The sequence below is a fragment of the Bos taurus genome, chromosome 10, assembly GCF_002263795.3.
Source record: "Bos taurus isolate L1 Dominette 01449 registration number 42190680 breed Hereford chromosome 10, ARS-UCD2.0, whole genome shotgun sequence".
NCBI lineage: Eukaryota > Metazoa > Chordata > Mammalia > Artiodactyla > Bovidae > Bos > Bos taurus.
The window spans coordinates 84,619,436-84,907,793 of record NC_037337.1 but is presented as its reverse complement, the minus strand read 5'-3'; the positions used below and the strand labels follow the sequence as shown (position 1 = coordinate 84,907,793).

At 41.7% G+C, this 288,358-nt stretch overlaps 3 protein-coding genes across 16 annotated transcripts; 1 reads left to right on the top strand and 2 right to left on the bottom strand.

Annotated features, from left to right (window-relative positions):
* Positions 1 to 50,936: 50,936 nt before the first annotated feature.
* On the top strand, positions 50,937 to 168,125 carry NUMB (NUMB endocytic adaptor protein; the record flags this gene model as incomplete). Its single annotated transcript, NM_001101951.1, is given in 11 exon segments — positions 50,937 to 51,071; positions 51,657 to 51,699; positions 84,056 to 84,140; positions 111,329 to 111,469; positions 128,253 to 128,327; positions 153,642 to 153,716; positions 155,785 to 155,925; positions 158,611 to 158,815; positions 160,738 to 161,031; positions 162,605 to 162,754; positions 166,509 to 168,125. Coding segments are annotated over 8 exon segments (1,782 nt in total). The 3' UTR covers positions 167,225 to 168,125.
* PAPLN (papilin, proteoglycan like sulfated glycoprotein) lies at positions 167,796 to 205,599 on the bottom strand. 5 transcript variants are annotated; one of them, XM_024998132.2, is made up of 28 exons: positions 205,413 to 205,599; positions 202,520 to 202,596; positions 196,469 to 196,584; positions 195,496 to 195,556; positions 195,059 to 195,161; positions 193,020 to 193,150; positions 192,096 to 192,219; positions 191,571 to 191,651; positions 191,304 to 191,476; positions 191,073 to 191,196; positions 190,478 to 190,604; positions 190,047 to 190,112; positions 189,299 to 189,506; positions 188,638 to 188,820; positions 188,187 to 188,328; positions 180,675 to 180,755; positions 180,241 to 180,499; positions 179,112 to 179,232; positions 178,649 to 178,787; positions 177,211 to 177,673; positions 176,109 to 176,246; positions 175,843 to 175,967; positions 175,438 to 175,573; positions 174,760 to 174,897; positions 173,964 to 174,091; positions 173,749 to 173,857; positions 172,825 to 172,991; positions 167,796 to 170,406 (listed from the first exon to the last, which is right to left on the bottom strand). In XM_024998132.2, the coding sequence occupies exons 2-28, from the start codon at positions 202,583 to 202,585 to the stop codon at positions 170,222 to 170,224; spliced, it is 3,894 nt and encodes a 1,297-aa protein (XP_024853900.1). In that variant the 5' UTR covers positions 202,586 to 202,596; positions 205,413 to 205,599; the 3' UTR covers positions 167,796 to 170,221. The 5 variants fall into 5 exon arrangements, with proteins under 5 accessions (XP_024853900.1, XP_024853897.1, XP_024853898.1 ...); XM_024998129.2 differs by lacking the exon at positions 205,413 to 205,599 and adding an exon at positions 204,369 to 204,738; XM_024998133.2 differs by lacking the exons at positions 167,796 to 170,406; positions 205,413 to 205,599 and adding exons at positions 173,162 to 173,224; positions 204,369 to 204,742 and having other exon boundaries at positions 172,908 to 172,991.
* Positions 205,600 to 220,917: 15,318 nt separating this feature from the next.
* On the bottom strand, positions 220,918 to 288,149 carry PSEN1 (presenilin 1). 10 transcript variants are annotated; one of them, XM_059890236.1, is made up of 15 exons: positions 288,032 to 288,149; positions 282,550 to 285,621; positions 281,127 to 281,182; positions 280,465 to 280,546; positions 280,232 to 280,371; positions 260,624 to 260,877; positions 258,350 to 258,491; positions 249,612 to 249,679; positions 245,856 to 246,076; positions 241,604 to 241,702; positions 235,051 to 235,137; positions 232,285 to 232,314; positions 232,024 to 232,197; positions 223,479 to 223,597; positions 220,918 to 222,168 (listed from the first exon to the last, which is right to left on the bottom strand). In XM_059890236.1, the coding sequence occupies exons 5-15, from the start codon at positions 280,316 to 280,318 to the stop codon at positions 222,013 to 222,015; spliced, it is 1,437 nt and encodes a 478-aa protein (XP_059746219.1). In that variant the 5' UTR covers positions 280,319 to 280,371; positions 280,465 to 280,546; positions 281,127 to 281,182; positions 282,550 to 285,621; positions 288,032 to 288,149; the 3' UTR covers positions 220,918 to 222,012. The 10 variants fall into 10 exon arrangements, with proteins under 10 accessions (XP_059746219.1, XP_059746218.1, XP_059746221.1 ...); XM_059890235.1 differs by having other exon boundaries at positions 285,474 to 285,621; XM_059890238.1 differs by having other exon boundaries at positions 280,244 to 280,371; positions 285,474 to 285,621.
* Between the last annotated feature and the right edge of the window lie 209 nt (positions 288,150 to 288,358).

Genomic DNA, 288,358 nt, shown 5'->3' with positions numbered 1-288,358 from the left:
CATAAAAGTTTCCTCCGAGAACCTAGAAGGGAGAGAAAACCAATCATTATATACTCAATAATAAAATTAAAAGAATAGTATTGTATACACTGCTGCTGCTTCTAAGTCGCTTCAGTTGTGTCTGACTCTGTTCGACCCCAGAGACGGCAGCCGACCAGGCTCCCCATCCCTGGGATTCTCCAGGCAAGAACACTGGAGTGGGTTGGTACATAATATATGCCAGGCTTTGAACTGAACACATTCTCTGCTTTAACTTTTAAACAAAACCTGTAAGTAGGTATTATTACTATTATCATATGGTAGGCTGCTTCTAGAGAAGGCAATGGCACCCCACTCCAGTACTCTTGCCTGGAAAATCCCACGGGCGGAGGAGCCTGGTAGGCTGCAGTCCACGGGGTCGCTAAGAGTCGGACACGACTGAGAGACTTCACTTTCACTTTTCACTTTCATGCATTGGAGAAGGAAATGGCAACCCACTCCAGCGTTCTTGCCTGGAGAATCCCAGGGACGGGGGAGCCTGGTGGGCTGCTGTCTATGGGGTCGCACAGAGTCGGACACGACTGAAGCGACTTAGCAGCAGCAGCAGCAGCTGCTTCTAAAGTGACTCCAATAATCCCCCTCCTGGTATTTGCACCCTTGTGCAATCTCCTTTCCTTGAGTGTGGGCTGGACCCAGTGACTTGCTTTTGACTAACAGAATGTGGCAAGAATATTGGGATGTCACTTCTGTGATTAGATTGCAAAAGACTGACTTTTGTCTTTTTGCAGCCTCTCTCTTTGGCCCTCTCTTTTTCCCTCGTGCTGGCTTGCTGTGATGAAGGAAGCTGCTATGTTTTGAAATGTTCTATGGAGAAATTCACAAGTAAGGCACAGAGAGGTCCTGAGCCAATAGCTCATGCGGATCTGAGGCCTTAGGCTAAAGCTTGTGAGCTAAGGAATCCTGCCAACAATGATATAACTGAGCTAGGATGCAGGTTCATCCTAATTGAGCCTTGAGGTGACCGCACCCTTGTGAGACACCCAGAGCCAGAGGACCCAGTTAAGTTATACCAGGAATTCTGACCCACAGAGACAGAGGTAATAAATGTTGTTTTAAGCTACTAAATTTGGGGATAATTTGTTACCCAGCAAGAGATAGCTAATATACATTCCACTTTGTAGGTGAAGAAACTGAAGTTTAGGTAAATGAATCAACTTTCCCAGAGTCACATGGCTAGAAATAGCAGAGCCAGGATCTGAACACATTTAGTTTCAGGGTCTGAGTTCAAGTCTACTTTCTTATGAGATTCCAAGTGATCAGGAAACTGGAGTTCTAAAATGCATTCTACTCTCTGAAATCCTTGGAGTGTAGCCAGGTTTCCAGGAAACTCTTTGTGTGTGTGTGTAAAACTGGGATGGACAAAAGTTTAAATGGTGCTAAGTGCTTTGAGTGGTCCACTCCCTGTTGCAGAAGAATGGCTGGTCCACCCATAGATCTGATGATAGTAACCAGGGGCACCATTCAATAGCACAATGGCAGAGCTAAGAGCTGCAACCTGTCCATTTTACAAGCACTCAAGCCATCTTACCTATGCTATGCAGGGTGGGTAGAGGGGTATACACACTTTTCTTGAGGATGAAAATGCCTGCATTGAGTAATGAGACGGTATGGTGTGCTACTTAAAAATCACATGAGCCCTAGAATTGGAAATCAAATGGTTCCGCCTGAGAGGACACCCTTTTCCACTGACTTTTTAAATTTTTTTGCTTCTTCCCATCCAAGGAACAGTCTTGAATTTTGAAACCATAGTGCTTTGTTTCAGCATGGAAAGCAACTTGGCACGTCCCTTTGTTGGAAGCTCCCCAGTTTGGGATGGCAAGAACATCTTCTTCCAGAAAATTTCCCTTTGTTTACCTTTGTTTCATGCCAGTGGTCACCTTTATGAAATCAAAAGATTCGTTCACTGGCTGACTGCAGGAATCTATCCTTCCTTGTCGGCTTTGCCCTGGTGCCAAAGCAGCAGGCTTTGAGCTCAGGGGTATTTCCAGGTGGCAACAGAGCAACGATGCCATAGGGTAGAGTTCTGGCCCCATTCTCCTTTCAGCCAGTGGCAGAGGCTGTACTTTGTTGGTTCAATTGTGCAACCTGGTGTAAAGTCCATATCTGGGGCGGTTGCGGGTAGCACTCGAAGCTGTCTCAGCACTCTGATTGTGGCCTCTTGACTCTCTCATGTTCATTACCCTCTTCTCCAAGGGCTTTCTTTCTCTCTCAGCTCTCATTCTCTCTGTCTCTGTCTCACTTTTTGACTCTTTCCTCCCTTCCCTCCAATCCCTATATCCCTGTCAACCTCCACTTTCAGGGATCCTAAACTCAGGGAACCATCTCTTATCAAATATTATGACTTTGCCCCTAACTACTAGCAGCAAGCAGCTCTGGCCTTTGTCTGCTCATCTGACTGATTTTCTTTTCCACCGACTGTTTGCTTCTCTAATCCATTTGGATTGTGTGCAGAAACCAGGGAGGCAAAAAAAAAATCCCCAAACAAACAAAAAACACCAAATGGAGTTTTCATAGTGAGTGTGTCCTCCTGGACTAAAATAGAAATGTAAAGACACTCGGGTTTTGCTCCCTTGAAAGTGGTATGATCAAAGAGAGGAGCAGCAAAGAAAAGAGCAAAATGCACCAGCACACATGAGAGCCCAAGGCAAACCATACCACTCAGATATTGGGCCATCACTCTGAGTCCATCATTTCCCACTTAATCAGGATTTATAAAGGCTATTTTTGCCTTTAATACACCTGCCATGCTGGTTTTGCTCAAGTGGTTCTGCAGAGATACCATCTGTACCACCTCCACAACCAGCCACGCAACACAGAGTTGCAGACTCCCTGACTCCAGTGTCCTTGCTTTTTAAGAGTGGGCCTTGAGAGTGATGGAGAAGCACCTAACACAGGAAAGAAAAGAGAAGTTGGATGGAATAATTGCATTATAAGATTACTTTGTGGACACAAAATCAAAATGTAGGGTACAAGCAATAACTTTTCCAGTTACTGCATGGGCTTCAATAACAGAATAGCCTTCTGCTGCATCAAAGAATGTTCCTTAAAATCTTCTTTCTTTAAGGTTTTCTCTCTTACTGGGTTGTATGTGTTTATATTACATTTTTCCTCTTAACTGATTTTCACAAGGAATGCGAGTGATAGAAGTGTATATGCACGTATGAGCAAAAACATTTATGAATGCCTTTTTTTTTTTCAGTTCAGTTGCTCAGTCATGTCCAACTCTCTGCAACCCCATGGACTGCAGCATGCCAGGCTTTCTTGTCCATCACCAACTCTTGGAGCTTACTCAAACTCATGTCCATCAAGTTGGTGATGCTATCCAGCCATCTCATCCTCTGTCACCCTCTTCTCCTCCTGCCTTCAATCTTTCCCAGCATCAGGGTCTTTTCCAATGAGTCAGTTCTTCACATCAGGTGGCCAAAGTATTGGAGTTTCAGCTTCAGCTTCAGTCCTTCCAAAGAAATCCCAGGGCTGATCTCCTTTAGGATTGACTGTTTGGATCTCCTTGCAGTCCAAGGGACTCTCAAGAGTCTTCTCCAACACCACAGATCAAAAGCGTCAATTCTTCGGCGCTCAGCTTTCTTTATAATCCAACTCTTACATCCGTACATGACTACTAGAAAAACCATAGCCTTGACTAGACGGAACTTTGTTGGCAAAGTAATGTCCCTGCTTTTTAATATGCTGTCTAGGTTGGTCATAGCTTTTCTTTGAAGGAGCAAGGGTCTTTCAGTTTCAAGGTTGAAGTCACCATCTGCAGTTATTTTGGAGCCCAAGAAAATAAAGTCTGTCCTGTTTCCATTGTTTCCCCATCTATTTGCCATGAAGTGATGGGACCGGATGCCATGATCTTAATTTTCTGAATGCTGAGTTTTAAGCCAACTTTTTCTAGTATATGAAGTAGGGGGTGACTTCCCTGGTGGTCCAGTGGTTAAGACCTCATGCTTCCAGTGTAGTGGGCGCAGGTTCCATTCCTGGTGGAGGAATTAAGATCCCACAGGCTGTGTTGTGTGGTGAAAATAAATAAATAGATACAATGAAATAAAAGGAATAGCTGAACTTTGTGGCAATATTCCTAGTTTTGTGATAGTAATTTTGTTGAGTTCCTGAACTTCCATGACAAATCCTCTTGCTGGCCTAATTCTATGTTCTCTATGGCACATAGTCACTATGACTGTGAAAGAGCCATTATTACCCAGAGTATCATAATAATGGCCATGCCCTCCTATGACGTTATTGTTTTCTATCTGCCAGGACATTAATTGCCTTCTAACTTGCTCTAAAATTGGTAGGTAGGGTACCGCCAAGACTAGAGAGAAGAAAGCTGTTGGTAATAATATTCAAAAGCTTCGGACATACTGCTGCTTCCTTCTCACTGGAGCATCTTCACATTTACATGTTACTTCTTTTGTTATGGGATGTTAGTTAAGGCTTGCCTTATGTCTTGAATGCCATCTTATCATGGTCAATGTTTGATCTTTCCTTCAACTGAATGATTCAGACATTTCTGTGGTTATTTTGGCTTTTCCGCTTTCCTTTCACAGGCTTTTTATGAGTCATTGAATTGAAGAGGAGGTTATTTCTAAATTGGAAGGTGAGGATGAGAGAAGGGGGAGGAAAGTTCTGGGAAAAGACTAGGAAAAGATACCTTACTGTTATGTAGAGTTACTTGAGGAATAATTTCCGCTTAGTTTGGTGATAGAGGTATATACTTTATTTAAATGACTAAAAATATATGTTAGAAAATAGACAATTTTTTCTTTGCAGGGGGGGGGGTGATAATGAACCACACAGTTTTACACTTCTTGTAGCTTGCTGAAATAGGACAGAAGGGTAAACAGAAGAGATATGGAACAAAGACTTAGCAGGAATAAGAAAGGGGCAAGGTCTAGTCTTGGTGCCACCTGAAGTCCCCAATCATAAAGGGGTGCTTAAGGGGAAGTACCCTTGAAATTTCCCAATCCATTCCTGAGTGTATGTTTCATGACCCATGAATTTATGTATGCTGGGTGGAGTTGTGAGGAAGGTACATTTATTTAAATCTGATTTAGAAATTGAAAGAGTAATTAGGCCAGCATTTTGCCATTCAGGAGCAGGAACAGTGGGTGGAAATGAAAAATAAAAGCAAAAAGCTGAAATGAAAAAAAAAAGGATATACATTTCTAGGAGCACAAGTTTTTATAGCAACATCAAATTTCTCAAGAGTGCCTACTGTGATTTGTACCCAAGTGAATAAAAACGCAATCATTTATTCTTGTGCATTGTGCCAATATGAGAAAAGAACTGCAATTCATTCAACGGTCTTAATTTAGACTGCTAGGAAGAGAGGTTTAGAAAAAAAGATAAATTGTTAAGTATCTGACACACATCTAGTAGGGTTATTTAAGAACTACTGAGCATAAAAATCAAGTTGCAGGGAGCCGAATTTTCTTTTCCAGAGCATCACAAAGGTAAACTGTGGCCCATTTAGTCCAAACTTGCTGTTGGCTGTCTGGTCACTTCGCAGAAGCCAGCCATGAGTGAGTCTGGAAGGGGGAGACCTCACAACACGCCACTTCAACTTATTAACTGCAACCAAAGTGGACTGACTTCTGCTAAATAAACGGCTGTGCTTTGCCCTTTAGTGTGGAGACTTCTGGAAAGAACGTCAAGGAAACTGGGCACCATAGGACCTCAAGGGGAAATTTTCATTTATATAGAGCGTTTCTCTCACTGAGTTGTAATCGATTTTTATACACAATTTCTAATGTTGTTGTCTTGTGTAAGTACTACCCTCTGGGTAAGCTGGCATGATAAGCTTTTCCTTATTGGGAGAAAGTTGGAGAAAGGCACGAGTTTACAGTCACCTCTACCACAAAGAGTTAATCCTTCCCGTCGGATTTGAGTGTCAGTCCCTTCCTTGCTTTCTACTGCGCAACCAAACTGTGCCCAAGCTCGAACCAACCGGAGCCGACCATCCTTTGCCAGTTGACTTAACAGACGCTTGCGGTAGCCTATCAGAACTTTGAACTGTCCAACCATCAACCAATTACAACTAAAGCTTGGTAGGTCGCTCCAGGTCCGGGAGGGGGCTAATACCGGGTCAGGGAAAGGGGCGGTAATGAAGCTTTGACGGACGGGTAAACTAAACCAATAAGAGCAGAGAGCTGCCGCCCCACTATCCAATCGCGAGGTAGGATGTGTGAAAAGGGGTGGGACTGTTGTCATGGGGGAGGTGGAGGCGCTAGGTGGCTACTGGCGCCCGAGGTAGAGAGGCAGGGGCGGTAGAGTTGGTCGGCGGCAGGTGAGTTCCGATAATGAACCCTGCGGGCCTGAGGTCTGGGGGCCGTCGCGGGGGGTGGGGGTGGAAACTCCATCTCGGCGCTCCCGAGGCGGAAGCCAGCGGGAAGGGGGCCTCGACTGCGGGTCCAGCCCGGCTCGGGCCGGGGCCAGGGCGGGGGCGGCGACGGCGGCGAGTTCGCCCTGACTGGGCTGGTGGGAGAGCCGCCCGGCTCCTGCGGCGGAGTTCGTAGTGTGGCAAGGTAGGCTGCGGGGCCGGACCCAAGCGAGTCAGGCCAGCAGGTCCCTCGGGACGCCTAGCTGGTCGGGTCTGGGACACTGACCGGCGACCGGTGCGTGTGAGGGGTAGGTTCCTGGGGGAGACGGGAGCGTCTGTGGTCCCGGAGAAGGGAGTGACCGGTTACGACCTGGTCTGAGGGACGAGGTGACGCGGGTATACTCCGGACACCTTTAGGTGTGAGGAAGAAGGTGGGAACCCGGGAAGTCCGGGAGCGGCCCGAGCGGAGAAAGCTGGGGGTGGGGGGTGGGGAGCCGGGAGACTGGGAGTGGCCCGGGTCCGAGGGAGAAGGGAGGCCAAGGGCGGCAGGGGTCCCAGTGAGGATGTCGAGGAAGGAGGCAGGGAGGGGGCGGGGGATTCTCCTGAGAAAGGCGGCCATCCACGAGAGCAGCGCTGTGGGAGCTCTGGCGGGGCTTCGGTTGGTCGGACCGCTGGAGACCTTGAACAGCTTGGGGAGGGACGGCAGCGCCCTGCCCCCCACCGCTGGTCTGCGATGGAAGATCCAAGACTGGACTGGGAACTGGGTATGAGGATCCCCGGGCGAGCAGAGTTTTGGGAAACAAAAAACAAACAAACAAAAAAACACCAACAAAACCTCGAGGGGGTAGCTCCGGTTTGAGAAGTGGTGAGAGGTTTAGCCGAGGAGTGAAGTCCTCTCAGCTGGGGATTAGTCAAGCAAAATGACTCGGGGGGTAGGCGGGAGAAGTAGTTAGTTTCCTTGTAGGAAGGGAGTAGGAGATGGGGCGTCGTAGGAGGTAGCGAGAAAGTTGTTCAGGAAGAGACTAGTGGTCTCGTGGAAACTGACCAGGATAGTAGGTAACGAGGAATAACAGGGGGGCCTTTAATAGGTTCTAATAACTTGAGAAATAGAAGAAACTTCAGCTGCATAATAATACTGACGTGCCTGCCATCTAGGGCCAGAGAATGGGTTCTCAAAGCAAGGTTGTGACTTGCATTCCAGTGCTTTAGGAAAGAAATGTTTAGGACGAGAGCAATCATGTTAGAAAATAAGGACATAGACAAGATGGGGAATTTGAATGGGAAACAGGGAGGAATAGCTGAACTTGATCAGGAAGAGGAGAGGCATGAAGAGGGGTAGGCTTACTTTCTCCAAATTAGAAATAAGTTTGAATTCTGGTTCCACCACCTAGCTTCGATAGCTTAACCTCTCTGTGAAGAAGTTTCATCTATATAATAGGGATACGGATACTAACTACTTCTTAGGGGTTTTTTTTTTTTTTTCATGTGAATTAATACTGTGGAACTTTGAGAATAGTAACTGGCACAGAATAAGTCCTATATACTGGATTTTTAAAAAATGTGTAGAGGATGAAGAAAGGCTTAGAATTCTTTAATGCGTCATTCTGGAACTTTAACTTGAACCGGAATCACCTGGAGGGCTTGCTAAAATACAGACTGCTGATTCCATCCAGAATTTCTGATACTGTAGGTCTAGGGTGGGGCCTGGAGTTTGAATTTCTCTCAGGTGATGCTTATGTTGGTCAGGGGAACATTTTGAGAACCACTTGCTTTATTGAAAGTAGTAATAATGTAGCAAGGGATTCCTTGGTGGCTGAGTGATAAAGAATCCACCTGCCAATTGACGAAACGCACTTTGGATCCCTGGGTCGGGAAGATCTCCTGGAGAAGGAAATGGCAACCCGTTCCGATATTCTTGCCTGGGAAATCCCATGGACAGAGGAGCCTGGCTGGCTACAGCCCTTGGGGTGGGAAAAGAATCAGACACGACTCAGTGAATAAAACAACAAAATAATGTAGCAGCCTTAAAATACCTGTCTACCTGCTAGACAGGTAGAAGCAAATTACAAAAACAAACAAAAAAACCCCCTAATACTCTATAAGGGATACCCTGGTTTTTTTTGTTGTTTAGTTGCTAAGCCGAGTCCAACTCTTTTTGACCCATGGACTGCATGCAGCAAGCCATACTCCTCTGTCCTCCGCTGTCTCCCAGAGTTTGCTCAAATTCATGTCCATTGAGTTGATGATGCTTGCTATCTAACCCTCTCATCCTTTGCTCCCCCCTTCTCCTTTTGCTTACCCTATTTTAAGCCTGTTTTTCTAACTGGATGATACTTTATTAGTAACTATAAAATCAATTTAGTGGGTTACCACCAGCATTACAAATAAATGAAATAGAACAGAATTGACTACTATTGCACATGGCAAGGAAAAATATTGTTTTGGGAAATTTTGCTCATACGTGTGTGTTAGTCACTCAGTCGTGTCAGAGTCTTTGTGACCCCATGGACAGTAGCCCGCCAGGCTCCCCTGTCCATGAAATTCTCCAAGCAAGAATACTGGAGTGGGTTGCCATTTCCTTCTCCAGGGGATCTTCCCAAACCAGAGATCGAACCTGGGTCTCCTGCATTGTAGGTGGATTCTTTACCATCTGAGCCACCAGGATGACGCACATGTGTGTACTAGGTTACAATGTAAAATGTATTTCTTACATTAAAAAGAGTTTGTAAAACTGTTTTGAGCTATGGAATGCAGTAAAAGTGATGTTTCAGTAGGGACATCCAGGAACTGGGTTTATTATTTGTTTTTCTTTTTGTGGTATTTCTTTCTCAGGTGGTGATACATTCTATTAAATTTCTTCAGTTGATGATTTGGTTTCTCCTGTGTTTGCCTTATCATACTGTGTTGTGTTTCTTTTTAGAAATTGAGAATATTTGGCATGAGTACTGAAGGGTATTTGAGGCAGAGAGTTGAAATTGAATGGTGTTTCTCAGATGTGGTCCACTTTTGTTTCACTCATGCCCTCCTCTTTAGCTTTTCTTACCAGTATACTGTAGAGCACAGTCTGTAAAAAACCCAAGTCTACACAGACATATTGACAGTAACAACTAATACTGAAAGAGACTGGTTTGAGAAAAGTTCATGTGTAGAAAGTAAGTAAAAACCAAATAAGACATATTTCAAAAGGGAAAAGCAAAAGGGTGTTTCCTATTTAGAGAGTAAAAGAATTAAAAAAATTTTTATGGCCTTTCATACAAAATATATAAAAGCATTTTTAAGAGAACCAAATATACTTCTGTATTTTAGATTTCTAGGTTTTTGAAGAAAAATGGTGATAATACTGGACAATTAAATGCACCTGGGAGAGAGTTTTACCTACAAAGTAGTTTATTAAGCAGGAGCTTTTGTTCTGATGGTTTTCTCCCTTCAGAATGATCTTGATGTGGCATATGTTTTAAGTTTTAACTTGTTTGAGGGACCTAAATGTAATCTACATACTTACTTAAAGCTATATTGAGAATATTTACGTATATTTTTTGCTGTTCTTGATTTTTTTTATAAGACTAGATGATTTATATTTACAAAGAGTTAATTTATATCTGTTTTAATGGATGCAAGAACGGAGAAAGCAGTATTAAAAACAAAGAGATTCTTACAGCTCTCTTTAAGATCTTTATTCCAGGAGATATACGTAACCCTTTCATTTATGTTTTATGAAATTGTGAATAAATTTTTGGAGTAGCTTTGCATCAGGAATTTTAGATTTTTCTCTCTCTGAAAAATAATTTTTATTTGTATTTCATTTTTCTTATATTTTATTAAAATTTCAATCTTTGAAAAAAATTTCAGTCTTTGGAAAGCCACAAAATCATGGCATATTTGAGTTGAAACACATAGGCAGTCTTTTCATGAAACAAATTTACTAATTTTTGTGACAAAGGTTGCAAGGATGAAAGCTTTTAAATTCCTTGCATTGAGTTAAATGAAGTATCCCTACCACCAGAATGGTTGTTCTTTAATTATTGTACAGTTGATAGGCACTTTTGTATAGATCATTTGGTTCTTTACTAACTGATGGAAGAATGTAAAATCTTTAATAGAGTGTGGGAAAAATATAAAATTCATTCTTCATAATTGTGCACATTAGTTTGATTACTCGCTTTTTGATAAATGGACTTTATTCAGTTGACTTACTGTTTACCCATAATTTAATCATATTTATCTACAAATAGCTCTCATTGCTCAACCCTTTTTACAGTGAGATTTGTTAATCTGTTGTTGAAAAAAATGGGTGGTTTTTAAATCCCAAAGAAACTGCTTTTGACTGTACAATTTAGTGAGGCTCTTTTTCCCGTTTCAAAGAATATTCATGTAAATTATTTTTACAAGTGGAAGTTCAATTAAAACTAGTTAATTAAGTTCATTTTCTATTTCAGTAAAGTTTTGTCTTTTATATGTAGATTCTGATCTCTTTTCTCTGCTTTTTGCTCTCCAAATACTCATACAATAGATCCTAATGGAAGTGTGCTACCTGAAAATCTGGAGTTCTGTGTGTCTTGTTTTTGGTTTGCTGGGAGAATTCCTTTTATCAGAAAAGTTCCCTAGCTAAACTTACTACCTTAAAAAGAGGTATTTTAATAGAGTACTTGGAAAGCTACATTTTATTTTGGACTTGTCAAAATACATATGTTGTGTTTAATAAATTTTGATTTGTACGGAATGGATCTTAAATTTTGCCAATTTCTGAATTCTGATATATGTTTCCTTGGTGGGGCTGGGGAGAAAGGATATAGTTGTACTCCTTAAATTAAAAAACATTTTTTTTTTTTGCTATCATTTCTTTATCTTGATATAATGGTAAATCTTTTATTTACAAAGAAATATAATTTTTTGAAAATAAAGACCAATTTATTTGCAAAGAAAATTTATCTTCAGTAATTTAACATATTAGAAATCTCATTAAAGGCAAATTGTGTATAAGGCATTTTAGGCTGTTCAACTATGAAATACAAGTACTAATAAATAGGTTGTCTTTATCTTATTGCCATATATTTTTGAGAATATAAAATATGCACTTGGGAAATCTTAGGGCAAAAGGAGGTTTGAGACTAAGGGAGAATGAGGAGAATACTGACGTGTTTGAGGTGGAGTCTGGCAGATCTGCAGGAAGTATGTCTAGAGGAGTGAGCCATTCTTGGCAGTTTTCCTAGCGTGACATATGTAAAGGAGGTTGATCCTATTTGCAACATTCTTGCATGGACATATTTTTCGTCCTGCTTGTTAGAACTCTTCCTTTGTTGTGTTCCACTCAGGAAAGCATGTCAGAATACAAATGAACACCATGAGAATTGCTAGTCCTAGGATGGGAACCTGGGCTGGACCATGCGGATTTAGAAGGCAGGATACTCGACTCTGCTCTCTAGCTCTTGGGAATAGGTGCCCAACACTTGTTACTAGGCCATGCCTTCCCATTTGTCCTTTTTAATGGAGTCTGGGACTAGGCAGGAAGAAGACTCCAGTCATCTTAAATGGATGAACCAAGGAGTTGGTTAATAATTGACTTCTGTGGCTTTGCTTTCTCTGCCTACCCAGACTCTTTCTCCCTACTTGCTTGTTGCTACCTTACATTCACTAGCAAAGTCTTGAGTTCTCTGATTAGGTAGCAAAATATTAATTATGGTAACCTGTTTGTATTAAAGTCATATAGTTAATTAGAAAAGTGATTATCATCAGATTTTTCCAGTTTAGTTAGGGAGGAAAAGGGATTTAAAGCTGTAGAACACTTGCTTGGCTCCTGAATAAAGACAAAGTCAGGGAAGTCAGGAACACAGAAAAAAAGCAAAATTCATATCTTTTAAGATTGACTGTCTTTGACTTTAGAAAAGTAAGTGATGCTTCGGACTTTTTTAATCAGGAATTTTAGCTCCCAGTATTATTTAATAAATTTTTTTCAACTTAGAATCTCAGACTCACAGAATAGCCTGATGATCACAGAAGTACATTTGTAACTACCATATAGAGAAATTGAAAGAAGTATCATTTGTGTTCTGAGGAAGAATGATAGGATAGAAAAAAACCCAAGTTCTGTGATTGTTTGACCATGGTTTTGAACCCTGGCTCTGTCATTTACTAATTGACTAATTAGGCAGTAGGCAGTTTATGAAATCTTTCGTAGCCTTAGTTTTGTCATCTATAAAATGGAGCTTCTAATATCCTCCTTAACTGTCCTGATAATGAGAATTAAACAAAAAGCATTTTATGTAGTACCTTGCGTATAGTGGGCACTCAGTACACGATGATGTTAATAATTAGTAATTATAGCAATCTTAGCCCTTTCTTTACTTTGGCAACAAAGGTCCGTCTAGTCAAGGCTATGGTTTTTCCTGTGGTCATGTATGGATGTGAGAGTTGGACTGTGAAGAAGGCTGAGTGCCGAAGAATTGATGCTTTTGAACTGTGGTGTTGGAGAAGACTCTTGAGAGTCCCTTGGACTGCAAGGAGATCCAACCAGTCCATTCTAAAGGAGATCAGTCCTGGGTGTTCATTGGAAGGAATGATGCTAAAGCTGAAACGCCAATACTTTGGCCACCTCATGTGAAGAGTTGACTCATTGGAAAAGACTCTGATGCTGGGAGGGATTGGGGGCAGGAGGAGAAGGGGATGACAGAGGATGAGATGGCTGGATGGCATCACCAACTTGATGGGCGTGAGTCTGGGTGAACTCTGGGAGTTGGTGATGGACGGGGAGGCCTGGCGTGCTGCGATTCATGGGGTCGCAAAGAGTCGGACACGACTGAGTGACTGAACTGAACTAGCTCTTTCTTAATATCCCAGATACTGTGATTATAAGCAATGTGGTAGTTAGAAAAACAGGAATTGACTTTATAATTTTACATGTATTTTAAGTATTTAAAATCTTTGTTTTTGTGGTTGGTATACATGGGGTAAAAGGCTAATATTTACATGGGGTAATGAGGCTTATATTTTTTTATGTGGTCACAGGTTGTATCTCCAAGCATATCATCTGATCCTCTTCTGCCTGAGTTTTGCTAACATTGTTGTTCAGCTGCCCAGTCGGTCTAACTCTTTGCAGCCCCATGGACTGCAAGATGCCAGGCCTCCCTGTCCCTCACCATCTCCCAGAGTTTGTCCAAGTTCATGTTCATTGCATCAGTGATGCAGTTCAGCCATCTCATCCTCTGATGCCCTCTTCTTCTTCTGCCCTCAGTCTTTCCCAGCATCAGGGATTTTTCCTAATAGTGGGTGCCATTAACCCTGCTACTGGAAAAAAAGTTGAATGTTATAGATTTAATGACTTAAAATTTGTTCTAAATGCTAGTTAGAAAGGATCAGTTTATCTTCCCTTATAGTTAATACATTACTCTTCATGATTCAAGTTGAAGTAGATTTTATTTCTTAAGTTAAGCCCTGTACCTTCCTTAGTTAAGGATTTGGTCAAACGTGAAAGAAAAATCTTTTTTCACACGTAGAAAGCTGTTAAAAGCTATATTATCTCTTAAATTGTCTCTGATGAAAGCAGCTGTATAATTTCCATAACATTCATGATGTTATGGGCTTTATTTTAATTTCATTAGTGAACATAATTTTGAATAGTTAACTATTTTAAAGAGTAGATTTATTCTTTTTTTTCTTTTTTTTTTGCAGGGAGGGCTGCCTCTCATGGCTTGTGGGATCTTAATTCCCTGGCCAGGGATTGAATCTAGGCCATGGCAGTGAAAGCACTGAGTCCTAGCTCCTGGATAGTCAGGAAATTCCCAGATCCATTCTTATTTTTGAAAATTCTTTATTGTTCGTAGTATGAAGGGGTGTTTTCCTATGGTAGCAGAGTCTTTCTTATTCTTGCAGTGATTATAGTAGTAAATACTGTATTGGGTATATTGGCAAGAAAATGAATTGTGAATATCTATTCATATGACTGGTGGGGCTTCCCTGGCAGTCCAGTGGTTAAGATTCTAGACTTCCAGTGCTGGGGGTGTGGGTTTGATGCCTGTTTGGGGAACTAACATGCTGCACATGCTGCACAGCATGGCCAAAAAAAAATTTTTTTTTTTATGATTGGTCATCATTTCTAAAAATGTTAACATATTTTATCAAAAGCTGTTGATTTCTTAATGCTCCATTCCTTGATATTCCAGCTTAATTTTAGAAACCATACAGCTTGGTATGTTATCCTCATATTGGTGAGGATTTTTTAAAAATTTATTTTGTGATATTAGATTTAATCTTCATAAAGCTGTAAAGTTTTTGAAGTCACGACTTTATCATTTTTGGTATTCTCTGGGATACAAATGTACTGAGTGAATGATGGGGAGACTCTGACCGCCAGTTGAATTTATAACATCAACTAAATTAACTTTGATTGGCCGAGTTCAAATCCAGCTCTACTTCCTTAGGCAAATTAATTTAGTTTTCTCATCTGTGAAATAAATAGCTTTGAGAATTATGAGATAATTTGTGTAAAGCATTTAACAGTACTTAGCTCATAGTAATGGAGAAGGCAATGGCACCCCACTCCAGTACTCTTGCCTGGAAAATCTCAAGGGCAGAGGAGCCTGGTAGGCTACAGTCCATGGGGTCACTAAGAGTCGGACATGACTGAGCGACTTCACTTTCACTTTTCACTTTCATGCATTGGAGAAGGAAATGGCAACCCACTCCAGTGTTCTTGCCTGGAGAATCCCAGGGACGGTGGAGCCTGGTGGGCTGCCGTCTATGGGGTTGCTTGCTGCTAAGTCGCTTCAGTCGTGTCTGACTCTGTGTGACCCCATACTTAGCAAACCTTGGCTACTGTTGTAAGGATGCAGGATTGCAGGTAGGAGGTAAAGTGAACAAAGCAGATAGGAGGCAAAAGATTTTTCTGTTTTTTTTTTTTTTTTTGCATGGACTATGAAAGAATCATATATTAAATTGAACTATGAAACTTAAACTTCGTTAGACATTAAAAGCAATCTTGAATTCTTCTTGACTCTGTTGTCTTATTTTTAGTTCAGTCAACCTGTGGAAAAATTTGAGTATTTTAAATCAGCTGTATTTTTTGCCATTCAGTCATAGTAAATTCTTAATTATCTATACCCAGATTAGCATTGTTATAATTAATCCCTAAATTCTTTTGGATTATGAAGTATAGCTAAGGAACCAATTAGATACATTTTTCATTAGACTTAAGTTTTATTTAAGGTAATATTTAAATACTGTATCTCCTTGGCATTGAATAGCTTCATTGGCAGTTCTTAATCTGTTGCCTGCAACTCTTTGGATTGAGGGGTAGATATTTTCTGTAGTTAGTAAAGCTCTCTCAAATCCATTTGCTCATCAAATATTATCTGTAGACAAAAGTAATAAGTTCTCAATACCTATATGCATTATACTTACATGTGCTGCGTACTGTGTACTAAGTCACTTAAGTCGTGTCTGACTCTTTGCAACCCTATGGACCCTCTGTCCTTGGGATTATCCCAGGCAGGAATACTGGAGTGGGTTACCACCTCCTCCAGGGGATCTTCATGATCCAGGGATCGAAGCCAAGTCTCTTATGTATCCTGCATTGGCAGGCAGGTTCTTTACCACTAGCGCCACCTGGGAAGCCTTACACTTACATATATGTTTAACATTTATTACTTTGTACATCTATACGTATGCATATACGTTTATATTTGTAGAATTGTTGTTCTTCAGTAGCTAAGTCAGACTCTTTGTGACCCCATGGACTGCAGCACACCAGGCTTCCCTGTCCTTCACTATCTCCTGGAGTTTGCTTAAAATCATGTCCATTGTGTCAGTGATGCCATCCAACCATCTCATCCTCTGTCACCCCCTTCTCTTGCCCTCAATCTTTTCCAGCATCAGGGTCTTTTTCAATGAGTCGGCCCTTTGCATCAGGTGGCCAAAGGATTAGAACTTCAGCATTAGTCCTTCCAATGAATATTCAAGGTTGATTTCCTTTACAATTGACTGGTTTGATCTCCTTGCAGTCCAAGGGACTCTCAAGAGTCTTCTCCAGCACCACAATTTGAAAACATCAATTCTTCATCACTCAGATTTCTTTATGGTTCAGCTCTCATATCCGTACATGACTACTGGAAAAACCATAGCTTTGACTATATGAAACTTTGTGGGCAAAGTGATGTCTCTCTGTTTAATACACTGACTAGGTCTGTCATAGCTTTTCTTCCAAGGAGCAAGTGTCTTTCAGTTTCATGGCTGCAGTCACTGTTAGCAGTGATTTGGGAGCCCAAGAAAATAAAATGTGTCACTCTTTCCACTTTTTTCCCTTCTATTTGCTATGAAGTGATGGAACTGGATGCCATAATCTTCATATTTTAAATGTTGAGTTTTAAGCCAGCTTTTTCACTCTTCCTTTATCACTCTCATTTAAGAGACTCTTTAGTTCTTCGCTTTTTTAGATTGGTATCATCTGCATATCTGAGGTTGTTGATATTTCTCCTGCAATCTTGATTCCAGCTTGTGATTGATCCAGCCTGGCATTTTGCGTGATACACTCTGCATATAAGTTAAATTAGCATAGTGACAATATACAGCCTTGGCAAACTCCTTTTTCAGTTTTGAAGCAGTCTGTTGTTCCATGTCCAGTTCTGACCATTGCTTCTTGACCTTAATACAGGTTTCTCAGGAGACAGGTAAAGTGGTCTAGTGTTTCCATCTCTATAAGAATTTTCCACAGTTTGTTGTGATCCGCATAGTCAAAGGCTATAGCATAGTCAATGAAGCAGAAGTAGCTGTTTTTCTGGAAACTCTTGCTTAATTTGTGATCCAACGGATCTTGGCAGTTTGATCTCTGGTTCCTCTGCCTTTTCTAAATCCAGCTTGTACATCTGCACATTTTTGGTTCACGTACTTTCAAAGCCTAGCTTGAAGGATTTTGAGCATTACCTTGCTAGCATGTGAAAATGAGTGCAGTTGTACAATAGTTTGAGTATTCTCTGGCATTGGAATCAAAACTGACCTTTTCCAGTCTTGTGGCCATTGCTAAGTTTTCCAAATTTGCTTGACATACATATTGAGTGCAGCACTTTAACAGCATCATCTTTTAAGATTTTTAAATAGCTTAGCTGGAATTTTGTCACCTCCACTAGCTTTGTTTGTAATAATGCTTCTAAGGCCCGCTTCATTTCACACTCCAGGTTGTTGGCTTTAGGTGAGTGAACACACCATTGTTGTTATCTGGGTCATTAAGACCTTTTTTGTATTTTTTATGCTATTTTATATATTCTTATGTATATTCTTGCCACCCCTTCTTAATCTCTTCTGCTTCTATTAGGTCCTTGACATTCTGTCCTTTACTGTGCCAATCCTTGTGTGAAATGTTCCCTTGATATCTCCAATTTTCTTGAAGAGCTCTCTAGTCTTTCCTATTCTACTGTTTTTCTCTATTTCTTTGCATTGTTCACATAAAGAAGGCTTTCTTATCTCTCCTTGCTATTCTCTGTAACAACTCTGTATCAGTTGGGTGTATCTTTCCCATCTTTCCCTTTCTCCCTTGCCTTTCGCTTCTCTTCTAAGCTATTTGTGATGCCTCCTCAGACAACCACTTAGCCTTCTTTCATTACTTTTTCTTGGTCACTGCCTCCTGTAGGTACAAGCCTCTGTCCGTAGTTCTTTAGGCACTTTGTCTATCAGATCTAATCCCTTGAATCTGTTTGTCACTTCCACTATATAATCATAAGGGATTTGATTTAGGTCATACCTGAATGGTACAGTGGTTTTCCCTACTTTCTTCAATTTAAGTCTGAATTTTGCAATAAGGAGCTCATGGTCCACAGTCAGCTCCAGGTCTTGTTTTTGCTGACTGTATAAAGCTTTTCCATCTTTGGCTGCAGAAAATAAATCAGTCTGATTACAGTATTGACCATCTGCTGATGTCCATGTGTAGAGTTTGCTCTTGTGTTGTTGAAAGAGGGTGTTTGCTATGACCAGTGGGTTCTCTTGGCAAAACTCTATTAGCCTTTGCCCTGCTTCATTTTGGGCTTCCCTGGTAGCTCAGCTGGTAAAAAATCCACCTGCAATGCAGGAAAATCTGGTTCGATTCCTGGGTTGTGGGAAGATCCCCTGGAGAAGGGATAGGCTACCCACTCCAGTATTCTTGGGCTTCCCTGGTGGCTCAGTTGGTAAAGAATCCACCTGCAATGCGGGAGACCCCAGTTCTATCCCTGGGTTGTGGGAAGATCCCCTGGAGGAAGGCATGGCAACCCACTCCAGTATTCTTGGCTGGAGAATCCCCATGGACAGAGGAGCCTGGCGGGCTACAGTCCATGGAGTTGCAAAGAATTGGACATGACTTCAGTAACTAAGCACAGTGCAGCATTTTGTACTCTGAGGCCAAACTTGCCAGTTACTCCAGGTATCTCTTGACTTCCTACTTTTGCATTACGATCCCTTTTGATGAAAAGGACTTCATTTTTGGTGTTAGTTCTAGAACGTCTTCTTGTAGGTCTTCATAGAACTGTTCAACTTCAGCTTCTTTAGCATCAGTGGTTGGGGCATAGACTTGGATACTGTGGTGTTGAATGATTTGCCTTGGAAATGAACCAAGATCATTCAGTCATTTTTGAGATTGCACCCAAGTAGTGTGTTTCAGACTGTTTTGTTGACTATAAGGGCTACTGCATTCTATGGGATTCTTGCCAACAGGAGTAGATGTAATGGTCATCTTAATCCAGTTTCCCACTCCCATCCATTTTAGTTCAGAGTCCTAAAATTAGATCCAATTTGAAGAATAGTAGTGAAAGTGTTAGTTTCTCAGTCGTGTCTGAGAGTCATATGACACCACGGACTGTATCCCATCAGGCTCCTCTGTCTGTGGAATTCTCCAGGCAGGAATACTGGAGTGGGTAGCCAGCCATTCCCTTGTCTAAGGGATCTTCCCAACCCAGAGATTGAACTTGGGTCTCCCGCATTGCAGGCATATTCTTTATGCCTGAGAATAAGGCATATAGCCTTATGGTCTGAGCCACCAGGGAAGCCCAATTTGAAGAATATGTACATTCAAATAAATGTTGAGATGAATTTTTAAAATTTTCACTTTATAAGGCTAGACTGAATTCATAGGTAGCCTTGGTTATTTTGACTCCTCCATTTTCTGGCTGAAAATTCAGGTATTACCATGTAGGGATTGGTTAATATTTTGTCTTTTAAAAAGCTGCATCATACTAAGAGCTCTCAGCCTACTTTTTCTACCCTTTTCTTACCCAAATGTATCATTTCAGAAACTTCTCTTCCCCCAAAATGGCATATACCTTTTACAAAATTCAGGTGTAATTGATATGTAATGAAATTGCATATATTTAAAGTATACAGTTTCATGAGTTTTTATCTATTTACATACTACAATCAAAATAAGGAATATACCAGTTTAAAAGTTTCCTTATGCCCTTTGGGTAAGGTTTACCCTTTGGTAAACCATCTCTCCCTTTCCACACTCAGAATAACAATCTGCTGTCAGTACAGTTTGCATTTTCTAGAATTTTATGCAAAGAGAATTGCATGGTGTATACTCTTTGAGAGGGAGGTCTGGTGTCTTTCACTTTGTCTTGAGGTTTATCTATGTTATTTTGTGTATCAGTAATGTGTTCCTTTTTATCCCTGAGTAGCCCCACTCAGGGACGGGGGAGCCTGGTGGGCTGCCATCTGTGGGGTCACACACAGTCGGACACGACTGAAGTGACGCAGCAGCAGCAGCAGCAGCAGCCCCGCTCCAGTACTCTTGCCTGGAAAATCCCATGGACAGAGGAGCCTGGTGGGCTACAGTCCATAGGGTCTCTAAGAGTTGGACACGACTGAGCGACTTCACTTTCCCTTTTCACTTTCATGCATTGGAGAAGGAAATGGCAGCCCACTCCAGTGTTCTTGTCTGGAGAATCCCAGGGATGGCGGAGCCTGGTGGGGTGCTGTCTGTGGAGTTGCACAGAGTCGGACACGACTGAAGCGACTTAGCAGTAGCAGCAGCAGTGTTCCAATATGTGTCACAATTTTTAAAATGATTCTGTTGATAAGATATGGGATTGTTTCCAGTTTCTGGCTATTCAAATAAAACTGTGAACATTCACGTACAGATTTTTGTTTTAGGAACATGTGTTTTCGTTTCTTTTGGGTGTATACCTAATAGTGGAGTTGCTGGGTCGTATGTTAAGTCAGTTTCCAAAGCTTCTATAATTTACATTCCCACTGACAGTGGGAATGAACATTCTGACTTCTTCACATCCTCACCAGCACTTGTTATTATCTCTGTCTTTTTTGTAGTCAATCTAGTAGATGTGAAGTAATAATTCATGGTGGTTTTGTTTTGCATTTTCCCGATGACTGTTGATACTGAGAATTTTTTTTGTGGGTTTATTGGACATTTGTATATTATCTTTGAAATATTATCTATTTGGATCTCCTGCACATGTTAAAAAATGGAATTGTTTTTTGTTATTCTGTTTTTAGTTATGGAAAACTTTTATACATGTTCTGGATACAAGTCCCATGTTAGATACATGATTTGCAAATATTTTCTCCCAGTATGGCTCATATTTTCACTTTCTTAGTGGTGGCCATTGAAGTGCAAACCTTTTTCATTTTGATATAGCCCTGTCTTTGTGCTTTTGGTAAAATATCTAAGAAACAATCGCCTTATTCAAGGTCATGAATATTTATGCCTGTGTTTGCTTCTAAGTGTTTATATAAATTTTAGCCCTTACATTTAGTTCCATTTTGGGTTAATTTTTGTGTATGGTATGGGGAAGGGGCCCAACTTAATTTTTTTACTTATGGTTATCCAGTTGCCTCAGCACCCTTTGTTAAGACCATTACCTTTTGTTTATTGGCTTGTTAGAAAAGTTTAATAAAATTTTCTGCTTTGTTACTAATTCTTCAGAATAGCAATTTGTTGACCTTTTGGTCTAGTGGGGCAGAGGGAAGCAGCTTAGAGTTGTAAGAATGGGTTATAAATGAACCCACTGACTTAAAATATATGATTGTCGATTTCATCCTTTCATTACTTTATTCTTGAGTATTAAATGAAATTCATCTGCCATTTTTCTGCTTACTGGGCAATTTTGTGCACAAAGTTCTACAGAAGCTTCAGTGTTGGACCATTTAATGGAAATCGGGGTTAGGTTTCAAACATGTGACATAAAGGAAGAAAAGCTTCTGTTACACCTTTTCCTTCTTTAACTCTCCTATCCTGTTACCTTTTTTATCTTAAGAAGACTCTTTTGGATTATTAACACATAGCCTTTTTCTGAGGGAAGATCAAGTACTAAGGCTTTTTTTTTTAAGTTGGAGATCGAAGGAAATGTTCTATAATGACGATTGAAAACATTATAAAGAAATAAATATCTTTATTAGCCTTGGTAAATTAAAAAATTCAGAGTTAGTATCAGAATCAAAGTTTCCATTTCCACGTAATCCTGGTTGAAGGTTAGAAACATCATGGTATTTTTCTTTCATTTAAAAAAATCATGAAAATACAGTTACTTTACAACTTGTGAGATTACTTAGCATTTTGAAAGAAGTTTATTCTTTATTTGTAGAACATTTGACTCTAAATTGGGTTTTTAAGTTTTTCCCTATGTTTTAAGAGGCATTAATTATTCTCTTTTGGAGGTCTTACAAGCAAAGGGAAAAGTATACATCTTTTACAGAGTGTTTAAATATTACGTGTCTCATCTCTATTTGTAGAGTTCTGTTTCTTTAGAATATGAGGCCAGTACTTTGCCAAGTAAGAGCTGATTTCCTGGGAAATCTGGTTGCTGGCTTGACTTCTTGCTGTGCCTTTCCCTTTTGTTGCTTTATAAAAGAGTGGAGCCCAGTCCTGTGGAAAATCACTAAATCATCGAATTATTTTCCCTAGCTCAAATTAAGCATGATTGATATATATTTGCATTGTATTGAATTCTGTAACTTTTTATTGTTAGAGATGTATTAGCATATCTTGAAGGACTTTGACTTCATTTAATGAGTTGGCTGCTCATATCTGAAATAACACTTATCAGCGTGTTCCTTTAACGAATGTTCTAATCCTTCTGTTGTTTTTTTTTTTCCTCTCTCTCCAGTAGACGTAGTTAGTGAGGGGTAACACTGGTGTTCTTACAATAAAATCCAGACAGTTATGAAATATAATAGTAGTTTCTATGATGTTGGCCTCTAATTATGATTTTTTAATGACATTGTTTCTAATTTTTCCTCATTGCATATTTTACTGTGTACATACATTTGTAAGCTGCTTTCATTAACATACATTTTATTAAAATAATTTGAAACAGTTTAGAACAGCTGAAGAATATTCCAGTAATGGATGCATTATTATTTATGCACTCAGTTTCCATAGTGTTCACATTTAGCTTGCTTGTTGATTTCCAGTTATTACAAACAAAACTTCAGTGAATATTGCTAAACCCAAATCTTTGTCCACATTTCTATATTTTTAAGATAAATACATTTGAATGGAATTATTAGGTCAAGTTATACATTTCTTAGAGCTTTCAGGAGAGCAAAACATTGCATTGTTGCTCTCCAGAAAGGTTGCACCGATTTATATTCCCCTTAGCAGTATGAGACTGAGCTATGTATTAATACCTTTGTGAGCAGTGTTATTATTTTAAAATATTTAAAAGTATTTAAAATGTTAATATAAGGAGAAAATAGTAACTGGTTTCTTAAATTTGTATTTATTTGATCTCCAGTAGACTATTTTTAAATGTGATCATTAGCCTTTAAGTATCTCCTTTAAGTGAAGTTATATTATTGTTCTTTGTCTTCTTTATTTTTTTCATTTTCTGAGTGGGCTCCAGTTTTTACATGGAATCTAGGAATAATATTCAAAGCAGGATAATATTCAAAGCTGTGACTTAATTTATATGAATGATCAGTGAAAGTTGTTTAATGCCCTTTCAATTTAGTTTTTCTCTGCAACTACTTTCTGATTTTTGCCTGTTTTTGAATTTCATATAAATGGAATAATACCACATGTACTCTTTTTATCTGGCTTCTTTTGTTTAATGTGTTTTTGAGATTCATTTCATTTTGTACACTTTTATTAAAACCGTAACCAATAGAAAATTACAGCAATGGTATACCCTTTTAAATAAAATGTCATTAAAACATTCTCTAAACCACAGTTTGTTAACTATTTAATTTACCTTAAGTCTAGGTTATATCTAAGACACCGTTTCCATCACAGTAGCCATTTAAAGCCAGTCTTATTTCTATATGTGGGTAATATCTGGAGGAGCACTCTACTCAGGATGAACATGCACCAAGAATGCAGAAGAAAAAAATTTATATGTGTAGCTACACTTAAGAGTTTCCATAGGAGTATCACTTAGTAAACCCTGGGATTTATTTGCCTTTTAAAAGCAACCAATGAAAAAATTTCTCAAAAAAGTTTATATTGTGGCAAGAAAACTCAAGTGAGTTATTAAAAAAGTGAGGTTATTTTCAGAATAAAAATTATCTTCAAGTAGGGATTGTTTAAAATGCAGTTTGAAATGAAACAGAATTTTAAGAAAATAAAAATAAGACATTCTCTATGCTATAGCTCCCTCAGTCGTGTCTCACTCTTTGCAGTCCCATGGACTGTAGCCCGCCTTTGTCCATGGGACTTCCCAGGCAAGAATACTGGAGTGGGTTGCCATTTCCTACTTAAGGGAATCTTCCCAACCCAGGGATCGAACCCTGGTCTCCTGCATTGGCAGGTGGATTCTTTACCACTGAGCCACCACATACTTTACATGCACTAATTTAATCCTCATATTAATAATTCCTGCTAGAGTAGGTACTGTTATTATCCTTACTTTCTAGTTGAGGAATCTGAAGCACAGAAGTTAAGCAACTTGCCACAAATCATAGAGCAAGTGGGGGACTCATTCTTACCCTCAGTGCTAAAGAAATTAAATGCAATGAATTTTGCATTCTTTATGGAATGTGTGGTAGTGGTGGTCAAAATTTAAACGGATTTCTAAGTTTGCAAATAGACTCTTCACCAGACTCTCTTTCTTCACTGTCAGTACTCCTGTCATGTATCCCAGGAGGGGGATTTATGGAAGGAAAGTATTATCTGAATAAACAGATGGTGGACAACCCTAGTAACCTGGGATTGAGTGCTTTCCTGGAGAAGATGCCATTTCTCTCTGTACCTTAAATTGAGTCTTGGAATTGGAGCAGCTATTTTTGGACGGTTCTCAGCAGTGTTTGTTTAACTGGTCTTTGTGAAAATCTCTAAATGTAAATGTTTAACATCCTCTGGAAACAAACCAAGTAAGATATGAGGTTGATAGCACTTGTGCTTGAAAAATGTTGGGCCTAATAACAGTACTATTTAAAATACTTAATATTCATAGATATTTATGATATGTTGACACCAGAATCACAGTTCTTAAAATTGTTTTCTTTCTTTCTGAACCCCTTGCATACTGACCCATGTAACTTTTCTTTGAACTCTTCTTTGTCATTGGTTTGGGTTTAGACAAGGTTAATCTTTGAGTAGAGGGCTATATTTTTAGCCAGTTTCTATGAAAGGAGGTTTGGAGATGGAAGAAGATGAAAGAAGTATTGGCTTTTTCCTTCACTACATCTTTTGTGGCTTCTTCCACTTCTGACTTGTGTCTGTTGATATCATGGATAACTTGAAGTTGGGTTAGATGGGAAGCATTTTGTATGTATTAAATGAGAGAATGTAAATTCTTGAATGAATAAATCATTAGATACAAGTTTTAATTCCTGTGTTACCACACTCTGATTTGGCTGTGTTTTAATTTTTCTAGGTCTTTGTTTTCTTCTTTAATAAAGTGAAGGCATTGAGGAATTCCCTGGTGGTCCAGTGGTTAAGATGCTGCACTTCCAAAGCAAGGTTTAGTCCCTGGTTGGGGAACTAGAATCCCACTAGGGTCCCACATACTGCATCCCACCCCACCGCCCCCCCAAAAAAAGTGAAGACATTGGACTAGATGCTCTGTAAAGTTTTTTTTTTTTTTGGTGCCGAAATATTTAAATTGTTCTAAAAATTACACCTAAGGACTTCCCTGCTGTTCCAGTGGCTAGGACTCTCTGCTTCCAATGCATGCGACCCGGGTTTGATCCCTTATCAGGGAACTAGATCCCACATGCCCCAACTAAGACCTGGTACAGCCAAATAAATACATAGAAAAATTGCCATTTGAAAATAATAAATAGTATGTTATTATGAGAGAGTAATAGGGGAACCAGTTTTGATCTTGTTGGTAAAGGCCGCACTTAGGGTTGACATTTAAGTTGATATGAAGAGTTCAGAGGAGCCACCATGAGGAGAGTTGGAGGTAGAGCATTTTGTACATGTGGGAAGACTAAAGCAGGAAGGAACTTGAATTTTTGAGAAACTGAAGTGAGGCTGGAACTTAATGAATGTAAGGAAGAATAGTTTGTAAGATGAAGTTAGACATAAAGAAGCCAGATTGCAGAGTGCCTTGTAGGTTGCTGTAGGAGGGTTTTACTTTGTTCTAAATGAAATGGGATGCCATTGAAGGATTTTAAACAGAAGATAATATAAATATGCTTTACACTTTAAAAAGATCCTTATGGCTACCATCTGATGATTGTAGAGGAAGGGAGCAAGAGGGAACAGAGTAATTAGAATGGTGGTGGAAGTATAGATAGAAGTGGATGGATATAAGATAACATTAGAATTTTTAAGATTTACCAATGGGTTACATGTGAAGGAGAAAAAGGAATAAAAGACTCAAGGGTTATTCCAGATTTCTGGAATTTGGTATTTGAGATAGAAGAGGACTGGGAAAACAACTTTTTTTTTTTTCTTGAGGATGAGAATCATTGTTATGGACCTGTAAAATTTCGAGAGACACCTAAATGATAACTTTGGGATATTGGAAACTGGAGTTTAAGGAGAGGCGCTAGTGGAAATTGTCATTGTATAGATGAAATTTAGAGCTGTGAGGAAAGGGTGAGATCAACTGTCTGGTTCTCAGCATGAAGGAACTCCAAATATAGCTATCTGGTGAAGAAGAAAAAGTGATTGTTATGTAGGGGGAAACCAGGATTTGTCATGTCATGGAAACCGAGAGAGGAGAGATTTAGTGCTCATTTGAATTACCAGAATGGAAATGATTGGTGATCTTGTGTTTGTTCTCTGTATGTCCCTCCAGATTCACTCTTGCCCTTTTCTTCCCTGCTTGGTGCCTCAGAAGGCTGCCCTCTATTAATGTGTTACTCAGGCTTCCTTGCCTTCTGATTGCAGGTTGCATTCAACCAGGAGATGACTGTGTTCAGTTTGGCGGAATGTTACAAATTTGATTGTGGAAAGAACAGGAAACTTTCATCGGATAGCTTCCATTTTCTTAATAAAAGTGTCAAAAGAGGTGGGAGGAAATGGAGAGAAAGGGAGAAATGTTTAAAAACTGAGGAAAAAGTGTAAAGCAGCAATTCCAGCGAACTTTCAGTGCAAAATTGAAACTGGACAGGACCCTGTGGGGCCCTGTCAGGTGCAGAGGCCTGTCTGTGTCCCCGTTTCTTTTTTGTAGAAAAAAAGCTTTTAGCCTGCTCAACCTTTCCTGTGTTCCAAAGGGCAGATTCAAACAGTTGCTATTTGGGGGATGAAGAAATGCAGAAAGAAGCCACAGTGCAGCAACGGGGCAGGGTCCTGGTTCCTCCTCAGGAGATGTGCATAGCATTTAGATCCATCTTATGTCTGAGTTCTGCAGGAACTAAGGTCCTCCACCCAGTGGAGTGTGGTAACTTGAGTCAAAGCATAAGCACGTGGACCCCAGACTGATTGGAGCCAGAGGCTGATGACTGAGATTTGTGGAACACCACCCTGTTATGTCATCACCAACCAATCAGAAGAAGGTCACATACCTTATAGCCTTTCCTTGTAAATTTTACTTATAAAAATTCTTCCCTGAAAACCATCAGGGAGTTCAGGCCTCTTGGGCGTGAGCCACCCCATTCTCCTTGTTCATTCCTTGCAATAAACCTTTCTTCACTCAAACTCTGATATTTTGGTTTGTTTGACTTTTCTGTTTGTCAGGCACACCAACTTGATTGAGGTTGTTAAGTGTAAATTTATGACAGTAACCATTCGGCCTGGATATATGATTTTCTTAATATTCCATTGCTCTGCTGCAGTCATAGAGAAAGTTAGCTGGAGTTTTGCTAGGAGAGTGTGAAGGAAAGAGAGATCTGACGAACACTGAATTGAGTTCAAGGAGTGATTATATTGATGGACTGTGAAATCTAAGCTAGATTAAAAAAGGGACTTCCCTGAGGTCTGGTGGTTAAGCCTCCATGCTTCCATTCTAGAGGGCACGGATTTGTTTCATGGTTGAGGGCGCTAAGTTGCTGCATGCTGCACAGTGTGGCCACACAAAAAATGAGAGCATGAAACCAGGAGATTGATAGGGAGAAAGTAGAGGGTTTTATGAACAGGTTCTCTTATTAAGAATTAAGAATTATTTCCGACGGCCAGTTGAACAAGTTGAATTGGGAAGATCAAATTTTTTTGTTGTGTCTTTCTCATTTACATTCCAAATGACCAGAATCTGCGCAGACTTAATCACTTGGAACCTTTTATTCTCTTTTAAAATATTTACTTCTTTATTTGGCTGCACCATGTCGTGGTTGTGGCACACAGGATCTTTGATCTCTGTTGTGGCAGGTGGGATCTTTAGTTGTGGCATGCAGGATCTTTAGTTGTGGCATGCATGATCTAGTTCTCTAATCGGGGTCGAATCCAGGCCCCCTGCATTGAGAGCATCAGGTCTTAGTCACTGGACCATCAGGAAAATCCCTGGAACCTTTCGTTGTAAGTAGACAGTTTAAACCTGCATTCTAGCCAGATTGAAGTACGTGCGCGTACACACACGCACACAGAGTTAATGACCTTTAGAGCTTATGAATGTGATTTCAAACATGACGTGTTTTAAAGTTTTTAAAATATCTTTTTTGTCTGTTTGATAAGTACAGATATTTCTCAATATGAATAATACTTATCAAATTAACTTCCTTTGTTTACTTCTACTTTCTATAAATAGAACATAGGAAAATACTTTTCCTCTGGTAAATATCTGGATCTATTTAGAATCTTTCTATGAAATTTGTGACATAAGATCTAAACTTACTTTTCCTTTAAACCTTTAAAAAACATATTCATTATTGGTATTTGTTTAGATGCTATATTGTGACCAACTCTTTTGTGACCCCATGGATTATAGTCTTCCAAGCTCCTCTGTCCATGGAGTTTCCCAGGCAAGAATACTGGAATTGGTTTTCATTTCCTTCTCCAGGGGACCTTCCTGACCCAGGGATTGAACCCACGTCTCCTGCATTAGCAGGCAGATTCATTACCACTAAGCCACCTGGGAAGCCGTTATTGATACAGATTTTTGAAAAATAGTTTGGCAGGTTCTTGTTGTTCAGGCGCTAGGTCATGTCTGACTCTTTGCCATCTCACAGACTGCAGCACACCAGGTTTCCCTGTCCTTCACTATCTTCTGAAGTTTGCTCAGACTCATGTCCATTGAGTCAGTGATGCCATCCAACCATCTCATCCTCTGTCATCCCCTTCTCCTCCTGCCTTTAATCTTTCCCAGTATCAGGGTCTTTTCCACTGAGTCAGCTCTTCACATCAAGTGGCCAAAGTATTGGAGCTTCAGCTTCAGTGTCCGTCTTTCCAATGAATATTTCCTTCAGGATTGACTGGTTTGATCTCCTTGCTGTCCAAGGGATTCTTAAGCATCTTCTCCAGCACCACAATTCAAAAACATCAATTCTTCATCACTCAGCTTTCTTTATGATCCAATTCTTATATCCATACATGACTACTGGAGGTTCTTAATATATAGTTAAACATACACTTAGCTTAATGATCCAATAGTTCTACTCCTAGGTATTTATTCAAGTGAAATAAAAGCTTATAGTCATTGAAACCTATATGTGAATACCCCAAACTAGAAACAAACCCAAATGTACCTCACCTGGTGAATTCATAAATTTTGGTACATTCATAAAAATGAAATACTGTTTGGCAGTGCATACCTCAACATGAGTGGGTATCAGATACATTATGACATTATGCTAAGTGAAAGAAGGCAGGCTCAAAAGGCAAGGTACTGTATGATTCCATTTTAATGATATCTTAGAATAAACATAACTGAAGGAACAGAAAACTGACTATTGGTTGCCAAGGTGTGGGGGCATAGTTTGACTGCAAAGGACAGGAGGGAGTTTTTTGTGGTGGTCTCTGTTGTCTGTTAGTCACTGAGTTGTGTCTGACTCTTAGTGATCCGTGGACTGTAGCACACCAGGCTCCTCTGTCCACTGAACTATCCAGGCAAGAATACTGGAGTGGGTTGCCATTTTCTCCTCCAGAGGATCTTCCAGACCCCTAGACCCAGATCTTCCAGACCTGATTTCCAGGTCTGGAATCAGACCCAGATCTCCTGCATTGCAGGTAGATTCTTTACCAATCTGAGCTACCAGGGAAGTCCACATTGTCTATATCTTGTTTGTGGTGGTGGTTACATGCCTAAGTGTTTTTCAAACTCAGAAGTGCACACTCAAAAGTGAATTTTAGTATATATAAATTATACCTCAGTTAAACTTTTAGCATGTAAAATGTCACCATATTAACAGATATTTTGGAAAATATCTAAAGAAAATGTAGTTTGTTTTTAAGAGTTTGCTTATGTAACTTTTTGGGAGTAGAGAGTGGTGGACAGGCATCACTGGTATTTGTAAACTTATTTGAAGCTCTAGGAAACATGTACATGCTGAATTTGCATTTAGCAAACATTCTTATGGTAAGTGTAAAAGAATGAATGTTATAATTGGTAAAGCCTAAGAGACTTAGAGTGTCTTTGCTTTACAGATAAAGAACCTGAAGCCTTGTTTAGGTAGCTAAAGTCACACAGCTGCTTAGTGGCAGAGACAGGTCTAGAATTTGAGTGGTGCATTACTAATTTGATGCTTGTTTTACTAAAACACTTTATATTCTGAGTTATTTTTTCTAGAGACTATTTTAAATTCCCTTTCAGAACCTTTCAATTGTGTCATCTTTGAGCTGGAAACCACTCCCTTCCTAGTGGTAGGAAAATCCTGTGTCTGGTTGATAATAGGAAGGCCAAGTTTGAGAGATACTACATCACTTGAAAGTTGGTGTAGACATAGCAAACAAATTTAGTTATAAAGACACTTTGCTTTAACTGTGGGAAACTGGATGCTAGGTTTTGGGGTTTCAGGTACTACTGTTTAGAAATTGACTTTTGTAACTTCATTACATAAAAAATAATCTTTTAAAATTATTATGATTATTGGTTTGTTGGGAAGTAAGAAAAGGTTTAAGAGTGTTGGTTCCTTCTTGTTACCTTAAGTAATGAAGATTTATAAATACTGAGATGTAGGCGGAAGCCCTGGAGATGATCTTAATAGTTATACATTTAGGAAATGGATAATGGAATATCCTTCAGAATGTAACAGCAGGTTTAGTTGTTTTTTGCTCTTGAGACTCAGCTGACTTGCATTGTCTGTCCTGTGTTCACCTCCCTCCTTGTATAGTAGTTTCACGTTTGCCACTGAATCTCAGTTCTAGAACCAGGCTTAGAGTTCCTGCCCCTCAGAGATATTGGTGATATTGTGGATATTGCAGACTCAGTCACAGACCTAGCAGGTGATTTCTTTCTTGATTTTGAAGCTGTGTCTGTATCCTGCAACCTTCCTAGGGATAATTTTCTGCCAGCCATAGCCCCAGGTGGAGTTGGCTGTTGTTTTTCTTTACACGGGAGCCCTAACCAGCCTTAGCTCTGACCTAGCTCTGCTAAGTCCTCTTTTTGAAATGGAGTGCTTTTAGACCCTGATCCCCAGGGAAGCCAAACTCCCAGCTGCCTTTGCCTGTTTATAGATCAGGAACCCAGTGGGCCCCTGGCTTCAGCTTCACATCATTTTGCATCTGTGTTCCTTATCACTGCCTGAGACATATTATTTTTTGAGCCAGCTATATATTGTTTTTTATATATTTGATACATTCATATGTTAATTGTTATTTGGATGAATTTACTGTACCATTTTGACTAGAAGCCTTTTACTTGTTCAGTGGCTAAGTTGTGTCTATTTGCCACCCCATGGATGGCAGTATATGAGGCTTCTCTGTCCTCCACTATCTCCTGGAGTTTGCTCGTGTTCATGTCCATTGATTAATGATGCCATACAACTATCTCATCCTCTGCTGCCCCCTTCTGTTGCCTTCAATCTTTTCCAGCATCAAGGTCTTTTCCAATGAGTTGGCTCTTTGTATCAGGTGACCAAAGTATTGGAGCTGCAGCTTCAGCAATAGTCCTTCCAGTGAATATTCAGAATTGATTTCCTTTAGGGTTGACTGGTTTGATCTCCTTGCAGTCCCAGGGACTCATCACCACAGTTAAGTATTCATTGTTTGGTGCTCAGGCTTCTTTATGATCCAACTCTCATATCTGTACATAACTACTGGACAAACCATAGCTTTGACTATATGGATTTTTGTTGACACAGTGATGTCTCTGCTTTTCAACACACTGTTTAGATTTGTCATAGTTTTCCTTCCAAGGAGCAAGCGTCTTTTAATTTAATGGCTGCAGTCAACCATCTGCAGTGATCTTGGAGCCCAAGAAAATAAAATAAAAATAAAATGATTCTACTGTTTCCCCTTCTATTTGCCATGAAGTGATGGGACCAGATGCCATGGTCTTAGTTTTTTCAATATTGAGTTTCAAGCCAGCTTTTTCACTCTCCCCTTTCACCCTCATCAAGAAGCTCTTTAGTTCCTCTTCACTTTGTGCCATTAGAGTGGTATCGTCTGTATATCTGAAGTTGTTGATATTTCTCCCAGCAATCTTGATTCCAGCTTGTGATTGATCCAACCTGGCATTTTGCATGATGTACTCTACATATAAATTATGTAAGCAGGGAGACAATATATAGCCTTTTTGTACTCCTTTCCTAGTTTTGAACCAATCCATTGTTCCATGGTTGATTCTAACTGTTGCTTCTCGACCCATGTATAGGTTTCTGTGTTTCTCAGGAGACAGGCAAGGTGGTCTGGTAGTCTGATCTCTTTAAGAATTTTCCATAGTTTGTTGTGATCCACACAATCAAAGGCTTTAGTATAGTCAGTGAAGCAGAAGTAGATGTTTTCTGGAACTCCCTTGGTTTCTCCATGATCCAATGAATGCTGGCATTTTGATCTCTGATTCCTCTGCCGTCTTTTTTTTTAGACATACATATTTTATTGAAGCATAGTTGACTTAAAATGTTTCAGGTGCACAGCAAGGTGATTCACTTATACAAATACACATATAATATTTTTGAAATTATTTTCCACTATAATTATTAGGAGATATTGACTGTAGTTCCCATGATGTACAGTAAACCTTTGTTGCTTGTTGCATATATATTTTTTAATCAGAAATCTAGCATTTTATTCATACTAAGCAACACAAGTAGAATCAAAATGTCATAATTTTTTTAGTTAGGCAAAAATTCATAAGTTTTCTAACATATATATATATATATAATACATATTTATACGTTGTATAGTTGCTAAGTCATGTCGACTCTTTGTGACCCATGGACTGTAGTCAACCAGGCTCCTCTGTCTGTGGGGTTTCCCAGACAAGAATGCTGGAGTGGGTTCCCATTTCCTTCTTTGGGTTATCTTTTGTATACATACGTATTTCTGCTTTTTTGCTTCTGTAGTTTTTGTACTACACTTGATAAAGGCTTGAGAAAGAACATTTAAAAAAAAAAGAGAGAGATGGAGAAATTGTGGAACATAAACTAAATGAATTCTGAGCACTGAATATGAAATAGGAAAAGTGAAACAAGCTAGATAAAAGTAAAAGATCATCATATAGCCCAGTTGTTTTTTTAACATGAATGCTCATTAGAAACTTATTTGGAGCTCTGGAGAAAAAAAGCAGTACCTGAGCATTTGTATTTTTCAGAAAGTTTCAAGATCACAATTGTGATACGCATCTGAATTTTAAAAAGTGGTTACAGATTTTTCTATTAGATCCTAGTTTTGGTGATACAGAATTCTCTTATGTTTCTGTTGACCAATCATGATATAGTGGTATTAAGTGAGTAATAGTTACATAATCACAATAGTGAGAGTTGGACCATAAAGAAAGCTGAGCATGGAAGAAGTGATGCTTTTAAACTGTGGTGTTGGAGAAGACTCTTGAGAGTCCTTTGGACAGCAAGATCAAACCAGTCAGTCCTAAAGGAAATCAGTCCTGAATATTCATTGGAAGGACTGATGCCGAAGCTGAAACTCCAATACTTTGGCCACCTGATGCAAAGAACTGACTCATCTGAAAAGACCCTGATGCTGGGCAAGATTGAGGGCAGGAGGAGAAGGGGATGACAGAGGATGGGATGGTTGGATGGCATCACTAACTCGATGGACATGAGTTTGAGCAAGCTCTGGGAGTTGGAGATGTACAGGGAAGTGTGGCATTCTGCAGTCCATGGGGTTGCGAAGAGTCGGACATGACTGAGCAACTGAACTGAACTAAATCAAGATCGTGAAAAGATGTTTATCAGTTTTCACAATCAATAGCCAGACAGTGGGGTCAAGCAGAGTGATGTGGTAAGTCGAAGTGCTTACATGCACATGTTTTCATCCACCTAGCCAGTCTGTGTCTTTGGTTGGTGCATTTAATCCATTTACATTTAAGGTAATGATTGATACGTATGATCCTATTACCGTTTTCTTGTTTTGGGTTTATTTTCTGTAGGTCTTTTCTTTCTCTTTTGTTTCCTGCCTAGGGACGTTTCTTTAGCATTTGTTGTAAAGCTGGTTTGGTGGTGCTGAATTCTCTTAACTTTTGTTTGTCTGGAAAGCTTTTGGTTTTTCCATCAAATCTAAAAGAGAGTCTTGCTGGGTAGAGTATTCTTGGTTTTAAGTTCTTCCCCTTCATCACTTTAAATATATCATGCCTTTCCCTTCTGGCTTGTAGAGTTTCTGCTGAGAAATCAACTGATAGCCTGATGGGAGTTCCCTTGTATGTTATTTGTCATTTTTTCCTTGTTGCTTATAATATTTTATCTCTGTCTTTAATTTTTGTCAGTTTGATTATTACGTGTCTCAGTGTGTTCCTTCTTGGGTTTATCCTGCCTGGGACTCTCTGTGCTTCCTGGACTTGGTTGACTATTTACTTTCCCATGTTAAGGAAGTTCTCAGCTGTTATCTCTCAAGTATTTTCTCAGGTCCTTTCTCGCTCTCTTCTCCTTCCAGGACCCCTATACTGCAAATGGTGTATTTAATGTTGTCCCAGAGTTCTCTTAGGCTGTCTTTTTTTCTTTTCATTCTTTTTTCTGTATTCTGATCTGTGGCAGTGATTTCCACCATTCTGTCTTCCAGGCTATTTATCTATTCTTCTGCCTCAGTTATTCTGCTATTGATTCCTTCTAGTATATTATTCTTCTCTGTCTGTTTGTTCTTTAGTTCTTGTAGGTCTTTGATAAACATTTCTTGCCTCTTCTCAATCTTTACCTCCATTCTTTTCCCAAGATTCTGGATCATCTTCACTATCATTATTCTGAATTCTTTTTCTGGAAGGTTGCCTGTCTCCATTTAGTTTTTTTTCTGAGGTTTTATCACGTCCCTTCATTTGGGACATAACTTTCTGCTTTTTCATCATGATTAACTTTCTGAAATAGGATTTTTGCATTAGCCAATGTGAGACTGTTCTTCTTCTGTCTGCCTTCTGATGGCTGAGGCTAAGAGGCTTGTGTAAGCTTCTTGATGGGAGGGACTGGCTATGGGAAAAACTGGGTCTTGTTTGGTGGGCAGGGCCTTGTTCAGTAAGGCTTTAATCCTGCCTGGGACTCTCTGTGCTTCCTGGACTTGGTTGACTGTCCAACCATCTGCTGTTGGCTGGGATTGCACTCCCTCCCTGGTAGTTGTTTGGCCTGAGGGGACCCAGCCCTGGGGTCTAAGGGCTCTATGTTAGGGTTAATGGTGAACTCCAGGAGGGTTTATGCCAAGGGGGAACTTCCAGTGCCCCTGCCCCTGTGGTGAGCCCCTGCCAACCCACACCTCCACAGGTGATCCTCCAGAACTAGCAGCTAGTTTTGAATCCATCTCCTGTGGGGTCACTGCTCCTCTCCTTTGGGTCTTGGTGCGTGCTAAATTTTGTTTGTGCCCTCCAAAACTGGAGTCTCTGTTTCTCCCAGTCCTCTGGAAGTCCTTTAATCAAATCCCGCAGGCCCTCAAGGCCAGATTCCCTGGGAATTCCTTGTCCGTTTGTCAGATCCCCAGACTGGGAAGCCTAATGTGGGGGTCAGAATCTTCACAGCAGTGTGGGAACTTCTTTTGTAATACTGTTGTCCAGGCTGTGGGTCACCCACCTGGTGGATATGGGATTTGATTTTACTGTGAATGTGCCCCTCCTACCATCCCGCTGTGGCTTCTTCTTTCTTTGGATGTGGATTATCTTTTTTTTTGGTGGGTTCCAGTGTCCTCCTGTCGATGGTTGTTCAACAGCGAGGTGCAGTCTTGGTGCTCTCGCATGATGAGATTCCTCTGCCTTTTCTAAACCCAGCTTGTACATCTGGAATTTCTCAGTTCATGTACTGCTGAAGGCTGTCTTGAAGGATTTTGAGCATAACCTTGCTAGCATGTGAAATGAGCACAGTTGTAGGGTAGTTTCAGTATTGTTTGGCATTGCCCTTCTTTGGGACTGGAATGAAAACTGACTTGAGTTTTCCAAATTTGCTGACATACTGAGTGCAGCACTTTAACAGCATCATCTTTTAGGATATTAAATATCAACTGGAATTCCATCACCTCCGCTAGCTTTGTTTGTAATAATCCTTCCTAAGGCCCACTTCAGGTCACACTCCAGGACATCAGCTCTAGGTTAGTGACCACACCATTGTGGCTAAATTCTTAGAATGATACCTAGCATAAAGTCAGTTCTTTATATATGGCAACTATTGTATTTTCAATGAGTCCTAGAATTTCCTGTTGTTTTCTGTATTTAGGTAGTATGGATAGATAAATAGATGTATGAGCTTGTGTGTGCTAAGTCACTCCAGTTGTGTCCGACTCTCTGTGGCCCTGTGGACTGCAGCCTGCCAAGCTGCTCTATCCATGGGATTCTCCATGCAAGAATACTGGAGTGGGTTGCCGTGCTTCCTCAAATAGATGTCTACGTGCGCGCGCGCGTGTGTGTGTGTGTATTTATATACATGTGCACTATATATATATCCACACTATTTCGATAGATGTCTATTTATAGTGTGCATATATGTATTGTGTGTGTGCGTGTGTGTATTTGTGTATCTATATAGTTATCCCAAAACACTTGTCAGTCATTATTTGAAATTTTAGCAAATGTGTCTGGGGGTTATGGCATATATGGAGGCTTTGAGGTGGGACATTATGTTGTTGTTGTTGTTTTCATTTTTTCTTTACTATTATTAGTATTACTGTTATTTTTTTTTTTTTTACAAACCCTTGTGTCGAGGTGGGTGGAACATTTAAATTGAATTTCAATCTGTGTCCTGGAAACCTTGAATTGGAAAATTTTCAGGAGAAATTGGAATTTTTTTTCAATATTGTAAAGTGCTGAGGTGCTGTATTCTTTGTGGTATTCCAGTAATTGATAATTCTTTTAAGCTCTATTGCATGTACTTTACATTAGCTACTAATAAAAAAAAATCAGTGCAGTTTGTGTGGATATCATAAGAAATTATGGACATTGTAATGGAGTGGATTTTAAGTCAGGAAAATGGAGTGTTGAAAGTATACATGAGGGGCTCCCTGGCGTCTCAGTGGTGAGGAGTCCACTTGCCAATGCAGGAGACAGGGTTTGTGGGAAGGTCTCTCATGCTGCGGAGCAGCTGAGCCCACTTGCCACAACTGGTGAGCCTGTTCTCTAGAGCCCTGGAGCCGCAACTGGGGAGCCTGTGTGCCACAGCTGCTTGAAGCTGTGTGTCCTGGATCCCATGCTCTGCAACAAGGGCAGCCACCACAGTGAGAAGTCCTCGCGCTGCACCTACAGAGGAGCCCCCGACTTGCCGCCACTAGAGAAAAGCCTGCACAGCGACGAAGACCCAGCACAGCCCAAAATTCGTTAAATAAGTAAATATTCTTAAAAAGTGTACATGAGTGGGGAAGAAGGGTGGTTTTGAGGTCGAGGTTTTGGCTTCAACAACCACAGTTATGCTGAGGTAAAAATCTTCTTTGGGAAAGAGGCACAAAAAAGAGGGATAAAGTATTAGACAAACTTCCAGTTTGTATTTTAGTTTTCATATGCTTGTATATTGTGACCCCTAAAGACTTCACTCTAGTCTGTTAAAGTTTACCCATTAATTCAGAAGCGTAAATTAAAATTTTTTTCTTTTAAAATAGAAATGTCAACTATTCTTGGGTGTTGGCTTTGAATTAGCGGAGGAATGAGTCTGATAGCTTACCATCTATTACTGTTTTTAAGGGAATCCTGAATCAATTATTCTGCTGTTTAGAGAGATTGCACTTGGTAATAAATGATCTTACTTTATTTCTTTGACTGAAATAATATTATAGACACACTACTTCCTTTTTGCTCTTACCTCAAGCCCTGAGTATGCCTTTGCTTTTATTTTTATCTTATATTGTAAACTGCGGTGTGTGTCTAGGTGTTTGGAACCATGAAAGTGTATTACCAAGTAAGAAGCATGGCATAAGGCCATTTAGAATTTTAAAGTTAATCTACCAGTCATGAATAATAAGAACTAATTCAATATGTCATCCCATCAGGTAGTCATTTTCAGGTGAACTTTAGATGTTGAGAGAGTACTGATCCATCCATCTAATGACTACGTTTGTGCTACTCTACTTAAGTTGATAAGATCTTAATGGTTATGCATTTCTCCCCAAACTGAAAGGATTTTTTAAAAATACTTTGTTAACTCTTTAACTGTCAGAAGATCAGTCCTGGATGTTCATTGGAAGGACTGATGTTGAAGCTGAAACTCCAATACTTTGGCCACCTCATGAGAAGAGTTGACTTCATTGGAAAAGACGCTGATGCTGGGAAGGATTGGGGGCAGGAGGAGAAGGGGACGCCAGAGGATGAGACGGCTGGAAGCCATCACCAACTCGATGGACATGAGTTTGGGTGAACTCCGGGAGTTGGTGATGGACAGGGAGGCCTGGTGTGCTGCGGTTCATGGGGTCTCAAAGAGTCAGATACGACTGAGCGACTGAACTGAACTGTGGCGGGATTCTTAATTTAAGTAGAGGTTTCATTAGTATTCTGATCCAGAATCTTTCCGATGTGAGGAAATAATTAGACACTATTTATCATGATAATTGCTAAAATTTTACTTTTTTATTATTTTTCTTCTTTTTTCAATGTGAGATGAGACTTTTAACATTTTAAAATTATTGAGAAATAACTGATATATGTAGTATAAGTACAACTGTTTGTCATCTATCAAAGTAGGTAGAAGCTTTATATTGAGCCTTTGCCGTTGACATTTTTGTTGTACTGACTGACAAATTTCCTTTGATCTGTATTGCCCTTTATTGGGCCTTTGTAAAGCAGATAGAGTGAGGGAAAGATCACAGTATTTGAAATCAGAGGATTTAAAGTCCTGTCTCTGTCAGTTTACTTGCTCTTTGACTTTCACCTGTTGAGATTATTCTTTTCAAATTACTTTTAAAGAAAACAATGATATCTGTCTCATAGCATTGCTGTCAATATTAAAATTAAATAAAATGCTTTGTGACCTATATCATATCTCTTAAGAGTGTTACAGGGTGTTTTCCCATTGTGACGCATGTTGTATTTTAGCAAAATAGCAATGCTGTGTGCTTAGTCGCTCAGTCATGTCTGGCTCTTTGCGACCCCATGGACTGTAGCCCGCCAGGCTCCTCCGTCCATGGAATTCTCCAAGCAAGAAGACTGGAGTGGGTTGCCATGCCCTCCTCCAGGGGATCTTCCAACCCAGGGATTGAACGTAGGTTTCCCTCATTACTGTCTAAGCCACCAGGGAAGCCCGAAACAGCAATACTGTCCTTAAAGATTTCCATTGTATGGGTGGCATACCAACTTTCGATTTGATGTATCAGTTTTAGTATTATTTAGGGTGAATATCCTTTGGTTTTTGTCTGCCTTTATATTTTCCCTGATGGTAAATTTCTTCACTGTGCGAGGATTCTTCCTTTGCCAAAGTTAGAAATTGGTTAGACTTTATCTTTACATTCAGCTTCATGATGTCATGAAAAATAAGGCCTGTCTAGAGTCTAAACTGGGACCCAGCCTTTCTCGAAGTCACTGGTTCTCAGTGGGGTCAGTACCTGCCCATGTTGTGCTTGGATCTTTGAGGGTGCACTTTTGGTTGTCACAGTGATTAAGGTGGGGTAGGTACAGCATTGGCATTCAGTGAGCAGTAGTCACGAATGTAGCCATACATCCCACAAGATACGAGGCAGTTCTGCATGGATTTTGAACATTTCCCCAGACCTTCTTATGGGTGAAAAACCTGTTTGTACTCATCTGATTCTAATTTGGTTTTACACTTAAACACAAAGTGTTTTTTTGCCTGGCTTTAATAGATACTGAGTTTTCCAGGAATGTAACTACTGAGTAAACGAAGGGCAAGTTGTATTTTGTTTTGTTCAGAAACAAGAGTTGTTAACTGTTTTGGAAAATCTTATTATCAGTGGCATTGCTGCTTATGGTATTTGATTTCCCAACACAGATCATTTGTGCCAATCTTCATTTGTAACTGTCATGTTCATGGTATTTCTATGTGTGGGAGCAAGTGTCTATTTCCTTATTAATATGAATTCTAGGATGGTTATATTGGAACATTAATGTATTAAAATATTTTTTAAATTACTTTTTCTCCTCTTATTTTACGTCAGGCATTATATTAATTTTTCAAAACCAAAGACAGGTAAGTTACCTACTTGCGTTACATTTCAGATTTATGCTTTCAAAACGAAAAACTTTTGTTTTAGTGGAGTTTCAGGATGGAACCTGTATTTAATGGAAGCCTATGTGCCCTTCCAGGGTGAGAGAGGAGGTCCATGTTGGTTTCATTATTGATGTCTGTTCTTCTCTTTCCTTTTCTTCCTTCTCCCTTCCTTTTCTGTTTTCCTTTCCCCTTATGATCCAAAATTACTGCAGCCATGAACTTAAAAGATGCTTACTCCTTGGAAGGAAAGTTATGAGCAACCTAGACAGCATATTGAAAAGCAGAGACATTACTTTGCTGAACTGAACTATGATCTACTTGATATATAGATAAGAATATGGTGCTGTATATGTAAATAATAAAGCATATAATAAAATCAATACCTGTGAACCCACCACCCAACTTAAGAGAAAGAACATTATCAGTGCTGTTGGTATATTTCATTTAGTTTTATTTAACTCTAAAAATGGAACCATTCTGTATGTATATTCTTGTTTGCTTTGGCTAATCAACATTATGTTTTTAAAGATTCATTCTTATGGATATGTGTAATTGTGGTTAATTTTCTCAGATATGTGTGTGAATTGTATGACTGTTACCACGGTGTATCTCTTCTCAAGATGGACATTTTTTTTTTTTTCTTCCATTTTGTTGGCATTACAGATCTATTCCTACTTAGGTCTTCAGGTGCACGTATTCTATGGCAGTGAATTTTTAAACATTTTTGATGGTGATCAACCCCTGCCCACCTTCACCCACTATTTAGTTCAGTTCAGTCGCTCAGTTGTGTCTGACTCTTTGCCACCCCATGAACCTCAGCACGCCAGGCCTCCCTGTCCATCACTGACTCCTGGAGTTCACTCAAACTCATGTCCATTGAGTCGGTGATGCCATCCAACCATCTCATCCTCTGTCATCCCCTTCTCCTCTTGCCCTCAATCTTTCCCAGTATCAAAGTCTTTTCCAGTGAGTCAGCTCTTCGCATGAGGTGGCCAAAGTATTGGAGTTTCAGCTTCAACATCAGTCCTTCCAATGAATACCCAGGGCTGATCTCCTTTAGGATGGACTGGTTGGATCTCCTTGCAGTCCAAGGGACTCTCAAGAGTCTTCTCCAATACCACAGTTCAAAAGCATCAATTCTTCGGCGCTCAGCTTTCTTCACAGTCCAACTCTCACATCCATACATGACCACTGGAAAAACCATAGCCTTGACTAGATGGACCTTTGTTGGCAAAGTAATGTCTCTGCTTTTTAATATCCTGTCTAGGTTGGTCATAACTTTCCTTCCAAGGAGTAAACGTCTTTTAATTTCATAGCTGCAGTCACCATCTGCAGTGATTTTGGAGCCCCCCAAAATAAAGTCTGACACTGTTTCCACTGTTTCCCCATCTATTTGCTGTGAAATGATCCACCCACTATTACACAGACAGAAAAATGAGAATCAGTATTCACCCATATTACATGTGATGCATTCCTGTTTTTTTCTTTTTTTCTCTTTATGGTCTGACTGTGCCCTAGATGACTTCACAGTTTAGGGTCTTTGACTTGGTTTCCTTTGGAGAACAGGTGTGTTGATCTGGCTTTTCTGTACTGATAGAGTGTTTCAGGGATAGCATTTCATGAGGTGAGAGTGCAGCTGGCTAAGCAGGAGGACTGTTCCACACCTGGAAACATCTGGCTCTTGGGCTCTATAAAGTTTCAGCTAGCACTAAATTTGGATTTAGCCCTTAAGTACCTGCTACTCCTTGATGAAATGGATTCCTTAGGTATGCCTTAACTCAGACTTGGCTCCCCCTATTGCTTATCTTAACCATAAACTGTATATTCTTTAAGGCTCAGATCTTAGTAGTTGATTCTTCAGTTTTCTGGTGGCTTGCTAGTGCATATTCAGATACTTCATGTATTTCCTCTTTCTTGAAGTCTTCATTCTGTTTGCAGACTAAATAGCTAGCATTTTTTTTCACTGAAGAGGAAAAGAGTTCATTTACATGGGAATTTATTTGACTTTAATCTTAAGTAATTATAAAGTTAAGCAGAGAACTACATGTTTTAACTCTGATTTAGTGTTTATAGTTATTTAGAATTATTAGAATTGTAACTTACAGAGCTATGCTTTGAATCTCAGAGGGAGAATATTTGTACTTGGTACTGTTCTTGATGACTCTTAACAGGAGTAACCAAGGTACTGTTGTGTGTATATATATAGTTTTAGCTAGCACTAAAACTGTGTGTATATATAGTTTTAAATCTTGTTTTTATGACTGTAGGACTCAAAAATAATAAATAGGCATTGTATTCATTCCAGTCTAGAGGTTGTGTATGGTTTGCATTATTGTTTTTTGTAGCAAAATATATGTAACATAAAATTTACTTTTTCAACCATTTTAAAATATACAGTTCAGTGGCATTCAGTATATTCACATGATTGTGCAACTATCCCCACCATCCGTCTCCAGAACTTGAACTTTCCAAAATGAAGCTGTGTACCTATTCAGGGTTAACTTTCTTTGCTGCTCTCCCCTCAGCCCATAGCAACCTCCATTCTGCTCTCTGTCTCTAGGAATATGACTACTCTGAGTATCTACTGGCCACCTGGATTGTTTCCATTTTTTGGCTGTTGTGATTAACGCTACTATGAACATTGGTGTACAGATATCTGTGTGAGTCCTGCTTTCAGTTCTTTTAGGTATACGCTCAGTAATGGAATTGCTGGATTGCATGGTAATTCTGTGTTTAATTTTTTGGGGGGAATGAACATACATTTTACTGGTTTTCTTTTGCATCTGTATTATAGATATATTTTTAATAAATAATTACAGGTCTGTTTCTATAATTTTCCAGTGGCTGCATAGGGTTCCAGACTGTGGCTATGTCTTGGTTTATTTGTCGATGTTTCTATCAGTAACAATTCTTGCTATAATAAACACTATTCTGGTTCATTTATTCATCAGATATTTAGTGAACACCTGCATATGCTCGGCATGTGTAATGACTTTTGTACAGACATATTTGCACACATCCATTTACTTAGGATCAAGTTTTTAGAAATGAGACTGTTGGGTCAAAGGATGGGCATATTTTAAAATATGATTATTTTCCTGAAAGTTTTTATAAACTATTTAAAAATATAGTCCCAAATAATGAATAGGAATGTCAGATTCCCCATGCTTTATGAAATACTGGGTATTATTTATCTTTTTAGTATTTGTTAATCTGAGATGATAGTAATTTGCATCTCTTTGGTCACTACTAGTGAAGTAGAATATCTTGTGCTTACAGTTTTGTTTCTTCTTTTGTCAGTTGTGTATTCATGTATTTCTGCTCCTAGCTTTTTCTTATTAACTTGTTAACTTATTAACTTTTTCTTATTAACTTGTATACTGCTGCTACTGCTGCTAAGTCACTTCAGTCCTGTCCAACTTTGTGTGACCCCATAGATGGCAGCCCACCAAGCTCCCCCATCCCTGGGACTCTCCAGGCAAGAACACTAGAGTGGGTTGCCATTTCCTTCTCCAATGCAGGAAAGTGAAAGTGAAGTTGCTCAGTCGTATCCGACTCATAGCGACCCTATGGACTTCAGCCTACCAGGCTCCTCCGTCCATGGGATTTTCCAGGCAGGAGTACTGGAGTGGGGTGCCATATATATATTGTTTTATATTATAGGTATTTCCCCCAATTTTTTTTTCTTCATAATCTCTTTTGCAGTGTAGCTGCTTTACTTTTTATAGTAAGTTTTATTAGTCCTTTACAATTTCTGTTTGGTTTCTTTTTTCTGGTGGTCGTGGCCCACCCTGATTTAACAGTCTGTGTGTGTGTATGGGTGTGTGTGTGTGTATGTTTGTATGTTTGTAAGGGAGTGATTTATAGAAAAACTTTCTTAAAATAGAAATCTTTGCATGAAGTGATCTGTTTTGAATTAATCTGACATTGAAAGTAGTTTGGGAAAATGAAATGTAAAAGGCAGGTGATGAATCAAAAGTTTAACTTTTTTTTTTTTTAATGAAAATCTTCATAAAGATTGATGAAAACATTTCCAAACCAATACTTACTTGCCATAGAAAACAAGTACATATTGAACCTAATTTACTTTTTATTGATCTCTTAAGGATTCAGGGGATATTTACTTGTTAATTTAGATATGTAGGCTATAGTAGATTGGAGAAATGGTACATTAACTTCAGGAGATATTCCACAGATTTTTACTTGTTCTCAAAATTTCTTTCATTATGTGTCATTAGAGGTTGCTGAAGAGGATGCTGCTTCGGTTGGTATTTTTCTTTGTCTTTGTAACTGCTTTTGCCTATATCTCATTCCTTGAAACCTTTGATTAGTTTAATCCTGATCTTTTCTGTATCTTGTTGCTATATCTGGTTCCTGATTGTTTTTAATCTTTTCAATACCTTTATTCTTTTGTTTCTATTCTTGATTTCAACGCGAGCTTTATAAGGATTGAAAGAACTTAGTCATACCATGTAGTCTTTAATTTTTATATACAGATTCTTTCCAGCATTGTGTACATTTGAAGCTCCAAGTGCACAACTCTTCTGGACATTTGAGTTTGCTGACTACCTGGATGTTAGTGGAGGATGTATATGTAGAGCAAGTGTTACAGTCATTTGACCTATAATATAATAATGAAGAGTGAAATATAATCATGGAGAGTGGAAAAGCTGGCTTAAAACTCAGCATTCACAAAACTAAGATCATGCATCTTGTCCCATCACTTCATGGCAAATGGAAGGGGAAAAAGTAGAATCAGTGACAGATTTTTCTCTTCTTGGGCTCCAAAATCACTGTGGATGGTGACTGCAGCCATGAAATAGAAGATGCTTGCTTCTCGGAGGAAAAACAGTGCCAAACCTAGACAGCATAGTAAAAAGCAAAGACATCACTTTGCTGACAAAGGTCTGTATAGTCAAAGCTATGGCTTTTCCAGTAGTCATGTATGGATATGAGAGTTGGACCATAAAAAAGCCTGAGTGCTGAAGCATTGATGCTTCAAATTGGTGCTAAAGAAGACTCTTGAGAGTCCCTTGGACTTCAAGGAGATCAAACCAGTCAGTCCTAAAGGAAATCAACCCTGAATATTCATTGGAAGGACTTAGGCTAAAGCTGAAGCTCTAATACTTTGACCACCTGATGGGAAGAGCCAACTCGTTGGAAAAGACCCTGATGCTGGGAAATATTGAAGGCAAAAGGAGAAAAGGGCAGCAGAGGATGAGATAGTTAGATAGCATCACCAACTCAATGGACATGAATTTGAGCAAGCTCCAGGTTATAGTGGAGGACAGGGATGTCTAGCTTGCTGCAGTCCATGAGGTCACAAAGAGTTGGATACAACTTAGCCACTGAACAGCAACAAATAATAATGAAATAAAATCATACATATAATGATTTGATGAAAATGTTGAGCCTTATGAACTTAATCATGAATCTGTCTTGTGACCTTGATCAAATCCTTTAAAGTGGTATAGTTTTCATTTTGCAAATTTGGATGGTTTCTTATTTTAGCTTTCTTTGCCTTAGAGTTTTGCTTGCATAGCAAATGCAAGAGCCAAAGAGTTAAGAGTTCGAGGACTTTAGGGAACATCTGCTGTCTAATTTGTTCTCTCTACAAATATTTACCTGGCACTGTCTTGGTTTTGAGGATACAGTGAAGTCCCTGTCTTCATGGAGTTTACAATCTTTTATGAAACGAAGGTTATACAGAACTCTGTGATCTTATTTAAAGAGTCCTCATTTCATTTTAGTGGGTTTTAACATGCTTAAAAGAAAAAGGGTTTGGCCCCTTATATGCCAGATAGGAAATGAGGAACTTGTAAAGCAGGAGGAAGAAATCCTAAAAGAGTGAACAAGGACAGTGCCTCTCAAATTTTTCTGTGTGTATGAATCACATGAGGATCTTGTTAAATTGCAGATTCTGAACCAATAGGTCCAACGTCTTGGGATTTTGCATTTCTAACAAACTTCTGGATGCTGCTCCTGGTACCAGTCTATGAACCACAGTTTGAGTAGCAAGGAATTAGTATTTCATTAAGAGAAAAGAAGAATAACCTGTTAACCTTTTTGAGAGGAGGGATTTGGGGCCATGCAGCATAGGCTTGGAGTTGTGAGCAACACATCACTCAGAACTTGACCTTGGTGAAATGGAATTATAAGAGCTATTAATTTCATATATAAAGAGGGGGTATTGAGGAGGTAGTCAACATCTGTTTTTTTTGGATGGCATCTAGAACTAAGGCTGGATGGTCTTAAAGGGTCTGAAACCTTTGAAAAGATATTAGGAGGTGAAAGACATGAGGATCTTCAGGTATGATAAAAATAACTAGTCAGATAATTTATGAGTGAAGTATTGACTAGGAGGACTTAGTTTGTAATTGGGAAGATTTTCTCTCCTCTTTTACTTATTCTAACTGGCATAGTGATTCTAGTTTTTAAAAAAAGGTAAATGCTGGTTCTTGTTTTTTAGTATGTATATGTATTTTTTCCTATAGGCACCTTCTGTGTGGAAAGTATGTCAAATTTCTTTGTTACAGGTCTGAATAAAACTTAAGTGTGCTTGAGTTGCCCTTTTCTGATCTGTTCCTCTAGTATCAGCTACTTGGAACATAAATAACCTAGGAGTTCATTTATCTTCATAGAATTAGCAGAAGACTCTTAATCTTGGAGGTGGTGTAAAATGCTCAGTGGATATCAAACATTTACCCATAGGAAAAAATTTGGCAAGCCAGATCTTTGAACCAGCAGCCTTATATTTAGTTCTGTGAATTCACAATGCTAGTGTTTCCAATTATGTTTTTTACATTTTCCCCCATTCTTGTACTGTTTTAGAAGGAATATATATTCATATATACTCTTTAATAAACACCTAATTTGTTACAGACTGGAGATGTTGGGAAATTACTGCTAACACCCATAATTTATTATGGCTTCTGTCATTGTAATATTGATTTCCTTTGAAAATAGGTATATATGGCAAGGAGACTTAGTTATTGTTTGTTACATAGGCAGAAAGATGTGAAATGTAGTCATGGATTCAGGTCAGTTCATTTCAGTCGCTCAGTCATGTCCGACTCTTTGCGACCCCATGAACTGCAGCATACCAGGCCTCCCTGTCTATCACCAACTCCCGGAGTTCACTCAGACTCATGTCCATCGAGTCAGTGATGCCATCCAGCCATCTCATCCTCTGTCATCCCCTTCTCTCCTGCCCCCAATCCCTCCCAGCATCAGAGTCTTTTCCAATGAGTCAACTCTTTGCATGAGGTGGCCAAAGTATTAGAGTTTCAGCTTTAGCATCATTTTTTCCAAAGAAATCCCAGGGCTGATCTCCTTCAGAATGGACTGGTTGGGTCTCCATGCAGTCCAAGGGACTCTCAAGAGTCATCTCCAACACCACAGTTCAAAAGCATCAATTCTTCGGCGCTCAGCTTCATAGTCCAACTCTCACATCCATACATGACCACAGAAAAACCATAGCCTTAACTAGACAGACCTTTGTTGGCAAAGTAATGTCTCTGCTTTTGAATATGCTATCTAGGTTGGTCATAACTTTCCTTCCAAGGAGTAAGCGTCTTTTAATTTCATGGCTGCAGTCACCATCTGTAGTGATTTTGGAGCCCAGAAAAATAAAAAGTCTGACACTGTTTCCACTGTTTTCCCATCTATTTCCCATGAAGTGGCTGAGATAAATCTCCACGTTCCTTTAATTGTATTAGTTCATTATGATCAAATGAACTACATGTAAAGTGTTTTTAGTAGTTACGTACCCAGTCAATTTCTGGCATATTTAAAAAGCATTTGCTGCACCTATTGTTATTTTGGTATTTAGTTCTTTTTTTAACATAATTGTTAAAACTGAAAGTAAAACATCAAAAGCATTATAGTCTGTTCTAGAATCAGGCTAAGGAAAAAATGAAGTAAAACACATTGTATGCTAAAAATATATTATGCAACTTACATCTGAAATTGTTTTGTTAGAGCATGTATTGAAAATGAATTTCAACTCTCCTTATTCTGTAGGTTTTTTATAATGTGATTATCTGAAAGTGGATGTCCATATAAAGTAAGTTTCCAATGTCTTCCAATTTTTAACTCAATTTAACTTTAGAACCATACTCTGCTGCTGCTGCTGCTGCTAAGTCGCTTCAGTCGTGTCCGACTCTGTGCAACCCCATAGACAGCAGCCCACCAGACCCCTCTGTCCCTGGGATTCTCCAGGCAAGAACACTGGAGTGGGTTGCCATTTCCTTCTCCAGTGTGTGAAAGTGAAGTTGCTCAGTCATGTCCGACTCTTCATGACCCCATGGTCTGCAGCCTACCAGGCTCCTCCGTCCATGGGATTTTCCAGGCAAGAGTACTGAAGTGGGTTGCCATTGCCTTCTCTGTTAGAACCATATAAGCCTTTCCTATATATTCTGAAAACTCAATGTAGTAATACCTGGAAATGTAATTGAAATATAAAATAAATGAAAAAATAATGTAAATGTAAAGTAAATGAGAAAGAAATTACAGATAAGCTTAACATTGAAATAATTTAAAAGAAAAAAAGGACATGTCTTGTTAATTTACATTACTGCACTGGTGTATGGGGCTTTTGAGGTCAGGGACTGTGTTATATGTATTTGTGTTTAGCACACATACTAAAGGACTCTTTGTTTAGTGTTTTTTTTTTTTTTTTGTTTGTGTTTTTAAGAGTCATTAGAGCAAATGTTCCTAGTTCTGCTAAAAATCTGTTTTGTTTTTTCTTTAGTTGAAGAAAAATATGAAAGAGTAGTCTGGGGTCATGCAGCCTATTTTTTTTTTTAATATCAATCCTGCTTAGTAGTTTTGTGATGTTGAAAGTAACTTCTCTATACCTTAGTTTTTCTAGTTATAAAATTATAATATTAATAGTCCATTTCATAAGCACTGTTATCAGGATTAAGTGAGATAATTCATGGAAAATGTTTTGAAGAGTTTTTGGTAAAAAAGTACTTTCAAGAATATTTAAAAAAAAAATATTAATTGCTGCTAGTCTTTTTATTCAGGAACACCACTCTTGGGATTGTCGATGGTGAATTTATTTTGCTTTTCAAAACAGGCATACGTATCCAGGTTCCAATATCATAGGTTTGGGTGATTAATATACACACTTAAAATTATTTTTGAATAAAAAATCTTAAGAATTTTTACTTTCAAGGTACTATAACTTTAATTCCTATGGGGAAAAAAGAGAGAATTCATGCATTTAATAAGTCATTTTTTCTTTATAAACTATTTGATACCTGTTCTTTACAAGGCATTGTACCATGTGCTAGAAATGTAAAATGGAGCAAACTTGGTATGTCCTTCTGTTGTCTAGAGGCTGGTAGAGAAAGGTACCACTGAGCATAAATCGGTGTTGAAATAATTCCTTTTGTGCCAGATCATTTTATTAAGCCAAACTTTTGGGTGGATTGACTCTTTGCCTTTAATATCATTTGTCATAGGTGCAAAACCTCTATTTGAAGACTTAACTCATTAAATTGTATCTGAAGTTTATGTGTTGATTTCCCTGTTACATTGGGAGATTTTTTTAGGGCAGAGATTAGTCTGAAATATTTCTAGGGCTCCTCAGCCACTGGTAGAGTACTCGTCATATATTAGGTATATAATATTAGTTGAGTAATGAATGAATATTTAGAATGTTAGAAGTAAAAGGAATTTGATTCATGTAAATAATATTAGACACTAGAATTTCTAAAAATTTTAGATCATTTACATAGGGTTATAACTTTTGATTTTGACTCTAGGGTATTTAAAACACAACTAGTACTGTCTATCACATCATCTTATAAAAGAAGCCATTTTAACACCAAAATAGTAGGAAGGACGGTTTCATAGTAGCACAGTTTGGTAACTTTAAACTCATATTTTGGTCGTGGCTGGCACCTATTCAAGAAATGCAATCCTCTCCTTTTAGAGGTGATGTATCTTAGAGAAGTATCTTAAGTTCTTACAGCAAGGCAGAATGATCACTGAACTTAAAATCCAGGTCTTCTGACTCTCAGCCCCAAATTTTGATCCTGTCCCCTCAATCTTCATCACATGATAAGATTCAATTCAGTTCAGTTCAGTCACTCAGTCATGTCCGATTTTTTGCAACCCCATGGACTGCAGCATGCCAGGCTTCCCTGTCCATCACCAACTCCCGGAGCTTGCTCAAACTCATGTCCATCAAGTCATTGATGCCGTTGAACCATCTCAACCTCTGATGCCATCGAACCATTTCATCCTCTGTCACCTCCTTCTCCTCCTGCCTTCAATCTTTCCCAGGATCAGGGTCTTTTCCAGTGAGTCAGTTCTTTGCATCAGGTGGCCAAAGTATTGGCCAGAGTATTGGATCTTCAGCTTCTGTATCAGTCCTTCCAGTGGATATTCAGGACTGGCACAGACAATTTGTGCCTTCACTAAAATCTTGTAATTGTTAAGAAGCAGAGCTGGATTAAATCTGTATTACCCAAATCCATTTTAGTGAAACCTGTGGATTCACTTCTGTGTAATCTTAACCTCCTCTAACAGCTCCTGTTCAGTTGTAGAGATGGAATTATAAGTGATTTTTAAAAAGACATCTATATTTAGCATTTTCTTTGTTTGAAAATTTCAGAATTGGGGCTTAAGCAGCTTCTTTCAAGGAAGAAGGCCAGTGCAGCTGCTGTTATAACCCAAGATCTTGATCCACATCCATAGATTGGAATACTGGTGGGCCAGCAATCCTCAGACACCTCACTCAGGACAGGTAAGTGAAAGAGAGAATCAGGATAAGAAAAGTAGGATGAATGCTAATAGTCTTCCTTCCTATTTCTTATTAGATGCAAGCAGCTGACTGCCTTTAAGAATTTAACCCTTTAAGCTGGTTAAAAACAAAGCATTTGAAATCTTATTTGGTTGGGGCAAAGGATTTTCAAGCTTGTAAAATATGTGTCAAATGTTACCTGTGGTGAAATTTAGGATAATTAAAGTTTTTTTTCTTTCTTGTTTTGTACATTTTCCAGATTGTATTTATGAACTTGTATTATTTATTTATTGTTGTGTAACAAAGCACTCAAAACTTAGTGGTTTTAGACCTATCAGTCATTTATTTTGCTTGTGTATCTGTAATTTGGGTAAGGCTCACTTGGTGGGGACAGCTTGTCTGTTAACAAGTGGAATGAGGTGGGGCTGCTGGAGGAAAGCAGGTAGCTCATTCTCCTGAGCTGTAATCATTTGAAGGCTTGCTCACTCTTGTGTCTGGTGGTTAATGCAGGCTGTTGGTAGGGGCCTGGGCTGTAGGCCAGAACACCTATGTATGACCTCTGTTTTTCACTTTTTGGTTTCCTTACAGCATGTTGGCTGGGTTCCAAGAGAGAGCATCCCAAAAGAGCAAGGTGAAGTTGTATGGCATATTTGACTTAGTTTTTGGAAGTCACATACTGTTATTTTGCTCTCTTCTATTGGTTGAGGTAGTCATGAAGGTCTCTCCAGGTTCAGAGGAGTATAGAACCCTACCACTTGAAGGGAAGAATATCAGCATAAGATTATAAGAGCATATGGCATGGAATCTGCCATTGTAGCCATTTTTGACCTATGTGATTTGCCACGATTTGCATTACTTTTAAGATAAAGAATATAAACATAGGTGTAATCAATGAAAAAGATGAATATTTGGATGAATGTGCATCCAAAAAAAAGATGAATATTCCTGGAGAAGGCAATGGCAATCCACTCGAGTACTATTGCCTGGAAAATCCTATGGACAGAGGAGCTTGGTAGGCTATAGTCCATGGGGTCACAAAGAGTCGGACATGACTGAGCGACTTTTTTTTTTTTTTTATGGTGTATGAGTCCAATAAGAATTTTGTGTGCTCTCATTTACTGAGATATACTGAAAATAAGATGCCTAAACAGGAAGAAGTAAAATCAATTTTGAGTTTTATTGCATATCAACAAAGCATGTTGCTATAATCAAAAGTAGAGACAAAACTTTATAAACAAGATGAAAAATAAGATTTGTAGTTAGGTTTTTTTGTTTCTAGAAAATGCTAGTTGTTTTTGTTTAAAGTCTACTTGGGTGTTTTTTTTTCTTGTTTATTTTAATAATTTGAGAATTATTTGGGAAACTGGTTTCTAATATAGTAGATGTGAAATGTTTAACAAAAGTATTTAAATTTTGTGGTAGGGAAGTGATTGTCATAGCATAGAATTGACCATATTAATCTTTTTTCTTTTTTTGGTTGCATGTAGTACTTTTGCCTAGAAAATCCCATGGACGGAGGAGCCTGGTAGGCTGCAGTCCATGGGGTCGCTAGAGTCGGACACGACTGAGCGACTTCACTTTCACTTTCATGCATTGGAGAAGGAAATGGCAACCCACTCCAGTGTTCTTGCCTGGAGAATCCCAGGGACGGGGAAGCCTGGTGGGCTGCCGTCTGTGGGGTCGCACAGAGTCGGACATGACTGAAGCGACTTAGTAGTAGTAGCATATGGGATCTTGGTTCCTTGACCAAAGCTTGAACCCTTGCCCTTTTCATTGAAAATATGGAGACTTAACCACTGGACTGCCACAGAAGTGGCATCATTCTTTAAGTGTACAGTTCAGTGGTACTAAATATTTTCACACTATTTTGCCACCAATCTCCTAAATCTTGCAGAACTCTAAATCTTGCAAAATTGAAATTCTACCCAATAAACACCTCCCTATTCCCCTCTCCCTTTAGCCCCTGGCAACCTACATTCTATATTCTGTGTATAAATTTGATCACTCTAGGTACCTCATGTAAATGGAATTGTATACTCTTTATCTTATTGTGACTGGCTTATTTCACTTAGCATGGTGTCCTTGAGGATCGTACACGCTGTAGCATGTATCAGTTTCTTTCATTTTAAGGCTGAATAACATTCCATTGTTTGTGTATAGTACCTTTTATTTATCCATTCATCCTTTGTTGGACCCTTGGATTGCTTCCACCTTTAGGCTATTGTAAATAATGCTGTTATGAGTATTGGTATACAAATATCTCTTTGAGGCCATGCTTTCAGTTCTTTTGTGTGTATACCCAAAAGTGGAATTGTGTTACTTTGTTTAAATTTTGAGGAGCTGCCATACTACTTCCATAGCTGCTGCACCATTTTACATTTTCACAATGTAAAACAATAGAGAAAGGTTCCAGTTTCTCCACATCCTCACCAACTCTTGTTTGTTTTTCAGTAATGGTCTTTCTAATGGGTCTGAGATGGTATTTCATCATGGCTTTGATTTGTATTTTTCTAATGATTAGTGATATTGAGCCATCTGAGCATCTTTTCACATGCTTGTTGACTTTTACACAAATACAGTTTCTTTGGAGAATATCTGTTCAAGTCCTTCACCTTTTTTCTAATCAAATTGTTTGTTTTTTTGTTGTTGTTGAATTGTTGAAGCTCTAGATGTTAACTGCTTATCACATAAAAAGATTTGCATTCTCACTATCACTGTCTTATATTTAGGTCTCAGTGGTGTCTTTCAACTATCAGATAGGCCCCCAACCAGCCTTTTTTCTTCCAACTTTCTTTTCTAGTCTGTTAGGAAGTTACTTTGCATAGATACCTGCATTACTTTTTACATTACAGTAGATGCTTACCTCATTTTACTGTGCTCTGCAGATACTACATTTTTTACAAATTTAAAGTTTGTGGCAACCCTGCATGGAACAAGTCTGTTTATGCCATTTTTCCAACAGCATTTGCTTACCTCATGTCTCTGTGTCACATTTTGGTAATTCTCACACTATTTTAGACATTTTCATTTTCATTATATTTGTTATGGTGTTCTGTGATCAGTGATCTTTGGTGTTATTGTTGCAAAAGATTATGACTCTGAAGGCTCAGATGGTGATTAATATTATTCTTTTTTTTTTTTTTTTTTATTCTTCCAATTTTATTTTTTAAACTTTACATAATTGTATTAGTTTTGCCAAATATCAAAATGAATCCGCCACAGGTATACATGTGTTCCCCATCCCGAACCCTCCTCGCTCCTCCCTCCCCATACCATCCCTCTGGGCCGTCCCAAAGCAATTTATAGATTCAACGCAATCCCTATCAAGCTACCAACAGTATTCTTCACAGAGCTAGAACAAATAATTTCACAATTTGTATGGAAATACAAAAAACCTCGAATAGCCAAAGCGATCTTGAGAAAGAAGAATGGAACTGGAGGAATCAACCTACCTGACTTCAGGCTCTACTACAAAGCCACAGTTATCAAGACAGTATGGTACTGGCACAAAGACAGAAATATTGATCAATGGAATAAAATAGAAAGCCCAGAGATAAATCCACGCACATATGGACACCTTATCTTCGACAAAGGAGGCAAGAATATACAATGGATTAAAGACAATCTCTTTAACAAGTGGTGCTGGGAAATCTGGTCAACCACTTGTAAAAGAATGAAACTGGACCACTTTCTAACACCATACACAAAAATAAACTCAAAATGGATTAAAGATCTAAACGTAAGACCAGAAACTATAAAACTCCTAGAGGAGAACATAGGCAAAACACTCTCTGACATACATCACAGCAGGATCCTCTATGACCCACCTCCCAGAATATTGGAAATAAAAGCAAAAATAAACAAATGGGACCTAATTAACCTTAAAAGCTTCTGCACATCAAAGGAAACTATTAGCAAGGTGAAAAGACAGCCTTCAGAATGGGAGAAAATAATAGCAAATGAAGCAACCGACAAACAACTAATCTCAAAAATATACAAGCAACTCCTACAGCTCAACTCCAGAAAAATAAACGACCCAATCAAAAAATGGGCCAAAGAACTAAATAGACATTTCTCCAAAAAAGACATACAGATGGCTAACAAACACATGAAAAGATGCTCAACATCACTCATTATCAGAGAAATGCAAATCAAAACCACTATGAAGTACCATTTCACACCAGTCAGAATGGCTGCGATCCAAAAGTCTACAAATAATAAATGCTGGAGAGGGTGTGGAGAAAAGGGAACCCTCTTACACTGTTGGTGGGAATGCAAACTAGTACAGCCACTATGGAGAACAGTGTGGAGATTCCTTAAAAAACTGGAAATAGAACTGCCTTATGATCCAGCAACCCCACTGCTGGGCATACACACTGAGGAAACCAGAAGGGAAAGAGACACGTGTACCCCAATGTTCATCGCAGCACTGTTTATAATAGCCAAGACATGGAAGCAACCTAGATGTCCATCAGCAGATGAATGGATAAGAAAGCAGTGGTACATATACACAATGGAGTATTACTCAGCCATTAAAAAGAATACATTTGAATCAGTTCTAATGAGGTGGATGAAACTGGAGCCTATTATACAGAGTGAAGTAAGCCAGAAGGAAAAACATCAATACAGTATACTAACGCATATATATGGAATTTAGAAAGATGGTAACAATAACCCGGTGTATGAAACAGCAAAAGAGACACTGATGTATAGAACAGTCTTATGGACTCTGTGGGAGAGGGAGAGGGTGGGAAGATTTGGGAGAATGGCAATGAAACATGTAAAATATCATGTAGGAAACGAGTTGCCAGTCCGGGTTCGATGCATGATGCTGGATGCTTGGGGCTGGTGATTAATATTATTCTTAAATTAAGGTATGTACATTGTTTTCTTAGACATAATGCTCTAAATATTTAGACTATAGTGTAAGCATGACTTTGCCCCAGTTTTATTGAGACATCATTTAAGTGCTGTACTGTGCTTAGCATGTCCGACTCTTTGCAACCCCATGGACTGTAGCCTACTAGGCTCCTCTGTCCATGGGGATCTTCCAGGCAAGAATACTGGAGTGGGTTGCCATGCACTCCTCCAGGGGATCTTCCCAGCCTAGGGATGGAACTCGGGTCTCCTGCCTTGCAGAATTCTTTACCATCTGAGCCACCAGGAAGTACAGCAGTGTACAAGTTTAAGGTGTACAGCATAATGATTTGACTCATATACATCACAAAGTGATTATCACAGTAAATTTGTTGTTGTTCAGTCACTGAGTCATATCCGCCTCTTTTCCATCCCATGAATTGCAGCACACTGGGCTTCCCTGCCCTTCACTATCTCCTAGAGCTGCTCAAACTCATTTCCATTGAGTCAGTGATGCCATCTGACCATTTCATCCTCTGTCGCCCCTTTCTCCTCTCAGTGGACAGTGGCTCAGACGGTAAAGCGTCTTCCTACAATGTGGGAGACCCGGGTTCAATCCCTGGGTCGGGAAGATCTCCTGGAGAAGGAAATGGCAACCCACTCCAGTATTCTTGCCTGGAAAATCCCATGGACAGAGGAAACTGGTAGGCTACAGTCCATGGGGTCGCAAAGAGTTGGACACGACTGAGCGACTTCACTTTCTTTCTTTCTCCTCTCAGTGAAACTTATCTGTCATCTCATAGTATAACAAAAGGAAAAACTCCAGTCCTCCAGGCTCCTCTGTCCATGGGGATTCTCCAGGCAAGAATACTGGAGTGGGTTGCTATGCCCTCCTCCAGGGGATCTTCCCAGCCCAGGGATCGAACCCAGGCCTCCTGCATTACAGGTGGATTCTTTACCAACTGAACCTCCAGGGAAGCTCATAGTAAAAAGAAAAAAATTTTTCCTTGTGACAAGAACTCTTAGGATTTACCCTCTTAACTTTCATTTATGACATACAGCCGTATTCATTATATTTATCGTGTTGTACATTATATCCCTCGTACATAGTTATAACTGAAAGTTTGTACCTTTTGATTGCCTTCATGTAATTCTCCCCTTCTCCACTCTCCTCCCTCTGGTAAACACAAATTTGATCTTTTTTTCTATAAGTTTTGTTTTTGATGTGTAGTTGACATACAGTCTCCAAAATTCAGTTTTAGAATATCTTCATTTCCATTCCCCCTGCCAAATTCCTTGTACATGTTTGCAGTGAATTCTTGTACCAAAAGAATGTCCAGCCTCAGGTAGTCAGTAATCTACTTTGTATTTTAAAAATTTGCTTTTTCTGGAGATTTCACGTAGTTGGAATCATACAATATGTGATCTCGTTTCTGGCCTTTTTCACTTAGCTTAATTTTTTTTTAAACTTTTTTTTTAATGTGGACCATTTTTAAAGTCTTTATTGAATATGTTACAGTATTATTTCTGTTGTTGATGTTCTGGTTTTTTGGCTGTGGTGAGGCATATGGAATTTAGCTCCTTGATCAGGGATCGAGCTCATACCCCTGCGTTGGAAGATGAAGTCTTAACCACTGGACTGCCAGGGATGTCCCTAGCTTAATGTTTTTGAGGTTCATATTGTAGCATGTATCAGGCAGCATTGTTCCTTTTTATTATTGAATAGTATTCCATTGTATGGCGATACCACATTAAAAAAATTCACTAATTGTTTGATAGACCTTTGGATTGTTTCTCCTTTTTGACTGTTATTATATTTGTGTTATTATATTTATCATCTCATGCTTTAAACCTTTTTTACTTATGTGATTAATATGTGACTATAGTATTATCCAGATATAGTATAAATGCACACACATTGAAGGATACGCTAAAAATATTTTAGTAATGGGGTACAGGATCAAAAAAATTTGGAGGTCACTGTTCTAGTCCAGAACAGTCAGAAAACAGAAGGTAACCAGAATTATCCTAAGTCACATGTCTGATTTACCACTCATAATTATACCCTACTGCTTGTGAAATAAATTTCTAAATGTGGTGTTTAAGGAGCCCTACCTTATGGGCCTAAACTCTTAACTGTTTTCTAGCTACCACTTCAGTTTTACAGCACACTACTTCCTTTTATATTATTTTCACCAAATTCCTTGAAGTTCCTCAATACATTCTGCCTTTGAGCTTTTGCCAGCTATTCCCTTTGCCTAGAATGCTGTTTCCTGCCCACCTTAGCCTCTTGGGAGTACTATGATACATTATTTAAATTCCAGATAAATTGCCTCTTTGAATTGCTCCATGGCTCACCCAAGCCAGTTTAGCCACTTCATCTTCTGTGATACCTCTGTATGTAGTATCTACCTTTATTATAGCAACTCTCAAACTAAATTGCAATTATGTATTAGTATATCTGCATCCTTCACTGGACTGCTGTGTCCTTGAGGACAAGGAATAGGCCTGTTCATCCAATATGTGTTGAATAAATGAATGAGTAGTAGCCTCATGGGGGAGTCCCTTGCATGATCCTGAAAGTACCTTGTTAAATTCTGTGCTAGGGTACCTCACTTGCCTCATCCTAGTTTAGACGCTATGGTGGTGGTTTAGTCACAAAGTTGTGTCTGACTTTTGTGACCCCATGGACTATAGCCCGCCCGCCAGGCTCCTCTTTTCATGGGATTTCCCAGGCAAGAAAACTAGAGTAGGTTGTCATTTCCTTCTCCAGGAGATCTCTTCCTGACCCAGGGATCAAACCCAGGTCTCCTGCATTGCAGGCAGATTCTTTACCATCTGAGCCACCAGGGGAAGACCTGTTAAGTAGGTTAGGTTAAATTTTTTCTTTTTAAAAATGTGTATTTGGGTACTCTCCCACGCCCTTAATACGATTGTCCTAAATCCAGAGACTATCAAGATTTGGATAATTACTTGTTAGATGCAGAATTTTTTTTCTGTTTTTGGTGGCCCCCTGAGGCTTGTGGAATCTTAGTTCCCTGACCAGGGGTTGAACCTATGGCATGCTGTGTTAGTGCCAAGTCCTAACCACTGGACTGCCAGGGAATTCCCAGAATTTTCTAATTTTATCATTTTTGGAATCATTTAGAAATCTAGCTTCCCTCCGTATTTTCTAAATTAAGCCTTGTGTTTAAAAAAAAAAAAAAAAAAAGTAACGCCACACCATCTATCTAGTGGAGATGCAGAGTTTCGCATTTTCAAAAGGGTCATTAATTTAGTTGGAAAGGATAGTAGCAGTTGTTAATGGAAAGGTTTCAGGACAATCTAGGTGATATGTTGAGATTTCTGCCATAAGTAGTGTTTATTTCTTCAAAAGGCCTTCAGATAGTTTGATCTTAAGCACAGAGAAAGAAGGCTCTTGATACTGAATCATTTTAGGAATTAAAGATTTTCATTAGTAAGCAGAGTGAATGATATCAGAATTCCTATGTAGAGCAGGACAACTGTGGTTTGGAGAAGCTGAAAAAGAACTTTTCTCAGTGGTTGTGCCAGTGGTGAAATGATAACAATACCAACTGCTGTTTATATTTATTTGTGTACCGGATGCTATGTTAAGCCATGTATATTTTCTCCTTTAATCTGGATGAGGTAGATGGTTTTACAGTTGAGGAGACTGAAGCCTAGACTGATAAAATGACTTTGAAAGCCAGAAGGAGAATTTAAATCCAGGATTAATTCCAAAGAGTGGATGCTCTTTCCATAGCACATAGTACTGATTTCGGTGTCTTTTACTATCTTATTTTTTAGGCCAAAGGATAGATGTTAAATTGGATACCGGGAAGGTAGAATGGAAAGTTGATTTTATAATCACCTTCTATTCTTGTTTTATAGTATGGCATTGTTGTATATAGATAAGAAATTTGAGGGCCAGCCCACTCCAGTATTCTTGCCTGGAGAATCCCATGGATGGAGGAGCCTGGTGGGCTACAGTCCATGGGGTCGCAAAGAGTCGGACCAGACTGAGCGACTTCACTTGCACTTTGGGCTTCCCTTGTAGCTCAGTTGGTAAAGAATCTGCCTGCAGTGCAGGAGACCCGGGTTCGATTCCTGGGTTGGGAAGACCCCCTGGAGAAGGAAATGGCGACCCACTCCAGTATCCTTGCCTGGAAAATTTCATGGACTGAGGAGCCTGGTGGCCTGCAGTCCATGGGGTTGCAAAGAGTCGTGCACAACTGAGTTACTAATACTTACTTACAGTAACTGATAGCATTACAGCTGTTTGTTTGAAGTTGAATGTGGTTATTACAATTTCAAGGTAATCCCATTTTAAAGGATCAGTTTTAATTGTTTTATCCTTACAAGTTATAACTAAATTCCCTTGTGTTCTATTTGCCTGACTTTGGGGGAACTGAATTTTAATATTATTTCTTTTAAAAGAAACTTTTATAAGAGAAGGATTAAGGAAATGTCTCTTTCCATGTTACATGTTTCTTCATTTTTTAAAAACTATAGTATGGTTGATTTACAATACTGTGTTAGTATAGGCAAAGGATTCAGTTATATACATATATATGTATTTTTTTTTTCAAATTATCTTCCATTATAGGTTATTGCAAGATATTGAATATAGTTTCCTGTGCTAGACAGTAAATGCTTATTTCTTCATTCTTTTGTATGCAAAAAATTATTTGTCATTCTGTAGATTTTGATTCATAAACTAAACTAAAATACAGAAGCTGAAAGTTTTGATGTAGCTCAAAGTTCTCTCATACATTTTGTTTGAAAGAGCTTTTAATAATTGAAGTTCAATTCAAGAAATTTGTACTAATCAGTTCATTGAAGATGTTGAGGTAGGTAAGAAATGGGAGCCAGAATTTCATGGTCTTAAAGGATTTTAAATCTATTAGAAGAAATCTATTAGGAGAGATGGAACTTGTAAATAACCATAAAAAAGAAATTATGTGTCTTACATAGTTGCCAAATTTCAGTGTGCAACTTACAGTACTTCTTGAGTTTATAGGTGAGAAATATTCTTACTTGCTTTCTTACTTGCTTCATGGATATGGCATTTGATCTGTGCCCTGAAGATTGAGTAGTATTTTACCTAAGTTGGAGTCTGAAAAAAGGTCAGTTTACATTGAGAAGTTACTTAAGGACGAGGAAGAAGAGTGGAGTTGCCCCCCTGGTTCATTAAGTGAGGTGTATGGTTTCTGAATCTTTTCATTTCTGTTTGATTTTTTTTTTTTTTTTTTAGACTGGACATATTTCAGTAGTTTTATTTTTTGGAAAACATTAAATTGGGAGAGAAAGAAAAAGTATATTTTAATTCAAAGGACATTGAAATCTTATTCACAACTTTTGGTTACTTTATTTTTCAGTTCTAAAATTTCTATTTGCTCTTCTTTGTCTTCTGGTTTTTTTTTTTTGCTGGTGATTTCTAACTTAACACTTATTTCAAGAGTGTTTGATATTTATTTGAGCATTTTTACAATAACTGCTTTAAAGTCTTTATGGGATAATTCCAATATCTAAGTTCATCTCTTCATCAATGTTGTATTTTCCCATGTGAGCTGAGATTTTTGTGGTTCTCAGGCTGAGTAATTTTGGTTTGTATCCTGGACATTCAATCTGAGTGTTATAATGAGATTCTAGGTTTTGTTTACTTTCTGTGGAGAATGTTGATGTTTTTGTTTTAGCTTTCTGTGGGTTGTGATTCCAATGTCAATTCAGTCTTCACAGCTCTGTCAGTGCTTTTCAGATCTGTCCCATGTGTGTTCCTCTCACCGGTCAGTCAGGGATTTGGTTGGAGGTCTGCTCATTTTCTCTGTTTTCAAAGGTTATATTATGTTAATTGGCATCAGATTCATACCTTCACAGGTTGAGAGGGACCTCAGAGCTCATAAACAACTTTGTGGAGATATTTTCTCGAGAGCAGGGAGAGCAAAGGAAAAAATAATGGAGTTTGGCCTGCCCACTTGGAAGCAGGGTTCTGCTGAACAGAGAGGAATAGTCCCCTCAAGAGTTTTTGCTCCTGGAGGCTTCCTTTCCTAATTGATTTTTCTACTGTTGCTTTGCATCCACCACAGAAGGCCTAGGGACTGCGACATGAAAGTATGGAGAGAAAGGAGAATGAAAAAATACCCTAGTGATTTCCCTGCTTTCTTTGCACTTGAGGAGTTCCCTTTAGAGGAGCCATGGGCTACAAAGTTGGACACGACTGAATGACTGAACACTCCTATTTTCTGTCCTTGAGCCAGAGCTAGAGGGTTTCTCCGGTATCTCTCTGCCTCCACCATTGAGTTCACTTCTGGGTTTTGGGCTGTGCTGAGTTCAGGCTGGGGGTACTAGAGGAGGAAAAATGCTAAACTTACAGCGAGTGCGTTGATAAAAAAAAGTTCTGTTGCTTTTCAAAGATCTACCTGTAATGTTTACATTTCAGAGTCTTCACATAGCTGTTCATGCGTTCTAGCCAGGTTTTATAGTGTTTATTACTAAACTGTTGGAAATTCTTCCAACATTTTTGTTTTACCATTTTGTTTTGATGTAATTTTAAATTAATGGGAAGTTGTAAAAAGATGACAGGAAGGTTCTGTGCCCTTTACCCAGTGGTTACATCTTATATAGCTAAAACATAATATTCAAACAAGGAAATTAACATTAACACCTACTTTTTATCATGGAACTTTCAAATCCATAAGAGTGTTGAAAGAATAGTACCGTTACCTAATACCATTATCATACCTAGGAATATTAACAGTGTGAGTTTTTTTGGATAGTAGTCTTAATGTTCCAGGTGTCTGTTTTGATGCTTGAAGGCTTAAGTTATTGTTCACGGAGATGACCTTCCGGATGAATACTCTTATTGATTAATTTGAGTGTCTGGGCTCTTCCAATGTGTGCAATTTAGAGCCTAGAGAGCTTCTTGATTCTATATTCTTATTCTGTCTCATGCTTCCCTCAGCTCAGACTTCTTGCAGTACTCTAAGCAGATACTCATTACAGTAGTCCTTATCAGAAGGTTAGAACTTTGTCAGGCTGATTTATTACTTACATAGAGTTTCTGATATGGTGAAATAAAAGGATTGTAAAAAGTGTAAGTAATTGAAAATCTGACTACAAGGCTTAAACAAAGAGAAGTTTGTTTTCCTTACATAAGCCTGGAAAGGCAGTTGCTCATGTTGCTTCAGTGACTCAACAGTGTTGGGGCCCATATCTTTGTACTTTGCTTTACCTTCATGGTCCTAAGATAACTGCCACAGTTCCCCCACCCACAGTTACAGAGGACAACAAAAGATCCAGGCCAAGAAAAAGCTTTCCTGGAAGTGACTTGCTCATAAGTGCTGCTAATGTTTCATGGGCCAAAATGGGTTTTATGGACACTTCTAATTGGCCTCTATAGTGAGAGGCAAGAAGGAAGGAAGGATTGGGAGTGGCTTTTTGGGTAGTCAATAAATAGTATCTGTCCCGGTTGTATGATAGCATTCATTTTACTTTAGAAATGCATTCATGTTGTTTCAGTATGATGTTCAACACATAGGTTTATAATTACATAATAGCTTTATAATTACATAATAACATCTTTCTGGGTACTGTGGAAAACACGGAAACAAAATGAATTTTAAATAGAGATTGTGAGATTTTGGTTATGAAAGGTGAAACTGGCTTGAATTCTGGGACTTGGTATAATGGTTTTGTGCTGGGAATTTCAGTTATTCTTTTTTGCTCAACATTATTTTAAGATTTAAACATAATGTGTAAATCTAGTTAATATCTACTGACTGTTGTATAATATTGCATTTTATGTGCATTTCTACATTTTATTTATTTATCTGATAACAGATTTCTAGGTGTGGCTTAAAAATTACTAACAGAATTGCTGTGAACTTCTTATACATTATCCCCTGTTGACTTGTACAAAGGCTTCTCTGTAGTCTACACTGAAGAAAGGAATTCCTGATTTATGATCCATACCCATACTTAATTTCACTAAATACTGCCAGATTGTTTTCCAGAATGGTTGCCCAGTTTATGCTCCCACTGGCAGTGTATTGGGGTTCCCATTTCCTTAAATTCTTACCAGCATTTGGTTTTATCCATCTGTTTAGTCTCTTCAGTCTGATGGTAATTAAGTAATATTTTATTTTAATTTACATTTCTGTGATTGTGAGGTTGAGCATCTCTTTACTTAGACATCGTTTGTCTCCCTTGCATATTGACTAAAAAAGTTACCCAAATAATACTTGTTAGTTGTATTTATTTTTGAAACTACAAATAGGCAAATATAAAAAGGTTATTTCTAATACTCTAATACAGAGGTAATTGCTGTTAATATGGCTATATCGTTCTGATCTTTAAATGATGCATAAACGTACAAATTCGTATATACACAATTTCATAACTTAAATTTTCACTTGCCAATAATTTATGACCATTTTGTTTTTCTAAATCATCAACTCACCAGAACCAGTAATTAAAGAATTATGCAAGCCCATATTATTGGTAACTTGGTGTTTAATATGGTGGAAGTAGTTAAACTAAAGAAACTGGCAAATGCTACAAATCAGGGCTTCCCCTTCCCTGCTCATTTCCATCCAGAGCCATTTTATCAGCACACTACTGCTTATATACATTATATCAGTATAGATATACTTCATTTTCAGTGGCTTCATAGAAGTCCATTTCTATGTATTAATGGTTCTCAGTATGGTTCTTGGACCAGCGGTATCAGTGTTAACTGGGAATTTGTTAGAAATGCAAATTCTTGGCCTCTACGCAGGCTTACAAAATCAAAAACTCTTCTGTTGGGTCCCAGCTATGTCTTACAAGCTCTTTAGGTGATTCTGATGCACGCTAAAACTTGAGAGGCACTGTGTGTGCAGAGGTACTGTAAGTTACCTGATTGAGGTAATGATATCTATATGGTAAATTCCTAGATAAGTGTTCATTTAAAAGTCTTGCGTGTGTATTGCCAAATTGAATTCTATAAAGGCTATATTGGTTTCCATTCCCACCTCAAGTCTACATCAACTTCATTTTAGATTCTATTCCATGTAGAGAAAAGTAGCTGTATTAAAGATCTTACTTCTTTTTTAGCTGTGTTTGTATCTTTTTATACATCCTAAAACTCAGCTCACCTGCATTATTGTCAGCAATAAAATACCTTTTGTTATTTATACTTTTAAAAAGAGAACAGTTGAGACAGAAAAAACAAAAACCATGCCTTTCCTGCTGCAGAACACATCTAGCATCACATATGGCTATATTGGTGAGTACCTACCTTTAATCCCTGTTGTAAATGGTTAGTTGAGGCTTCTTTCCTTACCTCTGGTACGTTACATCATTCTGAAACACGACTTTAAAATATACGAAGACTTGCTTGCTGTGAAAGTTGCTACTAATGGTGCCAAGCTGTTAAAATGGGGAAAAGATCCCAGCAAGAACTTGTGACTCTTCTTGGCCCATATAGACAATAGGCTGCAAGTACTTTATTTTGAAGGCTTTTATTAGATTTGGAGCCAGTATTGGGAATTTTTTTCTATATAGCCATTGTATATTTTGACATTCAAATTCTAAAATTTTACTCATTTACTATAAATCTGATTTTATCTATTTTTAACATCTGACATTGGGGAAGAAAATGGCTAGCATTTTGACTGAAACTGCTTTAAGAAAATAAAAAGTCTAGCAGTACATGTATTTCAGTTCTTAAGTAAAGATGAATGCGAGTGAATTTCTGGCTTTTTTCTGGAATTTATATTATATCTGGAATGTTATATATTTCTAAATTTTGTTTCTAACAGTGAGTGAAATATGATAATGTGAATGTAAATATATTTTACAGCAACATGAATGTTGGCTACAATGCATTATTTTTTCACGTAACTTATTCCTAGTGAGCTTAAATGTGTTCCATAGTCATCAGTGTGATTTAGCTTGCAGGATTTCCACTTTTTTCTTCTAGAATTCGTCAAAATTCTTGAAACTTTCTGGAAAACAAATTCAGTAAATAGAGTGTTTTTGACCTTTCTTTCATTTGAACCACTGTTTTTGTTTTTATTTTTTGGCACTGTGGCTTGTGGGACCCCAGTTTCCTGACCAGGGACTGAACCTAGGCCACAGTAGAGAAAGCCCAGAATCCTAACCACTAGGCTACCAGGGAACTCCCTGAACCACTGTCCATAATAGGGAATAGTAATCTTGCTTCTGCAGGAACTTTTGGTCTGATACGAAATAAATCAGTTGACTGAATGTGTATCTGTCAGTTTTCGTCTTTAATACTTGATTTACAAATGATTAAAAATGAGTTTTCAGAGCCACAATAGACAATATTGATTTTTAAAAGAAATAATAATTATGTATAAATCATTTATTCTAATAAGCTTCTACCAAATTTGCTTTCATAGTAGAATCATTAAAATGTTTTAAGTCATTTCTCACTTGAAAAAAAAGTCCTCACAGGAAGTATGTCTTACAAGGGAGAGGTTTTCCATAATTTCCCTTATAGTGATAAGATTTTTTCTGTTCAGTTCAGTTCACTCAGTCGTGTCCAGCTTTTTGGAACCCCATGGACTGCAGCATGCCAGGCTTCCCTGTCCATCACCAACTCCTGGAGTTTACTCAAACTCATGTCCATAGGGTCAGTGATGCCATCCAACCATCTCATCCTCTGTCACCCCCTTGTCCTCCTGCCTTTAATCTTTCCCATCATCAGGGTCTTTTCCAATGAGTCCGTTCTTCGCATCAGGTGGCCAAAATATTGTAGCTTCAGCATCAGTCCTTCCAATGAATATTCAGGACTAATTTCCTTTGGGACTGACTAGTTTGATCTTGCTGTCCAAGGGACTCTCAAGAGTCTTCTCAAACACCACAGTTCAAAAGCATCAATTCTTCAGTGCTCAGCTTTCTTTGTAGTCCAGCTCTCACATCCATACATGACTACTGGAAAAACCATAGCTTTGACTAGACAGACCTTTGTCAGCAAAGGAATGAATGTCTCTGCTTTTTAATGTGCTATCTAGGTTGGTCATAGCTTTTCTTCCAAGGAGCAAGGGTCTTTTGATTTCATGGCTGCAGTCACCATCTGCAGTGATTTTGGAGCCCCCAAAAATAAAGTCTCTCATTGTTTCCATTGTTTTCGATCTATTTACCATAAAGTGATGGGATTGGATGCCATGATCTTAGCTTTTTGAATGTTGAGTTTAAGCTGGCTTTTTTGCTCTCCTCTTTCACTTTAATCAAGAGGCTCTTTAGTTCTTCTTCACTTTCTGCTATAAGGGTGGTGTCCTCTGTGTATCTGAGGTTATTGATATTTCTCCTGGCAATCTTAATTCCAGCTTGTGCTTCATCCAGCCCAGTGTTTCTCATGATGTCCTCTGCATATAAGTTAAATAAGCAGGGTGACCATACACAGCCTTGATGTACTCCTTTCCCAACTTGGAACCAGTCTATTGTTCCATGTCTAGTTCTAACTGTTGCTTCTTGACTTGCATACAGATTTCTCAAGAGGCAGGTCAGTTGGTCTGGTATTCCCATCTCTTTCAGAATTTTCCACAGTTTATTGTGATCAACACAGTCAAAGGCTTTGGCATAATCAATAAAGCAGAAATAGATGTTTTTCTATTAGACTTCTTAAAAAAAATCTGATTACCATTTATTACCTTTCCTTTGATTTATAATCTCAGTAATTAGAATTGGGCTGATAATATATGTTGTTACTTAGTCGCTCAGTCATGTCTGACTCTGTGACCCCATGGACTGCAGCATGCCAGCCTTCCCTGTCCTTCACCATCTCCCAAAACTTGATCAAACTCATGTTCAGTGAGTCGGTGATGCCATCCAACCGTCTCGTCCTTTGTTGTCCTCTTCTCCTCATGCCCTCAATCTTTCCCAGCATCAGGGTCTTTTCCAGTGAGTCAACTCTTTGCATGAGGTGGCTAAAGTATTGGAGTTTCAGCTTCAGCATCAGTCCTTCCAATGAATTTTTAGGACTGATTTCCTTTAGAATTGACTGGTTTAATCTTGCAATCCAAGGGACTCTCAAGAGTCTTCTCCAACACCACAGTTCATATGAGTCTCAACAGAATCTTTGTGGATTGCTAGATACTAAGGGCTTTTAAAGTATTTAGACTTCATTATATAGAACAAATTTTGAATTGAAATTTTCTTTACTTCTGTTTTGTTTTGTTGTCAGAATTTCCTGGTAGTATTCAGTTAAGACTTAGGGATTTTCTTCTAGAGATTAGGCAGCTTTTCTTCCCTTAGGAGAGTTATTCAAAGTCTTTTTTTTCCTTGTGGTATGTGCTTACCAGGCAGAGTAGCGACTGTATTCTAATAAGAAAACCTTTTGCCAAAATACCCAATAGAGCAGAAAACTGACCTACTTAATGCTGACAAGTTTAAAAAAATCTATGGAATTGTACCAGTATTGAATCAACTTCTTCCTTCTCTTGTGGTGGATACGGTGGGGTAAAGAAGAGGGTAAAAAAAGGAGACTGAACTGCTGTAGGGGAGTAAATGAATATTTAATTACCTGAAATGATTTGATTAAAAGCTGTTCATTTTGTACCATTTGAAGGGGTCTAAAATGTAGCAGTTCTTTATAGATCTCTTTAAACCTTAAAAAAAAAGAGGCCTAGGAAATTGCTAGGGCATTCATGCTAATAATCTAGAAAAGCCCTGTAGTTAAGGTTGTCGGTTAGCATTTCCTGAATAATTGTTTGTTTGTTTTTGCAGGATATGGTAAATTTATTTTAAAATTTCAGTTATAGTTTTATCAGTGTAGTACATTTCAGAATTTATAGATACTGAAGCAACAAAAAAAGAATGTTCAAACTATTTATTTGTAGCAGGTAACTATAGGCATTAACTTTATCAAACTCGTTTCAACTGTTATCCAATCTAATTTTAAGTACTCTCAGTATCACTAGCTTTAAATTTTAGAGGTGTGCTGTTTAGTAGAGAAGCCACTAGCTGATGTAGCTATTTAAATGTAAAGTAAATGAATTAAAACCGAATACAGTTTAAAAGTAGTTCCTCCGTCAAAGTAGCCATATTTCAAGTGCCTACTAGCAAATGTGTCTAGTGGCTACTATATTGGGTAGTATATTGCCAAATTCAGACTTAAATTGAAGAAAGTAGGGAAAACCACTAGACTTTTCAGGTATGACCTAAATCAAATCTCTTATGATCATACAGTGGAAGTGAGAAATAGATTTAAGGGACTAGATCTGATAGAGTGCCTGATGAACTATGGACGGAGGTTTGTGACATTGTACAGGAGACAGGGATCAAGACCATCCCCATGGAAAAGAAATGCAAAAAAGCAAAATGGCTGTCTGAGGAGGCCTTACAAATAGCTGTGAAAAGAAGAGAAGCGAAAAGCAAAGGAGAAAAGGAAAGATATAAACATCTGAATGCAGAGTTTCCAAGAATAGCAAGAAGAGATAAGAAAGCCTTCCTCAGAGATCAATGCAAAGAAATAGAGGAAAACAACAGAGTGGGAAAGACTAGAGATCTCTTCAAGAAAATTAGAGATACCAAGGGAACATTTCATGCAAAGATGGGCTCGATAAAGGACAGAAATGGTATGGACCTAACAGAAGCAGAAGACATTAAGAAGAGGTGGCAAGAATACACAGAAGAACTGTACAGAAAAGATCTTCACGACTAAGATAATCATGATGGTGTGATCACTCACCTAGAGTCAGACGTCCTGGAATGTGAAGTCTAGTGGGCCTTAGAAAGCATCACTACGAACAAAGCTAGTGGAGGTGATGGAATTCCAGTTGAGCTATTTCAAATCCTGAAAGATGATGCTGTGAAAGTGCTGCACTCAATATGCCAGCAAATTTGGAACACTCAGCAGTGGCCACAGGACTGGAAAAGGTCCGTTTTCATTCCAATCCCAAAGAAAGGGAATGCCGAAGAATGCTCAAACTACTGCACAACTGCACTCATCTCACCCACTAGTAAAGTAATGCTCAAAATTCTTCAAGCCAGGCTTCAGCAATACGTGAACCGTGAACTTCTAGATGTTCAAGCTGGTTTTAGAAAAGGTAGAGGAACCAGAGATAAAATTGCCAACATCCGCTGGATCATTGAACAAGCAAGAGAGTTCCAGAAAAACATCTATTTCTGCTTTATTGACTATGCCAAAGCCTTTGACTGTGTGGATGACAATAAACTGTGGAAAATTCTTCAAGAGATGGGAATACCAGACCACCTGACGTACCTCTTGAGAAATCTGCATGCAGGTCAGGAAGCAACAGTTAGAACTGGACATGGAACAGATTGGTTCCAACTAGGAAAAGGAGTACATCAAGGCTGTATATTGTCTCCCTGCTTATTTAACTTACATGTAGAGAACATCATGAGAAACGCTGGGTTGGAAGAAGCACAAGCTGGAATCAAGATTGGGGAGAAATATCAATAACCTCAGATATGCAGATGACACCACCCTTATGGCAGAAAGTGAAGAGGAACTAAAAAGCCTCTTGATGAAAGTTAAAGAGGAGAGTGAAAAAGTTGGCTTAAAGCTCAACATTCAGAAAACTAAGATCATGGCATCTGGTCCTATCACTTCATGGCAAATAGATGGGGAAACAGTGGAAACAGTGTCAGACTTTATTTTTTGGGGCTCCAAAATCACTGCAGATGGTGACTGCAGCTCTGAAATTAAAAGACGCTTACTCCTTGGAAGGAAAGTTATGACCAACCTAGATAGCATATTCAAAAGCAGAGACATTACTTTGCCAACAAAGGTCCGTCTAGTCAAGGCTATGGTTTTTCCAGTGGTCATGTATGGATGTGAGAGTTGGACTGTGAAGAAAGCTGAGTGCCGAAGAATTGATGCTTTTGAACTGTGGTGTTGGAGAAGACTCTTGAGAGTCCCTTGGACTGCAAGGAGATCCAACCAAACCATTCTGAAGGAGATCAGCCCTGGGATTTCTTTGGAAGGAATGATGCTAAAGCTGAAACTCCAGTACTTTGGCCATCTGATGCGAAGAGTTGACTTATTGGAAAAGACCCTGATGGTAGGAGGGATTGGGGGCAGGAGGAGAAGGGGATGACAGAGGATGAGATGGCTGGATGGCATCACTGACTCGATGGACGTGAGTCTGAGTGAACTCCGGGGCGTGCTGCGATTCGTGGGGTCGCAAACAGTTGTACACAACTGAGCGACTGAACTGAACTGAAGTGTGTGTTGGTTGGCAAGCTTTTGGCTAGGGTAGAGTTGGGGAGTTTGTTCTTTTTGTGATCTTTTTTAGCAGGCACATTCATTCACTTGATGACTCAGAGTTCTAAGAGAGGCAGAGATTGAAATGTTCAAGCACTTTTCAAGTCTTTGCTGTATCACATTTTTTAATGTCCCATTGGGCAAAGCTCAAATTCAAAAGGTAAAGAAAATCAATTCCTCTTGATGGAAGAGTGGCGTCTTGATAGGAAGAGTAGCAAAGTCACATTGTAAAGGAGTGTGCATAAGGAATGGGAGAAATAACTGGCCATTTTTGTAGACAGTCTACTGCTGTTATTTTCTGGATAATACAAGTACCTACAGCTCTTTATTGGATTTATCATTCTCCTTCTGTTTTTTGTTTCTTTGTTTGGGTTTTTTTACTTTTGTTTTTATTATTGTTTTAAATAATTCAGTTATTTAATTTTACTCACATTTTCTCTTTCTAGTATTCTTGAGTCTTTCCTGTGTTACTGTGCTTTCATCTGAGATGATTTTCTTTCTTCTCAGATAATTTTTTTTAAAATTTTTAAATTGAAGCATAGTTGATTTACAATATTGTGTTAGTTTCAGGTAGTGAATATTCACTTTTTGTCTGAAAGCACTTTTTATCTTGTCTTCACTTCTAAAGGACATTTTCGTTGGGCACAGAATTGTGGGTTGGTAGTTACTTTCTTTGAGCATTTTGGATATATCATCCCATTACCTTTTGACTCCATTGTTTTTGTTAGAGAAGTAATGTCTTTGGTTTTCATGTTTTTATTAAGGCTTTTAGGTGGTTTTCTTTATATCTAAGGTGCTTGAGTTTCATTTGTACTCTTGAGTCTGTAGCTTGATGTCTTTTGTCAGGTTTGGCCTATTTCTTCTGATATTGCTTCTGCCCCACACTCTTGCACTCACTTTATCTAGGGGTCTAAGTATGGACTGGAAGAAACACAAGCTGGAATCAAGATTGCTGGGAGAAATATCAATAACCTCAGATATGCAGATGACACCACCCTTATGGCAGAAAGTGAAGAGGAACTAAAAAGCCTCTTGATGAAAGTGGAAGTGGAGAGAGAAAAAGTTGGCTTAAAGCTCAACATTCAGAAAACGAAGATCATGGCATCCGGTCCCATCACTTCATGGGAAATAGATGGGGAAACAGTGGAAACAGTGTCAGACTTTATTTTTCTGGGCTCCAAAATCACTACAGATGGTGACTGCAGCTCTGAAATTAAAAGACGCTTACTCCTTGGAAGGAAAGTTATGACCAACCTAGATAGCATATTCAAAAGCAGAGACATTACTTTGCCAACAAAGGTCCGTCTAGTCAAGGCTATGGTTTTTCCAGTGGTCATGTGTGGATGTGAGAGTTGGACTGTGAAGAAAGCTGAGCGCCGAAGAATTGATGCTTTTGAACTGTGGTGTTGGAGAAGACTCTTGAGAGTCCCTTGGACTGCAAGGAGATCCAACCAGTCCATTCTGAAGGAGATCAGCCCTGGGATTTCTTTGGAAGGAATGATGCTAAAGCTGAAACTCCAGTACTTTGGCCACCTGATGCGAAGAGTTGACTTATTGGAAAAGACCCTGATGGTAGGAGGGATTGGGGGCAGGAGGAGAAGGGGATGACAGAGGATGAGATGGCTGGATGGCATCACTGACTCGATGGACGTGAGTCTGAGTGAACTCCGGGTGTTGGTGATGGACAGGGAGGCCTGGCGTGCTGCGATTCATAGGGTCACAAAGAGTTGGACATGACTGAGCGACTGATCTGATCTGATCTGAAGTATGTATATATTAGATCTTTTATAGTTTTTCTTGCCAAGAGAATTGGTCTAATACAATCTACCCTATAATAATTTGTAATGGATGTTAGATCTTTTTTTGCATCATAAATATCTGTCATATGCTGTTCAGTATTTTTCATCTTTTTTTCTCATCTGTTCTTCATCTATGTATTTTCTGTTGACCTGTTTTCTATTTCGTTTAGTGTCCAATCTGTTATAAGGATGTGTTTTATTATTAATTTTATATTATGTATTTTTTAGTTCTAGAATTTTAATTAGTTATTTTTCTCTTGTTGTACATTCCATTTCTGTGGTGAAATTCTCATCTACTTTGCTGAACATATTAAACACAGTTATTTTAAAGTCTGTGTCTAATAATTAGAATTTCTAGATCCCCTTTTGATCTTTTTATCTTGTCTTCTTTTTCTTGTGGCTTTCAGTCATTTGGTCTTGTCTCCTAGAATTGCTAGTAATTTAAAAAATGAATGTCAAACATTAAGTATGAGAAATGATAGAGGCTGTTAATGGTGATATTGTTCACTGGAGAGGATTTAATTTTCTTCTGGTAATAGTTAAAAGTAGGAGCAGATGACCTTGATTCAATACAGGCTTGGGATGACTTGAGGCTTTGTTTTAGGCTTCCTAAGGGTTGGTTTAAATCCAGTTTCCCTTTAGTCCTGTCCTTCAGAGGTATCAAATAGAATTCTGCGGTGTTTGCCAGGGCCTCTCCATCTTGGCAGGCTCTGAACTATAAATTTTCTTTTCCTTGTATTGTGAGACTACCAAAAGTTCTACTTACCTTTTTTGCTTTAAAATAGGCACTTTGCTTGGTTTTTGGCCTCTTGCCCCCACACAGGTTAGGATTCAATAAATACCCTGAGGGCAAAAACAGTACAGCATGTTCAGACTTTTCTGTGATTGTCTTTTCTCTGAAATCTTAGCCCCTCAAATCCTGCTTGTCTGATAAGCCCTGAACTCTGATTTCTATGTCTGCAGGTCTGTGAGACTGCTGAACATTCTAGCTTGCAGCTAGTTGCCTCAAGAGGAGAAATCACTGGAGAATGTTAGGCTTAACTATGCATTTCGTTTTTTGCCTGTATTTTGTCTTCTCACATCCTGGCTGTCTTCCTTGTTTACTTTTTGTTTTTAAATTCAATTTTTAGTTTTTCTTGCCAAGAGAATTGGTCTGATACAATCTACTCTATAATTATTTGTAATGGATGTCTCTAGTTGTTATTAAATCATTTATCAATATTATTAATTTATAATAATAAGGCATTATTATCAATTTAAAGCATGTATTAATCATTGCAATCAACTTGATGTATGAGTATCCTGCCTTTATGTACCTTATATTCTTTAGGGAGGAGAGCTACCAAGAACACATTTATTTATATTGTGATAAACAGTAGAGGAGACAAACAAGGTATTATGAGTTTATTGTAGAGTTTTAGTTCTATAGAGTTTATTATAGAGGTTTAGTTCAGATGATATGGGTGATCAAAGATAGCTACTTTGAGAAAGTGATATTTGAACAGAGCTCTGAAGTGTGAATGGCAACCCACTCCAGTGTTCTTGCCTGGAGAATCCCAAGGACGGTGGAGCCTGGTGGGCTGCCATCTATGGGGTCACACAAGAGTCGGACACGAAGTGTCTTAGCAGCTGAAGTGTGAATAGAATTATTCAATATCTCTGAACCAGAATGTTCGTATGTGTTAAATACCAATAATAGAAGAATTGAATGAGCTCAACAAATGAATGATAAATTCATAAATGAATGATAAATGAGCTCAGTAAATGATGAATGTGCTCAATAAATGATGGGCTTTTTTTTACTATTATGGGCTTCCCTGATGGCTCAGATGGTGTAGAATCTGCCTGCAATCCAGGTGACCTGGGTTTGATCCCTGGGTCAGGAAGATTCCCTTGAAGGGAATGGCTACCCAGTCAATGGCTACTCCAGTATTCTTGCCTGGAGAATCCCAAGGACGGTGGAGCCTGGTGGGCTGCCGTCTATGGGGTCACATAAGAGTCGGACACGACTGAAGTGACTTAGCAGCTGAAGTGTGAATAGAATTATTCAATATCTCTGAACCAGAATGTTCGTATGTGTTAAATACCAATAATAGAAGAATTGAATGAGCTCAACAAATGAATGATAAATTCATAAATGAATGATAAATGAGCTCAGTAAATGATGAACGTGCTCAATAAACGATGGGCTTTTTTTACTATTATGGGCTTCCCTGATGGCTCAGATGGTGTAGAATCTGCCTGCAATCCAGGTGACCTGGGTTTGATCCCTGGGTCAGGAAGATTCCCTTGAAGGGAATGGCTACCCTGTCAATGGCTACTCCAGTATTCTTGCCTGGAGAATTCCACGAACAGAGGAGCCTGGCTAGCTACGGTCCATGGAATTTCAGAGAGTCAGACTGAGCAACGAACACTTTGACTTTTTACTATTTTACAACTATAAACCATGAACTTTGCTCTCAAGGTATCTGAACTCTATGGGACATGATGTACACCAATAATTACAATACGTAAACAGTAATAAGGCCTTAAGCAGTGAAAAAAAGTGGTGATCAGAGGGAGCAGATGTTACATTCAGTTTTGGAGATTAGGACTGTTTAATGATGAATGTAATATATGTACTAGACTTGAAGCTTGCCATTTCAAAAGCGAATTTAACATATAGCTATCTCATTTGTAAACTTTTACATTTTATCAGGCATAGCAACCAAATTTCTGATTTGTTCCCTTCATCCTACTCCACCTTATATCTTTCTGTGTCTCAGTAAACAGCAACTCTGTCCTTGCAGTTGCTCACCCCAGCAACCTTAAGGTCATTTTTCATTCTTCACTTTCTCTCACAATGTTCATTCAATTCATCAGCAAAATCCTGTCACCTCCATTCTTAAGATACATCTTAAGATAACATGTCCTGGAAAATGTTGCGTATTGTGAATTTATTCATTTGGTGAAAGTGTTACAACTGCTTCTCCAGGTGTGATCTCTTCTGGAGCTAGGGGCACAGATAGTGGATCACATACCTCTCTGACCTATCTTATCTCCACTTCTATCAGTCTGGTCCAAGCCACTATCACCTCTCACCTGGTTTAGTTTCAGTTCAGTCGCTCAGTTGTGTCTGACTCTTTGCAATCCCATGGACTGCAGTACGCCAGGCTTCCCTGTCAATCACCAATTCTCAGAGTTTACTCAAACTCATGTCCATTGAGTCGGTGATGCCATCCAACCATCTCATCCTGTGTCGTCCCCTTCTCCTTCCACCTTCAATCTTTGCCAGAATCTTTCCCTTCAATCTTTTTCCAGGGTCTTTTCAGATGAGTCAGTTCTTCACATCAGGTGACCAAAGTATTGGAGTTTCAGCTTCAGTCCTTCCAATGAATATTCAGGACTGATTTCCTTTAGGATGGACTGGTTGGATCTTCTCGCTGTCCAGGGGACTCTCAAGAGTCTTCTCCAACACCACAGTTCAAAAGCATCAATTCTTCAGTGCTCATCTTTCTTTATAGTCCAACTCTCACATCCATACATGGCTACTGGAAAAACCGTAGCTTTGACTAGATGGACCTTTGTTGACAGAGTAATGTCTCTGCTTTTTAATATGCTGTGTAGGTTGGTCATAACTTTTCTTCCAAGGAGCAAGCGTCTTTTGATTTCATGGCTGCAGTCACCATCTGCAGTGATTTTGGAGCCCCCAAAAATAAAGTCTGTCACTATTTCCTCTGTTTCCCCATCTGTTTGCCTTGACGTGATGGGACCAGATGCCATGATCTTAGTTTTCTGAATGTTGAGTTTTAAGCCAACTTTTTCACTCTTCTCTTTCACCTTCATCAAGAGGCTCTTTAGTTCTTCTTCACTTTGTGCCATAAGGGTGGTGTCATCTGCATATCTGAGGTTATTGATATTTCTCCCGACAATCTTGATTCCAGCTTGTGCTTCATCCAGCCCAGTGTTTCTCATGATTTACGCTGCATATAAGTTAAATAAGCAGGGTGACAATATACAGCTTTGACATACTCCTTTTCCTATTTGGAACCAGTCTGTTGTTCCATGTCCAGTTCTAACTGTTGACCTGCATACATATTTCTCAAGAGGCACATCAGGTGGTCTGGTATTCCCATCTCTTGAATTTTCCACAGTTTGTTGTGATCCACACAGTCAAAGGCTTTGGCGTAGTCAATAAAGCAGAAGTAGATATTTTTCTGGAACTCTCTTGCTTTTTCAGTGATCCAATGGATGTTGGCAATTTGATCTCTGGTTCCTGTGCCTTTTCTAAAACCAGCTTGAACATCTGAAAGTTGACAGTTCACGTACTGTTGAAGCCTGGCTTGGAGAATTTTGAGCATTACTTTACTAGTGTACGAGATGAGTGCAATTGTGTGGTAGTTTGAACATTCTTTGGCATTCCCTTTCTTTGGGATTGGAATGGAAACTGCCCTTTTCCAGTCCTGTGGCCACTGCTGAGTGTTCCAAATTTGCTGGCATATTGAGTGCAGTACTTACACAGCATCATCTTTTAGGATATGAAAGAGCTCACCTGGAATTCCATCACCTTCACTTGCTTTGTTTGTGGTAATGCTTCCTAAGGCCCAGTTGACTTTGCATTCCAGGATGTCTGGTTCTAGGTGAATGATCATACCATCATGATTATCTGGGTTGTGAAGTTCTTTTTTGTATTGTTCTTCTGTGTATTCTTGCCACCTCTTAATATCTTCTGCTTCTGTTGGGTCTGTACCATTTCTGTCCTTTATTGTGCCCATCTTTGCATGAAATGTTCCCTTGGTATCTCTAATTTTCTTGAAGAGATCTCTAGTCTTTCCCACTCTATTGTTTTCCTCTATTTCTTTGCATTGCTCACCGAGGAAGGCTTTCTTATCTCTCCTTGCTATTATTTGGAACTCTCCATTCACATGTGTATATTTTTGCTTTCCTCCTTTGCCTTCAGCTTCTCTTCTTTGCTCAGCTATTTGTAAAGCCTCAGCTGAGGAAATTCCTCTCTCTTCCTAGTTTGCTGAGAGTTTTTATCAGGAATGAGTGTTGGATTTTGTGAAATGCCTTTTCGATATCTCTTGATAACGATCACGTGACTTTTCTTTTTACCCTCTTAATGTGATGGATTGCATTAAATAGTTTTCAAATGTTGAATCAGCCTTGACTAACCTGAGATTAGTCACTGGGTTGTTGTGTATAATTCTTATTATGCATTGTTGGATTTCATTTGCTACTATTCCTAGTCACATTTTTATTAACTAATAGTTTTATTAGACCCCTTCATGGCATACTGATCAATTGAAGCTTTGAAAAATAGCCATATATATTAGATGATAGCATTGAGGTCAGATTTTTTTCCCTCCATAGACTGAACTGGTTAAATTTAACAGGATGGAATTTAGAACACATTATGAAAGATTTTTTTAGAATCAGTTCAATATGCACAGTTAATGGCACAAACTGTCTTTTTTTTAAATTCTGGCTCTGTCACTTAGATGCTGTGAAACTTTGAGCAGGTTATTTCATCTCTCCATTTCTCAGTTTATTCATCTATAAAAGGAGGGTACTGATGGTACTTATCATGTAACGTTTGTAATGTTGTTTTGAAATATAAAGTAATATACATTAATCATTTAAGACAATAGCTGGGACATAGTAAGGGCTGATTAACTGTTACCTGTGGTTATTATAAAGTTCTACACTTGAGGTTCAAACTCAGTTGTTTAGGATTTGAGTGGTATGATTTAGCACAACTGAGAAAGATTAGATATCTTAGTCTTTTGTTGACTGTAAACATAGGGGAGTGATAGTGTATTTGGATTTGATAAAAATTAATGTACTTTAAAGTTCTAAGAGTGGTTAACAGGCCCGGTTTTACCTCAATTTCCCAATGAAATTGTTTAAAAGAAAAACAAAAGAAAAGGAAAAACAAAAAAGCCCTTTGCCAGAATCTAGGAGACATTACTTTGCCAACAAAGGTCCGTCTAGTCAAGGCTGTGGTTTTTCCAGTGGTCATGTATGGATGTGAGAGTTGGACTGTGAAGAAAGTTGAGTGCCGAAGAATTGATGCTTTTGAACTGTGGTGTTGGAGAAAACTCTTGAGAGTCCCTTGGACTGCAAGGGGATCAAACCAGTCCATTCTAAAGGAAATCAGTCCTGGGTGTTTATTGGAAGGACTGATGCTGAAGCTGAAACTCCAATACTTTTGGCCACCTCATGCGAAGAGCTGACCCATTGGAAAAGACCCTGATGCTGGGAGGGATTGGGGGCAGGAGGGGAAGGGGACGACAGAGGATGAGGTGGCTGGATGGCATCACCAACTTGATGGAAATGAGTTTGAGTAAACTCCGGGAGTTGGTGATGGACAGGGAGGCCTGGTGTGCTGCAATTCATGGGGTTGCAGAGTCGGACACGACTGAGCGACTAAGCTGAACTGAACTGAGGAGAAATATGTAGTTACTTACAAAGTAGAGGATCTGGATTGAGAAAAACCAATCTAAATATTGGCTAAGATTCAGTGAAGGAAGGAAAATGTTTCATGACTTTTTTCTCATGTTCTGACCTGAAGACATAGTTTAACACCAACTGAAAAATTGATCTGCACTTCTTTCTTCATGATTTTCAAGCTTAAGAAATTATTCGTATAAAAGTAACCTTTCCTTTCTCAGTGAGACCTAAACTGAACATGCTATCTAATATTGCAAACTATTTTGTTGAATTTTTCTATAACTTTTATTTTTTAAGTGACTATACAGTTTCCTTAGGTTTATAGTTTATCTCTCCCACAACTAGAATTCTAAGTCTCATGAAGTCTTTTTTCACTGAAGCACCTAGAACAGTATGTAGGACAACATAGTTACTCAGTAAATGTTTGCTGAATTAGTTAGATGAACAAAATCTTAGACTGATTCTCAGTATATTACTGCTGCTGCTGCTAAGTCTCATCAGTCATGTCCGACTCTGTGCGACCCCATAGACGGCAGCCCACCAGGCTCCCCCGTCCCTGGGATTCTCCAGGCAAGAGCACTGGAGTGGGTTGTCATTTCCTTCTCCAGTGCATGAAAGTGAAAAGTGAAAGTGAAGTCACTCAGTCGTGTCTGACTCTTAGCGACCCCATGGACTGCAGCCTACCAGGCTCCTCCATCCATGGGATTTTCCAGGCAGGAGTACTGGAGTGGGGTGCCATTGCCTTCTCCAGTATATTACTAGTAAAAGCAATAGGAACTTTAATTCAAGTCAGGGGAGGGGCCTGGAGTTCTGCCTCCAGGTCCTGCCCTTTTCCACCTTGTGGCATCTAAGTAGCATGGTTTGAAAACTGTTTTGCAAGCAATGATCTATGAAGTTGCTGGAGTTGCCCATTTTATTTTATCCTTCTTTCTGTATCTTGAAATAGTAATTCCCAGAAAACATCTGGCCTCAGTGGAATGGTAGTAAATACATGTGATTGGCTACAGAATGGCTCATTTCCTATGGGAAATATACTTTCTAAACTGTAAAGCTCTATTACAACCACTGGTTGAGAGAACTCCTGGTAACACTGCTACTGCTGCTGCTGCTAAGTCACTTCATTCGTGTCCAATTCTGTTTGACCTCATAGACGGCAGCCCACCAGGCTCCCCCGTCCCTTGGATTCTCCAGGCAAGAACACTGGAGTGGGTTGCCATTTCCTTCTCCAATGCATCAAAGTGAAAAGGGAAAGCAAAGTTGCTTAGTCGTGTCTGACTCTTAGCGACCCCATGGACTGCAGCTCACCAGGCTCCTCCGTCCATGGGAGTTTCCAGGCAAGAGTACTGGAGTGGGGTGCCATCACCTCCTCTGGTAACACTGCATATGACATCAGTTCAGAATATCAGAGGACATTATCATGCTAACCTTTTAGATACTAAACAAAAGAAAAGAAAAAAATCAGCAAAGAAAATCAATAAAGTTGGGATAAAACCCTAAAATGTAAATAGAAACAAATCTATAGTGTTTCAAATTATAGCATAAACACACTGAAAGGGGAAAAATAAGTATAAACACGCTGAAGGGGGAAAAATAAGTAACCCAAGTAACTTTTGAGCATCCTGTACTTTGAAACTCAAAAAGAGCTATAAACAAATAACCCTAATTTATATGCTATATTTGTGATGGTATGAATTGGCAACTTTGAAACTATTTTCTATCTATATTAGGATTCAACAAATGAATAAGTATATTAAGGATAATGGGAGCCAGGTTTTTCAATTGTTGGAGAAGGTAGTTTTATATATATATATATATATATAGAAGAAAAGACTCCAGTAAATCCTGTGATGTTGGATTTGAATTGGAAATTATGAACTCATGATTTTTAACATTTATTTATATAAAGATAGAAATATACATGTATGCATGTATACACTTATGTATCTTTCTCTTAGGGATGTGTATAATTGTATGTATAGATATATGTATATGCATGTACATACACATATGTGTATATGCATACACATATATGTGTGTCTATATTCCAGCTTTGTTTGCTAAGAGGCCTTGAAGCAATTGCAGTGAACGTACCTAACTCCCATATGCTGATTTCTAAATCATTCTCCACTTAAAGGAAACCAGAGCTCTTTGGAGAAATGGCTGATCCCAGGAAGAACTGGGTCAGGGAAAGTACAAGAGGAGTCTGGAACATACTGTTGTTTCAGAAAGAAAGGAGGTAGTCAAAGAATGATGGGGATGTGTCAAAAGGAACAAGAACCAGTGTGGAGAAGCATCCACGGGCCAAATGAATGATGATAGTTACAGATTATAAACTATTGAAAAAATAAGAACCATACACATATAAGTAAATGAATGAATAAATGACTTAAGTTGGGGAGAAGGGAAAGTTCTTCATTAAAATGGCTAATAAATATAGAACTGTTGGAATTAGAAAATGGCGTTTGGGAACAATTAAAATAGTACTTTCACTCAAGAATCCCCTGCAGGTACCAAACTATGGAGTAAAGTTTGATGAGGAATATGATATTTACATAGTCTCAAGACAATTCCTAACAATATATTTACTTATTACAAAGAGAAAAGCAGTAACTTCACGGTGCAGAATCTTGGCAGATACTCATTAACCAAGTGATCAAAGTTAGCATCACTGGTAATAGAACCTGTAACCTCTTGTGGCTTCTGATGTGATGCAGTGAGAAGCACCCAACATTACTTGTGACATTCCTACAAAAAATGCATAGCCTGAATTTAAACATGAGAGACCATCAGACAAACCTAAATTGAAGAACATTATACAAAATATTAAATGGTCTGTGTTCTTTAAAAATATCAGTCTTATAGGACACAGACTGAGAAACTGTTCCAGTTGGTTGGATTCTAAAAGAGGCATTACCACTAAATGCAGTGCATGATTCTGAATTGAATTCTGGACTGGGGAAATAGGTAGCTTTAAAAGACATTTTTTTAAGCAGTTAATGATATTTGAATATGGGCTGTAATTATATAGTAGAAATTTTAACATTGACACAATACTGATTTGGTTAGGTATACTGTAGTTATCTAAGTGAATATTTGTATTCCTGGGAAACTATATGAAAAAAAATATTGAGCGCTAAAGTGCTAAGTGTCTGCAACTCACTCTCATGTGGTTCAGAAAAAAAATGTGAGGAGGAAAGAGACTGACAAAGCAAATGGGGTAAAATGTAAATAGTGATATTTGCAAATTTTCTTTAAGTTACATAAAAAATTTACCTAAAAATTCCTGAATTAAAATACTTGAGTTGTGATTGAACTGACTTGATCTTATTAATGATTTGTAGAATTCATGAAAAGGACAAAAAGTTATTCTCATCATTTAGAGAAAGTAGCAAAGCGAATGCTGATCAAGTAGAAAAACTCCAAATTATTAGGATATAGAACAGAAGGATTTTTTTGTTTGGATTTTTGTCATGGCTTAGTAACCTCGGGCATCTCACATCCTATGTTCATTTCCTTAAACTTTTATGAAATAGGTCATTTAAGGACTTCTTAAACATTTCCTATATAGCTAATTTTTTTTAAGTGCTTTGTAAAAATTAAATGACCTTTGTTCCAGACAGATCATTTAATAATTTTATTAAGAAAAATTGAGGGCCATTTTGGCCATTATTTGTTAAAAGGGGGTGTTTTGGGGGATAGAAGTTCTTTCTTTATTGAATCTTTGAGCTACAATGAATGCAGTCATTTTAATAATTATCTTTATGTAATATACCATTTTAATAATATAATTTACATTTTAAACTAATAACATTCATAAAAATGCACCTTGGTGATAGTATTGATGAACTCTTTTAACAAAATTATCCTATAGGATTTTTGTATAATTTCTATTTTTCCTATTTTAAATTGACTTTTGTATTGTATTACTAAAATGACCCCTTCAAAGAAACACCTAACCTTATAACAGATAGATGTATTATTGGCAAATGCAGGTGTTGATAGAAATCTCATTATTCATTGTAAAATTATTTTATTGCGATTCTAAAGACAGCAGTAGTGACAGTTTCAGTTGTTTTGACTAGTGTAAAATTCCAGGTGTAAACAGACACAATTATTCTTCAGTGGTAATGATAGTTCTAACCTATTTCGATGATGTGTCTGCTTCTGTTTTTCTCTTACAAAAATTCCTTTCTACTATTGGTGGGAATCACTCCTTCTTGACACCCCTCTTCCTGTTTTGGGCCCCTTGAATACTACTGGTCTTAGAAAGTGTATGCCTGGAATGGGATTCATGGGAGTTGTTGTCAAGAGACAACAATGTCTTTTCTGTTTGGCTCTTTCTCTGTGTATATATGGTATTTTATATTTCAGAGATTCAGTATTTTACCTGTAGGGATTTGACTGCTATTCAGAGGAATGATTTATTATTAATTAGAGGAGTTATGGTTCTGTTTGTGTGTGGATCTTACAGTTGCTGTGGTGACTTGAAGTGGTCATCTTCGTTACAACATAATAAAGCTCTGATTTCTGGGGGAAGTTGTGAGCCTCCTCTTTTTATTTCGTGTATCTGTGGGTTTTTTTTGATTTATCATATCCATGTAATGTATCAATAATTATGTTACTAACAACAATTTTGTGAGATGTTTATTATTCTCATTTTACAGATGAGGAAACTGAGGCTTGGTGAAGTTACGAAAGTTGTCCAAAGTCACACAGCTTGTAAAGGGCACATTCAAGATTCAGAGCCAGGTCTGTCCAATTTCAAAACTCTTAATCATGGCCATGAAACTTTGCAAGAGCTGTGAAGTATCAACCTGTGATAAGTTGTATTGATATTAATATTGCTTAACTGTCGTTTAACTCTTATTCATAATTTTTGATGGTTTTTTCATCTGTAATAATTTTGTGTGTGTTTTAACTATCGTGAAAAGAAATATGAAATAATAATGTGGGTCTGGGCTCTGGAGACAGCTACCTGGGTATGAATCACTAAGCTGCTCCACTTACTTGTGTGACGCTGAGAAAGTTACTTAACTTTTCTGTACCTCAGTTTTCCTATCTGTAAAATGGTGATCGTAATATAATCTGCCTGATATAGGTTGTTGTGAAGATTAAACGATTTAAAGTATGCAGAGCACTTGGGCTTCCCTTGTGACTCATCTGGTAGAGAATCCGCCTGGCCTGTGGGAGACCTGGGTTCGTTCAGTCCCTGGGTTGGAAAGATCCCCTGGAGAAGGGAAAGGCTACCTACTTCAGTATTCTGGCCTGGAGAATTCCGTGGACTCTATAGTCCATGGGGTCGCAAAGAGTCAGACACTACTGAGTGACTTTCACTTTCACTTTTCATACAAGGCACTTGTAATGGTGCCTGGCACACAGTAAGCATTCAGTAAATGTAAACTATTAGTATTACCATCTCCTAGCAACCAGTAAGGGAAAAGGCAATGGCACCCCACTCCACTCCTGGAAAATCCCATGGATGGAGGAGCCTGGAAGGCTGCAGTCCATGGGGTCGCTAAGAGTCGGACACACCTGAGCGACTTCCCTTTCACTTTTCACGTTCACACATTGGAGAAGGAAATGGCAACCCACTCCAGTGTTCTTGCCTGGAGAACCCCAGGGACGGAGCAGCCTGGTGGGCTTCCATCTATAAGGTCACACTGAGTCAGAGACGACTGAAGCGATTTAGCAGCAGCAGCAGCAGCAACCAGTAAAACAGATGATCATTATTTCTAATTCTCTGTTAGGAAATTTGGATAAAGCAAAGTTTAAGCAGCACACGATACCTACATAAACCAAAATTAAATTGAATAAGTTAGACCTAAAGAAAATCATTCATTTGATCAAATTCAGATCCATTGTAAAGCCGACTTGGAAACTGCTTCTGGGTCTTACATGTATAAGGACTACATACAGGTCCATAGGAGCTCAATATGACCACTGTATCATGAATGTTTTGTCTGTTTTCCTCTTGTAAGTGGAATTTGTATTCAAAATGTTTACGATTTTAGGTGACTTAAGGAGATTGTGTTTTGGCAGTGTTCACAGATAATTATCAAGAATGAAAACTTTACTTGTTGTGTAAAATGTTGGCAGTGTTTCATTACTTGCAGGAGTGGTTATTAGAACTTCCATTGTGGACACTGTGCACACTGATTGAGCTTTGAACCGGTGGGACCACAGCACATTCAACCAGAACTGAGCCATGTACTTACTGATCACATGCTCTTCACTCGTATTCCTTGTAGCGGCCTCAGAATTCTAAAGTGTAATATCAACTCTTGTTACAATTTAGTAAAGTAAAATACCTATAATTAGTGCCTAGTAAGTTTATACCAATTGCAAAAATATCTATCAAAGGGAGTAATTTGAGTCAAGTTATGTGAAAGTTCAAAAGCTCTTATTAAAAATAGGACTTGGTTTGTATATGAGCCCAAGACGTCAGAGGCTTTAATCTATACATGCATTTAATTTATTCTTTTTATTATATTGAGCCTTCCTCTCCTCAAACATAGTGTCTCTTTCTAGCTATTTAGATATTTTTTATTTATTTATGGCTGTGCTGGTTCTTCATTGCTGCTCACACTTTCTCTAGTTGCAGTGAATGGGAGCTCCTCTATTTGCGGCACACAGACTTCCTACTGTGATGGCTTCTCTTGTCGCAGAGCATGAGCTCTAGGGTGCAAGGGCTTCAGCAGTTGTGGCATGTGGGCTCAGTATCTGCAGTCCCCAGGCTCTAGAGCACAGGCTCAATAGTTGTGGGGCACGGGCTTAGTTGCTCCAGGGCAGGTGGATCATCTTGGAACAGGGCTAGAACCTGTGTCTCCTGCATTGGCAGGTGGGTTCTTTACCATTGAGCCATTAGGAAAGCCCCTTAGATATTTAAAAATATCTTTCAATAGTTTCTTTTTCTCATAAGTCTCTCAAATCTCCTCTTAAATTTAATTATTATTGTTGTTAAATTTTTAAATAGTTTTTCCTCTTTTTTTTTTACATTTTCAATTTACTGATAGAAACTTTTTTGGTATATAGATCTCTGTTCAGCCACCTTAGCTGAAGTATGATGATTGCAATTGTGTCTTTCTTTCCCGTGCTTACAAAGTTTCTTTCTCTTGCCTTGCTATGCTAGTTAGGACTTTGAGTACAGTGTTCGATACAAGTGTTAAAGAGGGCATTCTTACATTGCACTTAGCTTTTAAAAAGAAGCGGTCCATTAATAATAATGCAACAAAGATCCTGCATACTGCAAGGATGACTGAGTCAGCCAAATAAGTAAATAAACATCTCTAAAAAATAAAAGTACTTGCATTTTAAAAAAAGAAAAAGAAAAGGGATAAGTGAAGATATACAAGGCAAATGGAAATGAAACAATCACAAAAGAAAGTGTTGCTGTGTGACCACTCCTTTCAGTGACTGTTTTTTCTCCCTTTCCTGATAGCAAACTTTAGTAAAGAACTGATAGTCCATATCATTGAGGTGTTTTGAGGAAGACTCAAAAAGATTGATTTTGTGTTAATCATAGAATAGTCATTTTCTTTTTTTTTCCCTTCTCTTCCTCCTTTTTCTTTTTCTTTTCTTCTCCCTTCTTCTCTTTCTTTTTCTTCATTCTTGAATTGGGATGTATCTGTCATATTGGCGCGCGTGTTACTTTTGATATTTCACAGTTCAGTTCAGTCGCTCAGTCATGTCCGACTCTTTGTGACCCCATGAATTGCAGCACGCCAGGCCTTCCTGTCCATCACCATCTCCCAGAGTTCACTCAGACTCACATCCATCGAGTCGGTGATGCCATCCAGCCATCTCATCCTCTGTCATCCCCTTCTCCTCCTGCCCCCCATACCTCCCAGCTAATGAACAGTTATTAACAATTTTGGCAGCATTTCTGTTTGGAACATAAAATAATGATATATCTTGCCATCAGTTGATGGCATCTTAGCTTTGATGAAATATACATTTTTACATACTGACTCTGTATGACTCTGTCCTACCCCATCCTCTACTTGAAATGCTTTGAAATGTTTTGTTTTTTGTCTCTCCCATCCTGTGCGTATATTATTCAAGATCTTAATGGAAGAAATAATCCTTATTTTGTCATCCTGGCTCCTCTTCCTGCAGCACTTAGCACAATACTTTGTTGGGCACAAGGTTGTATGTAACAATTACGGGAAGTATGTAGATATACTGAATCATAGCACAGACTGTGACACATGTATATTAGTGACTGGTTTTTTAGCTTCTTGGTGAGAAGAGATTAATACCTACATTAGTTAAGATTATTTTAAATATAAAGAACAGAGCCCAGTGCTTCCTACATTAAGCAAGTTAGAGAGTTTATTGGATGGATGTTTAGTCATCTGATGACGTTCAAGAAAGTTTAACCGATGAAACAAACAAAAAAAGTGATTAAAGGAAATTCCCTGGTTGTCCAGTGGTTAGGACTCCACACTTCCACTGTAGGGGGCATGGGTTCGATCCTTGTTGAGGAACTAAGATCCTTACAAGCCACACAGGGCACAGCAAGAAAAAGAAAGAAAGAAAGACAGTTTAAAAATAGAAAGCACTGTGAAGGAAAATGAAGAGAATAGTAACAGTAAAGAATTACAGGGACTTCCCTGGTGGCCCAGTGGCTAAGACTCCAAGCTCCCAATGCAGGGGCTGATCCCCGGTTGAGGAAATAGATTCCACATGCCACAACTAAAGAGTTCATGCGCCACAACTAGAAGATCCTGTATACCACAACTAAAGATCCCCCGTGCTTCATCTAAGACCTGACATAGCCAAATAAATAAAAATTAAAAAATAATAAACTATACTGAGATATTTTTTAAAAGGAATTATAAAGGATGGTATTTAGAGAAGAAAAGAAAGCTTCATGAATGAGGTAACATTTAGGTTGAGACTTGAAGTGTGAATGGAAGACAGGCATTCTTGAAGTTTTTGAGAGAAAAATATTTTAGACAGAGGGAAACAGCAGGCCCAGAGAGGGAAAGAGCTTGCAGTTAACTGAAAGAGAATACTGGTTATTTGAGGAGAGTGTCACTCTGAGGTAGGAGAGGCAGGCAAGGGCTGTACCATAACATGGTAGTATCTGCTCTGCATTTGTGAAGTGCTGGCCACTGTTCCAGGCACTTCTCAAGCAGTGTTAGTTGTTATGCCGTATTGACTGTCTGAATGCTAAGAGTTTGGATTTAACTTGAAGATGCATTGGGAAGCCATGGAACTATTATTCAGTGCCCTGATCCATTTTTAAAGATTACACTGAATGCTTTGTTCACAGTTGATCAAAGGGGGACAGCAGAGGAAATTGAAATAAATACTAGTCGATGGTTTATACTAGTTCATGTAGGAGATGCAGTAACCTTGGACCATGGTCCTTTATGGTAGAGGTGGAGAGCAGTGGACAGATTTAAGATACGTTTACAAGTCTTGTTGATGGCTTGGATAAAGGGAGAGGGTTGTGAGGGGAAGGAAGGAGTCAGATTGGAGAAGGTTAAAGAGTTGAAGAGATGATGTGTGTAGATAATTTGTAGTTATTTAGAACTACAGAAAAGGAGAGCAGAGCTGTTTTTAACCTTCTTATTTCCATCATTTTTCCAGTGCCATTTCTGTCTTTTTTAAATTCTTGGAACCAAATATATTTTTATTCTAGTCTGCCTCTCCAGATTGCAGCACCTTTTTCTCATCCCACACTTGACAGATGCTTAGAGGAGGAAAGTCAGTTAAAAAGTAGGCTAGCATTCTCAGCAGTTCTGCCCTTTTTCATCAAGATGTTCCTTGCTAAATCAGTCCTTGCTATATCAGAGCAAAACCATTTTGTTCTATAAGTAAAGGTTTAATTCTTGAAGGAACAGCATTTTAGGAAGTCAGTCTCTGTATATGTGTGTTATGGGATTAGGGGTGATGGTCATACATGTTTTTTATCTGTTAAGTCTCAACATACCTTAAAAGATAAAGTTAAGAATAGCTGAATCACCAATTCAGTTCACCAGTTGTTTTCTCAATTGAAAGGCAAGTGATAAACTAAAAGATAAAATTGGTTGTGTAACTGAAAAAAACTCTCAGAAGAGATAGCCTTTTTTTTTTAATGTTTCTTAAATATATATAGGTTCAGCTTTTGAAACCACCTTTGACTGCAATTTTAAGTAGACAGTCTTTCCTTATTTTTTGAAGCTCTAGTTTTCCATTATTTTTAAGGAGTGAATAAAGAAGCCATGTATCAAAACAAAAGAATTTTGTGGATAAGATGAAAATTAGTAAGGCAGAAATCTGAAATTAAAGTCAGGTAATAGGTGGGAGGGGGGTTCAGGATGGGGAACACATGTACACCCTTGGCGGATTCTTGTAGATGTATGGCAAAACCAATACAATATTGTAAAGTAATTAGCCTCCAATTAAATTTAAATTTAAAAAGTCAGGTAATAGATAAGGATCATAGAATGCTGTTTAAATAAGTGTTTCTTAAGTTTTTAGGATTAATAGTTACAGAATCCTTTGAGATTCCAAAGAAAGTTGAAGAATCTGGCCTCAGAAAATGCACAGAAGCATGAGCATTCAGATTTGAACATAATCTTAGGGCATTTCTAAATCTGAAGAGCCTATGGGGGTACAGGCTGCCCTGGTCAAGAACATGTGGTCTGAATCAGGGCTGGGAAGTAGTGGCTAGAGAGCATCAACACTCAAACTGTGACAGTAATCTCTTTTCAAATACTAGCCTTTCAGGCAGCCCAAACTCAATTTGTTGTTATTTTTTAAACTTTTGGTCTGACAGCTGATAACATAATTTTTAGTTTTAGCTGTTGAAAATTATTCTTAAATTTTTTACTTTGAAAATGCTGTAGAAAAGCAGTTACTGTATATGTGTAATCTAGAAAAATGATATAGGTGAACTTATCTGCAAAGCAGAAATAGAGACACAGAGATAGAGAACAAACATGATACCATACGTGGTGGCGGGGGTGGTGGGATGAATTGGAAGATTGGGATTGGCATATATACACTACCATGTGTAAAACGTATAACTAATGAGAATCGACTGTACTGCACAGGGAACTCTACCCAATGTTCTGTGGTGACCTAAATGGGAAGGAAATCCAAAAAAGAGGGGATATATCTATATCTATATATACTTATATATAGCTGATCCACTTTGCCGTACAGCAGAAACTAACAAAACATTGTAAAGCAACTATACTTCAATAAAAATTAATTTTATAAAATGTCATAGATGGCAGTGTTTTCTGAAATAAGGCAATACAGTATTCAGGATATGCTAAGAAATGAAACTTACTAATAAAGTCAAGGTGAAATACAAACAAATTTCAAATTTACTGACACCTAAGATTATACAGAAGCTGAATAAATATTTCCTTTTAGAACTAGATTTAAAAAGCAAACAAACCAACTCTTTGTTCTCTCTCCTTTTCCATGAATCTGTTTGTAACATGTTTCTCACAAAACTGACCATGAACTTTTAAAGTGAACTTTATTAGTCCTATAGGTTAAGTATTGGACCTATTTCCTTCACTGTTGGTGATGAAGCTGTACTTTGTTACTTTTCCTTTGGCTCAGGGCCTAAGTGGAAAACTAAGCTAGTGATACAACTTAATAAGTTATAAATTATTTCCTGTTAGGCACATTATGCCAGTTAGACCAATGTTTAATGAAATCCAAAATTCTTAAGATTCATTGATTGAGTAGGGGATTGACTAGATAACCTACCTCTAAGCCTTTAGGCCATGCTATAGGAGTCTAGGATTCCTTACATTTTTTCACTTGATCAAATAAAAGGGTTTTTTCCATCACTCTAAATCTTGAAAGCAAGTTCCACATCATAAGAAAAACTAGAAATCAAGGAAAGAAAATGCAAAACCAAAATACTTTGTCTGGGGTATAGTGTTGTAGTTGTTTAGTTGCTAAGTCATGTCTGACTCTTTTGTGACCCCATGGACTGTAGCCTGCCAGGCTCCCCTGTGCATGGGATTTCCCAGGCAAGAATAGTGGAGTAGGGTTACCATTTCCTTCTCCAGGGGATCGTCCCAACTCAAGAATTGAACCTGTATCTCCTGCATTGACAGGCAGATTCTTTTCTACTGTTCAGTTCAGTCACTCAGTCGTGTCCGACTCTTTGCAGCCCCATGGACTGCAGCATGCCAGGCTTCCCTGTCCATCACCAACTCCCGGAGCTTACTCATACTCATGTCCATTGAGTTGGTGCCATCCAACCATCTCATCCTCTGTCATCCCCTTCTCCTCCTGCCTTCAGTCTTTCCCAGCATCAGGGTCTTTTCCAATGAGTCAGTTCTTACCATCAGGTGGCCAAAATATTAGAGTTTCAGCTTCAGTCCTTCCAGTGAATATTCAGGACTGATTTCCTTTAGGAGTGACTGTTTGGATCTCCTTGCAGTCCAAGAGACTCTCAAGAGTCTTCTTCAACACCACAGTTCAAAAGCATCAATTCTTCGGCACTCAGCTTTCTTATAGTCCAACTCTCACATCCATACATGACTACTAGAAAAACCATAGCTTAGACTGGACAGACATTTGTTGGCAAAATAATGTCTCTGCTTTTTAATATGCTGTCTAGGTTGGTCATAGCTTTTCTTCCAACGAGCAAGCATCTTTTAATTTCATGGCTGCAGTCACCATCTGCAGTGATTTTGGAGCCCCCAAAAATAAAGTCTCTCACTGTTTCCATCTGTTTGCCATGAAGTGATGGGACATGATGCCATGATCTTAGTTTTCTGAATGTTGAGTTTTAAGCCGGCTTTACCACTGAGCCATATAATGTTATACTTTAAATGATCACTTGATTTATGGCATTTTTAGCTTAGAATTTTAGTGATGGAACAAATTATTATTATTAAGATTATTGTTAGCAGGTGTACAGTCAGAACATTTTTTTCTTGTCCCTGATAGCTCAGTTGGTAAAGAATCTGCCGGCAATGCAAGAGACCCTGGTTCAATTCCTGGTTCGGGAAGATCTGCTGGAAAAGGGATAAGCTACCCACTCCAGTATTCTTGGGCTTCCCTTGTAGCTTAGCTGTTAAAGAATCCACCTGCAATGTGGGAGACCTGGGTTCAGTCCCTGGGTTGGAAAGATCCCCTGCAGAAGGGAACAGCTACCCACTCCAGTATTCTGGCCTGGAGAATCCCAGGGACTGTATAGGCCATGGGGTTGCAAAGAGTCAGATACGACTAAGCGACTTTCACTTTCCTTATAGAATTCCGGAATAGGTGTGTGATGAAAAATACAGTGGAATTGTATATATTTGCATTCAACCATGTTTGTTCAGAGGACAGTAAAATAAAAGAGTTAGAAACAATATAATTAAACCTAGGTTTATATTCTCTTTGCTTGTTCTATCAATGAGTTTCTGCGGTACAGTGTTTTTGTGCCTCCTGTACAGTGTGTGAAGAAGGAAAGGGCACCCCACTCCAGTATTCTTGCCAAGAGAATCCCGTAGAAGAGGAGCCTACTGGGCTGCTGTCCATAGGGTTGCACAGAGTCTGACACGACTGAAGTGACTTAGCGTGCATGCGTGCATTGGAGAGGGAAATGGCAACCCACTCCAGTGTTCTTGCCTGGAGAATCCCAGGGACAGAGGAGCCTGGTGTGCTGCCGTCTATGGGGTCATAAAGAGTTGGACACAACTGAAACATTAGCAGCAGCAGCATATACAGTGTGAGCTTACTGTGTAATTCTAGTTCTGGGTATTAGTACTAACAACAATGAACACTTGGGAAACACCGCCTGTGTACTGGGCACTGTACGCCATGCAGTTTGCATATAATGATTCGTTTCATTCTCACAGTAGCCCTATCACATAGATTCTATTTTTAATCTCTCTTTCTTGGATAAGGAAACAGGCACTGAAAAGTTCAATAATTTGTCCCAATTACATAGTTAGTAAGTGGCAGATTTGCCTGGTGCTAGAATCTGTGCACTTAGTCCCCTCACACTACCTCTCAAAAATGTGCCACACTAAGCATAATAACATTTAGGCATTAGCATATAATTAGTGGCTTCCCTGGTGACTCAGATGGTCTTGGGTCGGGAAGATCCACTGGAGAAGGGCATGGCAACCCCAAACAAGAAAGAAAACCAAGAGAATGATAAACATAATTAAGTCTAGTGTTACTTCTGGGGGAAAAGAAAAGAGGACATAATCAGCAAAGGTTCATTTGGGGACTTCCCAAGGTTTAGTAATGCTCTAATTCTTAAGCTGAGTAGAAGATACACAAGTTTTCATTTCATTATGTTCTGTAACCTATATATCAATGTTTATATTCTTTTGTATACATCAGCTATTTTACAATTTAATTATGTGGAAAGCAAGTCACCTAAAATCCTTCTGAGGGTAGAGATGGGAACTGTAGAAATATAAACACATACACTTATAATTATGAGTCATCTAATTAAGGGGTAAGAAAAATAAATTACATTTAATTATAAAATTTACATCTCACTTTTTGGTTAACACCAAATGGTCAACACCGAAATCAGATTGATTATATTCTTTGCAGTCAAAGATGGAAAAGCTCTAAACAGTCGGCAGAAACAAGCCTGGAAGCTGACCATGGCTCAGATCATGAACTCCTTATTGCCAAATTCAGACTTAAATTGAAGAAGGTAGAGAAAACCACTAGATCATTCAAGTATGACCTAAATCAGATCTCTTATGATTATACAGTGGAAGTGACACACAGATTCAAGGGATTAGATCTGATGGACTACCTGAAGAACTATGAACAGAAGTTGTACAGAAGGCAGTGATCAAGACCATCCCCAAGAAAAAGGAGTGCAGAAAGGGAAAATGGTTGTCTGAGGAGCCTTACAAATAGTTGAGGAAAGAAAGAAGCTAAAGGCAAAGGAGAAAAGGAAAGATATACCCATCTGAATGCAGAGTTCCAAAGAATAGCAAAGAGAGATTAGAAAGCCTTCCTCAGTGATCAGTGCGAAAAAATAGAGGAAAACAATAGAATGGGAAAGACTAGAATCTCTTCAAGAAAATCAGAGATACCAAGGGAACATTTCATGCAAAGATGGGCACAATAAAGAACAGAAATGGTATGAACCTAAGAGAAGCAGAAGATATTAAGAAGAGGTGGCAGGAATACAGAGAAGAACTGTACAAAAAAGATCTTCATAACCCAGGTAACCACGACGGTGGGATTACTTGCCTAGAGTCAGACATCCTGGAGTCCAAAGTCATGGGGGCCCTAGGAAGCATCACTGCGAACAAAGCTAGGGGAGGTGATGGAATTCCAGTTGAGCTATTTCAAATCCTGAAAGATGATGCTGTGAAAGTGCTGCACTCAATATGCCAGCAAATTTGGAAAACTCAGCAGTGGCCACAGGACTGGAAAAGGTCCGTTTTCATTCCAATCCCAAAGAATGGCAATGCCAAAGAATGTTCAGACTACCGCACAATTGGACTCATCTCACACACTAGCAAAGTAATGCTCAAAATTCTCCAAGCCAGGCTTCGATAGTACATGAACCAAGAACTTCCAGATGTTCAAGCTGGATTTAGAAAAGGCAGAGGAACCAGAGATCAAATTGCCTACATCCATTGGGCCTTCGGAAAAGGAAGAGAGTTCCAGAAAAACATCTACTTCTGCTTTATTGACTATGCCAAAGCCTTTGACTATGTGGATCACAATAAACTGTGGAATATTCTTAAAGAGATGGAAATACCAGACCACCTTACCTGCCTCCCAGGAAATTTGTATGCAGGTCAAGAAGCAACAGTTAGAACTGAACATTGAACAACTGACTGGTTCCAAATTGGGAAAGGAGTACATCAAGGCTGTATATTGTCACCCTGCTTATTTAACTTATATGCAGAGTACATCATGAGAAATGCTGGGCTAGGTGAAGCACAAGCTGGAGTCAGGGTTGCCAGGAGAAATATCAATAACCTCAGATATGCAGATGACACCACCCTCTGTTTGTTTTATCAAACAGAGCCATTTGATGAAAGTGCAAAAGGAGTGAGAAAGCGGCCGTAAAATTCAACCTTTATAAAACAAAGATCATGGCATCTGGTCCCATCACTTCATGGCAAATAGACGGGGAAACAATGGAGACAGTGACAGACTTTATTTTCTTGGGCTCCAAAATCACTGCAGATGGTGACTGCAGCCATGAAATTAAAAGACATTTGCTCCTTGGAAGAAAAGCTATGACCAACCTAGACAGCATATTAAAAAGCAGAGACATTACTTTGCCAGCAAAGGTCCATCTAGTCAAAGCTATGGTTTTTCCAGTAATCTTGTATGGATTTGAGAGTTGGACTATAAGGAAAGCTGAACACCAGAGAATTGATGATTTTGAACTGTGGTGCTGGAGAAGACTCTTGATAGTCCCTTGGACTGGAAGGAGATCAAAGTCAATCCTAAAGGACATTAGTCCTAAGTATTCATTGGAAGGGCTGATGCTGAAGCTGAAACTCCAATACTTTGGCCACCTGATGCGAAGAACTGACTCTTTGGAAGAGACCTTGATGCTGGGAGGGATTGAAGGCAGGCGGAAAAGGGGATGACAGAGGATGAGATGGTTGGATGGCATCACCGACTCGATGGACATGAGTTTGAGCAAGCGCAGGGATTTGGTGTTGGACAGGGAAGCCTGGCGTGCTGCAGTCCATGGGATTGCAAAGAGTCAGACACGACTGATCAACTGAACTAAGTTTCACTTTTATTGCAAAGAATAAAGTTATTGAAATTTAGTTTGTCCAACCCGATCCAGAATGAACCACATGTGAATTCCCTGGCAGTCCAGTGGTTAGGACTCCATACTTTCACTGCTGAGTGCACAGGTTCAGTCCTTCATTGGGAAACTAAGATTCTGCAAGCCGCGCGGCACAGCCAAAAAATAAAATGGACCAAGAAAGAAAGAGAAGGAAAGGAAGGAAGGAAAGAAAGGGAGGAAGAAAAGAAAAAGAAAATAATTAAAAAAAAGAGAAATTTTAAATGAACCAAAGGCTTTTGTAAGGACATTAGAGAGCTACAACTCTTAGGAAAGTGGGGACTTGTCTCTCCAGAGTTTTTTTCATTTCTAAATTATGCTTGTTTGCTTTTCTTTTTTCTCTTGTCACAGTTGCACATCTAATTTTAGGCCCCTCTTGTATGTAAATTATAAGGAAGATTGGACAAGACAATGCTTTAGAAAACTCACTGTGACGGAAAAAAATTCACAAACACTATATAGCACAGACATTATATACATAGGATATAGACACATTCAGAAAACTTGACCTTGACACTTAATTATGAGTTTCCCCTTAAGAAAGAAAAAGAAATATCAAAGTTATCAAAAATGGTAAAATTACTGTTACAACAGTATTAGTTGTTCTGAATGTAATAATATATAAACTAAAATCTGAAACCATGGGTACCATTCTGAATAGCTGAAAAAAATTAATAAACTCACAGATTTCCTTAGTTTAGCTAAAGAGTCTTGTTCCAAGAGACTCTAATCTCATTAAAAGCGAAAAATCACATCAATTCAAAATAACATTGGGAGTACTTTAAATCATCCGCAAAGTACAGTAGTATACTATCTTGCAATAAATCCAACAGCCAAAGATATTTTATACTGTGGACAGTTTGCTGTTTTTAGCTGAAATCAGTTGAAATAACTTGCTTATGTTTAGGAACTATGCTGTGAGAAAAATATCTATTATATTTGTATAAAGAAATCATAAATTGCTTCCCTCCTCCCTCAGCATTACAGGATTCATCCATGTTGATTGTTATAACTGTAGATGATTCACTTTTATGTTTTCTCTTGATTATTTTTTATTTTTAAAAGTGTTTAAATTGAGGTATTATTTTTATTTCTGTATGGTATTCTAATGTGTGACTATTCTGTATTTATTGTTTTGATGGATAGTTAGATTCTAGTGTTTGTTATTTTATTGTTAGAAATACTAAACAATGCTGCACAGACACTATCTTGTATACCTTCTTGTAACTTTCCTGCTGCTGCTGCTGCTGCTAAGTCGCTTCAGTCGTGTCCGACTCTGTGCGACCCCAGAGATGGCAGCCCACCAGGCTCCCCCATCCCTGGGATTCTCCAGGCAAGAACACTGGAGTGGGTTGCCATTTCCTTCTCCAATGCATGAAAGTGAAAAGTGAAAGTGAAGTCTCTCAGTCGTGTCTGACTCTTAGTGACCCCATGGACTGTAGCCTACCAGGCTCCTCCATCCATGGGATTTCCCAGGCAAGAGTACTGGAGTGGGGTGCCATTGCCTTCTCCAAATAGTAAGCCCTGCAATGACTGAATAGGCTGTACATAGATAGCATATTGAAAAGCAGAGACATTACTTTGCCAACAGAGGTTCGTCTAGTCAAGGCTATGGTTTTTCCTGTAGTCACGTATGGATGTGAGAGTTGGACTATGAAGAAGGCTGAGCGCCAAAGAATTGATGCTAAACTGTGGTGTTGGAGAAGACTCTTGAGAGTCCCTTGGACTGCAAGGAGATCCAACCAGTCCATTCTGAAGGAGATCAGCCCTGGGATTTCTTTGGAAGGAATGATGCTAAAGCTGAAACTCCAGTACTTTGGCCACCTCATGCCAAGAGTTGACTCATTAGAAAAGACTCTGATGCTGGGAGGGATTGGGGGCAGGAGGAGAAGGGGACTACAGAGGATGAGATGGCTGGATGGCATCACTGACTGGATGGATGTGAGTCTGAGTGGACTCCGGGAGTTGGTGATGGACAGGGAGGCCTGGTGTGCTGCGATTCATGGGGTCGCAGAGAGTTGGACACAACTGAGCGACTGAACTGAACTGAGGAGATTCTTTTAGGAACTTTAACCTTCTTAGTTACTGAATGTAACAAATCAGATGATACTTTTTAGAGAGAATTCATTTAGAAAGCTTTGCTTTATTTGGAGTTGTATTTTGCCGTTTTTTGTAGTATTGTGTGTGTATGTGTATATATATGTAGCATTTAGGAACTGATCCTACAATTAGTTGTCCCTTCCCATACATGTGGGCTTCCTTTGGCTGGGGGCAGTTATTTCTTACAAGTCTGTAGACTCCTGTTAAAGTACCATTCATGGTAAATGCCTAACACTTATTATTCTTGTTCTTTTTTTGTTCTTTCCTCAGTAGAGCAAATTAGAAGCACACCATGTGTGTTTGTAATCCTTCTTACACTCATATACTGAGGCAGTGTTCAATAAATGTGTGTCTTGTCAAGAATGAGTTTAATTACCATGAAATTATGATAATTTAGCTGACCTTTTGATTAATATTATAGATAAGATTTTATATTTGAAACAGTTGAGCCAAATACTTTGTTTAAAAACTGTCTTTAATTCCAGCAGTGGAATTTAATACACTTTTCTCCCATTTAAATACTCTAAATCTGATTTCAACAGATATTATATCAGCAAGTAGTGCATTTTCTAGAGCAGGTATGAAAAGATTCAGGAGCATTTCTAGTATTAAGTGTCTGGATCCAGTTTACTATCATTTGCTAGATTATTATAATAGCCTCCTAATTGTCTCTCTGCTTCATTCTTGTTCCCTTCAATCCTTTCTTAAACCAGCTGCCAAATGTAAAATATAAGGGCTTTCTTTTAGAATCCTCCAGTGATTCCCCATTTCTCTCAGAGGAAAATTGAAGTGTTTGGCCTACAAGGTTCTCTGTTAACTTGTTGTGTGTTACCCATGTGGTCTCATCTCTCCTATTCTCTTGTCTTCATTTTGCACTGAACACACTGACCTCCTTTCTGTTTGTCAGACACTCTGGGCAAGACCTTTAGGACCTTTGCATTGATTATTTTCTTTTTCTGGAACACTTATCCTAGTGTATGACTCACTTTTTTACCTACTTCAATTCTTTACTCAAATAATACTTAATTTAAAATTTTATCCCTACCTCAGTACTTCTAATCCCCCTCTTAACCCTATTCATGTTTTTCTCTATAGCATTTACCGTCTTCTAATATACCACAGAGCTGGTGGTGTTCAGGTAAATGCTTTACAGTTAGTTTTCCAGATATAATTCCTACATGAATGATGGTTGATATTTTTGCTTGTGTAGTGAGTAAGATGAAAATGAAGGAATGAAGTTGTGTGTCAGAATTTCACTCATTTGTCAATGACATGAGAGGCTTCTTTGCTGAATTGGATAATAGTTTTCAAATAGTAGAAGAATATTTCCTCAAAATTTTTGTGCTATTCATAAGGTAGTGCTTTAGACACCGCACACTTTTAAGTTCAGTCTGCATTGTAGCATTTTCTCCATCAGTTTCTTAGATCTGGACAAGCACAAAACAATAAATCAAGCAATAATTGATAGTTTTTGCCAAATTTCACAGTGTAAATATTTCCACTGTGGCGGATTTCAGGTTACCAACATGAAGTCACTATGCGATATTTGGAAGAGATGTACAGTAGCCCAGCATTAGGCAATATTTCTACCATACAGATACAAAATCATCAGTAGCACCAAGAGCAGAGATGATAGTAAAATGTAATGTAAAAATAGGACGTAAGATTTTAGTATTTATCTTTGTTTTAAAATAACTATGTTTATATAGTTTAATTTATAACAAAGGTTATGTTTTACACCAAGTTCACAAACTTGCTGAAAATTTAACAGTTGGATCTTGTCAGTCAGCACATCGCTGTGAATAATCTGGCTATTTATTTTCTGTCTATCTCCTTCATAGAGGCAGAGGTTTTGCTCTGTATTGTTTGCTGCAGGCTGGAATGGTAGGCAGTCAATGAATACTTGCTAAGTGAATTTTAATTAAAATAAATGTACTAGATGCTGAGCAAAAAATAAATTTTGTCTTCAAATAAATTGAAACCTTTTTCATCTTTTAATATGAAATTTTGATTATAACAATAGCATAATATTCTTACCTCTCTGAATTATTGACCTAGATTATAAATAAAAGCATGTTACTCTGAAAGGGATAGAAGATTTTTAAATTTTCCTTGCTGAAAGAAAGATAATCATGTGGTCTCTCTTTTATAAAAAGAAAAATATGAAGCATTTATGCAAAGGAAAAAACTCTGAAGTGTTGATGGAGGTTATTTCTATTTGGGATTACAGGTCATTTGTATTTCATTCTTCAGATTTTTCTGTTTTTCGTGTTCTTTACAAGTCACATCTATTATATAATAAAATTATTTTTAAATCAGCTTCTTTATCATACTCTGGTATATAGTATTTTAGTTGAAAGAGGAGGAAAGTAAAATATTACAAGTAGAATATATAGGGTAAAAGAGAGAGAAGGAAGTGAGAAAGCCATTGCATATTTGAAAGGCCTGATCTTGTTATGCAGGGAAGTACTGGGAGATAAGGCGACAATGTTGGGTTCAAATTGTAGAGGCTTCTGAATGCCAGACTCGGACATCAAACTTTTTTTTTTTTTTTGGACATCAAACTTTAGAATCTTCAACGGATTTTGAAGATAGTCAAGGAAGAATTCTAGGAATTTAATCTGGCACAACTCTGTAGGAAGATTAGAGGAAAGAGGGCTTGGAGTCCAGGGATTGTTGCAGAGGTCATGGATGAAGTGATTTTTCTACCAGGGCAATTACGAATAGAAGTGCTGAATGGCTGAATATCAGAGATAACTGATACCTGTTCCCATCCAGTAGCGTCTGTTGATGAACTTTGTATGGAAGAATTATGGGAAAGTGTCAGAGATGAACCTGAGAGTATGCTGATGGCATTTCAAAGCTTTGCTGGGTATAAAGGTGTTATGAAGAAATACGAAAGTCAGGAAGAAGAATTTGTTTGAAAGGAAGAAGATAAATGGATTTGGAGATATTTGGAGTTGAAAATATAAGACTAGAATTCACAAAGAAGTCAGGACTAGATATGAGCTCTTTATGGGAGATAGAGAAAGAAGAAATGTATGTTTATAATTAGTTGAATTTTTACCCATTAAAAAAAAACAACTGAGTTCAGTATGTAATCTGTTCGTGAATTCAAAGGAGAAGTACAATTTGTCATGAGCTATAAACTTACATATTGACAGAGACATTTTTAGTTTACTAATAAGATGACTTAACAATTCATTTTCAAATGTTAGCTAACCCTGCATTTATTAGAAAAGCTCCATGTGGTCATGATACATTTTTAATATATTGTTTGGTTTGATTTGCGAAATTTTGTTTAGAATTTATGTATGTATGTTCATGAGAAATATTGGTCTATCTATTTAAAAATCATAAATAGTGTCTTTGGTTTTGGTATCAGGTAATATTAGCCTGATAGAATGCTTTAGGAAATGTTCCCTCCTCTTCAGTTTTTTGGGAAGAGTTTGTAGAATTGGTATGATTTCTTCCTTAAATGTTAGGCAGAATTCACCAGTGAATCCATTTAGCCCAGGAGTTGTATTTGTGGAAATATTTTAAACTATAAACTGAATTTCATTAATAGGTATAGAACTTTTGTGCTGTGCTGTGCTTAGTTGCTCAGTCGTGTCCGACTCTTTGGAACCCAATGAATTGCAGCCTGCCAGGTTCCTTTGTCCATGGGGATTCTCCAAGCAAGAATACTGGAGTGGGTTGCTGTGCCCCTCCAGGGGATCTTCCCACCCCAGGGATCAAACCCAGGTCTCCTACATTGCAGGCAGATTTTTTACCAACTGAGCCACCAGGGAAGCCCAAGAATACTGAAGTGGGTAGCCTGTCTCTTCTCCAGAGGATCTTCCTGACCCAGGAATTGAACCAGGGTCTCCTGCACTGCAGGCAGATTCTTTACCAGCTGAGCTACCAGAGAAGCCCATAGGACTGTTCAGTTCAGTCGCTCACTCGTGTGTAACTCCTTGCTACCCCATGAACCACAGCATGCCAAGCCTCCCTGTCCCATCACCAACACTCAGAGTCCACCCAAACCCATGTCCATTGAGTCAGTGACGCCATCCAACCATCTCATCCTCTGTGGTCTCCTTCTCCTCCTGCCCTCAATCTTTCCCAGCATCAGGGTTTTTTCAAATGAGTCAGCTCTTCGTATCAGGTGGCTAAAGTATTGGAGTTGCAGCTTCAAAGGGTTATCTATTTCTTCTTGAATAAGCTATGAAAATTTGTACCTTGAAAGGAATTTTTCCATTTCATCTGAGTTGAATTTATTGGCATAAACTTGTTCATAATATGCCCTTATTATTTTTAATATCTATAGACTCTTACAGAGATAACACCTCTGTCATTCTTTTTATTTGTTTATTTTTGGCTGCACTGAGTCTTCACTGCTGCCCTTGGGCTTTCTCTAGTTGCAGCGAGTGGGGGCTACTCTCGAGTTGTGGTGCATGGGCTTCTCATTGCAGTGGTGTTGCAGAGCATGGGCTCTAGAGTTGATGGGCTCGGTAGACATGGCACCCAGTTTTAGTTGCCCCTCAGCATGTGGAATCTTCCAGGATGATGGATTGAACTTGTGTCCTCTGCATTGGCAGGAGGTTCTTAACCACTGGACTATCAGAGAAATCCTCTCATTCTTGACATTGGTAATTTGTATCATTTTTTTCCCCCTGAATAGTCTGGCTATAGGTTTATCAGTTTTTCTTCAATCTTCTCCAAGAGCTAGCTTCTGGTTTCCTTTTTTCTGTATTTATATTTTCCTACTTTACTGCTTTCTGCTTTGATTCCTACTGTTTACTTTTTTCTCCTTACTTTGCATTTCTTTGTCCTTTAGTTTCTATAGGTAGAAGCTAAGGTCATGGTTTTAAGTTAAGACCTTTCTTATTTTCTAATATAGATGTGTAGTGCAGGGTCTTTCAATAGTGCACTATTGGCATTCTAAGCTGGACAATTCTTTCTTTTCAGGAGCTGGCCTGTGTGTTATAGGATGCTTAGCAGTATCTCTGGGCACTATCCATGAGATACCAGTAGCATCTCCCCTAGTGACAACCAAAAATGTCTTCTCCAGGTATTGTCAAATGTAGAGGATTCCTCCCCACATCTGGTTGAGAACCACTGGTTTAGTGCTGTAAGTTTCTAAGTTCTGCTTTTGTGACATCCCATAAATTTTGATATATTGTGTTTTCATTCAGTTCAAAATACTTTCTGAATTCCTTTTTGATTTCTACTTTGACCCATGGGCTATTTTGAAATGCATTATCTAGTTTCCAAATATTTCGTGATTTAATTCCTTTGTGGTCAGAGATCATACTTTGCATGACTTGGAACCTTCTAAATTTAAGACTTGTTCTATGGCCCAGAATATGGTCTATGTTGGTAAATGTTCCATATGCACTTGAGAAGAATGTGTACTCTGTTGTCATTGGGTAGAATGTTCTATAAATGTCAGTCAGATCTTGTTGATTGATACTGTGGCTCAAGTCTTGCTGTACATCTCCTTTTTTATTTTCTTCCTTATTCTGTTAATTATTGTGATGGGAGTATATAGCCACTCCAACTTTCTTTTGATTTGTATTAATATGGTATATTGTTTTCTGTCATTATACTTTTAACCTTTTTGTGTCTTTATATTTTAAGTAGGTTTATTACAGGCAACATATTGTCGGGTCTTGCTTTTTTATCCAGTCTAATGAGCTAGTTAGTCTCTTTGACTACTGGGGCAGCTAGTGTCACTGATAAAGGTGCTGTCTTCCCTAACAAGTCTATTCCAGATCTCACTGGGGGAACATTGTGGCAATGGAGCCAGCCTGCAGGACCGTGGTGGACAGGGTGGAGGGCTGGTTAGTATGGTAATACCATCCTTCCTGTGCCTATCTAGGACCAGGCAGAGGCACATGAAGGCAGACCAACCCTCTGGGGACCCTGGAGGAAGCCAGCAACTGTGCCTGAGAGAGATGGAACTTTTGGAATCCGACTTGCATTGTTACTGACCGATCAGAATGTTCACCTGCCTTCAGTTCAGTTCAGTTGCTCAGTCGTGTCTGACTCTTTGTGACCCATGGACTGCAGCACGCCAGGCCTCCCTGTCCGTCACCAACTCCCGGAGTTTACTCAAACTCATCTCCATTGAGTCAGTGATGCCCTCCAGCCATCCCATCCTCTGTCGTCCCCTTCTCCTCTTGCCTTCAATCTTTCCCAGCATCAGGGTCTTTTCCAATGAGTCAGCTCTTCGCATCAGGTGGCCAAAGTATTGGAGTTTCAGCTTCAGCATCAGTCCTTCCAGTGAATATTCGGCACTGATTTCCTTTAGGATTGACAGGTTGGATCTCCTTGCAGTCTTGCAGGGACTTGCAGAGACTCTCCTGAGTCTTCTCCAACACCACAGTTCAAGAGCATCAATTCTTTGGTGTTCAGCTTTATGGTCTAACTCTCACATCCATATAAGACTACTGGAAAAACCATAGCCTTGACTAGACAGACCTTTGTTGGCAAAGTAATGTCTCTGCATTTTAATATGCTATCTAGGTTGGTCATAACTTTTCTTCCAAGGAGCAAGCGTCTTTTGATTTCATGGCTGCAATCACCATCTGCAGTGATTTTGGAGCCCCCCAAAAATGAAGTCTGCTACTGTTTCCACTCTTTCTCCATCTATTTGCCATGAAGTGATGGGACCGGATGCCATGATCTTTGTTTTCTGAATGTTGAGCTTTAAGCCAACTTTTTCACCCTCCCCTTTCACTTTCATCAAGTGAAGTTCCTCTTTACTTTCTGCCATAAGGGTGGTGTCATTTGCATATGTGAGGTTATTTATATTTCTCCTAGCAGTCTTGATTCCAGCTTGTGCTTCTTCCAGCCCAGCATTTCTCATGGTGTACTCTGCATATAAGTTAAATAAGCAGGGTGACAATATATAGCCTTGACTTACTCCTTTTCCTATTTGGAACCAGTCTGTTGTTCCATGTCCAGTTCTAACTGTTGCTTCTTGACCTGCATACAGGTTTCTCGAGAGGCACGTCAGGTGGTCTGGTATTCCCATCTCTTGAAGAATTTTCCAGTTTGTTGTGATCCACACAAAGGCTTTGGCATAGTCAATAAAGCAGAAATAGATGTTTTTCTGGAACTCTCTTGCTTTTTCAATGATCCAGCGGATGTTGGCAATTTGGTCTCTGGTTCCTCTTCCTTTTCTAAAACCAGCTTAAACATCTGGAAATTCTCGATTCAGGTTCTGTTGAAACCTGGCTTGGAGAATTTTGAGCATTACTTTACTAGCGTGTAAGGTGAGTGCAATTGTAGTAGTTTAAACATTCTTTGGCATTGCCTTTCTTTGGGATTGGAATGAAAACGGGCCTTTTCCAGTCCTGTGGCCACTGCTGAGTGTTCCAAATTTGCTGGCATATTGAGTGCAACACTTTCACAGCATCATCTTTCAGGATTTGAAATAGCTCAACTGGAATTCCATCACCTCCACTAGCTTTGTTCGCAGTGATGCTTCCTAGGGCCCCCATGACTTTGGACTCCAGGATGTCTGGCCCTAGGTGAGTGATCACGCCATCGTGATTATCTGCGTCGTGAAGATCTTTTTTGTACAGTTCTTCTGTGTATTCTTGCCACTTCTTAATATCTTCTGCTTCTGTTAGGTCCATACCATTTCTGTCCTTTATTGTGCCCATACCATTTCTGTCCTTTATTGTGCCCATCTTTGCATGAAATGTTCCCTTGGTATCTCTAATTGTCTTAAAGAGATCTCTAGTCTTTCCCATTCTATTGTGTTCCCCTATTTCTTTGCACTGATCACTGGCCTTACTACTTTGTTAAAACAGTTGTTGCATTGTGGGAGGTCACAGAATGGATCCTGGGCAAGGGACTCAGCACAGTGAATGTTTACTATCTAGAATGTAAGCATCGCAAAAACTTATCACTGGTATGGCTATATCAAGTCATACTGGCCAATTATATGGTGTGTATTTCTCTATTCACGTTGAGTGTGCTGGGTTTAATTCTGTTTATTATATACTAACACCTATTAGAAAAAATTAGGAAAATAATGAGATCATCACAAGAAAAGTTTCACCTATCCTAACTGCTTATGGTTGCCCTGGTCTTTTCCCTGATCTTCAGGCTTATACACATCTCCACCTGGCAGCCTGATAAACAGACCCCTCAAATTCAACAGTTCGGTTCACTGAATTCTTCTATCCAGCTTACTGAGGCCTAAAACTTAGGAGTCATATTTTGATTTCTTTCTCTTCCTCACCTTTTATAATTAATTCCTGCTTTTGACTTTCCGCACAAAGAGAATTCTGTTGATCAACCAAAACTGAGTTTATTAAACTTACTGCAGCAAGGGAGAACACCACTATGAAAGAGTCTTGGTAGTTAGGGGAAGTTGGGAAAGGTTATTTCTGGGGTTTTGAGATCTGGACTCCGATGGTTTAAGGCAGGTCCTTCAAAGTGGGGAACTGGTTTAGATGGGCAAAGTTTGTGACACAATATTTAAAATTAATGGACATAGCAAGAAGAGCAGTCTGTTATCATGTGAGGAGAACTGTTTGCCCTGATGCATGAATTGTTTGCCCAGATAGGTTAGTTTATTAAACTTGCCTGACAAAGTGTAGCTAATTCTTGGCTTACAGTCTTATCATCTTGGGCAGAGTGCTTTCCTGAAGCACAATTACATCATGTTGACTCAGTTAATTCATAGATTTCCTGAATCTATGTTTTGTTGATGATGTTACCTCTACCTGAAATAATCTTTTCCCTCCTACTTCCCACAGTATGTGACTATTTTTTGTTCTTTTAAAACTTAACTCAGGCAGTGTCTCCTATAGGAAATGTTTCCTGAACCTAGACTGCTTCTAGGTGATACTGTATATAGTGCTATTATTACATTCTCCATGTTGTGCAGAAATGAACCTTTTATAAAGGGAAGAGAGCCATCTAAAGGCTAGTTGTCTTATTAATTTCTGTATCCACTAGCATTCATAACAGGGCCCAGCACATGGTAAGTTTTCAGTTTTTACTAACCCAAACAAATTGGGTCAGAGGAGGAAGAGCAGAGGAATAGGAGATAAGAGGTGAGGATTTAACTTTAAATTAATGCAATTGAGGCAGTATCAGTGCACCCAAATATAGAAATTTAAGTAAGAGAGGAAGAGTTAAGAGTACAATTAGAAAATGCTCCTAATCGGGGTAATAGTTTGTGTTGATTATTTCTCCAAGAGTGATAATGCAAAGAGAACACCAATGGAGAATTATTTGAGGAATATCTACAGTGGGTGGGAGAAAGTAGAGGAAGCCCTCAAAGGCATCGGTAGAAACAGAGATGAGGAGGATAAACCAGAGGATTTGCTGATTTGGGCAGTTAAGTTGTACGCAGTGACCTCTTAAAATCCAGTAGAATGGGGATATCATTTTTTTTTTTAATTTAGTTTGTAGGACAAAATAAGTTTGTTCTCAGGTTTTATACTTAGAAAAATATATTCTTTGTATTCTTCAACCAGGACTTCCACGGGGGGTATGATTTTCTTTATTTGGGAGTCAAGTTTAACCTTATTGAGGGCCAGTAGTAAACATTACTTTGAATTAACATTTTCTATTTTTCCTTTTTTTGGTAAGCAAAATCATTATACATAGATTACCCAAAAATAGAATGTTTGGTTTCTCCCTTGTATTAATTATTATCTTAATTGCTAGATTATTTTGTAGGCCAGTGGTAGTTACACATTAAGAAGTAGCAAGCAAGATATTATGATTATTTTCTTTTTACCAAGTTTATTTTAGAACAGTTACAGATATATCACTAATTTTCAAAAAATTTCCAGCTCTGAAACCCTTTCCTTAAACTTTAACATGGAGCCCCAACATGTAAGTCAGAGAAGGAGAAGCTGTTCTGTTGGAAGCTGTGACAGGGACTGAAAGCCCTCCTGAGAGTTGTGTCAGTCTTCTAACCTCCTCCTCTTTCCTTCCAAACACCTGTGGTACCAGGAACTCCTCTGTGGAAATTCTAGGGCCGCCTAAAGCATAGTTCAAAAATCACTGATATGTAATTCTCTTTGTAGAAATGTTGATGTCAAGCCATTTTAATACTGAAAGTAACATGATATTTAGACCCCCAAATCAGATGATACTTCCAGTCTGTTATCTTTATTGGTCAGTAGAATGGTACAACAACAAAGAGCAAATAAATTTGTACTGGTGCTATTTAGACAGAGGTTGGATATCAGGGCTTCCCTGATAGCTCAGTTGGTAGAGAATCTACCTGCAGTGCAGGAGACCCTAGTTCGATTCCTAGGTTGGGAAGATGCGCTGGAGAAGGAATAGGCTACCCACTACAGTATTCTTGGGCTTCCCTTGTGGATCAGCTGGTAAAGAATCTGCTTGCAATGTGGGAGACCTGGGTTTGATCCCTGGGTTGGGAAGATCTCCTGGAGAAGGGAAGGGTTACCCACTCCAGTATTCTGGCCTGGAGAATTCCATGGACTACAGTCCATGGTCTCACAAAGAGTCGGACATGACTGAGTGACTTTAACTTCACTTCACTGGATGTCTTCCTTTCAGGGAAGTTGTCCAAGTAGTTCCTTTGTTAGTGGGAGGTTGGCCTACTATTAAATGCAGTCTCTTTCAACATCGATGATTCTCTGATCTTACTGTCCACATTTATCCTACCTTGTAAATACCATCTAATAGGATGGGCTCTATTGTATTTTTCATTTCTTCAACTTTATAGTGTGCTGTATATATGACAGGCACTGTATTAGGACGCAAGGGTACTATTGAAACAAGTAAACGTGAACAAATAAGATACAACCTTCCATAAAGGAAATAGAAAATTGCTATAAGGTTTGAGGAGTAGTTATAGAGGTAAGCAGAGGGTATTCATGGGACTCATATGAAATGAAAGGACCCAGACCAGATAGGGGCTTTTCAGAAAAAATGCTAGCTTCTGTGAAGACTGAGCTGACTCTTTGAAAATGAGTAAACTTGAACCAGAAGCAAATAGAGAAAGGTCTTTCTAAGCAGAGGAAGGAACATGTACAGAGGCTCTGAAAGATAGCCTGCCTTGTTTAAAGTAGTTTGGGTAGTTGAGTATGCCTGGAGCTTAGCATGTGAATGGAGCTGGTGGGTGAAGCCAGATGAAAAAAGACTGTTTGCACCATGCTTGGGAATTTGGACTTTACCTTAAAAGTGATGTGAAGCAATTAAAGGATTTTAAGCAGAGTAATTAATGATCAGATTTGTGTTTTAGAAAGCGCTCTGTCTGGCATTAGTCAGGAGAGCAGATTGAAGTAGACCTCTCTTGGAAGCAGAGAGACCATTAAGTTGTTAAGCTTTTGCAATGATATAAGCAAAAATAAGGATAGTAAAACTCACATGGTGGGTGGGGAAATTAATTCAGGATATACTAAGGAAATAAATCCATAGTTATTGGTCCGAGAAAGAATAAAAGTAGAGGTGACTTTCAGGTGTTTGACTTGGCCAGCTGGGTAAGTGTATAGTCTTTTTTTGCTAAGAGAAAGAAATTAAAAAGAAAAACACATGTATGCCTGTGGCGGATTCATTTTGATATTTGGCAAAACTAATACAATTATGTAAAGTTTAAAAATAAAATAAAAATTAAAAAAAAAAAAGGGGGCATCATACGGACTTTTGTCTCAAGATTCTTAGAGTGCCACCTTGAGCAAGGATATGGATGTTTTTTATTTTCTTATATTTGTATTTGTATATATTTTTGAAATGTGATATGAAAGTATATAACAGGATATATTATCAAGGAAGGTTAAGGAATTCTTTTTGGAAGTCTATTAGATTAAGATAGACTCTCATTTAAAGTAGTTTAGAAATAAGTGATCTACTTAAAAGCAAAGGAATGGATTACCTTTTGTCCATCCAGTCCTTTGATTATTTAATATCCACCTTACCTACTCTATAAATCAACTTTTAATTGAGAAATAATAAATTCATTTTTAGAAAATCCAGAGATTTTATCATTCATCTCTCAGAATTTTTACCTTTTAAGAAAATATGTGGTAAGAATGGCCTGTCTCTGTGAATTAGCTAATTTGGTAATAGTTCTGCTGTGGCATTATGCACTGTAAAATACAAAATGATTTTCCTCTGAATGCAGGCTTTGATTTTCAAGTCTTTCATTGGTGTTATGTGGGAATTAATGTTCCATCCCTTGTTATTTAACATTCCTGGCAGAGACGTTTCCTTTATATAGCTTTGTCACATCCTTTTCTCAAGTTAAGATCTCCTTTTAGGCTGGTTGAGGTGCTTAAATCCCTCATGGAAGGAATGAGCAATGCTCCTAAACAGAAAACTGAAGGTATTGGTTTCAGATTTTGAGATTTGCTCTATAAAGGGATACATTCATTATGTTTATTCATTGACTCTTAAATGCTCTATTGTTTCTTATTAGATAAGTCTTCCTTCTCTGTAGTTTTGTGATTTCTTCTGTACCTTTGAAAGCATTAGAGAAGTGCCTCTTCCAGTAACAAAACAAAAACACTGTAGTTTAAACCAAAAAGATTCCCAAATTTCAGTGTTTCAGAATGATTTTTTCCTGATAAAGATAAAAGCTTTCAGAATATTTTCAGAAATTGTTAGCAGTTTATAATTTGGCCTAGATGTACAAATTTCTTTATTCAGTAGTTAAAATGGATTTGAGAGGTAGATTAGTAGAAATAGTCATTGGTTTATTACAATTAAAGTGCTTGAAAGTTCTTAGAATAACATCTCTTCAGATCCTACAAGAGGTTATTGTTGTTTTACTAGAACTAGTATTATAATTGTCTTTGAAAAAAGTGAAATGATTTGTTTGTTTGAACTTAGGGTTACTCTAAAAGGAAGTATGTTAATTGCTCATTTCCCCCTAAAACAAAACCTTTGATTTGGAATAATAGTTTTTTATTAGTATCATAATCTGAACTTTTAAATATGTGAGAAGTTTCAGTTCAGTTCAGTTCAGTCGCTCAGTCGTGTCCGACTCTTTGTGACCCCATGAATCCCGGCATGCCAGGCCTCCCTGTCCATCACCAACTCCCGGAGTTCACCCAAACTCATGTAAGAAGGTAGTAACTTCCTTTTCATATTTCTTTTACAGCTTGTAAAAATTAAAATGAATAAACTACGGCAGAGTTTTAGGAGAAAGAAAGATGTTTATGTTCCAGAGGCCAGTCGTCCACATCAGTGGCAGACAGATGAAGAAGGAGTTCGTTCTGGAAAATGTAGCTTCCCAGTCAAGGTAAGACTTCATATTTCTATAAATCTCTATGTGGGAAAAAACTGACAGTTTATTGTATGTGAAATTCCATTAATTAGGACAGTTAAAACACTTCAAAAGCTAATCTCTTTATATTCTGCTTCAATGACAGAATTCGAAGAAAATAGATTATAATTAATTATTTTTCTCCTTATATTTATTATTTTTTTAATATATATGCTTTATTGACTTACATTGTTTCAGGTGCACAGCAAGGTGGTTCAGTTATACAAATATGCATATATTATTTTTTAAACTATTTTCCACCATAAGTTATTACAAGATACTGACTATAGTTTCTTATGATATACAGTCAACCTTTGTTGCTTGTTGCATATCTATTTTTTAATTAGAAATATAGCATTCTATTTATACTAAGTCAAACAAGTGGAATCAAAAATGTCATAATTTTTTAATTAGGCAAAAATTCATGTTCTCTAAAATATATATATTATACATATTTATATATATGTATATAAAAGCTTTTCTACTACACTTGATAAAAGCTTGAGAAAGAACAGTCAACAAGAAGAGAAGAGATGGAAGAAATCAGAGAACATAAACTAAAGGAAATGTGGGCACTGAATATGAAATAGAAAAAGTGAAACAAACTAGGTAAAAGTAAAAGATCATCATATAGTCCAGTTGATTTTAAACGCATCTGCTCGTTAGAAACATATCTGGAGCTCTGGAGAAAAAAAGCAATACAAAGCATTTGTAGTTCTCAGAAGATTTCAAGATACTTCTCATATGCATCTAGGTTTTAAAAAGTGATTTTAAAAGGTTTCTCTTAATAGATCCTAGTTTTGGTGACACAGAATTCTATTATTTTTCTCTTGACGAATCATGATACAGTAGTATTAAGTGAGTAGTAGTGACATAATCACAATAGTAAAAGATTTGTTTATTGGTTTTCACAATCAGTTCAGTTTGGTCACTCAGTTGTGTCCAACTCTTTGCTACCCCATGGACTGCAGCACGCCAGGCCTCCCTGTCCATCACCAACTCCTGGAGCTTACTCAAACTCATCTCCATTGAGTCGGTGATGCCATCCAGCCGTCTCATCCTCTGTCATCCCCTTCTCCTCCTGCCCTCAATCTTTCCCAGCGTCAGGATCTTTTCAAATGAGTCAGCTCTTCACACAGGTGGCCAAAATATTGGAGTTTCAACTTCAGCATCAGTCCTTCCAATGAATACTCAGGACTGATTTCCTTTAGGACGGACTGGTTGGATCTCCTTGCAGTCCAAGGGACTCTTGAGAGTCTTCTCCAACACCATAGTTCAAAAGCATCACTTCTTCAGTGCTCAGCTTTCTTTATAGTCAGACTCTCACATCCATGCCTGACTACTGGAAAAACCATAGCTTTGACTAGATGGACCTGTGTCAGCAAAATAATGTCTCTGCTTTTTAATATACTGTCTAGGTTGGTCATAACTTTCCTTCCAAGGAGTAAGCGTCTTTTAATTTCATGGTTGCAGTCACCACCTTCAGTGATCTTGTGAGCCCGAAAGATAAAGTCTCTCACTGTTCCCATTGTTTCCCCCATCTGTTTGCCATGAAGTGATGGGACCAGATGCCGTGATCTTTGTATTTTTAATGTTGAGTTTTAAGCCAGCTGTTTCACTCTCCTTTTTCACTTTCCTCAAGAGGCTCTTCTGCCATAATGGTGGTGTCATCTGCGTATCTGAGATTATTGATTTTTCTCCTGGCAATCTTGATTTCAGCTTGTGCTTCATCCAGCCCAGCATTTCTCATGATGTATTCTGCATATAAGTTAAATAAGCAGGGTGACAATATACAGCCTTGATGTACTCCTTTCCCAATTTGGAACCAGTTGTTCTTTTGAACTGCATTCAAAAGGGTATATCTTTCCTTTTCTCCTTTGCCTTTAGCTTCTCTTCTTTTCTCAGCTCTTTGTAAGGCCTCCTCAGACAAACATTTTGCCTTTTTGCATTTCTTTTTCTTGGGGATGGTCTTGATCACTGCCTCCTGTACAGTGTCATGAACCTTAGTCCATAGTTCTTCCGTCAGTCTGTCTATCAGATCTAATCCCTTGAATTTGTTTGTGACTTCCATTGTATAATCGTAAGGGATTTGATTTAGGTCATACCTGAATGGTCTAATGGTTTTCCCTACTTTCCTCAATTTAAGTCTGAATTTTGCAAGAAGGAGTTCATGATCTGAGCCACAGTTAGCTTCCAGTCTTGTTTTTGTTGACTGTAAAAATAAGTCCTGTAATCAAGGAAATCCTATAATCAAATCCAGATCAGATCAGATCATTCGCTCAGTTGTGTCCCACTCTTTGCGACCCCATGAATCACAGCACGCCAGGCCTCCCTGTCCATCACCAACTCCCGGAGTTGACTCAGACTCATGTCCATTGAGTCAGTGATGCCATCCAGCCATCTCATCCTTTGTCGTCCCCTTCTCCTCCTGCCCCCAATCCCTTTCAGCATCAGAGTCTTTTCTGCCCTCCAGACCAGATTACCTGAGGATTCCCAGTCTCTTTGTCAGATCCCCAGGCTGTAAAGCCTTACGTGGGGTTTACAACCTTCACAGTGGTGGGAGAATTTCTTGGAATTATTGTTCTGTAGTCTGTGGGTCACCCATCCATAGGGTGTGGGATTTGATTTTATTGTGATTGTGCCCCTCCTACCATCTTTCTGTGGCTGCTTCTTTGTCTTTGGATATAGATTATCTTTTTTTAGTATCTTTTTACAGTGTCCTCCTGTTGATGGTTGTTCAACAGCTAGTTGCAATTTTGGTGCTCTCGCAGGAGAAGATGAGCACGCATCCTTCTACTCTATCATCTTGCACCGGAAGCCTTCTCATTATATTTAAATAAGAATTTCTGGTATATAATTTGAAATCACTACAAATAAGACCACTTCTAATGAAAATACTAATCCTGAAATACCTAAAAATTCTGAATTATCAAGAATCAAGTTTTTTTCAACAGAACATGCTTACTAATTGTGGAACAAAGGAAGTGAGTATATGCTTTCTTAAATACAGGCCTGGTATGTTCTATAAAGTCTTAAATCAGAAGAGTTAAAAAGGATTTTATCCTTAATCTTTTTTTTTTTCTATTTGAATAGATATTTTTATTTATTTATTTTTAATTGGAGGCTAATTACTTTACAGTATTGTAGTGGTATCCTTAATCTTGTAACTTTTAATTGAGTTCATTTAAACTAATGCTTTCATTTGTCACATCAGAAAATGGAAGCTTTAAGAGTTTAAGAACATAGTGAAGATCTAGAGAAGGGGGTGCCTTGTAGGTGCTTTTTGTTACTGCTACTTGAGACTGAAGAAGAATCATCTGTATTTAAGGTCATAGAAGAAATAAATGTGCGTGCTACACTGTTCAGTGAGAAGAAGCAATTAATAGTTATATATGCTATGAGATGTGTGAGGAGGAAAAAATAGAAGGAACTACACCAAAATGTTAATATCTTGAAGAAGAAACTTTAATTTGAAGTGTTAGCATTTTTCTCTATTTTTTGTATATTCTTATGTATGAATATTTTTATTGTGATTTTTCTCCTTTTTTACTGCCTTGGTATTATGCATGAAACATGGACCAAAGCCTCAGAAAGAAAAAAAGTCATTATGATTGGAAAAGTGATTTTGAGAATCTCTGGGAACTTAATACATGACTCTTAAAATACACAGATTTTCCATAGTCCATCAGTGATGAAGCATTTTCCTAATCACTTAGCTTTGTCTGTGCAACTTACTTGCTGAAACTTCTTTTATAGGAATAATAAACTTAATGTTTAATTTTAAGTGGTTAGTATGATATTAAGATTAAAAAAAAAAAAACCCCACCTCTCTTACATAAAACCTAACACTCTTCTTTAGTGCCTCACATCCAGCCAAACAGTGGATTCATTTTGATTATACAAATCAAGTATTAAGTATTGGGTTCCTTAACGTCTTACAGAAAAAAACCAAATGAACTTTTTGGCCAACCTGATATGTTGAAGTGGATCCTCTTACACATTGCTGATTGCTTGGAGGATACTTTGCAACCTCATGGGACGGCAATTTGGAAAATATCAGTTAAAATTTTCAATGCACTTTTCATTTGACTAGCAATTTTACATTTGAGAATTACATCTATAGATATATACCGGTATGAGTGGTCATTCTAGCAATTTGTTTATAATAGTAAAAATGTGGAAACTCAGTTAAACATCATTCTGAGACTAGATAAAGAAATGACATCTGTTGAGGGGAATCCTTTGACACTTAAAAAAAGAATAAGGTAGATCTGTCTTCACATATTTATAAATTTTTTTGAACTCCTGCTATGTGCCAGACAGATGTTAAGTGGTAAGCAAATAAGACACAGTTCTCGCTCTGTGGCGTTTATAGTCTCCTTATGGGGGAGAGACTTTTAATTTGATATCTGTGTTACTAATACATGATTACAGACTGAGATAAGTGCTTTTTATTTACTTTTTTTCTCTTTTCAAAAAGTTTTTTTGAAATATACCTGATATACAATGTTATGTTGGTTTCAAGTGTACATCTAAGTGATTCAGCTATGCATTCTTTGTTTACATTCTCTTCTATTATAGGTTATTACAAGATGCTGAATATAGTTCCTTGTGCTATATATACAGTAGGTCCTTGTTGTTATGTATTTTATATATAGTAGTGTACGTATTTTGATTCCAAACTCCTAACTCTCCCCGCCTTCCCCTTTCCCCTTTGGTAACGCTAAGTTATGGCTGAGTAATAGTCCATATTGTGTATATATCACATCTTCTTTATCCATTCACCTATCGATGGACACTTGGGTTATTTCTATGTCTTGGCTATTGTAAATAGTGCTGCTATGAACATTAAGGTGTGTGTATCTTTTTGAATTATAGTTTTCTCCTTATATATGCCTAGGAGTGGAATTGCAGGATCACGTGGTAGCTCTGATTCTAGTTTTTTAAGAAACCTCCATACTGTTCTCCTTAGTGGCTGCACCAGTTTACATTCCCAGTAACAGTGTAAGGTGGTTCCTTTTTCTTGGTGCCCTTTCCAGCATTTATTATTTGTAGACTTTTTGACATGGCTATTAAACAGATTTAGAAAAGGCAGAGGAACCAGAGATCAAATTGCCAACATCCATTGGATCATCGAAAAAGCAGGAGAGTTCCAGAAAAACATCTACTTCTGCTTTATTGATTACTCCAAAGCCTTTGTGTGAATCACAACTGGAAAATTCTTCAACCGATGGGAATATCAAACCACCTTACCTGCCTCCTGAGAAATCTGTATGCAAGTCAAGAAGCAACAGTTAGAACTGGATGTGAAACAACAGACTGGTTCCAAAGCAGAAAAGGAATACATCAAGGATGTATATTGTCACCCTGCTTATTTAACTTATATGCAGAATATATCATGTGAAATGCAGGGATGGATGAGGCACAAGCTGGAATCAAGTTTGCCGGGAGAAATATCAATAGGCAGATGATACCACCCTTATGGCAGAAAGTGAAGAAGAACTAAAGAGCCTCTTGATGAAAGTGAAAGAGGAGAGTGAAAAAGTTGGCTTAAAACTCAACATTCAGGGAACAAAAATCATGGCATCCCATCACTTCATGGCAAATAGATGGGGAAACAGTGAGAGACTTTATTTTGGGGGCTCCAAAATCACTGCAGATGGTGACTGCAGCCATAAAATTAAAAGATGCTTGCTCCTTGGAAGGAAATACTGAAAGAAAGTTCTCTGCATGTGCTTATGCAGAATATTTTAGGGTATCATTAAGTGATAAAGGCAAGGTACAGAACAGTTTATATGGAATGATTCTATTTATAGTTAAACAGAAAAAAAATTAAAACTTCCTGGTGGTCCAGTGGTTAAGAATCCACCTTCCAATGCGGGGGATGTGGGTTGGATCACTGGTTGAGTAACGAGGATCCCACATGCCATGGGGTAACTAAGACCATTTGCCACAACTAGAGAACCCACGTGCTGCAACTAAAACCCAGTGCAGCCAAAAATAAATAAATAATTAATTTTAAGAAAAGAAAATATGTATATGCTCACATATATGTAAGAAATATCTGTAAAAAGACAACACAGGTAATTCCGAACTCTGATAGTAAAGAATTGGTGATTTGTTCACTTTTGAATATATGTCCTTTGGAATTAGTGGCATTTTTTTTTTATCATGAATATGTATCATATTTATAATTAGCACATATATATATATATTTAAACCTCATTCATAGGATTCTGAGAGGTTAAAATAATTATAGTAAAGTTAATTGAAGCACTTTTAATTGGCTACAAAATACATTAGCTTTAAAGTATTTTATGTAAGATAAATAGGCTCAGTATCTTTCTGTGTAGTTCTCATTTGTGGTAAGAAATTGCTGGTTGGGATGTATTTTAGAGGTAAGCACAGAAGATATAAAATTTATATCTTAGAAGGACTTCCCAAGTGGTGCTAGTGGTAAATAACCTGACTGCCAGTGCAGGAGACATAAGAGACGTGGGTTCAATCCTTGGGTTGGGAAGACCCCCTGGAGGAGGAAATGCCAACCTTCTCCAGTATTCTTGCCTGGGAAATCCCATGGACAGAGGAGCCTGGCAGGTTACGGTCCTTAAGGTCACAGAGAGTCTTACACGACTGAAGCAACTTAACATGCATATACAATATCTAGGGCAGCTTATTTAGAGTGTTTTTGTTTGGTCTTTTCCAAATGGTCTTTTGAAATCCTTTCAAGATGTTCATCTTCTCTGCTGTGTGTGCCTCCCTTAACCTGCCTTCCTTCCAACCCATCCCATCCCACCCTATCCCACACACTTACATGCAGGTGACCTAGGGTAGAATCAAAACCTGAAATTTTTTCCCCTATAACCTAGAGATAGATGCATTTTCTCAGTCATACTGGGCAAATGATATCTGGGCTTGCCTTAGAAACCATGAATTCTAAACTAGTATTGGATTGGTATGAAAAGTTTCCCATATAGGCAGCTAGTAGGGTGGTGGGCATGCTCACTGAGGGAGACCATATTTGGGGATAGAGATGAGTTGCTTTTGAGGTACATATGAGAGTTGCACGTGCATATCCCCACTGACCAAAAGCACCATGAGCTTTGATTTTGAGGTTACAAATTTTAGTGAGTAGGTGAGTTTGGAAATGGAATCCTCAAATAATATATATATAGCTATATATAAATCATCATTAGAATCATGTGTCAGTGAGATTGCCTAAGTGAGAAGAGAAGGTGGCCTGGGACAAATATAGAAAGGACAGGCAGTATAAATGAGTATCTTCAAAGGAAAATAAGAATGAGTAGCCAGAGAGACGAGAAACCAGGATAATGTAGTCTCAGACACCAAGATTTTCAAGGAAGAAAAATGCTGTAAAGAAATCAAGTAAGAAATGAAACTTCATTAGATTAAATGTTTGAAGGTGTTGGTGATTTAGAGTGGAGTCATGGGGATGGAATCTATGTTGAGTGGACGGATGCAAAATAAGGAGATAACAAATCTAGAGATTACTAATCCCAGAAGTTTGTCAGACAAGTTTATGTGATGGGAGAAGGGTTAAAGGGGGGGAAGTATTGCAAGAGGTAGAAGAAAACTTTTGGTGATAATGGCTGATTGTGATGATGGTTTCTCAGTTATATATTTGATTAAAAAACTCAGCAGAGCAAAACTAATACAATTATGTAAAGTTTAAAAATAAAATAAAATTGGAAGATTTAAAAAAAAAACAAAAACAAAAAAAAAACTCAGCAGATTGTGTACTTTAAAAGTGTGTATTTTGTTGTATGTCAGTTATACCTCAGTAAGGCAGTTAAATTTTGTTTTTCAGGAAATGTGTCTTCAAAGGAGACTAGAAAGGCAGAGTAACAAAAGGAGTGTGAAGTTGAAAAACTATGTGTATATTTTGTTTTGATTTTTTAAAAACAGATTTATTAGATATAATTTGCATAAAGTGAAGTTTACTGATTTAAAGTGTGTAAATCACCAGTGGCTTGATTTTGTGTTGAATTTTGTTTTTAAAATAGTAGAGACCTGAGCATAAAGGTCTCCACAAAGAAGCATGGAGAGAGTGGATTAGTTCTAGAGTGGAGGAAGGATGCTGCTTCTATAATAGGAGCAAAGGTGGAAAACAGGGCAAATGCACTTTAATTTATGGTGTTGGTGGCCCAAAATTGATGAGATTCTATTCTAAAGATATATTTTCTCAAAGAAATAAAAAGTGAAGGCATGTGTAGAAGAGTGGAGAGAGAGATTATAGAATTAGATTTTGAAGACTGGCATAGCTACTCTAGAGAACAAGCAATACAGACTATACAATTACTCGAAATAGAAATGCAGTTACTAGACATTAGTCAAATGAAGCTCCAGCTGGTTTGATCTCTGCCATGTGTTTTTAAATATACTAGTGCCTATGAAAGTGTAATAATATTAGAACAGTAATTAAAGTAGGTTTCAAAGCTTGTCTTACAACTCTATCTGCTAATTAAAAAAAGATACTGTTAATAAACAGAATTATGTCCTCGCTCATGATTATCAAACGGTAAAGACCAAGGGAACAAATGCATTTTGTATCAGAATGGGACGGCTCTTTACAGACAGATACATGGAGACTTCCCATTACTTTCCATTGGCTAAGATGGAATCAAGTCAAATCTATAGTTGAAAGTCAAGAAAACAAATATTTGGTATTTTCAGCTTGTACCAAGGAGGCAAGCTCTTCTTGCAGGGAAACCAGTTGAAAGGATGACTGTCATGTAAGCAGCTAACAATGTCAGCCACAGTCACTATATCGTATATGATCTTCACTGTCCTCTCATTTTGTGTTATTTTTTCCTGCTGCCACTGCTTTAATCAAGTCCTCATCTTTGTTTTCTCCCTCAGACCATTATAAGAGCTCTTGACCTTTTTTTTTTTTTGCTTTTGATCTTGTTTTCCTTCCAAACTATTGTCTTAGTGCATAGTAGGGACGGGGGAGCCTGGTGGGCTGCCGTCTATGGGGTCGCACAGAGTCGGACATGACTGAAGCGACTTAGCAGCAGCAGCAGCAGTAGTGATCTTTCTAAATTGTAAATATAGTTATGTCACTTTCCTGCTTCCTGTGCTTCAGTGGCTCTGTTATAAAATCCTGGAGAGGCATCTAGGCTTTTGTAAAAGTGTACATTTTTAAGCCAAACTACCTGAATTTGTGTTTGGTCTATGCCAGTTATTATTAATTGTGTGATCTCTCTTAAAAATTACTTACCCTTTGATGAATGGATAAAGAAGATGTGGTATGTGTATACAATGGAATATTAGCCATAAAAAAGAATGAAATAGGGACTTCCCTGGTTGGCCCATTGGCTAAGACTCCACATTCCCAATGCAAGGGGCCTAGGTTTGATCCCTTGTCAAGGAACTAGATCCCACGTGCCACAAATAAGAGTTCATGTGCTGCAAGTAAGACCTGGTGCAGCCAAATTAAAAAGAAAGAAAGAAAGAGAAATTACCTGTTGACATAATGGATAAGAATCCGCCTGCCAGTGTAGGAGGCCCAGGTTCAATCCCTGATCCAGGAAGAGCCCAAATGCCTTGGAGCAACTCAGCCTGTATGCCACAACTTCTGAAGCCTATGGGCTGTAACATCTGAAGCCTGCAAGCATGGAGCCTGTGTTCCTCAGCGAGAGAAGCCACTGTGATGAGAAGCCTTTGCACTTCAGTGAAGAGTAGCACCCACTCACTGCAACTGAAGAAAGCCCGTGCACAGCAATGAAGACCCAGCACAGCCATAAATAAAGAATGAAATAAAGCCATTGGCAGCAACATGGATGGACCTGGAGATTATCACACTAAGTAAAGTAAGCCAGAAAGAAAAAGACAAATAACATTATATTGCTTATATATGGAATCTTTAAAAACAAATTTTTTTTTAATGAACTTATGTATCAAACAGAAGTAGAAGCACAGATATAGGTAACAGATTTACAGTTACCAAAGGAGAAAGTGGGTCCAGGATAAATTAGGAGTTTGGGATTGACATATATACACTACTATATATTAATATAAAAAAGTTAACCAACAAGGACCTGCTGTATAGCACAGAAAACTATACTAAGTATTTTGTAATAACCTATGAGGGAGAAGAATCTGAAAAAGAGTCTATGTGTGTGTGATGTGTATGCGTGCACGTGCACGCACTAAGTCACTTCAGTTGTGTCCGACTCTGTGTGACCCCATGGACTGCAGCCTGCCAGGCTCTATGGGCTTCTCCAGGCAAGAATACTAGAGTGGGTTGCCATGCCCTCTTCCTGGGGATCTTGCTGACCCAGGGATCAAACCGGCATCTCTTACATCTAACCTGTATTGGCAGGCGGATTCTTTACCATTAGTGTCACCTGGGAAGCTGGGAGGCCAGGAAGCCCCCATATGTGTGTGTGTGTGTGTGTGTGTGTGTGTGTGTGTGTGTGTGTGTAAATTGAATCACTTTGTACTGCACCTGAAACAGTTTAAATCAACTATATGTCAATTAAAAAATTTAAAAAGAAATTACTTAACCTCTCTGTGCCTCAGTTTTTTCATCTATAAAATGAGAACTTGAATTAGTATAGGTTATGAAAATTAAGTTAGGGCTTCCCAGGTAGTGCTCGTGGTAAAGAACCCGCCTGCCAATGCAGGAGATGTAAGAGACGTGGGTTCAATCCCTGGGTCGGGAAGATCCCCTGAAGGAGGTCACAGCAATCCACTCCGGTATTCTTGCCGGAGAATCCCATGGACAGAGGAACCTGATGGGATACAGTCCATGGGGTAGTAAAGAGTCGGACAGGACTGAAGTGACTTAGCACACGTGAAAATTAAATGAGTAGATACATTATATGAAAAACACACCACTAGCACATAGTGCTGCTGCTGCTGCTAAGTCGCTTCAGTCGTGTCCGACTCTGTGCGACCCCATAGACAGCAGTCCACCAGGCTTCCCGTCCCAGGGATTCTCCAGGCAAGAACACTGGAGTGGGTTGCCATTTCCTTCTCCAATGCATGAAAGTGAAAAGTGAAAGTGAAGTCGCTCAGTCGTGTCTGACTGTTAGCGACCCCATGGACTGCAGCCTACCAGGCTCCTCCGTCCATGGGATTTTCTAGGCAAGAGTACTGGAGTAGGGTGCCATCGCCTTCTCCGAGCACATAGTGAGTACACAATAAATATTTGCTGCTGCTCTTGGTGTTATTGGTTAGATAACAACTGAATGTTGAAGTTTTTAATCTGAATTTCTTGGGTGTTTTCCTTAGTTAATTTTTCTTTGAAACACTGCAAGTTAAATATCTTCTCTTGAAAAGGAGTCAAGTTTTTGATAGATGTTTGGTGCCTGAGGACTTATGTATTGGTCATACCAACTTCTCTTAGCTGTAAAAATTCTATTTATCCCAGGAGATGAAATATTTTCTGTTGCTTACAATTTTACAGCTTGAGTGTGACAGTCTTCTGCATACTCAGTGTTTCATTTCAAAGCTGCTTCACACTGTAAAACTTAATGTTCAATCATTTTAATCTATTTTAAGCTTTAAATTTAAGTGATTAGATTTAACCCATATGCTTAGTTTAGTTTTTTCTTTTTTTTTTGGTTGTGCTGAGTGACTTGTAGGATCTTAGTTCTGCGACTGGGGATTGAACCCCAGCTCAGCAGTAAAAGCATGGAGTCCCAACCACTGGTATGCTGGGGAGTTCCCATATATACTTAGTTTAGATCAATTGTTCAAATGTAATTGTGCTCCAAATTTATACATAAAAAATAGTCCATTTTAATTTAGCTACTTCTTTTTGATTAAAGCCCCTGAACAAGGTTTGATGTATGTTGTGCACATCTGCATTCTTTATTTGCCTATAACATAGGCTATGTGTATGTGATAATGTGCCTTATAGCTTCTTATAAATTAATGACTGTCACTGTTTGTTAATGTTGAGAACTGCTGACTATGTAGTCTCTCACATCAGAGCTCTACAATTCTCATGGATAACAGTATGAAAGCAGAGGGATAATTTACTTTTAAATTTTTTTTTTTTTCAAGAAAACGAAAAATGACGTAATTCATCCAAGAATGAAATTCTACACACTAGTTTTTCTAAGCTACATTTTTGTGAATAAAAGTCCTTGACTCAGAGGGAGTTTGGAAAAGGCATACAGACAAAGAAGTCACAGTGTCAAATATTTTAGCCATTAAAGCATAAATCAGCTGCAGTTCTTCTGTGAGGTAGTGTCTCAGAGAGGAAAAGAGACATTTTTAATAATGTTTTTTTCAATTGGCATGTTTTTCTAATAGACAGAAGGCTGATTTCCATCTCCACATTTCTAAAATAGATTATGTGACTGAGTCAGTCCATGTGAGATACTTTTATTTTCTTCTTTTTACCAAGTCTTTTCATCAAGTCTTCCCTCCTTTCCCCCTCTCCCCGCCCCCTTGTCATAAATACCTGTATGTGACCAGTTGAGTTGATAAAGATGATAGAATAAAATCTTTTGGAAACACTTTGAAATTCTGTATTCATTTTTCCAAATTGGAAGGGAAGAGGTTAATAGTCATCATATGCAGATGACATGATGCTTTATATAGAAAACCCTAAAAAGTCCACACAGAAACTTTTAGAACTGATAAATGAGTTCAGCAAGGTGCAGGATGCAATATTAACATACAGAAATCTGTTCCATTTCTTTACACTAACGGTGAAATAGCAGAAAGAACAAGTTAAAAAAAAAAAGAATCCTGCTTAAAATTGCATCAAAAAAGATAAAATACCTGGGAGTAAACCTGACCAAAGAGGTGAAAGACTTACATGCTGAGAACAGTAAAACATGGATAAAGGAAATTGAAGACAGTTCCAAGAAATAAAATGATATCCCATGCTCTTGGGTTGGAAGAATTAATATTGTTAAAATGGTCATACTACCCAAAGCAGTCTACAAATTTTGATGCAATTCCTATCAAATTACCTATGACATTTTTAACAGAAGTGGAACACATACTCCTAAAACTTATGTGGAACCAGAGAAGACCCAGAATTGCCAAGGCAATCCTGAGGAAAAAGAACAAAGCTGGAGGCATTAACCATGACCCCCCTCCCAACTTCAGACAGTACTACAAAGCTACAGTAGTAATAGTTGTTTAACAGTAGTTAAAACAACATGGTATTGGCGTAAAATGGATCCGTGGATCAGCGTAAAATGGATCAGACATATGGATCAGTGGAACAGAATAGAGAACCCAGAAATAAATGCGTACACCTATGGTCAATTAATCTTTGACAAAGGAGGCAAGAATATACATTGGAGAAAAGACAGTCTTTTCAGGAAGTGGTGTTAGGAAAGCTGGACAGCCACATATAAATCAGTGAAGTTAAAACACTCCCTCACACCACACACAAAAATAACTCAAACTCAAAATGTCCTAAAGACTTAATATTAGACATGAGAACCATAAAACTCCTAGAAGAGAACATAAACAAGACATTCTCTGACATAAATCCTAGCGATATTCTCTTAGATCAGTCTCCCAGTGCAAAAGAAATAAAAACAAAAGTAAACAAATGGGACTTAATCAAACTTAGAAACTTTGGTACAGCTAAGGAGGCCATAGACAAAAGACAACCTGTGGACTGGCAGAAAATACTTGCAAATGATATGACCAGTGGGGGCTTAATTTCCACAATATATAAGCATTTCATACAGTGTAATATCAAAAAACAAACAACCCAGTCAGAGGGTGACTAGAAGACCTAAATAGACATTACTTCAAAGAAGACATACAGATGGCCAACAGGCACATTAAAAGATGCTCAACATTGCTGATTATTAGAGAAATGCAAATCAGAATTACAAAGAGGTATCCCTTCACAGCAGTCAGAAGGGCCATTATCAAAAAGCCTACAAATAATAAATGCTGACAAGGGTTTGGAGAAAAGGGAACCCTCCTACACTATTGGTGGTATTATAAATTGGTACAGCCACAATGGAAGTATGGTATTTCCTTAAATATGGAAGGAAGTATGGAGTTTCCTTAAAAAAAAAAAAAAAACTAAAAATAAAATTACCATATGATCCAGCGATCACACTCCTGGGCTTATATCTGAGGAAAATTATAATTCCAGAAGATATATGCAGGTACCTCTATGGCAGTCCAGCGGTTAAGACTGCACGCTTCCACTTAGTTCCATCCCTGGTTGAGGAACGAAGATCCCACAAGCTGTGTGGTGCAGCCAAAACATAAACATGCACACACATACACACAAAAGATACATGCACCAGTGTTCATAGCAGCTCTGTTTACAATAGTCAAGACATGGAAGCAACCTAAGTATCCATCAACAGATGAGTGGATAAAGGAGATGTGGTATATATACACACACACAATGGAATATCACTCAGCCATAAGAAAGAATGAAATAATGTCATTTGCAGCAACATGAGTGGACCTAGAGATTATTATACTAAGTGAAGAAGTCAGAGTAGGGAAAGACAAATGTATGATGTCTCTTATATGTGGAATCTAAAAAAGATGATACAAATGAACTTGCAAAACAGAAACAAACTCAACAGACGTAAAAAATGTACTTACAGTTACTAAATGGGAAAGGGGAAGGAAGGGATAAATCAGGAGTTGGACTAACAGATGCACACTACTGTATATAAAATAGATAACCAATAAGGACCTACTTATAGCACAGGGAGCTATATTCAATATCTTGTAATAACCTATAATAAAAAAGAATGAGGATGAATATATAAAATATATATAACTGAATATATTATTTGATTCACTTAAAAGTGAATCTTGCTGTTTTACATTTATTCAAAATTACAGCAGTTACAATTATTTAGATATTTTAAGTATTTTGCCCTTAGTTTATGATCTTTATGATTGATACCTCAGGTATTTTGTTACCTAAAGTCTAGCAGTTTCCTAAATTGATTTTAATTATGTAGGTTTTATGCATTCAGTCAGTATTGGAAAGATGGGAATAAAAATGAAAAATTCAATATATGAGCATTGTAAGACTATTGTGGGTCAGGCTGCTTGGGTTTGAGCATTCACTGGCTGAATGGTTTTGAGCAAGTTACTTAAACTCTCTATGCATGTGTTCCCTAGGGCACTAGTTATTGTGCCCATGAATTGCTACTGTTTCACCTTCATCCAGGGCCAGATGGTGGGAGATTCAGGGAGAGGGTAAGAAAGCAGAAGTCGGGATTGGGGGTGTTGACGCCACCTTTCTGGAATCACAGTCTGTGAGAGGTGCGTGGCTCTTGCAGGTTTCCCTTGCTGCTCCCACTGACACCACCACAGGGTTTCCTGGGGATTGGGGTGTGAAAGAACAAAAATAAATAAATAAAGGGATGGGGATCCCTATACTTTTTGAGGATAAGGTATTCACATACCTGGTCCTTGAGCCAGAGATAGAGTGCTTTTCCCAGAGTTCTGACTGTGCCATAGCACTCCCTTTTGGATATCTGGCTGTGTTAAGTTCAAGCTGGAGGGACCAAAGGAGGGGGGAGGGGCATGGAAGGTAAACTCTCTGCCAATTCAGAAATACCTTGAATTCTGATGTTCTCTGATTTATCTTACACTCTTTACAGAGATCTCAGATAGGTGCTCCATGCAGTCTATTCTGGTTTTATGATTTCATTCAGAGCGTTGGACAGGATGCCATGCTCTGCTAAGTCACTTCAGTCATGTCCAACTCTGTGCAGCCCTATAGACTGTAGCCCACCAGGCTCCTCTATCCATGGGATTCTCCAGGCAAGAATACTGGAGTGGGCTTCCATTTCCTTCTGCAGGGGATCTTCCCAACTCAGGGATTGGCAGTGAAGTCTCTCCTTCATTGACAGAGGGTTCTTTACCACTAGTGCCACCTGGGAAGCCAGGACAGGGTAAGACATGTCTACTCCCATCTTACCAGAACCAGACTCTAAATCTCCTTTTAAAAGAGCACTTGTGATATTGCCATCATCCATTGTACTTTTTAACCCAAGACTATTCCCATACTAAGATATAATTTGAATAATAATACTGCCTTGCAAAAAAAGGCGCTTTTTAGCTCTCCATTGTCTCTGGGGTTCAGTACAGACTCATTTCAGTATTCAAGTTTCATAGCTGCATATACCTCATATTCTTGCCAGATGAGGAATACTTGCTGATGTAATTATTATTCTATTCCACACCTATAGCTTTTGTTTAATTCTCCCTGCCTAAAATAGTTTTCCAGCCTTTCCCATATGGCTTCTTCAAGTTCTATACATATTTTAAAGCTCAAATGTACTGTCTTAAACTTTTAGTTTTCAGCCCTCTTATTATGTGCTTCCCATAAAAAGAGTATGTGATCTCTTCAGGCCTTGAATAGCTGTTGTTTTCCTTTGTACCTTTTCAGTATATACACACACACATGCTTTGTTTTAGGATTATTTTTTATGTCTAGAGATAAACAGTGTCTAGCACAAGCTTTTATGCCTCAGATTCACTAGATTCAGGTAACATTTACCTGAATGTTTACCTGACATTTACCTTTCCTTATCATGTTCTTTTTCACCTACTCCCCTTTAACAACTCTTTGAGACCTTTATTCTAAATCTCATTCATATGAGGACACGAGAATAAGTAAAGTCACATTATCTTAACTGTTGTGTAATGCTATGAGTTTCTTGAGTGGAATTTTAGTATTCAATTTTCTACCACATAATGCCTACCATATAGTAGCTACTTAGTAAACACAGCAATATCCCTAACTCTTATCTTCTTTCTACAGTACCTTGGGCATGTAGAAGTTGATGAATCAAGAGGAATGCACATCTGTGAAGATGCTGTAAAAAGACTGAAAGCTGTATGTATTTGATGGTTGCCAGTGTTGATCTGTATGCTATAAACACTTTCTCAAAAGATTTTGCTCAGTAAATTTCAGTGATTCATTGTCCAGTAAGAACAGTGTTTCTTCTAAGGCAAAAGATGTGTGCTCATTAATAAAGAGCATTTCACGTTGTCCATCCAAAGATGTAAGTTTTAATGACCAGCTGCTTCAGTGTAGGCCAGACATTATCTAAAAGATAGTTTTAATTCAGAACCCATGTTAAACTAGTGGTATGAACTCTTATAGATAACTAATATTCTAAAACCAGGGTAAAACTATTTCAGTCACTTAACCTAACTGTGATAACTGGGTTATAAATTAGTAATTTTAAATCTGTAGGAAACAGCTTTCCAGGAAAAAAAAAAAGTATAAAATAGAGATATCTGTTAATGGCCGGTGAGGTTTATTTTGGGGAGACTTCCTATCATTACTGCTATCCCCCAGTTTCCTTCTCTGTACTCCTCTAACATTAAGTATTTCCCTGCCTTTTGCACAAACTTCAGCATATTTGAAGTGGAGAGTCCTTTTCAAGGATCAATAATGTCTATTTTGCCTGTTAGGCCATAGAATACATCCCAGGCATATGCCTGTGTGTTTAATAAAAGGAGTTCAGAGTTCATAAAGGTTCAGATTAAGGTGTTAATAGTTTTGAAGTTTGGATAGGTTTGAAGAATGTTTTTTGGATTCTGACAGCCCTTTTTACAACCTTCCTTTTCTCCAATGTGTGGCCTTTTCTGCCTTTGCTGTGAAAGCTTTAAGCATTACTTCTGCATGCCCTTGCCCCAGCAGCATTAAATACTTGTTGCTTTGGGTTTGCTGATATGCTAGGCTGCCACAAATTTGGCTACTAATGAATGAGTGCTTTTTTTTCCCCCTCAATTTGCTTAATCAAAACTTTTCCGCTTCTTGGTGTATTTTATATGACCTCTTATATATAATTGCTCAGTATAAAAGATATGAAATCAAGGAAGCAACCAACTCATCGAAGTGGATTGTGTTTTCCAGCAAATGTCTAAATCTATTATAGAAAGGAAAGGAGGAGAAAAATAACTGATTATGGTATGCAAAAAACATAAAAAAAAATAACCCAGAACAATATACAGATATACATACCCTTTACCTCAGATTTTGGTTATTTAAATTCTTAAATGTTTGAATACCTTCTTAGTCTTATCTGTGCTCTTCATTTAATCATCATTAATGTTAAAGGAACTTCATAGTTTTATAGACTTGCCATGTCCACCTAAATATGGTCCCGAGTTAAATGCAGCCGCAGATAATACAGTTTTCAAAGAAACTTAAATTCAGTCTCTTATTTAACAAAATAATTCTAAGTTCACTAAGAGAATAAGATTAAGAATACTTTTAAAGATTTTTAATTGAAGGATGATTGCTTTACAAAGTTGTGTTGGTTTCTTCTGTATAGGAACGTGAATCAGCCATAAATATATATATATCCCCTCTTCCTTGAACGCTCTAGGTTGTCACAGAGCACCAGGCTGAGCTCTCTGTGTCAGTTTCCCATTTGTTAATACTCAGTGAAACTTCCCCTTCTACTAATGCCCTTTCTAATGCTATATGGAAACGGTTGCAGAAAGTTGGAAGTCTTCAGATGTTGTTCATCCTCAGATCATATCATGTTAGTCTGCAAAAATACATGATTTTTGTCTTTTCATATTTTTACTACACAAATTTCTAGATGCCTTTTTTCCTCCTTTTACCAAACATTTATCTAACAAACATCTGTAATCTACTGTGCCAGATGCTTATATTGTGCCAAAAGCTGTGTCTGGGAGATGTGTTTATTTTCATAGATGATAAATACTCCTCTTAGAGTTTCAAATAAATGGAAGCAAACATAAAAATGTACAAATCTACAGACTGAAGAAGAAATAGCATATCTGGAACAAGTTTGAATGCCAAAAAGTTTTAAAATATAAAGAATTATGTAGCTCAAATGTACCAGTTAAATAGGAAAACAAACATCTTAAACCTATCACTCAAATCATTGTTGAACTAAAAATGTAATGTTCTAGTGTTTTTTAAATTTGTGGGAGATTGAAGTAGCAGGATAATTTGCAAGTACAGTTTTTTTATTTTCCTTCCAAGTGATTTGTTAAAATTTAGGATTACTTTAACTTCAATTAGAAGTTATCAACATACTTTATATTCTCAAAGGAAAAGATATAATTAAACAAATACTTCTCAGAGACTAGATATGTTTAATTTTTTTTTACATTATATTCATAAAGTTAGGTACAGTGTTTTCAATTCATTTACTTTGTGGCATAATTTACTTAGCCACTTAGGGGTGTAGATTGTATAAGATAAATGAAAGAAAGGACTGTTGCCCATTTTCAGTGCCTTGATGACATAGTTGCAGAGTGAGGAGTACCAATTTTATAAAAAGCGTTTTGGGCCTTTGGTTATCTTGCTTGATACTGGTGCAAGAGGACCTTTTAAAATGTCTTTTCTTCCCATTGTCTCTGTAAATGTCTTTCGCACTCTGTCTTGGTTTTAGACTAGTTTCATTATACTACCAGTTTCTAATATGTTGGTTTTTTATTCACTATTTGATATATTTGTTTTAATATATGTTCTTGTTTTAGCAGGTAAAAGAATCATAATTGTTTTTTAAATTAGTTTTATTCTCTAATCTAATAACTGTCTTGATGCATTTTGCACGTCATCTTTTTTCATTAACATCTGAGGTCTTTTATAAAAAGAAGGCAAACTCCATGTTTAACAGGAGCTTTTCTGGGAGCTAAATTAAATATTAATGAATCTTCTTCTGGTACCTTCCTGTCCTTAAAGAATGGTGAATCTTTTAACATCGCCTGTACCTTTTAAAAGCTGGTGGTTACCTAAAAGTCTAACAAAGCTAGAGTCACCAAACTTGGCAGCAGAAATAAGCTTAGTCTTACTATGTAACTACCCACTTTCCTTATTATATTTCTAGCTTAAATTGAAAACATTTTGTGGAAATATTTGATGCTGTTTGTGTTTTTCAAAACCTAGAGAAAAAAACTATTTAGTGTTTGAGAATATTGAATGAATTTATAAATTATCTGTTGTTGTTCAGTCGCGTCCGGCTCTTTGTGACCCTGTGGACTGCAGCATACCAGGCACCTCTGTCTTCCACGATCTCCCGAGTTTGCTCAGATTCATGTCCATTGAGTTGGTAATGCTATCTAGCCATACCATCCTCTTAGATAAATTATCTAAGAGAGTCAAATTTCTGTATAGTTGTCTTTTTCTAGGCATTTGTTCACTGTTAATAACAGTTTATAAAAGGCAAAGGCTTAAAGTATAGTTCAGCCAAAACTAAGAAATGTTAACATTAAGCTAGCTTGGGTGAACTAGAACTCATCTACTTTGCATAAATTCTTCAGACTTTACATGGTGGCCAGTTTGCAAAATTTGTATATGCTTAAAAAATTGTGCTGGGATCACAGACACTTGTCTCTTTTTTACCTACATATACTTATAACTGTCACTGCAAATTTCTTTATTCTAAAATAGAATTTTAAAAGAAAATACGACCATATTCCTCAGATTTCAGCTGTGGCTCACAGATGTGGTTTGGTTCTCAAATATATTCATTTTCTCAACTCCAATGAAAGCATTGGCCTTGTGTTCTTTATAGATGATTTATTCCGTGTTTGAAATCGAAAATATCTGTTAATTCCCTATGATTGCTGTGGAATTGATCAGCACATACATACATATAAATCAATCCTAATGCATTAGTAAGAATTCTCTAAGTGACATCTTTAACTCAAAAAGAAAAAGTCTTAACAAGGATCCTCGCTGCACACTTATAATTTAAGTGTAGCATTTTTTAATGTTACTGTGTGATCATTTGAGTGTGGACTGGTTTTTTAATTGGTGACTTCCACATATTCAACCACTGATTTTAAATTGAAAAATGTACATCTACCAATATATTTACCACTTACTATTATGAAAGTTTTAATGCAAATCTCACCAAATCTGTATGTCATAATCTTTTTCTCTGCTGCCAAATTTGAATAATCTGTTTTAAACGTCAAAAGAGAATGCTAAAGTAACTAGTTGCTCTGCATGAATACAGGTTCTGATATCTTCTCTTTCTGTGGATTCTTAGGCCGTACAGTATGTTTCCCTGCATTTTCATGCACCCTTCCTTTTTCCCTGTCACTCCTGGTATGGATAACTCTTTAAAACTCTCACTTCCTCCCCTTCTCCTACTTTGCCCTTCACCTACCCTCTGTGTGTGCTTATTGCTGTGAAACCCTGGGACATTAAGCCCATACAATAATAGCGCTCGACTTGTCCCCCTGTTCCTCCAGGAAAGGAAGTTCTTCAAAGGCTTCTTTGGAAAAGTAAGTTTGATGCCACATTCGTGCCTTGCTTTATAAGGAGTTACACCCCTAGTATAGCATTCATGTATTTTTTAAAAAGAAGTACAGCTTTGGTTTCTTTATAATACAGGAATTGATTTGATGGAATATGGAAATTAATGAATCTGGAAGCTGCTGTCTATGATATTACCTGTGTGTTTGTTGATACTAAATCTGATAATTCCTAGGAAAGTCCAATAAATAAATCAAGTAGGTTAAAAAATAATTGCTTCCTCAAAACTAGGTGTTTAAATAAATTTGATTTAGCAAAGTTGTTCGTATTAGAATATTTTTGAACAAGTAGGCTTTACTTAGTGCTCCATATTGACAGAGAAGTAGGAAGAAATACTAAATTCAAGTGAAAATTAAATGTATCCTAAATTTTACATTTATTGCTATTACTTTTTTTCAATTTAAGTTAAATTTCAGGTGAAGTAAGTAAAGTATGTGAACTTATCTTTGGGAATCCTGTGGTTTTTAACCTGGGATGGTAACTTAAGAAAAACTATCTTAATTAGTAGTCTATCAAATGTATATCATATGTGTAATGTTCTTTATGTAGGTGCTTTTTAGTTTTTTTTTTTTTTTAATTTTTTTCTATTTTTTTCTTTTTGGCTGCACCCAGCAGTATGTGGGAACTTCATTCCCTGGGCAGGGATTGAACCTGGGCCCTCTGCAGTGGAAACATAGAGGCTTAACCACTGGGCCGCGGGGGAAGTCCCATGTAGGTGCTTTTTAAAGAATGATTGTTCAGTGTTCAGATTTCCTTATAATGTGTAGGGTGACAATACAAAAATAGATAAATACATTTCTAACATTTTTGTGTCTAAGCTTATTGTTTAGTTTTTTTTTAATTTAAATTAATTTATTTTAATTGGAGGCTAATTACTTTACAATATTGTATTGGTTTTGCCATATATCAAACATGAATCCGCCATGGGTGTACACGTGTTCCCCATCCTGAACTCCTCTCCCACCTCCCTCCCTGTACCATCCCTCTGGGTCATCCCAGTGCACCAGCCCCAAGCATCCTATATCCTGCATCAAACCTGTATTGTTTAGTTTTGAGTAAGTGCCACAAAATAGCATCCTGTATCCTGCATCGAACCTGTATTGTTTAGTTTTGAGTAAGTGCCACAAAATAATAATTCAGACTGAGACAGTATAAAAAAACTACTGTCATTTTTATAACTCAGTGTACATTACTAAAAGTTTATGTGTTTATGTGATATAAAATATAAAAATCCCATCACAGTTAATTTTTCACTGGGTGGTTTTGTTACTTTAAAGAATTTTTTTTTTTCCTTTTTGGCCACACCACATGGCATGCCGCACTTAGTTCCCTGACCAGGGATCAAACCTGTGCCCCCTACAGTGGTAGCTTGGAGTCTTAACTGCTGGCTTGCCAGGGAAGTCCCTAAGAAGGCCAGTTTTTTAAAATGATTAGTTTCCATTTCCTTCTCAGTTAAGTATTTTAGTTGTAACTCTTTTTATCCCCTCCACATGTTCTGGTTTAAGTTGGGCTTCCCTGGTGGCTCAGATGGTAAAGAATCTGCCTCCAGTGCAGGAGACCTGGGTTAGATCCCTGGGTCAGGCATATCCCTGGAGAAGGGAATGGCTAACCACTCCAGTATTCTTGCCTGGAGAATTCCATGGACAGAGGAGCCTGGCATGCTGCATGAGGTCACCAAAAGTTGGACACAACTGAGCAACACTTCCACTTCACTTCTGGTTTAAGCTACCATTATACTAAAGTAAACAAGTTTGAAGGATTTTAGATTGAATGGTTTACTCAGTAACTGCTGTCAGTCTGAAATACAAAGTCATGTAGTGTATCCACACATGTCACAGTAAAACTTTAGTAGATATTTTGAGCCTGAATCAGATTAACAGGTCCATAGAATGAGAATCACATTAACAGGTCCATAGACAGTGGGATCTATAACTAGAAAGAATTAATCCTGTAGACACTTGGACACTTATAAATAGGCATCCTGATTGTTAAGCAAATTTTTTGATGGAGAATTTTTTCTTTTCCAAATATAATTTCTCAAAGCAATTTCACATGAACCCAATTAAAATATATAATTTTAAGTATTTTCTAAGTGATCAGTTTTTAATGTATCTACTGTGGTAAAGCAGTCTTATCTATGAATGCTGCTGCTGCCAAGTTGCTTCAGTCGTGTCCGACTCTGTGCGACCCCATAGACGGCAGCCTACCGGGCTCCCCCGTCCCTGGGATTCTCCAGGCAAGAACACTGGAGTGGGTTGCCATTTCCTTCTCCAATGCATGAAAGTGAAAAGTGAAAGTGAAGTCGCTCAGTCATGTCCAACTCTTAGCGACCCCATGGACTGCAGCCCACCAGGCTCCTCCGTCCATGGGATTTTCCAGGCAAGAATACTGGAGTGGGGTGCCATTGCTTTCTCTGTATGAATGCTAGGATGTAGAAAATATTAATATGGTTTATAAAAAAATATGTTAAAGTGTGTTTTTTTAGAAGGTTATAGCATCATATTAAAGAACAAAAATAGCTATCACGTGAGAATCAGTTCCCAGGTGACAATATTCATTGCTGTGTATAATGAGGTCATTGTGCATTTAATGTCACTGAACTGGGTCACACCATGCTTCTTAGCTATTTTCACTGCATTTTGCTACATCACAAATTTAATATGGTATGAGAAAGAAAACTATGAATTATCTCACTTAATCCTTACAGTAACCCTGAAATTATTATTTTCTCCTGTCTTACAGTGAAAAAACTGTAAGTCTACAGAGGGTTAAATGACCTGCCTGAATTCACAGATACAATAAGTGGTAGAGTCTAGATTTGAATCAGATAATATTCTGATTTATATATATCTGATAAAATCAGATAATCTGATTTCAGAGTCTATATTGTTAAATCACTTTGCTCTACAATCACTCTATTTCTAGATTATTTACAAGCAAAGTTTAAGAGATTTAACCTTATAAAGATGTTAGTAAATAAAGAGCATCCTAAAACTCATTTTATTTTCTACCTTTCTTCTTTAAAGGTAGCAATTTAATTTTGGATTTTTGTCTCTGGTCAATTTACTTTATTATTAAAGCTTTGAAGAATCTTTTCCAGTGGTTCAAATAGCATTTTATTTATCTAGAGATGTTTAAATCATACTAGTGAGATTTTCTTAAAAGATACTAATCTGTCCCATAATGTGAACAAATATGACCCTTAGAATTCTTTTTTTTCTTTTTTAAAAATTTTACTTATTTTTTAATTGAAGGATAACTGCTTTACAGAATTTTGTTGTTTCCTGTCAAACTGACCCTTAGAATTCTTTTTATTTTTCAGCTTTATTGAGATATAATCGACATACAGCAATGTATGTTTAAGGTGTACAGCATAATGATTCGAGTTCATATGTGATGAAATAGTTACTAAGATAAGTTTAGTGATCCTCTCCATCTCATAGAGATACAATGCAGAATTCTTACGTTATTGTGGGGAGAATTATTTTTATGGCCAGCCAGTTCATTCTTTTTTTTTTCCCAGGCAGTTCAGTCTTACACACAATTTTTTTTTTAGTTACAGTTAACTCATTCAGAGAGTTTGGAAGCCAAGGTGGGGGAAAGCATCACCCATAATCTTTCCAGAAATTTATGTGTAAATGAAAATTTTTCTTGAATTTGGAGCCTTTTATACTTTTCAAGTTGCCATCATTTAACTCACTTTCAACACTAATCTGCAAGTCGTCTGGTGAAAGGGATTTGGTTTGTTGAGTTTGCTCAGTCATTTGTGTTTTGATGAAAGCTAAAAATGAAGAATCTCATAGAACAGTATGTTAGGGAGTTTTTATCTAGTGCAACTCCTCATAAATTTTGATACTTTCTTAGCCTTCATGTTATGTATGTTTTAATGGTCCAACAGTTATCAAGAGTTTCCACCAAACATATTTGCATAACAGTAGATGGGTGAACGGAGAAGGCAATGGCACCCCACTCCAGTACTCTTGCCTGGGAAATCCCATGGACGGAGGAGCCTGGTGGGCTGCAGTCCATGGGTTCACTAAGAGTTGGACATGACTGAGTGACTTCACTTTCACTTTTCACTTTCACGCATTGGAGAAGGAAATGGCAACCCACTCCAGTGTTCTTGCCTGGAGAATCCCAGGGACTTGGGAGCTTGGTGGGCTGCCATCTGTGGGGTCGCATAGAGTCGGACACGACTGAAGCGACTTAGCAGCAGCAGATGGGTGAAAGAATTATTAGCCCTGATGAATTATTAGTTCTCCTGATGACGAGGAGAACTGCTGCTGCTTTTCCCTTAGTTGTCCTGGACCTGAATACTCTGCCCTGTTCCTGTCAGGGGCCTGACCTCCCTGTTCCTCCATCTAATGGAAGCAGTACTTTCAGAAGCTTTATTAATGAGTAACAGATAAACCTGGGTGTCTTACAGGTCTGTGTTATTAACCCATTGTAAGATTACATACATCTTAAAACGGGGAAAAAAAACCTAAGACTCTGAAATATCTTTTTCTAAACTTAGCTACGTTAAATTGCTCATTATTTTAAGAAAGCCAAGAATATTCTCAACTTTTTAGAAAGTACTATATACAGCTCCTAGTGTATTTGGCTGTACTCGGCAAATGTTTTATTAATATTAGTAAGCAATTACATGGCCCTTAACATTTGAAAAGGATCTTAAATTTTAATGTATTTGAGGAAACTCATGAGCTAAATAAATCTGTATTACCATTTTACGAGGAACTCACTGAACATAAAGATATAAAATGTTTTTAGGCCACCCTGTTAGGTCTCTTTCTAAAGCCATTGTATTAGAAAAACTCAGTTCAATCTGCCTCCTGTTAGTCTTTGTCCTGTGTATCTCTTTACTGCTGACACAAAACACTTTACTTTTAGTCACCGAATGTATAGAGATTTTTTTTTCCCCCTACACCAAGCAATTATCTGTGACACCAGCTGAGACACTACAGTTTAACTCAGTTCTAATCCTGTCTACTTGGAGATAGTGTCAGACAGATTTAAGGATTCAATCTCGTAAGACTGGTCCCACCTACTTCAGATGCCAATTGCAGGTAGTCGGTCCCCAGGTTACTTGTAATAACCTCTTTCTCTGACTACAAATTGGAGGTTCCCATGACCTCCTCCTCAGGTTTCATTAATTTGCTAGAACAGCTCACAGAACTCAAGGAAAGAGTTACATTTACCAGTTTATTAAAGGACATGGTAAAGGATACTGACGAAGAGCCAGATGGAGACATACGTACGGCAAAGCCTGGGAGTGCCCCAAGGGCAAGAGCTTCTGTCCCTGTGAAATCGGAGTATGTCACCTTCTCATGTGCATGTGTTTGCCAACCTGGAAGCTCTCGGAACCTTGCATTATTAGGATTTTGTGGTGGCTTCCTCGTGTAGACATGATAGATTATTAATTCCAATTCCATCTCCTCTTCCTTTTTAGAGGATGGAGGAATAAGACTGAAAATCCTAAGCTTCTCATCATGACTTGGTGGTTCTGGTGACAAGTTCTTACCAGGAGCCCACCCAGGATTGTATCATTGAACAAAAGATGCTCCTAGTGTTCTTAGCACTTAGGAATTTACAAGGGTTTTAGGAGCCTTGTGTCAGGGATGGGATCAGAGAACAAATGTCAGGACAAGAGATGCTCTTTGTGTTCTTGTTGCTTGGGGAATTTCAGGAGCTCTGTGCCAGGAACCAGGGGCAAATACCAGTGTATATTTTCTAGTATCTCACAGCCATCTACTTGTATTTATAGAGAGCTTTATACTTAGTGATGTGTTTTGACCTACTTTCTAACTTGCTACTCAAAACAGTTCAGTGAATTAGACATGATAGTTGATGAAACTACATTTTACAAATGAATAAACAAGCTCAAAGAGGTTACCCAGCTAGTAGTAAATGGTAGTGCCTACCCTGAAACCAAGGTTTTCTGAAACATAGTGCCGCATGCCTTCTGCCCAGTGTTGGTCTCTGCTTTCCTCAAGAGGCTTTCATTACAGTGAATGGAAAAATGTCAGATGCAGGGGACACTAGACTGCTCAAGGGCCTGAATGCTTCCCACAAATGTACATTGTATGGCCTGCACACAGTTCATAAATTTAAATTAGTTGCCAGTATTTCAAACATTGAAAGCTTTCAGATTGAAACTATTATATTTATTTTAGGAATGGCAGATTAAACAGCTAACTTTGTATGCGGAGCTGAGTAGCTGTTATGCCCTTTGGTTGCCTGTTGCCATATCCCTGTAGCTCCCTGTTGTCCTCACTGTCTGCTTCACTCATTTTGTTACCTGCTTTTAACCCTGTGGGGATTTGAGTCTGTGAACTCCTCCCTAGGCTATTATTTAATTTGGGGGAGGGGGTTAACCACTTCTAACTGTATAAAAATCACCAAAAATATTGTAGTATCTGTTATAACAGATATTGTTAATGTACTGCCAGATATATATTTTTTCAAGTTTTTATGCTGTTACAATTGTTAAATGGCATCATTAGAAATGGTTATGTTTTAGAGAATACATAGTTGAAAAGTAGCACATGGTTATATTGGTTGCAACTAATTCGCAAGAGTAAAACATTTAAATGGTATTCATGACCACGTTAAGTCAGTGTGCTCACATCTACATTCTATTTAGATTTCCTGTGTTTTTTCCTTAATGGCAGATTGTACTTAGACCACTCTGGGTCCTTTCCTCTACAAGTGAGGGAGTATCTACTGCCTCTTTCCTTTTCTTCCTTTCTGCTTTTTAAATTCCCATGCCCTTTCTTCTATAAAATTTACCCTCTCTCATATCTTATTAAATGCACCTTTTAGGGTTTGTTTTTGAAGTGCAATATAACACATTTCTAAAGAAGGAAAAATAAAAAGACAATCCCAGGAGTCATTAGAATATTTCCATTGATCCTTGGTTTCAGTATTTCCTGTAACATGATCAACTAATATGTCAAATGGCCTGGCCACTGATCTTTTCTAGACTGAAAAAAAAAACCAACTCATTAACCTTTGAAGTTGTTTTTTTTAATTTGTATTCATAAGTAGTCAGTGGTTCTCAAGTCCAAAGTCACAGTTAGTGTCTAAAACATACTAGGAACTGTTCTAGGCTACCCAGATCAACGATGAGCAAGATGGTCTCCATTTATTTAGTCCAGTTTATTCTTACTTTCAGATGACTATTTGGCTATGCTTTCCTTTTCCTTAAATCTCCAGAATTTCTTACTCTGTTCTCTCTTTCAGTTGATGACCTTGCTTCCTACCTCACTGAACAGATAGAATCAGCTGGAAGAGAACTCTCAGACACAACACCATATCTTCTCACCTACATGCATCTGTGCACATATATTCTATTTTCCCTCCTATTCAAGGGATAAGCTGTCTGTGTTCCTAGCTGAGTCCAGCTCCTCCACAAAATTCTTATTCCAGCTCTTCAGTATCGCTATCCCTCATCGTCGATAATCAGTTTTTCTTTCTCTAGTGGATTGTCCATTAGCATGAAAATAAACCTTCTTTTTAAACGGAGGTTTCTTCTTGGTGCCTTCAGTTTCTTCTCTCCTTTCCTCTCTTGAACACTCTATCAGACTTTTACCCTCACCACTTGTCAAGTCATCTGTATTATTATTCCAGTGGTTCTATTTACTCAACCTATCAACAGCATTTGACATAGCCCATCCCTCCCACTCCTTGAAACACTATTCGTTTGGAGTTAAGGAGTCATACTGTCTTCATTTTCCCTTATATTGCTGCCTACTTCTCAGTCTGTGGACTCCACCTATGCTTGTCCCTTGATGATCTCATCCAGTGTCATGGATTTAAATACCATCTCTATGCTGATGATTTTGAAGTTTCTATCTCCAGACATCTCCAATAAATTCCAGAGTGGTATTTCCATCTTAGAAACAGTATAGCATAGGGGTCAAGGACAGACTGGGGATCTGGATTCAGTTCAGTTCAGTTGCTCAGTTGTGTCTGACTCTTTGCGACCCCATGAACTGCAGCACGCCAGGCCTCCCTGTCCATCACCAACTCCCGGAGTTCACTCAAACTCATGTCCATCGAGTCGGTGATACCATCCAGCCATCTCATCCTCTGTCATCCCCTTCTCCTCCTGCCCCCAATCCCTCCCACCATCAGTCTTTTCCAATGAGTCAACTCTTCGCATGAGGTGGCCAAAGTACTGGAGTTTCAGCTTTAGCATCAGTCCTTCCAGTGAACACCCAGGACTGATCTCCTTTAGAATGGACTGGTTGGATCTCCTTGCAGTCCAAGGGACTCTCAAGAGTCTTCTCCAACACCACAGTTCAAAAGCATCAATTCCTCGGTGCTCAGCTTTCTTCACAGTCCAACTCTCACATCCATACATGACCACTGGAAAAACCTTAGCCTTGACTAGATGGACCTTTGTTGGCAAAGTAATGTCTCTGCTTTTGAATATGCTGTCTAGGTTGGTCATAACTTTCCTTCCAAGGAGTAAGCGTCTTTTAATTTCATGGCTGCAATCACCATCTGCAATGATTTTGGAGCCCCCAAAAATAAAGTCTGACACTGTTTACCCATCTATTTCCCGTGAAGCGATGGGACCAGATACCATGATCTTCATTTTCTGAATGTTGAACTTTAAGCCAACTTTTTCACTCTCCTCTTTCACTTTCATCAAGAGGCTTTTTAGTTCCTCTTCACTTTCTGCCATAAGGGTGGTATCATCTGCATATCTGAGGTTATTGATATTTCTCCTGGCAGTCTTGATTCCAGCTTGTGCTTCCTCCAGCCCAGCGTTTCTCATGTACTCTGCATATAAGTTAAATAAGCAGGGTGGCAGTATTCAGCCTTGACGTACTCCTTTTCATATTTGGAACCAGTCTGTTCTTCCATGTCCAGTTCTAACTGTTGCTTCCTGACCTGCATACAGGTTTCTCAAGAGGCAGGTCAGGTGGTCTGGTATTCCCATCTCTTTCAGAATTTTCCACAGTTTACTGTGATCCACACAGTCAAAAGCTTTGGCATAGTCAATCAAGCAGAAATAGATGTTTTTCTCAAACTCTTTTGCTGGTGGGAGGGATTGGGGGCAGGAGGAGATGGGGATGACAGAGGATGAGATGGCTGGATGGCATCACCAACTCGATGATCCAGCAGATGTTGGCAATTGATCTCTGGTTCCTCTTCCTTTTCTAAAACCAGCTTGAACATCTGGAAGTTCACGGTTCACGTATTGCTGAAGCCTGGCTTGGAGAATTTTGAGCATTACTTTACTAGCGTGTGAGATGAGTGCAATTGTGCAGTAGTTTGAGCATTCTTTGGCATTGCCTTTCTTTGGGATTGGAATGAAAACGGACCTTTTCCAGTCCTGTGGCCACTGCTGAGTGTTCCAAATTTGCTGGCATATTGAGTGCAGCACTTTCACAGCATCATCTTTCAGGATTTGAAATAGCTCCACTGGAATTCTGTCACCTCCACTAGCTTTGTTCATAGTGATGCTTTCTAAGGCCCACTAGACTTCACATTCCAGGATGTCTGGCTCTAGGTGAGTGATCACACCATCATGATTATCTGGGTCATGAAGACCTTTTTTGTACAGTTCTTCTGTGTATTCTTGCCGTCTCTTCTTAATATCTTCTGCTTCTGTTAGGTCCATACCATTTCTGACCTTTATCGAGCCCATCTTTGCATGAAATGTTCCCTTGGTATCTCTGATTTTCTTGAAGAGATCTCTAGTCTTTCCCATTCTGTTGTTTTCCTCTATTTCTTTGCCTTGATCGCTGAGGAAGGCTTTCTTATCTCTCCTTGCTATTCTTTGGAACTCTGCATTCAGATGTGTATATCTTTCCTTTTCTCCTTTGCTTTTCACTTCTCTTCTCTTCATAGCTATTTGTAAGGCCTCCTCAGACAGCCATTTTGCTTTTTTGCATTTCTTTTCCATGGGGATGGTCTTGATCCCTGTCTCCTGTACAGTGTCACAAACCTCCGTCCATAGTTCATCAGGCACTCTATCTATCAGATCTAGTCCCTTAAATCTATTTCTTACTTCCACTGTATAATCATAAGGGATTTGATTTAGGTCATACCTGAATGGTCTAGTGGTTTTCCCTACTTACTTCAATTTAAGTCTGAATTTGGCAACAAGGGGTTCATTATCTGAGTCACAGTCAGCTCCTGGTCTTGTTTTTGCTGACTGTATAGAGCTTCTCCATCTTTGGCTGCAAAGAATATAATCAATCTGATTTCGGTGTTGACCATCTGGTGATGTCCATGTGTGTATTTAATCCTGGCTCAGCTGCTTATTAGTTTTATGACCTTGGGAGATGTTTTTAACCATTTTGTACCTCAGCTTCCCCATCTATTACCAAAAAAAGAGGCGGGGGATAATACTAATTCTAACTTCATGTGATTGTTCTGAAGATTAAATTAGTAAATACAAGCCAAGTGTACAGAATAGCTTGCTATATGAACAAGTGTCAGTATCATTAGCATCAAACATTTCACCCTAAGGCATTTCATATTAATGTGTCACAAACCAAATTCTAAACTCTTCCACAGACTGCTCTTCCCTAGTCTTTCCCATCCCAGTCCCTCTGCTTTAGCAACAAATCCTGGATCTGATCTTGACTTCTTCCTCTTTTACCTTATATCATCCTGTCAGCAGTTCCTGTCTGACTACCTCCACCACTACCCTGGTCCATGCCAGCTCCTCTGCTTACCTGAATCATTGCATTAATGTTCTACTCAGTCTGCTTTCATCATTATTCCTCTGTCATCTGTTCTCAAGATATCAGTCTGAGTGATCTTTTTAAGACAGATCTGATTGTTTCCCTACAGCAATTGGTCCTCCAGTAGCTTTCTGACTTACCCAGAGTAAAAACCAAAGTCTTCTGGGCCTAGTGGGCCATTGTACATGAATTCCCTCTGTCCCTTTTCCTATCTTCTCCTATTCTTGCTTCCTCTGTTTCAGCCGTACTAGCCTCCCTGCTCTTCCTTGAGTATACCAGGTATGCTTCCACTTCAGGACCTTTGCACTTGCCATAACCTCTAATCTGGAACACTCATCATCCAGATATGTGTGTGGCTCACTTCCTCATCTCTTCCCATTCTTTGCTTAAAAGCCCCATTTTCACTGAGGCAGTCACTGAGAGAACCTTATTTTAAATTTCAAATACCACCTTCTTCCATATATAAACACTCACTGTTCCCCTTCCTAGTTTTATTTTCCTCTGATAGAAGTTATCACCATCTTTCGTAGCATCAGTTCAGTTCAGTCGCTCAGTCGTGTCGACTCTTTGTGACCCCATGGACTACAGCACACCAGCCTTCCCTGTCCATCACCAACTCCCAGAGCTTACTCAAACTCATGCATTTTACTAATTTGGTTTTTAAGTTCTTCCTCACTAAAACATAAGCTTTCTGTGGACAGACCTGTTTTGTTCCTGGCTGAGTCTTTAATGCCTAGAATAGTATGTGGTCCATGATGGCTACTCCAACGTGTCTGAGTGAGTGAATGTCAGATGCACCGCTTGCAAGTTCACCCTGTAGTAAAACCAGACAGGTTTAAAAAAAAGTTAGCAAATTGTGTAACAATAACAAGTACTGCTGGAGCAGAGAGGGAGAATGAATGCAAGAGATTGTGTTCAAGGCTTCTGAGAGGGGATGATACTTAAGGTTGAGACTTAAGACTATGAGTTCCAGTTACACTAAGAGGAGAAAGGCATAGAAGGAGCAGCATTAACAGCCACTGGGGTGAGGAGATCATTCATTCATTCACCCTAGGTATATATGAAAGGAGACAGAAGGTAAGACCTAAGTTTATGGTAAAGATGACCATGGTGGGGGGGGTCTTTCACTGTGAGAAGAGGTGTAATGAATTTGGTTTCAGACAGGTTGAATTTTAGGTCCCTGTGGAATTTCCACTTTTTCTATTATATACGTTTGAAATATGAACTTAATATTAGAATAATTTCTGTTCTAGGTTCCTTCTTCCCCTCAAAAAGTGATTTGGCATACTGGAAGAGCTCAATTGCCTCAAAAAATCTGTTTTGTTGTTTGGTTCATGACATTGTATCATCCTTATTTTTTCCTGAAAGCCTTTAAAGGCCCTTCTCACTTAAGAAAGTGCAAGATAAAAGTTACTGTATTTTTAATAAAGCAGCCATTGGAGATAGTACCAGTCTCAAATTCTATAGAAAGTTGTGTTTTTCTTTACTGCTCTTTCCTTTGAAGATACATACTGTATCTTGGAATTTTAAGACAAAATTTGTTCATTACACAGTCTGTTCAGAAATTAAATGTCATCTAATAGATTTGAAGGCCCTTCTCAGATTTTTTTTTAAAAAGAAGTTGTCTTGTTCACTCATTACAAGGCACTCTGTGCCATGGTTGCCTGCTAATATGTTATTACACCATAATGACTGGGTTATCTCTGTGTGTAGGTGTGGCAGAAAGACTGACCAGAGATTCTTTACATACTGGGTACCCTTGAAGACCTCTTTGGTGTGTAGCAGAAAGAGCTCTGCACAGTAGAATGGCATATCACTGTTGCTCAGAAAGAGTGACTTGCTCTAATCTTCCTGCCCAAATTGGCCTTGTTTGCTGCTGTTGCTTCTTAACATTTCATAGCTAAGCCAAATTACGCTTCTGTGTGTCTTTATAGCATTCCTTTGCTTTGGCTTACATTAGAACACCTTTTGCTCTTATCGTATTCTCAGCACAATTGTTTTGCCCCCAATATTACTTCTATTTATGTTGATTAATTGCATGTTCTTATTTCAGTGTTGGCCTTGGGAATCACAGAACTTTAGAGTTGGACTGCACCTGAGTTCAGGTCTCAGTTAATGTAATAATTTATATATATAATATTATATATTATACTATAATAAACTAGTGGGATATAAGGATATTTGTTTTAAAAAATAGAAAAGAAAAAGAATTCAGGAGCAATTCCAAACAGATCTAATATTTCAATATAATGAATTGTCCTTCCAAAACCCTTTTATAAAGTTGTATTGTTACAAATCCATGTCCATTTGTTTACATATTGTCTGGCTGCTTTTGTACAGCAAGGCAGACTTGAGTAGATGACACAGACTATATGGCCTGCAAAGCTGTAGTTATTTGGTATCTGGTCCTTCACAGAAAGTTTCCTAATCTGTGATTTAAACAGTTTAGAAACTTAATTTTCCAACTGGAAATCTGAAGTATTTCCCCAAATAACAACAATATGTATAACAAAAGAGTGACTGTAAGAACCTGTCAACATCCTGAGAACCCTACCAACTTATGATCTCCATCCTTGAAAAAAACTTTCTGAAGTGGTATTTACTTAAAAAAAACAGCAGGCAGCTGGACATAAGTAGGTAGATGGCAGTTCTTTATTGTAATTAGTTATTTCATTGCTTTTTATTATGAGTAGCTTTGATATTTAGGAGAAAATGATCTTACAGTGTACTGAGCTTATTTAGTTACTATTCCCATATCATTTTTGCAACCAGTTTGTGTTTCTTCACTAGTAATTTCATGTTAAGATTACTTGTACATTTCTCTTACTTGCAAGTTCAAGTTTCCTGACTTAGTAATTTGTAATCAATTGATTTCCTGCTGTCCTTTTCTCCAATGTCAGAGTCTGCTTAATTTCTGTACTGGTTTGTATCTACCTGTAATAAAAGATGTTTAAGGGAAATGTTAGTTTTAAAATTCTGAATTGGATATTTAGAGAGTTGAGTGGTTACTTGAAATTATTCTTAATTTGACATTTTTCACTCATAGGATAGCCTGATCCTTCTTAGATTTCACCAATTTAAATTCTCAGTTACTGAAGTTCTATTCATATTAGACCCATTTTCTCTGCTTGAATAATAAACAGGTTTCTCTTTTCTATAAAATTGTATTTTTTTATGCACTGACACTAGTCAGTGTGAATTCTACCTATTACCTTGAAATTATCATTAAAATAGAAAGCACTGGAACCATGGTGATAAAATAATTTTAATTGTCATATATACATTACCCCTATCACATTTTTACTAGTGTCTGAAGTATTATGTAGTCTTTTTACGGGTTGTGTATGTAACTAAGATGTATGCGTATTCTACATTTCGTACTTACTCTGGGTTATCTCTTTTTTCAGTCCTGTGGTTAGCTAATTTTAACCTTATCTCCTAAGGTAATTTGCTTAAGTAGACAGTTTCAGGGCAAACAAAAGGAAAACTTTCATTTTCTCTCTGTGACTTTCATCATTTTCTAAAAAGTGATTAGGAATCTTAGTTTATATTACCAGAATGAAAAACTCTAAAAAGTTGACGGATAGTTTAGAAGCACTGCTACTATAGAATTTGTGAGAGGAAGTTTGGACTTAATTTCAGCTGCAGGTGTGTCTTTGAGTATTAATATCTCAGTCCCTTATTGAAGTAATCATAATGTGGCAAACTGTACTGGCATCCAAGAACTGGCACTTAGATGTATGAACAAGTGGAAAAATTCATATTATCTGTTTTCATCCCCTGTTTAGAGTAGTCAGAAACTATGAAATATGACAAATACAGTGCTTCACTGATGCATTTAGTACAACACTGTAAAGATTAAAGACACCTCAAAAAGCAGAGATATTTTCATAGAAGTCTAATTGGGCCAAGAAAATATTTCCTTGTGTGTGATAAGGAGACTAAATAGGGAGCAGTCCTGTTCTAAAATGATCTTTTAGTTTTCCCACCTTCAGTCTCCCAACTTTGAAGTAGTTCTGTCTCTTGCATCAGATGCTGCACACTGTAGGCTACTGTTGCACAATGAACATATTGATAAAATTGAAGATTCAGATTTCTTACACAGGATTCTCAGTACTGTTTGGCAGCCTTATATATCACTGATTTAACTGTCTCCTCTTTCCTATAGCAGATATTTAGCAAATTTATCCCTTCAACAAATATTTCTTAAACTCCTGCTCTGTACCATGCATTGTTCTAAGCTCTAAAGATACAGCAGTGAACAATAAGTATGAAAAAAAACCTTGCCTTCATGGAGCTTACCTTCCAGCAAAATAGTAAATACTACCCATTTCAGTTCAGTCGCTCAGTCATGTCCGACTCTTTGCAACCCCATGAATCGCAGCACGCCAGGCCTCCCTGTCCATCACCAACTCCTGGAGTTCACTCAAACTCATGTCCCTCGAGTCGGTGATGCCATCCAACCATCTCATCCTCTGTCATCCCCTTCTCCTCCTGCCCCCAATCCCTCCCGTATCAGTCTTTTCCAGTGAGTCAACTCTTCACATGAGGTGGCCAAAGTACTGGGGTTTCAGCTTCAGCATCATTCCTTCCAATGAACACCCAGGATTGATCTCCTTTAGAATGGACTGGTTGGATCTGCTTGCAGTCCAAGGGACTCTCAAGAGTCTTCTCCAACACCACAGTTCAAAAGCATCAATTCTTCGGTGCTCAGCTTTCTTCACAGTCCAACTCTCACATCCATACATGACTACCGGAAAAACCATAGCCTTGACTAGATGGACCTTTGTTGGCAAAGTAATGTCTCTGCTTTTGAATATGCTATCTAGGTTGGTCATAACTTTCCTTCCAAGGAGTAAGCGTCTTTTAATTTCATAGCTGCAGTCACCATCTGCAGTGATTTTGGAGCCCCCAAAAATAAAGTCTGACACTGTTTCCACTGTTTCCCCATCTATTTCCCATGAAGGGATGGGACCAGATGCCATGATCTTAGTTTTCTGAATGTTGAGCTTTAAGCCAGCTTTTTCACTCTCCTCTTTCACTTTCATCAAGAGGCTTTTTAGTTCCTCTTCACTTTCTGCCATAAGGGTGGTATCATCTGCATATCTGAGGTTATTGATATTTCTCTCAGCAATCTTGATTCTAGCTTGTGCTTCCTCCAGCCCAGTGTTTCTCATGATGTACTCTGCATATAAGTTTAAATAAGCAGGGTGGCAGTATTCAGCCTTGACGTACTCTTTTTCCTATTTGGAACCAGTCTGTTGTTCCATGTCCAGTTCTAACTGTTGCTTCCTGACCTGCATACAGGTTTCTCAAGAGGCAGGTCAGGTAGTCTGGTATTCCCATCTCTTGAAAAATTTCCCACAGTTATTGTGATCCACACAGTCAAAGGCTTTGGCATAGTCAATCAAGCAGAAATAGATGTTTTTCTGGAACTCTTGCTTTTTCGATGGTCCAGTGGATGTTGGCAATTTAATCTCTGGTTCCTCTTCCTTTTCTAAAACCAGCTTGAACATCTGGAAGTTCACGGTTCACGTATTGCTGAAGCCTGGCTTGGAGAATTTTGAGCATTACTTTAGTAGTGTGTGAGATGAGTGCAGTTGTGCAGTAGTTTGAGCATTCTTTGGCATTGCCTTTCTTTGGGATTAGAATGAAAACTGCCCTTTTCCAGTCCTGTGGCCACTGCTGAGTGTTCCAAATTTGCTGGCATATTGAGTGTAGCACTTTCACAGCATCATCTTTCAGGATTTGAAATAGCTCCACTGGAATTCTGTCACCTCCCCTAGCTTTGTTCATAGTGATGCTTTCTAAGGCCCACTAGACTTCACATTCCAGGATGTCTGGCTCTAGGTGAGTGATCACACCATTGTGATTATCTGGGTCATGAAGATCTTTTTTGTACAGTTCTTCTATGTATTCTTGCCGTCTCTTCTTAATATCTTCTGCTTCTGTTAGGTCCATACCATTTCTGACCTTTATCGAGCCCATCTTTGCATGAAATGTTCTCTTCGTATCTCTGATTTTCTTGAAGAGATCTCTAGTCTTTCCCATTTTGTTGTTTTCCACTACTTCTTTGCCTTGATCGCTGAGGAAGGCTTTCTTAACTCTCCTTGCTATTCTAATACTACCTAAGCATTGGTTAAATACGGGCAGTTATAGTTGTTGATGGGTATGTCTGTTTATTGAATCCTCATCATAATCCCATGAGGTATGTGACATTATTAACATCGTTATGCAGAAGTGGAATCGGAAGCATAGAGAGGTCAAGTAATTTGCCTTTGATCATACTAATAAATGGCAGAACCAGAATTCACACTCAGACAACAGCCTGGTTTCAGAGTTTGTGTAGTCTCTGTACTATACTGCCCCAATACTGCTGTTTAAGTCTTTACGCTCTTAAATCTGCCTACCGTTTTCTCCCTAGCAAAGTAGATCATCTCATCTCCTGATCAGATGAATTTGTGGCTCTTTGAAGTAAACTTCCTCAACTTGTCACTCACTCCTTTACTAATCTGTCTTCATTTGTACTCGGCTTCACTCCATCCCTCTGTTTCAAGGAAGGGACATTTCCTTTCCCATCTAAAATTTGTATTCTGGCTTCATCCTATTTCGCCTCCTTGACGACTTTGTTCTCTACATTACTCTTTTGGGGCTTTAGTCTCCATCTTTCCACAGGCTTTTGTCATTCAGCAGATAAGCATTATCTGTTGTCGTTGGTGAAAGTGTGTCTTACTCTTTCAAGAAGCTTTGTTGTTGGGAGAAATTTTTAAGTTTATTAATGTAACAATAAATGAACACTAATTGTTTATTGCCCTCTTTAAATTCCAGGTGCTTATATAACTCTGGTCCTTTTACCAACCCCACAGATCCTTTACAGATGAGGAAGTAGAAACTCAGAGGACTCTGTAACTTCCTTAGCTTATGAATAGTGGCATTGAATTCAGACTTGTATCTGTCTTACTCCAAAATCCATTCTATTTCTAGTATAGCACGTTAGTTTACCACAATTTTTAAAGGACCTCCCTTGATCCTCTGCCTGTCCCCTGTTGCAGTACAGCTCTTTTTTGTAGGAAAGCTTTTTTAAAGAAAGTATTTAATATATGTAGACTCTTCTTGCCTTTCATTTACTTCTCAACCCATTCTAGTCTGACTTCCACTTTTTTAGATCCTCCAGAGAAACTGAACCACAGTCTGTTTCTCTGTCTCCCTCCCTCCTCTGTCTGTCTGTCTTTCTCTCTATGTGTATACACATACAGACCAGTAGGCTGGAAATTCAGGCAGAATTTCTTCTCAGGGAAACCTCAGTTTTACCCTTAAGGCCTTCAACTGGCTGGATGAGGCCCACCCATATTATCAAGGGTAGGGTTATCTCCTTTACCTAAAGTTGCTGCTGCCCTTCAGTCACTAGGGAAAGGGAAAGTGAAGTCGCTCAGTCATGTCTGACTCTTTGCGACCCCATAGACTGTAGCCTACCAGGCCTCTCTGTCCATGGGATTTTCCAGGCAATAGTACTGGAGTCGATTTCCATTTCCTTCTCCAAGGGATCTTCCTGACCAAGGGGTCAAACCTTAACCACTGAGCCACCTGGGAAATCCTTACCTAAAGTTAGTTGATTGTAAATGTTAATCACATCTGCAAAATACCTCTATAGCAACATGTAGGCTAGTGTTTGATCAAACAACTAGGCAAACATAACCTAGCCAATCTAAAAATAAAAATAACCAGCCACCTCAACCGCTGTCACTCTGTGGTGCCTTACTCATCGCTACATCCAATGGACACGTTTCACATCTTTCCTTACTTGGTCATTTTACAAAATTTGACATTTTGGACCACAAATTACTTCTTGAAACTCCTCTCCATTGGTCTCAGTGATGCTAATCTCTCTACATTCTCCTCACTATTCCTTTTCTGATATTTCATTTCTTGTCTCCCAATTCCTTAATTATTGATATTCTCTCCTGTCCTTGGCCCTCATATTGCTCCCACGATTGATGTTTCCCAAAACTAAAATTCCGTCTTAAGAGTTCTCTACTGAATTTAGATCTGTATATCCAATTGCCTGGATGTTGCACACACATCTCAAACATTGCTTGTCTAAAACTGGAATCCTAGTCTCCCCCTCTCAAACTTGCTTCTGCATCTCTTCTGTTTTCTTAGTTTGTGGTACCCTCTCCACCCAGTTACCCAAGCCAGGAACAGAGAGGGGTCTTCAACATTTCTCTTATATTCACCATTTCAGACTTCTCATCTCCAGCCCTATATCTCACTCAAGAGAGCACAACCCTCATTTTCTCTCACCTGGAATCTTGTTGTGGTATTTCTACCTCCTGTCAGTCTCTTTCCAACTCCTCTACAGTGCTGCCAAAGTGATATTTAAAAAATGCAAATCTGTTTAATCATGTCCAAAATACTTTTAGAAGCTCCTAATTGCTCATAGAATTAAGATAGAATTCTTTAGCAGGTATACACAGTCCTCCATGTCTAGGTCTTTCCTGCTCTTTATATCCCACTGTGCCTCCCCACTTTGAGGCCGCACTGAAGTATTTATAGGGCCCAGATTTGCTCTGTTGTTTGCTTCCATATCCTGTACTGCTGTTTCTTCTGCCTGGGATGTCTACTACCTCTATTACTTCCCTGCATTCCTATTCCTACCTGGGGCATCTAGAAAAATTATTTTAGTACCCAATTCACTCTTCAGTTTTAAAAAGCCTTCCCGTAATTCCACAAATAGATTTGACCGTGCCTTGTTTCTGACATTGTTACAAACTGTTTTCAGCTCTACTAAAGCACTTGAAAGCATTAATCACTCAGTCGTGTCTGACTCTTAGTGGCCTCATGGACTGTAGCCCACCAGGCTCATTTGTCCTTGGGATTTCCCAGGCAAGAATACCGGAGTGGGTAGCCATTCACTTCTCGAGGGCATCTTTCCAACCCAGGGACTGAGCCCAGGTCTTCTGTATTGCAGACAGATTTTCTACTGTCTGAGCCACCAGGGAAGCTATAGCATTTACTACTGTATTATTTATTTTTTATCTGAGTGTCGCCTTTCAGTGGACTGTGAACTCAAGTATTTCTATTGCCCGGTATGTAATAGGCCTTCATCAGATTTGAGGTGATGGTGGAGTTGGAGCCAGAGTGGATTACACATTTCACTTAAATAAGGCCGTGCTTTATTGAGGAGTGCTGGGCTTGGACATGTAAAGTGGAGAATGGTAGGCATTTCTTTATCCTCCTTTGTCCCTCCCAGAGTAGTACCAGATTTCTTTTGATCTATGCTTTCTTATGATGTTTTGATACCTATGCTGAGCCTTCACCTTGCTTTTATTTTGTTTGTATCCTTGGAGCAAGTAAAAAGAAAGGAAGCTGCTAAATTGCTATTAGAAACTCCCCTGTCCCATTTTCATTCCATCACAGGAGAAATCATTCATCAGCTTGTTCTCATGTGACTTGTGCCAAAGCTTTTTCTCAGCCAGCAAAAGGAATTTATATTATAATGACAATATTTTTCCAGGTTTTTTAATCCTCCTATGTCCCCAAAATGTCTGTCTGCATTTAATGTCAAATTAAAAACTAAAGCAGTTCTGTGTTAATCCTGGGAGAATAAGTAATGCTTTTTAAAGATTGCTAAAGGAATCATGAAGATTTCTTGGGTTTTTAATATGAAAATTTCAGGTGACCAAGGGCACAGCCATACACATTGGGGTCAAAGTATAGTAGAATGGTCAGCATCTCAATTTAGACTTACCTATTACTTTCTACTCTGAATACACTCGTAGAAGCTACTTGTGGTGTAACTCCTTATGTATTTAATATTTATCTAACTCTTGGTTTTCGTGGTTGAGTTTTGAAATGGGTGAAGAATCTACTTATTCTTTGCCCTTTACGGAATGTGATATCTTGGTTTTTATTCCATTTATCCTCCTTACCCTTTACTTAATTTTACCTTATTGTTTTGCTTTGTGTTTCTAAAATAATGGCTTTGGCTTGTTTTTTCTTGAATGTTTCTGCAGTTTGATTTGAGTATCTGGCTTTGGGCACCCCTCCTGAACCTTGGACTCCATCTGTACTTGTGACTTATGGAAGGCAGAAGTCAGTGTTTTCTATGGAATATGACCTTTTTTTTTTTAATATTATATATGTGTGTGTCTCTCCCCCCACCCTCTTCTTTTTTGGTTTCTCTTAAAAGACTGGAAAGAAAGCTGTTAAGGCAGTCCTGTGGGTATCGGCAGATGGACTCAGAGTTGTGGATGAAAAAACTAAGGTAAAACTTGCATAAGCTTAAATGTTACTATTCATATGTTTTTTTATCCCTGTGATCAAACATAATGCCATTAAGATGTTGTAGTCACTCTATATCCTTCCACTTTGTCCAAAGTACGATCTTCTGAGAGACTGGTTAATGTTCAGAAAACCAATTTAGTTACTCATTTACCTTATGAAGAATAGAATTCTCTGAGCATTTTGTTCTACATGATACAGCATGTTTAGCTTACAGTGTATTTGCATTTAATGTTAAGATCTGAGTTCTATTTTTGTTCTGACACATTAAAAAAAAGTTTACCCCCACAAATTTGATGTAAAATACTATAGGCATTTTGCCACTGTTTAAAAAAAAAGAATAGACCACATCTAAAGTTTCTTCTTGTTCCTTAATAAAACACTATTTTTAGTAAGTTATATTTGAACTCATTAACCTACTATTTAACTGAAGACTCAATTTAAGTGAAATCTTAAGGACTAGTAAATTGCTCATATGAGTTAACATTTATTTAAGAGTCCACACAATATCTTAAATGTACATAGCACTTTGCATTAGAAAAAAATGATCCGGGACTTCCCTGCTGGTCCAGTGGTTAACACTTCACCTTCCAATGCAGAGGGTGCAGGTTCGATCCCTGGTCTGGGAGCTAAGATCCCATATGCCCTATGGCCAAGAAACCAGGACATAAACAACATAAGCAATATTGTAACAAATTCAATAAAGACTTAATTTAAAAAAAAAGAAAAAAAAAGAAAAAGAAAAAAATGATCCTAAGTACCTAAATAAGAATAGACATAGACTCTGCCCTTAGAGAGCATAAGGTGTTACTTATACACATACATTTAATCATTAATTAAAACTTTCTAAGAGACCTAAAATCTGGAGAAATTTTAACAGAAGGCAGTTTTAAAAAAAACAAAAACTCAGATGTCACCTGAAGGAGAAGAAAGCCTAGCAGGCAAAGAACAGTTTCATGCGTAGCTTACCTATTATACTTTAAATGATTTAATTTAGCTACTTTTTAATTCTTTTGACTGTTTTTTTTAAGAGAACTGGTGGTCTTAAATGTACATTATAGTTGGAAACAACTATTTTAATTAGCTTATTTTTAAGAACTTGTATAGTTTTCATTCGTGCTTTGGATGAAATTTGTTGTATGTGGAGGCTATATCTTTAATTGCTGTACACAATCGTTATTACTAGAAAGTGATGTTGCCCCCTGGTGGTTACTTATAGCACTGGAATTAATTAATTCTCCCCACAGTGAATAATAGGAATGGATGACTTGTTACCGTGGTACCCATCATGCGCAGAGAAGAAATGTTGCAAAAATGCGAATGATCGATAAAGGGCTCCCGCTTAAACTGTATCAGTAACTCCTGCATAGCAAGAGATACTGAAGAGGAAATGCATAGTAATCAAGGTTATGCAAAATAAAATTAGAATGAGCCAACAGAATTGCAGAACTTTTAAACGATTGGCAAGTTTGTTTGTGGAGCAACAGGAATGCTTTATAAAAGTCATTTTGTTTGTGTGCTTCAGCACTTCCAGCCACCACCTCAGCATCTAGGGATTTTAGGCCATTGGAACATCACACAGAAGCACCAAAGAGCCTCAGTATTTAAAAAAAAACATTTTGTATGATGTTTACATTATGTATATACTGTGCCATTCAGTGGTATTCAAAATTAAATAAGTTAATAAACACATAAAATTGTTCTGGAAATTATGTTATTGAGTGTAATTTATATGGGGATTGGATTATTGTTTGACATATACTGTAAAATTGAACATGGAATTTACCATTGTAAAACTAGAATCAGCAAGCATGTGTATTATAGAACATGAAGATGAGGTGAGGGAAAGAAACATCTGTGGAGAGTGCCTCTGGGGATCTCTTCTAGGTCAGATCCTTAGTATTCCAACTTCTGGCTCAGATAAGCTTTTCCACAGCCCTGATGCATTAGATGTAGGGATTCTGTGTTGTGAAATGAACATCCCGTGTTTCTTCTGAGAAACTTGATTGACCTCTCAAGTCCACTGTTCCTTTGTGTTTCCCTTTTTCTAGGACCTCATAGTTGACCAGACAATAGAAAAAGTTTCTTTCTGTGCCCCAGATAGGAACTTTGATAGGGCCTTCTCTTATATATGTCGTGATGGCACAACTCGGCGCTGGATCTGTCACTGCTTCATGGCCGTCAAGGACACGGTGAGTCCAGTAGCCTGAATTGCATCATGACTAGCCACAGTCATCAAGCTTCTTCCCGGTTGGCTCAGCCAGTTTCCACTGCATTTTTAACAAGTATATGCTGTTACAGAACTTGTAAGCGCCTAAACGAGCCCGCTTTCACCCCTTTTATTCAAGCAGTTCACACTCTTGATGTAACCCCACCACTCACAGAACAAGATAGTTGGCTGAGATCCAAGATTATTAAAGGAAAGTAAAAGTGCTCTGGGGATGGTGGCTGCTAAGCTTTATAGAAAACTGTTCATGATTAGAACTGTTTTCAAGATCCTTACATGTATTTGCTAATTTGTCTGGGTAGAAGATATTGGTATTTGAAAGGTGCTTACGAATTCATTTGCAAAAAGACTCTACCACAAGAACTGAGTTTGGAGTATATTTTTAATTAAAAAAATAGAAATACTAAATTATGGTACAGTGAGCTGTGCTAGAAATTGTTACATGGTAGAAGTTTTTGGTTTTGTTTAGAAGTAGAGAATAATCAAATTTGTCATCTTTCATCTAAATTACCCAGAATTCTGATATGAAAAACGAGTCTCTTAGGTGATGATGATCTTAATTATTTAATTATAGGATAGCATTGAGTATGTGATTTCTGAGTTTTTAAAAGTCCAGACAGAGTAAGGCAGGGTAGCTATTCATAAAGGCTACAACTCAGTGAATTCTTGCCAAGGTTTAACCTGGAAAGGAAGTCGTGGTCATATTCTAATATTGACCAGAAGCTTTTTTAAAAAGCAGTTGTAAAAATAAGTATTAGAGACTCAGGCTCCGAATCAGATATGGGTTCCAGTCCTGTTTCTAGTTTTTACTAGCCATGGGATTTGAGCAGGTTATGTAACATTTTCTAAGTCTTGGTATCCACTTGTATAAGATGGAGATAACAGCTGTGAAGACTAAATTAGGTAACAAGTGTAAGCACTCTTAGCATAGGACCTGGCTCATGCTAACTGCTCCAAAATGGTGTCTGATATTGTTAAAGCTGCTCCTCCTCGATTTGACACAAGTGCTTTGAAAATGGGTTGAAGTAACTAAACTACACTTTCTTCCTCTCTCATACCGTAAGTCACAAAGCAGTGTATTTTGCTATTGCTACACTTGTAAAATCCAGAGTTTTGCTATATTTTAAAACCATTCTGTTGTCAAATCATAGTCCTCAGGCTGTTTGGTATCAAACAGTGGTTCTTCTGTATCAGAATCAGCTGGAGAGCTCATTAAATTAGATGACTGGGCCCCACCCCAGTTTTTTACTCAGTGAGTCTGGGATGGAGCTTGAGGGCAAGTCTGTCTTCAGGAACTTCTGCCATAAGGCTGAGCAGAAATAGTAAGCTTCTTTGGCCTATAGCTCTGTCCTTGTACTAGAGCTGTGCTCAAATGCAGATGGGTTCTAAAATTCTTTCTGCTCTCTCTCCTATTGCATGCTCCCATGCCTACCCATTTATCATCCTGCTAAGTAGTTACATGAAACTCATGTGGATTCACAAAGAATGAGTCTGTCAGTCTGTAAATGAGACTTTACAGTTTACCATCATGTGAAATCCTAGGGACAGAAGTGTCTCAGACGTTTACCTCTCCTTATGGTATCTGATATTGGCATATAAAATGCAGTGAAATTACTTACTCGGAGCCATATGTAGGAGCAGCTGCTTACATGGTATGATCTTGGAAACTCCACAAAAGGTTCCCTGTTCTCAGATATCTCTCCTCACTGTTAAAAGATGCCAGCAGTTATTGTATCACCTCTAACCCTTTTATTCCACAGTTAGGGATAGTGTTTAAAATACAGAAAACCCTGATTAAAAAAAAAAAGAATCCATTGAATTTATTAAATTTACTCTAGATAATCCAGTGTATCTTTAAAACAATATTTAGTTTCACAAACCGTCCTCTCCTTCCACACACCAAAAATTCAGGCTTATCTGTTTAATTCCTGTACAAGTAGAAAATGTAGCTGAAAACATGGTTTTATTTTTGCCTCTGTGTGGTTGGGAAGTAGAGTTGGGGTTTGAGAGAGCTGAAAAAAAATAGGGGTGGTATGGGAGAGAGCCTGTAAGCACTGAGGGCCCAAACAGGGCAAGAGAAGAGCATTCAGAAAGGGAGACTGAGAAGGCTCAGCTTTCCTGTACCTGATTCCTTCTTATCGCTGGAGTTGTATTTATCTGAAGTTTTAAGTCTGTGCCTTTTGTTCCTAGACATGTTGGCAGAAAATTTAAGCTCTGAAAAATGCCCTCTTTCCAGTTGTTGCTTAGAAATGCGTGGTAAATATTCCTATTATTCCCCTGCATGGCAAGTAGAGGTTTGGGCGTCAATACTTAGGGCCTGGAACTTTGAGCAGTGTCTTCTCAGCTGATGGCCAGAGCCGACACAAGTGACAGAGGAACCTATGACTAATAAGAAAGTGTTGGTGGCTGCTGACAGGGCCCAGGCTACCAATGGCCACTTTACCCGGTGCCTACTGCAGTAGAGGGTCATAGCATGATGTAAGGTATTATTCATTTAGATTAATTTGGCGTATTAATACACTAAAATCTAATAAGCTGGAGTTACTAACATTTTGCCTGTGTGAAAACAGACTTATTTGTGGTCCAGCTAATTTGTAGTTGTTGACACCATAACTGTAAAAACGTTTTTTAAACATTCTGTTATGTACAGGGTGAAAGACTGAGCCATGCTGTAGGCTGTGCCTTTGCAGCCTGTTTAGAACGTAAGCAGAAGCGGGAGAAGGAATGTGGAGTGACTGCTACTTTCGATGCCAGTCGAACCACTTTCACGAGAGAAGGATCATTCCGTGTTACCACAGCCACTGAGCAAGCAGAAAGAGAGGAGATTATGAAACAAATCCAAGATGCCAAGAAAGGTACAATTTGTTCTACTACAATGTATGTTTATTTAAAACAGCTTTTCCCAACAGGTTAATATTTGGAAGCTGTCAGGGGCATAGAGAACTCAGCAACATATGAAGACCTTAAGAACAAAGCTGAAAATCTAAACAGAGTGGCTTCAAAGTATTGACTCTGTCCATTAATTTTAACTACCTGGGGAAGCTGAGAGTGCAGTTGAACAAGTTGCAAAGACATTTAAAAGCAAAATTGGGAAAACCTGTATCCTGGAACAGATTTTTTTTTTTTTTTTTTTTTTTAATTCTGATGCATCTGATCTCTATGAAAAGCAAATCCTATCAAGGACCTACATCTTGAAGGAAGTGCAAGTCCCAGGTTTAGGCTGCAAAGGACCCACAGATGGTGATACCAGGTGGAAATGCAGGCAGAGACATCTCAGTGATACTCTATTAGCTTATGACTGTTTAGTACTTTCATGAAAAAAGGCCACAGATTTTTGAGAAGCTGGCCCCTCACTATTTTCCCATAACCCCATTAACTTTAGTGTGTGGTTTTGCAGAATGTGAGTTTCTTTAAGGTACACTTGGCAGCATAGCAAAAATGCCTGTCCAAATATTCAAGTCACTCAGGAGGCTGTTGTCTGAAGTTGAGGCCAGTGTATTTTAGAACTGAGTGATAGGGCTTAGGGAAAAAATGCTTTGCATTCTTGTGTATAACTTGGGCTGAAACCCAAAACAAGGAGTATTTTTAAATTAAAAAGTTTGGTTTAAATATACATTAATATAATTTTGCTAATTTTTTACTATATTCTTTTAATTCTAAACCTGCCATTTTAGGTAACATCAGCTTCCCAGGTGGCACTAGTGGTAAAGAACCCGCCTCCCAAAGCAGGAGCTTTAAGAGACTTGGGTTCAATCTCTGGGTCTGGAAGATCCCCTGGAGGAGGGCATGGCAACCCACTCCAGTATTCTTGCCTGGAGAATCCCATGGACAGAAGAGCTCGGCGGGCTACAGTCCATGGGGTCACAAAGAGTCGGACATGACTGAAGCGACTTAGCACGCACTCATTAATCTAATACCCAAACAGCTTTTAATTTTTAAGCCAAAAAAAGAATATATGTTTTTATTTGAAATTAAAGTATTGATTATGATTTTTTCATTTCTTATCAACATTTGTGCCAGGATACCAAAGAATTAAAAAAACACAGTGCTATTTTAATTAGACAAATGAATGTGTATAGCTGTTATTTAATGTGCTTCAGTGATTTTCAGACTGGAAGCATATTCTTTGATACCACCAAATAATACTTTTTGCTACTACAGCAACTGCCAAAATGCTTGAGTCCTAGCATCTGCAGAGGATTGTGGGGAGTGAGGGGGAAGTAGAGATTGACCACAATGAGAGTGTGTTACAGCAGGTATTCACATGGAAACAGTCTTGTATTTGTTTGCTCCAATTTAAAATTTACTTTTGTATGCTTTTATTCAAGAGAGCCTGTTGTCCATGCCTGCTTTATGACTTAACATCTAATCAAACTTAAGTTTGTTTAGACCCTTCTGACTCTGCCACTTCTAAAGTCCTCTGTACCCCCCACCGGCCAGAAAGCAAGCAGACATTGCAAACAGTGCACCATTGTTCTTTAAAAGACCTTACATTAAGAGTTCATAGTTTTGTTTTTTTTGTTTTGTTTAGTTTTGTTCAGTGTTTTAATTACTACATGGGAATAGTAGATATACCATGAGACATGTAGTAGATTATTAAACCTTTTATTTATCTGAAAAACAGGAGATCTGAGCCCTGCTTCTAACCTGTCTTTTGAGATACATAGGGAAGTAGATGGGTAAAATGACCTAGGAGGTTTTTGGGGTTCCTCAGTGGTGTGAGCTCAAATCATTTGAAGACATTGCCCTAAGGTCCTCATTCTCCTACTTTCTTGAGCTGATACAGATAAGACAGCTGTTGGTTCGTCAGTGGCCCCTGGCAACATTGCCACCTCCCCATCCTCTCCCACCTCTCCCACTCTGGATGCCACTGCCTCTCTGGAGATGAACAATCCTCACGCCATCCCACGCCGGCATGCACCAATTGAACAGCTTGCTCGCCAAGGCTCTTTCCGAGGATTTCCTGCTCTTAGCCAGAAGATGTCACCCTTTAAACGCCAACTGTCCCTGCGCATCAATGAGTTGCCCTCCACTATGCAGAGGAAGACTGATTTCCCCATAAAACACACAGGTAACACGGCATCCCCAACTTCAGGTACTGAAGTGTCACGTCACCTCCAGTGGAGTCCCTGATCCCATCAAACTATCTACCCCTCTTCTGAGGCTGTTTGGTGGCTGTGTATATCTTGTATCATTTCCCATTGGCAGAAAATGGAGGTTCATGGAGAGAGATGGGAGTTGTTCATTTCTTTTCAGCAATAGGTTAACAGAGCCATGATGGGAATTCCTAGTCCGAGTTACACGGTTTGTGATTTGTCCTGATGAAAGTGTACCTGCTTTCAGACATCAAGGGTCTCAAGTTTCCCTTCTTATTCTGCCATTTGGGACCCAGCACGGAATTAATTTAAAAGGCTTTGGAAACACATCCAGTTAAATAGCACCACTGTCAGATGTACCAGAAGAAATAGATAAGTTCTCTTTGTCCTTGTGGCTGGTTGGCTCCCTAGGGAGGAAACTCTAAACGGGTCTCCTGTATAAATCTAAGATCTGTTGTTCATCAGAGACAGTGGGATTGCTCACACATACTCATTACCTTTCAGAGCTGTCACACAGGCCTTTGTGTGGCCTCTGTACAGCTGAGCCAACCCCACTAGCTCTATCCTCATCATAAGATCCGGAGCTAAAGTGTCAGATCCGGTCAGTGCTTTTATTGGGCCCTATTTTACTTTGCTCTCAGACATGTTGAGCCAGTGCTATAACAGAATCTGAGGAAGCTGTGTCTCAGTAGGGCACTGTCACTGCTGGTGGCACAAAAGCACAGAGATTTAAGTTCTTTGATGGATAAAACTCGACCTAAAGAACAGTTAAACTAGATCATTACTGAGGGTCTTACCCACCTCTCAACTCCTATAAAAACCAAAACTCCAGATGCTTCAAGTACCTCATTTTCAATTTCCCTCTGGAGCAGGCGGGAAACAAAACCATTATTCTCTTTTCACATTTGAGCAGACAGAGCTTCAACACATATAATTAGCTTCCTCCGTGACACAGAAGTATTCCAGAGTCAATATTAAGAACAAAGCCTCTAGAGTCCTAGACCTCAGTTCACGTTTTCATGTTAACACTTTGGAGAAAAATGACAGTGATCACACTGTCGTAGTTTATGACAGAGAAAAGGACTGAGTGCCCACTGGTGCCCCTGACTTTAACCCATTTTTCTCAAAAGAGTCACTGGGGGCCTCTAGAACTTAACTCACATCACCAGCTTGGGACCTGGTTGGAAGACAAACAGGTTGCATGTGTCTTCTAGAAAAATCTCACTGGCAACAAAAGTCTTGGCACAAAAAGAGAACAGCGTGTTTTCAACAGTGTCACACAGGAGAGGAAATACAGAAATCTGGGGATTTGCAAGGGAGGAAGGTAGACCTTACTGCAGGAATTGTTAGCATTCTGTACCTTCTCATGTAAAAAGCCAGTGAATAGTGGTAAGTTTCTTGAAGTTGCTTTTATAGCCCCACCTGACAGTTGAGTCTTTTTCTTCCACAAATAACAGAGGCAGTGTAAAATGCCATCTCACGTGACACCATTCTGTTCCAGACTTGTTCCGTTTTTCTGTCTGGAGCCATCTTCTGTCTGTCTTACAGTGCCAGAGGTAGACGGCGAAGCAGAGAGCATCAGCTCCCTGTGCTCACAGATCACCAGTGCCTTCAGCACACCCTCTGAGGATCCCTTCTCATCCGCCCCAATGACCAAACCAGTGACGGTGGTGGCACCACAGTCTCCCGCCTTTCAAGGTTGGTGCTCACTTAGCCTGCGATTTTCTTTGAAACTAATACTTTCACGACACTGATCGCTAGTGTAAGTTGGCATCCTGAGCTTCCCAAGACCTGGTCAGACCCACTGCGTTTCCCTGTTTGATACTGACTCAGGTTCGTTACATTTCCCTGTGCGACAGTGTCTTTGTGCTTTGTTCCCTCCTGTTTCCTGAGATTGTCTGCATTTTGCATGTGCCTGCCCTCCTTTCACTCCATCCTGTCAGGAGCATCAGTAGTCCCAACCCACTGCTTTATTTGCTACTTAACTGTTAAGAGACAAAGCACCCAACCAGTTCTCCAGAAACAGCAGTCATCAGAGTTGGTTCTAGCTTCATGCTTTCTTTACCACAGTAAAGAAAGCTGGGGTGATTTTGCCCCCTTGGGAAAAATTTAGCATCCATTGTCTGGAGATGTTTGGGTTTTGTGGTGTGGCAGGGGGTGGTTACTACTGACATCCCAGTGGAGGCCAGGGAGGCCCGTAAACATCCTTCCATGTACACAGTAGCCATCTCACAACAGAGAACAGTCAGGCCCAAAATAACAATGGTGCCAAGACTGGACTCACCTAGTCTTTGCCCTTTCACAAGAGTCCCATAAAGAAAAAGGCACTTCTCTTGGCTCTTCAGTTCATTTCATCTTCTATAACAAGTATCCTAAAACTAGTCTTTGTAGCATTGAAGAATTAGTAAAAGTTGTTTTCAGAGATACTGAATTAATAGTATTGACTCAAAAATCACTGCAGATGGTGACTGCAGCCATGAAATTAAAAGATGCTTACTCCTTGGAAGGAAAGTTATGACCAACCTAGATAGCATATTCAAAAGCAGAGACATTACTTTGCCAACAAAGGTCCACCTAGTCAAGGCTATGGTTTTTCTAGTGGTCTTGTATGGACGTGAGAGTTGGACTGTGAAGAAAGCTGAGCACCGAAGAATTGATGCTTTTGAACTGTGGTGTTGGAGAAGACTCTTGAGAGTCCCTTGGACTGCAAGGAAGTCCACAGTCCATCCTAAAGGAGATCAGTCCTGGGTGTTCATTGGAAGGATTGATGCTAAAGCTGAAACTCGAATACTTTGGCCACCTCATGCGAAGAGTTGACTCATTCGAAAAGACTCTGATGCTGGGAGGGATTGGGGGCAGGAGGACAAGGGGACGACAGAGGATGAGATGGCTGGATGGCATCACTGACTCGATGGACATGAGTTTGAGTGAACTCCGGGAGTTGGTGATGGACAGGGAGGCCTGGCGTGCTGCGATTCATGGGGTCGCAAGGAGTCAGACACGACTGAGCGACTGAACTGACTGACTCAAAGGTCAACAAAGAGCCTATATAACTTAAATTACAGATGTTAGAATTTGAGCTTATATAATTGATCTTTCTTCATTTCTTTTGGGAGAGAGCTCAGAAGAAGTTTTGCTGTGCAGACTTTTTTTGCCTGCACCTGTTGAAAAGCTGTAACATGCTTGTCCTCTAGGAGGGAGTCTCTTTAAAAACAAAACAAAACCTTAATATTCATATGCATCAGGTGGCTTTTCATTTCATCTAACAGATATTTATACTGCCAACAGTAATAGGTACTATTTATGGGGCACTTAGCAGCATGTCTGCCATGTACATCATGGTAAGGACTCATGCATTTTCCTCATCTCATTTAATCCTCACAATAGTCCTTTGAGATAGGCATCACAGATAAGGAAAATTAGGCTCAGAAAGATTAAGTAAATTGCCCAAATCACACAGCCAGGATGTAAACCCAAGTCTTTCTGAATATAGTTCCTGTTACATTCAGCTGACTTTGTGCCTATTTACAGGGTAGTGGGTATACAAAACTATAAATAGAATATAGTCCTTTTCCTGCCTTTAGAGGACTCGCAGTTTTTGGATAAGCTAGTCTTTTAGGCAAGCCCTGGGTCAATAGCACCAATGCCATAAGCATAGTTGCCAAGTTCTAAAGAGAGAATGATTATGGTGTAAGGCAGAAGGTGCCTGTTTGTCTGCTCTATACCAAGTATAGAGAGCTGGGCGAAGGAGTAGAAGCTGATGGGATAGCCATTTGGAGTAAAGGAGCAAGGACTGGATTTTATTAAAGGGAGACAAGAAAAAACAGTAAGTGCCTTGACATTACAAACATTACTGAAGGGGAAAAATCTTGTAAAAAGATTAAATTAATTCTGTAGCAAATTATAAATTAAGCAAATGAAAACACATACCAAGTTTGATTTCTTAACTGTAATATGGGGTTTTTGAGAGAATTTATTGAGATGATCAGAGAAGGCAATGGCAACCCACTCCAGTACTCTTGCCTGGAAAATCCCATGGATGGAGTAGCTTGAGATGATGCGCACTAAAGCACTATTAGAGTAGTGCCTCACACATAATAAGGATGATTGTATTAACCATTGTTGGCATAATCTGATCTTTTGAAATTGTGATAGATGATACTTTATCATTATGCCAAAGGCTAAGCTATGTCTAGAATAGATTTTTGCTACTTGTAATACAAAGCAGTTCTTTTTAACTTAATTTGAAATTGTTTTTTAGTCTTTATTACCTCTTTCCCCATAAACATGTTTTTCTAAAAGTCATTTAACTTTATCAGTACACCCATTTTAATTACAGCCTCTGATTCCGTCTTTGCCAGAACGTTTGTGTATTCATTGCAGATGGCATGGTTATCCCACACCAACTTTTCTGTCTTATCTTTCCACCAGTATTGCATATTGGCCTGACTGACCCAGCTCCAAGGGGTCACCTGTACACCCTGCATGAATTAACTCCATCAATGTTGTCTGCTCCCATTGTAGCTAATGGCACTGACTCAGCCTTCCATGTGCTTGCTGCTAAGCCAGCCCCTACTGCTCTAGCACCCGTAGCAATGCCTGTGCGTGAAACCAACCCTTGGGCCTATGCCCCTGATGCTGCTAACAAGGGAATTGCAGCCACACATTCGGGTAAGGTGACCACACATGGTGGTGAGGATTCTGGGATCAGATAAGTGACCTTGGTGTGAAAATCAGCCATTTACCTTAGTGGGAACCAGGAAGGAGTCCTTTTAGGAAAAGTGGGATCCCTTTTGGAAATAAACTATTAAGGAAGAATGGTGTCAGAGAGGAGCTCTTAGAGGTAAGATTGATAGTTCTTAGGACCCTAGAGCTACCCACAGAGCTTTCATAAGACACAGATCCCCAGGCCCTCCCTCGCAAGAGCCTGTGTCTGGATCTAGATCTGTGGATATGCCTGCCTCCTACAACAGCAGGCCTACAAAAAAGGCTACAAAAAGGCAGTTCACCAGGAAGACATGTGTCTGAAAGGCCCGCAGCAAGTCCCTGGTTATTTTCTTCTCATTCTGTTAGAGCAGAAGGTGAATCACCTCAGCTCTTTAGAGTGTGTGCAAGCTGGTTTCTGGACCATAGATGAGCCACAGCAGTGGGGCCAGGGTTCTGATGCCAGCCAGCAGCTTCAGTTTTGTGCAGTTGAGCCATCTCTGGCAGCTTCCCGACACGGCTGAGGTAGACCACAGACACACGGCTGAGGTCTCCTGGGTTCTCCCTGTCCTGCCAGGAAACCTCCTCAGCTGGTAATAGACTTTCCTCCCACCTACCAAAACCACAGACTATCCCCCTGGGGGGGCTTGTTCCACATTACGATCATTCAAATAACCGAGATTATCAGGTGAAGAAAAAAGCCCCTGAAGATCCTGATTCTTCCCTCTCTTCCTCTTGTTGCTTCCAGGGACCGAGTGGGGTCAGTCTTCCGGTGCTGTCTCTCCAGGTCTCTTCCAGGCTGGTCACAGACGCACTCCCTCCGAGGCCGACCGCTGGTTGGAGGAGGTGTCCAAGAGCGTCCGGGCTCAGCAGCCCCAGGCCTCAGCTGCCCCTCTGCAGCCGGTTCTCCAGCCACCCCCACCCACTGCCATCTCCCAGCCAGTGCCACCTTTCCAAGGAAATGCATTCCTCACCTCTCAGCCCGTGCCAGTGGGCGTGGTCCCACCCTTGCAGCCAGCCTTTGTCGCTGCCCAGTCCTATCCTGTGGCTAACGGGATGACCTATCCAGCCTCTAACGTGCCCGTGGTGGGCATCACTCCCTCCCAGATGGTCGCCAACGTGTTTGGCACCGCAGGCCACCCACAGGCTGCCCAGCCCCATCAGTCTCCCAGCCTGGTCAAGCAGCAGACATTCCCACAGTACGAGACAAGCAGTGCTACTGCCAGTCCCTTCTTTAAGCCTCCTGCTCAGCACCTCAACGGTTCTGCAGCTCTCAATGGCGTAGACGACAGCAGGTTGGCCTCAGGAGACAAGCAGACTGAGGCTCCTGCAGGCACCTGCACGGTGGATCCCTTCGAGGCCCAGTGGGCAGCCTTGGAAAGCAAGTCCAAGCAGCGTACTAACCCCTCCCCCACCAATCCTTTCTCCAGTGATTTACAGAAGACTTTTGAAATTGAACTTTAAGCAGTCCTTATGGCTTACATATTTTGTCTGTACTTAGGCCCGGGCAGGGGGGGTGGAGGTCAGAGGAGCAAAGGGGACTTTGCATTCCCAACCAATATGCTTTTCACTAATCCCAAAGGTCCCCAAGGGCATGTCCAGGCATAGCATGTGGATGGGGGTGACTGAGAAAGTGGAGAGACCCATTCCTAGGGAAGAGCTGTTTTGCAGCTAGACTAAGAGAGTCAAGGAGCTGTCATCCTCTGCCCCGCCTCCCTCAGCCACTTACCAGTCTCTGGCAACAGAGAGGCAGAAGTATCTGAACAGGAATCTGTATTCAAAGCACATTTACTGGAATATACAACACAACGGGAAGCGAAACGATCTCCCTTAGTTTTTCAGGCCTTTCATCTACCTGCTCTCAGCACTGGCCTTCTTAAAGATCAAGAACAGGGTGGCCTGTGCCGGGACTTGGGACGAGAGGCAGGCTGTGCTGCTGGAATTCCCAGCAGGGCCATCAGGAGCTGCCCAGCAGAGCTGTATCTTAGGGGTAAAGTTGAGCTTCCATTTTGAGTAAGAATAAATATTATAAATATATATCAAAAAGCCAAAATCTTTATTTTTATGCATTTAGAATATTTTAAATAGTTCTCACTATTAAAAAGTTGTATGAGTTGTAAGTAATCTTGCCAAAGGTAAAAGGGTTAGCTGTAAGAAAATGTACATAAGATTGATTTATCATTGATGCCTATTGAAGTAAAAGAGAGGAAGGGCTGGAAGTTGCAGGTGGGATCCCTAGCTCACTTGGTATCATTTACTGTAAGTAGCACACTGCAACAACAATCACGCTTATGACCAGTACCGTCAGCTAGGTAGTAGTTTTAAATAAAGAGCAAGCAGTATTGTCCTGGTTTTACACCTGTAATGAAAAATTCTAATGTCATTATTTTAATGGGTTCAATCTAAATAGAGAATGTCTTTTCTTTTCTATACTGCTGCAGTTTCCTTATGTTAATCCTTTAACACTAAGGTGACAATGATGTAATCATATCCATGAGACGGGAACGCAGGTTACCGTGTTGGTTTGTCATGTAGGTCTTGGTGGGTTTTGTTTTGTCCTTTTAAGTTTTGTTCCGAGTTTTGTGGGGATGGAGGGCCCAGTCTTGTTAGGACTGCGTGTGTGTGTTATGTGTGCGTGCGTGCGTGCATCCCTCCCTCTTGTGGTGAGCCGAACATCCTGTTTTCAGTTGTAGCCACTTGACCTCTGGTAACCACGTAAGATCCCATCTCATTTTTACTTTCGAATGTTGGCCTTACAATCAGATGTAAGTTATATATATATTTGTACTGATGAGAATTTACAGTCTGCTTTAACAAAAATAAATGTTCGTGGTAGAAGCTTTTGCCATGAAGAGCTGTTCTTTGCGCTTTTCTCTATTAGCGAATGAGTTTTAGTTCCTTGTGGTCTTGTCCTCTCTGCATTCTACTGCTGCCGCAGATCTCTAGTTTGATGGCTAGAAAAATCTTTCACTGGGGCTAGTATTCTCTTAAAGTTCCTATCTGTATTCATACTCGAGCCTCCGGTCGTTCCTAAGCACATCTCTGATGTCAGATTCTTGCTGCTCCAAGTGCAGACTTGAACCTGGCAGTTGTGTAGAGACACAGAACTTCTGCCCTAGCCCAGACCTAGTTGTCAGAATTTGCATTTTAACAAGACTCACATTCTGAGAATTTGGGCTACAGCAGTGACTCTGAACCGTGGATATATATGAGAGTCATCTGGGAGCTTTTAAAAATCCTCATATCCAGCCCATACTCCAGACCAATTAAAATCTCCGGGCAGTAGACCCCCATCTTCATTTCTTGAAAAAGCTCCCAGTGTGAGAACCACTGGTCTAGACTGAGTTTTACTCTCACCATACCCCACCGCTCTGTGACTGGTTCCAAGGGCTAGCTAAGGTCTGGAGTATGCCACCAATTTGACAAATAGTGATTTAACTAGAGAACAGTGGAGTCCAAGAAAGTAGTCCTTACCTTCCAATTTCTATAGCCAAACCAGCCATGGTACACGGAAGGGGATGCACCTCAATGGTTTTTAAAACTGGAAAGAAAAAAAGACCTCTGTCCTGGCCCATGTTTCTGTTGCTGAATGAGAGGTAGACCAAGAAGTATCACTCAACCATGAAGCAATTGTTTCTTTTCCAGCTAGAGTGTTGGTAATAGAAATCACCTGTCCCGGTAATGCTGGTTTTTCCTGTGCCCCAGAAAGACCTCTGTTACTAGGCCCAGCCCGTCCTCTGGGGGATTGGGAGAAGGTTAAAGTGGAAAGGGACGTGGAAGCTCATTGAAACCAGGCCTCTTGTCTTAGCATCAAGGCCTTAAGAGGCTGAGAGGAAGAATGACCTAACTCTGAAACCACTTCCCTTTTCCCTTTCTTAACGTCGCCCTCCCTTCCACTGGTCCCCCTATCCTGTTGGTACTGTGTTTTACAATAGCCTGGTTTTTAGTTTTCATTATCTCCCACTTTGCTGAGGGCTTTCACCAACTTTGTGCTACTATAGCAACCAGCTAAAGCTGGTCGCTATATTCCCTAGGAAGGGCTAGAGAGACTGGAGCGATGAACCATATCTGGACCCCAGATGAGACCTAGTTCTAGCAAAGAATGTTTCCCTAACATACACACCAGGAGTTAGTTACCTTCCCCAATCAGATCGGACACACCTCCCCACCCAGCTTTCAGCAAAGTGAGAACCCTGGTAGCTGGCTTTAAGAACACAGTGAGCTGATCCTGTATAACAAATTATAGAGAGAAACTGTCAAGTGAAAGATGTCCTTATTGCAAACAAGTGGCCGCTTCTTGACATCCCAGCAGGCACCGGTGAAGCCAGAGAAGCCGACACCGCTGGGACCGCTGCTGCTGGCACTCCACGGCAGGGGGCGGCTCTGACCAGGCCAGTGTCTGCGGAGGAGAACTCCCTCCTCAGCCAGAGAGGGGAGACCGAGAGCCTTCTCCTCCCAGTGCTATGAGCTGTGTCCCTGCTGCCAGACGGGCTGCGCGGGCGGCTGGACACGGGAGCAGCTGGCACAGCAAAAGCTGGAGTAGTACTCGTTGCCGCAGAGCCGGGCCTGCAGGATCAGGTCACAGTTGGCCAGCTCCGGCTGGTCGACACAGTCCCTGCTGGGGTCCCGGGGCTGGGTGGCCAGCACTGTGAGACACCGGGGGGGAGAGGGTGGTGAGAAAGTTACGTGTGGCTGGAAACTCACCTGCCCTGTCATTTCCCTAAAGGAGAGCAGCGCTGTAACCGCCAGGTTCCCAGAGATGCCGGTCACTGTATCCCGGTAACACCTGTGTGTCCAGCTGAGGGCACACGGTCTGCACTGCCCTGGGCCCCGCTTCGGCATGCAGTGGGCCTCCTGTTATCCTTTTATAGCTCTCCCCAACCCCCACCGCTCGCCCCAGTGCACAGCCCATCGCAGACCCCCAGATATTGACTCTCCAGCTGATTAAACATCTCTGGAAGTTAACCCCCTGCTCTGACTGAGACCTGAAGAGCCGCAGAATATATGGCCGTGGCCTCTGGACAAGGAGAGCGGGGTCAGCCCCAAGCACAGTTTTGAGTTGGCAAGAGCGGTCTGTCTCTCACTGCTGGTTTCCTCCCACTTAAGCGTTCTGTGCCTTCAGTAGCCCCAGCTCAGTCACTTAGCTCCCCAGCTTTCCAGTTCCCACTTCCCCCAGAGACAGCAGAGCCCGTCAGGCCAGTGACGGGAGGACAGGCTATGAGCAGTGGCGCTGATGCGACACTGAGCGCTAAGCGCCGGGCGCCTCCCCTCTGAACCTGCTCGTCACGTCCATAACTTATAAATCACCGTGGGACTTTCATTCTGCTGCTCTGTCTTCGGACTGAAGTCTATTTGTCTAGTTAACCTCCCTTTTCTTTCTGGGAGGGGCTCTCAGGGCTCAGCCTTGGCTTAGGCCTGACAGCAGCTCCCCAAAGTCACCTCACGGGGCTGCAGAAGGCCCCCCTCCACACCTCCCCCCAGATACAACTAGTAGATAACACCTGAGCAGCCGACGGCTTTGTGAAGGCTGGCTCGTCAGTGTAACAAGAGTGCGGACCACCTACATTTACATAAAGGACAAGCTGTTTATGCTTGTTTTTAACAATCGCCACTTTCGTTACCAACTTAATCTCAGCTGTCGTAGCTCCTGGACTCATCACAGGCAGAGGTGAGCAGGTGCTGGGCGTGATGGTGCAGGCTGGGCACCATCGTGGCTCTCCCCTTCCAGCCAGGGGACTTGGGGCAAACAGTTACATAAGCTCTCCGTGTCTGCTCTCTCATTTGGAGTTAATGAGATAGCAACTGAAGCACATAGTAACCATGGCTAAAATAACCAGCACGTAATGGGCATCCCATTCCAAAGAGTGAGCCCCACTCCCCATGTTTTAACCTTACAGTATTTTCTGTTTCTCACCTTAAACCTTTAGGTAAAAAGCTTGAGAGCACTTTGTTGTACAGCAGAAACTAGCACAACATTGCAAAGCAATTATACTCCAATAAAGAAAAAAAGAGAAAGCAAGCTTGCAAGCTGTCCCCAGAGTGGGACCAGCTCAAGGCCCCTCCCCCTTACTAACACTGCAGTTCCAGCATGCCACCAGACCATGAACAGGGCAGTGAGGCAGCCTCAAGCAGTGAAATGCCACAAAAAGCTTAAATGGGTGATGGCAGACACATACAGCTTAACTGACGGAACCAACACAGTTAGAGAGGAAGATAGCTTCTCCTTAAGAAGTGCCCTCCTCCCCCAAAGAAAGTGTCTCAGATTACCAACACTCATCTAACGGGGCAGAAGACAGACAGCCGGACTGAGGCCATAAGTGTGCTGTCCCGGAGGCAGTCCCATCACACCATTTCATCTTGGTGACCATGCATCATTAGGAGCACCACCAAACTTCAGCGTCAATTGAGTTTCTGGTTCTAGTTTGGCTTCCTATGCAGACACATCTCTACCTAGTCACAGACATGCCCATGTGGGGGCCCCCTGACAGCAATCTCTCTCACTTAAATCTGCACTCTGGCCTGTCTCAAGTCTTGTAAGTTTGGTAAGTATGTGGACAAGAGATCTATCTGCTGGGCACGACTGAGGTGAAAAGCGGCCCCTGCAGGATGGTGCCTTCCCCAAGGTACCACCTTCACACACAAACACTCAGCCTGAGCACCCGGTGATGCTGGGCCCTGGCTGGGTTCCAGTCCCTGTCTTCATAAACTGGAAGCCCACCGTCAGTCCTGCTCACTAAGCAACATTTCTACCAGACTGCAACCTCTAACCTGGCCAGTTCCGGGCTCAGCCTGGCAGATAGGAGGCAGCCAGGCCTGACGCCCTGCATGGTCCTGGTGAGGTGCTACGGCCCCGACAGCCGTGACCGTCCAGGCCAACCAGCACAGCTGGGCCCTGGCGGTTCCCTCCCAGGGCTGTTTCGGGCCACGTGACGACTGGCCCGCCCCAAGTCACACAACCAGGAACTGGGAGAGCCCCTCCGACTGCAGAGCCCGTGCCCTCCGCATCCGGCTGCACACGGCCAGCTCCCGAAGACAAGCAGCTGCCTGGGGTGGCCCTTCCTTACCCGGTGGGACCACCTTCACCTCAGTGCTGCGGCTGACGGCCTGGCTTCCACGGTAGGCGCTGCACGTGTAGGAGCCCTCGTCCCTGGCCCGCAGGTTGTGGATCAGCAGCGTGCCGTCCGGGGACTGGTGCACACGGTGGCCGTCGGCCCGCACCGGCAGCCCGTTCCTGGAGGGGAAAGGATGCTGGGAGAACCTCCAGGCCCTGGCGGGTGCTGAGCTGGTTCTCCCAGGGCCGGGGAGGAGGCCGTCTAAGGCTCCCTCCAGAGCCACCCACTGACCCAGACACACTCAGGGCAAACCTCCTCCGAGCCTGGGGGATACTGGGCTATTTCCCACCTGGAGTGTTGGGGGGGCTCAGATTACACCAGGATCCCCAGTGCCTAGCGTCGTCCTGACATACTGCAAGGAGGAAGGGGGCATCAAACTGTTTGCTGAATGAATAAAAGCCCAGCAGACTTGGGGTAAAAGACCACCCAAAGCCCCCAGAGCTGAGTGGAGCCCAGTGTTTCTCAGCCTAGCAGAGCATCCGCCACCCAGGGGACATCTGGCAACACCTGGAGACTTTCTGTGGCCATGACGTGGGAGGGAGTACTACAGGCACCCCGAGGCTGGACACGGCTAAACATCCCCCAATGCACCCCGACAACTAAAACCATCAGCCCAAAACGTCGACAGTGCCGAGCCTGAGAAGCTCTGGTGTGTAGCCCGACCAGCAGAGAAGAGAGTGGTCCTGGTGGGGCTTCCCCATTAAGGGAGGCGGGCGCTGTAGCCCCTTCCCCTGGCACCAGGCCAGGAGCCGGGAGCAGACGTGAGGGGGAGGGGTGCGGGTGGCAGCAACCTTCTGCACAAAGGTGGGCCCCCCGGCCCTGGTTTGGGCTGTGGAGCTCAGGGTGAGGGCCTGAGGGCCAGGGACAGAGCCTCACCTGGACCATCGGATGTTCACGCTTTCTCCTGCCACCACACACAGCAGCCTGGCCGTGTCCCCTTCCGGCACCTCCATTGTGGAGGGCAGCCCTGTGATAGTCAGCTCCCCTGGGCCCAAGGAGGGGGCACTGTCAGCCACGGCATGCCCGCGGTGCCCCTCCTGACCCCAGAGGCCACTGGCCACACGCACCCGCCCACTCAGGCTGCGCCTCACCCAGCACTCGGAGCTGGACCCAGCGCTGGTCCCGGTCATGCCCGTTGAACGCGACACACGTGTAGAAGCCTCCATCCTCCACAGCCACGCGGCTGATGACCAGGGAGCCGTCGGACTGCAGCTGGTGTCTGGGGAGGCCAAGCACAGTCAGGTGGCGCCATCCCAAGGCTCCCAGTGGGTGGGAGAGGGGTCAGGGTCTCCCGTCCCCTGGTGAGAGGCTGAGTGGGCCCTGCCAGTCAGCGGGGTCTGACCACCCTCCAGCTGCTGGCACTCTCGTTTACTTAAGGACGCCTGACTTTAAAACCTGGCAACAAGCAAATCATTGCAAGTTTTCGGATACAAAATAATTCTGGTTTGGGTTTCGAGGTTTTTTTTCCTACACTCGTTTATTAGGCTCGGTCCTAGTTCAGTCACTTAGGAGCTGGGTGGTGTTAAGCTTCTGTGCGTCACACGCGGATAAAACAGCACCACTTTAGCTCTTCTGCACGTCACGTGAAAGAGATTAAGCCTCAGCACAGGGCCCATATATGTTAGCTCTTATGATTACAGCCAGAAGGGTGTCTGCCTCCACTTCCTCCCAACAGGCCGTCACCTGTTGGCTGGCTTCTTACAATTGTCCGCTAGCCACACTCTGGAAAGGCCCAGAGATCCCAGCGTGGTCTGCCCAAGGAGCCCTCCGCCCAGCAACCCCGTCCTTCAAGAGGCCCTGGGGTCGCGCTCAGGTCTGACCAGGGGATGGCATCTGCCCAGACGGGGCGGGGCCGGAGGCAGGACAGGGGAGGGGAGCTGAACAAACCTGGGGGAGGAGAGAGGCTGCCCGTCTCTCTGCCACTCGATAGTCGGGGGCGGGAAGCCCTCAGCACGACAGGTCAGCCGGACCCGCTGGCCCGGCTGGGCGTCCAGCACCCCAGGCTGGCTCCGGTCCAGACGCACCCTGCAGAGCAAGCATCACTCAGCTGTGAGGGGGCTCCTCGCCGCTGTCTCCTCCCGACCATGCCAGGGGACAGGCTCCTCGCCACTGCCTCCTCCCGACCACGCCTGGGGACGGGACCCCTACCCGGCCTCATGGGCCCCTTCTCCCCACAACCCTGACCAGATTCCGCTCTCCAGCCTCAGCTCTTTGTTCTGGTTGGGAGATATCGACAAGTATCTGGGACCCAGGCTCAAATCCAGCTCCGGCTTTCTCACCTCAGCCACCCAGAATTTCTGCGTCCTGCCCACCCTGCACCAGGTCCCTGACGTGGGCCCCTCCAGCCCTCTGCACCCGCTCTGTAAACTCCCTTCTTCAAGGCCGGCTCAGCCCTCTAGCTCCTGAGGCCGGGGGCCAGGACGGGCTCTGCTCCCCAGTGCTCGCAGTGGTGGGCAGGACTCCCCATCCCTGCTTCAGAGGTCGGGCTCCAGGAGCCACATTTGCCCTCCCCTCCCCTCCCAGAGCCCTGAGCAGGCGGCTGGCAAGCAGTGCTGAACACCACACCTGGTCAGGGGCCACGGGTGTGAGGCGGCGGCGGGGCCCCCGCGGCTGGGGTCCCGAGGACTGTGGTCCTGGGCTGGGTCCCTGGTCTCGGGGAAGTGCCTTGGTTCAGCCTCAGAAGGCATGGCCACGTCACCCCCTATTGTGAGGCCAGAAGCAAGGGGTGAGCTGTGGGGAGAAGCGGGTGGAAGAACGGTGCCCGTGAGGCTGGCGGGGGACCGACGAGAAGTGAGGGCCACACGGGGCAAGACGTCCGCCCCAGGCAACCTGCAGCGCCGGGGCCCAGCCGCCAGGATGCCACGGCCCGCTTCCTGCCCTAGTCCCCCAGTGTGGGGGCACCCTGGCTGCGACCCCCACCCTGGGGCCCAGAAGAACCCAAGGGTGGGTTAGGTGGGGTGGGGATGAGACCTGTGACGTGGAGCTGGACCTGCTGAGAGTGACGGTCTGGCCCGGGGCCACCACAGCTGTAGGTGCCCGCGTCCTCCGCTCTCAGGGGGCTGATGACCAGGGAGCCATCGGACTGCAGCTGGTGCCTAAGGGCGGGGAGGGGGCTTGAGCGCTGTGTCCTGAGGCAACAGTGAGCCTGGCTCCCACTGGAGGGGCTGCCCCCTGCTCTCTCACTCTCCCATCCCCGGGAATCGGAGGGGCTGGGCAGGGGAGCGGGCTGCATCCACCTGTCAGAGGAGACGGGCCGCCCGTCTTTCTGCCACCTTGAGTGGGGGTCTGGAGAGCCGTCCTCCGGGCAGAAGAGCCGCACCAACTGCCCCACGGCTGCCTGCACCACAGAGGGCTCTGAGCCCGCCAGAGTGATCCTGGGAAGGTGGGACAGAGAGTCACATGAGGGCCAGCATCAGGGACTATCCCTTCATCAGTGCGTCCCCACAGCAAGCATGGTACCCCGTCATGGGTGTACCAGAGGTACTTCTCATGGAAGCCACTCTCCAGATGTCTGGGGAATCAAGAATCTCCCCTCCCCACCCCCAAAATACCCACAGGCATTGTGCCCTCAACTTGTTCCCGTAAGAGCACAGAACACGGACCTCCCTGGGGGTCCTGTGGCTAGGAAGCGCCTCCCAGTGCAGGAGACACAGGCTCAATCCCTGATCTGAGAAACCCACATGCCAAAGGGGAACTAAGTCCATGAGCCACAGCTACTGAAGCCCGCACGCCCGGAGCCCGTGACCCAGAACCAGAGAGGAAACCCTGCTCACCACAGGGAGAGAAAACCCCGCACAAGCACAGGCAAAAAAAAAATGAGCACAGATTAGGCCCAGGGCCCCAGGACGGACAGCGTGGGAGAGAAGCAGCTGGGCAACCAAACGCATGCCGGATCCCTCGGGAATTCAGTTTTGTTTTTAATCTTCCCAGTTCTCATTAATATGACACAGAGAGTGACGACGACCGGGATCCACACTAAACCTGTGAGATCATATCACCATCTTACAGGTCGAGAAACTGAGGCTCCGGGAAGCTGGATGACTTGCCAGAGGTCATGAAGCTCTGAAGCTTCAACTAGACAGGCCCTGGACCATACCCGCAAGATCTGCTGGAGAATTCAGGCACCACCATCCACCTGAACCTGGGCAAGCCTCATGTCTCCAAAGCCTGAGGTTCCCCACCTGTGGAATGATGGTACCAAAGCCCTCCAGCCGGAAGACTCCAGGTGAAAGGTGGAAGGAGGCCCAGCTGATCTCAGGGTTTTAGCCCTAAAAGGCTCAGCCTCTGGCCTGCCTGCATCCCTATCCCCATCCCACCTGGGGAAGTGGGGGGCCTCACCTGTAGGAGGAGCCACGGGAAGGAGGCGCTGGTCGTCCTGCGTCTCCGCTCAGTCCAGGGGGACTGGGCCCAGTCTCCTGGCCCCAGGGCCCCTCTCCAAAGGCCTGTCTGTGGTCCGTCACCCCCGGCCCAGGCTCTTGGTCTTGCCACCGGAGGCCACCGGAAGGCAAGGGTCCTCTCTGGACCATGGGCCCCGGCCCATGCTGGCTAGCCTCCTGCTGGCCCCCAGGACCGCTGCTGCCACCATCTCCATGGGTGCTCTGGCCAGAGGCCCCCGCCCCGGGCTGGGGTCCCCGGCAGGCACTCACACACTCCTCTTCCGAGGCAAAGTTGTTGGCGTTGCCATGGCAGCCGCCATACCAGAAGCGGTTACACTGGCCCACGGAGGGGACGAAGTACCAGCGGGCAGCCCAGTCGGTGCAGGAGCCGTGGGCGCTGGGCAGCAGGCACCGCACGGGGTACGCTGAGGGGGGCAGGAAGCACGCAGGTCACCGGGACTCAGTAGGGAAGCTGCGAACGCAGCCCGGGACTCAGGAGCGAGGCCCTCCCCAGCTTCAGCGCACATCCACACTACTGCCGGGAGCTTGACTGACTCCAGGGACAGACTCTGCTCACTGCCCCGGGACCCCAGCAGAACCAGCCTGTTCTGCACCCCCAGAGCTGGAGCCCTGCAGAGGATCAGGGCTGTGACCTCCCTGGACGGGCTCCCTCGTGCTCCTCCCCACCCGACCCAGGCCCCCAGCGCACACAGAGCAGCCCCAGGGCCAACCTTTGACGTGCTTCGCGCAGAAGGAATACCCCCAGCCCTGAGCCCCCACAGGCTGCCAAGATGCCCAGGGAGGGGGTCCACCCTTGTTCCTGGGGCCCCTTAGCAGCTCAGAACCTTCTCCAGCCCCCAGCCTAGCCATCCTTCTCCACACTCAGATGTGACCCTCCAGACCCCCCACTTCAAGCCCCCCCACCCAGCTCCCTGCAGACTCTGCCCCCTGGCTTCCGGCATCCCCGGGATGGTCCTTAGCAGCTCCACGTGGGCATGTGCTCCCACCTCATGGTCCTTCCTCCAAGACGCATCTCAGGCAGGGTGGCCACCCCATCCATCCCAGTCTTGACCACCCCCCCACTGCCTCTGGAGGGGGCTGAGCCCCAAGGGGTAGCACAGGTCTTCCTTCTCCATGGACTCCCCACTGACCACGCTCCCGGCTCCCACAGGCAGCCAGGCGGCCACGAGTGCAAACTCAGGGGCGAGGATGACCTGTCGGGCAGAATAATCCAGCACCGTTCTCCAGCCCAGGACCTGGCAGGTGCCAGGAATATTGGTGGGAGAAACAAGTGGTAAGCCAGCCAGGAGGAAGTCGGGGGGCTCTGGGGGGGCGGGGCAGTGAGCAGAGTGGGACGAGAGCCTTCCCACCAATAAGGACGAGGAGGATCAGCCACTCACCAGAGCTGGGCTGGCCCACACAGCCTTCCCCCAGAGGACCTGCCGCAGGGGCCACGTGGTCATAGCAGCAGCCGAACTGGGAGCCCCGGCACTCGCTGGGCTCATTCTGCTGGGCCTGGGGCCGGTGGGCATTGGGGACCTGGGGAGAGAGCCCAGGATTGGGAAGTTAGATGGAGGTCTGGCTCTTGGTAGGAGGACTCCAGGCTGCTGGGGGGAGGATGGCAGGAAGAGAGAGGGACAGAACTATGACCCCATTGAGCAGAACCCCAGTCCTGGAGATCACATCCCGGAGAAGGTCAGACAGGGCCCGTCACGGAAACCTGTGCCTTCAAGAGGACAAGCCAGGCCAGCAAGCTTCAGGGACCTCCCTCCTCAAGGTCAAAGCTGCCACAAGCCCGCGTCACAGCAGCACTGAGCAGGCTTCCGGGCTGGACTCGTGGCCCTGGGGTGAGCAGACACTCACTGTGGAGGCCGCTGCTCTTGATCCTGGCCTGCCCCCGGCGTTGTCGCGTCCGTAAGAGCTCGTGCAGCCCGCCTGATGAGGCCCCTTGGCCGCGGTCACCCCATCAGGGCAGCACCCGAACCTAGAAAGACATCACAGCCCTGACCCCTGCCCCACCAGGGACCCTGAGTGCCAGCACCCCAGGATCCAGGCTCTGAGGCTCCCTGAGCCAGGGGGCTTGATCAGGTGAGGATCCAAGTCGGGACACAGGGGGGCCCTTGCGTGCAGGGCGAACCATGTGGCGAACCCCAGTCTCCGCCACGTCCACTCACCACGTAGGGGCTCCCAGGGAGGGCAACATGCAGACAATAAGCAGAGCTAAACTCTTAATAATCAACAGATCCTCAACTCACACATCCCACCACAAAACCAAGAAGGTGGAAAGTCACCTGAGGTCCCCAGACACCAGGTTCCCAGGGAGGTTTTACAGAATGGAGGCAGCTGGGAGGTGGGGCAGTAGAAGGGGTCAAAGGAGCCCAGGGCTTACTTCCCCTCCACCAACCAGCAGGTGGGAAGGAAGGCAAAGGAAGGAATGTATCGAAGCACCTGTGGGCCAGGCACCACGTGATTTGGTCCATCCTCACAGTGGCCCCAGTCAGTGGCTGTCACTGTTCCCCATTCTCAGCAGAGAAAGCCAGGATCAGAGAGGTTAAGTAACTTGCCCCAAGTCATACAGCTGTGTTGCTGGCTGAGTTGAGACTCACCCCCAAGCTGCTGACTCCAGAATCATGGCCCTTAGCACCCCAACCCGAGAGAGCAGGAGCCTGATTTGGATCACAGAGCTAGAATTCATACCCTACTTGCCTTCTCCAAGCCTCAGGCTATATCTCAACAGGCTGACCTCTGCAGAGAGAGTGGGGGGCTTTTTTCCCTAACCCAGCAGGTTAGGGAGATCAGCGGGAAGAAGCCAAGTCCCCAGTTCTGCCCAGACTGGGCAGCTCAGACACAACAGCCCTAGAGTTCCCACTCCTGAGCTCTGCTAACCCACCCTACCTGCTCTGAGCAAAGACACTGCCCTGCCGGCCCATCAGACACCCCGCAGAAGACACACGTTCCCTCTCTGACCTGGGGAGGGGCGAGAGGCACCCACCTGCTCTGCTGACACGAGGAGGCCCCAGGGCAGCCTTGCCACTGTGGCCCAAGGGACATGGTGTGGCCGTCGGGGCAGCACCCGTGGGAGCTCAGTCTGCAGTCGCGGGGCCCCGAGCCCGGCCGCAGAGGCTGCTGGTATGAGGAGAGCTGCAGAGACAGGGCGGGGCCCGGGGCTGACAGGAGTGGGCTCTGGTCTCCTCTGGGGTTACCCCGTGCTGAGGGCTGCTCCTGGGGTGCCCACCACTGGTCTCTGAAACCTAGAAAGAGGAGGAAATAAAAGATCCATGATGTCTCTGTTTGACTCCTCACCCTCTGTCTTCGTCCATGTCAGACCCTCCTCCACATCCCTTCCCCCCACAACCACTTGCCCCCCCACCCTCAACGTCCATCCCAAGGGCCCCTGGGGTTGGGGGCTTCCACCAAGCTTCTCACCTGAGGCAGAGGCCTCCCGTGGGCCCAAAGACATCCGGGGGTCCCTGGGGCTGGTGTGCACTTCCGGCATGCTGGGGACCTCTGCAGGAGCGGGGGCGTCAGGGCACAGGGGGATGGCCACCCCCCCAACATCTGCTCCCACCCCACCACTCAGGCAGGACCCGGGAAACCCAGGAGAGCAGAAGTGAAGAGCAGCAGGCTTGAGTTCTTGTCAACACCCTTCCCAGGTTTCAAAAGAGTCTCTCGTCACATAGAAAACGCCCGTGTCAAATGTTCAGCAAAGAGAAAAGCCGCGTGTAAAGAGAGCATTTACGTTTGATCCCAACAACATAAAAAATGGTAACACAAAAATTTTTAATTGGATTGAGGAAAACATAATCCAATTTTTAAATGGGCAAAGAACTTGAATATAAGACTTTTCCAAAGAAGACACAGGGATGGCCGATAAGCACATGAAAAGATGCCCAACACCATCGGCCATTAAGGAAACGCAAACCGGAGCCGCAAGGAGACGCCCCTTCGCAGGTACTAGCGTGGTTCTAACCAGAAAGACCGAGATCACAAGGGTCGGCGAGGATGAGGATGAGGATGGAGGAGTTCCCACGCAACTGCTGGTGGGAAGAAAGAATGGTGGAGACACTGGGGAACCAGCCTGGCAGTCCCTCAAAACAGTTACACGGTTACCATACAGCCCAGAAACTCCACTTCTAAGTATAAACCCAAGAGAACTGAACACAGACACCCACACAGAAACTTCCACATGCATATTCATAGCATCATTATTCACTAAAGCCAAAAGGTGGAAACAACCCAAATATCCATCCACAGACACGCGGATAAACAAACTGGGAACATCCGTACGACTGACTGCAATTTAGCCATAAAAAGCAGTGAAGTCCTGATGTATGCCACAACTTAGACGAACCTCAAAAACATTCTGCTCAGTGAAAGCAGCCAGATGCAAGAGGCACGCTATTCCTTTCACCTGATGCACCTAGCACTGGCAAATCCAGAGAGACACAGCGATCCGGCTACCAGCGAAGAGGCTCAGGGTTAATGGCACAGAGACACAGCGATCTGGCTACCAGTGAAGAGGATCAGGGTTAACGGGGAGTGATTAATGGACGGGCACAGAGCACTTTTATGGGGTGGTGAGAATTTTTGAAACTAGAAAGATTGAGGGCAGGTGGAGAAGGGGACGACAGAGGATGAGATGGTTGGACGGCATCACCGACTCAATGGACATGAGTTTGAGGAAGCTCTGGGAGTTGGTGATGGACAGGCAGGCCTGGCGTGCTGCAGTCCATGGGGTCGCAAAGAGTCAGACACGACTGAGTGACTGAACTGAACTGAGAGAGCTGGTGGTCATACAACCTTGAGAACAAATAAGAGCACATTGTACACATTAAAGTGGTTAACTGTGTGTGATTGAATTTCACCTCAATAAAAAATTCCATATTAAAAACAACTGAATTGATAAATGAAGAGACAGAAAGTAGATGATGAAAGTGTAATTACAACAAAATAGTAATTGTAGAACTTGATGGTGGGCATGACTGCTTGCCACACAGCTCTTCATCTTTCCTGTGTGATTAAAGTTTCTCCGCGTCTCTTGTCCAACTTGGCAAACTTACTCAATATCACGAACTGTACCGTTAGAATAGGTGAATTTTATGGTGTATGATAATTAACCTCAATAAGGTTTTTAAAAAGATTTTTCATCACAAAATGTTACAGAAAAAATGCAAAAGGCTGTAGAGAAAATGAAGACAACAGGCATTTTAAAAAATGATGCCCAAAATAATACTAGCACGATATGGCTAAAATGCTCACAGTGATTACGAAACAGACTCACCACCACAGAGAACAGAGCTATGGTTGCCAAGGGGAGGGTGGGAGTGTGGGGTTGGCAGATGCCAACCACTACGTAGAGAATGGATAAACAACACGGGCCTACTGCATCCCACAGGGAGCTGTATGCAGTATCCTGCGATGGACCATGCGTGCTAAGTCGCCTCAGTCACGTCCAACTCTGTGTGACCCCCTGGACTAGAGTCCGCCAGGCTCCTCTGTCCATGGGATTCTCCAGGCAAGAAGACTGGAGCCATGCCCTTCTCCAGGGGATTGAACCCGTGTCTCCTGCAACTCCTGTATTGCAGGAGGTTCTTTACCGCTGAGCCACCAGAGAAGCAAAAGAGAAAAGAATACAAAAAAGAATGAGTGTCTGTGTATGTGTGTATATTAAAAAACTGAATCACTTTGCTGTACAGCAGAAACTAACACTGTGTTGTCATTCAACTCTACTCGAATAAAATAAATAAAAACCCCGAAATGCTCACAGTGAAAGGCTCTGCATGCTCTGTGTGTGTGTTCTGCCAGGGGGCTGGGTGAGGGGGGTGCTTCCTTCTATTTGTCAGTGTTTTTCAAATTTTCCACAATAAACATATTACTACATAGTGGAACAAAGTTACAAAAAAAAATAAGTGAAAAGTCCATCTCCATAGGGACTACATCTCGCCAGTCCCAGGGAACTTTTAAAAATAATAGAGTTGGAAGATTCTGGTAGATATGTGGTCAAATCTTTGTTTTCCATGTATTGCCCATCCCACCTGGGCCAAAAGCTCAGACAAGGTTGATTCAAATTGTCTCCCTGGTTCTGGTCTCCTGTCGACATTTGGCCGAGGGTTCATGGTCCCCAGCCAGCCTGGGAATTCCGGCTGTCCCTCCGTGGCTGGGAAGGCAACTTTCCGCCAAGCCCATCCTGCCTCTGTCGCACGTGAGGACTCCTATGACTCTCTTCTGCCATCATCTCAGGCTTTAACTCAGAGTCTGGGGTCCCTTCCCACACGCCAGGGGCTTCAGGCTGTGCTGGCCAGCGCCCACCCCTCCATTCCTCAAACTCTGAGCATCTGCAGCCTGCTCCCACTCTCCCCACTTCAGCCTGACCCTCAAGGCAGGCACCAAATGTCCTAATGACCATGGTGTCACTTCAAGCCCCTAAACTTTCAACGGCTCCCCTGAGCCTATCAGACAAATGTGAGGCATAGCCAGAGGCCCTCAGCATCCTCCCGGCCTTAAGAGCACCCCCCTGAAAAGACCTGTCACAACCCCCCACCCCACCCTGGGCCAGTGCCAGTCCTGGCTCCTGACTGGTCTCACAGTTACTGAGCACTGGAGATGGGGCCAGAGTGACCGAGAAACTGAATTTCAAATTTTGTTGAATCAGAATTAAATTTACAGTTTAAACACTGACACTTAATTCATTTATCAGAAGATGCTTCAGTATGTCTGGGACAAGTTGGGTAGATGAGTCTGCTTTTTCAACTGGATATCTCATGACCTCTAAATTGAGACCGACTACACCAGTGGGATTCCAGCGTCTGAACTGAGATGTGCTGTAAGTGTAAACTATACAGTGGACTTCGAAGATTAAAAAAAAAAAAATATTGTGAAAAAAAGAATATAAAATATCCTACAATTTTTATATTGATTCCAGGCTAAAAATATTTTATTGGGTTAAATAAAACATATTATAAATGCAGACTCTTTCTACCCCCTTCTGATGCCTATGTCAGAAGCTTTCTCTATCTCCTTTATACTTTAATAAAACTTTATTACACACACACAAAAAAAACCATATTATAAATGCAGATTCACTTCTTTTTACTTTCTAAAATGTGGCTCTTAGAAAATTTTTAATGACATGTGGGCTTGTTTATTTCTACTGGCGTGTGCTGTTCTAGAAAGGGGGAAGCAGAACTGTCCAGCGTGTCAGCTCTCAGACACCCACCCCTCAAGGGGAGCCTTCTTTGGACACTCAGCCCCTCCTCCAGGGCACTTGCCAGTAAGCACTATAGCACTAAAGTATCCAAAACAGTAGGAACCACACAAATTCTAAATTCTCACCCACAAGTGGACTTCTGTGGAGCCCCTAGAAATCACAGGATGAAAATGTTCATACACCAAATGTCACTGGGGTTGGGGGGGGAAGCAGATACAGAAATCACAGATACATTACAAGGAAACACACTAAAGATTTATCCAGTAACCGCTGGGATCAAGGCCAATTTAAGTTTCTCTATATATACTATGTTTCTAATTTCTCCAAACGTTCCACAACGAACACACGTTATTTCTATAATTATGAAAATAGCAATGCAGGTTTCTTTCTTTCACAACTCACCCTGGCCTGAAGCTCTCCTTCCATTTCCTTCCTTTCCGAGTGAATGCCTCTTTGGGGCAGGCTTCGGGCCACCTCTCCCAGGAAGGTGTCCAGGGTCCTGGGACACCGAGTGGCTCGAGGGAGCTGGACTTGTAAGGGCTGAAGAACCTCCTGCGCGTGCAGCCCGAAGGCCAGGCCCAGGAGCCCAGCCCAGGCCCCACAGGGCCTCACCACGACTGCTACCCACACTCCATACGGATGTGAGAGCGGGACCATAAAGGAAGCTGAGCGCCCAAGAATTGACGCTTTTCAACTGTGGTGTCGAAGAAGACTCTTGAGAGTCCCTTGGACTGCAAGGAGATCAACTAGTTAATCCCAAAGGAAACCAACCCTGAATATTCATTGGAATGATTGATGCTGAGGCTGAATACTTTGGCCACCTGATGCAAAGAGCCGACTCATTGGAAAAGACCCTGATGCTGGGAAAGACTGAGAGCAGGAGGAGAAGGGGATAACAGAGGACGAGATGGTTGGATAACTTCACCAACTCAATGGACATGAGTTTGAGCAAACTATGGGAGATGATGAAGGACAGGGAAGGCTGGCACGCTGCAGTCCATGAAGTTGCAAACGGTAGTCCGTGACTGAACAAGAACTTCATTTATGGAGTATTGTGTGTGTGACCACTATGCCAAGAGATCACCACAAGCCTGGAAAGTCAGTCTCCTTAACCCCACTGCACAGCTGGGCCAGCGGAGGATCAGAAAGGAGAGACCCTTGCCTAGGGTCACACGCCTGGTCAGCAATAGAGGGGAGATTTGAACCCCTCCATTAGTTAGCCATTGACTCTGGGCCACTGGTTCTTGGCCACCTTGCCACGTGCCTCCACTGGCATCCTACCATTTCCCCGTCATTGGCACGTCAGGGCCAAATACACCTCTTTGCAGTCTCAGAAGGCCACTCCCCCGGCCACCCCTGCACAGCCCCAGCCCACACCTTCCCCCAATAACACTTCCTCAAACCAAATAACCTGATGGCCTGTGTGCCCCTTGTCCTACAGCTCCTCACGATGGGGACACCTTCTTTCCCAGTGAGGATGGGGGGCGAAGGGGGTCAGGAAGGCAGAGGCAATGTGAAGGAGACTGTCTCCTTCTCTGCATTCAGCCCTTCAACAAACATTTACTGAGGACCAACCACGTGCCAGCTAGGTTCTGTGGGGGTATAAACAGGAAGAAAGAACAGCAAGAATAGTTTCAAAGAATAGCAAGGAGAGATAAGAAAGACTTCCTCAGTGATCAATGCAAAGAAATAGAGAAAAACAATAGAATGGGAAAGACTAGAGATCTCTTCAAGAAAATTAGAGATACCAAGGGAACATTTCATGCAAAGATGGGCTCAATAAAGGACAGAAATGGTATGGACCTAACAGAAGCAGAAGATATTAAGAAGAGGTGGCAAGAATACAAAGAACTATACAAACAAAAAGATCTTCATGACCCAGATAACCATGACGGTGTGGTCACTCACCTAGAGCCAGAATGTGAAGTCAAGTGGGCCTTAGAAAGCATCACTATGAACAAAGCTAGTGGAGGTGATGCAATTCTAGTTGAGCTCTTTCAAATCCTAAAAGATGATGCTGTGAAAGTGCTGCACTCAATATGCCAGCAAATTTGGAAAACTCAGCAGTGGTCACAGGACTGGAAAAGGTCAGTTTTCATTCCAATCCCAAAGAAAAGCAATGCCAAACAATGTTCAAATTACTGCACAATTGCACTCATTTCACATGCTAGCAAGGTAACACTCAAAATCCAAGCTAGGCTTCAACAGTATGTGAACCAAGAACTTCCAGATGTACAAGGTGGATTTAGAAAAGACAGAGGAACCTAGATTAAAATGCCAACATCTGCTAGATCACAGAGAAAGCAAGAGGATTCCAAAAAACATCTACTTCTGCTTCATTGACTATGCTAAAGCTTCTGACTGTGTGGATCACAACAAACTGTGGAAAATTCTTCAAGAGATGGGAATATCAGGCCACCTTCCCTCACTCCTGAGAAACTTGTACACAGGTCAAGAAGCAACAGTTAGAACCAGACATGGAACAACAGACTAGCTCAAAATTGGGAAAGGAGCACATCAAGGCTGTTTAACTTACATGCAGAGTGCATCAGGCTAAATGCTGGGCTGGATGAAGCACAATCTGGAATCAAGATTGCCGGGAGAAATATCAATAACCTCAGATATGCAGATGACACCACCCTAATAGCTGAAAGCAAAGAGGAACTAAAGAGCCTCTTGATAAAGGTAAAAGAGGAGAGTAAAAAATGGCTTAAACTTTAACATTCAAAAAACGAAGATCATGGCATCCAGTCCCTTCACTTCATGGTAAATAGATGTGGAAACAATGGAAATTGTGACAGACTTTATTTTCTTGGGCTCCAAAAGCACTGTGGACAGTGACTACACCCATGAAATTAAAAGACACTTGCTCCTTGGAAGAAAAGTTATGACCAACCTAGACAGCATATTAAAAAGCAAAGACATCCCTTTGCCGACAAAAGTCTGTATAGTCAAAGCTATGGTTTTTCCAGTAGTCATGTACAGATATGAGAGTTGGACCATAAAGAAGGCTGAGTGCTGAAGAATTAATGCTTTTGAACTGTGGTGCTGGAGAAGACTCTTGCAAGTCCCTTGGACTGCAAGGAGATTAAACCGGTCAGTCCTAAAAGAAATCAGTCCTGAATACTCATTAGAGGAACTGATGCTGAGACTGAAGCTCCAATACTTTGGCCACCTGATGGGAAGAGCTGACTCGTTAGAAAAGACCCTGATGCTGGGAAAGATTGAAGGCAGGAGGAGAAGGGGACGACAGAGGGCAAGGTGGTTGGATGGCATCACTGACTCAATGGAGATGAGTTTGAGCAAGCTCCGGGAGATGGTGAAAGACAGGGAAGACTGGTGTGCTGCAGTCCACGGGATCACAAAGAGTCAGACACGACTGAGGAAATGAACGACGTAACAGGAAGAAGGAAGCGGGCCTGGCCCTCAAGCAGCTTGTAGCTAGTAGGCCTAACAAGCCACGCACAACCATTGCAGCGCCCAAGTGTGCCAGCAGTCACAGAGAGCTCTGGGGGTGACGGAGAGGTGCTGCCTCCCAGGGGGCCACACGGCTGCCCGGTGAGGCTGCCAAGAGCTGGCCTTTGCGGACGGCAAAGGCCTCACACACGGAGACCTGAGAGGAGGATGGTCCAGGGGGCTGAGGGCACAGGCGCAGGGGCAGGAGGTGCTGGCCAGGCTGCCGGCAGGGCTAGAGGCTGGGCCAGGCTCCAGCTGCCCCTCCCCGTGCTTACCTGGAGGGAGATCGCAGGGCTGCGTGTTGCAGGCCTCCACGGCCGGGGGCTTGGATGGCTGCAGGCTCCCACAGCGGCCAGGGGGCCCAAGGGCACAGACCACCTGGCGCCTCCGAGTGCCCGAGCTGCAGCTCTTGGAGCACTGAGGACCCCAGGAAGGGAGTGAGAGAGAGAACACACCGCATGGGGGGAGAGACCCTAAGGCTGGGGGGTGCCCATAAGGCAGGGGGAAGGGGAGATGCCTGAGTCCTAGAGTCAGACCCAGGGTCCAGGACTGGACAGTGGTGAAGGTGAGGGGGGAGGGGGAAGGAAGAGGGGGGAGGGGGAAGGAAGGGGGGGGAGGGGGAGGGGGAAGGAAGAGGGGATGATGCCCAGGGATCAGGACTCAACAGTGGGAGAGGGGGGAGGGGGGAGGGGGGAGGGGGGAGGGGAGGGGAGGGGCAGTACTCACTAGACCCCAGGCGCCCACGTGCCAGGCCTGGTCACTGAGCGGGGGACAGTCGTCATGCACACAGGGCTCAGTGAGAGGCGGACGGTCCTCCAAGGAGCAGGCCGTGGCGTGGAGCCGAGACCCCTCGTCACCCCGGCAGGTGACACTCCGCCTCCGGACCCCCGCACCACAGCTGACAGAGCACTGTGAGGACCGGGCTGTCAGCGAGAGCTGGTCCTCGCTCAGCTGGGGGCCCACCAGCCTGGCATGGAGGGCAGACAGCACTCCATGGCCCCAGGCCCAGAGAGGCCGAGTCACCCTCCTGAGGTCACACAGCCTGAACAACAGTGGCGGACACCGGGCTGAAGTGTGTTTTCCTTTATTTGCAACTGCTATACACATAACTGTCCAGAAGCAGTGACCAGCAGCCCCAGCCCCTCCCTCGCCCCCAAACAACATGCCCGGCTCCTTTCCCACCCGCCCTGGACCCTCGAAAAGGAGGAACAGCGCTGGAGCAGGGATCCAAGCCCCTGCTCCTAGCCCCAGCCTTCACCACAGCCTCCGGGACCACCTGGCAGGTCCCTTCTCTCCCAGGAGCCACTTCCCCTGAGGATGACAAGTCTTTCAGAGTTGCCGGCGGCCACCCAGGCCCACCACCCCGTCCCAGAGGGGCCGGGCTCACCTCGCTCCAGGGCTCCACGCTCCAGCCTGCGCAGCGCTGCAGGTTGCAGGCCCGCGTGCCCGGGGGCTTCTCAGGCAGACCCTCGCACTCAGCATCCTCAGCAGCCTCCTGGGCACTGGCCCCATCAGACAAGACACAGTAGACGGAGCGGGACTGGGAGCCGCCCCCACAGGAGGCCGAGCAGAGCGTCCAGGGCCCCGTCTTCCAGCTGGTGGGGAGCAGGAGCGCACTGAGGTGGGCCCTGCAGCTGGGTCTGAGGTCCAGGCCCAGGGGGGCGGCACCCAGGAGCGGAGTGGGGACCCCCCTCCCCAGCCCATCCTCCGAGCATCGGGCTGTCCAGGTGAGGGGCAGAGAACCCTGCCCAAAGGCCTAGGTCCAGCCCTGCTCACCATTCCCACCACTGTGCCCGGGTCCCTATAAACACGGAGCCTGGCTGCCTCCCTCCCAGGGCTCCTGTCCTCACATGGACCCCTTTCTCCTTCTCACCAGGTCACCATCACCCCAGCCAGACTCCACTCCCTCCAGGTCTGACCTTAGTGGAGGGGGGCATCTCCCTGAGGGGACATGCTCACCCATATGTGCAGCGGCCCTTCCCAGCCCTGGGCCCCAGGACCTGGACGATAGGACCATCCCCATCGCATATGCAAAGCCAAGCCTACCACCATCCCAAGAGACCAGCTGCCTGCCACCAAGGCCACCGGGTGGAAGACGGCACAGCCCTGCAGGGAGCCAGCGGCCCGAGGATTACCTGCTCCTGCACACACGCTGGGCCCCAGCAAGGTGCCACGCTCTGGGCCGGTGCAGGTAAGAGGTCCTTGGTGCACAAACAAAGCCATCGCCAATGCCCTCAGGCCCCTGGGCCCAAGCCCTGGTCCACTCCTTGGCATCCGCCAATTTCCTGCCAGCTCACACCAATGGGGCCTCTGGTACCCACACCACCGTCCACCCCCCCGCCATTAGCCTGGACATTCTGGGCACTGTGTGGGCTCACAAGGGTGGACAGAACCACTCAGGGTCTCACACTCAGGCCCCCCACTGCCTCCTCCCCACCCAGCTGCAGCTATCAGGAGCCCTCCAGCCTCCTGCTTTTCCCAACACCTAAAGCAGCTCAGGGCCTCCACCCCCTTCCCACCGAAGAGCTTGGGCCCTGCCTGGGCAGAGGGGCGGGCAGGGCCTCACCGCTTGGTGTGTGGGCAGGGCTGCAGGCTGCAGGGGCGGCGGTCAGCTGGCCGCGACTGGGGCTGGCACAGGTGCTCAGGGTAGACCTCGTTATCCATGGTGCAGAACACCCGGCGAGTCTGCTGACCTGCAGAGGCCCGGCCACAGCAGGCAGCTGGTCAGTCCACATTCACCCAATGCATTCTCTGGGCCAGGCTCCCTTCTAGACACATCCTGAGTGTCACCTTGTTCGAGGCTCAGTGACCCCCCTGGGTAGGTGGCCATCACCACGTCTGAGCTCAGAGAGCTTTCTCTGTGGGTGACGGAGCCCCTCTCTGACACCTGGTCACTGGCTCCAGGCCCACCCTCCACCACCAAAGGAATACCATGTCCTAGGAGATGCCACTGCCTCCAGGAAGCCCTCTGGTTCGCTTAGCTAAGGTAGGGGCCCTTTGTCGAGTCCCCCCACTCCTGGGTTTCCCCAAGGGGGCCCCCCGTGACATGCAGATGTTGCATCTACTTGTCCACCTCCCTCCCATGGCTGGAGCGCCTGCAGAAGAGAGCTGAGCCCTGCACACAGCCACGTGCCACCCCCGACCCAGGCCACTGCCCTCACCTCCACCACATTCAGCGCTGCAGTCGCCCCACGAGCCGTGGCTCCAGCTGAAGCCGGGCTGCAGGGCACCCAAGGGCAGGTGGTACTCGAAGTGCACGCCTGGGTTGGGCTCCTGGCTGATGAGCTGTGCAGGAGGGTCCCCATTGAGGCTGGATGCCAGGGGGCCGCCCCTGCTCACCCCGAAGCCCTCCTGCCAGCCTCTTGGGGGCCAAGTGCTCACCCCCCCCTCACCTCAATGACCAGGGGCTCCGAGGTGGGGCCGCGGGCGTGGAGCCGCTCGGGCGCCAGGTCCCCTTCAGCTCCCCGCTCATAGTGCAGGAGGGTGCTGGCCACGGGCAGGGCGCGGGCACCCTCGATGGTCCAGTGTCCATTGAGGTAGTATTCGCCACGGATGCTCTTCACCGCTGCGCCGGGGGAGCACCCCAGTCAGCTGCCAAGGCAGCACCCACCTCCCTGCCACGGCGACAGCCCCGCCTCGGACCCCAAAACTGTCCTCACCCAGGAAATTCCTGCTGGCTGCCGCTTCCTCGATGCGGATGCTGGTGGCCCCCATGGGGACGATGAGGATCTGGTTGTAGCCTGAAGGGCAGAGACATTCTGGGACCATTAGCCACAAGGAGGAGTTGGCCCTGAGGCTGCCCAGTGCCTGGCCCCACAGGTGGGGTCGCCAAGTGGGACACAGCAGGGCCGGGGCTTGGGAAAGTGTTTCTGAAGGAGGAAATGCCTGCACAGAGGATGGACGGGTCCAGCACCCAAACTGATGGGAGGGGAGGGGAATGGAGGGGACAGATGGGGACGATGGGGGGAAGGGGAGGACATGCCCAGGCATCACTGGATAAGTGGGTGGCGATCCTAGCATGAGCCCACAGGCTCCTGGGCAAGGGTTTGGCCTCCACCCTGAGGTCTTCACGACCTGAGCACCAGATCACACCATCTCGGTGTTGTGCCAGCGAGCAAGATGCCAGGAAGGGGCATGCGACAGATCCCGGTCTGAACTGTCTGCAGACCCCACAAGGATCGCACCTCTGCTGAGGTCATTGGCCTCAAAGACGCCCGTGACAGGGTAGCAGGTCGTGCCGTCACCCCCGCACCGCAGACACTTGTCCTCCTCCTTCGACGAGTCCAGGTGGTGGTCACAGCCAACGACCTGCCAGGCGGAGGTGAGAGGAGATGCGAGAGACCCAGGGGGGGTCACGGTCACACCCGGACTGGAACCCTGGCCGCCCGGCCAGTCCCAGGAGGTGCGGTAACCATTCGCTGGCCAGGGGCGCCGAGTTAGCCTTGAACCTGGCCGGTAGCTGATCATCCACCTCTCCTGCCTGCACGGCGCCCGCGTCCCCTTCTCCGGCAACAGCACCTCGTTTTCCTTCGGAAGCCACCTCTCTCCCACAGCGTGTGGACATGGCTTCCGGGCAGTAGTGTCGGGCTGGTCAGCAGGCTGTGCGCTTTGCTCAAGGCGTTCGGGGGAGCCCCAGGTGAGGGCAAGCCAGAGGCAACCCCGCGTTGCTGGCACTTCTGGGAACAGCGCCCCTGCCCCAGGGAGCGGCCAGGCTATGACAACAGAAGCCTGGGGCCACTGGGCCATCTTCACAGCTCACCAGAAGAACTCGCCAACCCTCAGCGGACCCAGAGGAGAAGAAAGCCAAGCGAGGAGAGATTTTCCAGAGCATCAGCCAGGCCCCTGCAGCCAGCCAGCCCCTCCCTCAATGGCTTTTTTTCCCCCTTAAGTCACTTTTACTTTTACTAACTTGCCACCCAGAAGCTTCCTCTTATTGTTGAGTTTTCAAAGGGCAAAGGTAAGAGGGCCACAGGACATCGGAGATGCAAGGCACCTTAGAAGCTAGTCTTGAGAAGGCATCATGGTCAGGAGAGCCTCTGGTGGGGGGGCAGGTGGACATCCTGTAATGAGCCCCAAACCTGCTGGTGGGGGTGGCGGGGACAACTCACCCTGCAGCTGCCATCCACACAGATGTCCCGTCTGCCAGGTTCACAGGGTGTCCCGTCTACAACGGCCTCCTTGTGCTTGTAGTAAAAGCTCTCCCCCTTGGGGATGCAGTTCAGCTCACATTTGTTGGGGGCTGCGGTAAGCAAGAGGGGCGAGTTGAGATGCTAAGTGAGGTTGAAGGCCTGTGCGAGCAACAGCGAAGTGTGGGCAGGAGCCGGAAACAGGCACACACGTGTGTGCACACACACAGGGAGAGGAAGCCCTACGCCATCACACCCCCAGTGGCTCAAAATCCCACCACCGTCACAGAGGGAAAGGATCTTCTCCATGAAGTGGATACATCTCTGGGAATTAAGTCGAGGAAAAATCCTAGAATTAGGAAAAAGCTAGACACTTGAAGAGGTCTATCTCAGCATTACTATTTATAATATTCTGACTGTCAGCTACTCTTTAATTACTATAACTAGATTATTACACCTGTGGACTGTGCTATTAAGAACTGTGATTATGAAGACCAACCAGTAATGCGGGGAGATGTTTATAATAGAATGCAAAGTGATACCATGTAACAATCACAAATACATAAACAGAGAGAGAAAGTAATGTGAAAGGAGCTAGAAAGAAAGGCTAGCAGCAATCCTATGAAAAAGGTGGGTTAATTTTCTTGTTTCAGTTTTTATATTTATCTGTTTGAATATCCAGGAGTGCTAACAGGATTGTAATCACCTCCACCACAAAGAAGGCATCCCTCAGCAACCCTTTTTAAACTTTCCTCTAGTTTTTCTGTAATATTTTGCTGTTGTTCAGTTGCTAAGTTGTGTCCAACTCTGCCATGCCACAGACTGCAACACTCCAGGCTTGTGATGCCATGGACTGCAACACTCCAGGCTTCCCAGTCCTTCACCATCTCCTGGAGTTTGCCCAAACTCATGTCCACTGAGTTGGTGATGCCATCCAACATTTCGTCCTCTGTCGCCCCCTTCTCCTGCCCTCACTCTTTCCCAGCATCAGTTTTTTCCAATGAGTCGGTTCTTAGCAAATTATCTTCAACATACCCTCACCTTAGGATCCAGGAGGAGCAATGAATGCAAACTACCCCACTGGGGCTCCACCTCTAGCCAAGACCCCTCCCCCAGCCCACAGCACACACAAGACATAAAATGTTCACTGATTTGGAATCCAGAGTGCCAGAGTTTCCAGGAGTCATCTACAGTGAGCAGTGAAAACTCATACTGGGAAGGATTAGCCTACAGCATATCTGACTCATCGAAAATGTTTTAATTACACCATGTTAGTGACTTTTGTTTTTTCTTGAACTGTATCACTCTAAAAATTAATGACCTACACCCTCCTCAGTTACCCAGAGCATGGCCTCCAGCCCCAGAGATTCTGAGCAAATGAGCTCTTGCCACACCAAGCCCCCAGGCAGCCCAGCCTGCAGTTTGCCCAAATTTGGGCACAGGTCTCAACCCCACCCCACCCCCACCCCCTCAGCCCACCCGGAGACTCCTGCCAGTGAGGAAGGCTTCAGGGAGCAGGCCAAACAAAAGAAGGCTCAAAACTGCCCAGAACCGGCCAAGGCTTGGCCTGAAACACTGAATACCCAGGGGGAAGGATGGAAAAACCTCAAAATGGTCACCACCGTTGTGCCCTGCTGGGAGTACTGGAGGTTTTTTTTAAATGTATTTGAAAACGCGTCTAGAATATGGTGAGGGCTTCCCAGGTGGCTCGGCAGTAAAGAATCCGCCTGCCATGCAGAAGACGCAAGAGAGATCGTTTGGATCCCTGGGTCGGGAAGATTCCCTGGAATAGGAGGAAATAGCAGCCCACTCCAGTATTCTTGCCTCGAAAAGTTCCATGGGCAGAGCAGTCCATGGGGCCGCAAAGAATGGGACAGGACTGAAAGATTGAGCACCATAATATGGCAGTGAGAATTGCGAAACGCAAAGTCAGTGTAGCAAAGAGATTCCCCAAAGAAGGGGCCCAGCGTAGGACAACGCAGGGTGGGGCAGCAGGGGCGCCCGAAGGACGGCGCACTTACCCCCGTAGTAGGGCAGCCACTTGTAGCGCCGCCCCTGGAACTCGTGGCTGTCAAACTCCGCGCACTGCTCCGCCCTGAAGTCGCGGGAGCCATCGGGACAGCTCTGTGGAGAGGAGGGGGCAAGGGAGGGGGCTTGTGGGTCCACCATTGGGGTCCACCGTCCCGCTGGAGCCCGGGGAGGCCGGGCCCTGTTCCCCCAACCCCTGCTGCAGCTTCGGGGAGGCGGGGTTGCCCCCCCACCCGCCCCGCCCAGGGCTCCCGTGTGCCCCCCTCCAGGGGGCTTGGGGTAAGGAGGCGAAGGTATCCTTTCAGGCGGCGGGGTGAGGAAGTGACTGCCATGCACCCACGTGCGGGGGTGGGGGGCTTCCCAAGGCCAGTATGTCAGCTACGGAGGGGGTCCGGGGAGCTGTCCTCCACTCCCAGGGGCTGTACCTTACCTCCGTGCGGCAAGAGCGGTGGCTCCGGGTGGGACCCACGCAGCTGGAGCCCCCATCTCTCCTGCAGGGTGAGAGCACTGGAAAGAGCCAAACCCCCAGGACCCAGCACCTCGCCCCCTCCTGGGTCTCTCCCACAGGGCTCCCCCCCCCCCCGCCCCCCCGCGCCGACCCCCAGCTGCGGTGGAGCTACCCGGTGAGCACTGCTGGGCCAGAGGGGTGGCAGGAGAGGAGGGGGCTCCCAAATCCCCTTAGGCAGGTATAGTGAGCCCTGTGTTCAGACCTGGGAGAAGCCCGACCCAGAAGGCTAACTAGCCTAGAGCTTGGCTAACTAGGGGCCACTCTACCTCTTAAAGCATATTCCCAGAGAAGACTCAAATTCTGTCCTTGGAGATGCAATATATACCCACTTGGTAAAGTTATTCTGCCATTTAAGAGGAGTAAATGTGGGTAAGACACTTAGAATAGTATCTTCTCTCTGCCTCTTCAGGCAAAGTTTTCAGGAACCGTTAAACCCCCGATAGGCACAGCATCACCACCCCTTCTTTTGCGCCCTATGGTACTCGTCAGAGTGCAGGGCACGCAGCAGCAGCTTAATAAGTCACTTAGAGTGAGAAACATCTATACTTGAAGAAGGGGCTGACAGCAGAGAAACCGCACACATTAGGAATTTTTGAGGATTATTCGTTAATTCAACAAGAATTCATTACACCTGCCGGCACTGCTGGAGAAGCTAGGGACTCAGGGGTGGATGAAGCAGGAATGGCACCAGCTCCCTGAAATAAGGCTGTCGTTGCAATCAGAGTGTCAGTATGCAGAAATGACTCAATTTCAAGTTCTCCACTGATGCTGCTCCCAGAACAAATCTGTCGTGTGGTAGGTTTTGCCCTTGTGGCCCTGGCACTGGCCCAGGACACCCAGCCGCTCCCCCGCGCCTGCTCTCTCTTAACAAGCTGGCCCATCCCCGCCTTCCTACCTCTGGGTGTAGCAGGGACGCTCCCGGAAGCTGACGCCCCCTCCACAGGTCCGGCTGCAGGGGCTCCAGTTACCCCAGGAGCCCCAGGTGTCACTCTGCTGCCTCACCTGGGGAGCCTGGAGGAGGACACGCTCAGCAGTGGGAGTCAGCGCTTGGAGCCCCCACAGGAGTGCTCAGGGCTGCCCTGACACCCCCAGCCTTGGAGCATCGCCCTCCCCTGCAAGGAGGCTGAGACGGTGTCTCCTAGAGCTGAGCCTTCAGGACTGCAGCTCCCCCAGGCACCCCAACATCCTCATTTGTGGAATAAGCCAGCTTTCACCATAAGGAGCTGGGAGCCAACCCAGCCTCCCCATCCGTCAATGCCGCCTCCACCAGCAGCCCCTACGTGCCCAGTACAGCGGGCAAGCTGCGGGCAGAGAGCTCTTCCCTGATCGTGTCTGACCATGACATCCCCTGGCTGGGCAGAGTTTGGTCTGAGAACTAGGATGTCTAGAAGCATACTCTTGAATGGAACCCCCGGAGCAGCAAAGCATGCCCTCCCAGGAGGAAGACATAAAAGCGCAGGAGGAAGGGTGTGTCATCAGGTAGGATGGGCTCCACGTGTGCGGGGAATGCCGTCCACCTGAAGCGCCATGTTTTTGTAGCTCTGGCCTAGTCAGAACTTAATCTAATCGTGTGCATGTGTGTGTGTTAGGATGGGGTGGTGATTCCTTCCTGCCAAGCTGTGGCAGGGGCCCCCAGGAGTCCCCCAGTGTCTATCCTCCCCTTCTCCCACTAAGAGAACCCTTGACTCCTAGCTGGATAGCTGGCTGCCCTCCCACCCAAGTTCGTTTCCCAGGTTTCCCGCAGCCAGCCACAGCTATGTCACTAAATTCTTGTCAGTGAGATGTACGTGAAAGGTGCTGGGTGGCAGCCTTCCTTGTGGCTCAGCTAGTAAAGAATCTGCCCGCAATGCGGGAGACCTGGGTTCAATCCCTGGGTTGGGAAGATCCCTTGGAGAAGGGAAAGGCTACTCACTCCAGTATTCTGGCCTGGAGAATTCCATGCATTGCATAAACAGTCCATGGGGTCACAAAGAGTCAGACACGACTGAGCGAGATTTTCTTTCCTAGCAGTCTCCAGTACAGGCATATTTCAGAGATATTGTAGGCTTGGTTCCACCAAAATAGAGCAAATATTGTGATAAAGCAGATCACACAGCTTTGGGGATTTCCCAGTACATGTGAAAGTTCTTTGTACTATACTAGAATCTGTTAAGTGTGCGATAGCATTAAAAATAATGTATGTACCTCAATTAAAAAGTACTTTATTGCTAAACAAATGATAGCCATCACCCAAACTTTCAGCAAGTTGTAATCTTTTCACAGTGGTAACATCAGAGATCATTAATCAAACATCCCCATAACAAACATAATAATGATTTAAAAGTTTAAATATTTTGAGAGTTTCAAAAATGTGACAAAGTGAGCAAATGCTATTGGAAAAATGACATTGATGGACTTTCTCAACACAGCATTACTACAAACCTTCAGTTTGTTTAAAAAAAAAAAGCAGTAGCTGCAAAGCACCGTAAAGCCTAATAAAACAGAGTGCCTGTAATCTCCTTAAGGGATAGCTTGCGTGTTCATTTGTCCTTTTTCTTAGTCCTCCTATACGCCTTCCTGCTGGTTGGAAATCAGATGTGATGGCTGGAATTGGAGCAGCCTTTGAAACTCTGTGGTAATTTAGGAACAGAAGTTTTGAACACTGAAGCAAAGGTACAAGAATCCTGGAGCGCTTGGTGAGACAGAACATCCCTAGGTTTCTGACCATGCATGTCTATGAGAGAGAGGAATCAGGTCTTTTTTTGTTGAAGGACTGTCATTTGGGACTCTAACAGGAAAATAATCCTAATGGATACAGGTTCCCACCATAAGGATCTGGTACCCTGCAGCTGACTTCAGAAGTCCACATGCTACCCCCATATTCTCTCATTTACTCCACAGAACAACCTGACCATCCTGGTGCATGGAAAAGAGGTGCAGAAAGAGAGGGAGCCACAGGAACAAGTGGACACAACAGCAGCTTGGCTTCACTCCAGGCCTCTGCTCTTGTACCAGGTTCCCACCAACCTCACCTGGGGAACCAAGGGGGGACACTGGATGAGGCTTGAGGAGATGGACGGGTGTTAGACTTGCTTTCTTGCTGGGAGGCAAAATGTGGATTGGAAGTATGTCCTGTTTGTTTGAAGGGGACTTTATCTTAGGGCGTCACAACATAATAATCTCTAGAGGAAAAAATCCCTGCCATTTTCCCTAGAAGAACTCAAGTTCTCATGCGGAAAAGCAAACTGTTCCTCACGTAGTGAGCCTCCTGCCACCACCCAGGATCTCGGGTGAGGATGGAGGTTTGCGCATGCGCAGATTACGCCCAGCGCTCTTCTAGCGCCCCGGTGGCAAACATCTAGTTATCCATGGTTTATAACAAAACCATGAACCCTGAATCAGAACAACTCACACACGTTTGCTGAACCGCATACAAAACCAAGAAGGAAGGGCCAAATAGATCAAAGTCTGAGCTTTCACTCTTCAAATCATTTACCCTTCATTTCTAAGTGGGCCAGATCTCCGAGCTTCTAAAAACCAGGACATACAAGTGTTCCATGAAATTTAAACTGAAATTTACTTGATCAGTTCCTATTTTAAAGGGGAAGGTATTGAGTGTTGGGGGTAGAGGGTGACTTTCCAGGGATGATAAGCACCTCCCCCCAGACTCATCACTGTGAAAAGTGAAAGTATTGGTCGCTCAGTCCTGTCTGACTCAGTGCGATCCCATAGACTGTAGCCCACCAGGCTCCCCTGTCCATGGGATTCTCCAGGCAAGAATACTGGAGTGGGGAGTATTCAGCACGTTCAGCCAGGAGCAGCACAGACGCATCTCGTTTCTCTGTAATTACCCAAACCACAAGCGGCATGATGGTGTGAAGCCAGAATGAGCTGGGCCGGTCCACCCTCACCTGGGCCTGTCCTCACCTGCCTCCTGCCGCCCTCCGCACCCCACCAGCTCCTCCTCCAACCCCTACCTGGGCAACTCAGGAAGCCCCCTTTCCTGTCGCACTGTTCCCCTGGGATCACCTGCCCAACGTGCTGGGGCGGGAGTGGGAACAGAGCAGAAGCAAGGAGACTGGAAGACCCCTTGTGAAACCTCCCCTGACCAACATGGGGCAGGGAGCAGTGAGAGGTGTGATGTGTTATTCCTCCTTAATCGACTATTCATTCTGCTCAAGCTGACCCCTGTCAGCACTGAGAATGATCCTGTGAAAGGTTGGGGATGGTGGGGAGGGGGTCCCGCCACAGCTAGAATCAGCCTGGGTCATGGAGGGGGAGTCCTGCCCCCAGTTACAACCAGTCTGGGCTATGGAGTGGGGGTGGGTCTCACCCCCAGCTACAACCAGCCTGGGCTATGGGGGGTCCCAGCCCCAGTTACGACCAGGCTGGGCTATGGGGGAGTAGGTATTGCACCCAGCCAGAACCAGCCTGGGCCATGGGGCAGTCCCACCCCCAGCTATAACCTGCCTGGGCCATGGAGGGGGGTATTGCACTCAGCTAGAACCAGCCTGCCGGAGAAGGCAATGGCACCCCACTCCAGTACTCTTGCCTGGAAAATCCCATGGACAGAGGAGCCTGGTAGGCTGCAGTCTATGGGGTCGCTAAGTCAAAGACTGAGCGACTTCACTTTCACTTTTCACTTTCATACATTGGAGAAGGAAATGGCAACCCACTCCAGTGTTCTTGCCTGGAGAATCCCAGGGAAGGTTGAGCCTGATGGGCTGTCGTCTTTGGGGTCGCACAGAGTCGGACACGACTGAATCGAGTTAGCAGCAGCAGCAGAACCAGCCTGGGCCACACCCTCCTCCAGACAGTGGAGTGGATAAGGGGAGGTCCCAGCCCCACGTACCCAGGTGTTTCTAAGGGAGAAAGCGCCTAACAGGCCCCAGGTTACTTCAGATCCCTCATTTCCCTGCATGGAACCTGTGTGTGGGCGTCATTACTCTCCAATTTAAAGGGATCTAAGATCTGATGATCTGCTTAGCGACACACAGCTGCTAGGTGGTGACTCTGAGTTTCATCTCAGTGTCCTGACTGTCACCACGCCCCTCCCCCAACCTGAGCTGCGACCTCAGTGCCGCCTGTGGCGAGGCCCTCAGGGTGTGGCACTGAGGAGGCAAGGGCCATGGGGTAGCAAAGGTGAGCTGGGGACACCGGAAGGTGGTGGAGAGGACGTGAGGAAGGGGGCTCTAGCCCACTCTGTGCTCTGACTGAGGCCCATGCTAAACCCGCTGCCCACTGCTGACTCCCACCCCGGCCTTCCCGCTGGCTGGAGGAGGACTTCTCAGGTTTCACTCACATTTCCACAGAGACAGCATCACCCTGCCCCTCTCCCAAAGCAGTGAACAGTGTGGGTCCGTTCTCAGGGGCCCTCCTGCGGGGCTCAGGAGGCAGGGCTGTGAGCCTCCCCAGTGGAGCCCTCTCCAGGGGTGGATGGAATCTGTGCCCTCCATCCTGCTGGGCAGGAGCAGCTCCAGGAACAAGCCCCGCTCGGCACACAGTCCCCTCCCCCAAGGTGGGGCCTGTGATCTAGAAGATTCCCTGTACCTCCTTGGAACCCAGGTAGGTTCTCCAGGAAGCCTTGTCCCTCAGGCCCCTGGTAATGAAACAGTTACTGTGATCACCAGTTGCCTTCCTGTATCCACTCTCTGAATTTTCACTAATATGGTAGCCACTAACCACATGAGGCTGTTTAAATTCATGTTCATTAAAATCAAATAAGGGCTTCCCTGGTGGTCCAGTGGTTAAGGATCTGCCTGCCCAATGCAGGGGACACTGTCTCAATCCCTGATCTGGGGAGATTCCACATGCCGCAGCTGAGCCCGAGTGCCACAGCTGAGCCCGAGTGCCACAGCTACTGAAGCCTGTGCGCCCTGGAGCCTGTGCTCAGCAATGAAAGACACCGCAATGAGAAGCTCATGCATGGCAAGTAGAGAGTAGCATGCACGTAGCAACAAAGACTCAGCCCAGTTAAAAATAATTTTAAAAATCAAATAAGATTCAGTTCCTCGGAGAAGGCAATGGCACCCCACTCCAGTACTCTTGCCTGGAAAATCCCATGGACGGAGGAGCCTGGTAGGCTGCAGTCCATGGGGTCGCAAAGAGTCAGACACGACTGAGCAACTTCACTTTCACTTTTCACTTTCATGCATTGGAGAAGGAAATGGCAACCCACTCCAGTGTTCTTGCCTGGAGAATCCCAGGGACGGCGGAGCCTGGTGGGCTGCCGTCTATGGGGTCGCACAGAGTTGGACACGACTGAAGCGACTTAGCAGCAGCAGCAGCAACAACAAAGACTCAGCCCAGTTAAAAATAATTTTAAAAATCAAATAAGATTCAGTTCCTCAGTTGTACTGACCACATGTCATGTGCTCAGTAACCACATGAACCCAGTGGCTATCTTACTGGACAGCACAGATGCAGAGCATTTCCATCATCTCAGACTGGTTCTATTGGACAGCCCCGCTCTAGATGCTAACCCCAGGGGCAGTGGAGGATGGGCCTGGCAGCCCAAACCTCTAGGTCCGAATAGCCCCCATTGAGAGGCAGCAGAATTTGGTCAATAGGCAGGTGGCAGACATCTGGTAGGATGGCCATTTGGCCCTGCTCCTTGGCTGGTGCCAGCAGGGACCCCTCTTCCTTCCAGTGATAGACCATCCCTCCCGACCTCCGCAGCATTAGCAGCGCGCCCAGAACCTTCTGAAGGAGGGGTGGGGCTGCTGGGAAATTGCCAATTCTGCGAACTGTGCCCCAAAGCCAGACAGGAAGTTCTGGGCACCAGAGGTTGCAAGGTCCCACCCGTCTTTGAAGGCTGAGAGGGTTCGCCTCTTCCCGCCCCACCATCCAGACAGTGGCTTTCTCTTGGGGATGGCGCCGCAGCCACTGGCTCCAGCCGTCGGGGGCTCCGACCCGCGGCGACCCTGGGCGGGGGTCGGGGGGGAGCGGGAGGAAGGGTCGCACTCACCGAGGACCCAGGCGCGGGGGGCAGCAGCAGGGGCAGCAGCAGCAGCAGCAGCAGCAGCAGCCGCATCTCGGCCTGGCCTGCGGGAGAGGCGGGGATTGGAGCGGGCGGGGCAGGGACGAGGCGCCGCCCCACCCATCTAAGCCCCGCGCTCCCCGCCGGCTCCCGGGCCAGCACGGATGTGGCGGTCCATCCCTCCCCCGCAGGGTGCCCACAGGTGACCCGGACACCCGCAGACGGACTGGAGGGGACGCCGCGGAGCGGAGGCGGCGCAGCGGAGGCTCCTATACAGTGAGGGAGGGCAGGCCCGTCTACAACTGGCTTCTAAAAGTTCAAGAGTAACTTCTTTCAGGGTTTCAGAGGGAAGAAAGGAGAGCAATTAAAAACATTGGTTAAAAGTCGAGAGTTCAGATTCAAAGCCATCAGACTCACTGTTTTCATTCACCAAGAGATCCTTTTTTAAAAGCCATTACATCACTTGTTTTAAAACTCGTAAATAAAGACGTTTTTTAAAAGTCTCTGCAGGTACTTTAAAAACGTAAATACTTTGAAAATGCTGATTGTATCTTACTTTAAACATTTAGAGCATTTCTCTGCTCCGGAGAAGCTCCACAAGCAGCCTCCCTAAGCCGGTGCGTGGGGGTGTGGGTGTGTAAAGTGAGTGCAGTGTGTGCATGTGTGCAGTGTCCTGTTTGTGTGTACAAAATGCCTGTGTGGTGTGGCGTGTGCGAGTGCAGTATGCACTGAGAGTGCAGTCTGGTGCGTGTGCGCAGTATGTGTGCAAGTGTGTACATGCCACCCTGCTGGAGAATGACATACACAATGTGCCCCTTTCAGGAGAAAAGATTAAGCAAGTACTGACTTGTATGCTTAAGTTTTAAAATCTGTAACTCCACCATGGTTCTCTTTAATTTTTCCTAAGCATAAAATGACTTCAGTTTACAAGAATAAAACAGAGCGTACTAAGCCAAGTTCAGCCAAATATAAACTGGCACATCTATGCTGCGTTAATTTAGTACTAAGAGTGATTCACACAGGCATCATTTTCACTGCAAACCAGGGGTCCCCGGGGCTGGCGGGGTGAGGGGTGGCGGCCCGGCCTGGGCTTGCGACCCCTCGTGGAAAAGCCGCGCGCACGAGGGGAAGCCCGGGTGCCTGGGGAGCCTCGTGCTAGGGCTAACGACGGAGATGCTGCTTCTCTGAAATAGAAGTCCTTCGCGGGGCGGGGACGAACGCAGCTAAAGGAGAGACAGCAGGGAGGACAGGAGAAAAAACAGTCTCAAGGAGAAAAGTTGCTACTGGGAGCGCCGGATGTCTAGGGTCCCCGCGCGCCCTTCCCGGTCCCCACGCAAGGATGTCCCCTGCGCCCGCCCCGCGGGGGAACCGGCCCGCTGCAGCCCCCGAGGCGGAGAGAGGCGGCTTCCGACGTGAGGAGCCGGGCCAGCACTCGGCTCGGGCGCTCCAGGGCCACAGCCTAGGCAGCACCAAGGAAGAGGAGCGCGCGGTCTCCGGGACCCTGTGCTCCGGAACGGCTTTCGACGGAGGGAAGGGCAGAGGAGGCGGGAGGGTTGGCGTGGGCCGCCCGGGGTTGCGTCTGTTTCAGCCCGGCCCTCTGCCCTCTGAGGCTCCGAGGTTTCCTTTTCGCTTGCGACCTCCCCCATCCCGGCCCTCGGGCCCTCGGCGCGGAGCGGTGACCCGGCTCCGCTCCAGCGAAGAGCGGGAGGCAGGTCTCCTCCCAGGACCCCCACTTCCTCCGACACTGCTCTCCCAGGGAGCCGGGGCGGGCAAATTCCTGCTGCAGCCCAGAGGTGAGCCGCCCCGGGCCCTCGGGTCCTGTTCCTCCGCCTCCTACCTGTCTCCAGGAGCCTCGGGCGCGAAGGGCCCGCGGGACCGCTCCGTCGGTGCCCGCCCCGCCCAGTTGGGAGGTCGGCCCGGTTGCCTGGAACGCCGGTGGAGGCTGGGCTTCCTCCCCGCCCATCTCCTCCTAATCCAGCTCTGCTGTCGTCCATCCCCGGTGACCTGCGATGCCCAGGGTCTCCGCCCCTTTGGGTCTGTGCCAAGGCTTGGTTTGCCCTTCATATTTGGTGCTGGCACCAGTCCCATTTCCCCTACACCCAAGTCTTGGGGTCTGTGCCATCCTTCCTCTGCACCCACCTTAAACAACACAGCTCTCTGTGCAGCTGCCTGCTTGTCTTCTACCCCTGAATTCTATGCTTCCGCAGGACTCAGTTTCTCCACACACAAGCCGCTGCTTCCTACCTCTCAGCCACCATTTCCCACTGCCCCTGACCTGGCAAACTCCTACTCATCCCTCAAGATCCGCCTAACATCATCCTCTCTAGAAGCTTCCCCACACCACCTCAGGCAGCTGGTGGCCCCCTGCTTCCGCAATCTCCACCTCCGTCTGCTGCAGTTCTCTAACACCCTGCAGGCTCGGACTCTTCCTAAGTCATCTCTGAGGTCCCTGACGGTAGAGCGTGCATGCATCCCTGTCACCTGTGTTCACAGCACTAGTTGGGATCAAGGTAGGAGCTAATTTTCCTTCCTAGTCGTCTTTCTTAACCAAGGCACTCTGTCTTGTCCGCCATCTCTGTCTCGGAAACTGGAAATCACCTATCCTCAGAAAACTAGCCCTTATCCTGGGACACGCTGGAGGTGAGGCGATCACGAGGTTGGCTCCTTTCCCCTCATCCTCTTCTGCCTGCAGCCCCTTTCCTAGCCCAGCTGTTGGTCATTTGCCCCCCGGCCTCCTGAGGAGCAGGGAAAAATCACCAGTGGGGAGCTTACCCCCTCTTCAGACCTGCAGCTCCGGCAACTCATCTCCCTGGACCATCACGGATGCTCAGACAAAACGCTTAGTAAAACATAAGCATGCTAAATTCGGCCCATTACTTACCTATCACTGAAGAGAGGAGATGCAGCAGCTGTGCAGCTGGGGCCCCCTGGGGACTTGTGTGAATTCTTACACAAAGCTTGGCAGAGAGAAGGAAGTGGGATTACCCCCAAACCTCTCTAGAAAAGGAAAAATCGTTTCTCTTATTCAAAAAGCCCCACTCCCTGCCTGCCTCAGCCAGGAATTTTCTGAGCTTGGTCAAAGGTCCCTGTAAAGCGAGAGGCAGCTGCTTCTCTTCCTGTGGGGGGTGGGCAGTCAAAGCACCTTCCTGATGTGTTTCTGGTTTTCCTCTCTGATCCCTTCTTCTCAGAAGCCCAAGTTTCTTACCCCACACCTCAGCTGCAAAGGAGACCCTTTGCTGGGGAGGTAGGTCCCTGGACCCACCAGCGGGGCTCTGGCTATTACTGGTTAGAGCAAGTACTTGCCTTTAAGCCTCATGTTCTACCACCGCAGAGGGACTTGGTGACCACAGGGCCCAGCACACACAGTCCTCGTTCAATAAAAAGAACTGTTTGCACAAAAACGTGGTGGTTTAGAAAGAAGATTCCAGAAAAAAAGTGTAAGGCCTCTCCCCTAGTAACCACCCCCACCCCCACCCTGATCCTGTGTCATCCCCTGGGTTGCAGCCTGGGGTGGCAGAAGGAGGTCTGCCTCTCACTGTGGGTGAACTCAGGCAAGTCATGTCACCTCCTTAAGTCTCAATTGCTCACTTGAGCCTCACGTGGAGGGTGGCAGAGAAGGGAAGTAACTGGCTTCTATAAAGCTGCTACTAGGTACTCAGTACGGAGAAGGCAATGGCACCCCACTCCAGTACTCTTGCCTGGAAAATCCCATGGATGGAGGAGCCTGGTAGGCTGCAGTCCATGGGGTCGCTAAGAGTCGGACACGACTGAGCGACTTCACTTTCACTTTTCACTTTCATGCATTGGAGAAGGAAATGGCAACCCACTCCAGTGTTCTTGCCTGGAGAATCCCAGGGACGGGGGAGCCTGATGGGCTGCTGTTTATGGGGTCGCACAGAGTTGGACACGACTGAAGTGACTTAGCAGCAGCAGCAGGTGCTCAGTAAGAGGGGGTTCCTTCTGCCCCTGCTCCCTCCACCTCTATCCTGGATTCCCTACATCTTGGTCATCCTTGTAGATTGCAGATCCAGGGACACAACCCAGAAATGAATGGCCAGACCTCTCTGTGAGGCTGGGTTGGGATCGCAAGCAGGAGAGGAGGGAGATGGCAAAACCCCAAGAGCTCCTGGGATGCACCTCCTCCAGGAAGCCTTCCTTCCACCCACCTGCACTCCCATGATGCAGGGTTGGCCTTAGCACTGTGAACAACTGCAGTGACATATCTGTCTCTCCTCGTCCCTCTAAGCTGTGAACTTTGCAAGGGCAGGGGTCTGTGTTTTTCATCTTTGGACCCTGCACCAGGGCTCCGTAGTGCTCATTCAGAGAGTGGTGCAGGAACCACGGTTGACTGACCACCTCCTGCTGCCATACCTCAGGTCTACACCACTCTCTGAAGGCTCTCTTTGCTCCGTCCCTTTCTGTTTATCTTTGCTGCATTTCTCCCAGTAGATGTCTTGTGCATCTCACCTGACCTGACACACAGGGCTCTTGATTACAAACCACAGAAAAGGACTTGGCTAACTGAAAAAAGTTCTTCAGAGGAAAGACACTGGGAGCTCATAGACTTGACAAGAAGCTGGAGAATCAGCACAGAAATGGGTTGGAATCACAGAAGTGGTCACAGATCATGGTTAGGACATCCCACTGGACACTTGACTGCTGCCACCGCCACTTTTAGGCAACACAGACCCTCGTTGCCCCCAGAAAGAGCCCCGAATGGTCCTTGCAGACTCTAGCCCCAACAGGAGCATGCCAGCACCCCGACTTCCAGAACCTGGAAAACAAGACTTGGCAGGTCCCCCAGATGGGAGTTCAGGCGCTGGGTTAGCCCAGAGAACAAATGTGGCACCAGCGCTCGGTTAACCTGGACTTAGAACAATGCTTCTCTCCTTTCTGCTCTTTTGGGTGGTGGTTTATTAATTTACTCATTCCTTGAATGCCTGAGTGCCTACTCTGCTGGAAGCTGGGGAGAATGAACATCTAGTGTTGATAAACATTTAACCACCAGCTCCCTGGAGGACAAAAAGCACTGCTTTGTAGCCTTGATCTGTTTCCATGGTGTGAACACCCCATGGCTGTTTTCAAGCTACTGAGGCAGTGTCGCTAAACATAGGGTTGCAGTGTCAACTCTCCCAAGCCACGGGCGCCAACACACAGACTGTCCAGCCCTTGGGGAGTTCACCTTCCAGTGAAAGTGAGCGTGTCCAACTCTTTGGGACCCCATGGACTATAGAGTCCATGGAATTCTCCAGGCCAGAATACTGGAGTGGGTAGCCTTTCCCTTCTCCCAACCCAGGGATCAAACCCAGGTCTCCCGCATTGTGGGAGGATTCTTTACCAGCTGAGCCACAAGGGAAGCCCTACCTTCTAGTAGGGCACTGTCTTCTACCCTTGTGTGTTACCTTACAATAAAACAAATCTTACAACTTGAATATTCAAATATTTCCACTATAAAAGTCACAACCAGACTTCCCTGGTGGTCCAGTGGTTAAAAATCTGACTACCAATGCAAGAAACATGGGTTTGATCCCTGGTCCAGGAAGATCCCAGATGCCACAGGGCGACTAAGCCTGTGCGCCACAACTCCTGAAGCCTGAGCCCTCTAGAGCCCACAAGCCACAATGAGAAAAGCCACCACAATGAGAAGCCTGTGCGCTGCAACTAGAGTAGCCCTACTCACTACGACTAGAGAAAGCCCACACTCAGCAATGAAGACCCATCACAGCCAAAACGAAACACAGCACAACCTATGCTACAGGCCCACCCGGAATCCAAAAGGAGAAAAGAACACTTCACATTTGAGGATTTTTCTGTCTCGACTTCTCCCCACCCTCCAACACATGTATCCATTTCCCTTGCTAGAGTCATTCAAAGTTGGGGGGTGGGAAGGAGAATGTTCAAACCCTCAAATGCCAGTCTGCACCCACTCCACCCCCCAAGCCCACCCCACCCTGGTCCGTGGGAGTGAGATGTGAGATGGACAACGCTTACTGTGGCTGACAGGGGCTGTCATACACAGCCTGGCCTTGGAATGGAGTTGTATCCTCAGAGCAGGGACAGAATTACTGGTTCCCCGACCCTTCCACTAACCCAAGGGCCATCCAGAGACAAAGAGCTGAATTCCTGGGACGTCCTTCCGTGCCCTGGAGCCTGAATCCAGGTCCTGGGACATGGACCCAGGGGGAGGTTGAGGCCTTGTGAAGACTCTGGGGTGTGGGCAGGACACTGCCCGGGGTGGAAGAGCCCCGAGAGCAACAAAAAGGAGGAAGAGAAGTTTTCCAGAAAATTTGTTCTGATTGGCTCCCACACAGCTGCTCTGTTCTCAAGATCTCATCCTCTTCCTTCCACATGGACACACACACACTGCAAGAATCTGGGCTACAGTCACCTCCAGAGAAGCCACTTGCCTGAACTTCTGGAGAAGTGCAGGGAGCTGGTGTGAGGAGACCCCCTCGCCCACCGTCTGCTTCCTGAGGGGGAGGGGCTCTGGCCCCGGCCCCTAAAAAGCCAATGTGGGCTTCGGTGTGGGGCCAGGCCCCAGGACACAGGCCTGGAGGGTCCCTCCAGCCTCTTATAGGTGGCCCGGCCTCTGGAGCACAGCTGGTGTCTCGTGGCTGAGCAGGGTGGCCTCGGTGCCTTAGTCGTTGCAGAGAGAGGGCGAGGGGTATCATTCTCTGGGTGTGGTCCCGATGTGGGCTGGGCCTTCCCTGCTCTGTGCCTGCTGTCCCTGTGGGCTGCCAGGGAGGGGTCCTGAATTGGGACCCCCAGAGGCCAGCAGCTAAGACTCCTGAAATCCTCTCCCCTTGGTCACTCTCCACTTCTCTCCCAGGGCACTTCTCACCTCCTCTGCTGCTTCAGCTGCTGTATTTGGATGATTCTCACCCAGAAACTGAGTGATGTCCGTGCCTTGTGCCAAAGTCAGAGAAGCAGCGCCCTGCAATTCAGAAACAGCCTTTCCAACACTCAACTTATCGAAGGGAAAGTAATAACTTTTATCTTCTTGCTGTGCTTCTCTAACCAGTACATTTCAGACCCGTTACCCTGGACTCCTCTTTCAGAGTATAATGCTATTTAAAGATAAGGGGTAGTGTGGTTACTTATGTATTAAAATAGGCACACAGACATACACGTGGATTAAGCTTGAGAATATGATGCTAAGTGAAATAAGCCAGAAACAAAAAGATAAACATCATGTGATTCCACTTCTATGAGTTACCTAGAGAAGGCACAGAGAAGGCAATGGCACCCCACTCCAGCACTCTTGCCTGGAAAATCCCATGGACGGAGGAGCCTGGTGGGCTGCAGTCCATGGGGTCACTAAGAGTCGGACACGACTGAGCGACTTCACTTTCCCTTTTCACTTTCATGCATTGGAGAAGGAAATGGCAACCCACTCCAGTGTTCTTGCCTGGAGAATCCCAGGGACGGGGGAGCCTGATGGGCTGCAGTCTATGGGGTTGCACAGAGTCTGCACACGACTGAAGCGACTTAGCAGCAGCAGCTGCAGAGAAGGCAACTTCCCAGGTGGCGCTAGTGGCAAAGCAGCAGCCTGCCAAAGCAGGAGACTTAAGACACACGGGTTCCATCCCTGGGTCGGGAAGATTTCCCTGGAGACGGGCATGGCAACCCATTCCAGTATTCTTGCCTGGAGAAGCCAATGGACAGAGGAGCTTGGCGGGCTACAGTCCTTGGGGGTTACAGAGAGTCAGACACAACTGAAGCGACTGAGCACGCACACAGAGAAGGCAACTCATGGAGACAGGAAGTGGAATCGTGGTCACCAGGGGCTGGGGGCAGGAGTGGGGGAGGAATACGGAGTTAGTGCCTAACAGATACAGTTTCAGTTTAGCAAGATGAAGAGTCCTGGAGATGGATGGTGGTGATGGTTGCACAACATTTTGAGTATAAATTTTGAATTTAAATACCACTGAAGGGACTTGCAGGGGGCTTGGGTTCAACTCCTGGGCAGAAAACTAGATCCCACATACTGCAACGAAGAGTTCGACTGCTGCAACTAACCCCCAGCACAGCCAAACAAACAAATATTTTTTTAAGAAAAGATGAAAGGAGTTCCCTAGTGGCCTAGTGGTTAGGATTCTGGGCTTTCATTGCTGTGGGCCGGGTTCAATCTCTGGTTAGGGAACTGAGATCCTATAAGCCAAATAGGATTTTTGCAGCTCGGCCAAAAAAAAAAAATTAAGATGGTAAATTTTATGTCATGGGTGTTTTACCAGAATAAAACAACAAAATGCATCGGGAAATAAAACTAAAACTTTGATTTTCTTAAAACTCTGGAGACATTGCTGCCTGTGGCTGCCACTCTGGGCTGTGCCCTAGACCTGCAGGTCCCTCAAGATCCTCTGTTGCTTGAGCAACTTTAGTTAGAAAATTTGAGAAAACTTGCCTGCATTTTACAGGAGAGAAACCAGAGGCGCAGAGCGGTGCTCCAATTTACAGTGCCCTCGTTCTGGAGGTAAGCAGCACAGGCCTTGGCACCAGAACTGCCAGGGCAGGGGCAGCCTCTCCCACTTTCTGGCCGTGTGTGTTTGTGACCGTTATTCATCTTCTCGAAGTTTCCATTCTCTCACCTGTGAAATGCGGATAGCCCTACTCACCGGTGAGATGAGGAGGCCCGAGACAATGCTTGTCATGGGCCCTGCGGAGGGTCTGGGCACGTCAATAGTAAATGCTCCATGGACATTGGTTTTATGGGGCAAGTACGTTTCTCTGGGGCTTTTTGTGTGTGTTGAATGAGGGATAAGAAGTATCAAGAACCACACTGTGCTTTACTCCTCCTGCATTCAATGTGGTGACACTGACCGAGGACAAACCCATACATTTCTCAAGATGTCACAAATGTGCCCTGGGGGAGGAATCCTGTTTGGATTCAACCCCGACCACCTATTTATAAATACTGGGTCTTTTAAGCGGATGAGGCCAGCTGACCTCAGGCTTCAGAATCTCCAGCACAGCCTTATAAACAAAGGCAAAAGTGGTTCATGTTTCTTCTTACTTAAAACACATTTCCACACGTGTGTCTTGTTTATGTATCGTCCTGCATGGAAATCCCCTCCTGTGGACCCCTAATCCACCCATTACCTCACTTATTCAGCAAACGTTTACTGAGTCACTTCTAGGAGCCCCAGATGGGTGGGTGAATGCATGCACTCAGCTCCCTCTTACGTCGGCCAGCTCATCCCCTTACCTGGGGCGTGGGAGGGTTTGAGCAGCTGGAAGGCACACCTCTGTGGTCCAAGTGAAGGTGCCCACATTGGTTTGCTCAGAGGCATCAGGAGTGCATGAGACAGTTTCCTCTGCTGGCTTCCCTGTCCCAGAGCCAGTCTGCAGACAAAGGCTGTCTGCTCTGAGAATAACAAAGGAGGGTGCTGGGGAGACTGGGGTGGGCCACAGGAACGTCAGCCCTCAGGGAGATGGAAGGAAGGAGCAGGTCCTGGCCCCTCACCAGCCAGAGACAGAATCCTGGAGCAACACAGTCTGGGAGCAAGGGGCTTGTCTTGTGAGAAACTGGCTGGGCAGAGGCGCAGGGAGGGGCTGCGGGAAACAGCTGGGTTGGCTGAGCTCCCAGTGGGGAGATGAGGCCAGACTTGTCTCCAGTCCCGGGGGGCAGGGGCTGGGGCCCTCTGAGGAGGCGGCCAGGCCTCTCCTGCCAGAAGGCTGGAGAGTGGCCAGGAAGATAGGCAGTGCCTTCCAAACACTCAGGGGCCAATGGGGAGGGGGTCCAGATGGCCACTGGCCACTCCACTTGGCCGTCAGCTTGGCAGAGCCAGCTCCTAGGCCTGGTCCCTGGTAAGCTCCAACTGCAACAGGGCCACTCTGGGCCAGATCACCTGCCTTCCTTCACGGAAACGTTCGCCAGTGCATTTGACTTGAAACAAAAATCAATTTATGTAGCAATTAACAAATGCTTGGTTTGCCTTGGTGAATCATTTCTTTTAATGACAAAAGTTGCATAATCACTTGTAACAAGTCTGACTTTATTATTTACTGGTTTAAGTCATGACTCTATTGCACAAGCAAGGAAAGGGGGAATTCTAATCCTTGTTGGTTAGAAAGAATTCTCCAAAGAAAGGAAAGGGGGAATTCTAATCCTTGTTGGTTAGAAAGAATTCTCCAAAGAATGATGGGACAGTGAGAGGAACCGGGTCCCTGTCGCTCCTGAGGGTGGGCTGCCACTCTGGGCTCACTGCCATGTATCCATCAGACACCAAAGGGGTGTCCTGGCTTAGAGGGCAGGATCCTACATCACCAGAGTCAAAGGGGTGAGGCCACCGAGAGCATGTTAACCCCTAGGATGGCTGGCTACACCATGAAAGTGAAAAGTGAAAATGTTAGTCACTCAGTTGTGTCCGACTCTTTGATCCCATGGACTGTAGCCCCTCAGGCTCCTCTGTCCATGGAATTTTCCAAGGCAAGAATACTAGAGTGGGTAGCCAGTCCCTTCTCCAAGGGGATCTTCCCAACCCAGGGATCAAACCCGGGTCTCTTGCATTGTGGGCAGATTCTTTACTTTCTGAGCCACCAGAGGTTCCCACCAAGGCTGAAGGCCTTAATAAACTGCCATGGAACCCAGCTCCAAATGCCAGGGAAGTAACCCAAGAAGGCAGAGTAGCCACATTAATAAAAGTGAAGCCTAGCCCAGCTCTCCCAGTCCTGCCTTAGAGAGAGCACAGGCATGGAGGAAATCAGTGTGAAAGCAGACACCCTCCTGAAGTCTTCAGACCTTGCCCTCAGACCCCCGTGCAGGTTACCCAGGATAAAAATGCCCTCTCTCTCCCGCTGGAATGTTACTCAAGCCTGATGACCTTTTCACACTGGATGACCTTCTTGTTGGACTATTCCAGAGAGGACCCCGGAACTGGGAGGGAAAGGGGCAGGGAGGCTGGGTTAGGGGGTCTCAGAAACAAGACTTCCCAGAGAGATACCACGATGGCAGAAGGTGGCATGGAGGTCATTTTTAACATCTCAGAAAATCCGAAGGAATCACACATTCACATCTATCTGGCTCAAACAAGTTAAAACTCGGTCATCTCATTAAATATTTACCATATCTTATGGCAGATGTACGTAGATCCAGTGAGTAGACAGAAAAACAAATTATTTCCTAATGAGTTATTCAGTTCTTGATGGACAAAAATCTCTGAAAATCTAAGTGAAAGATAAAAGTTCAAAAAAAAATCTCTCTTCAGTTTCCTTGACAGATATGTGATAACCACATCGGGAGAGGAGGTACCAACCCTTAAAACACTCACTCAAATTCAGGTATTTAGGTATAGTATAAATACATTTATCTAGCTGCTAGTGTTGTTTCCACTTTTAAATCATCCCTGTATGTATATCTTGGAATTTAGTGGCTCTTGACTAGCTCTGCTACACAAGAAAACAAATGTAATCAGAATTTTACCCTCAGTTCATCTTGTGGTGTTCTATGGTAAAAGGGCAACAAAATCCTTTCCTTTTGCAAAAGGAATTGACCTTGGGTTACTACAGAATGAAAACAGTTTTAGAAGGAAAAAAAAAAAAAGACAAACTGAGGCAGCAAGAGTACTTCACCTTCTCACCTCAGAATTAAAGCCTCCTACAAACCTGGTTTCTGAGGCTTTTCTGTCTCCCGCCTTTCGAGGACACAGCGTAGCAGGCACGGAAGGGCCAGCCCACGTAAGAGAATCAGTTTCTGTCAAGAACAAGAGGCTCTGTTGTTGAAAGGTCCCTGTGGTAGGTCAGTCATCATTCTCCACAGTTTCTACAAGTCATTTAATGAAGGAGGTAGAGTTTAAGTAAATACGGAAACAGATTTAGTTAGCAAATTAGGTTTCCCTCTGGGAAACCAACACCTGAATTCAAAATCCAATTATCCTCGGGTATCTCCCACATTCTTCCTGATTTTGTTTTTCGTGTATGCTCTTAGTCTTCTTGCCAATTCGGATTCTTCCCAAACTCGGTTCAAATGTTATGTTGCTAGAGAAAACTCTGCCCTTAACCCCTGTCTTTCGTGGATCCTTCCTTTACCCTGCATTCCCATTCAGACCACGTAGTAAATATTGTATTTGCTTGCACTCAAGCATGCTGCTGCTGCTGCTGCTAAGTCACTTCAGTCGTGTCCGGCTTTGTGTGACCCCATAGACGGCAGCCCACCAGGCTCCCCCGTCCCTGGGATTCTCCAGACAAGAACACTGGAGTGGGTTGCCATTTCCTTCTCCAGTGCATGAAAGTGAAAAGTGAAAGTGAAATCGCTCAGTCGTGTCCGACCCTTTGCAACCCCATGGACTGCAGCCCACCAGGCTCCTCCGTCCATGGGATTTTCCAGGCAAGAGTACTGGAGTGGGGTGCCATCGCTTTCTCCGCAAGCATGCTACCATTTCACTTTTACTGGTGGGCAGGGTCTCCCCTGACTTTGGCACACAGAATTCCCAGGGAGAGGGGTTGGGCCACAAAAAGCTGTGGTACTTACCTAGTGATGCAGGAAAACCAGCCTCATTACTCCTGCTTCTTAATCTGCTTGAGTCATTCTTCCTTTTCAGCAAGAGCACTATTGTCAGGGGCCCTAAGAATCAGATACCTCTCAGCTGATGAAGACAAATCGTGACGCTTCTATGGCAGGCTTTAGTGACACTGCCTACAAGATTCAGAAAACCAAGTGACGCTTGATTCCCATAGGAGGGTAAGAACACCTTCTTTGCTCTTTGATGCCCTTGGCCAATGTACCCAGGAACTCATCCACTCCTTCTCTGCTTCTTAAGACAATAGGCTCTTTTTTTCTGCCACAGACTTATTTTTGACCAGTAATTCCCAACATTCTGTAAGGAATTCTCTGTGTAGAAACAAAAAGCTTTGTAGAGTGATTGGACAACATATGCTATACCAGGTCAATAAAAGTAATGTTGCTTTTTTCCATCATGTGACCTAGGTAATAATTTTTTAAAGATAATCCTCTGGCTTATAAAATCTCTGCACTGTACAACATACATCCTGTAAGTTATCTTGACAGTCTTTACAGTGAGTTAGATGTTTTTCTAGAAAAAATATTTTTCAGAAATGTATTAAAAATAATTAAGACTTCTCATAAATAGATTTAATATAGTACCCTTCCAAGGTATGACCTGCTAAAGTCTGTATGACTGAATTTATGAGTGAAGGGTGGAAACAATGCATGTGCGCTTCTGTTTTCTGATAATGGCTGAAGAGTTCTCACAGTTACACGTGAGAGTACTTTCATGTAAGGAGACGAGCACACCTGGAGTCATGCAGTCTTTATTAATTTGATAAATAACAGGAAAATCTGCAATCATCTATCAAAATTATATCTTACCAAGAATTTGAAAGGTACTCTGAAAAGATGTATTCTCAGTCCGTCTGAATCGTGTACAAAGCAGTGTCTGGAGAAGCAGCAGCCAGGCAATGAGCACGTGAGGGTCAGTGATCCCACAGAAACTCACACCCGGCACCTGGGCTTCGTGGTGAACACAGCAGTCCTATATGCACTGCTCTACACAGTTGACTAGGAAGCTGTCTTGTTGCAATGCTTACTTGTTTTTAAAGGAAAACTGCCTCCTGGGAAGTCTTTTCTGTTACACAGGCCAGGCTGAAGTGCTAACACCAGATTCCAGGGTCCATCGTGGACCCAACTACTTCCTCAGGGAGATGCTGAAGCTGTCAGAGGTCCCGGGAAACGGCTTTGACATTCAAGAGGGGAGTTCACTTCTGCACCAGGCCGATAACCTTCAATGCACAGATCTGACATGCACCACCCAGATGATCTGGAATGTGAGTGCTACAGTGGTCTTGTTGGGACAACTTGCTCTGTAACTTCAACGAGGGTTGTGAAGAGCTGAAACCACTGTTTTTAAGTCTCCTGTGTCTGGGGACTTTTAAAATCAAGTCTCTTCCCAAACTCCTACATTCAGGACACCCTTGGTGTTGAAAACGACAGATCAGATGGTTTTTTATACTATCCAAAAGCAAATTTAGAGAAAAAGGAATACTTTACTGAAAGGACTGGTTTCTGGAAGAATCAGGTCACCTCTGCAACATACATTTTTAAGCCCTCAATAATAGTAATCATGAATAAGGGTTTTGACAAGTAGTATTTTAGAGAAGCTAAAATGGTATTCACCAGAAAACAAGAGACTGCAGCTACAGTGAGGATATATTTGAGTCATTTTTGCTTCCTTAGACTCCAGCACCATGCCAGGAACAGGGAAGACACTGAACAAAACCTTTCTGAGTGGTTTCTGAGCTAATTTTCTTTAGGGCTAGATCATAAACAGGCGAATACAAAAGGCCAGGCCCTGGGGGTCAGGATCAGAGGTTTCCTTGAGATGTCTGACCCTGCGAGACCTTACATGGTGGTTTAACTTCTGTCTTACCTTCTACAAATTATGATTAAAACTAGATATATAAAGTCTGCTGAGGCCAAGTAAAAGTCAAGGACTAAACATATTATCTGTTTGTAACATAAGGAAGGTTTTTAAAACCAAGGAACACTTGAAAAAATGGAGATTCAGGAATTTAAAAGTTAAAAACACCACCTCATCAGTTGTTGCTTCTGTAGTGCAATCAATAAATTGTTCACTTGTGATTTTCTTCCACATTGCTCGGAAAGATTCTTTTTCTGATCAAAGTTTAGTCATTTATAATGAGTTCTGTGATCCAAGGACTACACACTCACCTGGTGAGAATCAGAAACAGAGAAGCAAGCACTTCTTGGAAAAAATGCTCTACAAATCCTCCAAATATGGTTGGAATTTCCACAGGCTGGCTTATGGCAACATTCTGTATGTAAACACTCTGTAGGCCAGTCAGACGCAGACATCAGTGGGCGTCATTCCTCCTACTCCCCTCTCCCTCTTATAAAGCAAGTCAGCTGGGCTGGGCATGCTTTGTCAATGGTTCTGGCTCCACGGCCACCCCTCGCCCCCGTATGAGGGCACATCCTCAGTGGAATTGCTGTTTTCTCTGGTGACAATCTATTTTTCATGGTGGAAGACTAGCATTCTGATATTGCAGAAACAACTGACTTGACTTTAAGAAGGTTCAAAGGAAAAGTTCTGCATCTAAGACTAGCAATTGGAAGAAATAAGATGTTCTTCTCTCTATGCGGAGATGTGGCTTTGTCTTGCAGAAAGTGACAGGTCCACTGCAATTTTTCTACATAGGCCAGTAACACACAGGATGGATCTGAACACAATCACACACACCACACATCCTCTTCAAAGGTAAACCCTTCATGAAAGGCATAGTACATTTGGGAGCCTCACACAAATAAACTACTCAGGGCTCCCTTCAAGACTGCTTCAAGTCACATACTGCAGTTCAAGTGGCTTTGCTGTAGCTTGTTGAATCGTGTCCTCCTAGAAGAGAATATCCATGTTGCCACATACCTGAGGAGAAAAATGGCATCTTGGGGGAAGGGAGCTAAAGGAAAAAAAAGAGAGATGACAAAACCTGCTCTCGGGCCCCAACTTTCTTGGCAGAGCTGTAATTTTCCCTGCAGTTCTCACAGCCCAGGAGCCAGATTTTACACACAGGGTAGTACTGGCACAATTCTTAGGAGAAATTTTCCACAACAGAAAACAAATCCTCCAAACTCCACAGAGAACCCAAAGCAGATCAAATGAGAGCTGGAGAGAAACCAGCAAGAAGCTGAGGGAGAGTTGGCCTCTCTTCAGCCTCAGGGGGAAACCACGTTCCACATAGATGCTCACAGTATGGCCACCATGGCTGAGGGCTGGCTGTGGTAGAAGGGTGTGGTCACCATGGCTGAGGGGCTGTGGTAGAAGGGGTGTGGTCACCATGGCTGAGGGCTGGCTGTGGTAGAAGGGGTGTGGTCACCACAGCTGAGGGCTGGCTGTGGTTGGAGAAGGAGTGTGGTCACTATGGCTGAGAGCTGGCTGTGGTAGAAGGGGTGTGGTCACCATGGCTGAAAGCTGGCTGTGGTAGAAGGGGTGTGGTCACCATGGCTGAAAGCTGGCTGTGGTAGAAGGGGTGTGGTCACCATGGCTGAGGGCTGGCTGTGGTTGGAGAAGGGGTGTGGTCACCATGGCTGAGGGCTGGCTGTGTTGGAGAAGGGGTGTGGTCACCATGGCTGAAGGCTGGCTGTGGTAGGAGAAGGGGTGTGGTCACCATGGCTGAGGGCTGGCTGTGGTAGGAGAGGGGGTGTGGTCACTATGGCTGAAGGCTGGCTGTGGTAGGAGAAGGGGTGTGGTTACTATGGCTTAGGGCTGGCTGTGGTAGAAGGGGTGTAGTCACCATGGCTGAGGGCTGGCTGTGGTAGAAGGGGTGTGGTCACCATGGCTGAGGGCTGGCTGTGGTATGAGAAGGGGTGTGGTCACTATGGCTGAGGGCTGGCTGTGGTAGGAGAAGGGGTGTGGTCACTATGGCTGAGGGCTGGCTGTGGTAGGAGAAGGGGTGGGGTCACTATGGCTGAAGGCTGGCTGTGGTAGGAGAAGGGGTGTGGTCACCATGGCTGAGGGCTGGCTGTGGTAGAAGGGGTGTGGTCACCATGGCTGAGGGCTGGCTGTGTTGGAGAAGGGGTGTGGTCACCATGGCTGAGGGCTGGCTGTGGTAGGAGAAGGGGTGTGGTCACCATGGCTGAGGGCTGGCTGTGTTGGAGAAGGGGTGTGGTCACCATGGCTGAGGGCTGGCTGTGGTAGAAGGGGTGTGGTCACCATGGCTGAGGGCTGGCTGTGGTAGAAGGGGTGTGGCCACCATGGCTGAGGGCTGGCTGTGGTAGAAGGGGTGTGGTCACCATGGCTGAGGGCGGGCTGTGTTGGAGAAGGGGTGTGGTCACCATGGTTGAGGGCTGGCTGTGGTTGGAGAAGGGGTGTGGTCACCATGGCTGAGGGCTGGCTGGGTTGGAGAAGGGGTGTGGTCACCATGGCTGAGGGCTGGCTGTGGTAGAAGGGGTGTGGTCACCATGGCTGAGGGCTGGCTGTGGTAGGAGAAGGGGTGTGGCCACCATGGCTGAGGGCGGGCTGTGTTGGAGAAGGGGTGTGGTCACCATGGCTGAGGGCTGGCTGTGGTAGGAGAAGGGGTGTGGTCACCATGGCTGAGGGCTGGCTGTGTTGGAGAAGGGGTGTGGTCACCATGGCTGAGGGCTGGCTGTGGTAGAAGGGGTGTGGCCACCATGGCTGAGGGCTGGCTGTGTTGGAGAAGGGGTGTGGTCACCATGGCTGAGGGCTGGCTGTGGTAGAAGGGGTGTGGTCACCATGGCTGAGGGCTGGCTGTGGTAGAAGGGGTGTGGTCACCATGGCTGAGGGCTGGCTGTGGTAGGAGAAGGGGTGTGGTCACCATGGCTGAGGGCTGGCAGTGGTAGAAGGGGTGTGGCCACCATGGCTGAGGGCTGGCTGTGGTAGAAGGGGTGTGGTCACCATGGCTGAGGGCGGGCTGTGTTGGAGAAGGGGTGTGGTCACCATGGTTGAGGGCTGGCTGTGGTTGGAGAAGGGGTGTGGTCACCATGGCTGAGGGCTGGCTGGGTTGGAGAAGGGGTGTGGTCACCATGGCTGAGGGCTGGCCGTGGTAGAAGGTGTGTGGTCACCATGGCTGAGGGCTGGCTGTGTTGGAGAAGGGGTGTGGCCACCATGGCTGAGGGCTGGCTGTGGTAGAAGGGGTGTGGTCACCATGGCTGAGGGCTGGCTGTGTTGGAGAAGGGGTGTGGTCACCATGGCTGAGGGCTGGCTGTGGTAGAAGGGGTGTGGCCACCATGGCTGAGGGCTGGCTGTGGTAGAAGGGGTGTGGTCACCATGGCTGAGGGCTGGCTGTGGTAGGAGAAGGGGTGTGGTCACCATGGCTGAGGGCTGGCTGTGGTAGAAGGGGTGTGGCCACCATGGCTGAGGGCTGGCTGTGGTAGGAGAAGGGTTGTGGTCACCATGGCTGAGGTTGGCTGTGGTAAGAGAAGGGGTGTGCCTGGCAAAGCTTCATCCAGAGGTGCCATGTGCCCACAGCCAGTGACTCTATTTCTGTTCACTGTCCAACTGAACTGTTCAGGGGCTGAACTTGGCGGCCCAGCTCCTGCAGAGGTACATTGAAATGAAAGGTAGGGAAACTGCAGAACACTTGTTGTGAGTTGCTTGAGGAATCACTCGGATCCTCTCCTTCACAGGACGTGGCCTCCTCTTGTCCCACTGGCTGCTGGGGGCCTCTCCTCTCTCCTCTTGGCGGCTGGTTCTCCTCCAGACTCTCGGTTCTCCCTCAGCTCACCAAGGGAAATAACGGTGTTCTCCAAGCTTTGTACAGATACAACTGAGTCGTAAACTTTATAAACCACTGGCTTTTGGCTATTGGCTCAAATTCCGACCTACTGTCAAGAGACAATGGGTTGTAGTTTAAAAAAAAAGAAAGGAAAGGAAAAAATCAGGACAGAAAAGTGCTTCACGAGCAATTTTACTCTTCTTTAATTCTACTGTCTTTGGGCACACATTGCATTTTGCTATTGAAGAAATTATGACAGCAGGGCTGAGAGCACTGATTCATGACAGATTCTTTGTGCCACACAAAGAGCAAAATCCTATGACAACTGGACCATCTGCTACCACAACAGGGCTCTTATTCACCACACAGGACAAGTGCTCGTGAGGGGAGTAAAGGGAGAGAGAGGGAAGGAGGGAGGCACCTGGAGGCAAGTGAACCTCCCAATATGCCTACAAATTAGGAATTTGTTGGAGAATCCAGAATTTACCTAAGGGTGATAGGAAATGTTGAGTTATAGTCCCATTATTTCCAGAAATTACTGAATTTGAACCTGAGGTTAAGACTTTTAAGATAAAGCCACCTCAAATAAGTTCAGACTGGCCTTGGGAAGAAATGGCAGCCACAGATAGTAATGAGCTTCAGTGCTTGAGAAGAAGTGTCAAAATCAACCTATACCTCTGACTTGACTCAGGTGAAAAAAAGTCTTATTTAAAAATAGTAAGTCTGCAGCAAAAAGTCTGAAAGTTTGAGTCCCTTCCCATCATTCCATTTTGCTGCTGGTGCCTGCTCTCCGTATGGTATCTCCCAAAAAGGTTCAGAATTCAATACAGATTTATTAGGTTGATTTTCAATATGTAGCTTAAGATGAAGAGTCCTGTTTGGTTTAAACCATTTCACTTAACCTCCTGGTAATGGTAGTCCTGAGAGTCTGCAGCGTTGGTAAAGTCCACCTGTGACCACAGGTCAACCTGCTGGTGGGAGCACAGCAACTTTTTGGCCCATGGCTTTGCCTTGTCCTTGTCCCTCAGATCTGGTAGTTTCTGCATTGAGGGACTCAGTTCACCACAATGACGTGTTCAAAACCGTTTTCTGTAGAAGCCTCCTTCCAACGCCCAATAGTGCAGGTGGTCAGGAAGACTTGGAAGGAAGCTGCAAAAAGTCCAGCTGGGAATCTTGACTTTGTTAGATGTGGACACCGGAAAATCACCTTTGTCCGCCCCAGATTTTATTATAGTCAAAGGAGAAAAATCCATGAGATTCTAACTGTAAATATGCTAGATATAAAACTGATGGAATGCTAACTGGTCCATAAAGGGCTGAACAAGATAATCTGTGGCAAAGTAGAAAATAAGCCCAAAGGTGATAGAGACTGGAAGAGCTGGTAATGCTTTCTTGAAAATGGCGAGGAGCAATAATGTAAGGCACAAACCCTGTGGAGAAGGGGGGGAAAAACACAAATGCAGACATAATTACGCAAGTATTCTGTGCAAATCAACTCAATCACAAATCTTGGTCTTAATTTAGTTAACTGGAGAAAGGGAGCGGAAAAAAAAAATAATAATAATAATTTAGTTAACTGAATACACGGTCCTTTGAGGTTAAATTTTAGAACAAAAGTTTTTTCACTGAATCTGGAAACACTTATTTTTCTTCACAATAGAGATTATTATCCATATATTATTGATATTTCATCCCCTAATTCTAGGTAGGGAATAGAATCTGAAAATAAGCAAAATGAATTTTTAAATAAATTAACAATACTGAAATTTCTATCTAAAATATTGACTTGGCTACTGTAGGTTTAGTTTGGCTAGCTAAAAATCCCAGAGGTGAAGAATATTCTTTATGCTGTCTGGGGGCAAAGAAGTGCTCGTGGAATAAACCAACAAACGTTTGTTTATAAACTGTACAGTCTTTTCTTGTAAACACAGAGCAGCTATATAATACAGCCCATTTTTTTACCCTAGTTAACTGAGACACTAAAACACATCCAGAAAACTAACCTCAAAAGAGAAATAAATGAAAATTCTAACTGGTCATATGCCCAAGATAAATCACAAATATAATCACAAAATAAATACACAAGTAAAGGCTCTCATCTAACCTTTCATCCAACTTCACTCATATACATATATATATATACACACACACACACGAGACATCAGCAAAAACACCTCCAGCAAAAACAGCAGTAAGAAATATCTTATGAGTTACTTAAAATCACAGTTCTGAAAGCTTCAGGCTCACACTGTGACTCTATAAGCAGAATCTACGTGTGATCAGGCACTATGTTAGCTTTTCTTGCCTCATACTGCCTGCCCAGAGGACACTGGATGTTGCAGGTCGTGGCGTTAAATGCAAAACTGCCACCAAACCCACACTAAGTGAGGAACTGCTTACCCCTTTAAGACTGATCTAATTCTCTACACAATTATTTATGCTGCCAGGCTTGAAGCAGTGGTTCCTAGTCAGAGGTGCTTACCAGAATTTCCTGGGGGAACTTAAAAAAAATACACAATTAAAACAAATAATATCTCAGAGAAGCACTGTTTTAAAAGCTCCCAGGTGATTTCAATGTGTGGCCACGTGGAGAAACTATTTGGGTGAGATCCAATTATTTGTTTTTAAAAAGCTCCCCAGGTGATTGGAACACTCAGCCAAGCTAGGGTTAAAAGAACTGCCTTTTAATCAGAGTTTTGAGATAAGGAGTTCTAACAGGTTTTAATCAATGTATACTTACAATTAATATGGCTACAAAACAGGCAATGGTTGTGTTCCAGTCTCCACTGGCTGTTGCAGAAGCTTTACCAACCAGAACACTGTAGAAAATGAAATCTCCTAATCCAAGCTTTACTCCCCCTAAAACGGAAAGATTATGAATATAAAAGTTTGTCACTCTTTGCTATGACTTCACAAATTAAAAATGTGCCCCCTCCCCATCCCACACTGAATGAGAAGTCAGTAAATGATATTATACAGTTAGGCTTTAATTAGGTTTTCCTTTTTTTGGGGGGGTGGTTTCTGTAACAGGATGTTCAGATGCTATACTATAGGGCTGACTCTGAGGTCTTAACAGTAGATGCTGCTGTTATATATAAAAAATAATGACAGTAAATAGTAATTGTCATCTATTGTTGCCTAGTTTGTACCTGGCACTTGTTCTAATAAACCCTCACAAGAAGCCCTAAGAGATAGGTATCATCTCCTTTTATTTGAAAAACAGTTTCACTGAGGTATAATTTATTTCATAAAATGCACAAATTCAATGACTGTAAAAAACTTGGAGTTGTACAACCATCAGCATAATCTACCACATTTCCATCACCCCACTTAGATACTTGTGTTTCAAGCCTTAAGCAACTGATCTGCTTTCTAACTCTATAAATCTTACTTTTCTAGACACACAGAAATGGACTCATAATACGAAGTTTTTTTGTGACTGGGTTCTTTCATTTAATATAATTTTTAAAAGTTGAAGTATAATGACATTCAAAAAACCAAGATCATGGCATCCGGTCCCATCACCTCACAGCAAATAGATGGGGAAACAATGGAAAGAGTGATCGACTTTATTTTCTTGGGCTCCAAAATCACTACAGAGGGTGAATGTAGCTGTGAAATTTAAAAATGCTTGCTTCTTGGAAGAAAAGCTATGACCAACCTAGACAGCATATTAAAAAGCAGAGACATTACTTTGCTGACAAAGGTCTGTCTAGTCATAGTTATGGTTTTTCCAGGAGTCATGTATGGAAATGGATGTGAGAGTTGGACCATAAAGAAAGTTGAGCACTGAAGAACGGATGTTTTTGAACTGTGGTGTTAGAGAAGACTCTTGAGAGTCCGTTGGACTGCGAGGAGATCCAACCAGTCAATCCTAAGGAAATCAACCCTGAATATTCATTGGAAGGACTGATGCTGAAGCTGAAGCTCCAATACTTTGGCCACCTAATGCGAAGAACTGACTCATTGGAAAAGACCTTGATGCTGGGAAAGATTGAAGGCAGGAGGAGAAGGGGGTGACAGAGGATGAGATGGCTGGATGATATCACCGACTCAAAGGAAACAAGTTTGAGCAATCTGTGGGAGCTGGTGATGGACAGAGAAGCCTGACATGCTGCAGTCCATGGGGTTGCAAAGAGTCAGATACGACTGACTGAGCAACTGAACTGAGCTGATGTACAATGTTGTGGTGGTTTCAGATGTACAAGGTGGTTCAGTTTTTTATATATATATATATTTAGATTGTGTTCCATTACAGGTTATTACAAGATGCTGAATATAGTTTCCTGTGCTATATAGTAGGTTCTTGTTGTTTACTATTTTATATATAATACTATGTCTCTATTAACCCCAAACTCCTAAATAACCCCCACCCCACAAGTTTCTCTTTGGTAACCAAGTTTGTTTTCTGTCTGTGAGTCTATTTCTAGTCTGTTAGTAAGCCCATTTGTATACTTTTTTAAGATATCACATATAAATGATATCACATGATACTTATCATTCTCTGACTTACTTCCCTTAGTATGATAATCTCTAGGTCCATCCAAGTTGCTGCAAATGGCATTATTTCATTCTTTTTCATGGCTGAATATATTCCATTGTGTATGTATGTCCCACATCTTCTTTATACATTCACCTGTCAATGGACATTTAGGCTGCTTCCATGTCTTGACTACTGTAAATAGTGCTGCTATGAACATGAGGGTATATGTATCTTTTTTGAACTAGAGTTTTTGTCTTTTCCAGATATATGCCCAGGAGTAGGGTTGCAGAATCATACGGTTACTCGTTTTTTAAGGAACCTCCATACTATTCTTATATAGTGGCTGCAACAATTTACATTCCCACCAACAGTTCAGGAAGGTTCCCTTTTCTCCACATCCTCTTCAGAATTTATTATTTGTAGACTTTTTGATGATGGTCATTCTGACTGGTGTGAGGTGAAACCTCACTGTAGTTTTGATTTGCATCTCTCTAATAGTGAGTGATGTTGAACACCTTTTCATGTGCTTGTTGGCCATCTGTATTAACATAATATTTTTGAGGTTTATCCATGATTTTGGCATGTATCTACAGTTTGTTCCTTTTCACTGATAAATAGCTTTTCATTGTATGGATATACTATATTTTGTTTATCCATTACCAGTTGATGGACATTTAGATTGTGTTCCATTTTTGGCTATTATGAATAATGCTGCTATGAACATCAGTGCACACATCTTTGTGTGGGCAGACTGCTTTCATTCCCACTGGGGAGATTCCTAAGAGTGGATCTGCTGGGTTATGTGGTAAATTAACATTTAGCCTTTTGACAAGCTGCCAAGTTGTTCTCTATGACAGCTGTATCTGTGCATTCCCACCAGCAGTGCACAATGCTTCTGCTTTCTTCAGTCCTCACCAGCACTTGGTGTTGCTGTTTTTTTGATTAAAGCCATTCTGAATCATGATGTTGAGTATCTTTTCATGTGGTTATTAGCCATTATATTTCTCCTTTGAGGAAATGTTTATTAAAAGTATTACCCTATTTTTTAAAATATCTTCCTATTATTGAGTTGTAAGAACTCTTTTTATATCCTAACTACAAATTCTTTAACAGGATTTGCAAATATTTTCTCTCAGTATGTAGCTTTTTTTCCTTTTTTAAAAATTTTTAATTAAAAAAAAAAAAAACTTACTTATTTTTATTTGGCTTTGCTATGTCTTAGTCAGAGCATGTGGGATCTAGTTCCCTGGCCAGGGATTGAACCCGGCCCCCCTGCACTGGAAGCATGGGGTCTTGGCCACTGGACCACCAGGGAAGTCCCCCAATTTTTAAAATTTTTTAAAAATTTATTTTTAGCTGTGATTGGTCTTCACTGCTGCACACAGGCTTTCTCTAGTGCGGAAAGGCAGGGCTACTCTTCGCTGTGGTGCTTGGGCTTCTCATTGTGGTGGCTTCTCTTGTTGCAGAGCACAGGTCCTAGGAGTGCAGGCTTCAGTAGCTGCAGCACTCAGCACGTGGGATCTTTCTGGACAAGGGATCGAACCTGTGTCCTCAGATTCTTAACCACTAGGGAAGTCCCCTTTGCTTTTGTTAATACTATCTTTTTTTAAAATGTGGTTAAATACACAGTTCAGTGGCATTAAGTACATTCACACTGTTGTACTACCATCACCACCATCCACTCACAGAACTCTTCATTTTGCAGAAGTGAAAGTCTGTATCCATTAAGTAACTCCTTCCTCTCTCCCTCCAGACCCTGGAAACCACCATTCCACTCTCCATCTCTGAGTCTGACTACTAGAGGTACTTCATTCAAGTGGAATCATACAGTATTCATCTTACTGTGACTGGTTTATTTCACTTAGCATAATGTCTTGGATCATCCATACTGCAGCGTGTGTTAGATTTTCCTTTCTTTTTGAAGTTGAGTGATACCTCATTGTATGTATACACCACATTTTGTTTATCCATTCATCTGTCAATGGACACTTAGGTCGCGTCCATCTCATGGTCACTGTGAATAGTGCTATGAACATGAGTATACAGATACCTCTTCTCTCTCTCTTTTTCAGCTGTGCCATGTGGCTTGTGAGATTGTAGTTCCCCAACCAGAGATCGAACCCTCATCCTCAGCAGTGAAAGCACAGAACTCTAACCACTGCCAGGGAATTTCCTAAATATCTCTTCTCTAAATGGTATCATTTGAAGTTTTAAACTTTGACAAGGTCCAACCTATCAATTTTTTCTTCTATGTATCACTGTTGTATTAACAAACTCTTTGCCCAACCCAAGGTCATGAAGTTTTTCTTCTAGAAGTTTTATAGTTTTGCCATTTACATTTCAGGTTATGACACATTTTGGGTTAACTTTTGATTGTGTTGAAAATATTATATCCCTTTGCCACTGAATTATTTTAGCACCTTTGTAAAAAAAAAAAAAAAAAAAAATCACTGACCATAAATATAAAGGTTTACTTCTGGACTTTCAGTTTTGTTTCATTGGTTTACATGCCTATCCTTGTGCCTGTCTTGATTAATGTGGTTTTAAAGTAAGCTTTCATTGAAATCAGATTGCTTAAGTCCACCATCTTTTTTCTTCTCTTTCAAAACTGTTTTGGATATTCTAAGTTCTTTACATTTACAAATAAATTTTAGGATCAGTTTATAGAAATTAACAAGCTGATTCCTAAAACTTACACAGAAATGCAGAAGTCCTAGATTTTCTATTGTCAAACAATATTTTTAACTTTTCAAGTTCTTTTCAAAACTATGGATTCAAAAATACTCTTTGACTTGAGGCTCAACAGTAACCCATTAAGCTTTACAACTTGGTTTTACCTTTCTGGTTGTTAAGTAACTATTGCCAACTGAAGTTTGATCCTGGTCTTAAAGCTTTGTTGCCTGAGATACTTCTGGAAGACAGGGGTTGAAAGCCCTGAGAAGCAGGGTCTGCTCCAGATGTGTGTGAGAAAGGAGCCGGGTGCTGGTTAATAAAATCTTACTGAGTAGCCAGCATTTCTTTTTAAGTTGTAGAAGCCAGAGTGAAGTCTTCCTTAGTGCAAAAAATAAACCATATGACCTGTGAAATTCAATGCTCTGAATTAGAGAGTCAGTTATCCTTTAACTTGCTAACCTTCCCAGAATGATGAATACTTCCACCAGTTTCAAGTGTGCAACAGAGCCCAACTCATTCTTTAACCCTCAAATTCTTCAGCTACAAGATGGGGATTACAGAGCTATTTCACAAGGTTGGTATCAGAGTTAAAAATAATACAGAAAAGTTCTTGGCACACACAGTGGCTAAACAAATGACAGCCTTAAAAAGACTTGATTCCAAATAGTGCTATAAGAAACTAACTGAAAGAAACTAAGTTCTTCAGGGAAGGAAAAAAAAAGCTATAAATTTTAAAAAATAATGCAGATGATGGACTTCCCTGGTGGTTAAGAATACGCCTGCAAATACAGAGGACATGGATTCGATCCCTGCTTCGGCAGGATTCCACATGCCATAGGGCAACTGGGCCCATGCTCCGCAACCAGAGCAGAAGCCACTGCAATGAGAAGTCTGTGCACTGCACAGCAGTGCTGTGCGGTGCTCCTGCTCGCTGCACCTGGGGAAAGCCCAAGCGCAGCAACACAGACCCAGCACAGCCAAAAATAAACACATACAAATTCTAGCACACAAAATGATACTCAACATTATTAGTCATCGGAAAAAGGCAAATCAAAACCCTGATGAGATACCACTTTCCATTCACTAGAATGATTATAATCAAAAGACAGACAATAAAAAATATCAGTGAAGACGTGTAAGAACTGGAACATATGAACAGTGCTAGTGGGAATGTAAAATGGTGCAGACACTTAGGAAAACCATCTGGTAGTCCTCACAAGGTTAAATATAGAGTTATCATATGACCCAGCATTCTATTTGTAGGCATAAACCTAAGAGAAATAAAAACATATGTCCACACAGACAGGTACATGAACATTCGCAGCAACAATATGCCTAACAGCTCGAAATGGAAAAAATCTAGATGTCCATTAACTGATGAATGGATGATAAATGTGACATATCCTTAAAATGGAATATTATTTGGCTACAAAAAGAAATGAGGGGGTTTCTCTGGTGGCTGAGGGGTGAAGAATCCACCTGCCAGTGCAGGAGACATGGGTTTGGTCCCTGATCTGGGAAGATCCCACAAGTTGTGGAGCAACTAAGCCCATGCGCCACAACCACTAAGCCTGTGCTCTAGAGCTTGGGAGCCGCAACTACTGAGCCCATGTGCTACAGCCTGTGCTCCGCAACAAGAGACGCCACTGAAATGAGAAGCCCTTGCACCACATCTAGAGAGAAGCTCAAGCAGCAACAAAGACCCAGCACAGCCAAAAGTGAATCAAAAAAATAGAAAGAAACCAAGTACCAGCACATACTATAACATAAACCTTGAAAATATTATGCTAAGTGAAAGAAATCAGTACAGAGAACCATATACTGGATGATTCCATTTAGCTGAGTGGCCGGAAAAGGCAAATCTATTTTGACGGTACATTAGTTGGTTTTTTGGGGGGATGGGAGTAATGAGTACAGGGTTTCTTTCTGAGGTGATGAACGTGTTCCAACATTAGCTTGTGGTAATGGCTATACAACTATAATAAAAATCACTGCACTGCACACTTTTAAAGGGGAAGGCAGGATGAGAGGGATTGATGAGGTAATAGTAAAGAGTGTAAGGTTTCTTTATGGGGTATTGACAATGTTCTAAAGTCAACTGTGGTATTCTGTGAATATATTAAGGCCATCACTTTAAATGTAGGGCTTCCCTTGTGGCTCAGCTGGTAAAGAATCTGCCTGCAGTGCGGGAAACCTGGGTTTGATTCCTGGGTTGGGAAGATGCCCTGGAGAAGGGAAAGGTTACCCACTCCAGTATTCTGGCCTGGAGAATTCCATGGACTGTATAGTCCATGGGGTCATAAAGAGTTAGACACGGCTGAGTAACTTTCACTTTCATCACTTTAAGTGGGTGAATAGTATAGTATGTGAGTTATGTCTCAACAGAGGTTTACCAAAAAATAAACAAAAACAATGTACCATCAAGCTTAAAATTATCGCCTCACTTTTCATATACTGGCTTATGTTTGCTTAAATAATATTATGGCAAATGCTATAGTTAGGCTTCACAGAATTCATTTCAATGGACAGAGAAATGTAGGTATATTTTATTAGCAAAATTAAAATAGACTCAGGAGAATTCCCAGGTGGTCCAGTGGTTAGGACTCTGCAGTTCCAATGCAGACCACTGAATAAACATGTTGTACATTTCTAATTAAAAACTCTCAGTGTTCAGTTTTCTGATTAAATTTTGATTTTGATAGGGCTGTTTTGGAAGACACACATGTCTTTACATACATATCAAATTCTATTGTAAAGTGAGAATTTTCTGTAAGTAACCACAAGTCTGGTTTACTTGTGCAGAATAAACCACTAATGAAGAGATGGTTATGTGTGTGCTGGATGCTTAGAAGAGAAAAGAATGTCAATTATTAGTTTATACTGGTCCCAGATAAACGAAACATTAATCTGAAGTTGGAAGGGACAGTTTTGTGGTTTTCCTTTAAAAAGAAAAAGTTACTGATGAAGGATGCAGATCATCGAGAGAGAGACTCTTTAAGTAGGAAAAGCAGGACAGAATCCCAAAAAAGTAGGAGAGAATCCCACTGCTGTCATGCTCAACCGCTATACTGCTGACTTCTTTTGTTTCTACACATCATTGAGAAAAGAAGAGACAGAACAGAAGAGGCAACCTAATTACAGTGGTAACTCTGCAGGCAGAGATGATACCAGCAAAGGTTAAGTTCAAGCCTGGCTAAAAGAGGAGGTGATTGCGTCTGGTTTCCCAGGAGTGTGAAAGGTGCAGGCTGCAGCTGACTCTAACATCTGGAAAACTTACCCAGCACCACAGTCATGGATCTGCCCAGGTTCTAACCCAGGTAAAAGACTAAGGGTGAGCTGTAAGAACCGTTCTGCTCAAACTAAAGGACAATGTCAAGGTCACACTTAATAGTGACTAGAGAAGGGATCTAGATGTCTGTTTCTTTCAAACTACTTAATACTTCTGTATGTTTTAATCAAGAGTTTCACTTCTGTGAAAACGAAAACACTGAGGTAACTTGGTTAGGAAATGTGCTAATCTCTTCTTATTCAGTAAATCACCTCTCTAATACCAACTCAGGAGGTGACTGAGCCCTAACCAGTGGGCTCTACGGGTTAATATCCTAAGAAGCCCTGAGTGCTGACCTGAATCTGAGCAATTACACACCTCAGACACTGAACAAACTTTTACTGCACAGAACCTAAATCCCCTTGATTTTCTTCAAAATTAATAAAATGCAGTGCTTGCCAAAAAAGGGTAGGAACAATGTAAAAGGGCAAAACATTTAAATTCATGGGTCTCTGTGCAGCAAAGAACGAAATATATTAATGACATTTTTGTACACCTTAAGTTTTATTGGAATAATATTTAAAAAAATTTTTTACCTTACAAAATCAATGCCAAAGGTCAAGGATATTATCAAATTATTAAGGGATAATTTAAAAAAATCTGAGGGGTAGAATTTGGTCCATTAATAAATTTAACTATGAGAAAAGCAGCAACTATTGTTACTTCTCAGTAAAAACTGCACTGCTGTTTAGAATTAGACTGGAACACTCTGACTCATGTTATTTTGGGAAGAGTATGAAACTGCAGCACCTTAAAAACCCAGGACTTGCATGACTTGCCAGTGTAGAGAAAGGCACATACTTTCCTCTGGGTCCTCACTGGCCAGGATGCTGCTGGAAAGGTCCTGAACGGCAGATCGCGACTCAGCTGTAGAGTGATGAGGCCCCAGGCGACTGTCCCTCTGGGCTTCCCACTCTTCGCTGAAGCCACCATCGTCACTCTCTGTCACTGGGTCTTGTGACTCACTTTCTGTGCCTTCAAGAAAAAGTGGGTATCGCAGCTGTAATACTTGGAAAATTGTCTTTACACCTTTAAGAAAATTACATGGGAACAGTAATTTACCTGTCGTCGTAACTGGTGAGTTGGCTGGCCCTTAAACAACAAATCAAGGGTTATTTCAGTGCCCGCTGGTTGCTTCCACAACAGCCATTTCTCCCCTTATTTCCTGAGGGCAGAGTTGTGATTTATTTGGGTTTCCACCTCTCACCCATGACTCTGGTGGTTAATTCTGTTCAGTCCGAACTAAGCGTGGTCACCCCACCCTTCCTCTTACCAATGAATGCTCTAAGGCTGTGGGGCTCATATCAGCCAATGTGTGGTGAGACAAAATCTGCTGCAAAGTGGGGGATACTTGTTCACTCTTTATGAGACTCAAGGAAGCCACAAGCAGCCCCTCGTTCCCCTGGATGTTGTCTTATCTGGATATGATGCCTGGCAGTGCAGCTGTCATCTTGTGACCATGAGGAGCAGCGCGCTGAGGACCAAGCCCACATGTAAGGACGGCAGAGCAGGAAGGTGGGAAAGAACTCGGACCCCTGATAATTACTGAGTCATAAAATGAGCCAAGACTTCTGGTCACATGAGAGATCATTTCCTCTGATCTTTGCAGCTGATGGCACTTGCTAACTGACGGCATTTGCTAACTGATGGCACCTGCCACTGGCTTCAGTGACTAAGTTATAAAAGCAGACCACGACTACAGGGTGAAGGCTGGGAAGGAGTAAGGGAATTTTTTTATGGGCTAGTCATTTTATTATCATGACTAGGTCTGACTGAAAACGGTGAGTATAACATGATTGTCTCCAGAACCTTCCATACGTCAAAAATAATTAAAATAACATAAGTCAAGTTGATAATATTTTTTTCTCACTTATTTTATTTTTTATACAAGTAATGGATGCTCAAATTTATTCATCTACCACGAATAAATGAAGCTTGTACACTTCTTACTTGTGTGGACTTTTGGACTTTTTTTTGAGAGAGGTTCTAGCAATTTTGTATTTTTAATTTGTATTTTTTTCCTTAACCAGGCCTCCATAAAACCTGAATCTTCTCTGAGGTTGTTTATAAAATCATAAAACTATAAGATTTAGAAATAAAAACAGCAGTCCCTGCCCTATCCTTCCTCACTCCTGATCCTCATCCTACTTCCAACCCCTTTGGCTGTTTATTTTGGCATTTACCTCCATAATTAATTACAAACAGCATATTCATAGTGCTGGATACAGGCAACCCCTGAGTTCTATTGTTTTTTCCTCTTACAGACCTATACCCCTTTGCTCCAATCTAACTTCTAGTTCCTGTAACACACTAGTTTTCAACTGGGGGTAGCACCTCCCTCACATGGGGTGGTTGGAAATAACTAGGATGGGGGGAGTTTTTGGTTACTGCAACCTCCAAGCCACTCCTGGCATTTAGTGGGTGAGTGAGGGGCCAGGCATGTTAAACATGCTGCATGGTGTGCAGAGAGGAGTCCACACAATAAAGAGCGCCCACCGAAACACCAAGTGCACCCCACCGAGCGAGTCTGTCCAGCTCCTCCTCCTTTCAAGGTCCCTGACCATGGTGCTTCCCCTTCTGGAAAGCTCTTCCACTCTTCAGCTGGCCATCTCCTATTATCACTTCCTCAGGGAAGCCTTCCTGACTTTCTAGAATAAATGAAAGTCTTCCACTATAGACTTTCATAGCAACTTATACTTCTCCTTTGTAGAGCTTATCACAAACTGAATGAACCGTCTGTTGAACATGTGTGTCTCCCCAAATAGGCTACAAGGTCCACAGGAACAGGACCTCTGGTTCAGTGCCTTATCCCCAGTGCCAAAAAATACCAGGCACATGGTCAGGTACTCAATCTACATTTGTCAAAAGAATAAAATCTTGATGTATAAAAACACACTCAAACTCATATATACTCACAGGTAACTAATCTTTCCAATGTCTTTAGCTTAACAAGGTTAACACAAAACCCAGACCTGGAGCAACTGTTTCCTCTGTTTCCCACTTCTCTACCAGGTCTATAGCTGGTCTAGTCCCAGCCTGATTTACTACCTCGGTCACTGCAGAATGGGCCAAATACCTTTGAGTCCCAAATACTAATTGCCAGTTGAAAGTGTCCTCCTAGCAGTTACTCAAATGCTAAATCAGCAGTTTCTTATCTCTATAAAACCTGAATTCACCCTTTCCTGACAAACAGCATCTCAATAAAGCCCTTTCTCTACTTTTATTTTGCCTTTGTTTGTCTGCTTCCTCATGTTAGTCCTGTTTTTCTTAAAAAAAAAAAAAAAAAATTTCCTTTCTTTTTGACTATTGATATCAGGCTGTTATTCCTCAACTCTTTCTAACTACCATTCCTCCTAATCTGTGTTTGCCTTAACATCTTCTGTGGTGTCCACAAGTGGGGCTTTCAATCTCCTATCCTAGGTCATTATTCTTATCCTCCACAAAGTCAAGTCTATCTGGATATTTTATCTTCTTAGCATAAACATCACATCTCAAATCAAATTATATTTAAGTTACCCTGACCTTGTCAGACAAGGAGCTCTCATTTTTACATGTTTGAAGATAGTGCTTAAGACCTTTCTAAAATCATAGCCTCAACTTGAACATTTTCATACTGGTATTAATGGTAGAAATTCTTAACCTAGGCCGATTGTCGGGTTTGGAGCATGTGAATTCAAGTATTTATCTGTGTCTGCTGGGTGTTACTACAGTTTCCAGGAGATTCTCAAAACAGTTCATGACCAGTGAAAGTACTTAAAATCATTGCTTCATAACTCATAAGATGACAATGATCCCCCAAATCAGGAAATAATAATAAAAGCCACCTACTTTGTGCATTGTAATTGGAGTTTTTGGATACCTTCCTTTGGGCTTCTGGGTCTCCTTCTGCCATATTCACCAACCACACCATTGTTGCTGTTGAGAAATACAAAAGTCCAGGTAAACACTAGGAACACAGAAGGAAGGCTCACAAACAGAGAGCAGGCTGTTATTCCTCCACACAAATCAGAGAAACAACCAGAAGTAAATTCATATTAAAAATCACAAAAGGTTCTCTTTGATTTTAGTAGATCAAAGAAAAAATTCTGAAACTGGATGTTTACTGTGGCCTTCAAACTGCAGCTGCTGTAATAAAACTTTTCATTATCACTTATAGTCCCTGAAAAGTAACCAGAAGGAAAATTCTTTTTCACTATTGATATCGGGCTGTTATTCCTCAACTCCTTCTAACTACCACTCCTCCTAACCTGTGTTTGCCTTAACATCTTCTGTAGCGTCCACAGTGGGCCTTTCAATCTCCCAGCCTAGGTCATTACTCTATTCTCCTCCAGAAAGTCATGTCTATCTGGAATATTTTATCTTCTTAGCATAAACATCACATCTCAAATAAAATTATATTTAAGTTACTCTGCTCTTGTCAGCAAGGAGTTATCATTTTTACATGTTTGAAGACAGAGCTTTGTGGACCTTTCTAAAATCACAGCCTCAACTTGAACATTTTCCATTGAAACAACTGGACTAGTTAAATATCCTAAAATAGTGTGAAATCACTGAGGAAAATTACTTATTGGAACTAAATCAGAGGAAAAACAGAGGCTCACAAAGCATCAAGTGAATTATTATAATTCAAAAGATACAAGTAAGTTCCCTTCATATTCTGTCTCACTTCGGAGATTTTCAATCATGCTAAACTGTGTTATACACAGGGAATAAGGAAAAAAGGTTAAAAGCAATAAACATAAAGAGATAGTCAATTGCCTTGTATTCTCTATGTCCCTTCCTCAAAAATCACACATATATTAATATACCTATATAGATCTAGATATACACATATACCCCCTCATCACACTTTAATTAAGAGGCAATGTGACTACTCTAAAACGGTGCTTCTCTTACATACTGCAGGTATGATGAAACATGGAGGGGAATTTGGTAACCACTAACAAAACTACATGTACATTAACCCTCTGATCCAGCAATAATACTTTTGGGAATTTATCCTGAAGATACACCAACAGTAATACAAAAATACATACAGACATGTGCCACTCTGGGCGACTGCTGAAACCAAAACTGTGCAGCAAACTCAATTCAATCCGTCTACTTGGCATCCATGTTTCTCTGGCATTTGGTCACTGATTCTATAATTCTATTTGCCTAATACTCTAAGGTTTCTTGAATAACTATGAATGAAATACATAACCAAAGAGGATGAAAATCCTGTAATAGCTGCACTTACTCATTCATCATAGCTTTGTAATTCTGAGGTAAGACAAGTTTCATTACAGGATAACTTGGATCAGTCAATATCAGCTAGGCAGGCAATTCACTGTAACTAAACCCAAACCCAATGAAGAGGAAATACGGTGATCACCAGGGTTTACAAATTTCAGTAGCGTTCTTGGAAGCAAAGGCAGAAAGTATTTATTTGATTTTCTTTCTTTATACAAGTATAGAAAGATAAAGCTGCAAATTCTTCCAATACTCGGTATAACTACAGAAATCAGGGGTCAGCAATCTTTTTCTGGAAAGGGCCAGATGGTAAACATTTTGTGCTTGTAAGTCACATCTGGCCTCTGTCACATATTCTTTGTTCTTTTCTTTTTCATTAACTCTTTAAAGATGTAAAAACCATTCTTAGCTTACAGGGCGGTACAAAAACAGGCCACAGGACAGATTTCGTTATGCGCAGTAGTTTGTTAACCCCTGATGTAAATTATTATGAACAGAATATATACTTGTTGAATGAATTAATATTACTAAAGTAATACCTTAAAAACCCACTTTCCAATTTTTTTGGCTTAACACCAAACATCTTAGATCAACTGAAAAATTAGCAAATTAAAATTCAACATAATCTAAAAACTTCCCAAAGTGATATGAAAACAGAAAAATTTTACATAATGGTCAACCTCAAGGAATTGTTACCTTTGTATTTCGAAAAGCTACCAAAGAGGTGTGCCTCTTTTCCTGTCCAAATGAAGGACACAGAAAACAAAAACGCTCAGGTTTCCTGAGGGTAAGATCCTTTAGCATACTGAATACCCTTAACTGGGGAAGAGTATATAAATGCATCAAAGGATTGTATTTTTTAAAAAAAACAAATAACTGGGAGAACCAACTTAAAACTTTTTATATTCATGTATATATCCATTTCAAGGGGAAAGTACTGATTAATATTGCTGTTTTTATATATTCTACTTTAAAAAAATACCTCTCAAGCTCAATGATTTATGAAATGCTTACTAAAGATTCAGTATTTCATGAGAACACTTTCTTAAACCTATTTAATTTACACAGGAGTTAAAGGTTTATGCTTATGCTTTCCCACATATGTGGAATTACTGAAAAAATATCTCAGCATCAATTGTTATACAGATTCAAGTTTTTAAAAATATTATATATGAATGATTTCTTAAAAACGAGAGTAAATCCTTTTTCTGAGTATAAAATTAACATACAAGCTTAATGTCATGGCTAACTGAACAACCTCTTCACCCCTCTTGCACCCACTCTTGCTCGGCCTCACTGAGACTGGAATGCAGTCTTCTTCCTCCTGACCAGGGGCTCAGCTACGTGACTTGCTTCAACCGATGGTACATGGGCAGAGGAGACAGTGTGCTAATATCGAGCCTAGGCCTTAACAGGCCTGCTGCCCTCCTGTTTCTCCAAACACAAGAACATCACCTTCGGCTAAAGTGCTGGTCCAAGGAGGAACGGGGAATACGTGGGGCAGAGCTACCCACGGTCAAGTCAGATCAGCCGAGCCAACTGATCTGCAGGTGATGGTGGTGAATGAGTATTATTTGTAAGGCACTAAATTTTAATCTGCAGGTGATGGTAAGTGAGCATTATCTGTGAGGGACTAAATTTTGAGGTGGTTTGTTACACAGCATTATTGCCATACTAACAGTAGATACAACAGCAGAACAATGCAAATTTCTAAAGCTAAGAAAACATTTAAAACTCATAATCCCTTCACTTCAACATTCACAATCACCTTTTTAAAAAATAATGGGTATCGCATTAAGACTCTACAAGAAGTGAAAGATATAAGGAAGAAAGTAAAAGCTGTCTCAAATCTCTAAATCCCACTTTCTAGAGGTAAACACTAGTATCATCAGTTCTGAAATGTATCACTGGGAGTTTACACACACGCATCCATACATATTTGGTCCTTTCCCCCACTCCTTCCATAGGACATTGCATATATTGTTTTGAATCTTGCTTTTGGTATATATTAATATATAATCTTTGACATTAAAAAAAATCAGAAATACATAGAGTTATTTCTTTCTTTTGGAGTACAAATGGCTGCACAACTATCCATTTTAGGAATGGACCATAATTATTTGAAAGTGTTCCCTTTTGATAGACATGAGTTATTTCCATTTATCTCTTAATAGAAGCATTGCTTCAGTGAACATACTTCTATACTTTTACAAGTATATTCCTTAGCCTAAATTCCTAGCATTCACTATTAACATTTGGTGTGACATTCTACACGAACAAATATCAAATATATATATAGTAGATTTTAATTTCCAGGAATAACACAGAAGAAGCTTACACCCAACTGCTCATTAAGAGGAAAATGTTGATGCTCAAAGCCTCGTCTGTTCTTTTTGGCTGGAAAACACAGTAAGAATGTGGTAATACATTTATACTGGAAAAAAGGTAAGAGAAAGATCCTTGCATTTCAGACACTAGGTGTTCTAAAACTTTACCAGACTTCTACTACAAGCACAATTCCCACCTTCTCCACATCCCACAAATGACCTAACATCAAGGTCACATGAATGATTTGAGGTTAACTAACTCTCTATATCTCACTATCTTCTGCTTTTCTATCTTCCTTTTCCTTCCTCTGGGTTTCCCCTGGTGGTCTAGTGGTTAACAGCCCACCTTCCAATGCAGGAGACACAGCTTTGATCCCTGGTCCAAGAAGATTCCACATGCCACGAGGCAACTAAACCCACGTGCCACCACTACTAAACCCACGCTCAGAGCCTGTGTGCTGCAACTGCTGAAGCCTAGAGCCTGTGCTCCACAACAAGAGAAGCTACCACAACTAGAGAGTAAGCCCTCATTCGCCACAACTACAGAAAACCCACGCAAAGCAACAAAGACCCAGTGTAGCTGAAAACAAAAAATTTAAAGGCACACATCTCTTGACCTAGCAATTACATTTCTACAAATGTATGTATACAACAGTATTCACAAATTCTAAGTGTTATCTGCAAGTACTGTCTGCGATGGGAATGATCTAAATGTCCATTAATAAAAATACCCTTTACTGTATATAAGAGAAAACTATGCAGACATTTTATGTATGCATGCTAAATCACTTCAGTCGTGTCCGACTCTGCGCTCCCATGGACTGTAGTCAATCAGGCTCCTCTGTCCATGGGATTCTCCAAGGCAAGAATACCAGAGTGGGTTGCCATGCCCTCCACCAGCAGATCTTCCCAATCCAAGGAAGAAACCCGTGTCTCTTACATCTCTTGCATTGGCAGGTGGGTTCTTTACAGCTAGTACCACCTGGGAAGCCTGAAAAATGCTGATTTTCCCAATTTTCTGATATTTTCTTCTTTCCTTTACTATTCCCTCTTCATTTCTCACTCTCTAAACAGAGCAGTTGAGAAAGATCTATTTCTGGTGTCCTTTCCTCTTTTCCTTTTATTTGAATCACTCACCTAATCCCACAGCTGCAACTACCACCTCTATATTGGTGTTCTGCAATTCTGCATCTCTATTACTAACCTTTCCCTCTGCCCTGGTACTTCATTTATAAACCCATGACGGAAATTTCTCCCCACATGGCTCACAGATCCTGCCAAGAAAATTAGATATGGGCCACAGGCAGCACTACACAGATTTCTCAAATAAGAAAAACTTCTCTTTTTCATCATCCTTCTTTTAGGCTTTAAACTTCTCTTACTCGTCATCACTAAGAACAACTGAAATGATCCCCAAAAGCTCTCATTGAGGCCTTTCCCTTGACTGTCATCATCATTCCATAATCAGACTTTCATCATTTTTTACCGAGATCATGGCAATATTCACTTAGTTATGTTTCCCAGTATCTCAGTTCTCACTCCCTCCCATTCATCTTGCCCAAAGCTGCAAGCTTACAAAGGCACATTACTCTTCAAGAATCTCCTATGATTTTCAAGCTATCATGAAGAGGATACAAAGATCTAAACTAGTCCCTCAAAGCTATCCTGGATCTTACCTGAAGTGCCTTTCCAAACCCACCCCCTAGTACTCTCCCCATTTTGTACTCCATGTTCTAGTCAACTTGAACACTTGAAACTTGAAAAAGATGCCCCACATTTACACTTCCAATGTGTGGGGCTTCCCTCATAGCTCAGTTGGTAAAGAATCTGCCTGCAATGCGGAAGACCCTGGTTCGATTCCTGGGTTGGGAAGATCTGCTAGAGAAGGGACAGGCTACCCACTCTGGTATTCTTGGGCTTCCCTTGTGGCTCAGCTGGTAAATAATCCACCTGCAATGCAGGAGACCTGGGTTCGATTCCTGGATCCAACTCATTCTTTGCAACAAGCCCACTTTTGAAATTGACTCTTCCATCTGTGCTTGCCAAAATCCAATCCACTCTTAAAAGGATCAATCCAAATGCTCTCTCTTCAATGAAGCCTTCCATGATTCTCCATTCAGATTTTCCCTGTTTTGAGCTCTTTCTGCACTTCCTATTCCTTCTGAATCTGGTAACAGTCTGCCTTGAATATTGTTTATCCATTTGTCTTATCTCACTTCTAAACTGTAAGCAAGGGAATACCCTGGCAGTCCAGTGGTTAGGAATCCACGCTTTCACTGCCAAGGTTTTGGTTTCCATCCCCGGTCGGGTCAGGGAAATAAGATCCTATGCACTCTGAGGGAAAGCAAAGCATCTTAACCATCTTTATATCCTCCACAGTGCTCTATGGAAGCAGATCAGGTCAATGACCAACAAATACATAATGAATGATTTGGAAGAGTATGACTCTACAACAAACCAAAAATAAAGGCCAACCCATAGTGAAGGAACAATATAATTTTTTCAACATACTAGTGTGAGAGCCGCCTACAATATATGTATGTAACAAATATTCAATACTTGTTAACTAATAAGATTTTAAATAATACTGGCTCCCCAATCTCTAAATATTTCTTCTATCTCCACACACACTGAAAACTCTCTTCAATCAATGTCAGATAGAAGATAATAATTTGCAAAGAAACAGAGATCTGCAGGAGTCCCACCAATGCTATGCGTTTAAGGTAAAAAAAAGTACCATGATAATGATCATAATTACGTGCATTTGAATCTTTATAAATTCTAAGCTGTTTACTAATTTAACATCATTCTGAAATACTTACAAGAGTAAATAAGAGCTGGGAAGAGAGTTTCATTTCTCTCCTGAGCTGTTTCAACCAGCATACGAAGTGGGCCTTTTGGACACAAAACAGCCACTAAATCTAGGAAAAGAAAAATAGAAATGACATCTGAAAAATGTATTCACGGAAACTTGTAAATGAATGTGTTAGGGAAGAATTAACCAATTGAAAAGGTTTAATTTTTTTTCTACAAGAAAGATACTGAATGAATATGAAATCAGCAGCAGGTAAGCTGACGGGGGAGGGAGGCGGGGACAATCTAAACAAAATACACAGCACCACGCAGAGATCTTTGCTTTTGGTTTGCTTGCTATTTGGTTAGTTTACAATGTATTTTGGGTTCTAGGAGTAAGTCTTCCCAGTTTGAAAGAAAAGAGGCAGAAATAATCACAAGACAGAATTATTCTAGAGCAGTTGTCAATTTCCAATAAGCAGAAACAAGGACAAGCCATTTCCAAACTAAACATAACTATGAACCACAAACTGAAGTTTTACACCTTAGGAGGGATTTAATAGAGAGAATATGACTGAACTTTTTCAAAATATGAAGAACAGAGTAGAAAAGATGCATCTCCTCTTTTTTTTTTGGTTACAGGAGTGGGATCCTCTCTTCTTTTGAAAATAGTGTATGTATTACTTAGGAATACTTGAAATAAGAGGGCAATAAATTTAAACAAAATAATTAATAAACCTCTGTGTGAGAATTTTTAGCATTTCTTCAGTTCTCCTGTCAAAAGCACTTCACAAGTATTTAGGTCTCAGAATACATATGGTGCTAAAAAGTGTCTTACAAAAACCGCAACTCAAAATAAGGAAGCAGTAATGCATAAATTATTCTTGATGGTACCACCTTCTCTTGTTCAACAACTGCAATTTTTTTCTTACATTTACTGTGTCATGAAAATTCAGAATATAAAAATACAGAAAACAACTTCAAGCATTTAAAACGTAAAACAGATATAGGTAAATTTGTAAAGGAAGATTTGATCACTTGCATTGACATCACTATCATTCAGATGCATGTAAGTAATAAATCTCACACTTTCAAGTGGTCGTATCTTCTTGTACACTACTACTACCACTGCCATAATAAAACACACAAATGTACAGGAATCTCTGGTCTCACTGCTTCCACTTTGATTTGTTGGGATGGGAAAAGGGGAATTTGCCATGCTCTGAAATAATGAGATTTTCAACCTGTTTCAATCTTTAGTATTCTGTAACTATCTTGGTTTTTCAACATACTTCGTCATATAGAAATGATAATGATAAACCCTTATTTTTAGAGCAATTAAATTAATCTTGTTTTGAAAGCTTTCAGTTCAGTTCAGTTGCTCAGTCGTGTCCAACTCTCTGCGACCCCATGAATCACAGCACGCCAGGCCTCCCTGTCCATCACCAACTCCCCGAGTTTACTCAAAGTCATGCCCATTGAGTCGGTGATGCCATCCAGCCATCTCATCCTCTGTCATCCCCTTCTCCTCCTGCCCCCAATCCCTCCCACCATCAGGGTCTTTTCCAATGAGTCAACTCTTCACATGAGGTGACCAAAGTATTGGAGTTTCAGCTTTAGCATCATTCCTTCCAATGAACACCCAGGACTGATCTCCTTTAGAATGGACTGGTTGGATCTCCTTGCAGTCCAAGGGACTCTCAATAGTCTTCTCCAACACCACAGTTCAAAAGCATCAATTCTTTGGCGCTCAGCTTTCTTCACAGTCCAACTCTCACATCCATACGTGACTACCGGAAAAACCATAGCCTTGACTAGATGGACCTTTGTTGGCAAAGTAATGTCTCTGCTTTTCAGTATGCTGTCTAGGTTGGCCATAACTTTCCTTCCAAGGAGTAAGCATCTGTTAATTTCATGGCTGCAGTCACCATCTGCAGTGATTTTGGAGCCCAGAAAAATAAAGTCTGATACTGTTTCCACTGTTTCCCCATCTATTTGCCATGAAGTGATGGGACCAGATACCATGATCTTCGTTTTCTGAATGTTGAGCTTTAAGCCAACTTTTTCACTCTCCTCTTTCACTTTCATCAAGAGGCTTTTTAGTTTCTCTTCACTTTCTGCCATAAGGGTGGTGTCATCTGCATATCTGAGGTGATTGATATTTCTCCCGGCAATCTTGATTCCCGCTTGTGCTTCTTCCAGCCCAGCATTTCTCATGATGTACTCTGCATAGAAGTTAAATAAGCAGGGTGACAATACACAGCCTTGATGTACTCCTTTTCCTGTTTGGAACCAGTCTATTGTTCCATGTCTGTTGTTCTAACGTTGCTTCCTGCCTGCATACAGATTTCTCAAGAGGCAGGTCAGGTGGTCTGGTATTCCCATCTCTTTCAGAATTTTCCACAGTTTATTGTGATCCACACAGTCAAAGGCTTTGGCATAGTCAATAAAGCAGAAATAGATGTTTTTCTGGAACTCTCTTGCTTTTTCGATGATCCAGCGGATGTTAGCAATTTGATCTCTGGTTCCTCTACCTTTTCTAAAACCAGCCTGAACGTCTGAAAGCTTTAGAACAACCTTTTTGACAAACTGAGACATCTTGAGATCTTCTGAAAATGGAATTATGAATCATTATTCTAAATATTAGACTCTTATTTCAAAGTCTCTTATTTCAGAGGAACTCAAAGGTCTGTAGAGATAATTTGTATATGTATACAAGAAACAGAGGGTTGATGGGGAGTAACAGTGTATTGTATTAGAAAGAATATGGGACTTAGGACTCAGATTCTAGATCAAATGGTGTAAGCTTTGGTAAATACTTTACCTCTACAAACTTCCGGCCTTTAGCAGTGAAACAAGTACAACAACCTTGTTTACTTCACAAGATTATATATTTTTGAGGAACGGCTAATATTTACTGGTAGATACTGTATACATTTACTGTATGCATTGTTCAATTTAATCTTCATAACAACTAAGACTCCACTGTTGAGTGTGGTGTGTCTGTAGTGACATACCCAATAAATTACAGGAGTAAAGAGTCTGGATTTGAATCAGGCAGTCTGTCTCTAGAAATGGCTTTTTTTTTTTTTTTTAATATCAAAAACAGAATCAGATTCTTTATTATGATTCACCCCTGATGTTTCGTTTATTAAGTTTTAACTTGCTCTAGGAGAAGGCAATGGCACCCTACTCCAGTATTCTTGCCTGGAAAATCCCATGGACGGGAGGGGCCTGGTAGGCTGCAGTCCATGGGGTTGCAAAGAGTCGGACACGACTGAGTGACTTTACTTTCACTTTTCATTTTGATGCACTGGAGAAGGAAATGGCAACCCACTCCAGTGTTCTTGCCTGGAGAATCCCAGGGACGGGAGGGCCTGGTGGGCTGCCGTCTATGGGGTCGCACAGAGTCGGATACGACTGAAGCGACTTAGCAGCAGCAGTATGTCATAATGGTGCCCTGTGAGGCCTACATCATAAGACTGTAAGGGAGGTGAAAGTTACACTGCACACCTTGCTGAAGAGCTCAGCATTGTACATTTAGAATGTCTGGAACTCCAAATTGAGGTCTGCGTTGCAGATTTAATATGTACAGAGACATGTATAACTTTGATTTCTATTTTTGGTATCTATGAAGCAAGAGATTGTCTCACTTACTTTGCCTAAAGAGAGAAACCTTGGATAAGTAACTGCTGTTGTTACCACTGGCAGAACCAGGTGGCTAGACTACTGGCAAAGTCTCAAGGGTCTGTAAAAACACACAAATAGGCCAAAATAGGATGGCTGCCTAAAGTTCAGCTAACTTGGATCCCAAGTTAGCTGAACTTGGATCCCATTCTTTGATCAAGGATGCCTGGATTAAGACATGAAAAGCACAACTCTCCAGTGAGCTCCATCACACGTAGCTCCACTGCTGTCCATAAAGGGTACAAACTCCCACTGCTGTTTGCTCACTCATTTGATCCCAAAGGGCTCCTGAGGTCATTTATGTCAGTGGTAGCAATGGGATGTGAATCTAAGTCTTACAACCAGAAGTCTATGGATCCTTCTGTTAACTCATCCCTGAGTTAAACTGGAGGCAATAATAAAACATTTTTAAAGGACTCAACTTCAAAAGATTTGAAATCTTTATATGAAAAAGATATTATAGCTAACTGATTATTTACTGAAAAGTTATGGGATATTACTGTTATTTTCCCTAAGTCAAGATAACTAGAAGAGGAAGGAAAACACACCAGGAGGTATTTCTGTGATGAACAAAATGTCAGTCTCGGGTTTTACCATATACTGAAATCACAGCCAAGATGAGCCAGGCGGTCCATTCTGGGAGGTACTTGATAAATACCAGGGCCATGAGGGCACTGATCATAATGAGATATGCCTGCTGGAGTCTCAGTGGACCTTTCCAATGAATGGCGATCATTCCCACCACACCAAAATTCCAGATCAGGAGCGCAACCGAAATGTAGTCCATGGCAACATTATAGGTTTTAAACACTTCCCTGAAAAAAATTAAACAGATACTTGTATCATTCATAAAAATGGGAAACAAGTATCACAGCCACAGCTGTAAAAATAAGTACAAAAACTAAAAAGAAAAAAAAAGGCCATATAACACCTAAAATGCTATTCTGTACTTCAGGAAATCCTTGCAGTATCTGAAATTGGAAAAAAAAATGAAACATGTAAAATAAAGTTTAGAGCTTAGGACATATGATATTATTTTCATAAAATTAAATTTAGTGCATCCATTTAAATATATGCATTTTATACATATGTTTATACACAAAACATGGAATATAGGCATGACATATTGCTGCCTGGAAAAAAAAACAAACATGATCTTATTTATGTGAAATAGTGTATGAGAAGAGAGATCAAGAGATCAATATAGTAATTCCTGAAAAGATGCAGGACATAGCTTTAGATGCCAGGAGTTTGAAATTTCTTAACTTATCTTCTTTTCTTTTTTTCACAATGAATGTTTAGCATTTTTACCATGAAGAAAACAGTATTTTAATTTGGGTGGGAGGAAACCCCATTTTAAAGTAAAGAGATACAAATATAGAAGACAGGTAACTGAGGAGAAAGAAGGCAGTCATTTAAGTGCAAACTAGATTCTGGAGACTATGCAGAAAGATGATCTTTCCATTTAGAAATTTCAAAGCAAATGTTGCAATAGCTAGACAATGCAGCTATTTACAGTATTTTAAATATCCCAGCACTTGACACAAAACCCCCAAAATTCCAAACTATCGTTAACTGTGCAAAATTCTTCAAAAGATGGGAATACCAGACCACCTGACCTGCCTCCTGAGAAGTCTATACACAAGTCAAGAAGTAACAGTTAGAACTGGACATGGAACAAGAGACTGGTTCCAAACTGCAAAAGAAGTACATCAAGGCTGCATATTGTCACCCTGCTTTTTAACTTATATGCAGAGTACATCATGAGAAACGCTGGGCTGGATGAAGCACAAGCTGGAATCAAGACTGCCAGGAGAAATATCAGTAACTTCAGATATGCAGATGATACCACCTTTATGGCAGAAGTGAAGAACTAAAGAGCCTCTTGATGAAAGTGAAAGAGGAGAGTGAAAAAGTTGGCTTAAAACTCAACATTCTGAAAACTAAGATCAAGGGATCCGGTCCCATCACTTCATGGAAAATAGATGGGGAGGCAATGGAAACAGTGACAGACTTTATATTTTTGGGCTCCAAAATCACTGCAGATGGTGAATACTGCCATGAAATTAAAAGACACTTGCTCCTTGGAAGAAAAGTTATGACCAATCTAGACAGCTTATTAAAAAGCAGAGACATTACTTTTCCAACAAAGGTCTGTCTAGTCAAAGCTATGGGTTTTCCAGTAGTCATGTATGGATATGAGTTGGACCATAAAAAAAGCTGAGCACCCAAGAATTGATGCTTTTGAACTGTGGTGTTGGAGAAGACTCTTGAGAGTCCCTTGGACTACAAGGAGATCCAACCAGTCCATTCTAAAGGAAATCAGTCCTGAGTGTTCACTGGAAGGACTGATGCTGAAGCTGAAACTCCAATACTTTAGCCACCTGATGCAAAGACCTGACTCTTCTGAAAAGACTGTGATGCTTAGAAACATTGAGGGCAGGAGCAGAAGGGGACGAAAGAGGATGAGATGGTTGAATGGCATCACCGACTCAATGGACATGAGTCTGGGTAAACTCTGGGAGTTGGTGATGGACAGGGAGGCCTGGCATGCTGTGGTCCATGGGGTTGCAAAAAGTTGGACGTGACTGAGCGACTAGACTGAGTTATTCTTTGGCATCAATAAACAGGAGTGGTCTACGGTTTCCTTTTTCTTGATTATTTATGGGGTTTTGGTATAAATATTACTCTGGCTTCTTAAAAAGAATCTGGAAGCTTTCTGCTTTTTCTATGTCCTGAAACAGTTAAAATAGTATCAGAATTATCAGTTCCTAAAAGGTTTAATAGAATTTTCTTATGAAATTATTTGAGCCTGGTATTATTGTTATTGGTGGAGGTGGACAAGAACCTCTTCAACAACTTTCTGTATTTTTTTTCTTTCCTGTACTTAGATTTTCTATCACTTCAGTGGTCAGTAGTGGCAATTAGCTTTTTCCGAGAAAATAATCTATTTCATAGAGATTCTTACATTGATTTCTTTGGTCTATGGTCATTCTCCCTGCCTCTACCAAAGAATTAATCCTTCAGTTTATTTTTTACTTTTAATGTTTCTGTTCCTAATTTAAGAGCTAGTGCAATGACCTGCATTCTGTTACTGGGGCTGAGAGAAAGACCAAGTGGGCAAATCTCTGAGCCTCTCTATTCTCTTCAACAGAGCAGCTCCACTTTTTTCTATGCTGTATGTGCAGTTCTCATGTAAGATTTCAGTTGAAAGAAAAAAAAGACTGATAAAAAAAATGAAAGTTTGAAAATCAATTAATTCATGTTTATACTTGTTTGAAATGCATTAATATTGATTTATAAATTATACTAAAGAATACAGTAAATTTGCTTTACTAAAAAGACAGAATTAACTGCAGTGTTGAGTTCTTTAAGTTCTTATTATAAATAAGGATCAACAAAAGCATATCCCTATGGTGATTGCAGCCATGAAATTAAAAGACGCTTACTCCTTGGAAGGAAAGTTATGACCAACCTAGAAAGAAAGAAAGAAAAGTCACTCAGTCATGTCTGACTCTTTGCAACCCCGTGGACTGTAGCCTACCAGGCTTCTCCGTCCATGGGATTCTCCAGGCAAGAATACTGGAGTGGGTTACCATTTCCTTCTCCAGGGGATCTTCCCGACTCAGGGATCGAACCTGGGTCTCCCGCATTGGAGGCAGACGCTTTAACCTCTGAGCCACCACCAACCTAGACAGCATGTTAGAAAGCAGAGCCATTACTTTGCCAACAAAGTTCCATCTAGTCAAGGCTATGGTTTTTCCAGTGGTCATGTATGAATGTGAGAGTTGGACTATAAAGAAAGCTGAGCACCGAAGAATGGATGCTTTTGAACCGTGGTGTTGGAGAAGACTCTTGAGAGTCCCTTGGACTACAAGCAGATCCAACCGGTCCATTCTAAAGGAGATCAGTCCTGGGTGTTCATTGGAAGGACTGATGTTGAAGCTCCAATACTTTAGCCACCTGATGTGAAGAGTTGACTCATTAGAAAAGACCCTGATGCTGGGAAAGATTGAAGGCAGGAGGAGAAGCAACGACAGAGGATGAGATGGTTGGATGGCATCACCAACTCAATGGACATGAGTTTGAGTAAACTCCGGAGTTGGTGATGGACAGGGAGGTCTGGCGTGCTGCAGTCCATGGGGTCACAAAGAGTCGGACACAACTGAGCGACTGAACTGAACTGAACTTATTGATAATATTAACAAGTTGTATACATACCAAGGATGATCTATACATGGAAACAATAATTTAAGAATAACTCATCAACAAAGAACACTTCTTTAAGTGACAGTTATAGAGTCCAAACAGTTAATTTCTGAGAAAGAGACCAAATATTTAACCACTTACCCCAAGTAAATGAATGAGAAAAAGAACAGCAACAACAGGGATGAAACAATAAGCCAGGCATGGATGACCTAGAAAAGAATTTCAATATAATTAACAGATCCCGCAACCTAAAAAAAAAAATCCAAACTTCTTACTTCAAAAACAGTATGTTATTTCTGTGTATGTTATGATTTTCAAATACCAAAACAGAAGCAGCTTTAGGAACAGTAAATACCTGTAACAGTTGGTGCTCAACTACTAATAAAATAGAAATTTCATACATAGAGACCTTCATTCCTTTAGAAATAGGTAAAATTTTAAAAGAAAAGATACATTCAAAATAAATTATCAAAGACAACCTACAGAATGGGAAAAAATATTTCCAAATGATATGACTGACAAGGGGTTAATATCTAAAATATATGAACAAATCACAGAACTCAACACCAAGAAAAGAAAAAAACAAAGAGCCCAATCAAAAAAATGGGAGAACACAATTTCTCAACAAATACATACAAATGGCCAACAGGCACACGAAAAGATACTCAATACCACTAATTATTAGAGAAATGCAAATCAAAACAACAATGAGGTATTACCTCATACTTGTCAGAATGGCCATCATCAAAATGACCACAAATAACAAATGTTGCGGAGGATATAGAAAAAAGGGAACTTTTGTACCCTGTTAGAGGCAATGAAAATTGGTACAGTCACTGTGAAAAATAAAATGAAGGTTCCTCAAAAAACTAAAATTACCATATGATCCAGCACTTCCACTCTTGGATATGTATCCAGAAAAAAAAAAAAAAAAAAATCACTAATTTGAAAAGATACATGAACGCCTGTGTTCACAGCAGCACTATTTACAACAGGCAACATATGCAAGCAACCCAACTGCCCATCAGCAGACAAATGGATAAAGAAGATGCAGTACATGTAAACACACACACACACACACACACACAGGGATACTACTCAGCCTTAAAAAGGAATGAAATTCTGCCACTTACAGCAACATGGATGGACCTAAAGAATATTAGGCTTAATGAAATAAGTCAGAGAAAGACAAATACTGTATGATACCATTTATAAGTGGAATCTAAAAAATAATACAGATGAATGTACATGCAAAACAGAAACAGATACACAGATATAGGAAAAAAACAGTGATTACCAAAGGTGAATGAGAAGTGGGGGGTATAAATTAGGAGTATGCCAATGTTCACAGAAGGACTATCTACAATGGGTAAGACACAGAAGCATCCTGAATGTCCATCAACAGAGGAATGGATAAAGAAAACGTGGTACATATATACACTGGAATACTACTCAGCCATAAAAAGAACCAAATAATGTCACTGTAGCAACATGAATGAACCTAGAGATTGTTATACTGAGTGAAGTAAGTCAGACACAGAAAGACAAATATCATATGATATTGCTTATATGTGGAATCTAAAACAAGGGGGGCTACAAATGAACTTATTTACAAAACAGAGTCACAGATATAGAAAACAAACATCATTACCAAAGGATAAAGGGAGCGTGGGATAAACTGTGAGATTGGGATTGACATACACACACTACTATACATAGAATAGACAACTAATAAGAACCTGCTGTATAGCACAGGGAACTCTACTCAATACTCTGTAATAGCCTCTATGGGAAAAGAATCCTAGAAAAAGCAAGTGGACATATACATACATCAGATCAGATCAGATCAGTCGCTCGGTCGTGTTCGACTCTTTGCGACCCCGTACATATATATATATATACACACACACACACACACACACACACACACACACACGTGATTCATCTTCCTGTACACCTGAAACTAACACAACATTGTAAATCAACTATACTCTAATAAAAATTTAAAAAAATAAATTGGGGGTATGTGATTAAGAGATACAAACCACTATGTGTAAATAGATAAACAACAAGAATGTATTTTATAAATTAACTAGACTTCAATTAGAAAAGGTATCAATAGAGTCAACAGTTAACATTTATACTTTAAAGGAGCAATATTTTCAATAGAGGAATTCTGATGTATTCCTACAATAAAATTAATAAATAAAATAACTGATAATAAATTGATAAAATAACTGATAAAGTTACAAAACTGAAACTCAGAAATTCAGTTAAGTGACCAGTGTACACATACATTAACTCTACAGAGAAAATAGGCCTTCTAAATTATATAACCATTTGAAGAAAAAATATTCAGTATCCGAGATTTCAGTATTAGTATGCTATGTTTATTTTACTTGGTTCATTAATAATGCTTATGTGTCAGTCCATCATTATAACGCAGAATTCATACAGCACTATATAAATATTAGTCCCTATAACTCATGTAAAGCATATTAAAATGAGAGATAGAATCAGAACTTGATTTTTAATCAATTATTTTTTGGGGCCTAGCCATATAACATACTTTGGCCACCCGATGTGAAGAACTGACTCATTTGAAAAGACCCTGATGCTGGGAAAGATTGAAGGCAGGAGGAGAAGGGGATGACAGAGGATGAGATGGTTGGATGGCATCACCGACTCAATGGACATGAGTTTGAGTGGACTCTGGGAGACGGTGAAGGACAGGGAAGCCTGGTGTGCTGCAGTTGGTGGCGTCGCAAAGAGTCAGACACAATTGAGCGACTGGACTGAACAGAACTGAACATATAGCATGCAGGATCTTAGTTCCCCAACCAGGGATAGAAACCATGCCCCCTTCAGTGGAAGCACGAAGCCTTAACCACTGGACCACTAGGAAAAGTCCCTAGAGCTTGATTAATCTATTATACAAGATAAAAAAAATTATGGTAATTTTACGTGATGAGTATATTTGGGAAAATACTATACAACCCAAGGAGTCTGCAGTTTTAAAAAACAGAATGGAGAAATATGATAAACTGTCAAGTAATTTTTAACCAAAAGTAAAATTATTTTAAGGTAGATACACCCATAATAATCTTTATTCTTTCAATGAATTTTACTGTTATGACAGAAGAAGCTACTCAACCACCAACTTTTCCAAACACATCTCTTAACCAGAAAGATCAAATTAAACCTTAAAGAAATAAAAAAGAAAGCTCCAGGGCTTCCCTGGCAGCTTGGTGGTAAAGAATCTGCCTGTCAATGCAGGAGACACAGGTTTGATCCCTGGTCCAGGAAGATCCTACATGCCTTGGAACAACTAAGGTCCTGCCACACAACTAACTGAGACTGTGCTCTGGAGCCTGGGAGCCGCAGCTACTGAGCCCACGTGCCGCAATTCCTGTGCTTCAAGACAAGAGAAGCCACCACAAGAAGAAGCTTGAGCAGTTAAGTGAGTAACCCGTGCACTGCAATTAAAGAATAGACTCTGCTCTACATAACTAGAAGTCTATACAGCAATGAAGACCCAGCATAGCCAGAAATAAATTATAAAAAGAAAAGCTTCAGATCAAGAATATTATTTTGTCTCCATTTAAAAGAAAAAATCTTCCACCCCCACCTCCCAGATCTAGCTGTTCCAATTATACAGCTCTAAGTTATCAAAATCTAGTTGTTACTAAAGTTAACATTAGAATCTATGTTCATTTTCTCTTTTGGCTCTGTTTTGATCATTCAAGGTGACATGTGATTATTAAATTCTTTGAAAGAAAAGATTTCTTAAAAAGTCTCTCTGCCTTTCTTTAAAACAACTTTATAAAATGTTACAACTTGGGAAAAGGTCAAAAGAGTGGTTTTCCATCATGAAAGTTGGTATTCCTTCAACAGTTAAATATTCTAAATTTACTATCCAAATACAATAAATTTAATTTCTGGTGTTCTTACACAAAAACTTCCCCTAACATTTTATTATAAAAATTTTCAAACACACAGTGAACCACTGCCCATATACCACCTAAATTCTATGGTTCACATTTGCTGTACTTGCTCTGTAACATTGCTATCCATCTCTCCACCTGATGAGTCCATTTTAATATGTATCAAAGTAAGCTGAAGACACCTGTACATTTCCCTCTAAGTACTTCAACTTTAGCAAAATATTCTGAAGGGAGTCCTTTATTTCACGTGCAAAGAAAACAATAAAGCTTAAGCAAAAAGGAATCTTTCTATATGCATCCTAGCCCACTGTACTCCCAAGCCAGCTTTAGAAATAATCCAAATTTCATGGACTGTAGGCCTGCCAGGCTCCTCTGCTCAGGGAATTACCCAGGCAAGAATACTGGAGTGGGTTGCCATTTCCTTCTCCAGGGGATCTTCCCGACCCAGGGATCGGACTCAGGGATCGAACCCAGGTCTCCTACATTGCAGGCAGATTCTTTACCGCTGAGCCATGAGGGAAGCCCCATACAAAATAACACAAAACAATAAACTCTAAAGAGTGGAAGATGTACATGGATATTCCATATTAAACTCCAAATTAAGGGCGAGAGTAAATATTGCATACTAGGAATCCTCAACTTTCTTAAGGAAAGTTTTTTTATCTTGTGTTATGTGGGGAGGGGCAAGGGAACATGAAATGCTATTTTAAAAAAACAGTATTTTTCTGAATACAAAGTAATATATACTTATGACATATAGAAAATATAGAAACACTAAAAGAAAAAAACAATTTCCACTGACCACTGAGAACCAAAGTTGATATTAATCTTTCCTTTTCAGACATGTTTGTCTGCATATGTAAAGACCTTTAAAAAAATTAGAATCATGTAATATAAGAGTTTACATTCTGTCTTTTAAAACTCTATTTTTATTAGACAAATTCTCATTCCACCAAATATTTTTTGAAAATATAGATTTTAAATTCCTTTATAATAGTTTGCTTATATGCATGAGTTCACAATTTTTGCCTTATGCATGGAATCTGTAGGGTTTTCCTTCTTTTTCCAATTATATTTTATGCTAGGATTAGTATCTAGTATGCAAACATTTTTCAGCATTTTTAATTCTCTAGGATAAATCATGAAAGCAAAATTACAGAATCAAAGTGTACAGACTACTGATATATACTGGCTTAGTGACTCCGCAAATTAAGTTCTGATTAGTTTTTACCAAGTCAATAAGCTAAATGTTAATTTGCTATTTTAATATATATATTTTTTACTAGTGAGGAAATATACATACACCCCTCTCTCCTCTTTTCCTCTCCTGGCTGTTTAGATTTCCTTCATAATTTCTCTTCTTGTGTTTTTAAAATATCTTATTAGGATATCCATAATTTTAATTATTTGTATGTGCTCTTCATACTGCAAAAATATTAGCCCTCTGCCTGCAATAATGACTTTAAATGGTTTTCTTACTAGGTTAATCATAGATGTTATGATTTTCTGAATTATTACCTGAATTCAAAGCCTCTTCTGATGACTAAATAACACCTCCCCTTTTCCTAGAACATCAGGTGGTAAAACAGGCCTTTCTCATCTTGCAAAAATCCCTAGTTCAGCTTTCCTCTTGGCTCTGAAACAAATGAGCCCTGATTCAGTACAGTATGGCAAAGATCTCCTCTAAACACTGAACTATCTAGGCCAGAAATCATGTGACTTCAGTAAGCTATATGGTTTCATCTCTATCAAACAATAAATCATTAAACTGCCTTTTCCAGTTCTTCCTTTTTAAGGTTTGTTTGGTCTTTTAGCTTCCTGTGCTTCTCAAAGACATTGCACAACCAACTCCTGACACAACAAATCCTCAGGGCTTATTTCCAAACAGGTCCTGGCAAGTTTCTGAATTTCTGACTCAAAAGCCCCTTTTATTTTTATACTAAGAATCAAAGTAAACAACTTGTTGCTATAGGATTGGTTGGGCTGGCCAAGACATAAGCATTTTAAAAAACAAAGCAAAACGCCACCAGTGAATGGGTGGACATGGAAATCCAGCTGAGTATAAACCTTTAGACTGTCTAACACGAAGCACTAACTAAAAGATGCACAAAACCACCAAAAATACCTTGAGAAAGGTTCTAGTTAATAAGGAGTAACAAAGCCCATTCCATCCTGTCTCTCCTACCAAATACACCTATAAAATCTAGACCGAATGCACGTAGCTGCCAGTATGTAGGCTGGGGAATCAGAAGAACCAGGAAGCCAGGGCTAAGTTTACCACCTTTTCCCTCCAGTACTGCCCTCCCCCACCTGCACTCAACACAACCTAAGTGGGCTTTAGCAAGATGAGAAGCCCTCTAAGTTCCTGCTGGAGAAGCAGAAAGAGGTTTCCAAACACCAAAGAAAGTAAATCCCTAGGGGACTCCCACTAACATGTGAAGAACAAAAGTAGCACACAATCCAGATACAAGTCACAAAGAGAGTCCAATAAAGCAGAGAAATGGAACTGGCAGGTAGACACTTCTATGTACACAAAATTGTATATAGTGAAAAAAAATATAAAAGTAACTGACACATGAGCACATTTAAGCAGTGGGAGGGGAATGGTTTTACATCATTTGCTCTTTGGGTGCCTGAGTGTAGATGACTCCGGTCACATCACATCTTTTGTCTTCAATCTCCAGATTCTGATGTCAGACTGTAAATGGTCATCACTTAGGTTAATACTTTTACCCACTCAACAAACAAGGTTAAACTCTGTATAATTTTAGAAGTCTGTGAACAGTAAAAAGGTGAATAGTGAAGGATATTCAATCTCACTAATAATCAACTAAAAGCAAACTAAGACATTTTTGCTTTGCCTATTAGGGTTAGAATATATATATATATATATATGAAAAGGCAGTGGCACCCCACTCCAGTACTTTTGCCTAGAAAATCCCATGGATGGAGGAGCCTGGTAGGCTGCAGTCCATGGGGTTGCTAGAGTCAGACATGACTGAAGTGATTTAGCAGCAGCAGCATACATATACATATATATATGTATGTATGTATGTATGTATGTATTTTTAACCACACTGTACAGCATGTGAGATTTTAGTTCCCTGACCAGGGATTGAACCCTTGCCCCCTGCAGTGGAGTGTAGAGTCCTAACCATTGGACTGCCAGGGAATTCCCTGCACAGGTATTTTTAAAAATTCAATGCTAGTGAAAGTAGAGTAAGACAGCCTCATTCACCACCAGTGTTAAGTACAAATTGATACTATCAATTTGAAAACAAAATTCTGCATACTAAGACAGCCAAAAATATGTAGACAATTTGCTCCAGAAATTCTGTGCCTGGGCTTATACCCTAAGGAAATAATTTGAAAAATTGAAAAGCTCTATGCATAAAGACATTCACTGTTTTTTAGGATAGTGAACATCTGGAAAGAACTGAGATGTCCAAATTAGGGGAAGTAAATGACAATACACTCACTGAGTCAAATATTATGTAGTCATTACACATATTTTCTAAGAATTTATAATACGGGAAAATGCTTATGCCAAAAGTAATAGTTTTAAAAAAGGACACATACTGATTATACACTTGATTTTAATCATGTTAAAGAATATACTGAAGTATAGAAAATGCAGAAGTAAAAAGAGTGTAGAATTCAATATTTGAAAAGTTAATATTTATTTCTTTTATTTGAGAACGAGCCTAAAGGTTTATGAACTGTAATAACTTGTCATTTTTCTGAGGCAGGAATCTGAAACATGTGCCGGACAGCTGAAATTCACCCTCAAGTTACTCAGGTAGCATGAGGTAGGGAGCAGAGACGGGGAGGTCTGGGCCTGTCTCTTCCCTGCATAACCGCCCCTGCCTTTATTTCCCAAGCAAAAAATTCCTGTTCCTGCAGGAGAGAAGGTGAGGGAATGGACGGGAATTCAGCCAGTCATCAGTGAGTTCAACATCGGCATCCGAAGGTGGCTTCACTGCTTGTACTCAAGTTGAAGGGGCTTCCTCGGTGGCTCAGTGGTAAATAACCCACCTGCCAATGCAGGAGCCTTAGGAGGCTCAGATTCGACCCCTGAGTGAGGAAGATCCCCTGGAGAAGGAAATGGCAAAGCACTCCAGTATTCTTGCTGGGATAATCTCATGAACAGAGAAGCCTGGTGGGCTACATTCCATGGGTCACAGAGTCGGACACGACTGAGCAACTGAGCATGGATGCATTCAAGCTGAAAATCTGATTTTCTGTGGTTATACATTATTTTACGGGGACAATTATATCATATAGTGCTATTTGTCAATGAGGGAATTCACAAAGGTCTTAGGATATATTCTTCTGGAAGGTCCTAAGTATACTGCAAACCAAAATGTTAAAACCATTTAGACTGCGATATTTTATGAAAACATTTGTTTTTCATTTATGCCTTTTTGTTCCACAAATGAGGAGGGGGAGACTAAAAATTAACTTAGTTTTAGAATATAAGACCTTTTTCTTTAATAGACCAAGTAAGGTGACAGGACAATCCAACCATAAAATAAAGAAGATGGTGGAGGGCTTCCCTGGTGACGCGGTGGTAGAATTCACCTACCAAGGCAAGAGACGTGGGTTCGATCCCTGATCTGGGAAGAGCCTACAAGTTGTGAAGCAATCAAGCCCATGTGCCGCAACTATTGGAGCCTGTGCTCTAGAGCCTGGGAGCCGCAACTACTGAGCCCATGCGGCACAACCACTGAAGCCTGTATGCCCTTGAGCCCACGTTCCCCAACCAGAGAAGCCGTTGCGATGAGAAGCCCAAGCACTTCAACTAGAGTAGCTCCCGCTCGCCTCAACTTGAGAAAAACCCACGCAACAACAAAGACCCAGCACAGCCAAAAATAAATAAAATTATTGGGAAAAAAAAAATATGGTGGAAAGCAAAGCTCTGTGTCTCATGCTCACCTTGTAGCACCTGTATTTATATAGAACCACCAGGAGAATCGTCATGATGACAATGACACTGATCATGATCACCGCATTCAGAATTGAGTGCAGGGCTCTCTGCGCCACAGTCTCCGTGTCTTCTGTAAATGGAGTATAGATTCTGTAATAAAACAAAAGCCCCAGGGGTTAATGGAGATTCTAAACTACATGCTCTCCAAAACCAGTTTTGTTTCCCAGATTTAACTGATACCTTATGAATCACTTTTTTTTTCAGCTCATCAATATAACCAAGAATTTTTAACCTAAGAAAAGCAGCTTTATGCTAAAATAAGCTCTTCAAAATAAAAGGAGATGGTTAAAATCGAGGTGGACCCACGTGCGCCAGACACTGGCTCCATCTAGTGGACGCTTTATACTGAAATAATAACCTCATCAAATGTTTTCTCCACTTTCTCCAGCTCATCAGTGATTTGTTAAAGTACTACCAGATTCTGCCATAACACCTAGGCTACAAGTGGTTCTAACAGGAAGGTAAAATGGTGGATAATTATCTTGTATCTGTAGGGTGACTACAACTAAAGTTGTCTTGAGACAATGTCACATATCCATCTACCCTTGTTTCATATGAAAACACTTTTATTCCAGGTACCAATGTTTTCAACAGAAGACTTTATTTCTGCCTCCCCTGGAGTTACGTACAGCCATGAGAATAAGTAATGACCACTGAGTTATAAGCAGATGTGGTCTGTGGAATTTCTGAGGGAGGAGTGAGTTCTGCTGAGAGGTATGTCTATGTCCTTTTCTCTTCCATTCCTTCCTGCTGTGTGAATGAAGGCCTGGGGCTCCAGCACCAATACTGGACCCCGAAATAATCTAGACAACCGAAGCCAAAAGAGAAGGAATGAAGAAGCCTGAGTCCTTGGTGAAAAGAAAGCACTGTACAATCTGAACTACTACCTCTTCACTATTCTGTGGGAGACAAGAAAATATGTATATAACTCAAACCAGTTTTTTAAATTTTTTCTTTTTTTTGGCTGTGCCATTCGGCTTGCAGGATCTTAGTTCCCTGACCAGGGATTGAACCTGGGCCTCAGCAGTGAAAGCGTCAAGTCTTAACCACTGGACCACCAGGGAATTTCCTGTTTTGATTTTCTATAATGGACTCGGCAAACTTTCTGTGAAGGACTACAGAGTAAATATTTTAAGCTTTGTGAGTCATATGGTCTCTGCTGCAACCATTCAACTCTGCCCTTGTAGTATGAAAGCAGCTGAAGACAATACATAAACGAATGGTCACAGCCTTGTTCCAGTAACACTTCATTTACCAAGGGAGGTGTCAGGCAGATCTGGCCTGTGGGGCACAGGCTTGCTAACCTGGTTCTATAATATGCAGCCAAACCTAACTTTAACTTACAGAGACAATATTCCCCAACTTCTTTTGTTAACTGTCTCCAACCCCTGCTCTTCACTCATTGTCGTAGCCTTTCTCTCAAAAGGTTAAAGCCTGGCTTTCAGAACCCCACAGTTTTCCCGACACTTGCCAATTTCAGAATTCACTTAAAACATCTTGAGCCCAACAGGGTCCTAGAGACAGAACTAGGTGACACCTGAATCAAAGCATTTTTCTTGGAGACAAAGGGCAGACACTAATAGCACCAGAGAATCTACGTGACAGTTCAGCAAACACTTTAGTGCCAGTTTGCATTCCTTCTTCATCCTTTCACTGAACTTTTTTTTTTTTTTGGTCAAACATTTATTACATTCCTCACCCTGGAAACAAAAGTGCTCTCGTAGTCCTCATGGTATAGAAGGAAAACAGGCATTAAGTAGGGAAAGTACACTTGCATATTGTGACAAGTGAAAAAAGAACAGGGTGCGAAAGAATACCGGGAAGGGCCTAATTCTTTTAGGAGGGTCATGGAAGTTATTTTTCAGCCAGGATGAGAAGGATGATAGGAATTAATCTACCAAAGTTAGAGAAGGAAAAAAACATTCCAGGGAGAAGAACATGGGCCCAATAGCCCTGAGGTGCTAAAATCACTACTCAATTCTTTACTTGCTCAATTCCAAATAAATCGAGCCCAATCTAGGGATGCTACATTAAAAAATATAACTCTGCAGCTTTATTTTCTCTACGTAAAGCATCATCTGCTTCCAGTTATCAGAGAGGATGGACTCTCTAGCCTTCACGGCCCTTCAGGGCAGAGGTCAGAGGTCTTCAAGGTGACGATGACACGCTACGCAGGACAGCTAGATTGGCCGAGAATAACAACCCACAATACTCATACGTACAGCTGCCCATCCTTCCGGGTATAAAAGCTGACTGATTTGATGGTGGCCACAACTACCACCATACAGAGAGTCACAGGGACAAACAGCATGATCACATGTTTGGCGCCATATTTCAATGTCAGCTCCTCATCTTCCTCTTCCTCTTGCTCCACCACCTGCTGTGAGCTGCTGGGGGCTCGGCCATTGGACACCGACTCAGTGTTGCCACGCCTCCGCCTCTCGTTGCCGTGCTCATGCCGCTCTCTACTGTCATTCTAAAAGCACAGGAAGAGATTTTTCAGTAAGTCAGACTCCCAGGAAAATCAAAGTGTTCTATATAAAAAACAGAAAATGTAATGCTTAGATCCCAGGGTAACAACAGGTCCATTATTACGCGAGTTTCCAAAAACTTAAAGCCAGAGAGAATCAATTTACAAGAAGTACACAGCCTAAAAGTCGAGATTATTTACCACTGTCCACTGGAGGAACCCAGGTCCCCCCTCTCACCCGGCTCTTTCTAACTCTAAACTGTACTCATTCTTTGGAATTTTTTACTTAAAAAATGACATCCGCATGAAGCCTTCTTTATTTACTATAGCTCCAAGCAGAGTACTCTCACCTTTTTAAAAATCATGAAATGCTTTTTTACCTGTAGTTTCCTATCATTTATACAAGGAACTATCTCACCTTGATTATTAATAAGACTTAGAAATCTTTGTAGTGACATACAGGGGATCTGTCAGTATTATTTCTTACCATCTACAGTTATCTCAAAACAGTATTCAGTTACAAAACAGAAAACAAAACCTTTACAGAAAGAAACTAGGCCTTAATTCTGATGCTCTCCAAACCCATTCCCACCTATATAGAGGAAGGGAACAATAAATGCAAGAATGAAGGAATGAAAGTAGATTCCATTTTTCTCTAGTTCTAAGCATCCCTTTTTTACCATTATCCTTATCCTGGGTCTATCCTTGCCTAATCAAGTTCAATTTCCTTTTTGATATATTAGATCTAAAATTCAGTTTTTATAAAGGGTAGAATGAATCTCAAGAGCATTAACAACAACAAAATAAAAATAATAGAAAATAGGAGAAAAATAACAGAGAACTAAATAAAACAGGATATGAAAGTAGACTGATAGTCACTGTTGCTGACAAGAGGTAATCAGCTTGGTTAAGCCAGGAAGCTCATAGGAAGACACACCTTGTATCTTGTATCTCATTTTTGACTATAGAGTTTAACCAAGTATATTACATGCTTGGTAACAGCAGTATTAGGGATTTTAATATGTGCCTTTTTTTGGCTCCACGTCAAGGCTTGTGTGATCTTAGTTCCCCAACCAGGGATTGAACCTGTGCCCTAAACAGTGAAAGCCCTGCATCCTAACCACTAGACCACCAAGGAATTCCTGATGTATACTTTGACATTTAACTCTTACAACCACCTTACCATCACCACTTTCCAGGCAAGGAAACAGCCACAGCTTGTCTTATAAAGAGGGTTTGAACACCAGGTGTGCCTGACTGCAGAAATCAAGCTCTTAACCTCTCTCAATCTGTCATTCACAAAACAACATGACTGCTCTGCAGACTTACTGTAGGCTTTCTCTTTCACTTGACTTTCAATTTATTCATTCCATAAGTAATTATAAGAATTCTATATTTTAGTTACTCTGCTGTAACACTACAGCAGAAATTAAAAAGATCTAGATGCTGTCCTTAGAAGCTCATAAGATAGTTTTAATATTAGAGAAACACTAGAGATGTGAACAAAGTGCTACAGAACTAATTTTTTATGATCAAGAAAGGCAACATACGGTGGGAATGTAAACTGATGCAGCCACTATGGAAAACTATATGGAGGTTCCTTGAAAAACTAAAAATAGAATTGCCAAATGATCCAGCAATTGCACTCTTGGGCATAAAACTCTAATTCAAAAAGATACATGCACCCTAATGTTCACAGCAGCACTATTTACAAAAACCAAGACAAGGATGCAACCTAAATGTCTATCAACAAATGAAAGGATGAAGATGTGGCATACACACACACACACACTGAAATATTACTCGGCCATAAAAAAGGAATGAAATAATGCCATCTGCAGCTACATGGACCTAGAGATTATCACACTAAGTAAATCAGAGAAAGACAAATATATGACATCACTTATATTTGGAATCTAAAATGATAACAAATGAACTTATTTATAAAATGGAACCAGACTCACAGACATAGAAAACAAAATTATGGTTACCAAAAGGGAAAGAGGGTAGAGAAGGGATAAATTAGGAGTTTGGGATTAGTAAATAACAGACTACTACATGTAAGATAGAATAAAATAAAAGGGCCTACTGTATAGGACAGGGAACCATATTCAATATCCTATAATTAACCACAAGGGAAATAATATGAAAAATAAAAAATACACATATGTATATATGTGTAACTGAATCACTATGTATATATGCAAAACTGAATCACTTTGCTATACACTTGAAACTAACACAACATTGTAAATCAACTATATGTCAATAAAAATTTAAAGCAAAAAAGAAAGACAACATGAAAGATACAATTCTTGAATAGAACTTTCAAGAATGGAAGGTGAATGGGCTCCAGGCAGAGATAAGGTCATCTGTGGCACAGGCCTATCCAGAAAACCTATGAGAACTCCTGAGGTGACTGAGAACAGGGTGGTCAGGGCTGGTGGCAGGAAAAGGAAGGTTAGGAACAGGTCGTAAACAACCTTGTTTGCCGTGCCAGAGACTTCAGACTTTGTCCTGCAGGCAACAAAAAAGTCATAAAATTGCTAAGGTTGAGGAAGTGCACATCAGATTATGTTTTGTTTTTAACAAACTTGCTGAAGTGGTGATGGAAAATAGGAGGGGTGTGAGAAAAATACTTCAGCAACGAATGACAGAGCTTTGTGGCAAATTACATGAGAATGGTCAGGAAGGAGTCAATGAGGACTCTGGAGGTTTTGGCTTAAGGGACTAGGAAGGTGGTGATAGCACTGATGGACACAGGGAGCACAAGAAGATAAGCAGGCTAGAGGAGCAGAGAGAGATTTTAGTTAGGTGGAGAGAGAATTTAGACAGGTGCATTTCAAGCTCAGAAGACAGCTGAAGGAAGCCATTAGTTTCTATAGCTATGAAAGTGGATGAAACCTCAGGGAGAAAGTATAGATGGATGCATTGATCATTAATGTAACACAACAGTTGTGGAAGGAAAAATACAAAGTGAGATGACCACCAAGGAAAGAAGTGTGAATAACTCCTAAGCTTAAGCAGCAGGTTATCCATAAATTGTAATGGACTGGGGAATGAATGGAAACTGAGAAATTAAAGGCAATTATTCCTTGAAGCCAAAAAAGAACAAAAATGGACAAAAGAGGAGATTCAAATTTTAAAAAGTTATTTTAGGGATGTCAGAGACGAGCATACTTGTCAGGTCAAAGCATAGAGTTAGGATTAGAAGAAAATGTTGATGATACAGAACATAGAGATGATAACTAATGAAGCAGGGTAGGGGATAAATGATGGGGAATGGAAAAAGAGAGAAAAGCTGGCCTTACAAAGGCACTGGTGCTCTCTGCCTCAGTTTGATCTCATGGAGGAAACATTTATGAAGACTCCAGGCCTACGAGAGTGGAAAGGAAACAATTGCAAAGCACAAAAGACAGAAAAATATATACACTTATCAAGAAAGATAATTTTTGCTGAACACAAGTCATTGAAGTTCAGTAGGAAGGAAAGGGTTATGAGGAAGGTGGGCTCTAGACAACAGGGGCATAATGGGGTAGATAGCTGAGAAGCAGGAGAGCTGAGGGAATTCACACTTCAATCCTCTAAGAAGGAGGGGACTGTGCCATATGCTAAGAACGCTGCAGTTATGGCTAATATTCAGCAATACAATTATGGCCAACTTGGGCTGATTAATGTTTAGTATAAAGTAAATGCAAGTAATAACAGCTCTCTTAATATAGCATTTACAAAGCATTTATGTAATTTAGTATTATATGATTTATATAAAGTACTTACTTAATTTAAAAGCACTTTCACTTCATCTTGTTTATCTTTATATGTTGGGAGGTTTTGGTAGACGAACAGTAAAGCAACTGATACAAAATTTCATAGTCAGAAAACAACAGAGGTAGGAAAATCAAAGTCAAATCTCTTACTTCAAAACTGTTCTTTCTATGGCACCACAGTTCTCCTATAAGGCTACGTGAGCTGTTTAACTGGGTCAACCTAGCATGAAAGAGGCAATCATAATGTGCTTGTTAAGGGTAAGACTGGATATTCTGGTTTATAGTGAACATTAGTGACCCCACCCTGCCCCGCCCTCAGAGCTGATACAGGATACTAGAGCACTGTTTCACATAATACTTTGGATACTACTTTAAAAATTAACTATATAATTTATGTCTTTTTTAAAAATACAATTTATTTAAAGAGGCAAAATACACATTTGATTCTAAACTCAAGAAGTTTAAAAAAGCATACAGTAAAAAACCTCCCACTTAACTCTCGGTTTCCTAACCCCCCGGGGTACCACTGGTTACTGTTCTCAGCAAATCCTTTCAAAGTTTCCTTATTCATACACAAGCAAATACAAATACATATTCTCATTCCCTTTGTCCACAGAAATGGTAGCACAAGAAATGCACTGTCCTATACTATGCTTTCTTTTTTAAATTGTATCTTAGAAAGTTTTCTACATGTCAGTAAAGAATATCCTTGTTCTCTTAAAAAACCAGCTGCACAGCCAGTGTATAAAGATATCGTAATTTATTAGGCCAATCCCCTAGTGATGGACACCGAACTTGCTTCCAACTTTTTGCCATTTCAAACATCACTGCAGTGAAGTTATTTCACACATGACGGGGCATATTTATAGGATAACTTCACTGAAGTACAAGGTCAAAGTATATATTCACTTCAAATCCTGATTTATACAGCCAAATAGTGCACTCAGCAATGCAGGAGAGTGCCTATTTCAACAAGCCCTTGTCTACATAGTAAGCTTGCGATGCCTGGATTTTTACCAAACTGATACGTATTAAAATACAGGATCTCAGTTTAATTTTAACTTCTATGTCTCTTATTAGGAAAAAATGATCATTTTTTAAAATGAACTAAGTATTCATATCCTTTGTCATTTTTTCTATTTGCCTTATGGTACTTTGTTTTAGTTAAAACTTTTAAATTTAAAAAACAGTGAATGCCAGTTATATACAAGGACGTACCAGCCAACATGACTGCCCTCATGAACTGATTTCAAGCAGGGGAAGACAGCTAATAAACAAGATAATTACAGATTAGGATAGTACTATAATAGGGTGATGTGATAAATACATAGAATGGGACTTTCAAGTAACGTGACCAGAGAATATCTTTCTGAGGACATGACATTTGAGCTGAGACCCGAAGGATGAAAAGATGTGAAAGAGCTTTTGTACTGTAAAGGATTAACTCAGCAGGTCAGGGGTGTCCAAAACCTGCATACACCATAGAAAGATTTGGCCTGGCTCCTAGGAGATAACCTTTAAGTCCCTGGAACAGCCTGCCTATTAAGGCTGTTTCTGTTTACAGGAGGCCTTGGGTCACATTAACAATCTGATCCACGGTGGGAGTCTTGAGCCACATGGTATCTGCTTGACCTTAGGAGGGGTTAGAGAACTATGTCCAGCCATGTGTACATGACCAACCCTGAATAAAACTCTGGGACACCGGGGCTCAAGTATGTTTTTTTGGTGAGCAGTACTCTCTGCATGTTGTCTCACATTGCTATTGGGAGAATTAAGTATTTGTTCGCATGACTCCACTGGGATAAGACAATTGGAAGCCTGGGCCTGGTGTCTCCTGGATCCTTGCCCTTGTGCCTTTTTCTGTTGCTAACTTTAATCTGTGTCTTTTCACTGCAGTAAACTGTAACAGTGAGTATAACAGCTTTTCTGAGATCTGTGGGTCGTTCTACTAGCTTATCACTGAACCTGAGCATGGTCTTGGGGAACCCTGATTATATGTGTACACTGAAAAATCAAAAATATTGCTAAAAGAAATTAAAGATCAAAAGCAAAAACAGACAAATGGGACTACATCAAACTTTACACTTCTGTGCATCAAAGAAACAGAGTAAAAAGGCCACCAGAGAATGGAAGAAAATATGTGCAAATTATATATTTGATAATGGGTTAATATCCAGAATATATAAAAGACTCCTATAACTTAACAACAAAGAAACAATTTGATTTTAAAATGGTAAAAGACTTGAACAGACATTTCGATAGACATTTCTAAGAAGAATATATACAAATGGCCAACAAGCACAAAAAAGATGCTCAATGTTACTAATCAGAGAAATTAAAATCAAAACTAAAATAAGCTCTCTTACACCCATTAGAATGGCTACTATCAAAAAACTCCCCAGAAAATAACAAGTATTAGCAAGGGTGCAGAGATGTTGAATCCCTTGTGCCCTGTGTACCTGTAAAAGGGTACAGCTGCGATAAGAAACGATGCAGCTTCCTCAAAAAATTAAAAACAGAACTGTCATATGGTCCAGCAACTCTACTTCCAGGTACAGATCCAAAAGAACTGAAAGCAGTATCTCAAAGAGATACTGTATTTCACACCCATGACCACTGCAGCACTATTTTCAAGAGCCAGGAGACAGAAGAAACTCAAATGTCTAACAATAGATGGATAAAGGAAATGTGATACGTATGTACAACGGAGGACTATTCGGCCTTAGAAGGAAATCTTGTCACTTGCTAAAACATGAATGAACCCTGAGGACTTTATACTGTGAAATGCATAAGCAAGTTACAAAAAGACAAATACTGGATGATTCCACTTATATAAAGTACCTAGTCTAACTTGAAAAAAAAAGTGTAACTGTGTTTGCTAGGGGCTCTGGAGACAGGGAAATGGGGCTATCCTGTTCAACAGGTGCAGAGTATTAGTTTTGCAAGTTAAAAATGTTTTAGAAATCTACTGCACCATAATGTGAATATAGTTAACACTACTAAGCTGCACATTTAAAAACGGTTAAGATGGGAACTTCCCTGGTGGGCCAGTGGTTAGGAATCCACCTGCCAATGCAGGGGACACAGGTTCGATCCTTGATCCAGGAAGATCCCATGAGCTGCAAAGCAACTAAGCCCATGCGCCACAACTACTGAGTCAGTGCCCCAGGACCTGCACTCTGTAACAAGAGAAGACACTGCAAGGAGAAAACCACACACTGCAGAGAGTAGCACCCACCGCTCACCACAACTAGAAAAAGCCCCCACACAGCAACAAACACCCAGCACAGCCAAAAATTTTAAAAATACATAAATATTGTAAAATGGTATCTCATGTCCTTAACCACAATTAAAAATAAATTTTTTTTAAGACCTGAATAAATGTAGAGCTATACTGTGTGTTCATGGATTAAAAGGCTCAATACTGCAAAGGTGTCAATTCTACCAACATTCTCCCCCCGCCCACCACCCGCCAACTGATGTGTAAATCAATGCAATCTCCATCAGCTTTTCTATAGTAATATTTATTAAGTTAATATAGGAAATAGGGGCTTCCCTGGTGGATCAGTGGTAAAGAATCTGCCTGCCGATGCAGGAGACATGAGTTCCATCCATGATTCAGGAAGATTCCACATGCTGCAGAGCAACTAAGCCTCTGAGCCACAACTATTGAGCCTGTGCTCCAGGGCCACGGAGCCGAAACTACTGAAGCCACCCACGTCTCACAGCTACTGAAACCTGTGCACCACACAGCCCGTGCTCCACCACAGGAGAAGCCCCCGCAGTGAAAAGCCTGTGCACAACTGGAGGGTAGCTCTGCCTGGCCACAACTGGAAAAGAGCCTGTGCAGCAACGAAGGCCCAGCACAGCCAAAATTAAACAGATAAAATTTATTTTTAAAAAAGGGAAATACAGGAGGATGTCCAAAACAACTTTGAAAGTTGGAGAACTAATGCCACATCTTATACAGTTACAGTTCTCAAAAAAATGTTGTACTGGCACAAATAGACTAAGCAGAGTCCAGAAACAGCCTGACACATATGCACAACTGATTTTTGCCAAAGGATAGTCTTTTTCAACAAACAATGCTGAAACAATTGGATATCCAACTGGAAAAAAATGAACTTTAATCCATACCTCATGCCATACACAAAAAATTATACTCACAATACAGACCTAAATGCAAAACCTAAAACTATAGTTTCCAGAAGAAGGTAATATAAGAAAAAACTTTTGAGAATCTGAGTGAAACAAAGATTAAAAAAAAAAGAGACTGACCCACAAAAGGAAAAAACAGATAAAAGAGATTTCATCAATATTTATACTGATCTATTTCTGGCCTTTAAAATATACTGCTAAGAAAATAAAAAGACAAGCCACAGATCGGAAGAAAATGTTTGCAAATCACATATATCATAGAGGACCTGTATCTGGAATATATAAAACTCAGTAAGAAAACAAACAACCCCAAACCTCCTAGAAAAAGAAAGACAAAAGAAACAAACCAATTTAAAAACCGAGCAAGGGATCTGAACAGATACTTCACCAAAGATATCAGGAAGACAAGCAAATGAACAGACACTTCACATCATTATTCAGAGAAATGTAAACTAAAATCATAAAGTTACTGCACCAGTGCAGTGCGGTTACACAATCAATTTGGAAAACTGTTTGACAGTACCTTAAGAAGTTAAATATCTACTTTCTACACTGGATCACATTCTACTCTTAGGCATTTACTCAAAATAAATGAAAGCAATATGTCCAATCAAAGATTTGTACATAAATGTCCACAACAGCTTTATTTGTAATAACCCAAAACCAGAAACAATGCAAACATCCATAAACAAGTGAATGGATTAAAAAAAATACCTGTGGTATATCCATATAATGGAATGCAACACAGCAATAAAAATGAACTATTGATACATGCTATACCACTGATGAATCTCGAAATAATTATGCTGAATGAAAGAAGCCTTACAAAAGTTATGTACAGTATGATTTCATTTATATAAAAGTCTAGGAAATGAAAACTAGAATACAGTGACAAAAGTTAGTAAGTGGTTGCCTGATAGACAGCAGTTGAGGAGGGATAGGAGGGAGAGATTACAAGGAAGAGGAAACTTACAGGTGATGGTTATATTCATGATCTTGACTGCAGGGGTGGTTTCCATGGTATACATGTATGTCAAAACTGGTCAAATTGTATACTTATTTTAAATATGTGCAATTAATTGTGTGATAATTATTCTTCAATAAAGCTGTTTTTGTTAAGTGTTTTTCACAAAGAGGTGAAGAGGTGTCCTTTGAAAACTGTCATATTAGAAAGTGACAGAAGTACTAAGAGATTTTCAAAATGCAAAATTTTGGCTAAATATTAGAATGACAACTTAGCATTATTTTTAAGGCTGATTAAAACCAATTTTTTTTAATTATGGAAAAAGTTAAAGTAAATAAGTAAATAGGTCAAAAGTGTATATAAAGCCCCACGTGCACTTTGCATATGTGCTCAGTCCCTCAGTTGTGTCCAACTCTCTGCGACCTCCTGGACTGAAGCCCACCAGGCTCCTCTGTCCATGGGACCTTGCAAGCAAGAATACTGGAGTGGGTTGCCACTTCCTCCTCCAGGGGATCTTCCCGACTCATCTTCTCGATGTGCCTCCTTCTTCTCCTGCATTGGCAGGCGGATTCTTTACCACTGAGTCACCTGGGAAGCACATGTGCACCTGACCTTCAATCACGTCATCTCAAGGTTAAATCTTATTCCATTTGTATTCCCACCCACTTTGCCCCTAGTTTTATTTTGAGGAAAACTCAGACCTATCATTTCCTTTATAAATGTTTTAGTGTTAATATATATTTCTAAAACATAAGAACATAAAGGCCTCTTTGTATATGTGGCTTGGTAACTCATTTCTTTCTTTAAAAAAAAAAAATTCTTTATTATTTGGCTGTGCCAGGTCAGACTTGCAGCATGTGGGATCTAGCTCCCCAACGAAGAATTGAACCCGGGCCCCCTGCATTGGGAGTTTGGAGTCTTAGACATTGGACCAACAGGGAAGTCCTCGTTTATTAATTAAAAAGAAAACAAAAAACTTTAGTTTTTAGAGCAGTTTTAAGTTCAGAACAAAACTGAGCAGAGTACCGAGAACTCCCATAATACCCCTTGCCCCCACAACCTTCCCCACCAACATCCTACACCGAAGTGGTATATTTTCACAATCAACCAATCTTCATTGGCACATTATCACCTAAAATCCATAGTTTACTTTAGGGTTCACTCTTGGTATTGTATAGTCTCTGGGTTTTGAAAAATGTGCGATACACGCATCTACCATAATACCATACGGAAGAGTTTCACTGTCCCCAAAACCCTTTGCCTATTTATCCCTCCCTTCCCGCTATGCTCTGGCAACCAAGGATCATTTTACTGCCTTCAGTTTTGCCCTTTGAGACTATTTTTAAGGTTCAGAAAAACCAGTGTTGTAGCCATTATAAATGGTTTCATTTCAGTGGCAAAAGCAGATTACTCACTACACAAATGTTGTAAGTTTCAGGGAGGGCGGGGTCCTATGGGAAGTGGCCAGTATGTGGGAAGTGAGTTCCTATGAAGCCACATTCCCCAAAGCTCCTACGCTGTGAAATCAGAGGCTTCATTTTAATTCTTTCCCCTTCTCTCACTTCAGAACATGTACAAGTCCAACCACTGAATACATGTGGACCCTCAGGCAGGGAGAGTAGTTCTTGGGCAGCAAAGATTATGGAGGTATTTTTGAGTGCGTTTGGGGTGGAGAGGGGAGGTATTTTTTAATAGAGCATGCTTGCCCATTTGGGTTTTTAAAAAAAAAAACAAAAACCTTGTTTCTTCCCTGCCTGTCCTTGGCTTTTAGTTTTATTTCTGTAGTTAAAAGAAATACCATAAATAAGAGTTTATAAACATTTTTAGAAGTTTTAAAAAATGTTATCAACTTGTGTTTATAAACAGAAACTCAGCATCCTCCCGAATCTCTGCTTCACAGCATGAACACGGTGAGCAATCTGACATGCTTTCAGATACTTTTATAGCCATGCTCTGCAATCTGCTTTGCCAATATACCTCAACGTACATATTATAGAAGCAAAAAGAAATAATTAAAAAATAACATTACAGTAGCAGCACAGTAATAACTATGATAATAATTGCTAAGATTTATTGACTATGAATGCGTGAGACATTCTGCTAAGCAGCTCAGGTGAGTCATCTATTTAATCCATATAAAACTGAGTTAATATTCTAAACTTCATTTAACAGATAAAGAAACCGATGCTTAGGCAGATCAAATAGTTTGCCAAAGATCCCACAACTAAGAGGTTCCAGAGCTGAGATTCTACTTCAGACAGTTCAGTCAAAAGATCCTACTATTCTCCATTACCTTATAATGTTGATCTCAAAATTCTCAGTTATAAGTAATATTTCAAAGAATATTCTCATCTATATTTCCTGGTACTTTTATGGAAATGTTTTTATAGGATAAGTTTCAAGAAGTGGTCATACTTGGTCAAAAGGTACATGCATTTATTTATTTATTTATTTGGCCGTACCTTGAGACATGTGGAATTTCCCCTACCCGGGATGAAATCCATGTCCCTGCAGTGGAAGCTCGGAGTCTTAACCACTGGAGTGCCAGGGAAGTCTAGTGTATGCATTTTTAGAGTTAATTGCCAGATAATCTCCAAAAGGCATGTGTATGTAGCAGACTCTTTGACATCCTGCTTCCAAATAAAGACAACCTTTTAACTCCTATGAACATCAAATGAAGAGTGCCTATTTCCCCATATCTTCAGTAGCAGTAAGAATCAAGCCTTGCTCACTGAAAGGCAAAAGACAAAGGTTTTAATTTCTATGTCTCTGATTACTAGTAAGGTTGATCAACTAGTCTTTTCATATATTTATTACCATTTATATTTCTTTTTCCTCCTTCATACATGTATACTGCTCATCAGTTCAGTTCAGTCGCTCAGTTGTGTCCAACTCTTTGTGACCTTATGGACTGCAGCACGCCAGGCTTCCTTGTTCTTCACCAACTCCTGGAGCCTACTCAAACTCATGTCCATCGAGTTGGTGATGCCATCCATCTCATCCTCTATCATCCCCTTCTCCTCCTGCCTTCAATCTTTCCCAGCATCAGGGTCTTTTCCAATGAGTCAGCTCTTCGCATCAGGTGGTCAAAGTATTGGAGTGTCAGGATCAGTCCTTCCAATGAATATTCAGGACTGATCTCCTTTAGGATGGACTGGTTGGATCTCCTTGCAGTCCAAGGGACTCTCAAGAGTCTTCTCCAACACCACAGTTCAAAAGCATCAATTCTTCAGTGCTCGGCTTTCTTTATAGTCCAACTCTCACATGACTACTGGAAAAACCATAGCTTTGACTAGACGGACCTTTGCTGACAAAGTAATGTCTTTGCTTTTTAATACACTGTCTAGGTTGGTCATAGCTTTTCTTCCAAGGAGTAAGCATCTTTTAATTTCATGGCTGCAATCACCATCTGCTGCGATTTTGGAGCCCCCCAAAATAGAGGCTCTCACTGTTTCCCTATCTGTTTGCCATGACGTGATGGGTCTGGATCTTCGTTTTCTGAATGTTGAGTTTTAAGCCAACTTTTTCACTCTCCTCTTTCACTTTCATCAAGAGGCTCTTTAGTTCTTCGCTTTCTGCCATAAAGATGGTGTCATCTGCATATCTGAAGTTATTGATATTACTCCCAGGAATCTTGATTCCAGCTTGTGATTCATCCAGTCCAGCATTTCTCATAATGTACTTAAGACCTTAATGCTGGGAGGGATGGGGGCAGGAGGAGAAGGGGACGACAGAGGATGAGATGGCTGGATGGCATCACTGACCCAATGCACATGAGTTTGGGTGAACTCCGGGAGTTGGTGATGGACAGGGAGGCCTGGTGTGCTGTGATTCATGGGGTCACAAAGAGTCGGACACGACTCAGAGACTGAACTGAATTGAACTCTGCATATAAGTTAAATAAGCAGGGTGACAATATACAGCCCTGACATACTCCTTTCCCGTTTTGGATCCAGTCTATTATTCCATGTCCAGTTCTAAGTGTTGCTTCTGACCTGCATACACATTTCTCAGGAAGCAGATCAGGTGGTCTGGTATTCCCATCTCTTTAAGAATTTCCAAAAATTGTGATCCACACAGTCAAAGGCTTTGGTGTAATCAATAAAGCAAAAGTAGATATTTTTCTGCTCATACCTTTTAGTAATTTGTTTCTGAGTTACGTCCCTTTTAACTTCATAAGGATTCTTTATATATTAAGATATATCTGTCACTAGGTATATAAGCCTTTGCCCAGTTTGTTTTTAGACTTTGTTCATGGCAGTTTTTGCCATACTGAAGTTTATTATTCTGTATTGCTGAATATGAACTTAGATTATTTAATAAGGAAAATTTAATCTTACTTTTTTCATCAAATATTATTTCATGTATACATTCCCATATACCAAGTCAAAGGCCTAAAAATTAACACTGTATTCCATTACGTTGATATATTTATAATCTTCACATTATTTACTTAAAATACATATTTATTTATAAGAAAAAGTATCATGGGAGGGAGGTTCAAGAGGGAGGGGATGTACATATACTTATGGCTGAATCATGTTGTTGTATGGCAGAAACCAATACAACATTGTAAAGCAATTATCCTCCAATTAAATTAAAGGGCTTCCTTGGTAGTGCAGTGGATAAGAATTCACTTGCCAGTGCAGGAGACTTGGGTTCGATCCCCAATCTGGGAAGATCCCACATAGACGCAGAGCAACTAAGCCCATGAGCCAGAACTACTGCAGTCTGCATGCTGTGGGGCCGCACACCACAATTACTGAGGCCACATGCTGCAACTACTGAAGTCCATGCACCTAGAGCCTGTGTTCTGCAACAAGAGAGGCCCCACAGTGAGGAATCCGAGCACTGCAACTAGAGAGTAGCCCCTTCTCGCCACAGCTAAAGAAAAAGCCAGCACAGCAACAAAGACCCAGCACAGCCAAAAATAAATAAATAAATAAAATTATCTTAAAAAAATAAATAAAAAAAAAGTACCAATAAGACTTTATAATTGTTTGAAAGTTGTCTGTTGAAAGTGAAAGTCACTCAGTCGTGTCTGACTCTTTGCGACCCTGTGGACTATACAGTCCATGGAATTCTCCAGGCCAGAATACTGGAGTGCATAGCCTTTCCCTTCTGCAGGGGATCTTCCCAACCCAGGGATCGAACCCAGGTCTCCCACATTGCAGGCGGATTCTTTACCAGCTGAATCACAAGGGAAGCCCAAGAATACTGGAGTGGGTGGCCTATCCCTTCTCCAGCGGCTCTTCCCAACCCAGGAATCAAACCGGGGTTCTCCTGCACTGCAGGCAGATTCTTTACTAGCTGAGCTGTCAGGGAAGCCCTAGATGTTGTTTGAATTTCCACAATTAGAAATGTGAGGCTCCTAAGCTTGCACTGCAGAAAAAATGAGAAGAGTAGCTGAACTGAAGAACTGGCAAGTGAAGTGGAAAACTTGAAAATATTTATTAATCATACGCAATGTTTCCAACAGCATGCAGAATTCTATCCAGCACCTGCCCAAGCTTTGAGATTGCCCAGAGTTAGAGCTTTAACCAGTACTCCATCATCAAGGAAGGCTGTCATTTTCCTGAACAGTTGACATAACTAGTGAGAGATAATATTACACATTTATGGTGCTGTTGTGTGTGGCTTGAACCTAGAGCTTTTTTTTTTTTTTTAAACAAACTATTAAGATCTGTGCCAAAGACCTCTGATTTTACTCTCATGCAAAAACAAGCATGTTTCTCTGGAGGTCACCCCAAGATCTTAAGTTCTTTTTTCTCTTTACTTCATTTTGATATGAATGGGAGGGAAAACAAATTCATTACCATAAACAGTACAATAACATCATCATCCAAAGGCTGACTGATTAAGCCTGTGAACCTGATTTAGCTTAAATTTAGATCACTCCTTTCACTTATTTTTTCCTCCTCAAGGTCCCAAGTACTTAATCACCTTTAAACATCTTCCATGTCTGCATTCTGTTTAATTTCGTAAGATTTCTCACACTTTAAAAAAGTGACCCACCATCATCTAGAAAATGAGAGGGTTAGTTCTACCAGCTTATGATTTGCTAATAACTTAATAAAGTTCTCTGAATTTAGTCTTTTGAATTCAGAAAAGATACTGCAAATGACCTTGTTTATAAAGACCAGACACATTTTAATGTTGTAAATTTAGCAGAGCTGAAGGTAACAATCTGCATGTATTCCTCAGCAATTGCTTTACACAGAGAATTATTATTGACCTTTCAATGAATTTCTACTTTAAGGATTCTTTTTTAGTTGGCAAATAACTGATTTTTTTATCCTTCTATTCTAAATCAAAAAGGCTGTTGACAATTAACTGCCTTAAGGACTAAAAAATTTGGGTCAGAATAAACTAATGAGAATTAAAATATTGAATATTCAATTTATAAATCTAACTGTTTTTCTCTAAGGTCACCTTCCCTTTAAATCGTTATTCAAATATAGTGACTCTCAAATTATGGTCGCTGGACCAGAAGCATTGGTGGGATCTGGGAAGTAGTCAGAAATGCAAATTCTCTGGCCCTATACCAGACCTACAAAATCAGGAATTCTGGGTTTCGGGCCAGAGAATTTGTTTTAACAATTCTTCCAGGGGACTCCAATTTGAAAATCACTGCTGTAATATATTTTAAAAGGCTTAATTAACTATAAATGAATTTTAGACTTACTTTAAAAAAAATCACTTCTTTGTATCTCAGAAAAGCAAAAAGGCCTCAGCTAATCCACGATAAGGGATGTAAGTCTACGTCAAATCAAAACATGAATTCTACCCATCAAAATTTTGCACCAGAAAATAAAACTTTACAAATTAACAGGCAGTTCAGTGGTTAAGAATCCACTTACCAACTTGGTCCAGGAAGATTCTACATGCCATGGGGCTGAGCCTGTGTGCCACAACTACTGAAACCCTCGCACCTAGCTCCAAAACAAGAGAAGCCACTGCAATGAGAAGCCTGAACATCACAACTAGAGAGTAGCCCCGTGCTCACCACAACTAGGGAAGTGCTCAGCTAACGAAGACCCAGTGCAGCCAAAATTAAACAGAAAACAAAGAACTTCAGTTATTTAACAGCTTACAAGCTTCGCCCTTCGTCAAAAACACTTGAATTATTTAGTCAGTCTACCTTCCAGTCTCCAGTCCCTCTAGACATGGCCAACCAACAGCAGAAACATGAGGTCCACTCTAGCTTCCAGTAGAGGTGGTGGCTAAACTAATGGAAAGCAGTTAACATTTTTGGTTGAAGCAGGACACGCATTCTTGAGACAGAAATAAATAAAATGGATTCTCCACTTGGTTCTCGTGACATGCCAAACTACCATTTGACAGCTGTTCTACATAAAAACTGGAGCTCTGCCCCACATGGTGACAGCAGTGTAGATAATGACATGGTGTCAAGAGCAGTGATGTGATGGCCAAGGAGTGGGTCCAGAGAACAGGGCACGCAGGGCACCCTCTCACACAAAAGATAAAGTCCTTATGCAACTAAGACTCACTTTGGATTTTTATTTGCAGAAACAAAATTTTAAAATTTCTCTTGCTAATGTGAGAAAAAACCCCAAAACCTCTTTGTTCCTTGGCAGGGAGATTTGTACTGAACTGGTTTAGAGACACTTGGTGATTAAATTCGAAAGTCAGCTCAGAAACATGAATAAGGTTCTGCCTTTAGAGATTTTATAACCTAGTAGGGCTAACAAGCATAAAAAAGTAAAGTATTCTAAAAACTGAAAAGGTGAAAACAATTTAACTCCTCTCATTTGTTACGAGCAGGAATTAAGATGTTTTATATGGGCTAGTTTTCTAGAATATGAAAGCTTGCTTAAAGTTTAAGTCCAAAAACTCAGTATTTTTACGAAACCTTTTTATAAAGCATGGTAAACATTTCAGTCTTTTAAATGGAAACTGACAAACACAATTGAAGCTTTTATCAGTGGCAAGGACAGAATATAAATTCCAATGACCAAGACCTCAGGCTATCATGCTTTTCTGGTTTCTTTGACATCAGTTGCTCTAATTTCCCCACTACTGTTCGTGGTTAAGTCAGTCATCATGGGCACCTTGAAGGCTTTTGCTCCTTTATACAGATATTCCCCACCTAGCATTTTCTCCTCTTGTGACCTTCCTTCACATCCAAAAATTTTCCTCTTTAAAAATACTTTTCTTTTTAAATTATGAGATTACTGTATTATTGAACATGTGGAAAAAACAAAGGGGAAAATCACCAAAATCACTCATCTTTTCCTTGTTGGGCTTTTATGGTATGGACATTAAAACAATAAATGGAACAGCTGAACACTAGCTGGACTACACAGAAATTTCTAATATAGTTTACTTCAGTCTGTCTTTATAAGATATACAAAAGTTTATTTTCATATTCAGGCCTGCTGAATATTTCTTTTAAACATTTTTTTTTGGGGCCATGCCATGCAGCTCACGGATCCTAGTTCTCCAACCATGGATCAAACCCACACCCATTGCATTGGAAGTGCCTAGTCCTAATCAGTAGACCACCAGGGAAGTCCCTTTAAAGACTATTTTTAATTGAAAAACATACAATGATTTTCATTTTTAAAAGGAAAGGATAATTCACCTACTTACCTAGTCTGTAAGCAAGTTATTCATTCTCTTTCAGCTTCAAAAATATTTGTAAATGAATTTTCTTTTCCTTCTGTAATATCTAGTGTAAAATTGTGTGTTTGTGTACTCTAGAGTCATATAGATAAGTACTTTAATAGAGCAGCTATTCAAAGGAGGGGAAGATAGAAGGAAAACTTGCTCACTTATGATAAACGTCCCTAAAATGCCAGGCCCTAAAGCTGCATGATGTTTGTGAGAGCACCAAGTATGAGTCCAGCACACTGAAGACATTCAGTAGGCTGGTTTCGGCTCCTGAGGGCAGACGAGTGACCTTTAACTGGTTAGTTTGGAATCTTTTGTTCAAAGGGATCCATGGAAGATCCATATAAACAGATAAAACAGGAGCACCTCTGGTTAAGGAAGAAGACCCAAGTCTGCAATTCCCACTTTTCTTCTCTCTTCTCTAACAGTTTGAAAATGAGTACAAAGTCTGCAGCATCCAAACTTACACAGCTGTACCCCAAGAACCTTCTAATCTAGCCCAGTCTAACTTTTTCAAAAGGCCATTCCTAGGGAACAGCAAAAAGGAGAAAGTCAAGCTGCTGACACACAGAAGTGGAGCAAGTGTGTTGTCAGAACACTCCTTATTAACCATCCACCCAGACACGAGGGGCAACAGTCCCTCTTCCACGCCATCAACCCCTCAGGTGTTCTCTTTCGGGCTTCCCTCGATATTCATTTTAAATTGATTTCACTTGTTTAAAATGCTCTAACAATACAGTGTGATCTGCTTCTGATATCCCCAGAGAGAGCCTCCCTGTCGATTTATACTGAGGACAACTCTTCTTCCACTATTGTTACTTCTTCTATCAGTCATGACTTCCCAGTTGGCTCTACTCAAATCTTAAGCATCCATGGAGGTTTACTTTGGGAAGCCTTCCTCCCACATTTTGACCCTTAACTGAATTCTCAATCTCTGGCCACCCAGTGCTATAGTTCACCGCTCAGTCCATGAACTAACCCTCTGCAGATCTGGCTGATAGTCCTCCAGCCTCTGTGGCTGCTTTTAGTGACATGCACACACTAGCCCATGAGACAGTCCATGCTCTTTCAGACATACAGTGTTTATGAGGAAATTCCTCTTTCCTAATCCAGAACCTCTTTCCTTCCACCACTGGCTCTGCCCTCTGGTTCACACAGAGGAAAGTTGGGCCCTGCTCCCCACCCCCTGCAGCCTGTACGGCTTACAGTTGGCCTTGTGTTTTTCCCCATTCTGGCTCCACCTCTTAAAATAATACTGCTGCCCCAGCCGTCTCATAGGCCATCTGTGGACTCTGCCTTCAACATGTAATGATTAGCTAGCAGAGGAACAGGCAGCTCTGGTCTGTGTGTGGAGCCGCCGAATCTCTGTGTTCCATGCACAAATTACATCCCTCTCCTTCTTCTCTCCTTTGACCTCTCCCAGGACTGCTACACTCAGCCCTGTGTTCATCATTCTGTCAAGGAGCACTTACTGAGCACCGTCAAGAACCAGGCTGGCCAGGCACTGAAAAACTAAAAGCAAATAAAATGTACTCAGCCCACAGAAGAGTAAGAGCAAGCTAGGTAGAGTAATAAACAGCTGGGGAAGTTGGAGAAGGCATCAGAAAGGGAGGTGATGTCTGAGCCAGGGAGGAACTGTATCAACAACCAAGACTCACGCAGCCTTGCGTCCCCTGCACCAAATGGGACAGTGCTTTCCCGTACTTGAAGTTCCGCAAATATGTAAATCTGGTAAAGCTGACAAAGCCTGCTCGGTCCTGTGCTTCTCCTAGAGGTGAGGGAGGGTGGTCAATGAATCCACCGTCTGAAAGGGTAGTTGCAGAGGTTGACACTGTACCTGGCTACGTACAGTATTGCTCAGGTGGTTGTCCTCGGACATCTGTGCATTCTGGAAGTAGGACAAGGGTGCAGGTAACTCTGTCATTGGAGCAACTGTATAGATATACTTTTCCACAGAAAACAGAGCCTCTTGGGATTCTGAAACAGGGAAAAGGAAAACAATCTTTTGTGCATTACAATTATTCTGTTATTCTGAAACACTTTCACAAATGACTTTTTGCAAAAACAAACCTTTCTTTCATGTGTTTTCCTCCAGGCCACGCTTTCTAAGGACCTCACAGGCTGCTGTCACTTGCTGGCTCCTGGATTAGGTCTGGAACAGATTTTACTGGGTTACCAAGAGTTGGTTAAGTTCTAGTAAATCCATTCACACCAATTAAACACTTACAAGACTAATTTGTAAACCGGAAATGCATTACTATGCCAAGACCTTCAGTTGACAAACTTTTGTCAGCTCAAGTTACTTCTTGGTAATGAGTAGATCTACTTGAGAAACCAATTATTTTCAATCACTATCATATCTAATGATTTCAGATGTAGAGCAAAGGGTGCTAAATGATCTTAAAGAATGTTCTTGTCAATGTTCCTTTTGCAATCCACCTTAATTTATATCACCATAAAATTATGTTTTGTGTTTTTAATTTCTTTTTATCATCTCATTTTTTCCTTTACCACAATGTTCCAAGGCAGAAGAACTAGATAATATATTTATTTTACAAAAACAGAACGGGACCCAAGTTCAGTGAGTTGCTTAAAAGCATTCAACTGGGCAGACCAAGACCAAAACCACAGACTCCTGACCCCCAGCTCCTCCTCTGCCTCCTCGCACAGCCTTGCTCACACACATTACTCCATCTCCCAGACCTCACCCTCCCATGTGCCTGTCTAGGTACCTGAATGTCCATCGGCCAATTCCTTAGGACTTCAACTTTGCTTTTTCATTGAAAGTCTTCAGAAATACAGAAGAAAAAAAAATGGTTTGCATACCTAAGCAATACTCTAATTCATTTAAAGTGTCTAAAACATTACCATGTACATACTTAAATGAAAGCACGTTGTCAATGTCGTTTCATTTCAGGATCTTCTATCCTCTAAATATTATTCTTTCTTATTCTAATGATTTTTTTCATAAAAAACCACATAAAACAACTTTTTCCTCTAGTAAAGGTATTGACTTTCAATTAACCCTTATCACCTATATTTAGATCATTTAAATCATGACAAATTCATAATCAAGGTATGCTTTCCTTTCTATCCCATGTATTTTTGGGGGGCCATGCCATGAGGCATTGGAGTCTTAATACTCCCACTAGGGATCAAAACCATGACCATGCCGCCTGCAGTGAAGGCACAACTACTTAACCACGGGACCACCAGGGAAGTCCCTATCCTACATGCTTTTAAATACTGTGCCCACTTTTCGCCTCCCCTCCAATTTACTATGTGCCCATAGTAAGCTGGAGTGAGATCAAAAGATTGCAAATTAATATTAACTTAAAAAGATGTAATTATATAGTGAGACAGTTCTGTTTAAAATATATAATATTAATTTGTTTTAAAAAGAAAATGAAAAAAAGAAAAAATAAATAAAAAGAAAATGAATAAATAAAATTATTTAAAAAATAAAATGAATTAAACTTAACAGCAGACTCAATGGCTACTTTTAGGGGAACTGATCACCAGAAGGGGGTACACAGGAAGCTTCTGGAGTTAATGGTAATGTTTTGTTTCTTGATCTGGGTGCTAGTTACACAGAGGTGTCAATCTGAAAATTCTCTGAGCTCTACACCTATGATCTGTGCACATTCCTATATACTTCTATTTAAAAAGTCAAATAGATTTTTGAAGGTGTATACCTATATTTAGGGTTTGACAACATGTATACTAGCTTACCCAAAAGGGAGGTGGATTCCAGCAGAATAGTTATATTCTCAAAGTATTGAAAGCAAATGTTCTGACCTATGCTTCTAGATTTTTAAAAGTTGACTAATTGAGAAGCAAAAGGCAAATAAGAAAGAAAAAGATACACCCAACTGAATGCAGAGTTCTGGAGAATAGCAAGAAGAGATAAGGCGGCCTTCTTAAACAAACAAGACAAATAAATAAGAGGAAAACAGTACAACAGCAAAGACTAGAGATCTCTTCAAGAAAACTGGAGATATCAAAGGAACATTTCATGCAGGGATAGGCATGATAAAGGACAGAAAAGACCTAACAGAAGCAGAAGAGATTAAGAAGAGATGGCAAGAATACACAGAAACATTATACAAGAAAGGTCTTAATGATCCAGAAAACCACGATGATGTGGTCACTCACCAAGAGCCAGACATCCTGGAGTGTGAAGCGAAGTGGGCCATAGGAAGCACTACTATGAACAAAGCTAGTGGAGGTGATGGAACTCCAGGTGAGCTATTTAAAATCCTAAAAGATGATGCTGTGAAAGTGCTGCAGTCAATATGCCAGCAAATTTGGAAAACCCAGCAGTAGCCACAGAACTGGAAAAGGTGTCTTCATTCATATTAGGTATTATAAGTAATCTAGAGATAATTTAAAGTATACAGGAGGATGTGTATAGATTATATGCAAATATTATGCCATTTTATATAAAGGACTTCAGCATCCAAGGATTCTGTTAGCCACGGGGTGGGGCTTGGTGGGAGTCCTGAAAGCACTTGTCCTCCATCCCCGCCCCCCACCAAAGGACAACTGTATTTAAGACACATCTGTATTTACATGTAAAACACTAAGGCTAAGGAAAGGTGAAAGAATCTGCTGGTGTACAATTACAGGGCAAGTAACAGCAATTCCAGAAACCAAATATTCTGACACCCAACCGGCCCAGGTCCTTTGCCAGTTCACCTGAAGAAAGCTCATGCCTCCACCGATGCATTAAAGATCACAGTGCTGCAGGGTGACCCTTCCCAGAAGAACTACCAGGTATATGGAGTTCAGTAGGAAGTGGAGGGGAGAAGGCAATGGCACCCCACTCCAGTACTCTTGCCTGGAAAATCCCATGGACAGAGGAGCCTGGTGGGCTGCAGTCCATGGGGTAGCTAAGAGTCGGACACAAATGAGCGACTTCACTTTCCCTTTTCACTTTCATGCATTGGAGGAGGAAATGGCAACCCACTCCAGTGTTCTTGCCTGGAGAATCCCAGGGACGGCGGAGCCTGGTGGTCTGCTGTCTATGGGGTCACACAGAGTCGGACACGACTGAAGCGACTTAGCAGCAGCAGCAGCAGCAGCAGGAAATGGAGGTAGGCAACAGGGCTAGCAAGGTCTCCAGTCAGGCCTGGAGAACAATCAAACATTGTTGGTACGAAGGGGCAGGCAAAGCTAGATTTGATTCAGGGCCAGTAACAGCTGAAAACAATTGATGACTGCATGGAGAAGGCCAATGACCCACTGTCCCAGCAGCGTGGCAAAAAGACACTACTGGACCTTAGAACATTACGAACAGTGCCCTGAGAACAAGAAAAGACAGTTGTTGGGAAGTGAGGATCTTTCACATGACCTGAATTGCAGAGGGAGTGGGATGTAAGTAGATTTTGGTGTTTTCTCTCTGGCCATCTGCTAAAGATTTTCTGAGGCTGATAAAGCACAACACTTGAATTCACTGCTATTCATTTCCTTTTTCTCAAAACACTTGCTCAATCAGATAAAAGGAAAAAGAAATCCTTTTCTGATGGGCAGCTGTAATTTCTATTATACACAAAGACTAAAAGCCCCAGGAGAATACAGATAATCTTGAAGTTTTGATGTGCTGAACAGAAAAATCTATCTAACCAGAAAACCTTCTATCCATCAGCACTTTAAAAAGTATCACAGGACCAATGCTTGAAATCCCAAAAAGAAGCTTATTAAAAATTCATTTAGGGACATACCAACAGAAAAGTATCTTTCTGTCTCTCACTACATCCCAAGGTAACAAACTAAAATTAATAATTTAAAATTAATCTAAAACATCAGGAATACAGCCTAGAAAGACTCTCAATTTTAAGAGATTAGGGAGCAAACAATCTCCGCAGTCCCACAAGAGGCTTCGTGAAGGTGACAGGCCCTAAAAAGAGCAAACACAGTGACATATCCAATTTGGTGATTCTTCCCCCCTGCTTCCTTCCTTCCTACTCTACTGTGAACCATTTGTGGTAGATTAGATTATTTTTTAGCATATATTCACTCCCTCCCCCAACATGCCCAAGAAAGGATGCTGAGCTTGGTTCTGTGAGTTGCTTTGGCCTCAAGGTGAGTACAGTCTACTACCCACTCCATGCCTTTGGGCTCAACACAACAACTTCTTTTGGTCATGGGATCTTGACAGATGCAGCACAAATAGTTAAAACTGTGCTTGTGCAGGGGGCCCTGCCTTCCTGTACTTCTGCTGTCCCCTCAAGAACTTATTTGGGTAGCCACTGCCCCAGAACAAGAAGGGCAAAGCAGAACTGCCCTAGCTGTCACCTTTAAGAAGAGTGAGAGCTAACGCTTTAAGGCACTGAGTTTGGGGGAGGTCTACTATGTAGAGTTATCATGGTTGTCTTTAAATAATAATGGTTATGTGGGCTCAGAAGGTGCAATAAAAAATGAACGACGACATAAACGTAAAATCTTTTATCTGAAACCCTTAGGACTAAACAGGTTTAGAATTTATATATTTTTTGGATTTTGTAAAGTTCAAAGTGAAAGTCGCTCAGAAGTGTCTGACTCTTTGCGACCCCATGGACTATACAGTCCATGGAATTCTCCAGGCCAAAATACTGGAGTGGGTAGCCTTTCCCTTCTCCAGGGGATCTTCCCAATCCAGGGATCGAACCCAGGTCTCCCGCACTGCAACAGGAGGCAAATGCCATGATTTATAATGCTCCCCCAGGGTATTAGATAGAGCCACAAAATCAAACACACTAATAAATATGTAGTGAAATATATAAGAAGTCCTAAATTACATAAAGAGGTTCAGGTTAGAGTTTGCTGTCAAATGATTTAGGAGCTTTTGGACTTGAGAACTGTGGATATGGGACCATGGTCCTGTATTATTACTTATATAGTTAAAGAGATTCTTTTCCTCTCAAATTTCATTTCAGTAACTCTACATGGAAGATGTAATTACAATGAGTCATTGTGGAAAATCTGTTGTGGAAATGGCAGAACATAACTAATCTTTAACAAAGAAAAGGACTATTCACAGTTAATTTGTAAATCATTGACTATTCTCAGCAATGCATTCTCTTGTTCGCTTAGATCACCTTAAGGAACTGTACAAGGCATAGCCAAACACGAATACCCTTTAATCAACAAACACTTGTTGGGATTCTTCTACACAACCACACACTGTAGGTACGAGGGGTGCTAGTGCATCCGATGATGCTTCTGGTCACTTAAGGTGCTTACTATCTAGAGGGGAAGACAGAGAAGAATGTTTTTACATTAATAACATGTTGAAATAAAATTATTTAGCTGTACTGAGTTATATAAAATACACTATTCAAATTAACTTCACCTATTTCTATCTTTAAAAAATTTGCTCATCAGAAAACTTAAAACTGAGCTTTGTAGCTCTCAAGTGATGTTTCTATTGGACAGTGCTATTCTAAAGCTTCAGCTCTTTCTCCGACAAACAGGCTTAATATTGAAAATCCCTGACAACCTTTTCCTTCCTGAAGCTTCCCTCCCTTCCTCAGTTTAGTGACACTGCATCGTGGAGATTCTCCTCCCACCACTCATTCCCCTCAGCTGGCTCCTTATCCTCTTCCACCCTCTCATTATAAGTGTTCCTAGGCTCTGCCTGGGCCTCCTTGTCCCCCTCCTTTTCTCAGGCTTCTCCTCCACTGTTTCAAAATCAACTGGTAAGGCTACTTATGCTTACATCTCCAGGCCTGTCCACGGATATTTCAACTACTGGCACGTGAAAAGTGATACTTTCAAACCGATTTCTCCTCTTCCAGACGCTCTTGTGCTCCTAGCTTTCCTTATTCCTGTGATTGTTTCCCCCATTTTCTAAACAAAGCCTCCTAGTCAACTTCATCTTTTACTCCTTGCTTCCCAATTGGCCAGTCATATCCTTTTCATAGTTTCCCTCCTTTCTAAGTCTCTGTCACCACCAAAGGCCAAATTTTCATTATATCCCACCCGGTTCATGCAAAAGTCACCTCAAATCTCTCACTCATTCTAGACCTTACGTACCTAAGGCAAAGTTCTTGTCACAAAACTTATTAAGAGCAAAGCTCAAAACACCTTCCAAATCTGCCTGGAATTGATCACACAAAGGAGAGGCACTATTAATTTTTCAGAATACATCCAAAAGAAACAAGTCTCTCCCTGAAATCTGAGGTAAAGCAGTGGGAGAGCAGAAGCAGAGGGAACCTGGATCCCTTTGTGAGGGAGGGGAAGGGGACCACAAAAGCCTTGCTGACAGACAAACTTTCTCTTTCCTGCTGGAATGATTCTCAGAGACCAACTCCAATCCTCCAGTTCTCCCAAATGGAAATTCACGCAGCAGTCTAGGACCAGAGGCAGCCACTAACTTAAAATTCAGCACCACACCGTATCCACTCCGAGGAAAGTTATGCCCAGAGTTGTGATAACTATTTACCCAAGGAAGATGAGCCGACGAATGTAAAAACAGATGTTAGATAGCGCTTCTATCATCTACTTTTCTCTGGAGAGAGGAGGGAGGAAATCCATGCATTCAATAAATAAGCTTCTTTTTCATTGTTAAGGGCTTGTTAATAAATGGAGGTGGGAGGGGGTTTACGTTGGCAGAACTCTGTAAATGAGTAAAAGAATTGAAACTGGCTTTGGCAGGTGACTGAATCAGCCAAATGCAATCGGCTCCCAATCTCGTTCCTGTTTTTATCCTCCTTCATAAGAGTGATTTAAAGTGCACACTGGGTACCGGACGCTTCGAATCCAGAGTGCCGCTCTTCGTAATACACCCTCTGATATAATGCCCTCCTCAATTCAACTCCGAGGGTGAAAACTTTCCATGGTGCAAAATAACTCAAGTAACAAGATGCCTTTAACCAGATGTAATCTCCACCTGCCTCAAACTTGAGAGAATATTTATGACTTTTACAACGTGCTCTGCCATATAGTGATTTGCCTGCCATTCTTATCTCCCATAGTAAACCTTGAACGCTTTATCCTCTTGTCCAAAGCAGGCAAACAACCCTTGTAAAATCATTAAGTTGACTTTTCTACCAGAGAAGCAGACACTTATGTGAAAGGAATCTGCGGGATCAAAAAGCCAAGTATCTAAAATACGGGCAAAGCACTGGACATATAAGCCTCGCGACAGTCCAAATTAAAGCAAAAGCATCAGACCCCGGTGTTTTCCGCCTCGAACTGAGACAGAAGGAAATTAGCCGAGTGCCACTCGCTTCCCCTGGACAAGGACACACTCAGGGGACGAGGCGCGGAGTTTCACCAGTTGCTCAACAAGACCCAGCGCAAGGCGCTTCCTCTTTTCTCTCGCTCCAACTCCAGGCAAGACGGTCAATCCCTGGCCAAAGCACCTGCGCCCAGCTGTCTTCGGGAAACCAGCACTTCCAAACCAAGGCTGAGGGGGACTCTCTTCAACCGGACTGCGCGCCGCGCACGGCGCCCGAGAAACGGGCCGCCCCTCCTGGGTCCCCACATGAGGTTCCTCGGTCCCCGCCCGACCGCGCCCCGCGCCTCATCCTCGAGGACACCGGCTCCGTGGCCCGGATGGCGACAAAGGGCCCGGCCCTGCCCGCAGCCGCCCGTACTGGCACCGGATGTGAGGCGCGTTCCTGTCACCCCCAACTCCCCTTCGGGAACCTACCCTTTCCTCACCGCCACCACCACCGGCCTCTAGCAGCCGAGGTTCCTTCCCGAGCATCCGCTATTTTGTTTCCGATGTGAAATCGCGGCCTTTGGAGCTGATGACCCAGGTCCCACCCAAAAGGCTTCACCGGTGCCGTCACTTCCGGCCCGGGCGCCGTTGGTGACCCGCCCGCCGAGGGGCGTGGCCTTAGAGGGGCCCCAGCGGCGGAGAGGCGGGTCCCAGGGGGAGGGGTGGAGCTTCCGGTGGTGGCGATTGAGGCGGGGGACCTGGCGCTCCAGTCCGGCTTCTGACCCCGCCCCAGGCTCACCAACCCCCGTCCCCGTG

Excerpts from the sequence above, each read along its gene's own strand:
- PSEN1 (XM_059890236.1), bottom strand. The coding sequence starts at position 280,318 with ATGACAGAGTTACCTGCACCCTTGTCCTACTTCCAGAATGCACAGATG. Across the intron at positions 241,703-245,855 it reads GGCTGTGATTTCAGTATATG|ATTTAGTGGCTGTTTTGTGT; the intron begins GTAAAACCCGAG and ends TTCTTTTCCTAG. Across the intron at positions 222,169-223,478 it reads GTTTTGTAGCCATATTAATT|GGTTTGTGCCTTACATTATT; the intron begins GTAAGTATACAT and ends CCTTCTCCACAG.
- PAPLN (XM_024998129.2), bottom strand. The coding sequence starts at position 204,525 with ATGGACGACAGCAGAGCTGGATTAGGAGGAGATGGGCGGGGAGGAAGC. Across the intron at positions 191,652-192,095 it reads GGCCAATGACCTCAGCAGAG|GCTACAACCAGATCCTCATC; the intron begins GTGCGATCCTTG and ends TCTGCCCTTCAG. Across the intron at positions 190,113-190,477 it reads CCCTGCCCACACACCAAGCG|GACCTCTTACCTGCACCGGC; the intron begins GTGAGGCCCTGC and ends TTGTGCACCAAG.